Here is a 211,074-nt window from a genome sequence, read left to right on the forward strand (position 1 = left end):
CTTTCTATTTTTAGTAGAGACGGGGTCTGGCTCTTGCTGAGGCTGGTCTTGAACTCCTGACCTCAAGCAATCCGCCCACCTCAGCCTCCCAGAGCATTAGAGTTACAGGCGTGAGCCACCGCGCCCGGGCCTATCACTTACTTCACATCATCACCCCAGACTCAGCGAGGCAAGGTCATTTGCCCAAGGACACACAGCTAGCGAGTGACAGCTGGGATCCAAATGTAAGTTTGCCCTGCTCCGCCGTTGAAACTGCTAACCACTCCTTTGTGCAGCCTTACAGAATTCTAGCATGGGAAGAGATCCTAGAGACAGCAACCTTCTAATTTTTCAGCAGTGGAAACGGAAGTCCAGAGCAGTGGAGTGCCAAGACCAGGGGCTCAGCACCCCATCTCTGTTTCGGGGTCCTCGTGCTCCCAGGCACGTGCCCGCGCAGAGCAGCCCCTCGCACAGGGCCGCACATGGTGAGCCAAGTTCTCCGCTCTTCCTTGGCACTCACGAAGATGCCCTGCAGCACCTCCTGCCGTGCCTTGCCCAGAGTGGGTGACGGACACACACCCACGCCCGATTCCGCCATCCCCTCCGCTGGTCTCTGCTGGGACGGCTGGGAAGCCAGAGGCCACTAGGTGGAACCAAACGTCCAGGGATGCAAGTGGAGCGCACGGCCTCAGACCTTCACCCCGGCTAAGCCTCGCCTGTCCCACTCCGCCCAAGCCCTGCTTTTTTGTGGCTCTCTGAGACAAGCGGGAAAGAGCTGGGCTAGATCTAGGGACGAGAGCAAAGGGGTGGTGGGATGTGCCCGCTGTTTCCTCCCCACAGAGGGTGCCCGGCATGGAGCCCCCACAAGGGCTCTCCTCCCAGCCCTGGCTCTACTTCAGGAAGATTCCTCTGTCTGGACCAAGCGGGGGGTATCACCCCTATTCAGAAGCACACCAAGCAGAAAGCGAAAGCCTTTCCCAGCCTGGGACCCATGATCCCAGGAATTCCCCACTCTTCCCCCTGGGAATTTCCCCAGTGCTGATGACAGGATTGGGACAGAGTGGGAGACAGGATTTTTTTTTTTTTTTTTTTTTTTGAGACAGAGTCTCACTCTGTTGCCCAGGCTAGAGTGAGTGCCGTGGCGTCAGCCTAGCTCACAGCAACCTCAAACTCCTGGGCTCAAGCAATCCTCCTGCCTCAGCCTCCCGAGTAGTAGCTGGGACTGCAGGCATGTGCCACCACACCCGGTTAATTTTTTCTATTTTTTTTTTTTTTTTTTTTTGAGACAGAGTCTCACTTTATTGCCCAGGCTAGAGTGAGTGCCGTGGCGTCAGTCTAGCTCACAGCAACCTCAAATTCCTGGCTCAAGCAATCCTCCTGCCTCAGCCTCCCAAGTAGCTGGGACTACAGGCATTCGTCACCATGCCCGGCTAATTTTTTGTATATATATATTAGTTGGCCAATTAATTTCTTTCTATTTATAGTAGAGACGAGGTCTTGCTCTTGCTCAGGCTGGTTTCGAACTCCTGACCTCGAGCAATCCGCCCGCCTCAGCCTCCCAGAGAGCTAGGATTACAGGCGTGAGCCACCGCGCCCGGCCAATTTTTTCTATTTTTAATAGAGACTGGGTCTCGATCTTGCTCAGGCTGGTTCGAACTCCTGGACTCCAGCGATCCTCCCGCCTCGGACTCCCAGAGTGCTAGGATTACAGGTTTGAGCCACCGCGCCTGGCCCCCGCTGTTTAAAAAGTTTAAGGACCCCTATATAAGAGAGACTGAGGCAGAAGGATCTCTGGAGGCCAATAGTTCAAGGCTTTCGTGTGCTGTGATCATGCCTGTGGGCAGACGCTGAACACAAGCCTGGGCAGCATAGCAATACCTGGTCTCTCTCTCTCTCTCTGTTTTTCCTGTTTGTTTGTTTTCCTTTTTTTTTTTTTTTTCTTTTTTTTGAGACAGAGTATCACTTTGTTGCCCAGGCTAGAGTGAGTGCCGTGGCGTCAGCCTAGCTCACAGCAACCTCACACTCCTGGGCTCAAGCAATCCTCCTGCCTCAGCCTCCCAAGTAGCTGGGACTACAGGCATGTGCCACCATGCCCGGCTCATTTTTTCTACATATATTAGTTAGCCAATTAATTTCTTTCTATTTATAGTAGAGACGGGGTCTTGCTCTCGCTCAGGCTGGTTTCAAACTTCTGACCTCAAGCAATCCGCCCGCCTCGGCCTCCCAGAGAGCTAGGATTACAGGCGTGAGCCACCGTGCCTGGCCTTTCCTTATTTTTTTTTTTAATTTTATTTATTTTTATTTTTTAATTTCAGTATGTTATGGGGATACAAATGTTAAGGTTAAGTATATTGCCTATACCCCCTTCCCCCTCGAGTCTGAGCTTCAAGCGTGACCATCCCCCAAAAAAGTCATTGCCTGTCTCACTCATTTGTATATACCCATCCCCACCCCACCCCCCGTTTGTTTGTTTTTCGAGACAGGTCTCACTCCACCGCCCAGGTGGAGTGCAGTGGTGCCATCACAGCTCACTGCAACGTTGAACTCCTGGGATCAAGCCATTGAAGCACAGAGAGGCAGAAGGCAGCCAAAAAGGCCGTGAGGGCAAATTCTGAGATAAGCTCTTCCCCATGCCAGGGGTCCAGGACTGAACGGCGACATGGATCTGGCCTGCGGCGGGCGCAGACTGGCTCTCCCCGTGTCCGTTCCCCTCCGTGCTCCGGGCTCCTGGGCCCAGGGGCGCCTGCGTCTGCCCTGAAGGACAGGCAAGGGGCTGCTAGAGGGGACATGTGCTTCTGAAGGCTGAGGGGCCCGGCTCCGCTGCTAACCAGCCCCTGACGGCAGCGGTCCCTCGGCCGCTCATTTTCCAAATATTTGCAGAGCACCTACTATGTGCCGGGCGTCATCCCCGACACCCAGGAAACAGAACGAACAACGCGGCATGGCCTCTGTCCTCATGAAATTCACATCCGGCGAAGGAGGCAGTCACCGAAGAAGCTAAACTCGGAATAACATAACTGTAAGTTGCGACGAAGGACACGTAGGAAATGGACAGGGTGCCATGAGGTCATGGAACCTCTCTGTCCTCCACTTTTCTCCTGGGTAAGAGGTAAGGCGCATTGCGCTGGGCCTGAGGCCTCACAAGGATGCCATGAAAATCAAATGCGGTCACTGCGAAAGCATTTTTAAAAGACAGTATCCACTTGTACGACAACGTAAGGCAGCCGTGTTTGGTTGGACCGGCGGGGCGGGCAACACCTGGAAACGCATGTGGAATGCACGTTCCCGGGCCCCGTCCTGGACCCGCTAGGTCAGAAGCTCTGAGGGTGCGCCCGGCCCTCTGGGCTTAGCAAGTCCTCCCCGGGATTCCGATGAGGTTCTCCAGAGCTGGAGAAGACGTATCAGGCAGTTCATTCATTGCATTTGGATGGTGCTTCCTCTGCAGGACCTTGGGGAGGTGCTTGTAGGAGGGGACAGGGGGAGGAATACTGGACCCGGGGGGGCTGCCAACCACGGCGTCACTGAACCTCTGGCGAACAAGGCCCACGTGTCCGGTCCCTGTCTGCGTCCTTGGTGCCTGGCACTCCGCGGATACCTGTGCGTCAGGAAAAATAAACAAATACACAAATGGTGAGCGGAAGCAAAAATTGCTCACCGAATCCCTCCTGTCCTATGATGCCAGCATCTCTTCACTGCGGTGGGAGAGAAAGGAGCTTCTGGCTTCCTCAACAAAAGTAACACAACTTGAAGCCATCTCCTACTCCCGCCCCCAGACGCCCCTTTCCCCGAGGGATCTCCGGCTGTGGCTCTCGGCGCTGGCTGCCCCCGGAAGGCCACGTTCCAGACACACCTGTCATCCGCCCTCACCGTCCTGCGGCACAGCCGAGGCAAGGCTAGAGTGTCCAGTGCAAGGAGACGCTCAAGGATGCCAGAGAGGTCCAAGCACAGCCCATTCCTGGGAGCCCGACCACCTGGCCGCCAGGGCGTCAGTCATCTCGCTTTCCGGATGAGGGCCCCCCATCCAAGCTCCCCGCTGGCACCGGGCCCTAGGAGCTTGTCTGCAAACATCCAAGTTGCAGGTCTCTTCCAAGGCCAGACCAAGAGAGGGTGTACAGGGCGGTCCTCTCCTGCGTGCTAAGGCCTGCTCTCTACAGTTTCTCAGCAGGGACCCCTTCAACATCAGAATAGCAACGGGGACTGGACTTTCAGGATCCAACGGGCTGGCCCCAACAGAACGAAATCCCCAATTCTTGTGAGATGCATATGAGATAATGCAGGAGGAGAGATGCATGCCACTGTTTGTTCGGCAAATGTTTATTGAACGGTTTCATATGGCAGACACATCCTTGACACCCAAAACCATGGGTTGTTAACCCCTCCATGGACAGAGGTCACTGCCTTTGGAGACAGGATATAATCTGGAAGTTACTCCTGTATTAGAAATCCACAAGGAAAACCCACCCCTTGGTTCTGGTTCTGTCCCCTAGAAGAGACAGAGTCTCTCTCTCTCTCTCTCTCTCTCTCTCTCTCTCTCTCTCTCTCTCTCACACACACACACACACACACACACAGAGGGCCCCAGTGTGAGGCAGTCATCAGGCACAAGGGCAGGTAGGGGCCACAGCACCAGGTGGAGGTACGTGAGGGCAGCCAGCAGACAGGAGTGCTTGAGGGGACCAGATGGGCTTGGGTGAGTCCAAGAAGGCTTCCTGGAGAGAAGTCTTAGGAGGGATTCCTTCCGGAGCAGAGTTTGGGTGGAAGCGAGGCCGCCAGCAGGAAGGAGGTGGGGCAGAAGTTCCGACAGGAAGGGGTCTTGGGGGAGGAAAGACCGACTCCAGGAAGAGCCAGCGGCTGGAGCCCTGCGTCACCCGGTGGCAGGACAACCTGTCCCCTTGAATCACAAGACCAGGCCGTGGAGCCCGGCTGGGGTGAGGCTGGAAGAGCCTGGGAGAGCCCAGAGGGCAGCCCTGCATCCTGTGCTATCTGCCTCCCCACCGTCCTGCAGGCTGGTCCCTGGAGGGCCCTGTGCAGCCTGGGGCCCCACTCCGAGGCCCCGGGGTGGGTGGGGAGGGCTGAGATAAAATCCTAGGGGCGAGCCAAGCCCCAGGCAGTGGCTGCTGTGGATTGAGCTGCAGCCAGGGGGCAGTGGGGGCAGTGGGGGAAGCGGCAGTTTCTGTTTTGTGGCGACTGTGTGGGAGACTAAGCAATCGCAGGACAGACGGACGCAGAGGGGTCTCAGGGTCCCGCCTCAGAGCTGGCCGGCCCCGCCCTCGGCCCCTGGCCCTCAGGCCGCAGCCTCGCCACACAGCCACGGGCAGCGGGGCCAAAACAAGCAGATTATTCATTGCCAGGTGCCCCGGCCTTGTCCTTTCTGCTTTCTTGCCCTGATGTCCTGACACAAGCTGCCAACCCAGAGAGCTCAGCGGGAAAGAATGCAGCGAGGAGCCAGAGAGCAGGGTTAACCCTTCCCTGGGCAGCACCCGCCTGCGCGGCTTCCAGGGGGCCTGCCGGGCGGGCGTGGAGGGGGCAGGCGGTTGACTGTCCATTCCTGAGTCTGTTGGCACCTGCCCCCTCCCCTTCTCTGGAGTAGGGGTTCGTCCTGGACATGCGAAATCAGATTCACACAAATCCACATTTCCTCCCTTCCTGGCTGTGTAGCCGTGGGCAAGTCACTTAACCTGTCACTACCTCCGTTTTCAGTAAACGAGGACAATAACACGTGCTGCAAGGTTGCTCTGAACATTGAATTACATAAGTGGCACATTCCTGTCGCAAAGTGGGTTCTTTTTTATTTTTTATTTTTTGAGATAGAGTCTCGCTTTGTTGCCCAGGCTAGAGTGAGTGCCGTGGCGTCAGCCTAGCTCACAGCAACCTCCAACTCCTGGGCTCAAGCAATCCTGCTGCCTCAGCCTCCCACCATGCCCGGCTAATTTCTTCTATATATATTAGTTGGCCAATTAATTTATTTCTATTTATAGTAGAGACGGGGTCTTACTCTTGCTCAGGCTGGTTCTGAACTCCTTACCTTGAGCAATTCGCCTGCCTCGGCCTCCCAGAGTGCTAGGATTACAGGCGTGAGCCACCATGCCCGGCCTACAAAGTGGGTTCTTAATAAATATCAATTCCTGTCCTCTTTCCCTCTTTTCCCTCCTCCACACATCTGCCTCCTTCTCCTGGTCCCACTGAGACCACCGCTCAAGCCCCGGGCCCTGGTGCTCACAGGGGCAAATCCCTGAGCTGGGAGGTCTGTCCTGCCAGCCTGGCCATGTGGCTCTGACCCAGATAGCTGAGGGACCCCGGGCAATGCCGCCAAGATCCCGGGCATCCCAGGGCCCCTGGAATGGGAGGAAGGGTTTCCTCGCCCCTCTCCTAGAGTGCTGGGTTTATTCCATGCCCACCTTAGCCACCGCCCTGGATCGGGAGTGGAGAAGAGCCACGGAGTGCTTCAAAGGGAGGGGGACAAAGGTCCCTGGCCACACCTCCCTGTGGGAAAGATGGAGGAAATTCCCTGCATGCAAAGGAAGCACAGGTGACACAGGTGACCCCACCCCTCGCAGCCCCAGGCAGAGACTAGCCCCTGCTCCCCGGAACAGGCATGGCCGGCTGCCCAAAACCTTGGGGAGGGCTAACCTAGGATGAATAAAGTAATTTCCAGCCACGGGTGAAACTCTTCCTACTTCCGCCTGTCCTCGGCTGCAGGGGTTAAAGCTTGTCCCCCTTCTGAGTCTTCCTGGGATCCAGTCTCTCTTCTCTCCCGGGTAAACTAGCACGAAAGTGTCGCCTGTAGACTCGCTCATTGTTTCGCTTGGTTTGGGGCTGATGACTTTGGGGGTCCTTTGCTGACACTCCCTCCGTACCCCACACGAGAGCTACCTAACTGCAGGGGCGGAGGCACCTAGCGCGCCCCTGCTGGCCCCGTGCCTGGCACAGTCCCCGTCACAAAGGCCTCACTTTATGCATGCAGAGTTGTTTGTGTTCTTAGCAGGGCTCTGCTCTTCGGGGGTGTGGCAGGCTTCCGTCAAGGCCTCAGCGCTGCTGCACAGCATCTGCCCTACATCCGGAGGGCTTGAAAACACCAGTGCAGATTGAGCCTGCTGCCTCCGGGGTAACGCTGAACGGATTTGGATTGTCCCCAGCTCCCTCCTTTGAGGTCCCCCTGCATGCAGCACTGGGTGCCAGCACCCGGGCACTACTATTTCTCCCTCAGAGTCTGGAGAGAGCCCAGTGCTCCAGCCCTCGGGCAAGCTCTAGGGCAGGAAGGTGGGGAGCACATGAAAGCTCATTGCCCGGTTCCCAGGCCTTCCTCTGCGCATGCCTGATCCACCACTGCCAGCTGGGGCACCCAGGAAACCCTCCAGGTGGGCCCATCCGGCCAGTATCTGACCTGGCTCCTGGAACTCTGGCAAGATGCCCTTGCCAACAATAACAAGCACTGAGCCTGCCGCTTGGCCCCAGCTCTCATCCATGGAAAATGGGGCTTTGCGGGAGCTCTCGGTCCCCTGAAAGCGCCCATATTCCCAGAGGAGCCTCGAGGGATGATGCCCAACTGATAGTGTTTCTGTTTGTTCAGTTTTAGTGGGCTTTTTTTGTTGTTGTTTTGTTTGTTCTTTGCACAGGATGAGGGAAAATTTCTGGACCACTGCTGGGCTAACGATTCATAGAAAGCTGCCCCCGGGCACTGGAGAGGTACACGCAGGTCTGTTGCAAAACCCTGAACCTTCTCTCTTTTGCCAATTTCGGACCCAGGGGGTGGAGGAGAATAGAGACGGTGGTGGCCCTGGCAGAGGCAGGAAGGAGCAGGGCTGAGGTCAGGGAGATGTTCACCTGCGCAGGTGCGTGTTCAGCGTCTGTCTCTGCGCCTCCCACGGCCCCGTGTGCATCTCCCCCCATGTTAGGGTTGCCGAGCTCTCCATATGCAGCTGTGTAAAGAGGTTTATATTTCTTTCTAGAATGGTTGGGGCAGGGGTGTGGCCCAACAGATGGCTAGCAGGTTACAGGTGTGTCTGGCTGGAAAAGGTATCTGGCCCAGGGCCTCCTGATTGGCTGCGGGCGAGTCACGGCGGTTGGGTTCTTGAAGCGGTGCTAATTGGCTGTCATGGAGTCGGGTTCATGCCCTGCCTTATCTCAGGCCCTTCTCCTGCCAGCCTAGACAGACAGTGTTCCCTGCACAGGCAGTGGCGCTCGCTGCCTGCTGACTGCAGGTCAGTGGGACATGGCCTTTGGGTGGCTTTCCCAGCAGTCCCAGGTTCACCTTGACCTCGCTACGCCCCGAACCCTCAGCCCTCCAGTGCCCAGTGGACGGTGCCCTGCGGGGGTTGCTCCAGGGGCCAGGTGGCTGTGACCCGGCAAAGCCACAAAAGGGGCTTCTTCCTCAGTCCCAGAAGACCCATCTGAACCGACTGGCAGCGTGAAAGTGTTGGGAGGTGAACATTCTAGAAACCGACTCCAGATTCTGGAAAAGGCCTCTGGGGAGATGGGCAAAGAGATGTTGCCATGGTAACTCAGCCAGTCCTCTGAGGGTCTGTGCAGAGCGCGGGAGCGAGGCAGGTGGAGGGGGCCCTGCCCCGGCTTCTACACGCAAGGAGTCCCTGGACTCCCGGGCCACGGGAAGGGCTCGGCCTCCAGTCACGTGCTCACACAGAGCTGCTCCCTTCTCCCGGGCCTGGCGGGGACGACGGCTTCGTGCCCTGCCAGGAGGGCGGGCCCACACGGCCGTCCCTGCACTGGAGATGGGCAAACCACGGCGTTGGTGGGGACGCGCACTGCCCACGGTCACAAGGCAGAGCCCGGCAGCCAGCGGGAGCCCAGAGGACGCAGGGGCACCTGGCAAAGCTCCGTTTCTGTGTGTGTGTGTGTGTGTGTGTGTGTGTGTCCACCAAAACAGCGCGGCCCCGTCCCCACGCGCGTTGCGTTCAGGGCTTGCTCGTTACGACGACGGGAGGAGCCGGCACAGTCGCCTTGGCTCCGGGCTGCGACTTCTGGGAAGACTCGGCAGACAAACAACCACGCATTTCCCATCCTCCTCCTCCTCCTCCCTCTGTCTGTCCACCTGCGCAGAACACCATGTCTGCGTCTGGGCGGTGGGGCTGGGGAGCCCCCGGCCAGCTCCCCGTGGCCGCCGGGCTGTCGGTGCCCTGGACTCCCAGCCCCTGCTCGCCGGGGCGGGCGCAGTCGCCATCCAGGGTGCCTGGCAGGGCGCCAGAGGGAATTTTCCACCTGCCTGGCTTTGTTGTCTGCTCTGTGGTCCTGAGCAGGGCTGGGGAGGGGCAGGCCCCCTCGGGTCTCTGGAGGAGTGCAGCTCCCTCGTGGTCCTCGGCTGCCTCCCACAGGGTCCCCTTCCCCCCTGGGGGAGGTGCAGGGGCTCCTGGGGACACGGGGAGGCTGGGCACTGGGTGGAGAAGCCCACCTGGGTAACAGCAGAGCGCCAGGGGCACAAGGAGCCCTGACTTACACATCTGAGCCCCCTCCTCATACAGATGGGGACACTGAGTCACCACGAGGGGAGTGGACATGTCCAAGGTCACAAACGGATGGGGTAGCTACACCGGCACTCGAAGCCGGCTTTCCAGACTCACAATCCAGCGTCCTTAGCCTTGCTTTCAGTGTTCCCCAGGGTCCCCTCTCCCCAGCTCACTCTCCATCCCAGGCTGCCTCCGGCTGTGATCTCCCAGCTCAAACTCCCCGCCACTCTCACACCCTGTCCCCTCCTGCTGGCACAGGGCTGTGGGGTCCTGAGGGGAAGCAGCAGCTCTGGCGGCCCCCCCAACCTTCCGGGTGCCCTCCTGGCCTCAGGCTTCGGGTGGGGCCTGGGCTGCCCTGGCAGTGGGGGGATGATGCCTGAAGCCAGGAGACCAGGTTAGAGCAGGTAGCTGAGGACTCCGCAGCTCAGCAGGGTCCCAGTCCCATTCAGAGAGGGTTTTTTGTTTTTGTTTTTGTTTTTGTTTTGTTTTGTTTTGTTTTTGAGTCTCGCTTTTCTGTTGCCCAGGCTAGAGTGCCGTGGCATCAGCCTAGCTCACAGCAACCTCAAACTCCTGGACTCAAGCGATCCTCCTGCCTCAGCCTCCCAAGTAGCTGGGACTACAGGCATGTGCCACCATGCCCGGCTAATTTACATATATATGTGTGTGTGTGTATATATATATATATATATATTTAGTTGGCCAATTAATTTCTTTTTTTTTAAAGTAGAAACGGGGTCTCGCTCTTGCTCAGGCTGGTTTTGAACTCCTGACCTTGAGCAATCCGCCCGCCTCGGCCTCCCAGAGTGCTAGGATTACAGGCGTGAGCCATCTCGCCCGGCCTTAGAGAGTTTTTTTTATGCCCCCTAAACCCCTCACCTTGCCAGGGAGCTCCAAAACCCTGATCTGGCCTTAGGCCACCTGTGGGGTGTGGTCAGGTAGCGCCCCGCCTTGCCAGGCCCCCGGTGCCCAATACCTCTCCCTCCTGCTGCGAGGTGACCTCGTGCACCTGCTGGGGAGTAAACAGCGAGTGGAAGGCCTGGGGCAGGGCGGGGCGAGACTGAAACTGGGAGCCTGGAGCCTGGTGAGTCACGTCCTTGCTCCGCAACCACCAGGGACAAGAGGAGGAGTGGAAGATGGGAGGAGGACAGGCCAGGGCCGCAACCAGGCTGGCTCAGGCCCCAAGATCCCCTCCTCTGGGACTCCTGAAAGGGTCCTCGGAAATCTCTCCACCAACCTGTTCGTTTCATTGGTTTAGGAGGCCGTGCCCTAGCAATGGCTCGTAGGGGACGAGTGACTTGTCTAGAGACACACGGGGCATTGGCAGTCTCAGGTCTCCAGGGCCAGGTTCAAATCCCAGAGCCAGGAGCAGAACTCCCCGCCAGCTTTCCCCACCCCACAGGTTCAGAGAGAGGTTTGCAACTACAATCACTGCAGAAATGCAGTCAAGCCCTGAACTGCCCTGGGGACAGGGGGGACCAGCGGGCCCCTCCCCTGCCTCCTGACGTCAGCTGGGTGTCACCATTCCCCGGGAGCCCTGCCCAGTGGTGTGGCATCACAAGGCTGGGCCGGCTCTGCTAGAAAGAAGGGCTCCACCCTGGAGAGGTGGGTGGGGCGGAGGGGTCCTGTCTGGGTCTGACTGCAGGGGTCACCGAAACTGCTGCCCACCTCTCCCCCTCCCCTCCCCCCCCCGCCCCAACCCGGGACTCCGGGGGCTGCTGCCACCGCTGGGTGTCTGAGTCAGCTCTCCAGGGCCGAGTTATGGAAAACACAAAGTCAGGCCTTCCCTGGCTCCACGTAGTGTGGTTAACTGGGTGGAATTTAGAGAATTCAGAGTATCGGGCTCATCCTAGCAAAAATGTCACCTTGTCACCGGTCAGCTGTGAGAGCCTGGCAGGTTCTGACCTCACCCAGCGGCTTCTGTAAAGCAGGGGGAGCGAGCCTACCTCCCAGGGTTGCCGTGCAGATCAAACGCAATGGCCTGTGCATCGCTCGGGCACAGTCGCTGGTATGTGGCACCGTGGGTCAATTTTTGGAAAGATACAATACAAGTACCATACAAGAAAACTGCAATCATGATAAAAAATAAAAATAAAATTAAAAAAACCCAGAGTTCTAAACTGTGCCTTTACGTCCCAGAAGAAGAGCGTAGAATATTTCTTGGCTTTGATTTGTTCAACAATCTTTGGTGAAAGCCAGTGGTTGAGGAGGTGCCCCTCTGACCAGAGTGAATGGCAGGGATGTGGGGCTCCCCTTCCAGAAGTAGAAGACCCAAGAGGGGAGACTGAGAGGATGCCCAGAAAAAAGGCAACTTTCTGGTTACTCCAAAACCAAGTGCACCTCCCTCTCTCTCTGCCTCTACACTCGGGGTTTTTTTCCTGACCAGAACTCTTTGCTATTCACTTCAAATTTCTTTTTTACCAGTTAATTTCTACTCCTCCTTCAGAGCCCTGAAGACTTGAACTCAGCCTTCACCTCCCCTGAGAGGCTAACCCAGACCAACACCCCTCCCCGGGCAGGGGGAGGTGCCTCTCCTATGTAGACACTGCTTCTTCCTCTTTCCTGTTTTTTATCCTGTTTTGTGATGAATTGCCTCTTCCATCAGTCTGTAAGCTTCCCCCAGGCCAGGGAACTCCTGCTGTCTTGCATTCCCAGCAGAAATAAGAGTAGGCACTTGTGAAAAGAAAGCATGGAGGAAACAGGCTCCCCGGGTGATGTGCCCAGGAAGGGGGCCTGGCTGCACCTCCCAAAGTGCCCAGGGCAGTCGTGGTTTATGCCGCTGTCCTGGCATGACTATCAATAGCACCCCCTTTCACCCGCCAGGGTGTCCAGGCTTGAAGGATCAATTTCATGGTCACCCTGGGCCGGAGAAGCCTGGACAGGAAGCCCAGTCTTGCCAACCAAAGGTTTCTTGCTACTTCTTGATTATTTCCTTTTCTCTGTGCCACTGTCCACTTTCCCAGTTGCGTTAAGGGGCGTTGTTGGAACACTCTTCCCAGGCCTGGGCCTGGGCCTGGTCTAAAGGCAAAGGGCAACTCCCTAGGGACCCACAGACCAGAAAGGCCAGAGTGAGGGTGGAAGGTATGGCCACTCCCCCAGGAGGGAAGTTCCCCTTCTGGGACGCTTAGGGGTGTCAGAGTCCTAATTGGGGGGGGGGGAAGAAAAGGCGCAAACTGTACAGAGAATTCAATAGGCCCCGCTGGTATGTAAAGAGGAAATTACCTTACAATCGGCCTCTTTGTGTCTCTAAATCCTTGTATGGTCTCAGTGGGGCCGGCCCAGCTAGAGTGTGAGACCCAAAGCGCCCAGGGTGAAGGTGTGAGACCTGAGGCTCCTCGTACCAAACACATGCAGATTTGAACTCTGGGCCCAGCAGGGCCTCCCAGGGCCAGGCACCCTGCCCCAGGCTGAGGGCACCCACCCGGACGGGACTGAGAGCTGCCCTTGTTTCTCCAAGGCCCCCAGCCATTCGGATCTCAATGCAGAGGTAGGGGTGTGGGGGAGAGAGGTCTGAAAAAGAAAGAGAGACAGAGAGGCTGGGGGGGGGGGAAATAGGTGGGTAACCATGGCAACCAGTCCATAACCAAAGACTCATGGAGAAGCCTGGAAGAGAATTTGAGGAGGCATCTAGCCAGCATCAGCAAACATTTATTAAGCCTTACAGGGTGCCAGGGGCCGGGTTAGGCCCTGGGGTACAGCAATGAAAACCAGTCCCCATCATGGAAGCCCACAAGCTACCAGAGGAGGCCGACAAGCACACCGAGGCCGGCAGGGACAGACTGGCAGCGGTGCTGGGCTGGAGGGAGGCCGGGAATACTGCGGGGCCCAGGAAGTGCAGGTAGCCAGACTGGGGGGGCGGGGGCAAGGAATCGGAGGTGCAACTGAGGTGTGACGTCTGACCTCAGGCCTGAAGGGGAGTGGACTCCATCAGACCCAGAGTTGGAGATAGGTTCAAACAGGGAGAGAATAATCCTAGCACTCCGGGAGCCTGAGGTGGGAGAATCCCTCAAAGTCAGGAGTTCAAAACCAGCCTGAGCAAGAGCGAGACCCCATCTCTACTAAAAATAGAAAGAAATTAGCTGGACAACTAAAATATATATATATAGAAATATATATATATATATATATATAAATTAGCCGGGCATGGTGGTACATGCCTGTAGTCCCAGCTATTGGGGAGGCTGAGGCAGGAGGATCGCTTGAGCCCAGGAGTTTGAGGTTACTGTGAGCTAGGCTGATGCCACTGCACTCTAGCCCCGGCAACAAAAAAGTGAGACTCTGTCTCAAAAAACAAACAAACAAAAAAAAAAAAACAAAGAAGGAGAGAAGCCTCTGGGGAGGGGGAAGAAGCTCTATGCAGAGGAGACGGGGAGGACGCAGGGTTTGCAGAACCCTAAGCATGGACATGCCTTCTTAGGAAAAATTACCCTTGAGTTGTCTCACCTGATTGTTCACAGTTACAGATCCAACTCCTTGTTCTACTACTTCCCCCTTCTCATTACTGCACTTGACTAATCTAAAAAAAAGAAAAGAAAAAAAATGAAAAAGAACTATTACCCAAAATTTGGAAATAAGGCCAAAAAAACCCAACTGTGTGGTCTTTCAAAAATCACTCTAGAACGTTAACAATCTGGCCTATGACTCAATAGATATGTTAAAGATAACAGCCAGCTCTGTTTGACTACTTATTACCCAGTAGGGCTCTGTAAATGGGATGTTAACTTGTAGGAAATTGGCAAATTGCAATTCATTTTCATCTGGTAGAAAAGATAATGTCAAAGATTACAGTATAGGCCAGGCTTGGCAGCTCATGCCTAAAATCCTAGCACTCTGGGAGGCCAAGGCGGGTGGATTGCTCGAGGTCAGGAGTTCAAAACCAGCCTGAGCAAGAGCAAGACCCCGTCTCTCCTATAAATAGAAAGAAATTAATTGGCCAACTAATATATATAGAAAAAATGAGCCGGGCGTGGTGGAACATGCCTGTAGTCCCAGCTACTCGGGAGGCTGAGGCAGGAGGATTGCTTGAGGCCAGGAGTTTGAGGTTGCTGTGAGCTAGGCTGAGGCCATGGCACTCACTCTAGCCTGGGCAACAAAGTGAGACTCTGTCTCAAAAAAAAAAAAAAAGAAAGATTACAGTATTACCTTATAGAATGTTAACCAGTGTTGTATCCAACATTGCAATCTTATTCCAGAATTATTTTTTCCACTACATATGTATATGTGGTCTCTTGTACCCTCCGTTGAACTAGCTTTACACTACTTAATGGATTAAATCTTTGATTTGCACTTACTGTGTATGTAGGAGACACGGTTTTAACTTTTTGAAATTGTACAGCTTGTCTTCCACACCTTGGGTTCTGCATCCACGGATTCAACCAATCAGGGATCTCAATATTGGGGAAAACAGATGGCCTCCTCTACATACATGGCTCTTGGTCTCTCACAGGACCCAGGCATTGCACTTCTCTCAAGAACTTCCCGTCACCAGGCAGAGAGTACTCTTCTGGGTAGGCCGTCCCAGGGCACCCCGAGGGCCCTGCCCCTCTCCACTTCCTAAGCCCCCTGCCCATCCCTGCCCCCTCCCTCAGCCCGCAGCAAAGCAGAGTCTGGTCAGATGACTGCCCACGGGCAGCAGGAGCGGGACACAAAGTCCTGGGCCAGCCATCACCATGGTGACAAGCTGGAGGGGGCTGGCCCAGAGGAGAATGCAGATCTGTCTCAGCCTACGCCCCCAGCCTGTCTCCCCAGCTGCCCTCCCCCGCAAACATGCAGCCCAGCTCTGCACCTGTCTTTGCCTTTCCCCGTCCCTCAGGTCCCCATCCTACCTGTCCTCATCTCTTTCTGAAAGGGGACAATGGAAAGTGACTCTTAACATTCGGAATGTGGATGTTAGCGTGAACTAAAAATAAAATCCTAAGCCTTCTGCTCCCTGAACGGACCCCTCTCAGCCAAGGGGACCCCCCCTCGAAACACCTTAAAACTGAGTTCCCAGCCTTGACAGGACGGAGAGATAAAACCGGATTACAGATACACAGGATTTCTCTTTTCATGAATATTCATGCCTCCTCCTGTGGCTTGTTGAATATGTATATTTAACCCCCCTATTTCCCCATCCCCCGGTATAAAAATCTTGTTTATTTCTCCTTCTCTTCCTTCTCTCTTCTACCCAGGTCTGTTTCTGGCGATGACCTCATCCCTCCAGCAGGACAGGAGTGGATCTGAGCTCCCCTCTTGGCCTGTGCAGGAACGAGAGGCCTGGGAAGCCCAGCAGGATGCTGCCAAGTGGCCCGCAGAGAGCTGCCTTTGAAGCCACAGACACTGGACTTTGAATTCCGTCCCATCTGCCTGTTGAGTCACTAAAGCTCTCTTGCCTCAGTTTGTTAAAAACCATTTGTTGTGATGGCAGATTTCATATCTAGATTTGAGCTCATTGTAGGTATGCCATGAAGAGAAGTCCATAGGATGACAGCTGATGTCCCCAAAACTCATCTCTTCTCCCCCCCCCCCCCCCCCCCCCCCCCCCCCGCCTAGTCTGTCTGGGTCTTCAGTCTCACCTAGTCCTTTACTTTTTTTTTCTTCGAGACAGAGTCTCACTCTCTGTCAACCCAGGTAGAGTGCCGTGGCGTCAGCCTAGCTCACGGCAACCTCAAACTCCTGGGCTCAAGCAATCCTCCTGCCTCAGCCTCCCGAGTAGCTGGGACTACAGGCATGTGCTACCATGCCTGGCTAATTTTTTCTGTATGTTTTTAGTTGTGCAGCTAATTTCTATTTTTAGTAGAGACGGGGTCTGCTCTTGCTCAGGCTGGTCTCCAACTCCTGACCTTGAACCGATCCACCCGCCTGGGCCTCCCAGAGTGCTAGGATTACAGGCGTGAGCCACCGCCCCCGGCTTACTCATCTAGTCCTGATGTCCCCCAGCCATGACCTCTGCAGCTGGCCCCAGGTACCAGCCCCCGGCTGGGGCAGCCTCCCTTCCTCCCCCATACAAGCCCACTGGCTTCCTCTGCCAGGGTAGCAGCCTGCCCCAGCCAGCCTGAGCAGGACCGTGCTGGGAACACTTCCAGCCCCCACCAGGGCCCAGTCTCAGTTTCAAGCCCTTCTGGGGTGGGAGGAAGCTCAGGGTGGGGCTGTCAAAAGTCAACACTGCCGGTCTCCAGGGGCAGGGACAGGTTTGGCACCTGCAGGCCGGGTTCCCAGCCCACATGCCTTGGTCTCAGCCTCTCCTGGGGTCAGCTGGAGTTTTTCTGCCTCCGTCTTTCCAAGTCTAAACTCCCTGTCTCCATCGTGCAGTCTGGTCATTTCTCCTCAGGACCACAGACCTGCATGCCACCCCCTGTCCTCCACCCCACCGCAGCCCCTGGAGAGCTCTCCCCTCACACCCCAAACTTACACCTAAAAAATGGGACCTACCTACCCCATGCACAATAGATAGTGCATTAGCATGACTTTACTATTCCATCATCCCCATTAGCATGACTTCACTATTCCTTCGTCCCCATTAGCATGACTTCACTATTCCATCGTCCCCATTAGCATGACTTTACTATTCCAGTGGACACGCCCCCAGGGAAAAAGACTTCATGGCTCACTAGAAGAATCACCCAAAACGCCCAGCAACTTTCAAAGGAAGCATCCGCAGAGAGTTTGCTCCCTGCAATCTGATTCTTTGAAGCCCTTGCCTCTAAAATCCTCCCCTTGCTGTTTGCACCAATCTGACTACCAATCTGGCCACCTTACCCACCCCTAATCAAAGCCCCAAGCACAGAGAGCCCCCCTCAAACCAAACTTCCCATCCTCAGTACATTTCAGCCTTGCCCTCCCTCCACGCCTCTGCTGGGTGGCAGTCTCCCCCGCAAGCTGAACGGGAAGCCGGGCCTGGCGTAGCCGCAGGCTGCACTGTGATGCCTGGGAGCCAGCGTTTAACACGCCACTACCTTGCCCCCAAGAAGGAGTCATTCTGGTGCCCAGAGGTGCAGCCCCAGTAAGATCCCAGACCTGACCCTCGTCCCCCATGAACAGATGTGTCTCCTGAGTTTCTGAGGGTCGAGCCTGCTTTCTGTTCTACAGCTGCCGCCAGGCCAGTGCAGGCCACAGCCCAGTCCAGGGCCAAGCCCAGGCCTCCTGTCACGAGGACACAAGGGATAGTGGGGAGGGAAGGGGCTGGATTAATTAACAAATAGGTGAGGGGTGCAGCTAGGATAGGCAGAAGCCGCCACCAATCCAGACTTCTGTCCCTTGCACTGGAAGGGGGGAAAGCTCTCACCCTCTGCAACTGGATTTGCTTTGCAAACTCTCAGGGCATCCTGTGCCCAGGCTGCCGGGAAGCCGTGTGCGGGCAGGTGGGGGAGGGGCGGAAGGCAGCTCCAAACTGGACAGACCTACTGCGTTCAGGCTGACCGCCTCCTCCCAACTCGCCCCTTCGTTCCCAACTCCAAATGTTCTCCACATTCTCCTAACTCTCACTCTGCACCCCAAGTCCCACTCCCTACCTGCTTGCCCAGGTGTGGCAAAGGAGCCAGCCCTTCCTCCAGACGGAGGTGGGCATGCATTTTGAGCCCAGGGCTGGAGCAATTCAGAAAGGAGCCTCCTTCAGCCCCCACCGGAGCCCGGGCATGCCCCTGGGGCGGGCAGCGGACCCAGTGCCCTTTGCCCATCGCAGCAGGCTCGGTGGGAGCCACGCGGCTGCCTCACCCAGCACTGCCCTGCCCCAACCCCCTTCCCCACCGGGGCAGGGCTGTCCTTCCTCTCCCCCAGCGGCTCATTCTCGGGGCTCGGGTCCCAGGGCTGCACAAAGAGTCCTTTGTCTGGGCTGGAAACAATTGTTCTCCCCTTTATGGAAACATGGGCTGTGCCTCATAATCAAGCCTTCAGAGGCTGGATCAAAGGGCACTGCAGCTCGGGGTGCTGGCATTATGGAGTTGTCCCAGAGACACTGACAGCCTGTCATCGGCCCCTAATCCCTACCTGTCCCAAGCCCACGGAGAGCACCCTTTCTTCCCTGGGCTGGGCCTGGGTGAGCCCGGAGAGGGCAGGGAGCTGGGGAGGCAGGAGGAGGACGGGGCGAGCCTCTCCCCGGCCTGGGCACCTGGGGCTCAGGTTTCAGCCCCTGCCAGCGCGGCACTGGGTGTGAACGTGCACACCGGCACTGCCTGGTGAGAAAGGGCGGTGCCTGGTTTGGCCCGGGGCCACCCCTCTCCTGGACCCACGTCAAGGGGGGCAACCCCTCAGCCTCTCAGGGGCCTCTTCCCCACTCGCTTACGCGCAGGTGAGTCTCGGCCCGGACCTGTTCTGCCACAGCCTCTGCCCATCGTCAGTCACCCCAGCCCCTCCCGCCCCCCATTCCTATCTCCCCCGCTCCCCGGGAGGCCTCCCCACCCCCGCGAGGCCCCCGTCAGGCCCCCTTCCATCACGCCACGCCCACGTCCCAGGCCGCCGGGAGGCTGAGGACAGGCAGGCTCCAGGCCACAAACTCCTCCTTTGCCTCCACAAACATACCCATGCACCTTCCTTTAGAACCCCCTCACCCCACAAAAACACGTCCCAAATCACCTACCCGGAGATGAGATTACAACCGGTCTCTCCCCCGGGGCTGCAGCCTCCCTGGGAGGAATAGCATGTCATCAGAGCTGACTCGGGTCTGGGGGCAGATTCGGGGGCTTGTGGCCCTGCTCCTCCCAGTCCCGGCAGTTCTGTGCGCCTACTCTTTATTCCGGAGGGATCCGTAGATCTTGCTGGTATTTCAAAACAATCTAGGAGTCCCTGATGTAGCCCAATCCGTGTCATCGCACAGACAGGAGGCTGAGGCTCCGCGAGGGAAGTCAGCAAGTTCACTGGTACAACTGAGGCAGAAAGTCAGGTCTCCTAACTCCCAGGCCACAGATGTGGACCCCTGCTCTTTGTGTCTCCCTGCCAGCCGCCCCACCCCCCCACCCCCTCGGGTTTACGACCTTCTGCATTGAAGGTCAGGGTCAATTCGAATGTCTAGGAAACCAAGCCCCTCCCCCAGGAAGCTTGCAGCCCAGCAGAGATGGGGTGATAAGAGCTGTCAGACAGGGGTGTGAATGGACGCAGGGGCTGACGTGCATCACGAACAAACAAAAGTGCCTCCTACAGACACGTGAGAAAGCCAGTCCTGCAAAGAAGGGAGGCCACGGGGCCTCTGTGCCACCCTGGCCAGACTGGCTACGGGCACGCGAGGCCTGAGGACAGCGGGCCGGGCGGCGTACCAAGCAAGTGTGGGCTCTGGTGTGCAGCCTGGGGCCCCTCCCCAAGAAATTCAGTGTTCTGTCCAAGACACAGGGTGCAGGCCCCCACACTCCACTCTTCACACAGCGGCCGGAGAGTGCAGACCCTCCCTGGCTCCACTCCACTCCTCACCAAGTAAAAGCAGAAGTCCTACAGAAGCCCTGTGAGGGCTGGGCCCTAGCACTCTGGGAGGCCGAGGTGGGCGGATCATTCGAGTTCAGGAGTGTGAGGCTGCTGTGAGCTAGGCTGACGCCACGGCACTCTAGCCCGGGCAACAGAGTGAGACCCTGTTGACATGCTTCAGGTGTCTCAACCAGCCTGAGCAAGAGTGAGACCCCGTCTCTACTAAAAAATAAAAAAATAGAAAGAAATTAATTGGCAAACTAAAAATATATATAGAAAAAATTAGCCGGGCATGGTGACGCATGCCTGTAGTCCCAGCTACTCGGGAGGCTGAGGCAGGAGGATGGCTTGAGCCCAGGAGTTTGAGGTTGCTATGAGCTAGGCTGACGCCACGGCACTCACTCTAGCCTGGGCAACAAAGTAAGACTCTGTCTCCAAAATAAAATAAAAAATAAAAATAAAAGAGTGAGACTCGTTGCCAAAAAGAAAAAAAGCCCTGTGAGACCAGGCCTCCCAGCCCTCCAGACCTCACCTCTTCCCACCCACCCCCACCACCCCCTGCTCTACTCCAGCTGTGCAGCCCCCCTCGCTGGACCCTGCAGAGGCTCGGGCTCCAGCTCTAGGCCCTTGCCTACTCGCCCTGTGCCGTACCCCTCTTAGCAGGCCCTCCCTTGCGCTCACACCCACGATAGTTACTGACTTCTAGTCTGTCCCTAGGCACCCAGAACACAGCCCTGAGAGAGCAGAGACCATGCCTGGTGCCTTCTCCACTGTGTCTCTGGCGCCCAGAGCTGTGGCTGGCACAAAGTGGCCACTCATTAAATGTTTGTTGAATTAGTGAATGCATTAGGGAAGAAAGCCCAGTGGCAGCAAAGAAAGGGGGTTGGAAAGGCGGCCAGGGCTGGCTGTGCAGGGCCACCCAGGGGACAAGAGCAGAGGCCTGCAGGCTGCAGGACAGACGCCCAGATGACCACTAAGAGGCCTCAGTGATATGGAGGCTCCTTGCCATACTGGGGAATCTGACTTGGGGGTAGAGTGCTGGTTATTAAAACTGGCAAGAGGCAAACAGGCAAGGCTGGTGAGCTTAACCCAGTGCATCTCACTCCTCTTATCACATTTCTCAGAAGCTGTTATCTCTCTGGACTTCAAACAGCTGCCTCTTATCTGCAGCCCAGCCCAGGTAGTTATCAGGTTCTAGAATAACAGCTTTCCAGGCTGCTAGGAGCAGAGCCCAGTGCCAGGCCTCCAGCCTGGCATGGGGAAGGCCCTCCTGTCTTCCCTCCCTGCACTGGGCAGGGCTCCTTCTCTCTCTCCCAGCCCCCAGGGTCCCTCATCACAGCCTGGGGAAGGGCAGGAGACAGCTTGAACCTCATGAAGCTGCCTTGGGCGAGGTCAGAGCTAAAGAGTTTGGCTCCAGTTGGTCTCACCAACCATTGAAGTGACAGGTCCTAGGCCACTTATTTTTTTTTTTTAATTTTTTTTTTTTTTTTGAGACATTGTCTCACTTTTTCCCTGCCTCAGCCTCCCGACTAGCTGGGACTACAGGCATGCACCACCATGCCCGGCTCATTTTTTCCATATATTTTTAGTTGGCCAATTAATTTCTTTCTATGTTTAGTAGAGACGGGGTCTTGCTCTTGCTCAGGCTGGTCTCGAACTCCTGAACTTGATTGATCCTCCCGCCTCGGCCTCTCAGAGTGCTAGGATTACAGGCGTGAGCCACCGCGCCCGGCCCCTAGGCCTTTTCTTACCACTTGAGCCATGGGTTCAAGTCTTAAATAGGCCCCCTGGAACCCCAAAACCCGCCTCAGAGGCCAGGCCTCCTCTGAGAACAGCCCAGTCTGCAGCACCCTTCAGTGCAAGAAGAGAAGCTTACCAGGGAGAAGCAGGCCCTTCTATGTGCCTCAGTCTACCCTGTCCTGAGAAATCCTGCTCACCCACCTAGGACCGGGTCACCACCAGGACTTTGAAGCCAGATGGGCGTGAGGGAGACTGGGTCACTCTGCAGGACACATGTGTCTCCTCACCGCCCCAGCAGGACCCAGCCTCTCACTGAGCTCAGATGAAGTCCAGGAGGCCACCGGCTGACACCCACCTGCCTCATCTCACACCAGGGCGTGCCCTGGCCCAGGCCCCAGACAGGAGGGCCACGACCTCCCGACAGCCCAGGGCAGGAGGGCTCGTGCCAGCGGCCCTCCACCAGGGCCCTGCCTTTAGTAGCTGCAGGAGAGCGTGCGCGTCTGGGGGGTGGGAAAGCTCCCTGAGCATCCTTAGAAGCTGTCCAATCCCTCCCTTCCTTGCACCCTTCCACGTTGAAGCAGAAGGTGCCAACAGGGAAAAGCAGCACAGGCGGAGTGGAGTGGGCACAGCACGCCAGCGCCCGTGCAGAGCAGTTTATTGTACATGCAGGCCGCATGGTTGGGACAGAGAGGGGGCAGCTAGGACTGACCTAGGGACAGAGGGCGCCATTGCAGGGCTCTCAGCAGGGCATGCACAACCCCAGGTTCACAGGTTTGAAAGGCCCTCCGGCTGCAGCGAGTGGGGAGGGGTCCGAGGGACCCCAGCTTGCAGGAAGGCCGTGCGACAGACAGAGACAGACCGTCTGAGACAGTCTGCAGTATTTTCTCAACATAAAGACACTGAAAGGCAAACTCCTAGCAGCTGGAGCCTCCTCAGGAGGAGTTTTTAAACTGCCTTTTTTTTTTTTTTTTTGAAACACAGCGTCCCTCTGTTGTCTGGGCTAGAGTGCCGTGGCATCAGCCTTGCTCACAGCAACCTCAAACTCCTGGGCTCAAGCGATCCTCCTGCCTCAGCCTCCTGAGTAGTAGCTGGGACCACAGGCATGTGCCACCGTGCCCGGCTAATTTTTTGTATATATTTTTACTTGTCCAGCTAATTTCTTTCTATTTTTAGTAGAGACAGGGATCTCGATATTGCTCAGGCTGGTCTCGAACTCCTGACCTCTAGTGATCCTCCCTCCTCGGCCTCCCAGAGTGCTGAGATTACAGGCGTGAGCCTGCCAGGCCGAGCCTTTAAACTGCTTTTGAAAAAGAGGAGTCTTCATTCTCCGAAAGGCTTGGGAAGCCTCCACGTCTGGGGGGCACCCCAAACCCTGCTCAGGCCGGCAACCCTTCCACGGTGAGGCGCAGCTAGTTCTCCAGCCCTGGGCACCTGTCTGCGCCCCGGCGCCCAGCCCAAGCCTACCCCTCCACCCAGGGGACCGCAGCGCCTCCACACCGCAGCACGGGAGGTCTCCCCTCCCCCCCCCGCCACCCCGGAGCCCAGGCCTGGCCCGTGGTGCCGCTCTGGATCACTCGGGTTTGCTTTACACTGGCAGAGCCGGCCACGCCCTCTTTGCAGCCACCGCACAGAGCACACAGCTTGCTCGGCCACAACCTATTTACTCGGCGTCTCCACCCACATGTGGGGCCACCAGGCCAGGGCCGGGGCCTCCATCTCTGTGCGCCCGCTGCCTGACGCGCAGTAGGCACCCGCAAGTGCTCGGCGAGTCACCGCGGGGCACCTCTGAAACTGTCCACAGTCACTTCCGAGTGACCGCAGCGCACGCCAGTGTGCCCCTCCCCCCACTCCCGGCGGCACAGTGGTCAGTCCACGGACTCGCATGAGTCCGGGTCCAACTGCTGGCTGCACCACGGGATGATGACCGGGGGCACCCCTTCAGCCTCGGTTTCCACGTGGCTCCCTCGTTCCATAGGGGAATGGGAAGCCTGCAGTCAGGTCATTGGCAGCAAGAGTCTGGCAAATGTCAGACAAATGGCAACTTTGTTATGTTGGTCTCACCCACAGCTTTCTCACTCCCAGAATCCTCAAGCCAGCTGTTTAGGGCCTCAAAGGCAGGCCTTGCTCTTAGCGGGGTAAGACGCCCTAGTGAGGCCATCACAGAACAGGAAGGTCCAAAGGGAAGGCAACACTTGTTTTTTTCTTTGTAGAGATGAGGTCTTGCTATGTCGCCCAGGACGATGGTCTCCATCTCCTGGGCTCAAGTGATCCTCTCACCTCGGCCTCCTGCATAGCTGGGAGACTGGAAGAATGGGAAGGGAAAAGGAGGGCTGGCCAGGGTAGTGACTGAATCAGGAGGGACCCGGGTTTGCCTTGGTGTGCCCGTGTGCATTGGCGTGGCAGGGCCAGCCCGCAAGGTCCGGCACCAGCCCGCCAGCAGCTGGGCTCTGTGTGGTTATTCTGGCCCATGCCGGGTGGCCGTTTCTCCCCCCACCCCTCCAGGGCTGCCCTCGAGCTCCCGGGCTCTCCCCACAAAGCTGCTAGGAATTTCTTGGAGTTGCTGTCCAGTTAGGGATGGGAGTCCTTGGAAGTGAAGGACAAAACTGTCACCAGGAACCCAGACTGACCACCTAGCAAATTATGGCATTCCTTGGGCCTCATAATCTTTTTTTGTTTTTTTAAGACAGGAGTCTCACTTTGTTGCCCAGGCTAGAGTGAGTGCCGTGGCATCAGCCTAGCTCACAGCAACCTCAAACTCCTGGGCTCAAGTGATCCTCCTGCCTTAGCCTCCTGAGTAGCTGGGACTACAGGCATGCGCCACTATGCCTGGCTAATTTTTATATATATATTAGTTGGCCAATTAATTTCTATCTATTTTTTTATAGTAGAGACGAGGTCTCGCTCAGGCCGGTTTTGAAATCCTGACCTTGAGCAATCTGCCCGCTTTGGCCTCCCAGAGTGCTAGGATTACAGGCGTGAGCCACCACGCCTGGCCCCTCATAATCTTTTATGTGTAATTTGGAAGAGCAACATCTGTCTCATAGAATTTTATTGTTTTTTGAGACAGAGTCTCACTGTGTTGCCCAGGCTAGAGTGAGTGCCATGGCGTTCATCTAGCTCACAGCAACCTCAAACTCCTGGGCTCAAGCAATCCTCCTGCCTCAGCCTCCCGAGTAGCTGGGACTACAGGCATGCACCACCATGCCCGGCTAATTTTTCTATTTTTAGTAGACGTGAGGTCTTACTCTTGCTCAGGCTGGTCTTAAACTCCTGAGCTCAAACAATCCTCCCGCCTTGGCCTCCCAGAGTGCTTCTAGGATTACAGGTGTGAGCCACGGCGCCTGGCAGATCTCATAGAATTTTAATGATTAAACTAGATCATATTAGGGTGGCCGTGTAATTTGTCACCCAAACTAAGGTACATTTGAGAGTGACAGGGGGCCACCGTGAACATTCATACTGGAAGAGCAGGCAAAGGCCAGGACTGTCCAGGCACACTGGGGGGCAAGGCCACCCTGGGCTCTGTACCTCAGCCTCTCCCGAGCAGTGACAGTGACCGCTGGCCCTCGCTGGCCCTCGCCGGCTCTTTGTGCGGTGTGTGGTTCCAAGTGCCGACCTTGTGTGATCCTCACAACGGAGAGAAGCTCCTGTTTCGCAGGTGGATACCGGCCGCCTTACACGGGAATAACCCAAGGCATGGAACAGCCAAGTCGTGTGTCTCGGGTCACCCAGATGGAAACGATGGCATTGGAAGCTGAACCCAGAGTCCTACCCAGTGTTACGTTCCAGCTTCTTTTTTTTTTTTCTGAGACAGAGTCTCACTTTGTTGCCCAGGCTAGAGTGAGTGCCGCGGCGTCAGCCTAGCTCACAGCAACCTCAAATTCCTGGGCTCAAGCGATCCTCCTGCCTCAGCCTCCCAAGTAGCTGGGACTACAGGCGTGCGCCACCATGCTCGGCTAATTTTTTCTATATACTATTTTTTCTATATATATTAGTTGGCCAATTAATTTATTTCTATTTTATAGTAGAGACGGGGTCCCGCTCTCGCTCAGGCTGGTTTCGAACTCCTGACCTTGAGCAATCCACCCGCCTCGGCCTCCCAGAGTGCTAGGGTTACAGGCGTGAGCCACCTCGCCCGGCCCCGTTCCAGCTTCTTAATCAAGCACCCCCAGAGTATGGTTCCACCCAAGCTCCCTGGCCTGCTGGCACTGGTGACTAATTCCTGCAGGTCATATGTGCCTTTTCTCTGTCATTAGGCCCCCGCACTGCCCCAGCGGGGTGACCCTGACTTACAGACTTAGAATAGGAGGCAGGGGTAGGCGCTGATGGGGCACAGGTGTCCTGCTGGGGAGAGGCCTCTGCGTGGCCCTCGAGCAAGGGTCCGAGACTGGCAGTGCTGGCTCCTAACTGGGAGGGCTGGGCCCCATCTGTGGATTCAGGAGCCCGGGGCATGCAAATCTTCAGGACACTACACCCGGCTATCTCCATCCATGTCTCCATCGCTGTGTCAGGGGCCCAGATTTTTCTGACCAGGACTGTGCCTTTGGTATGACAGACCTGCCTTGACTAAGTTATCTAGCCAGCTTTGAAATCCAAATTATCTGACTGTTAAATCCTAGGCTCATGCCTGTAACCCTAGCACTCCGGGAGGCCAAGGCAGGAGGATCGCTCAAGGTCAGGAGTTCAAAACCAGCCTGAGCAAGAGCGAGACCCTGTCTCTACTAAAAATAGAAAGAAATTAATTGGCCAACTAAAAATATATAGAAAAAATTAGCCGGGCATGGTGGCGCATGCCTGTAGTCCCAGCTACTTGGGAGGCTGAGGCAGGAGGATCGCTTGAGCCCAGGAGTTTGAGGTTGCTGTGAGCTAGGCTGACACCACGGCACTCTAGCCTGGGCAACACAGTGATATTTTGTCTCAAAAAAGAAAAAAAAAAACAACAAAAAAAGAAATTCACTGGGATCAACACTGGTGACAGTAAGGGAGGGAGCAGGACTGGGCAGAGGGAGACGTCCACCTGCCGTGCAGACCTGTGACGCCGGGACTAGCCAGCGGAGAGCTCTGGAGTGAGCGGGGCCTGTCAGAGTTGTCCCCCAGGGGCCAAGGTGTCCAGGTGGTTGGTTATGCCCCTGCCCTGCTCAGTCACCAGGTCCAGGCTGCCCTGGGGAGGCCGTGACCTCGGGCTCTCTGAATGTATAACACTAAAACCCGTTAAATTGTATGCCTTAAATAGATAAATTGAATGATATGTGAGTTGTATCTCAGAAGAGCTGTTTAAAAAAATAATAACCAAGGCCATGCTACATTACCTTCTGTTATCTGCTAGGCAGTGTTCTAGGTGCTGCAGATGCAGCTGTGTGGAAGACAGAGGTTCCTTCTGCCGCCCAGGCTAGAGTGCCGTGGCGTCAGCCTAGCTCACAGCAGCCTCAAACTCCTGGGCTCAAGCAATCCTCCTGCCTCAGCCTCCCCAGTAGCTGGGACTATAGGCATGTGCCACCCACGCCCAGGTAACTTTTTTATTTTTTGTAGCGATGGGGTCTTGCTCTTGCTCATGCTGGTCTCCAACTCCTGGCCTCAAGCAATCCTCCCGCCTCAGCCTCCCAGAGTGCTAGGATTACAGGTGTGAGCCACCGCACTGGCCTTCATTTTTTTCTTCTAATTAATATTTATTGAGCAATTATGATGCTCCAGGCTCTGAGATTTAATGATAATAAAGACACAAAACTTCTCTTATGGCATTAATCTCAGGCGGTGTTGTATTGTGCTCAATCATGCATTTATTTAGTCATTCAACAAACGTTTACGGAGAACCTACTATGTGGCCGGGTACCCAGTGCTGCCCAGCACCCAATCCCCTACATTTTGGTGGAGGAGACAGACACGTCAAATGGCAAAGTGGAGACAGCATGGGTTGGCCTCTGTCTCGGAGCCTCACTCGACTCCAGGCTCCATGGCGACCGGAATCTCCATCCGATTCAGCTTTGTCTTGTCTATAAATAAGTGCACCACAGGTGTGTGTCGAACTAATATAAACTCGGTGCCTTTCTGGTCGTGACCGGACACGGCAGGGCCTCCCGTGTAAGCCCGCCCTGCCCCCTCCCAAACCGAGGCAAGCCAGAAGCTCTGGGCTCCCCTCTCCCCTCCTGCTCCTGCAGCCGCAGGTGACCGCAGGTGACCGCAGATGACCACAGGTGACCGCAAGTGATGGGGCTCCTCCCAAGTCCCCTCATCCCTGCCACCAATCAGCCCCTCCTCGAATGAGCCCCTTGCAGTGTAGCAGAGCCTGTCTCTCCGCAGCGAGGGTTGCGGGGAAAGAAACCAGAAAAGGCAGTTGTGCTAGCTCCCCGCCTGCCTGCCTGCCTCCCCCAGGACAGGTTTCCTGTGAGGCTCCAGGGTCCCCCGGGCCGCCGCCCCCACCTGCCTAATCTCCCATCAGGGGCACCGTCTCCTCCAGGCCAGCCCAGAGCAGGGAGGCAGGCCTCGGCCACCACGGTGGGATCCGCCCTGCCCCCGCAGTCACAGTTGCCCGGGTGCACCCTCGGTGAGCACCCAGCTGAGCACCCAGCTGAGCGCCCTGCGGGTTTGTGACTCGAGACTGTTTGCAGAGCGCCGGCACCCACCGCGCCGCCGTTCTCTGGCCCTGGGCCCACGCGACACGCCTGCCCCCACACAAGCCAGGCGGGCTCAGGTTAGGCAGGTGCACCAGGGGCTACAGAGGAGGCCACGGCGGGCTGGGAGGCTCGGGTGCCGCTTGAGGCCTCTGGGACAGCAGGCAGGGCGTGCGGTGGCCTTCGTTGTCATAGCCACCCAAACCTGGGGACAGCCCCACTTCCCTCTTCCCAGAATTCATTGTGTGGAGCCTCCTCAAGCCACTCTGGGCTTGTCCGCACTTGCCCCGGTCCCCTGAGTGTGGCTTCGGTGCCAGCCTCGGCCCTTCCCTGTCTTGACCCCACCACGCCTGGGGACAGTGGTTCCGACAGTCGCGGCAAGAGCAGGGACCGTTTGTCCGCCGTGGGCACAATGTTTCCTCCACCTGTGCGCGTGGCCACAGTGCCATCCTCTAAGCACACGCTGCCACGCCACTGGTGACTCCTTTTCTCAGCTGTCACAGCTGATTCACCAGCAAATCCTTCGGCTCCACCACCAGAACACAGTCCTGCTCTCTCCCTTTCTCACTCACGTCTAGTGAATATCCACGGACAAGGGATAAGAAGGCATTATCCGGCCGGCGCGGTGGCTCACGCCTGTAATCCTAGCACTCTGGGAAGCCGAGGCAGGAGGATTGCTTGAGGTCAGGAGTTCGAAACCAGCTTGAGCAAGAGCGAGACCCTGTCTCTTTATAAAATAAAAAGAAATTAATTGGCCAACTAAAAAAAATATATATATAGAAAAAATTAGCCAGGCATGGTGGTGCATGCCTGTAGTCCCAGCTACTGGGGAGGCTGAGGCAGGAGGATGGCTTGAGCCCAGGAGTTGGAGGTTGCTGTGAGCTGGGCTGACGCCACGGCACTCTAGCCCAGGTAACAGAGTGAGACTCTGTCTCGAAAAAAGAAAGAACAAAAAAGAAGGCATTACCCACTCCATTTTCGTCTTGGGTGAACTGAGACTCGGAGAAGTCCAAGGTCTTACCTATTTCCCTAGACCGGCAGGCGTGAGCCCCTAGACAGCCTCCATGACTGGGCTCACTCCGGGAGCTCACAGAGTTAACCTGGGTCTTCTGTGACGTTCAACAGGAGCGTTGTGTGCATTGTCATCCAAGTCCCGCGTTGTCTAGGTTCCATCCATCACTCCCCAGCAATGGAAGAAGTCCATCGTTTAAAATCCTGATGTTGCCAGTGGCTCGTCCCTACCCCAGCCCCTGCCCCCACTCTGAGCCCCTGCCCTCTGGCCTCGTAAAGTAGGACTGATGGTGCAGGGCTGAGCGGGGAGCCTCATCTCACTTTCCTCTCACGAGGCCATTCCTGCTGGGAGTGCGGATCACACGCAGAGATTCTCTTCGTGCAGCCTGTGATGCGGTCCACAGACCAACGCCCGTCCACACTCAGAAACCATCCTAGCAATTCGACAGAAAAATTTTACATCTCTTGAACCCAATAACAGCAACAACAAAATGGACTTGTAATTTGCATATTCTTTTTTCACTTTTCTTTTTTTTCCCCCTTTTTTATTTATTTATATATTTTTGAGACAGAGTCTCCCTCTGTTGCCTGGGCTAGAGTGCCGTGGCCTCAGCCTGGCTCACAGCAACCTCAAACTCCTGGGCTCAAGCCATCCTCCTGCCTCTCAGCCTCCCGAGTAGCTGGGACTACAGCCACCACGCCTGGCTAATTTTTTTTATTTTTGATAGAGATGGGGGTCTCGCTGTTGCTCAGGCAAGTCTCCTGATCTCAAGTGATCCTCCCACCTCGGTCTCCCAGAGTAATCCCCTGCTAGGATTACAGCGTGAGCCACCACATCCTCCCTTTTTTTTCTTTTCATTTTTCTAGTAATTCATTTTTATTATACTTTGCAGCAATATTACACTTTAAAAAAATTTTTTTTTTGAGACAGAGTCTCACTCTGTTGCCCGGGCTAGAGTGAGTGCTGTGGCGTCAGCCTCGCTCACAGCAACCTCAAACTCCTGGGCTCAAGCCATCCTCCTGCCTCAGCCTCCTGAGTAGCTGGGACCACAGGCACACGCCTCCGTGCCCGGCTAATTTTTTCTAGATATTTTTAGTTGGCCGATTAATATCTTTCTATTTTTACTAAAAAAAAATATTTTTTTTTACTTTTTAGAGAGGAGTCCCACCGCTCCACTGGGGCCGAGTCGTGGGAGCCCAGTCAGGTCGCCCGCTCTGCGCTCTCCGGCAATATTAGATTGAAAAATTAAAAGCAAACCAAAGCAAAGCAAAACAGAATTGGTCATTCACCACGGTCCAGAAGACCTGGCTGGAGTCCAGGCTCTCCCACTGCATGCTCACAACTTGACCTTGGGTGACGACTCAACCGTGTGACTCTTCAGTTACCTGCTAGGTGAAAGGGATAATAACAGTGCCCGCCCAGTGCCCGCCCCACAGGGTTGCCGAAAGACTGCAGATGAGATAACACATGCAAAGCACTTCCCTGCCTGCTTAAACAGTGACGCCTCCTTCCCACCCCCTCCCAGGCCTGCCTCTGACTCTGCAATGATACATGCCCAGAGACCAGGAGAAACCCAGCTCGACACACAGCCATGGAGCAATAACGGGTGGGGACGGCAGAGTCATGCCTCTTAAGGAGTCCGGGAACAGCAGGAGGCTGGAAAATCCCTTCTGGAGAAAGCAAGTGTGTGGTACAGGGGTGCCTGTGTTAGGAACAGGACCAACGTATGAAGGGGACCAGAATATGTCACCCCAAAATATGCCACTCTGGCATAAGGGTTATTTTGAGCTGAAGGTCACTGAGAGATAGCAGACGCAGGAGGAGCTCTCTGCCCTCCCCCATCTGCCTAGAAGTAGGGCCCACATTTCCCTGGGACGTTTCCTCCCTCTCCTGCACCAGAGACTGGGGTGGCACCAGGGGTCTGCATCTAAAACAATGACTAAATAATCCTTTTCTACCAGTAGTTTCCCCCATATGTTTACTTTCTCACAATTTATTGCCATTAGAAGCCCAAACTCCTTTTCTCTTTTTTTTGTGAGACAGAGTCTCACTCTGTTGCCCAGGCTAGAGTGAGTGCCGTGGCGTCAGCCTAGCTCACAGCAACCTCCAACTCCTGGGCTCAAGAGATCCTCTTGCCTCAGTCTCCCGAGTAGCTGGGACTACAAGCATGCACCACCATGCCTGGCTAATTTTTTCTATATGTTTTCAGTTGGCCAATTAATTTCTTTCTATTTTTAGTACAGACAGGGTCTCACTCTTGCTCAGGTTGGTCTCGAACTCTTGACCTTGAGCAATCCTCCTGTCTCAGCCTCCCAGAGAACTAGGAATACAGGTGTGAGCCACCGTGCCTGGCCCCAAACCCCTTTTCTTATCTGGTCACTTCACAATTTTTTACTCTTTGTTAAAATGGTATATAAGCCCCCCCCCCCAGTCTAACTGCTTCTTTGGATTTTCCTTTCTTTTCTGTGTAGCTCCTACGGATATAAAATTAAAAACATCCATTAAATTAAATGCTTTTTCTCTTGTTAATCCGTCTTTGGTCAGCTGTGTTGCCCAGCAACAGAATCAAAGACGGTAGAGGAGAAGTTTTTCTTTCTCTGCACCTGTTCTAATTAGTGGTAGACCCTGAGCTCCTTGAGGGCTGATGTCCCACCTCCCATCAGCTTCTTGGCCTAGCGCCTTGCCTGCCATGTTAGCAGCATTCCGGGGTCCGGGTGGGAGGCCTGCAGCTTACCCAGTCACTGCCAGGCCACTGGGAGGTCCAAGTCGCTGGCAGGGGGAGAGGATTAGGGCCGGGAGAGGGAGCCACGGCTGCTCTGGGCTAGTGGCCGTGGGCTGTGGGCTCAGCAGAGGTGGGACTGGAGTGCAGGGGGTGGCAGGGGCAGCAACCAAGCTGCCTCTCCAGCTTGGGGATCCGCTCCCCTCGATTTCGGCACTGCGGGCTCCTGGGAAGAGGCAGTAGGCAACGGGCCATGGATTTGGAGGACCTGGAACAATCAATTCCTTCTAGGGCTGGGAGGCAGACTGGGGGCTGAGAGCAAAACTCACAGAGCAGGGAGGCTTTATGGGCACCAGACAGTGTGACTTGGAGCTGCAAACCCAGCACTCCCTGGCGGGTGGGGACTGCTTCACTCAGGGCTGGTTAGGCAAGCCCGGCCCCAGCTGCCCACAGCCTCGGCTCGGTGCCCACTGCAGAGGAAACAAGAGAATCTCCCTCTCAAAGATGTGTCGAAGAAACCCACTGTCATCACAATATACATAGATTTTTTGCAAAGGACAGGTGAAGATGAATCCAAGCATTCACTGTGTCCCGGGCATTCAGTGTCAGGTGTGGGGGTGGCAGGGCCTTGGCATAAATATCTCGGGCACATGCAGGAAGGCAGACTCGGCCAGCAGTTCTCAGCAGTGGGCACACCGAGCCTCCCGCTTGCTCAGCAGGACCCCCTAAAGGAGGCCCCCCAGGTGGGCCTTGAGCTGAGCCTGTCTGTGTGCTGACCCCATGCTGAGAAGCTGGGCAGGGATGGGACCCTCAGCACAGAGAGCAGGGCTGGCAGCCCCTCCACCCCACTGGAGGGAAGGTGGTGCAGATTCAGCAGGGAGGGACAATGAAGAATGTCCCGTGTGACACCCTCCCACCCAAGTACTAACCAGGCCCGACCCCGCTTGGCTTCTGAGATCAGATAGGATCGGGCACGTTCATGGTGGCAGGGCCGTAGACCTGCTTGAGATCCTGACCTTGTGGTGCAGGGAGGGCAAGACCACCTGGTGAGAGTCAAGAGGTGCATGGAGGAGATGAAGGGGAGGGAGAAGGAGCCAGCTGGGCCAGCGCCCACCAGGATGGATGCCGTGGGGGTTGGTGGAGTCACCACTGAGCGCAGGCGTGGTCTAAGCACCCTGCAAAGGGCGGGCACATAGTAGGCAGTCGGTGCATATTTGGTGAATGAGGGCCCATTCATCATCATTGAGAGAGACAGACAGGTCAGGTGGAAAACACATCCTACGTGAACTTGGTCAGTTACTCCTCTGATGGAAGAGGAAATTTCTCCCCCAGAGTGAGTCACACCTACCCGGGGCCTCCTGCCCCTACCCAGCAGCCTGACTCCGACTTGCCTGAGACAAATCAGGGGGCTGCAGGTGTCGGGGGGCGCTAGCGTCTCTCTTTCTGCAGGACAGAGGCTCTGCCTCCTGACTCAGACGCGCCTCACCCGACACCTTTGGTCCTCCCCTGCGGCCTTCCTGAAGTTGCTTTCTCCACAGTCTTTCCAGAAACCCGAACTCCAGGCTCACTCTCACTTCTTCAACTGACCTGCCTGCAGGACAAGGCCCAGAGGGGGCAGAGCCACCAGGGTGCCCAGTGCAGCTGCCCCCCCGGACACCCATGCCGCAGTGGGGGCCAGTGGCTCCAACAAGCGTGGATCCTATTGCCCATTCTACTCTGCCTCTCTCTAAACCTCAGTTTCCCTCTAGGAAGTGCCCAATGAGGACAAAGCGTCTTTGGTCCTCTTGCGGCTGATGACTTGGGCGTAACTTCCCTGGACAAGGAGACCCCTGGAGGCAGCCTGTCCTCTTAGAGTTGGCCAAGAATCCCTGGCCCAGGGCACAAGAGCCTGGCACCTGTGCTGCCATGGAAAGGACCAGAGCTTGCTCCCCAAGGGCCTGGATCCCCTGCCAGTCCTGCCACCACTCCCCGCCCCCAAGAGCCCTGCCCAACCTGTCCTACAGGTGGGTCTGGCTCAGGGCCAGCAGCCCAGCACCCAACTCATTTACGGGAAGGGAGGATGTAAACAGAGGACAAGGGGCGGGCAGAGGACAAAGGCAACCTGGCTCTTTTGTTTGTCCCTCACTCAGCTCTGAGGCTGCTCGCATCACACCTGGGGGGCTGGCACCCTAGCCCCTGGGACCTGCCCATGCAGGGGCAGCATGCAGGGCCCCAAGCTACCCCCATCGCCCCTCCAGGGTTTTACCTCCCCCTTCCCCATCCTGTGCCTGTTGCCAGGGCTGTCCTCCGCCAGCCTGTCCTCCCTCCCGGCGTGGTCTTGGCCTAGGCAAGGCCCTCCCCACTCAGCCTACGGCCAGGACTGGAGCAGAGAGTGGCAGGTGCTGAGTCAGTGGCCAGCAGGTGCCACGTGGCCTGCTCAGCGGGGCAGGAGGCCCTTGGGTTTCGTTTTCCCCAGGAGAAGACAGAGGCCGGCAGGCCGGGACGCCCGGTAGCGCCTCAGCAGCAACCAGCGGGAATCCAGGCAGCGTGAGAATACTCACGATCCCCTTAGGACGCTTACAGTGCGTGGTCCGCAGGAAATTCAAAAAGTTCTATGTGTTCCACAAATATTTCTCGACTATGCACCACATTTCAGGCCCTCTTCTAGGGGCTGGGAGGTACCAGTGAACAAAACGAAGACCCTGCCTGCCCAGTTAGCCTCCATTCTAGAGGGTGGGAGGCATGAAACGAGATAAATACACAAATGTGTCCTTCCTCCTTAGATAGATACTGACAGTGCTGGGGAGAGAGAAAGCACAGGAGGTGTAGGGGACGGGCTGCCGGGGAGGTCTCCTTACAAAGAGGTTGTTTGAGTAAAGACCTGAAGCCAGAAAGGGACAGACCCTGGTGAACCTGGAAGGGAGGAACGTTCTGGGCAGAGCAAGGAGGCAACACAGGCCTTGAGGCGGGAGCGTGTGTGGCAAGTTGGGAGAGCAGGGGAGAGGCCAGCGCACCTGCAGAGGGGCGGGGAGGGCGCCAACACAGAGCTGGGGGACAGTCCCCAGGGCGCAGTAGGGGCTTGGCGTGAACTTAGGTGAGATGGGAGCGTGTGTATGTGGGGGGGTTCTGAGCAGTGGAACATCATGAATTCATTAATGATTTAACTGGATTGCACTGGCTGCTGGATAAGACAACAAAACTGTTAGCTATCTGTTTTGAAAAAATTTTTAAATTATAGCAAAATATGCATAACATCAAATCGATCATTTGAACCATTTTAAAGTGTACAGTTCTGTGGCATTAAGACAGTGCCACCATCGCCACCATCCATCCCCAGGTCTCTTTGCATCCTCCCAAACTGACACTCCATTAAATAATAGCTCCCTGGCCGGGCGCGGTGGCTCACGCCTGTAGTCCCAGCACTCTGGGAGGCCGAGGTGGGAGGATCGCTTGAGCTCAGGAGTTGGAGGCCAGCCTGAGCAAGAGCCAGACCCCCATCTCTACCATAAATAGAAAGAAAATTAGCCAAACAACTAAAATAGAAAAAATTAGCAGGGCTTGGCAGGGGGTGGACGTGGAGAGGGTGGGTTCGGAATTCCAACGTTTGGGAAGAGGAGAGAGTTCTGGAGACGGGTGGTGGGGATGGCTGCACAGCAATGTGGCTTTAATGCCACAGAAATGTATGCTTAAAAATAACTAAAATGGGACTATGTCTATGTTACTAATACTGCAATTTTTGAAAATCCCAGTTCATAAACATAATATTTTAATGTGATACCTGGAAAGTTAAATTTAATTAGAAGTGAATTGAGACCTTGGGGGAAAAAATTGAGACATTTTACCTAAATAAAATTTAATTCCAAAGGGAACTTTACATGTTTATGTCTCTACAAGGATTTGACTGTACATTAAAGTGAAATAAGCCAGGCAGAAAAGGACACAGACTGCACGATTCCACTCGCCCGGGATGCCTAGAGTCTCTCCTCTTCCCAAACTTTGGAATTCCAAACCCATCCTCTCCGCGTCCACCCCCTGCCTGGCCCTCCCACCCACCATCCTACTTTCCGTCTTCATGAATTCGCCTGTTCTAGGTTCCTCACGTGAGTGGGGACATACGATATTTGTTCTTTTGTGTTGTCCAGCTTACTTCACTTGTGATGTGAAGGGCAGGCGACGTAAGGAGAAAACATTGCAATGCTTGACAGTCGAGGAGACGTGCGGGTGAGACATGGTACAGGCGCGACTGGAGCCGGGAAACTCAACAGGCTGTGGGAGCAGAGGCCTTCTCGGTCGTCCCTGTGTCTGAGGACAAGCCCACGACCAGATCTGCTAAGCAGGGACATTCCGGAAGCATGTTGGGAGCAGGAGGAAGAGGGGGCAGACAGGGGTCAAGTGCAAGTCCTCATCCAAAGAGTCCAGCAGGCCAGGAGCAGTGGCTCACGCCTGTAATCCTAGCACTCTGGGAGGCCGAGGCGGGCGGATTGCTCGAGGTCAGGAGTTCCAAACCAGCCTGAGCAAGAGCGAGACCCCCGTCTCTACTATAAATAGAAAGAAATTAATTGGCCAACTAATATATATAGAAAAAATGAGCCGGGCATGGTGGCGCATGCCTGTAGTCCCAGCTACTCGGGAGGCTGAGGCAGGAGGATTGCTTGAGCCCAGGAGTTTGAGGTTGCTGTGAGCTAGGCTGATGCCACGGCACTCACTCTAGCCTGGGCAACAGAGTGAGACTCTGTCTCAAAAAAAAAAAACAAAGAAAACAAAGAGTCCAGCAGGCGTTATTGCTGTTCGGGAGGCTGTGTGCTCCCAGGCCCGTGGTGCAGGCTGTGCACTCCGCAAATGCCTGCAGCAGCTCCCCAGCGGCTCAGCGGCGGGCCGCGCCTGCAGGCAGGAGCCGGGCTCCTCGCCACGCCATCCGGTGCCATTTTCCTGCACCTGTCTGACCGGGTGGCGCCCAGGCAAAGGCATCCGAGGGACTCCGTGCTGCCGCTGACCCAGATGCTTCCAAGAAGCCAAGTGGAAACCAATGACCGGGTGCGCTGGGTCTCCAGGATCTGAGTCCACAGGGGAGAGGACACTCCGGGCAGGGTTTGAGCAGAGAGAAGAGTGAGGCTGGGAAATCTCCAGGGACTGGAGGCTTCTGGGATCGAAACACACGAAGGTTGGGAGGCCGAGGCGGGCGGATCGCTCAAGGTCAGGAGTTTGAAACCAGCCTGAGCAAGAGCGAGACCCCGTCTCTACTATAAATAGAAAGAAATTAATTGGCCAACTAAAAATATATAGAAAAAATTAGCCGGGCATGGTGGCGCATGCCTGTAGTCCCAGCTACTTGGGAGGCTGAGGCAGGAGGATCGCTTGAGCTCAAGAGTCTGAGGTTGCTGTGAGCTAGGCTGACGCCACGGCACTCTAGCCCGGGCAACAGAGTGAGACTTTGTCTAAATAAATAAATATACATCCAAGTTGACATGCAAATGTATGCTTTAGAACGCTGCTAGGTAAATGAAAAGCCTAAACTTGTGTAAAATGTAAAGCGTGGTTTACCCCGAGGAAGGCTTCCAGGTCACATGCAATCTGCAGACACTACAGACAGGTATTTACGGCACCTGTGAGCAGTGCTGCAGATAATGAGGCGGCAGCCTGGGATGGGGCCGCCACATACCCCTGTCCTGGCAGGGTGGGCCTGTCAGGCCCTCTGGGAAGAGCGAGGTTGGTTAACCATTTGCTCTGCTCCGGGGTGAGGTCCGGGGTGAGGTCATCTGCTCTACCCAGGGAGAGGCAATAACTTTGGGTAAACCAGCCCAGCCTGCACTGCCAGGCTGACGTCACCCCGACCCCCACAGAGGCAGGGGCAGGGGCGAGGCCGGGCAGGGGTAGGGGGGCTCTCTGCTAAGGGCGCATTCCCGGCTGAATTCACCCCCTGGGCTGTCCTGGGGAAACCAGCAGCCAGTCCCCGGCCCTGGCGCAGCAGAAATAACCTCAGGCTGAAGGAAAGATCATAGCAGCCCCTCTGCCTCGTTGGGGAGGGGGCTTGGCGAGGGGCAGACTGGGGGCAGAGAAGCGACTGTGCAGATGGTGAGAACACTGGAAAGGCTGCGGACCCTCCCTCCTGGCCCCTTTCTGCTTGTCAGCGCCCACCATGTGCCAGGTGCTCTCCACAGATGATCCTATTTATTTATTTATTCATTTTTTTGAGACAGAGTCTCACTTTGTTGCTCAGGCTAGGCGTCAGCCTAGCTCACAGCAACCTCAAACTCCTGGGCTCAAGTAATCCTCCTGCCTCAGCCTCCCGAGTAGCTGGGACTACAGGCATGCGCCACCATGCCAGGCTAATTTTTTCTATATGCTTTTTAGTTGGCCAATTAATTTCTTTCTATTTTTAGTAGAGACGGGGTCTCACTCTTGCTCAGGCTGGTCTTGAACTCCTGACCTTGAGCGATCCTCCTGCCTCAGCCTCCCAGAGTGCTAGGATTACAGGCGTGAGCCACCGCGCCCGGCCAGATGATCCTATTTAATCTCAGGACAACCCAGGAGAGGGACAGAAGTGCGAGCCACACTTTAGAGATGGAAAAGCCGAGGCAGGGCGTGGGACATTCCCACCCAGGGTTACCCAGCAGTCAAGGCTAACTGGGGACTTCAACCAGGCAGGTGGCTCCAGCACTCTGAGCCACAGTGCCATCCCTCCTGGGCTGCCAGACACCCTCCTCTGGGACCTGTCCTCCTCCCTCTGCCTCTGTCTTTTCCTGTCTAATTCCTTGCAAACTCTGGGCCCTGTGGCTCGGTCTCGGAGAGGAAGGCTTGCGAAGAGCCGATGCAGTTTCCTCGTCCAGCCCTAGGGTTTGGTGGAGGAGAAAAGTCAACGACAGCAAAGAGGTCAACCTTTACCCATTGATTAGAACCTTTAGGTCCTTAGCCTTGCCAGAGGTCACCAATTAAGAGTTCAAAGGTGTCAATTATTAACTTTTTTGGGGTGGGGGGAGACAGGGTCTTGCACTGTCGCCCGGGCTAGAGTGCAGTGCCATCAGCCTAGCTCACAGCAACCTCAGACTCCTGGGCTCAAGCGATCCTCCTGCCTCAGCCTCCCGAGTAGCTGGGACTACAGGCACACACTACCACGCCAGGCTAACTTTTCTATTTTTGGTAGTGACGGGATCTCGCTCTCGCTCAGGCTGGTCTTGAACTCCTGAGCTCAAGTGATCCTCCTGCCTCGGCCTCCCAGAGTGCTGGGATTACAGGCGGGAACCACTGTGTCAGGCCCCATTAACTTCTTTATGAGGTGTGAGATGGGTACACACGCGTTTATTCAATAACTCGCCTATTGGATGTCACCTGCCGCATGGGCATTGTGAGCAGACTGGCAAGATGCCATTCCCCTGTGGAGCTTTCATGTGAGCGTGTGTGTGGGGGAGACAGAGAACAAAGAAACGAATAGATATATGGTGTGCCCGATCAGGATTAATACTGCCGAGAAAAATAAAACGGAGAAAGAGAGTAGGGAGGCAGGCAGGGCTGGGCTGGGACTTTAATCAGGGAGATCAGGGAACTTCACGGAGGAGCCAGCACTTAGGCAAAGACCCAAAGGAGATGAGAGGTGAAAGTATTTGGATGTGGGGAGGGGTCCGGGCAGCAAGAACGGGAAGGACAAAAGCCCGAGCGGTGCGTGGCCCAGAGCAGTGAGGTCTGGGTATGGCGTGGAGCTAACAGCAGTCAGAGGAACGGTCAGAGAGCAGGGGACAGGTGGCCTTGGGCCTCATCAACGCTGGGAGGACCTCTGGCATGGACGCTGCAGAGGGGGTCGAGCAGAGGATTGGTGCGATGGAAAGGCTGGACGCAGGAGGAGTCACTGGGACACCACCGTTGTGTGAGCAAGATGAGAGGCCAGGCGGGGAGCAGGGGAGCTGGGGGAGTGGTTGGAGTCTGGATACACTTGGAATGTAAAGGCAACAGGACTTGCTGCCACATGGCAGATGGAGTTTGGGAGAAAGAGAGGAGTCAAGGGTGACTCCAGGGTTTCGGTCTTGAGCAACCAGAATGAAGAAGTTTCCGTTTATCACGGGAGAACTGTCGGCAGGGTGGCTGCGAGCTGGGCTTGAGCAGGTGACGTTGGGGTTGCAAGGAGAGACGTCACAGAGGCAGCCGGCCAGGCAGAAGCCTTGCCTTTCTTTCTTTCTTTCTTTCTTTCTTTCTTTCTTTCTTTCTTTCTTTCTTTCTTTCTTTCTTTCTTTCTTTCTTTCTTTCTTTCTTTCTTTCTTTCTTTCTCTCTCTCTCTCTCTCTCTCTCTCTCTCTCTCTCTCTCTCTCTCTCTCTCTTTCTTTCTTTCTTTCTTTCTTTCTTTCTTTTTCTTTTTTTTTGAGTCAGAGTCTCACTCTGTTGCCTGGGCTAGAGTGCCGTGGTGTCAGCCTAGCTCACAGCAACCTCCAACTCCTGGACTCAAGTGATCCTCCTGCCTCAGCCTCCCGAGTAGCTGGGATTACAGGCATGCGCCACCATGCCCGACTAATTTTTTCTATATATTTTTAGTCGGCCAATTAATTTCTTTCTATTTTTAGTAGAGACAGGGTCTTGCTGTTACTCAGGCTGGTTTCGAACTCCTGGCCTTGAGGGATCCGCCTGCCTCGGCCTCCCAGAGTGCCAGGATTACAGGCGTGAGCCACCCCGCCCAGCCTAGCAGCTGCCTTTACCCTCAGGTCTAAGGAGGCATTTCAGGGTCTAGGTATCACTAAGCCTCGTTCTTGGCCCCCTGCCTGGCATGTTGGGCTCCTCTCCTACTCTGTTTCTTCCCGTTCTGTATATAAATGGCAGCATTTCACGCGTCTTTGCCTTCGCACATGATGTTCTTTCTGTCTGGGTGACCCTCCTCTCTGTGCCCTGGTGAGTTCCTACTCATCTTCCCAGAACCCACCTACACCTGGTTCCAGAGTCCGTGTTCTGCTCTGTGGTTGGAGTATCACTTTATGTACACTTTCGTCATATTGTTATTCCCAACCTGTGAAGCACCTGCTAACTCATGCAACTTCAAGAGGGGAGAGTCCTTGTCTTGGCTTCCTTTACGTCATCAGTGCCTGGCACAAAGCAGGTTCTTTAATGAATCACTGAATCACTATTATTATTTTTTTATTGTCATCCTTGGCCACGCTAATCTTCCCTGTATCGTTCCAATTTTAGTATCTGTGCTGCCAAAGCGAGCATATGAATCATTATTTTTAATAGAGGCATAGTATTCCATATTATAAACACGTGAGTCATACTTTGGCTAACTAATTCCAAATATTAGACATGTTGTTGTTAGTTTCACTTTTTTAATTACTTATGTTCATTTTCCAAAATAGTAAAAGCATTTGTCTTCTTTTTTTTTTTTTTTTTTCATTCCAACCATATCCTGCATAAAGTCGTCTTCTTCTTTTTTTAAATCTACCCTCCACTTTCTTTTTTCTTTTAAGAGAAATACAGGCCAGGCACGGTGGCTCATGCATGTAATCCTAGCACTCTGGGAGGCTGAGGCGGGAGGATTGCTTGAGGCCAGAAGTTTGAGACCAGTATGAACAAGAGCAAGGCCCCATCTCCATAAAAAATAGGAAAATTAGCTGGGCATGGTGGTGAGCGCCTATAGTTCCAGCTACCAAGGAGGCTGAGGCAGGAAGATCACTTGAGCCCAGGAGTTTGAGGTTGCAGAGAGCTATGATGACACCACTGCACTCTAGCTCAGACAACAGAGTGAGACTATATCTCAAAAAAGAGAGAGACAGAAAAAGAGAGGGCCGGGCGAGGTGGCTCACGCCTGTAATCCTAGCTCTCTGGGAGGCCAAGGCGGGCGGATTGCTCGAGGTCAGGAGTTCGAAACCAGCTTGAGCAAGAGCGAGACCCCGTCTCTACTATAAATAGAAAGAATTAATTGGCCAACTAATATATATATATATATATATATATATATATAAAATTAGCCGGGCGTGGTGGCGCATGCCTGTAGTCCCAGCTACTTGGGAGGCTGAGGCAGGAGGATTGCTTGAGGCCAGGAGTTTGAGGTTGCTGTGAGCTAGGCTGACGCCACAGCACTCACTCTAGCCTGGGCAACAAAGTGAGACTCTGTCTCAAAAAAAAAAAAAAAAAGAGAGAGAGAGAGAGAAATACAAGCTTATTGTAAAAGAAAATTCAAGCAATACAGGAAGGCATAAAAACAAAAGTAAAAATCATGCATAATTCCACTAGCCAATGATGGTCATTGTTATCCTGCGGGTATATATACTTCCAGACTGTTTTCTATGGATGCATATACCAATAGTTATTTCTACATTTTAAAACTAAAACTGAGACATACCATGCATGCTGTTTCATAACCAGCCTTCTTCACTTCATATTATATAATGAACAACATTCCATGTCACTAAATATCCGTAGATCATCATTTGTAATGATTGCCTGATGTTTCATTGTGTGAATATGGCAATTTGCTCAACAAATCCCCTCTCTTTGGACATTTTGGGTGTTACCAAGATGCCATGAATCTCCCTGTAGATACATCTCTGTATGTCAATCTGATTATTTGCTTAAAAATATATCCCTTGATGTCGAATACTTGGGTTGGGACTTGCACATTTTTAAAGCTCTGGCCAGGTCATTTGCCAGGAGGACTGTGCCTGTTATCTTCGACCGGCAACGGAAGACAGCGCCAACCCCCTCACAGCCTTGCCAATATTGGGCGTTATCACATGCTTTATCTTTGTCAGCCTGGGATGGGGGAGAAATGCTCATGTTCCCGTTCCCTCTGAGAGAATGCTAAGCAGCTTTAAAGTCAGTATCTGCACAGATAATCACAGGTAGGTGCTTAATAGGTATTTTATGAATGAAGGAGTGGATGAGTGGAGACAAATGCGTGCAGATAACATGTCACGTGGGATAAGCGCTGGACCTGGGTCAGACACAGGTTCAAATCCTGGTGGTGTTTCCTAATGTTTGCACAATTGTAGACAAATCACACAACTTGTGTGTTGTTAAATCCTGATTTGCCCAATTGCGAACAGAAGATCACAATTCCTACCTCATAAGATTATTTTTTTTTTTTTTTTTTTTTTTGAGACAGAGTCTCGCTTTGTTGTCCAGGCTAGAGTGAGTGCCGTGGCGTCAGCCTAGCTCACAGCAACCTCAATCTCCTGGGCTCGAGCAATCCTGCTGCCTCAGCCTCCCGAGTAGCTGGGACTACAGGCATGCGCCACCATGCCCGGCTAATTTTTTTAATATATATATATATATATATATCAGTTGGCCAATTAATTTCTTTCTATTTATAGTAGAGACGGGGTCTCGCTCTTGCTCAGGCTGGTTTTGAACTCCTGACCTTGAGCAATCCGCCCGCCTCGGCCTCCCAAGAGCTAGGATTACAGGCGTGAGCCACCGCGCCCGGCCCTCATAAGATTATTGTGAGAGTAATAAGATAGTTTGTTTTTTAAAATGCTGAAAGCATTTTTTTTTTTTTTTTTTTTTTTTTGAGACAGAGTCTCACTTTGTTGCCCAGGCTAGAGTGAGTGCTGTGGCGTCAGCCTAGCTCACAGCAACCTCACACTCCTGGGCTCAAGCGATCCTCCTGCCTCAGCCTCCCAAGTAGCTGGGACTACAGGCATGTGCCACCATGCCCGGCTAATTTTTTCTATATATATTAGTTGGCCAATTAATTTCTTTCTATTTATAGTAGAGACGGGGGTCTCACTCTTGCTCAGGTTGGCTTTGAACTTCTGAGCTCAAACGATCCACCCGTCTTGGCCTCCCAGAGAGCTAGGATTACAGGCGTGAGCCACCGCACCCGGCCCTGAAAGCATTTAAAAAGTACTTTTATATGGCAAAAATATTCAAATAGTACTTTGGATTATATTATAAAAAGTCTCTTGCTCACCCACTCTGACTTCTGTTCCTATTCCAGAAGTGACACAGGTTACTTGTTTCTTTTGTGTCCTTCCAGATTGTCTCCCCACCTCTCTCTTTCTCTGTCTCTCTCTCTCTCTCACACACACATACACACACACACACACACACACACACACACACACACACGGTAAACTGCACACACTATTCCATATTCCACATCTGCTTTTTCCACTTAATCTGTTTTGGAGTTTGGTCCACATACATTCGTGCAGAACCATGAATTTATGGTTCTTTTAAATGTACTGTAATTTATTTACCTCTCTATTATCAGACATTTAGACATCATGCTTAAGAGCATGAGCTCTGGACCCAGACTGCTTGAGTGTGAGTACTGGCTCCACAACCTACTAGCTGTGAAATCTTAGACAATTGACCTATGTCCTTCATACCTTGGTTTTCTCATCAATAAAATGGGGAATGATATAGGCTGATCTTAAAAGGTAGTTGTAGGCCAGGCGCGATGGCTCACACCTGTAATCCTAGCACTCTGGGAGGCTGAGGTGGGTGGATTGTTTAAGCTCAGGAGTTCAAGACCAGCCTGAGCAAGATCAAGGCCCTCATCTATACTAAAAATAGAAAAAATTAGCCGGGTGTGGTGGCTCACACCTGTAGCCCCAGCTACTCGGGAGGCTGAGGCAAAAGGATCACTTGAGCCCAGGAGTTTGAGGTTGCTGTGAGCTAGGCTGATGCCACGGCACTCTAGCCTGGGCAACAGAGCAAGACTCTGTCTCAAAAAATATAGATATAGTTGTTGGATTCAGAATTTGCACCTATAAAATACTAACAACATCTGGCATGTATAACTACTCAATAAAGTGACTTATTTTAAATTTGTTTCCAGTAGTTTATTATTTTGCATAAAATGCTATAATGACTATCCTTGCACTGCTATGAAAGTACATCTAGAAAATAACTCACTAGAAATTAAATAGCTTCTGTTTTACAAAAGACACCTAACAGTCAATAAAAAAAAAATTAGGAACAACAACAACAAAAAAAAATCAAAGGAAAAAAAAGTCCACTGTCAAGAAACAAAATAACCAATAGAACCAGACTCATAGATAATTCATATGTTAAAGGCTCTAGTAGAAAAGGTAGACAACATGCAGGAATAGATGGGGAGGAATTTCAGCAGAGAGAGGAAAACTTCAAGAGTCAAATGGAGATGCTAAACATAAAAAACATGGTAACAAAGATAAAGAGTATCTTCAATGGGCTCATCAATAGACTCGATACAGCTGAGGAAAGAAAAAAATGAATTAAAAAAACCCCTAAAGTTTGCTGTGAATCTTTGGACAAAGTCTTAATCTCTCAGAGCCAAAGGTTTCTTGACAAATTGAAAAGAATAATTCTTATCTCTGAGCAACTGAAAGGAAGAAACACCTCTAGAGACATTTTAAAATGCTGTAGCTGGGCGTGGTGGCTCAATGCCTATAATCCCAACACTTTGGGAGGTCCAGGCAGGAGGATCGCTTGAGGCCAGGAGTTCAAGACCAGCCTGGGCAACACAGCAAGACCTGTTATCTCTACAAAACCCCAAAAAATTAGCCAGGCTTGGTGGCATGCACTTGTAATCCCAGCTACTCAGAGGCTGAGGCAGGAGGATCACTTGAGCCCAGGAGGTCAAGGGGACAATGAGCTATGATTGTGCCACTGCACAGCAGCCCTGGCAGCAGAGCAACACCCTGTCTCCACAATAAAATAAAATAATATAAAAAATGAAAGTGCTGTAGAGATGTAAATAATAACCCTTGGAAGCTTTCACTAGTCCTGTTGATGCTTACTTTCTTTCCAAAATGGGAAATAGGTTAATTTTGTAATAATAACAGGTGCTCAAGGTAATTTTTTCAGAAAATATGTCTTCCATGATACCACCCAGAGATAACTGCAAACATTGAACAATAGTGAGATCATTTCATAAAAATAAGTGCAAGCCTATTTTTCTCCACTTAATAATTTGTCATGAACAGTGCTACATGTCAATAAATATAGCCCACAGCATCACTCGAATGGCTGCCTAGTATTTGAATACATTTCTCTACTGTAGTTTATTTCACCAATCACCTTTTTTTTTTTTTTTTTTTTGAGACAGAGTCTCACTTTGTTGTCCAGGCTAGAGTGAGTGCCATGGCGTCAGCCTAGCTCACAGCAACCTCAAACTCCTGGGCTCGAGTGATCCTTCTGCCTCAGCCTCCCGAGTAGCTGGGACTACAGGCATGCGCCACCATGCCTGGCTAATTTTTTTTTATATATATATATATATATCAGTTGGCCAATTAATTTCTTTCTATTTATAGTAGAGACGGGGTCTCGCTCTTGCTCAGGCTGGTTTTGAACTCCTGACCTTGAGCAATCCGCCCGCCTCGGCCTCCCAAGAGCTAGGATTACAGGCGTGAGCCACAGCGCCCGGCCACCAATCACCTTTTGACAGATAGGTTGCTACCTTTTGTCTGCAATTATAACACCACTGCAATGAGCATCCTTGTGTTTATATCTTTGTACACTTATCCAATTATTTTCTGTAGAAAAGTTTTTAGACATGAAATTGCTGTGTAAAAAGATTCACATATGTTTAAGGCTTTTAAACAAGTGTGCAATTGTTCTTCAGAAAGGGTCTCCCAATTCACACCTTGACCAGTGGTTCATGTCAGGTTTGCATCTTTTCATATCCTCGCCAGCTGTAGACATCAGGCGCATTTTTCCCCCCACTTTGGTATATGAAAAGTAGTATCCCCAACGACCTTAAGCTGCTTTTGCATCTCAAACAATGAGAGGGAACAGAGTAGATGCATCTCTCTGCCTTCTCCAGAGAGGGTGTAATTTTCCCAACGCCGGCATTTGCTCTGCCTGGAGCATTCCCTCTCGGCTAGAAGTCAGCCAGGGAACAAGCCCGTGAGCTAAGCACTCAGATCCCAGCATGCCTTGCAAGAGCACGAGGTAGATGAGGCCAGACCAGAGGATGCTGGGACTTTCCCCTGGAGACTGTGGCTTGGGTCACTGAGGCTGGCAGGTGTGGAGGTGGGCAGGTGAGGTTGAGTCATGCGGGACACTGGGCGTGGTTTCCTGGATGGGCTCCAGAGTTGACATGCAGGTTCCAGTAACGGGCGGCTGAGCTGGGCTAATTGCTGCTGCTGTTGCCTCAGCCCAGCCCTGCACGTAGCAGGAGGAGAAGGAGGAGGAGGAGGAGGAGGAGGAGGAGGAGGAGGGCAGGACAAGAATGGAGAAAGCAGCACTGCCAGGGGATGGCCACCATGACAATCTCATGCACTGAAAACTCAGCTCCCATGCCTCCCCCAGGATAAAGGAGTCCCGGGAAAGCAATGTTAGCAGGATCCGCCCTCAACCCCGGGCACGTTTGTGTGTCAACAGGGGCACTTCTCCAACCGCACACCTAGTGAAATTTCAGGCACCCGTGCAGCAGTGAGACACTCGGGTTATTTAGCCCCTCTCAGAGCAGAGTCAGCTGTGGAGTTGCAGAGAGCAGGTCAAGAAGCCAGGGTTCCAGCCCTCAACTTACTAGCTCAGAAAACTGGAGCTGGTTCCTGGCCTCTCTGAAGCCCCAGCTTCCTCATCTGTGAAATGGGATGCTCTTCGTTACCTTGCAGACGTGCTCGGAGGTTTATATAGATGTCTCTGGAAGTCCTTAGGCTGCAACCTCGGCCCTCTACTCTCCTTGGGTGGCCTTTCCCTTACTGGGTCCCCTGCACCCAGCACAGGCCATGCACACAGCAGACAGTAATGACATCCAGAGAATGAATGATGTACATGAAGCAACAGCTGGACACATAGGCCAGCGGTCAGCATTAAGCTCAGCCTCTATGTCCGGACGCCATGTGACTCTGAGCAAGTCGCCTTCCTTTTCTGAGTCTCAGTTTCCTCATCTACAAAGTGCAGATTGTTCCTCGAGATCCAGTGCTCTGTCCCACAAATCACTGGAGTAAGGAGTTGTGATTTACGGATTATCTTAAGGCACTTGTTCTTCCTGAAAAGACATGAGTTTGGGGAAAAATACACGAAGAGCTATTGTAGAGACGAATGGGGTTCTGCTCACTCTCCCGTCTCAGCAGAGAGAGAGGTGCATGGATGGGACGAGACTGTGGGCAGTGGTGGCATCTTTGCACACTGAGTTATGTAGAGGTGCCCAGCCCGGAGGATCGTGCAGAGAGGCTGCACTGTGCGTGACAGCCCCGACTTGCCGCGCATCGAACTGGGCGGTCTTGGCGAACTGGGTGGTCTTGGAGGTCAGACAGCTGCTATTTTCCAGTAAGTCTCAGGGGGCCCTGGGTCCCACCCCAGGCCCTCCCAGAAGGGGCGGGCTGGCTGGGTTTTCGTACCCATGAGCATCGCTCTCCCCCCACGCCCCGGCCCCATCATCTGTTTACTCACTGACGTCCTCAACAAACGGCCACTTTGCCAGGTATCAAGGCCAGGTAGCGAGGCAGAGAGCGTGCTCCTAGCCTGCAAGCCGCCGGTGGGGGGCAGGCACAGATGTTTCCATCCAGGGCTTGAAAGCTCGATGCCTCCGCGTGGAGGGGGTGCTGGTGGCCTCGGGACGTCACGGCTGCAGACCGTGGTCCAGCGGGGCAGCTGGCTCAGGTCGGCCAGTCTTCTGATTGTTTTTAAAAGAGAAGCCACAAATTCAGTTTTTTTCTGCGAAAAATTTTCTGATTTAAAAAAGTCGGCAACTTTTTCATTTTTTGGCGGCTGTTGCAAACGTGTCTGTAGTAGAAGGCATTGGGGGTGGTTTCATGGAGCTCCTACCAGGCCGGGGCGCAGGAAGGCAGAGTGGCTTCAGGGGCGTGAGACCCACACAGTCGCCCTACGAGACCCTGAGCTTAGAGACCAGGCCCCGCAGGGTGAATGCGCCACTGTGCCACGGCCGCGGTGGAAGTTGACCAGCACTCCCTTTGCGCTGGGCTCTGCAAATTATGTCGTGGGTCCTGACTGCAGGCACGGGCTAGACCTGCCTGGTGGGGGAAGGACGGAAGGGAGGTCCGGAAATGCTGCAAAGCAGGGGCCGGTTGCACGGTTAGGTGGGAGGGAGGGGACGAGCAGGGGAAACAGAAGGTTGAGCCGGCGAGCCGGGGACTGCGCCTGTGTGGGGGTGGGTGCGGCTGCGGCGCGTGTGTGGGCGGCCCACGCGGGGCCGTGTCCACACTCACGGACTAGACGGGCAGATTGAAGCCAGACCCCGGCAGACACGGGGCCTCCGTGCCCACTGCACCAGGAGGGGCTGGCGCTCCCTTCCCGGGAATGGGCGGAGGGCGCGGCTGTGCGGGAGTCGAGGGCGACCCCGGCCCTCCTGGGGCACACCCAGACACAGCAGGAGTGACCTCCCTCTGACCAGCACAGCGACAGGCACGCCCGGCCCACAGAAGCAGATAAGAGGTGGCCAGCAGCTCAGGGCAGGATATAAACAGCCGGGCCCTGCGGCCTCTCCCCACCCCCACTCCCAGCCCAGACACACCCAAGGGGACCGGGAAGGGTAGGGCAGGAGTCCATTCTCCATTCCGAGGCCCCTGGGCTGGTGAGAGCCGGGGGACAGAGAGGGGAAGGAGGGGGCAGAGAGGGGCTGAGCGAGGCCAAGCTGGGACCTGTGCAGGCCTCTGCCGTGTCCCGGGGGTGGACAGGGATGCAGGGCAGAGAGACCACTCAGTGAGAAGCCTGGCTGTCCCCAGGCGGCCCTCTTCTCATCTCCTCCTCTGCGCCCAGCCTCCAGGGCATCCTCACTGAGCCTGGGCCTCCTCCCCAACCTGGGCCCCCACCCCACCTGGGCCCCCACCCCACCTGGGTCCCCACGCCCCCCCTGGCAGGCGACCTTGGGCCAACACTGGCCCCAGCAGCGAAATGGGGACACCCAGTCTCCTCGGAGGGCTGTGGGGCGGATCGAATGAGATAATGGGATGAGGAAAGCGCCTCATAAACTGAAAATGGCAGGACAAAGGTCAGCGAGCAGTGCGGGCAGCTGCCTCCCAGCCCTTCGGCGGTGGAGGATTAAGGGGCTTGGCCTCCTCCCCTGGCCTCCTCCCCCAACCTCCAGGCAACTCGCCTCTCCTGGTAACTCACAGCAAGGATCTCCTCCTCCTCAGAGCTGAAGAAAGTGGGGGTCACAGGAGGCGTGGCAAGTATGTCTGGGGTTCCAAAGGCTCCTCCCTCACCCCTTGGCTCGAGGACTTCAGGCAACACTGGGTCACCTGGCTGAAGGGTGCAAGGACCCCCAGTGTGGTGGAGCCACTAGCACATTCATAGGTGTTTAGCACATATTACTTCTCAAGATACGAGGCTAAGTCGTTGCCAAAGGTCCTTCCACCATTAAGGGCCAGGTCAGCATGCAGCCAGCTGGGTCTGAGGCTAGCCCTATGCCAGCTCAGTCTGAGGCTAGCCCTATGCCAGCTCAGTCTGAGGCTAGCCCTATGCCAGCTCAGTCTGAGGCTAGCCCTATGCCTGCTCAGTCTGAGGCTAGCCCTATGCCAGCTCAGTCTGAGGCTAGCCCTATGCCTGCTCAGTCTGAGGCTAGCCCTATGCCAGCTCAGTCTGAGGCTAGCCCTATGCCAGCTCAGTCTGAGGCTAGCCCTATGCCAGCTCAGTCTGAGGCTAGCCCTGTGCCCACTCACACTTCAGAATGTGAAAGATGTCTTCTTCCAGAATGGCTCCAGAGGACTCTTGGTTGGTTCTCTCGAGACCCCACTGTTCTCTCCAACCAACTTCTCCACCCTCCTTCCCACCATTGCTTGTTTCTCCAGAGCAAGCCCCACACGTTTATACACACACACACACACACATACACACACACACACACACACACACACTCTCTCTCTCTCTCTTCTGCTTTTCTAAGGTCCCTTCAGCAAATAACCTGGCATTTCTAAGACAAATTTCAAATTTACAAAATGGGATTTTAATTTGTCCTATAGAATTTGAAGCCTTAAACTTAAATAAATTTCTACCTGGAAGGAATTCTGTAAGAACACCCACCAATAAAATGTCCTCTCAAAACCTAAACACAATGATGGGGGGGAGCATTGCCTCACACCTGTGATCCCAGCACTCTGGGAGGCCAAGGTGAGAGGATCGCTTGAGCTCAGGAGTTGGAGACCAGCCTAAACAAAAGCAAGACCCCTATCTCTACTAAAAACAGAAAATATTAGCCAGGCATGGTGGTGAGCACTTGTAGTCCCAGCTACTCGGGAGGCTGAGGCAGGAGGATTGCCTGAGCCCAGGAGTTGGAGGTTGCTGTGACCTATCAAAATGCTACTACACTCTGCCTAAGCAACAGAGTGAGACTCTGTCTCAATAACAAAAATAGAAAATAAAACCCAGACACGTTATCACTGTGGAAATTGAATAACATAGTTCTGGAATCTACAGAGAATTAAGTTAGAAGAGCCCCAAATGGAGAAAAGCTCACAGGAAAGGCTGAAGGACAGAAACAACATGCAGGCACTGAGCCTTATTTTCTGCATCTGTAAAATGGGAAGACAAGGCCGGGCGCGGTGGCTCACGCCTGTAATCCTAGCTCTTGGGAGGCCGAGGCGGGCGGATTGCTCAAGGTCAGGAGTTCAAAACCAGCCTGAGCAAGATCGAGACCCTGTCTCTACTATAAATAGAAAGAAATTAATTGGCCAACTGATATATATATATAAAAATTAGCCGGGCATGGTGGTGCATGCCTGTAGTCCCAGCTACAGGGGAGGCTGAGGCAGGAGGATCGCTTGAGCCCAGGAGTTTGAGGTTGCTGTGAGCTAGGCTGACACCACGGCACTCACTCTAGCCTGGACAACAAAGCGAGACTCTGTCTCAAAAAAATAAATAAAATAAATAAATAAAATTCCATAAGGCAGGACGCACAACTCTAGACCTCTTGGAGAACATCAGGTCCAAACCCCAGCCCTACAGCAGGAAGCTGCCCCAAAATAAAACCCAGACACGTTATCACTGTGGAAATCGAATAACATAGTCCAGTCCGGAGAGAAGGTGCCGGGGGACCCCGCCCAGGCCTCTCTGTCTGTCCTCTCTGTCGCGGTGCAAGCCTCAGGCCGCCCCTGGCCCCCCCTCTCTGTCCAAAGAGGACAGAGTAGGCCAAGGTCACCGGAGCACGGTGTCACGGCAGGACAACCCCTTGCTTCAGCTTCCCGAGCTCACATCCTCCCTGCGTGAAGTCTTGAACAATCTGGCCTCGCCTGCTTCCAGTCTGTGGGCCCAGCCCTCTTGCTCTAGGAAACCCACACCCACCCTCAGGCCTGCCTCTACCCTGCCCTAAGCTCAGCAGACACTCCTGCTCCTCCCTACCCTCCTCCTCCCTCCTCCTTCGCGCCTCCAATCCTTGACCATATCCAAGCCAGAGCTCCAAATTTCAGCACACAGGGAGCTAAGACAAAGGTTAGAAAAAGCCCCGAAGGCACTTTATTGGAGGTGTCGCCTCCATTCACAGCAGAAAGGAGCCAGGAGCCCCCGCCTGAGGGCCCTGGCGCCGCCCCACCCCTCGCCAGCCCCCATGGGGACCTGGAGCAACAGTCAGTCTGGCCGTGGTGGGAGAGGAGGGGTGGGGGGCATGCTTTAGAAAAAATAGATCTCTATGTACATATCTGACATATTTATAGCACATAAATTAGGGGGCACTCTGACCGCCGCCCGTGGAGCCCGAGTGCTGAACAGGGAGGTGGAAACCAGTCCGGAGAGAAGGTGCCAGGGGACCCCGCCCGGGCCTCTCTGTCTGTCCTCTCTGTCGCGGTGCAAGCCTCAGGCCGCCTCAGGCCGCCCCTGGCCCCCCGGCTCAGTCCGGCCATCAGCAGGAGGAAGGTGTCAGGTGTCCTATGCGGCTGGTGTCAGGGGTCGAGTTCGAGGAGGCACCAGGTCACATGAGACGCACGGGCAGCAGCCCCGTCGCTCCAAGCCCCGGGCTTGTATTCCAAGAGGAGGGCGAGGACACAGGCTCCGAATCCCAGCACGAGGGCCGATGCCACGCGCGAGCTTTAGCTTCTCAGCACGGCGAGGAGCGGGTCCCGGCACGGGGTCCTTCTGGCCTGCACCCTCCCAGGAGGGCTGCGGGCCTGGAGTGGTCCGTGGGTGTGGTCCAGGGGCCGGTTCCGGCCTCAGTTCCGAGTCTGGACGACCTCGTCCTCCTTCCAGCCGCTGGAGTTTTTGCCAAACTTGTAGACGAGCCGCCGGCCGTCCACCCGTTCCAGGATCTCCCGTTTGTAGTAGTACCTGGGTGGGCAGGAGAGGGGTGGTCGGAAGTGCCCAGGCACGAGACAAGCCCTGGACCGCCAGCACCCGCCTCCCATCTGGTCGAGTCACCCCCACGTGACCTGGCCCCGCTGGTTCCCGCCCGGCTCGCGGGAGCCGGAGCCCCGCTTCCTGAGCTCTGCTCCCATCTGCAAGGAGGAGCCGTCCACTCCTCTGCCACTCGGGCCTGCAACTGCATCCGGGGAGGCTGGCTCTGCCCTGTGTCCTTGGCCCTTATGGCTGTGTCTTGGGCTTATGAAACGACGTGAATTTAGGGCTGCACGGGACCTTAAGATGCCCATGATAGGAGGAAACTGAGGCCCAAGGACAAGCAATTTAATTGCTCCAATGGTGAGAGGGCCAGGCCTTGGAGTGGGCACGGCCCAGGCTCTCCTCACCCCATTGGGGCGCCTTCCTGAGGACAAAGAGCCTTGCCGGTGACACCAAGCAGTGCCGGTGACACCAAGCAGTGCCGGTGACACCAAGCAGTGCTGCTGACGGCCAAAGTACCCTGCGTGTGCTCTGCGCCAGGTCACACCGTCTCCGTGTGAGCATGTAGGCGGGCGCTGCCATTACCCTCACTCTACGGGGCTCAAACACCACGTGAACTCGGTGCGGCAGGTGCCCATGCCCATGCTTGTCAGCAGCATCCTGGCCGCCAGCTCACCTCATGGCCCGGCTCAGCTTCTCGTAGGTCATGTTGTTGTTCTTCTTCTTCTGGCCCCACAGCTGGGCCACGGCCTCGGAGCGCAGGAACTTGAAGACGCCCTCGTGCCGGTTCTCCCACTTCATGAGGCCCTGGTTGAGCTCCGGGTAGATGAGGATGTCCCGGATGAACTCCCACAGGTGGGTGCCTCGGGGGGCTGCAGGGCCAGATGCCATCCGTTAGCGGCACAGGCGGGCCCTCGCACCCAAGACCAGAGGGTCCCGCCCGTCCCGGCACACTGCTGATGGTGGCCACTCAACAGGCCAAACCCTCCGCGTGGGCTTCGTAGAGGCCGTGCCCTCCTCGCTTCCCCACTAGCCGGGCGCTCCGGGGAGACCCTGCTGCGCAGCCCAGGTGTCTCACGGGTGCAAAGGCCGAGCCGGTGTCTGGCTGGGACCCAACAGCAACAGAGACATTGGGGGGCTCCTGGTTCATCGGGGGCCACAGCGAAAGCAAATGCCCCACCGGTGGTAAGAGCTTGAGAGTGCAGGAACCAGAGAGCCGGCCCTAGTCTGGGGGATGAGGGGACAGAGGCCTACAAGAATAACCCCCTGAGGACAAGAAGGAAACCAGGCCTGTGTGTGAGAGGGAGAGGGAGAGGAGGGAGAAGGTGGAGATCTCCTAGTGGTTCCCAGTGGCTGCAGCACACAGGCCTGAGGTCAAGGGGACAGAATGACCCATGGCCACGCGGCCCTCCAAACCCTCAGCAGCCTGGCAGCCCGGCTGTCTAGGCACTGTCCTCTTTGCCTGGAGTCTCAGCCCCCTGTGACTCTTTTTTTTTTTTTTTTTGAGACAGAGTCTCGCTCTGTTGCCCAGGCTAGAGTGAGTGCCGTGGCGTCAGCCTAGCTCACAGCAACCTCAAACTCCTGGGCTCAAGCGATCCTCCTGCCTCAGCCTCCCGAGTAGCTGGGACTACAGGCATGCGCCACCATGCCCGGCTGATTTTTTCTATATATATTAGTTGGCCAATGAATTTCTTTCTATTTATAGTAGACACGGGGGTCTCGCTCTTGCTCAGGCTGGTTTCGAACTCCTGACCTCGAGCAATCCGCCCGCCTCGGCCTCCCAGAGTGCTAGGATTACAGGCGTGAGCCACCGCGCCCGGCCCCCTGTGACTCTTGGGGCCGCCCGAGCACCCGCCAGCTGCCCCCTCACACCACCAAGGGCGTCCCAGCAGGCAGGACAGGGGCCAGCTGCAGACGACCGGAGCGAGCGGTCGGGGAAACATAAACTCTGGCGCCCATGGGCCTCATCCCTCCAGGGGCCTCAGTTTTCCCTCCTCTGCAGGACCACACAGCTGGGCTCTGTAATCTGGTGCCGACAAACGCCACAGATGCCCCCCCTGCCCCCGTGCCCAGGCGTCACGAAGGGCGGGTGGCCGTGGACAGCAGCGGAGGCGCGGGTGCAGGCGCCGTGCTAGTGCTCACCGTGCTTGCTCTTCTTGCCCTCCAGACGCTCCCAGTACTCCTTGCTCAGCTTTCGGGGCCGGCCCCGCTTCCGCTTCCCGTGCTTAGGGTCCCCCTTCTTGTAGTTAGGGAAGCCGTCTGTGGGGACAGAGGGGCGGGGGGGTGTCAAGAGAGGAAGCGCAGAGGTTGGGGAGCAGCCCCTCTGCAGGGGGGGGGGAGCCTGCAGGAGAGCAGGGGTGGGGGAGGGGCGGGCCCGGGCCCTCTTCCTCCTGCTCCTCCCTCACCTCTGGGGAAGAGCTTGCTGTCTGCAAGATCCAGGTCCACGTCGCTTCCACCGGAGTCTGAGGAGTGGGAGCTCTGCGGGGTGCCAGTCCCTGGGGGCAGGGTCAGAGTGAGCGCCCCGGCCAGCCCCGGCCTCTGCTGGACAGGGCTGCAGGCCTCGCGGCCCGGCCGGCTCCCGCCAGAGGGCACGGGTGTGAGTGCTGGGACCCGGGAGCTCGGGGGCAGGGCAGTGGCCCAGGCAGGGCCCTCACCTGTGGTAGAGATGTCGGAGCTGCCGGGGGAGGGGGCCCCGGCGCCGTAGCTGCCGGGGTGGCACGGGCTGGCCTGCGGCTGGCCGTCCTCCAGCAGCTCCTGGGCGAAGGGGCTGCCCTGGTCTGCGGAGAGGAGGCCACAGCTCAGAGGGGCTCGGGGGACCGGGCAAGGATGGGCAAGGCTGCCCAGAGGGCTGCTGGCATTTTCTAGCTGAGGGAGGAAGAAGTCCCGGGAGCAGGGGCTCAGCTCTGGCACTCTGGGGAGGCGCAGGGCCGGAGAAGGGGGGAACACGCTCTCACCGAAGGGGTTTTCGAGGGCCTCCTGGAAGGCTATGCCGTCCTTCTCCAGCAGCTCGATGATCCAGCTGAGCTCGTCGGAGGGGCTGGAAGCTGGCAAGCAAGGACGAGGGTCTCAGTGCCGCCGCCCTCGGCCCCATCCCGAGCTCCAGGACTCAGGAAACGGAGCCGAGCGCCCGCCTCTAGCCCAGGGGCCCGGGGCGGCCGTGGCCTGACTCACTGAGGTCGCGCAGCTGGGCGTGGAGCTGGTCGCCCAGGGGCCCGAAGACCAGCCGCAGCTCCTCGAGGGCGCAGCCGCACAGCGTGGCGCCGTCCATGTTGCAGCGGGAGAAGTCGATGGCGCTGGCGTCGTACTTGTGCTTCTCCACCTGGTAGCTGATCCAGTCCAGGACCTGCGCCTTCGACCAGAACTGGGGCTCCTCCCCGGACCAGCTGGCCTTCTCTGGGAGGGGCAAGGGGGCAGCGCCGCGCAGGCTCAGCGGGCGGCCGGCGGCCCGGTCTCCCACCAGTCCCCAGAGCCCTCCCTGGGATGGCGGGAGGCGGCATGGCGCGCCCTCGCCCTGGAACGTGGCGCCCGCCGCGCCCGGCACCGCCAGCACCTTGCCGCCCGTGCGTCCTCAGCCCAGCCCTGGAATCCGCCTGGAGACCCCTCCCTGCCCGTCCCCCCATTCGTCTGACACGGTCTTGGATGATGACTCTCTGGCTCCCGCTCCCCAAGTCGGGGACCCACCTGTGCCCTCCAGCGACACCTGGGGACTGCCGAGGGTCAGCTCAGCGTCCTCAGCCCCGAAGGCGGCGGCAGGGGGCGCAGAGGTCAGGGCGGGGTCCTCCGCGCTGTACATGGCGCTGAAGTAGTTGCTGAACACGTTGCTGATCTGGCAGGCTGCAGCCATGGGCACCTGGGGAGGGGGGCACGGGGCTGCTGAGCGGCCGGGCCGGGCTCGGGCAGGAGCAGCCCCCGGGGGCGAGAAGGTGGACGGCTCTGCGGGCACCTTCTCTTCTAGAAGGGCTTCAGGGTCTCAGAGCGAGGTGGGGCCACAAGACCCTCCTGCTGGGGTCCCTTCTTCAGACCGCCGGGACCCCGAGCCAGACTAGCAGTCGTCGTGGCCACGCTTTCCCTCCCAGAGACAGTCCCTCTGCGCTCGGCCCTCCTCGGGACACCCACGGCCCCACACTCCCGCCCGGAGAGTCTGCAGGCTCAGGACTGCACGTCCACTGGACCCCGCCTCAGTGTCCCCAAAGGCCTAGACTACTGCATGGCAGGTGCGGGTCCTACCAGAGAGCGGGTACAGACGTGGCAAGCAGGCTCCAAAGCTGCAGGCAGGAGAGGAATCCCGGCGGTGCGCGGCTGGCCAGGTAGCGCTCAGGTGTGCGCCCGCCGCGCTCCCCCACCCCGCCCTAAATAGAGTGTGCGGGAGCTCCTCCCCAGGGCCGGCTTTTATAGCGTGTTCCCGCTGGTAACCTGAGCTGGTGGCTCATTGGACGGAGGGGATTTCCTGGCCTTTAGACCAGGCTCCTGGCCCCAGGTGATTTGCATATTCTGTGCCTCTGAGCCGGGATCCGAGCGGTGCTGGGAAATGTGGCACGGCGGGTTTAATGATTATCCGACTCTGTCATCCCGCGCCCTCTGGGGCTGGGCACAGGGCGCTGGCCGGGGCGGGTGGCGGGAACAGCGCTGCGGTGGGCGTCTCGTCTGGGCTTTCAGCTGCCCTCTGGCCCAGGACATTCCTCCCGGGGGCCAGGCTAGGGATGGGCTAGGCAGGGAAGGGCAAGTGGGGGAACCTGAACTCCTGGCTGAACCGGGTCAGAAAGGCTGCTGGCCCCCAAATGTCCAGACGACTGGGGACAGAGGGGACTCACAGAGAGAGACAATACTGAGGTTTAGAAACTTTTCCCGCAACACCCAGGATTCTGGGCACAGGCTGGGAGGATCTCCAGGCTTGGTGCTGGACAGTGATCCTGGGCTAGTGGGCAGGGCCGGGTCTGCCAACCTAGCCCGCCACCCAGGGTGCCCACCCAGGGATCCCCACCCAGGGTGCCCACCCAGGGATCCCCACCCAGGGCTCCCCACCCAGGGCTCCCCACCCAGGGCTCCCCACCCCAGGGTGTCCGCCCCACATGGCCGGTCACCGGGACCCCCTTCGTTGGCAAGGTCTCAGCACTCATGGCCTGCCTGGACTCCATCCAAGCATCGGGGCTGCTACAGCCACTTCTGTAGAGACTGGGCTGTGTGAATACTTGAGTTTTTCCCTTGGCACCTGAAGGGTCCTTCTGCCCAGGGGCTGCCAGAGGTGCGGGGGCCACCACGTGGTCAGGTTCGCTCCCCTCTGCCCTCCTGTCTCCAGGTCCTGTCTGCTGCCCTCTCGTGGTCAGAGCCCGACTACCTGCGCCACGTCTCTCAAAGTAGAAAGGGGAACCATAGCCTGTGTTTACTATTTACCGAGCACTTTTAAACCTATTCTGTCATTTAATACTTATTCGTGCACACACACACAAAATCCAGCAGGGTGACGCGCAGTTATCCCCGTTTTATAGACCGGAGAATTGCAGCTGGGAGGTTGAGGGGCTTGACCAGACCGCACTGCGGGGCTGGGGTCTAAATACTGGTGTGTTCTAAGCTGAAGCTCCCACTCTTTCCCCCGACGGCACTGGATTCTCCTGGCCTCGGCGTCCTCCCGCCCAGCTCCGCAGCTAGAGCCCTCACCTCGCTGCCCGTCCCCGTGCCGGTGGCCCCGCCGGCCTGTGTCCCCTAGACCCTGTGCGCGGCTGTGGTATCTTGAGCAGGACCCTTGGGTTCTGCACTTCAGCTCCCCCATCTGTAAAAAGGAAGCTTTTTTGGATTCAATAATCCAAAAAAAATCTCTTCCAGATCTCTTCCAGATCTAGTTTTTTGTGCACCTAAAATGTAGGAGCTCTGTGTCTCTCCTCCCTTCCCTTAACGCTAGTTACCTAGTTGACTCTACGACGCAGGCGGTTCAGGCCTCCCCAGCCAGAGGGTGGGTGAAACGGTTACTCAAACAAAAGGTGACTCCACCTCCAGAGATACTCTTTCTTGTCTTTAACTCCATAGCCCCAGGACCGAGAAAGTCCTCCCCAGAGAGCCTGCTTCTCCTGTTCCTCGCCTCAGAAACTGCTGGGTGCCCAGCAGGGAGGGCTACAGTCCAGGAACCCCCCCCCACCTCCCGCCACAACCTCGAGGCCAACGGGGCACAGGAGAGTCTGGGGCTGGGGGTAGGATTTCCCACAGCCCCTAAGGGGGCCTCCCCCGGGGAGCCCGAGGCGGCACACCCTCTGCCCAGTCACTCGCCCTGGAATGCGGGAGAACCGGCTTCCAGCCCGGGGCGGCTCACGTGCTCCCAGCCCCGAGGAGCGCCCGGGCCAGGGTTCCGGACCCGGAGAGGGGAGGATGTGTGGAGAGTCAGGGTATCAGCCCCTTTGGGGCTTCTTCCCGGGAGAAATGGAGCTGAGATAAGGAATTCCTGCAGCCTAGCACTTTCAGTGGGAAAGACTTGGATTTGAGGTCAGAGCCTTGGAGGGATGGGGACGGGGTGGGGCAGGGGTTCCAGGACGGAGGTCGAAGAAGCCACTGAGCAGGAGGCTGGGGCCCTTCCCAGCCCACTGACCTCCCCCCGGAGATTGCCCAGGATGGTGGCACAGCTTCACCTTGGGGACGGGAGGATGTCCTATAAAAGGACAGGCACATCCAATAGGACAGCTGTGTGCCAAAGTGGCAGTGAGGCGGGCCACACAGCTCAGTATAGCCACACTGTGACACTCTAGACCTCACAAAGCACGAGTCGGAGTGGCCTTTAGAGGAGGAGCTGCCAGCCTTTTGCTTCCAGTGGCCCTCCGCTGTCACTGGGCTCACGGATGCTCTAGGTTTTGCACAGAGCAAGCAAGATAGCTACGGCCTCGGAGCTGAGAAGCTGGGCACTAAGCTGGGGAGAGGGGGAGGCAGCTAGAGAGCCCCTGCCTGTAACAGATTGCCAGGAACAGTCCTGAGAGCCAGCGGAGCAGCCTGCTGTCAAAAGGCCTAGCGTGCTCTTACGACCTCGGGCTCCCACCCGTCTCCTGTGACCCATGGCACCTCCCTGTGGGGCGGCTGAGGAGCCATCAGCAGAGGTGCTCTGCAGCCTACTGTCTGGTTGCCACTCATCCTTTGCTCTTGCTGAGAGTGAGAATAAATCTTAAACTTAAGCCGCCCCCCTTTTTTGTTGTTGTTGACACAGATTCTCACTGCCACCCTGAATAGAGTGCCGTGGCACCATCATAGCTCACAGCAACCTCAAACTGGGCTCAAGTGATCCTTCTGCCTCAGCCTCTGAGTAGCAGCAGAGGGGAGAGGTCTGTACTGATGACCTAAAGCCAAGGGCTGGGCAGAGCCACAGACAGAGACTGGTTCAGGGGTGCCCTGTACGAAAAGAAACTTAAATGTAGTTAAGTATTTCTTTTTTTTTTTTTTTTGAGACAGAGTCTCGCTTTGTTGCCCGGGCTAGAGTGAGTGCCGTGGTGTCAGCCTAGCTCACAGCAACCTCAAACTCCTGGCCTCAAGCGATCCTCCTGCCTCAGCCTCCGGAGTAGCTGGGACTACAGGCATGCGCCACCATGCCCGGCTAATTTTTTCTATATCTATTAGTTGGCCAATTAATTTCTTTCTATTTATAGTAGAGACGGGGTCTCGCTCTTGCTCAGGCTGGTTTCGAACTCCTGACCTCCAGCGACCCACCCGCCTCGGCCTCCCAGAGTGCTAGGATTACGGGCGTGAGCCACCGCACCCAGCCATGTAGTGAAGTATTTCTAGCAATCCTCTCCCCACCCCGCTCCCAAACCCAAGCTGCTAACTACTTAGCTCCCCACCTCGAGGCCAGGAAATCAGAATCTGGTGCCAAGTTCTGAAGGCTCTTGATCGTCACACCCCTAAAACAGTCATCCAGGAGCGAAGGCAGGTGAGGCCCAGCGAGGCCCCTGGGATGGGGCGAGGGGGTAGGGAAAGAATGCCAAAATACACATTTAACCATTTATTTCAGTGATGGAAGAGATGAATAGGAACAACGCTGCTGCCTTCACAGGTAGCTGGAATGCTGCTCTTTTGCTCGTTTTCCTGCAGCAGCCGTCTGCTTTCTCATTGCATGTGAGCAGCAAACACACTCCTCCTGCGCCCGGCCAGCCCCTGAGCGCAGGGAACACTGCCATTCTCTGAGTCTCCCCCGGTGATTGTCTCTGAACACACACACACAGAGGGGACCCCGGGTAGATGAAATTTAATAGACGACTCCATCTTATCTATTTTTTCTTTTTTTGCTTAAAAACATTTATTAAAATAAGGATTAAACCTGAAAAAAGAAAAACCAGAATGGCAGCCCTTTGCATAGTACAAGGAAGAAAGAACAGAAGGGGAGAAGGGAGGCAGGCAAGGCCCCTTCCCCTCTCCCCAGACCCACTCGGGAGGAGGGGAAGCCTGGCCGGCCGGCCCTCCAATGCCAGCAGCCGGCAGGGAGGAGAGCTGGGGGCAGGTCCTCGGGACTGGGCGGGCAGGAGGAGTCCCCGCCAGAGCAGAGGCCCGGGAGTCACGGGTGCCAAGCCCAGAGAACAGATACAAACTTTAGGAGGTCGCCTGAAAAACTGGGATTTGGGAACAAATGGGTATTCTGAAGGCCCGCGAGGTCCGACGAGGCAGAGCCCCTAGCCGCCCTTGGGCTCCACGATCTGCCGCACGTAGTGGACCACGTTGCTGTGGAGCTGGGCGGCGGTGGCTGCGAAGGTCTCCCTGGCGAGGGTCTGGGCCGCCTCGCTGCCGCCCATCATGGCGTGGTACAGCGGCAGGGTGTACTTCTGCTTGCCCTGCGAGAAACACACGCTCACACACGCGTGCCCCGGCAGCTCTGGGGGGGGGTGTCCAGCCCTTCTGACCCCAGCAGCGGTCACAGGCGCTAACGGGGACGTGGGGACCCGTGCTGGCACGAGGGGTGCTCTGATTCCGACATCCCCCGTGGGGGTCACAGACCCACGATGACGGGTCTCAGTGTGCACCCCGGTCCACGCTAACACAGGGACGGCCACACCCAGCAGAACACAGGAGACGGGGCGACACTATGGGACGCCCTGACCTAACCCAAACCCTAACCCCTAGCCCCTAGCCCTAACCCTGTGGGGGGCTAGCCACCCAGCTAGCAGCGGGTTTCGGGGCTGCGGCACACAATCTGGGGCCACGTGCGGCCCGGCTGCAGTTTAGTAGGAGAAAGCCCACAGGTCACATTCCCACGGGTGGAAGCCGGAGGTGGCAGGCTCAGAACGTCCCCACGCAGGCATGCGGCTGCCACGTCACATGGGTGAGGGACTCTGAGCGCGGCTGTGTGTCCAGGCCAGCCCCCGCCGCTCTGCAATCTGATGGCCCCGAGCGCCCCGGGCCCTCCCCGCCAGGGCGACTGTCGCAGGGCCATGTAGGACCCGGCCGGTGTCTCAACTCCCGAGTCACAAGGCTTCTTCCCCCGCAGCAGGGACCTGTCATCTTGCCTCCGCCGGCCGTCTCGCCCGCCCTTTGGCCCCGTCCCCCCTGTGTTTTCCCCATGACCCGGCCCTGCCTCACACGTTACCTTCTTTCCCAGTTTCGGGTCAGCCCAGACCAGCTTTTGCCCCTCGGGGCCCACCAGCTGAGCAGCAGAAACCTTCCCGAGCCCGTGGGCTTCCCCTGTCCCTGGGGCAGAGCCTCCGCTGGCCACCGCACCAACAACCCGGCCTTCGGGAGGTCACCTGACCCTCCCCGAGCGGCTCCGAGGCAGCTCTGCCCACAGGGCTCCTGCAAGGTGGCCGAGTGGCCCAAGCAGCGGCGGGACAGGGGCAGGGGGCGGGTCACCCACCTGGCTCTGCAGGAACTCCTTCACTTTCCAGAAGTCCTCCTGGTGGTCGTTCTTGAGCACGATCTGCCCCCACCTGAGCCGCAGCTCTGCGTTCTGGGCGTTTGAGATCTTTGGGTACGTCTCTCCCAGTCTCTTCACGTTCCCTGGAAAGAGAAAGAAACGGCTCGTGAGTGACCATCGGAGGCCCCGTTCTCGGGGACACTGTGCGTCTGCCAACAGCACTGGGGACAGACGTCCAGGAGGCTCCTGCCACCCGCTTCACCACCTGCTCCGCTCGTCTTATCCTCTGCGACGGCGAGTTTCTAGCCCCGCATTGACTTAGTCCCTAAGGCTCTTCCACCCACTGCCCCTTAATACTATCATCCTATGTTCCTCCCCCAGATCAAAACGCAGGTACCCCCCTAAAACACCCCGCCCCGCTTCTTCTCCTGCCAACCTGCTAGGAGTCATCGCAGCCTTAGCGTTTATGCACCCCTTGGTGAACACTATTTCCGACTGTGCAGCAACAAAGCTTTGGTGGGTAAGAGCTGTGGGTGGCTGGGCTCAAACCCCAGCCCACCCACTTGTTGGCCGTGAGACCCGTTTGTGCCTCAAGCTCGTTGTCTGTTGCCTAGGACTATGGCCGAGGTACCCACTCCGCAGGGCGGCAGTGAGGACTCAAAGACTCAGCAGACACAAAGAGCTTATGAGAGCTGCCTGCAGGGCCTGATGACTAGATTGGTGGCAGGCCTCATTACTATTTTGTTCCGCACGGCACGTGCCGGTGTAGCAGGTGTGACCCACACCTGTTTGATGGCAGGTTCCTTGCAAAGCGCCAGACTCCCTGTTCCGCCAACAGCCACCGAGGGGCACGCATCACAACGCTTTCAGAGTTCTCCCCCTCTGCCCCTGGGACAGAGCTGTGCACACGGGGACCCTCGCCTCAGCACTCAGAAGGAACCACCCGCTTTTTCTTACCGGGAGGGAGAGGGGATTTCTGGAGGATCCTGTCCAGGAAGTAGACCAGTTGGTAGGTCCTCCAGGGTGAGATGGCCACAGCCTCGATGGCCTTCATGTCCAGCTCCTCGGCCGCCCAGAGCTGGGCCAAGTCTTCGGCAGGCTTCATGAGCGAGTCCCCGGGGGAGAGATCGGGGAGGTGCGGGGGCCAGCCAGGCGTGTTCAGCCACCGATCAAACTCAAAGCCTGTTTGGTAGAAGGAGATACTGTCCGAGCCCTCTGGCCGGGTCATGGTCAACGTGCCCATGCGGCTCCCAGGGACCTGGAGCGCCTGCCTCCCTCACCTCGAACTCTTTCTCCAGCATTCCACACACCCTTCCCACACGACTACCGGCTCCAGCCGGGGTCCGGTTATAATGACATCTGTCTAGGGGCTCTCACGGTAAGACTGGACCGTGCCTGCTTCCACCATGAAAGTGGGGTTTTTTTTCACCAAATTAACACTGTGTTGTCGGAGCCAAGTGGACGGTGCCGTATTCCAGAACGTGCTCTCCCGATCGCCCCAGCAGCGCCGCGCTTAGGCGCTGGGGCTCTTGGACCGGGCTGCCTGGGCTCCTGCCGCCACGGCCACCGAGCTGGGAGGCCACAGGCCTGCCGCTGCACTGCCGTTTTATCCGTAAAGCGTTGGGGGGCGGGGGAGCGACAGGCCCCGCCTTAGCGGGCGGCCGTGAGGACTAAATGCGCAAATACACGTGCCAAGCCTGGTGTGCAGTAAGCACTTGGTGAGGGTTAACTGTCGCCGGCTACGGCGTGCCGGGACCTTGCAACGCAGGCCCCCCGCCGCAGCGCGGGCACGGCAAAGGCCTGCCCATGCCCGCCGTCGCAGGACGCCAGCCCCACCAAGCCAACGGCGGCGGCGGCTCAGGCTCACGGCGCCCAGGGAGGGTGCGTCTGCTGGACTGCCCCTTCCGTCACAGGACATGCCCGCTCTCTCCCAGGCGGCCACTGGGATCGCCTTCACTCACAAGGCCACGCAGGCCGACCCACGGCCCTAAGGCCACAGCTCTCTGGGCGGAGTGAAGGGTCTGGCTACGTCCAGGGGCGGGGAAAACAGGGCAGAGTGAGAGAACGAGGCAGAGAAGCAGCGGGAGAAGTCATTTCTGCGGCCCAGAGCCCGGGACGCTGGGTTTGCTCCCCAAAGCGCCACTCACGGGAGGACAGTGGCCCCGTGTTCCCCTGCCCGGCTGGGTCTTTGCTAAGGTGAATCACACGCACGGGGAACTCCCTACCGCCCCCGGGAAGCCTGCGGGCCGGCTCCTGTGCTCACCTGGAATGGAATCCACTCTCTTTTTCTTCAGCTCGGGGAAATATTCCAGGTAGAACTCGAGAAAGTCTTCGGCCATGATGCTCTTGAACTTAAACTCGTCCACATAGGCCTGCGGGGAGGGCGGTGCTGTGTGGGCACCCGGGGCCCCTTCCAGCCCCTGGCCGCCCCCGTCTCCACCCCCGCTCCCTGGCCCGGCCGCTCCCCCTGCCCCTCTTCCTTCTCCCCTCCCGGGAGAGGCGACCGCACCTTGAGAAATTTGTCAAACCGATCCTGGTCGCCCACCAAGTGGGCCAGGTACGAGACAAAGCAGAAACCTTTCTCGTAGGGGGTCTCGTTGTACGTGTCGTCCGGGTCGACACCTGGCGGGGGGAGACAGCAGACGGGGTTGGAGCCCTTGCAACTCATCGCCCTTGGTTGCTCCTCTCTAGCCCCAGCTCCACAGACTGACCGTGGAAGGGACCAGAACTCGGCTTCCCCGGGGACAGCGAGGCCAAGGGCGTTTGCAGGCCCATCCTGGCCCCGCCCCGGGGCACTCTGGAGGGGATCTTAGAGGGCCACTCGCCAGGGCCCCAGTAAGAGGACAGAGGGAGCAGCTCCAGGAACCGACGGGTTTCCCTGCTCCTGGGGCGTGCCTTGCCTGCCTACCGTGTTTCCCCGAAAATAAGACCTACCCACGGACTAAGCCCCAGCAGGATTTCTAAGCATTTGCCCAACAGAAGTCCTACCCCGAAAATAAGACCTAGTGATGGGCGTGGCTGCGCAGTGTGTCTGCACAACCCGTGCATTTCGTTGCGGAGCGGGAAAGAGACGAGCAGCCCTTCTCATCTGCCCCGTGAGAGCTCTATGGCTCCACATGAGAGATCAGGGCCAGTGGCTCTAAAGGAAATAGAGTCGCAAGACATTCAGGATGGGATTCGGGGTTTGGAGAGTGATGATGATGTTCCAGAAGAAGACGACTTAACTGTATTTGAATAAATGTAGACTGTTGTACCGTACTTAAAAAAAAATAACACATCCCCTAAAAATAAACCCTGGGGTGTCTTCTTGAGGAAAAATAAATATAAGACCCTGTCTTATTTTCGGGGAAACACGGTAGGTGCCGTCAACTCTCAGGACTGGGCGCCAGGCTTGGGGGGCTTTTCCAGCTCTACTGGTTCCCACCTGTGTGCTCAACCTCCCCTCCCAGAGCAATGTGCCATTCACAAGCGTGCAAGGCTAAAACTAATTGCCAGTCTATAAGAAGTTCATGTTCAGGCCGGGCACGGTGGCTCACGTTTGCAATCCCAGCACTCTGGGAAGCCGAGGCGGGCGGATTGCTCGAGGTCAGGAGTTCAAAACCAGCCTGAGCAAGAGTGAGACTCCGTCTCTACTAAATAGAAAGAAATTAATTGGCCAACTAATATATATATAGAAAAAATTAGCCGGGCATGGTGGCGCATGCCTGTAGTCCCAGCTACTCGGGAGGCTGAGGCAGCAGGATCGCTTGAGCCCAGGAGTTTGAGGTTGCTGTGAGCTAGGCTGACGCCATGGCACTCACTCTAGCCTGGGCAACACAGTGAGACTCTGTCTCAAAAAAAGAAAAAAAAAAGAAGGTTTTAGATTAGGCACCCGTGGAAGTAAAGAAGAATGTTAGCAGATAAAAAGCTCTGGACCCGGAGTGAGGACTGGGGTCTGAGTTCTGGTAATGCCCCCACTGTGGACATGACCTTGGACAAGTGACTTAACCTGTCTAGCACTCAGTCCTGTCCTCTATAAAACAAAGCTGGTAATACCTTATAGAACCCACAGGTCCGACTTGATGAAAAGGAACGGGAAGGAGCCCTGTGAAGTGAGCCCTGCAGAATGCGCAGAACTGGACAGGACTCCTACCTGGCTCCAGTGGCTCGGGCTTAGCCAGCCTAGAGGCCAGAGCACTGGCCACAGAGAGCCCCGGAAGGCCTCTCCCCCCAAGGACGGCATTGCATTGTAAGCGTGCACCAGTCAACACGAAGCTCGAACTAACGTGGGGCTCCGAGCTCAGTTTTGGGGAGGGGGTTTCAGACAGAGCCTCCTGGACCTGGTTCGATCTTCACTCGGAGCTTGTTGAGTGGGTTTTCCTCGCCGCTGATGTCCATGTGCTGGCGCAGGAGAGCGCGCCCGGTTGCCGCCTCCAGGCAGGTGTAAGCAGCCCCTGCGGCAAAACCAAACAGAAGCCCCCGGGGAAAGGCTGTTACCGCCCCGTCCAAGCGCGACACACACGCTGTGCCGCCCCCTTGTGGTCGTGAGAAGAACAGCGACAGACACCTGAAGCTTAATTAATACCCTGTGACCCTCCAGGGGACCTGAGGGCAAACCCGGTCACTCACCCAGAACCTGACTCCACCCCCGGCCGCCCGCTGCTCGGGGCTGCGAGGACTGGGCGAGTCACATCTTATTCTCTGACAGTCACCTTTTTCTATGCACAGTTTTGTTTTTAGATAATAATTTGATCTTCTATGAAAACCTACGATATTTTTACCTGATTGCTCCTGCTGGACAAGAGAAACTATCACCCCTCCCCCGCCCCCAACATTTTTTAAAGGTCTTTAAATCTCCTTCTGCCTTTAAAAATAATGACTGAGTGAGCAGCGGAGGGGAAGAGGACTAGGTTTTTGAGACAGCCAGCTCTGCCACATACCAGATGTTCTGACTCTGAGCAAGTGACTTAGTCTCCCTTCTTAGCCTCAGTTTCTGCCTCTGCACAATGGGGCAATAGTATCTGCTTGCAGGACCCCAGTGGCTGATTAAGACAGTTGCAAACATGCTCATGCTCTATATACTCTGTGGGTTTTTCTTGTTTGTTTGTTTATTTATTTATTTGAGACAGGGTTGCCTGGGCTAGGCTAGAGAGCAGTGGTATCATTATAGCTCAATGTGGCCTCCAATTGCTGGGTTCAAGAGAGCCTCCTGACTCAGGCTCCTGAGTCGCCGGGACAACAGATGTATGCCATCACACCCAGGTAATTTTCCTATTTTTAGTAGAGACAGGGTCTCACTCTTGCTCAGGCTGGTCTTGAACTCCTGACCTCAAGCGATCCTCCCGCCTTGGCCTCCCAAGGTGCTAGGATTACAGGCGTGAGCTACTGTGCCCCACTATGTACTCTGAATGAAACCATAAACTTTCCGGGAGGTAATGGACAGCTTATGCTAAAAAGACTTTAAAATGTTCAGACCCAGAAATTATGTTTCTAAGAATGCATCCTTATGGAGATCAGCTCGAGATAGGCACCGTTTGTCAAAATATGTGAATGGAAAACTGGTAATGACCTTTCTAACAACTGGAGATTGACTAAAACACCTACGCTATGCAGCTGTAGAAGAAAACTTAATGAATCCGTGTTTAACTTTAATTAAGTTAAAAAAAACAAAGAGCCAGTTGTAACGCCATGTATGCTTTGATAACTCACACACACATAGAAATGTTTGAAAGGCTACGGCACCACCTCCTCCCTTCGCGCCCACCCGTACCCCACAGCCCCGAAAGGAGACTGCGCTGGCCTCGCAGGCCAAGGAAGGGGCGGCAGGACCCCAGGGAGGGCGGCGGGCACGTACCGAAGAGGATGGTGGAGATCCTCCTCTGGGCGTACATGGTGAAGCCTTCGTTGAGCCAGAACTCACCCCAGTTGGCGTTGGTGACCAGGTTCCCAAACCAACTGTGGGAGATCTCATGGATGATGACATCGGCCAGGGAGCGGTCCCCTGCTAGCAGGCAGGGGGTGACAAAGGTCAGACAAGGGTTCTCCATTCCTCCAAACGGAAAGGATGGCGGCATGAAGAGCAAGTCGTACCTGCCGAGAGGACAGGAGGGTCACAGAGAGGCCCCGGCCGCCCGGCGCAGACCCTGCCTGGCCGCCCGGCGCAGCGGCTTTCCCGAGCCTGCAACACGCACTCGCTAACCGGGCAGAGAACCGTCTTCCGCCCAGCACTGACAGTGAAGACCAGACTCCTCTCTCCCTCTGCCAGGCGGCCTCCCTGCCCTGCTGGGACTTCCTTTGTCCAGGTGGCGTTTGTTCTCTTCCGTTTCCCTCTCTCCTTCCAAGCAGGATGCGAGCACGTTACGAGCTCTGTCACGTTTGGCTCACTGAGGCCATAAAGGGTCCTCATAAAGACCTTGGGTCATAAAGACCAAAGTGGAGGCTTTTATCTCTGGAGCCTAAAGACTGGAGAGGTCAAAGGGAAGGAATGGCGCGTGGGCAACTTCCAGCGGTGAGGAAGAACAGGCCAACGAGCGCCCCCAGTGTTTCCCCATCTCAAACTTGGGGACTGCAAGGCACGTTTCTGTCACCTCCAGAACCTCTCTCCTGGGGTCCCCTCCTCAGCAATGACGGGGAGCTTGGCTCATCCCTTCCTCTTCTCGTCCTCCTCCCCCTCACTGACGGGGTCAGGGGACTGTCACTCTGGGAGACAGAAGGAAGAGAGGCAAGGCCAGGAGGGGGCGTGGAAACCGGGGCCCCGGCCGAACGAAAGACGCACCTTCCCCACACATAGGGTCCGAAGAGTTTCTCTCCCGTTGCCAAGAATTCTTCTATCACCCCGTTGTACTCCTTCTTGGCGGCATCAATCAGACAGGGCTCGGCCCACACCCGGCTCCTGCAGGCGGGAGAGCAAGGGAAGCAGAGCGCCGCTCAGCGACCACGGCCGTGGCCCGAGCCAGAAAGCTCCTGCAGGAGAAAACCGGCCTCAGTCCCCTGTTTGGGCCGAATGACCGTGACAGTATGTGACGGTATGGCACGCACGCCGCAGAGACAGAGAGGCAAGGCCAGATCGCCCGCACAGATCCGAGAGAGACCGCTCACCGCACCTGAGCGGGGAGAGCCCAAGGCAGCCTGGTGGGGGTGGCCGCTGCCGCCTCCTGCAACAGCGTCTGAACTCGCGGCGCCGAGCTTACGGCGCCCACACCCACCGCGGTCTCGCGAAAGGCACTGCGCCTCTCTGAGCCTCAGTTTCCTCATCTGTAGCGAAGACGAAACAAGACAGCATGCAAAAGCCCCCCACAGAGTGGCTTACGTAGTAAACCTACGGATGAGACAGGGGAAGAAAGGATTGTAATAACAGAATCTTTGGAGTTGAAAGGAACCTTAAGAGATAAACCTACAAATGTTAATAGAAAATGGTTTCTATCTTAGGTGCAATAATGGCATTGTGGTTATAAGGGAGAATGTCATCATTCCTCAGAGAGGCACACGGAATTATTTGCTTCTAAATGGTCTAGCAACAACAAAAGCAAATCCACTCATGGGTAAAACCGACATGACAAAATGGATGGCCATACAAGCGTTCACGGCATCATCCTTTCAATTTTCTGTATGTTTGGAATTTTCATAATAAAAAGATGGGAAGGCTGGTCCGAGTGCAGTGGTGTTTGCGACTAATCGATCACAACCAGTTACAGATTCCTTTGTTCCTTCTCCACTCCCACTGCTCCACTTGACCAGCCTTAAAAAAAAATTTTTTTTTCAAAAAATAAAAAATAGGCCAGGCGAGGTGGCTCATGCCTGTAATCCTAGCGCCCTGGGAGGCTGAGGTGGGCGGATTGCTCGAGCCCAGGAGTTTGAGGTTGCCGTGAGCTAGGCTGACGCCACTGCACTCTAGCCTGGGTGACAGAGTGAGACTCTGTCTCAAAAACTAAAAATAATCTCGGAAGCTAAGCAGGGTCGGGCCTGGTTAATACTTGGATGGGAGACCGCCTGGGAATACCGGGTGCCGTAGGCTGCTAAAAAAAAAACAACAACAAAAAAAATAAAATAAAAATAAAAAAGTAATTAAAAATTAAGAAAAAGGCCGGCCGCGGTGGCTCACGCCTGTCATCCTAGAACTCTGGGAGGCCCAGGCGGGCGGATTGCTCAAGGTCAGGAGTTCGAAACCAGCCTGAGCAAGAGCGAGACCCCATCTCTACTATAAATAGAAAGAAATTAATTGGCCAACTAATATATATAGAAAAAATTAGCCAGGCATGGTGGTGCATGTCTGTAGTCCCAGCTACTTGGAAGGCTGAGGCAGGAGGATGGCTTGAGCCCAGGAGTTTGAGGTTGCTGTGAGCTAGGCTGACGCCATGGCACTCACTCTAGCCTGGGCAACAAAGCGAGACTTTGTCTCAAAAAAAAAAAAAAAAATTAAGAAAAAAATATAACGATGGGGAAACAAAGGTGAATAGGAGGAAACAAAAGCAAAAACAAAACAATGCAAGAAGATGCAGTCCAATGCAAGATGCAAAGAACTCAGGGCTTCTGCAGCCAAAGCCCGTGCCCGACCACGAGCTCCCGGATGCGTGAGGAGCTGCTACTCCGCGTGGACGCACTGAGTGAGAGACAGGCGGCAACGCTGGGCGGGTTCAATGCCAGGATGAAGGAAGGCGCCTTCCTCTCCGCCTCTGCAGGAGCTCGGGAACTATTCTAGCAGCAGGAAAAGGCACAGGAAGGCCACTCGCTTCCCAAGCATCGTCGTCGTCGACAGCAAAAGCACAGCAGTTGGACACCGCGGGTGCACGGGAGGGAGCCCCAAGAGACCAGGGGCAGTGAGGACCGCAGCGCCAGGCTGGGGTGGGGGATGGGACACGGGAGGCCGGTATATGCCACCTCACAGAACTGCACCTTAGAGCCATTTTAAACCAACAAGTGCATTATCAGACTTAGTTTTAAGAGATCACTCTGGCTGCAGGACACAGAAAACATGAACAAGTTAACCTGCACGAATGGGTGGGCGTCCCCAAGAAAAGCACGGAGAAGAGAAGAACGGGTGATGGGCAGAACCCTGGGACAGCCACAGACAAGGGGCTGGGCCCAGGAGAGACCAGGAAGGACGAAGTAGGCGCCCTCCGAACCAGGGCAGGGGAGTGTCGGGAAGCCAGAGGAAGGTCTACAGGGGCAGGAAAAAAGAGCAGCACACAGAGGCGAGGGATTAAAAGCACCCAGGGTGTTTTCTATATTGAGGCGAGTGGCCGATCTCCCTACAGGGTTTCCTTTTTTTTTTTGAGACAGAGTCTCCTTTTGTTGCCCAGGCTAGAGTGAGTGCCGTGGTGTCAGCCTAGCTCACAGCAGCCTCACACTCCTGGGCTCAAGCAATCCTCCTGCCTCAGCCTCCCGAGTAGCTGGGACTACAGGCATGTGCCACCATGCCCAGATAATTTTTTTTTAATATATATTTTTAGTTGGTCAATTAATTTCTTTCTATTTTTAGTAGAGACAGGGTCTCAAACTCCTGACCTTGAGCAATCCGCAGGCCTCAGCCTCCCAGAGTGCGGCAGGGGAGCCCGGTGTGTGCACGCAACTCAGGCAACCTGACCTGAAGGGAGGGGAGGCCGGGGTGCTAGAAGAAAATATGGAGTCAAGGGGGTTTGGGGTTTTGAGTTTGTTTCTTGCTTTGTTTTAGTCTAACAGAGAGACCGGAGCACACCCAAGGCTGAGGGGAGGCTGCAGATTGAGGACAGAGGGGCAAATGGTACAACACGGCCCCGGAGGACTCGGGGAGGGACTGCATCCCCAGCCAGGAAGACACTTGTCGCTAACGAGGAAAGGATGAAGAGAGATGAAGAAGACTTTTTCAGCAGAGCGTAGGAAGCGGACATGATCGTATCTGACAAAGAAGTCAATATTCTCAGCAAAGTAGGAGACAAGATCGTGCGCTTGGGCGGGGTGTGGGGTTTCAACAAGAAACCTGAGACCATGATAAAGTCTCAGAACAGCTTCGGGGAAGTGAGACGGGGAGAGAGATGAAAGGACTGCCGAGCAACCTTGAAAGCACACCTGTGCTTGGCTTGACGACTACCTTGGGTCCATCTTTCTTGAGAACCACACGAATGTCTATTTCAACTTTCCTTTCATCCCAGCTTTTCACCGGGAAACTAGACGCGTACGGCGCGATCACTGCGCAGTTCCGTTGTTTTCTGCATCTCCCCAGCGCCCAGCCACAGAGGCGGAGAAAGGGAATTGCGACCTATAGCATACGACCGAGGGTTGGGACGTGACGGCAGCAGACGGTGGGCTTGGAGTATCCGTGGGAGACGATCGTCGGCCGCGCTCCTGGGCCAGGGAGAGAAGCCAGGAGCCTCGGCTGCCAGGGACAAAGGGGGGGGGGACAAAGCGGGGGACCCAGCAGGAGGCCGCCAGGAGCGGGAGGAGGAGACACGCGCACGCGTGAGGCATCAGAGGGCTGAAGGCGAGGAGGGCGCAGGCAGAAGACCAAGGAGGGCAAGGCGCTTGAAAGTTCCGGTATGGTCAAGTTCACAGCAGCGACGGCGCCCAGGCCCCCAGAGCGTGGCCGTGCGCCTGGCTGGCTGGCGCAGTGGAGATGGCTTCCCAAGTAGAGGAGGCTGAGAAACCCTGAAGCCACCCTCGACCCTACAGGTTAGATGGGACATCCACACGCAGAGGAAAGCCACCAAAGATGACGGACGTGACAGGACACCAGGCTAAGGAAAAGCCCACGGCACAGGAGGCAAAGTCTCCAGGGAGTTAGTTCCTTGTGAGCTGCTTCGCCCCCAGCGTGGACACCCAAGTGAACAAAGTGGGTCAGCCCAGTGGACTCGACCTCACTACAACTAGGAGGACCGACACCGGCTACACAGGGTCACCCCGGGCCCTGCCACCGGGACGCACGTTTCTGTCAGAAGAAGTCAGGGTGCTCCAGTCAGGTTGGGATCTCATCACCAGCAGCACACAGTGCAAAGGGCCCTGGGTTCATAATGGAAATACCTGAATGTTCACGTTTTGTTGGCATGGCCTTGTGCGAGCCATGCCACCAGGGCCTTGGTTTGCTTATCTGCAAAATGGAGACAACATCATCGTCACTGAGTCTGTGTAAGGACTAGAGGAGACTCTACATAAAAGGGCTTCCTGGGATCTACCCACGACTTTCTTTTTTTTTTTAGACAGAGTCTCACTCTGTTGCCCAGGCTAGAGTGAGTGCCGTGGCGTCAGCCTAGCTCACAGCAACCTCACACTCCTAGGCTCAAGCAATCCTCCTGCCTCAGCCTCCCGAGTAGCTGGGACTACAGGCATGCGCCACCAGGCCCGGCTAATTTTTTCTATATATTTTTAGTTGGCCAATTAATTTCTTTCTATTTTTAGTAGAGATGGGGTCTCGCTCTTGCTCAGGCTGGTTTCAAACTCCTGACCTTGAGCAATCGCCCGCCTCAGCCTCCCAGAGTGCTAGGATGACAGGCATGAGCCACCATGCCTGGTTTACCCATAACTTTCTTTTGTCCAGGATTCTTTCCCTGTGGGAATGGGGACTGGAACCGGTTGCCTACTTTGCCAGAAGACACCCCGCCCCAACATAACTTACTCCCACAAGACATTAAGATGTGACTCATGAGGCATGGACTGTCCGACAGGGAAGGAATAAGCCATCACAACTAGTTCAATGGATTCTGTCATCTAGTTCAACATACTATGTTGTCACTCTATTACAGAGGGTTCAGACAAATAATTATTATCCAATATGTTTAGAATCCATTGTTCTCCCTTTTCCCATTAATAGTGCATACTCGTACTAATAGAACCTTAGTAATGGTAGATTCTCTGAAATGACGTTCCTTCTTGTCCACTGCATAGATGACATCCTGGTTATCTACAACACTGCCTATCAGGAAGACAGCCCTCGCCAGGTGCGGTGGCTCACGCCTATGATCCTAGCACTCTGGGAGGCCCAGGCGGGAGGATCGCTCCAGGTCAAGAGTTCGAGACCAGCCTAAGCAAGAGCCAGACCCCGTCTCTACTAAAAATAGAAAGAAATTAATTGGCCAACTAAAAATATATGGAAAAAATTAGCCGGGCATGGTGGCACATGCCTGTAGTCCCAGCTACTCGGGAGGCTGAGGCAGGAGGATGGCTTGAGCCCAGGAGTTTGAGGTTGCTGTGAGCTAGGCTGACGCCACGGCACTCACTCTAGCCTGGGCAACAGAGTGAGACTCTGTCTCAAAAATAAAAAAAGAAGACAGCCCTTTGTGGGAGGACGTTTTGCCTTTCGAGACTGGTACTGTGTTGAGTACCTGTTAGGAGCAGATACCAGTGGAATCCCGCCTATTATTCCATCTGGTACAGCGGAACTAAGACTCACGAGACCAGCCTTGTCCCTGAGCCCAGGTATGAAGGCTGAGGCTCGTAACTCACCTTGCCCAGGATGCCACTGCCTCCAGGAGCCGAGAGCAAGGTCAGAGATTAAGAACAGCAACAGAGGCAGGAAAAGGGTCACAGCTTGACTGTCGGACCTTTGATCTTCTCACACAGAGAGTAAGCTATCCTGGCAGATGACATGATAGCCAGGAAAAACTAATACTCCTGGGCAGATTTTTTTTCTCAGGAAACCTTGCAAAATCCTTTATCTCCACTAAATCCATCTAACTTCACAGAGGAATCGCTGTAACCGCAGGTTTAAGTTCCTGCGTCTGCAGCAGACAGAATGGAGAGTCTGCTTTCCCTCTCTAGAGAGTAATAACGACACCAATGTTGTGTGTTTCCAGGAATTAAGTGCTAGAGCAAATGGGGAGATGTGGTACAAAGGCAAAAGAGAGAACACGGTCGATAGAAGGGCATTTGGAACTGAGAGATACTAATCAGGATCAGTCTTTTTTTTTTTTTTTTTTTTGAGACAGAGTCTCACTTTGTTGCCCAGGCTAGAGTGAGTGCCGTGGCATCAGCCCAGCTCACAGCAGCCTCACACTCCTGGGCTCAAGCGATCCTCCTGCCTCAGCCTCCCGAGTAGCTGGGACTACAGGCATGCGCCACCATGCCCGGCTAATTTACATATATATTAGTTGGCCAATTAATTTCTTTCTATTTTTTATAGTAGAGACAGGGTCTCTCTCAGGCTGGTTTTGAACTCCTGACCTTGAGCAATCCGCCCGCCTCGGCCTCCCAGAGTGCTAGGATTACAGGCGTGAGCCACCGCGCCCGGCCAGGATCAGTCTTTTAAACTGCTGCCCACGTGGCAGTGTCACTCCACAAGGCATCTCAGGACAGTGGCGGCTGCCCAGGGGACCGCCGATCTCATCCCAGACGGCAGGGCCGGGCTGGAGGGCAGGGGGGAGGAAGGAGGGGAGAAGAGTGCTGCCCGCGGCGGCATCACGCCGCGGGGTCCTCCGCTGCAGACCGGCTCCGGACTCAGACAGAGGGCCCGAGGCCGCCCCAAGATCCCTCCGCAGCAGGTCCACTGGTGACAGGGTCCTCCTTGCCTCCGAGGCCAATGCAACCTTGCCTGTGGGGTCTTTGTTTCCTACCTGGGTCCAACTTCAGCCGAAACCAGGTCTCCGATGGCCAGAGCTATCAGATAGGAGGGGATGGGCTGACACATCTGGAAGAAGAACTTGTTTGGACCTCTCTTCTCCCAGGTGCTCGCGCTCATCACAGCTGTGAAGCCATCTGGGACCTGGCAACAGAGGAAGCTCAGCAGGCGTTGCCTGGAGACACTCTCTTTCCGGTTAGCTCCCAGAACAGCACGCCCAGCAACCCGCCTGGCGCACGGCAACCACCCAGAGTCCACCCTGGAGAACACCAAGGCTTCCAGAAACCAAACCCGTGCCGGACTAACGGGATTCAGAGGAAGGCCACACACGATTTCAGTTAGAATTTAAAAGTCAGCCATTATTCAGAGGTACCACTGGATGGATATACTAATTTACCAACTGGCTGACGTGTGACCTGGTAGCTCTAAAATCAGGTTCTTAACCCCAAGGTGCGCCTAACCCTAGGCCCCTTACCTCAACAAGAGCTGAATATTTGCACTTCACCGCAGGGGTGTCGAAACAAGGGAAGAAGGCCCGGTTTAGCACGGCCTGGCCCTGGGTGTAGACAAAGGGCTTCTTCTTTCCTGCCGTCTGCTCGGGAGCCAGCCAGCAAACCTGAGAGAAGGGAAGAACATTTCAGAGCCGACATCTCCCGTATGAGCTCAGTCTGGCCAGAGAAAGGAGCTGGCTGGCATGGGAAAATTCCGGGTGAGCCATAAAATCTCTGTGCCAGCCAGTCTGGCTCTGACGGGACAGCTGCCTCCTGCTGTGCATCTAGTTCAGCCAGGGTATGATGTCCGCCTCACAAGGCAGAGCCACCACCAGGAGCCCCTTCCTCACTGTGCCCCCTGGGCCATCTCAGGAATCCCGGACCTGGCCTCGGACCCTGTCGTCTGTCCTCCTCCTGTGTTCTTCTCACTGTAGAAGTTTCTCATCAAACAAACAAATACGGAAGCAACCGTACTTGGAGAAGACACCAAAAAGCAGAACCTTGCTAGGAGTCACCTGATTAATGTGTTCTTCATTCCTAAAATTTACCTTCTCAGAATAAATACATTTTATATTATAGGCATTGGTTATATGATTTTTTTTTTATTATTTTATTTTTATTTTTTTGAGACAGAGTCTCACTGTGTTGCCCAGGCTAGAGTGAGTGCTGTGGCGTCAGCCTGGCTCACAGCAACCTCAAACTCCTCGGCTCGAGCGATCCTCCTCCCTCAGCCTCCCGAGTAGCTGGGACTACAGGCATGCGCCACCATGCCCAGCTCATTTTTTCCATATATTTTTAGTTGTCCAGCTAATTTCTTTGTATTTTTAGTAGAGACGGGGTCTCGCTCTTGCTCAGGCTGGTCTCCAACTCCTGAGCTCCAATGATCTTCCTGCCTCAGCCTCCCAGAGTGCTAGGATTACAGGCGTGAGCAGCCTGATCCTTCATTTGTTTTCTGTTAGCCCTTAAAACCAAGGGCAAATCTGAATGATTACAACAAACTCAATTCCTGCCTACAGCAAAAAGGGGTTCACTCACAACACAGATACAACGGGGCGGAGGAAATGTCAGTACCAAGGAACATTTAGAATTTAGAAAAGGACTGGGTTGTGGCAGGAAGATTTCACAGGGGAAGCAAAACTTTGAGCCTTCAAAGGCCAGCAGGATTTAGGTGGCTGGAAGGGAAAGCGGACGTTCACGAGGAGAGGCCGAAATGGCTGCGGACTCTGGGATGAGTGGGGGGCTCTGCAGACAGAGTGGGGGAGGCATGCCTGGGCAGGTGGAAGGAAAGGCTGAAGGCAGGGGTGTCTGACGCCTATTATCAGAGGCCTAAAACAGCCGCATTGGGGTGTTGGGGTTCCCTTTGCTTGAGCTGTTTGTGTGTGAAAAATGTAGTTTCGTCCCAACAAGTACAGCACAGTATGGAAAGAGGGGAGGAAAAGAGCAACCCCACAGAGAAAGCTACGTGAGCTAGGTGACGGAGGTCAACGCTGACAGTCACAAATCACGTCGGTACCATGTACCCTCAACGTGAGGTGATGAAAATGGCACTTTACCTTGGCGAATTTCTGCTCAAAAACCCATAATCCCAATCTAATCATGAGAGAAAAAAAAAAGTCAGCGAATGCCAGTAGAGGGGCATCCTGCAATATACCTGACCAACACCCCTCAAAACTGCCAAGGTCATCAAAAACAAGGAAAGTTTGAGAATTGTCACAGCCCCAAGAAGAACCTAAGGATACATGACAGCTAAATATAACATAGTATTCCAGATGGGATCCTGGAAGAGAAAAAGAGATTTGAAAAACTACTTAAGACTTGAGTGAGTAACAATGTATCAGTGCTGGTTCATCAACTGTAACAAATGTATCATACTAATGTAAAATGGTAGCAATAGGGGAAACTGTGTCCGCCCGCGCGACTGTGTGTGTGTGTGTGTGTGTGTGTGTGTGTGTGAGGGAGTACTGTACTGTATATGGGAAGTCTGTATTATTGGCTCAATTTTTTTGTTTGTTTGGTTGGTGGTTTTTTTTTTGAGACAGAGTCTCACTCTGTTGCCCAGGCTAGAGTGCCGTGGCATCGGCCTAGCTCACAGCAACCTCAGACTCCTGGGCTCAAGCGATCCTCCTGCCTCAGCCTCCCGAGTAGCTGGGACTACAGGCATGTGCCACCATGCCTGGCTAATTTTTCTATATATTTTTAGTTGGCCAATTAATTTCTTTCTACTTTTAGTAGAGACAAGGTCTCACTCTTGCTCGGGCTGGTCTTAAACTCCTGAACTCAAATGATCCAACAGGGAGGGGGCGGGTATATACATACATAATGAGTGAGATGTGTACCATCTGGGGGATGGTCACGCTGGAAACTCAGACTTGTGGGGGGAGTGGGGGAAAGGGCATTTACTGAAACCTTAAAATCTGTACCCCCATAATATGCCGGGGGAAAAAAAGCAAAACAAAATGATCCACCCACCTCGGCCTCCCATAATGCTGGGTTTACAGGTGTGAGCCACCACGCCCGGCCAATTTTTCTGTTTCTTTAAAAATAAAAACCTATTAATTTAAAAAAATGACTTGACAATAGGAGCTCACACTTATATCACACATTACTCCCTATGTACCAGGCACCATATTAGGCACTGACGTAAAGATAATTTAACTTACTTCAAGCACTTAGACTAGTTTCTGGCACATCTTACATCTTAATAAGGCCTGACAGTACATACTCTTTAGGGGCTACCTACAGGAATTAGGGTGAGAACTCGCACTGGAATGGGGGCAATGAGAAGAGAGGAAGGAAGGAAGACCTTCACAGTGCAAAGAACAGTGCTTTATAAAGTACAGACCTCCGCCACTCTGTGTTAAATTAAAATTATTCAGTTATGATGTTTAACTTCCGGGGTCACTTTTAGTGGACAACTTATAGGGAGGGTTCAATTTTTCAGTTCAATTAAACAGTTAATCACTCCGTTTAATTTTTAGTTCCTGCCCAAAATCAAGAACCGGTACATAATAGCGACCAAACACATTTACAGATGTTGTGTGTCCCTAGAGGGCTCTGGAATTTTCCTTTGCCTTAGACGTATCATCGTGTGCTTTGGACTTTTATTTATTTATTTTTTTAGACAGAGTCTCACTCCGTTGCCTGGGCTAGAGTGCCGTGGAGTCAGCCTAGCTCACAGCAACCTCAAACTCCTGGGCTCAAGCGATCCTCCTGCCTCAGCCTCCCGAGTAGCTGGGACTACAGGCATGTGCCACCAGGCCCGGCTAACTTTTTCTATATATTTTTAGTTGGCCAGTTAATTTCTTTCTACTTTTAGTAGAGACGGGGGTCTCGCTCTTGCTCAGGCTGGTTTCGAACTCCTGACCTTAAGTGTTCCTCCCTCCTAGGCCTCCCAGAGTGCTAAGATTACAGGCGTGAGCCACCTCGCCCTGCTGGACTTTCATTTTCTAAACAAGTTCCATCACAAGGTTCACACATTCCCCAGTAGTGAAAGGTGGAAACAGAACTTCTCTCTGAGCCAGCCTAAGAGCAAAGGAGACGGCCTACTAGATAAGCACATTTCAACTGCAGGCAAGCAGCTTACTGTGGAACTTGTAACTCACCCAGTCCTGGAAATAACTGGCAGCCACAGCCTAAGGGCTCTCCATGAAGGATTTTCTCTTACAGGTAGGTGTAGGCCACATTCCACCCTCTTATTTCCAATATTTCCCCCTCCAAAAACATTTAAGAGTCAACCAACACTGAGAAGGCCAAGCTATTATAAAAGTTTAGACCACCCTAATTCCAGTTCTTTTTCACTCAAAGTCGTTTGTTAATCAAATCCAATCACAGGAGGAAACAAAAATAAAGATCAGGGCTCTTGTTTTAAGATAAGGAACTGGAAGGACAGACAGAACAAAGGGCGGAGTCAGCATGGGGCTAATTAGCCAACTGTTCTCCAGGGTCACCACAAAGCAGAAGTAAAGCAGCTGATTATCAGGGACCAACACCCCAAATCTGAGCCAGGGTTAAGTGAAAGTGTAGGAATAGTTCGCTATCCCGAAGCCTCACAAGAGATCAGACGCGGTGGCGATGACGAGAGGGAATGTGGGATGACCCAGACAGGCCCCAGAGGCAGGGGAGGAGAGGCGGGAAGGGAGCAAAGGGCCGAGGTGCACGGCAGGTGGCCAGAGCCGCGGGCGCCCAGGAGAGGGGCCGCCAGCCGGGAGGAAGGCGGGGTGCGGGCAGGAGGCCGGGGGCGTGCGCGGGCGCGGGGGCCCCTCCCGGGCGGCGCGCTGAGGGCTCCCTTCCCCCTCCCGGGCGTGTCGGTGCCGGCCCGGAGGCCGAAGGGCGGCAGGAAGCGGCCGGGCGGGGCCGGGCCGGGCCGCGGACGTACTCACCCCGGGGCCCTCCCCGACGCGGTAGGTGAGCAGCACCTGGAAGCGCTCGGCGGCGCGGCAGGGCTGCGGGAGGGCCACGCACAGCGCCTGGCCGTAGTGCGAGAAGGGCCGCGTGTGGAAGGCCACCGGCTCCGCGGGCGGCTCCTCCGAGCAGGGCTGCCCCCGCCGCAGCGCCGCCGCCGTCACCTCGAGGCACGGGTGCGAGTCGAGCACCAGCTCGGGGGCGCCCTCGGGCAGCAGGCAGCGCAGGTCCAGCACGGCCGTGCCGCTCAGCGCCCGGCTGCCCGGGCCCGGCCCCGGCGGCCCGAACGCGGCCCGCAGGTCCAGGTGCAGGTGCAGCATCTCGAAGGCTCGGAAGTTGGAGGCCGAGGCCACGTCCACGGCCTGCGCCGAGTGCAGCGGCCGCCCGGCCGCGCCGCCGCCTTCGCCGGCCGCCGGCTCGCAGCTCGCCATGCCCGCAGCGCCGTTGCCCTCCGCGGGGACAGGCGCCGCCACGCCCCGCCCCCGCCGCGGGAGGCCCCGCCCCGCCCGCGCCAGGCCACGCCCCGCCGCGGGAAGCCACGCCCCGCCCGCGCCAGGCCCCGCCCCGCCGCGGAAAGCCCCGCCCCCGCCACGCCGCGCCCCCTCCGTGCGCCCCGCGGGCTCTGGGGTGGGAGAGGGCGGAGGGACCATCGGGCCCACAGGTGTCCCAAGTTATGCCACCGCGGCATCACAGTTGTCGCTGCGGGTCGCCCTTCCCCGCGGCTGCTTCCCGTTTCCCCGTCTTCCAAGCAGGCGGCGGGGAGGGGCGGACCCAAGACTGCAAGGGCCCCCTTTCGAGATCCCTGTGTCACCTAGGGCTAAGCGCCCGAGAAAGGGCAACCTTTTCGAGCCTCTTTCTCACCTATAAAATAATAATATCTAACGCACTTGGTAAACGGTAAGACCCCATACGACGTCACGGAATTCTACGCCAGATCCAGGCTCTCCCCAGCGACCCCAGGCGGGCCTGTTCCACCCTCGCTGGCGCCCAGGCCCCGAACCGCACGCACAGGTTAGCCCTTAGCTGGCCATCGCCCGTCGCTTTCCCTTCCCTTACTGTAATGCACGTACGGCTCACGAGCTAGGACATCCCTCCTGCACGCTCTGTTTCTCCTCTGTACCATGGGCTGAAGTGGCCTTTCTATGAATGATGATGATGTTTTTATCCATCAATTGGAAAACGAGGTGTTTGGGGGTTTTTTTTTGAGACGGTCTCACTCTGTTATCCTGAGTCATCCAGAAAGAGCTCTCAATGGCTGAAGTTACAACAACCCAAGCAAATAAATAACAGTATTTGACTATAGCACCCACATAACGGAAATACTCGAGTCCATACTGATAAAAATAAGTAAATAAATAAATGGAAGAGATGATTCTTCCTTACAGCAGAATTCCAATTAATGCATGTAGAACGAATGAGAAATAGAAAATCGGTTAGAGCACCAGGTACCAAACTTAGTGGACAAAAGTGTAAGCAAAAACAGGATATTTGCACAGTTTTAAAGTTTCTCCCCCCTAAATATTTATTAATTACAAAAGGAAACAATAGTAATCTTACTATTGACTGGAGAAAGCCAGAAGATACCACTTTAACCAAGTGACCAAGGTTAGTATCATCAGTAATAAACATAGGTACCATCTACCCACAGATATGATAACCCGAGAAGAGTGTATTGTCTCTGTGGTGTCCTTTCCAATAACGTGTAACTGTAATAAGAATACATCAAACCCAAATCGAGGGTTCCTTCAAAATAAGACTACTATTCTTCAAAAGTATCAAGGTCACAAAAGACAAGGAAAGACAGAGTCACAGAGCAGAGACAACTAAGGATATAAGACAATTTACAGAATTCAGGACCCTGTATTAGTCCTGAAACAGAAAAAAGGCATTACAGGAAAAACTGGAGAGATCCAAATAAAGTCTGTAGTTTAGTTAATGTAACTAACGTCTTACGTTTTTTTGGTTTTTTTAGACAGAGTCTCACTGTGTTGCCCAGGATAGAGTGCCGCGGCATCAGCCTAGCTCACAGTAACCTCAAACTCCTGGGCTTGAGCCATCCTCCTGCCTCAGCCTCCAGAGTAGCTGGGACTACAGGCACGCGCCACCATGCCTGGATAGTTTTTTCTATATATTTTTAGTTGGCCAATTAATTTCTTTCTATTTTTAGTAGAGACTGGATCTCACTCTTGCTCAGGCTGGTCTCAAACTCCTGACCTTGAGGGATCCTCCTGCCTCAGCCTCCCAGAGTGCTAGGATTACAGGCACAAGCCACCACGCCCGGCCTAATGTCTTAGTTTTGATACTTGTTTTATAGTTATATAAGATGTTAACATAATGGGAAGATGAGTGAAATGTATACTGGAACTATTTGTGCAATTTTTCTATAACTCTAAGGTTATCTTAAAACTAAACAATAAATATAAAAAATACAAAGAGGCCGGGCGCTGTGGCTCACGCCTGTAATCCTAGCTCTTGGGAGGCCGAGGCGGGCGGATTGCTCAAGGTCAGGAGTTCAAAACCAGCCTGAGCAAGAGCGAGACCCCGTCTCTACTATAAATAGAAAGAAATTAATTGGCCAACTGATATATATATAAAAAAAAAAAAAAATTAGCCGGGCATAGTGGCGCATGCCTGTAGTCCCAGCTACTCGGGAGGCTGAGGCAGAAGGATCACTCGAGCCCAGGAGTTTGAGGTTGCTGTGAGCTAGGCTGACGCCACGGCACTCACTCTAGCCTGGGCAACAAAGCGAGACTCTGTCTCAAAAAAAAAAAAAAAAAAAAAAAAAATACAAAGAAATACATAGGAATGACAAACACCAAATTCAGGACATAGATGAATGAAATCAGGGAGCTATGCATAAGGAATTTCAACTGTGTGAAGAATGTTTATTTCTCATGCTATGGGGAGGGTACATGGATATTTAATATATTTTTATTACATTTACATGCCCAAAAAATCTCATAATACATCTCGTCTTAAAGCTTCAGACTTTTGAACTAGGTAAAGTCATATCTACCTATAATTTATTCATTCACTCAATAGTTATCAAATATATATTATAAAATGTGGTTCCTGTACTCAAGAAATTCAATTTCCTCAACTGTTGAGATTCAATCCTGCTTCTCCTGTATGGGTTGTGGGCACAGTCTCTGCCACAATGACTCAACTCTGCCATTATAGCAAGAAAGCCACAGACAATACATGTATGAACACATGGCTATGTTCCGTAAGTTATTTACAAAAATAGCTTGGGTGTGGTGTGCTGAGCCATGATGTAACAGATTGAACAGAATTTAGACAATGAGTTTTAACTAAAACTAACATACCACAGGGTGGAGCTATGATCACGCTTTCATGATTTGTAGACATTTCATACGTGAAAACAGATGCTCGTTCAATAGCAGGTGCAGCTGTACCCACGTCTTCCAAACCCTGATCAGAAATTCACTACTGCCTGCCAATTTCACACAAAGTGCCAGATTCTAGGAAAAACAGATGAGATCTCTCTGATGGGCATTTCAACCTTGAAATTGAGAAACTAACTCCACTACTGCAGGAAAGACATAAGGAAGAGCTCCTTCCTATCTGTTGTTGCTCCAATTATTTATTTTGGAATTAAAACAATTTGGGTGTTTTACCTTTTATCCTAGGCTCTACACTGTATACCAAATTTAGTTTTAGAATATTTCATATCAGTATTTTAAAAATATATTATAGACTACCCTGTTTCCTCTCATTTGCTAAACTAAAAAAAAAACAAAATACCACAGTCACATATACATCCTAGAAAACATCAATGGGTTTCATAATTCAATGTTAGTAGGAAATGAAGGGGAATAGATGAATAGGTATATAATAAGAAAATATTGTGGCCAGGCGCGGTGGCTCACACCTGTAATCCTAGCACTCTGGGAGGCCGAGGAGGGCGGATCACTCGAGGTCAGAAGTTCAAAACCAGCCTGAGCAACAGCGAGGCCCTGTCTCTACTATAAATAAAAAGAAATTAATTGGCCAACTAATATATACAGAAAAAATTAGCCGGGCATGGTGGCGCATGCCTGTTGTCCCAGCTACTCGGGAGGCTGAGGCAGGATTGCTTGAGCCCAGGAGTTTGAGGTTGCTGTGAACTAGGCTGATGCCACAGCACTCACTCTAGCCTGGGCAACAGAATGAGACTGTCTCAAGAAAAAAGAAAATATTGTAAAAAGTTCATAGTGAAATCTAGGGGGGGCTTTATAGCTGTTCACTGTAAAACTGTAATGACAAGTTCGAGAATTTTCATTTAACGTTAGGAAAAGGGGGACAGGAAGAAAAATGAAAATTAAAAACCTCTTACAATCTCTTCTACTGTGCTGGGTGTGACAAGACAGGGGAAGGGCCAGTCCAAGCACCCTGAGAAGACCGCAAATGAGGCACCTCAGTTGAGTCTTAGATGACTGTCAAGTATGAGCCAGCAAATAAAAGGGGATGTGGGCAGAGGAGATAGCACAGTTTGCTTTTGAATGGTTATAAACATCTATGCCAGGACCACCACAGATGGTGTTATACTTACAGTTTCAAGTGAAAATTGAAGGATCAGTTTGCTTTTGCCTCTTTTCCTCTACTTCCCATCTCCAGATTGGACATGTCAGGGTATAAACCAATGCCTCCAAGAAAAGTTCCAGCAATAAGGGTGGAAAGCCACAAGAGCAGAGCCTGTCCTGACTATAGGATAAAGGAAAAGGAGGCTGCCAACCAAGAGGAAAGAGGCAAGGAAGGTAACTGGGCATGGTGGTAAGAGCCTGTGAGCTGTGGGTAGGAGGATCACTTGAGCCCAGGAGTTAGTTCAAGGCCAGCCTGGGCAATACAGCGAGACCCTGTCCCTTAAAAAAAAAAAAAATTAAAAGAAGCAGTTAGTCTGGGAAACATAACTGGAAAGGTTTTTCTAGGGGTTTATACCTAGTGTCCTGCATATGGCAGATAAAATTTAAACTCCTTCCCAAGAAACTTGTTTTTCCTATCTTTTTCAATGTTCCACTCTTTTGCCCCACCCCTAATTCCAGAAAATTCATCTGTAAACAGGTACTACTTCACATATGGTGAGTTGAAGACACCAGAGTTAACCAATAAGATGGCAAAAACATACCAGCATAACATGTACACAAGCCTCAAAGAATCAGAATCTGTGGCCAGGCATGGTGGCTCATGCCTATAATCCCAGCACTTTGGAAGGCCAAGGTGGGAGGAGGATCATTTGAGCCCAGGAGCTCTGAAACCAGCATAGGCAACATGGCAAGACCTGCCTCTACAAAAATAAATAAATAAATACAATTAGCCAGGCATGGTGGCACACACCTGTAGTCCCAGCTACTCGGGAGGCTGAGGCAGGAGGATCACTTGAGCCCAGGAGTTTGAGGCTACGATTACGCCACTGCACTCCAACTAGGGCAACAGAGCAAGACCCTATCTTAAAAAAAAAAAAAAAATCAGAATTTATATGAAAGGACCTTACTTTCCAAATTGATACATCATTTAAAAGAAAAGGAATTTAGGAGACCTTAAGAAATGTAAAGCATTTTCTTGGCAATTCAACATGCTCTCAGTTTGAATTGCTCTTCTAACATACAACTCCTTGTATTTACAACTGAAAGTTGGAGAGCCATAGACTTAAAAACAAATTGGCTCCAAAAATGATATACAAATGGCCAATAAGTACATGAAGGCTCAGCATCATTAGTCATTAGGGAAATGCAAATCACAACCACACTGAGATACCACTTAACATCTACTAGGATGGCTATAATACAAAAAAAAGAAAATAACACAATATTGGCAAGGACATGAAGAAATTAGAATCCTTATGTTGCTGTTGGGAATGGTGCAGCCGATGGGGAAAAGAGTTTAGCAGCTCCTCAAAGTTAAACACAGAATTACCATATGACTCAGCTATACACTCCCACATATATATCTAAAAGAACCAAATGTAGAGACTCAAACAGATACTTGTACACCAATGTTCTTAGCAGCATAATTCACAATAGCCAAAAGGTAGAAACAACCCAAGTGACCATCACAGATGAATAAACAAAATGTGGTATGTACACACAATGGAATATTATTCAGCCATAAAAAAGAAAGAGTTTTGATATATGCTACAACATGGATAGACCTTAAAACATATGCTAAGTTAAATTAGACAAACACAGGACAAATCTTACATGATTCCACTTATATGAGGTACCCAGAATAGGCAAATGCACAGAGAGAAAATAGAACTGTGGTTACCAGGGGTTGGGGGGGAAGAATGGGAAGTTGTTATTTAATGGATACAGAGTTTATACTGGTGATGATGAGAACATTTTGCATATACATAGTGGTGATACAACATTGTAACAATTTCAGTGCCACCGAATTGTACACTCACAAATTCTTAATAAAATTTTATATTTTATCACAATAAAAACCCTAAACCATATCACAATAATTAATTAAATGCTTACTATGTGTATGGTATTGAGCCAAAAGATAAATGTGTGTTTACAGTACACACATGGATTTGCTCTCCATTTCAGACAGATGTTAAGCAAATAAGGAATTACTAATACCTGCCTTCTACAAAGCTACACGTCACTTCCAATATTATCAGGAAAATGTCCTCCTCAGAAATGCTAATCCATTTTCCAGGTCCAAACAATGCCCAAAATACACCTTTTATGAAGAGCAGCTTCAGAGGACTTGGAACACATTAAAAATAGCACATATTTTATTTTTAAGCACATAATGAACATCAGACTTTTCCAGTACCACTGTACCCTCCACAAATTCTTTGTATAGAATTGAATATATTGGAAGCAAGTTGTTTCTGATAAAGTTTCTGATTATCAGGAATCAAGACACAACAGCCCTAAAGGTAAGAGTTTTATATCTAACATCCTCAAAAACAAGACATAGCATATTTTACTTTCAAAGTAGAGTATAAATATTTTACCATATCCTTCAATCCATAGAGCACTCCACTGTAAAATGATTCACATTGACTCTGCACAATTCTTCTCACACATAATTCACTTCAAGTTAGATGAGGGACTAACGATAAAACATGCATTATTTGAAGTATGCGAGCATGAAATGTAGAACTCTACAACTTATCTTAAAAAAAAGAGTAAGTTCCAGGAGCTTTTTATTGTTTGAATAACAGAACACACAAAAGCAGGCAGAGAAGTCCTCAAGGAAATGATGATCACGTTTCGCTGTTATTTGCCCTTTGGTCCTTCATCTTTTAAGCACTTATATTTTCTTTTAATAATATTAGACACTTATTTTGATCACAAATGCAATTCAAGTGTGAATAAATAAATGTATTATCTTTTAAGCCCCCTGCCCCATGTTCCTTTAAATAGAAAAAAGTACTAAATGTCTCTTCATAGCCTATTTGGCCATACTTTTAAAAACCTATGGTTTTAAAAACAGATTGTGACTTGATCTTCTGAAATCAAATCCTTCTCAAACTACAGCTCATTCTGTTACAGAAATCCTGGGAAAGATGTCCTACTGATATTGTCGATAGTCTCCAAAAGGTGAGGATGGTAACTGTGTTGAAGGCAACTGGGAGGGATCTTCAGCAAACTGAGGGCCTGTGAGTAAGAAAAAGGGTTTAAAAAATCATCTGAATATTATATATTTAAAAAGAACAAGTCTCTATAGAAAGTAAATCAATCAACTAAAAAATTATGTGCTATATTACAGCTGTAACCTGAATTTCTTTATAGATCCATTTAATTCCCATTAGCATAGTGGGGAACCTTCAAATGTGGTATAATTTATGACAGACTGATTTCTGTTATGTTCCAGAATGAACAGCTTTCAAATGCTATGCTAGGAAAGTCAGATGGATTAATTATAGCAAGAAGCAATATTCGAGTTTTTAAAGCAATTGTTATAACAAGCTGCCATATATCAAGATTGGAAGAATCTCTCCCACCTCTTGACATATTTTTCAGTAGCTATTTAAAATTATTTTCACAAAGTTTAAGTATCTTAGTCATGTTTTAAGAGAACTTGGTAATCCAATTTATATAACCAATTAATCAAGGAATGAGCTCTGAAATGGGAAGACACCCTGTAGCTTGCTGTAGAACAAAGTCTTACAGTTTTAGTTTTCAAAACATGAAAGAAAGGGCCTGTAAACTAAGAAAAAATGCAGCTCTTAAAAAAGGGAGACTTTTACAGTCCTAATCAATCTTTTTTTTCTTTAGGGAAACTGAAGTAGACCAAAAAATATCTGGAAGGAAGAGAAAAAGAGGGCAGTGGTAAAATTCCCTGACATTTTTCAAGTGCTTTATTTCAATCACATATTTTTATTTCATTATACAAGTGGTATCTATCTGTTCATTATAGAAAACCTGAAAAGATACTGGGTGAAAAAGATAAACCAAAGATAACCATTGTTACCATTTAGATACAGTTCTGTCTAATCTTTTATCACTGTTTTAAGAAATTTTTCATGTAAATTCATTGGAAAAATATAATTAACGCCAAAGATTTCCCCCCATACAGCTTTTCAGAAACATACTTATCTAAAAATACACCTCTCTTAAGCTGCTTCTATATAAATGCTTAGTTTTAATATTAATGAAAAGGAGATTCCCTCTAAGAGAAAAAAGCCTAAAGCAAAGTAACCAAGGCTAATTCCCAGAAGACAATGTAACTAGTTTTGTTTGTTATATCCGTTTCTGAATTTCTGCAAATAATGGAATAATCTTTTGATGTTTTATGAAGTCTTTCACAATAACTTGGTCAAAACAAATTAAAAAGCAAAATTAGGAAGTGATCATCACAACACAGTGTTAACTCACAGGTAAGGACTGAAAAAACAGAAATGTAAGGTGAGAGGGTCCACAAGGTCATCTAGATCACCCCATTGGCATACAGTAAGTGTGCTTGAAAATTGTGCCAAAAAGGTATTGAATCTCTTGCTAGGTGCCTCAGGGAAATCAAATCAAATTGGGAGGTATGATCTATTCCTAAGTATATGCTGAATCTTTTCCAAGCTCCAAAAATAATTTTCAACACATCTCATTATTCTATATATTTCCTTCCCATATGCCAGGTCATGTTTTCACTACTATAATACACTTAGTATCTTTCTGCTTTCTTCCAATGTCAAGGGATATTTTGATTTAGACATTGAATTTTTTGTTTTCTTTTCTTTTTAATTTAAAGAGACAGAGAACAGTTATGTGTCCAGGCAGGCCTCAAACTCCTGGGCTCAAGCAATCCTCCTGCCTCAGCCTTCCAAGTAGCTGGGATTACAGGTGTGTGCTAGCGTGTGTCCAGCTTAGACACTGAAATTTTTGATGGTTACAAGAAACTGTACAAGTTAATGGCCAGGCAGGGTGGCCTCACACCTGTAATCCCAGCTACTCGAGAGGCTGAGGCATAAGGATTACTTCAGCCCAGGAGTTCAAGACCACCCTGGGCAACATAGCAAAACCCTGTCTCTACAAAAAATTTAAAAAATTAGCTAGGCATCATGGTGCATGACTATAGTTCTAGCTACTCAGAAGGCTGAGGCAGAAGGATGGCTTGAGCCCAGGAATTGGAGGTTGCAGTGAGCTATCATTGTACCACTGCACTACAGCCTGGGCAACAGAGAGAGACTCTGTCTCTTCAAAAAAATAAAAATAGAAGAAACTGTACAAGTTAACAGCTGACCAAATTATTCTATAACCATGTAATGATCATTCAGCCCATAATTTAACTTTTCTCCTATGCATCACAGAAGAGGAACAATTAGCAACAAATTACATTACCAACTTCTCAAAGAGACTTTTCCTATGAACTCTAAAGTGACCCTCCCAAACGTAAGTCACTTTCTACCACTCTATTTTATTTTTTTATTTATTTTATTTATTTATTTATTTATTTATTTATTTATTTATTTTTTTGACAGCAGCCTGTATCTGTATATTTTCTTCAAAGCAAACAACACTATCTGAAATAATCTTGTTTCTCTATTAATGTGTTAGTCTGTCTAACGTTCTCTCACTAGAACGTTAAGTCTTTGAGGGCAGGGACTGTCCTATTCACTACTGTATCCTCAAGCACCTACAACAGTGCCTGGCACATAGGTGTATGGTAAAAAGTTGTTAATTGACTACCATTATTGTTACACACCTGCAAAACCATTATCCAAGCACCTTTAGAAGGACCATAAATTTCTTGGAATTAAGCAAATAAGCACTGATAACACTTAAGAACTATAATCAAAGATCAACAGCAAATTATCTAACCAAAGCATTTTTGTTTTTGTGGTTAAAAATAATGATTACATTCATGTCCACTTTTTCAACTAGAACCAGAGCCTATTATCATAGTCCTCATAAACCACACCATATTAATACATAATGTAGAGAAATCAAAAACCACTAGACAAAGTGTCTTCTTTCTTAACACCCAGAAACCATTCCAAAACGTTTGCGCTATGGTATTAAGTAGAAAGGAGACTCACCATTGGGAAACTGTGCAGAGGCAAATCTTGTCAACAAGATACCAGCTCCTTCAATTAAAGCTAGGAGAATGCCACCCATCGCAGCTGACCCAACCATGGCCACTGGTCCATCTGAAGACATTAATAACAAAGAGATTACTTTAACAGAAATCTAGTTTACTGTAAAAGATAGTAAAGAAGAGTGCTATTGGCTCCCCTCATTTCCAAACTCTTGTTCTCACTGTCCAAGACCCAGTCAACAAACTATGGCGTGTAGGTCAAACCCAGCCCACTGTCTGTACTTGTAAATCAAGTTTTACTGGACAACAGCCATGCTCCTTTGTTTATGTAGTAACTGTGGCTGCTTTCATGGTAGGACAGCGAAGTTGAGTAGTTGTCACAAAGACCACACAGCTGCTCAAAGCCTAAAATATTTACTTTCTAGCCTTTTACAGAAAAAGTTTGTGATCCCCTGATCTAAACCACTAAGCCCAAAGAAATTCTGGGTTGCTCTCTGTTCCAAAGATCTAGAAGATGGTTCTAAGCTCTTTATTTATAACAACGCTATGTGGCAGGTACTATTATTAATCCCAGAATACTGATAAAGAAACAACAGCACAAAAAGTTTGGTAAATTGCCCAGTCACACAGCTAATAAATGGCAGAACTGGGACCTAAAGTGTTCTTAACTACTGTAAGGGTTAAGATATATAAGGGTTAGAACTGCATGCTATCTCATTCTCAAATGTTCCAAATAAATAAATCCCCTTCCTTTTTTTCAAATCACTATATACTGATACAGTGAATTTGAATAACATGAATACCATGTATTCATGCTATACCAAAGTAAGCAACGTTCAGTTTTATATATTATAGATGTCATTCAATTAAGACAGATAAGCTTTTCCAGAAAGTGTGGCTTCTACTTGTGTCTTTAATGATTGCTTACTTCTTGCTGCCAGTATGGCTCCTGTTAAGGCACCACTCGTGATGGAGTTCCAGGGATCTTCCTTTCCTCTGACTTGAACCATACTACAGTCAATCATGGAAAACAGACCTCCCCAAACTGCGAAGCTACCTATTTCATTTTAAAAAGAAACAAACAAATACTAATTTCATCTTATATTTAAAATGTTATAGTCAGAAATAAGTTTATGTAACACTCAGTATATTTTCAAAACCTTCATACTCCAAAAAAATGCATGTAAACACAAGTTTCAATAAACACTGAATGAAAGTCAGAATACTTATCTTTTGAATAAAGCTCAGATTATATTTATATCAGATGGAAAATTAGCAATGGCCCAAAGCCTAGAAGAAATACTCCAGGACTAATAGTCAGGCTGCATATGTCTAACAACATGCAAATCACCCTTTCAGAACAACATCTCTGCTTACCCAGCAATATACAAAATCAAACCACCCTGCTTCCTCCTATCTTCTCCTTTTCTTGCATACCTTTACTTACCTCTATTTTTTCCTCTCTTCATTAAGTGTCACTGAGCATCTACTCTATGAAAATCACTGATGAAAATATTAATACAAAAGAAATCCAGCTACTCTGGAATATATTACATGTGTAAGCCAATATATGCTCAGTGGCAAATGAATAAGTAGTTAGAATTATGGAACATCGAGGGAATAGAAAGCACCTTTCCTCCCTCCTTTAGTTCTCAAGCACAAATCTAAAAACAACTTTAAATCAGCAGATTACTTGACACTTAAACTCCACCTAAACACAAAAATAATTTTACAAAACAAAGAAGTATGTGTCTTTGTACACATACACATACTTGTACACACATACAAGTACACACAAAACCTAAAAATATAACACCAAGATTTTAACTGTCAGCATTTCTGGGTGACATAACAGATGATCTAATATCTTTGTGCCTTTCTATATCTTCCAAATCTTCTAAAATGAATACAGAAGATCTGTATCATGTGAAAAGAGTTATTACACTTACTAAGACTAAATGCTTCATTTGACTAGGAAGAACAAAAGAAAAAGAAATAGAAAAAGAAAAGCAAAGCCGCATAAATTGAACCCTAGTCACTTTATTCTTCACCCCTTGAAATCTCAGGGTAGCAGGTAACACGATGTGTTAACAAGAGCGTAAACTGAGTTCCACCAAATAGTTCAACCAGCCCATCTCCTGGATCTTTCCCAGTTCTCACGTTATCAGTTAAATCTAGTAGCTAGTACCAGTGGAAGTATAGCAAAAGCTCCCTCATTTCTGGTCCAATATTAGATACCACATACTACATAAAAATAAATCACTTCTTTTTCCTCAGTAATTCTAAGCCCTAGGAAAGAGCTATGATGTCTAGGTATATTAGAACTATTTCACTAAATTTTTCAGACAAGACCCTCCCATTTCCTCACAAGGGTCTGAAATCTCCCCATTCCTTAACAATCACTGCCAGAGTAAGCTAAGGTTATACGAACGGAGAGTTTAGTCCAAGCAGGGTAAGCAGGGTATCTACGCAGAAGGGTAGCCTGGTGTGGGGAGCCAGAGCAAGGTGAGGAGGATGTCAACACCCCTGGGTGTCAGAGAACGAGCAGAGTGAGTAGAGATTCACAGGGAAGGGCAGCCTGGCATGGAGTGCCAGAGTATATCCAGGGCACCCTGCTGCAGAGTGTGACAGCCCAAGCAGGGCAAGGAGGGAAGTACACATATGAAAAGAGAGAAAATAATGAACTCCATGGGGCTGGTTTGGAATTACAAGGTATCAATGTGAATTCATTATTTTTAATATACACAGATTTATAGAAATATGTGTGTATATGTATGTAATTAGTGTGTTTTTATATACATACAGGACGCATATTTTCAAGCTCTGTTACAAAGAGGGCCTGGGCATAGCAACACCCCAGTAATAACAACAACACACTCAGTGCCCATAGATTGGCTTCTAAATAACCATTCTCAACTAAAAGGAACCTGGAAAAATGGATGACTCAATGGCTAGGACAGGGAAAGGGAAAGTACAAAATGGGCCTGGAACATCTTTTCCCAAAATGCAAGAAAGTGCTTGAAGAATGACAGAGACATGTCAAAACCCTATCTTATTCCCCCTGTGAAAATATAAAACCTTTCAGGATACAACTGTGATTTTTCCATGTTGCCTGTCCCTTGATTTTGATGTGAAGGCCTTTGCAAATGCTCACACTAAATTACACTGAAAATGCCACCCCCAGAAATGCTGACAATTAAAATCTTGGTGTTGTTTGTTTGATTTGAGACAGTCTCTCTTTGTTGCCCAGGCTAGAGTGAGTGCCGTGGCATCAGCCTAGCTCACAGCAACCTCAAACTCCTGGGCTCAAGCAATCCTACTACCTCAGCCTCCCAAGTAGCCGGCACTACAGGCATGCGCCAACATGCCCGGCTGTTTTTTTATATATATATTAGTTGGCCAATTAATTTCTTTCTATTTATAGCAGAGACGAAGTCTTGCTCTTGCTCGGGCTGGTTTCAAACTCCTGACCTCAAGCAATCTGCCCGCCTTGGCCTCCCAGAGTGCTAGGATTACAGGCGTGAGCCACCGCGCCCGGCCGGTGTTATGTTTTTAGATGTTTGTACTTGTATATGTGTATGTCTATTTTTGGAATTCAAGACTAGAACTTCTCAATATACTGTTTCCAAAAGAGGCTGATCTCAAGGATTTGAAATGGATGATTCCTATTCACTCATACCACCATCCACTCTTCCTTTATTTTATCTTGCTTTTTAAAAAAATAAACGTTTATAGATTTTTATTTTTTTAAAAGAGACAGGGTCTTGCTATGTTGCCCAAGCTGGCCTCAAACTCCTAGACAGACTTATGTGATCTTCCTACCTCAGCATTCTGAAGAGCTAGGACTATAGGCCTGTGCCATTGAGCCAGGCTCCAGTAATTTTAGATTTAGACAACTTGTGAAGACAGTATACAGAGTTCCCATATATCTCACACCCAGTTTCCCCTATTACTAACATCTACATCAGCATGGGGCATTTGTCACAACTAATGACCCAATATCAATACATTATTATTAACTGAAGTCCATACTTAATTCAGATTTTCTTAGTTTTTATGTCCTTTTTCTGTTACAGGACACTACATTTCATTTAGTTGTCATGTCTCCTTAGGCTTCTCTTGGCAGCGATAGTTATCTGATTGTTTTTTAATTCAATGAAGTTAAGGTGATAGAAACAGCATCTCAAAAACCAAGTAAAAACCTATATGGTTCAGTCCAGAAATAGTACACAATTTCCAAAAAAATAAAAAGATGAAAATTAAAAATTAAAAAAAAAAACCTATATGGCTTCTGCATATACTAAAGGTTCAGGGTTTGGCGTGACTTTAATATGATTTTCATTCTTGACCAACACAGTAACCATAAAAACAAAGGAAAATTAGTTACTATTTACTTTTCAGAGTCTACAATTATTACAGAGGGGGGAAAAAATAAAAAAAGATACTTCAACCAAATCACTTCAATCTTCAGGGCCTCAATTTCTTCATTTAGAAATGGTAACAACAGTACTAACTTCTTTCACTTTGGTGAGAATTAAATAAGATAATGTTGTAAAACACTTAGCATAGTGCTTGGCAAAAAGTAAGCACTCAATAAATGGCAGCTATTAGCTACTGTCTTCAAAAGAAAAATATGCTAAAAACAAAGAGAAGATTATTTTGATACAAAAAATTACTAAGGATAACTGAAGTGTTAAGTCTTTTTCACATCTTATATATAGTCTCCCCAGTCTGACTATATCTTTGTAAGTGAATACAACCTCCAAACTTTTTTGTCATCTCACTTCTTCCAGCTTCTGAATAACAAAGTTTAACACATTAACTACATAAACTTGTATTTAACTCATACTAGTTTTGAGCCCAGGACCTTGTGAAGCATCTGTAATACACACATCTCTTTATTTTATTTTATTTATTTTTTGAGACAGAGTCTCACTCTGTTGTCTGGGCTGGAGTACCATGGTATCAGCCTAGCTCACAGCAAACTCAAATTCCTGGGCTCAAGCAATCCTCCTGTCTCAGCCTCCAAAGTAGTTGGGACTACAGGAGTGTACCACCACGCCTGGCTAGTTTTTTCTATTTTTAGTAGAGACATGGTCTCACTCTTGCTCAGGCTGGTCTTGTACTCCCGAGCTCAAGCTATCCTCTGGCCTCAGTCTCCCAGAGTGCCAGAATTATAGGCGTGAGCCACCGTGCCCAGCTATGCACACGTCTCTTTACTTTGGGAGCCAGGTGAACCATTTTTTAAGTTGCATATAACTCATGCACAGAAAACAATAAAAAAAAAAAACTTTCATTAAATTAGAAAGGATCATTTTGTTTTCAAAGTTTTTATTCTATTTTTGTAATAAAACACTACGGCCCCAAGGAAAAAAAAGTTTTTTTCCCAATGTGGCAGTCAATGTGTTAAAAAATGTAAAGAATATAATCTTTTCAAATTTTGCATTGACCTCTGTACAATGTCCAAAAGCTAACCTCGGAGAAGAGCCCAATCAGGTTGATCAGTTTCTCATGAAACCCCAATCCTTCAGATCACATTCTCTTCAGCTTTGTTACCTCAAAAGCTATCATTCCTGACTCTCACAAACCTGTACTTTAAACACACTGTCTTCCTTCTGGAGAAGGAAAAAATCACTAAGTGTCTGAAGGACACAGACAAAATTTTCAAATGAACACAATAATTCAAGTCAACTTTCTGAACAAGCCATAAATCAAGAAGAACCTACAGGGATATTAGTTCATGACAAGCTGTTAGACCAAATTAAAATCACTAACTGGTATCATCTAAAAAGAAAAAACATAGCTCCATCTTCAAATAAACAGAAAAAATGATCTAGAGTACAAATGAAAAAATTCTGCTCACCTCCCAACTGTGGAGCCCTGGATTTAATAGCTGTCAAACTCCCTCGTAGTCTGTGGTTTACTCCCTATAACAAAAGGAAGCAGCCAAAAATATATTGGAAGTATAATACACTTCTACCCACAAGTAATATTCCCAAAGCCATCTATCAGGTGATGATAAAATAATACCACCCACTTACCACTGGAGAATTTCGAAAACCTTTGATTGCTTGAAAGATACCACCACCAATGGTACCCATTGTAAAGGCCCCACCACAGTCATCCACGATTCGCCAGGGGCTAAGAACAGGGGGAAAAAAAGATAATCATATTTCTCATTCATAAACCATAAAACCTTCTTTGCTAAGACAGTAAGGGATGCGACAGTTTCCACAGCAACAGGGTAGTCAAAAGATCAAAGCAGTTTTGACTATAAAACTAATCAGATAACTAACTACACTGCTTTAGGACATATCTACTAAGAGAAAGCAAAGGGCTACCTACTGATTTAGTAAATGAAAACTCACTATTTTTATAAAATCTTTACCACAACAAAGTTAAACACTTTACCACCCTGTTAAGCTGTCATTATGCCATAACAAGCAGTTTACAGTATGCTGAGCCCTGCAGATTTGAGCACAATCCAGGAAGGGGATAACTGCCTTTGAAGAAGGTAAGTTTAAAGAGCCAGGAGGCACTGAAACATATATCCTGTATGCCATTTGGTGGGGGTTGGGGGAGGAAGCATAAAGCAGGCTTCAGGGCTAAGGATGGTAATATAATAATTCAGAGTCTTGGGCATTTTCACAACTTGAGCACACCTTGGTTCTTGCTCTTACATAACAAAAAAAAAGTGATTAACCCAAATATCGAGACTTGATTTTTCACTTATGACCCCAGAAACTTTAGACAACCTGGGACTACTCTCTGATAGCAATTACGCCGTTTTATAATTATCTGTGTGCCTAATTTATTCATGCTTTTATTCCTTGAACCTAACCAACTGCTAACACAGAGCCCTCACTCATCAAATACTGAATGAAAGAACGAATTTCAGCTGATGGCTTTTCACAGAACATAAGCTACTATCTCTTCCTATATTACAGATAACTTTTGCCCCTTTCTGCCTTCCAAGGGATAATTCCAAGCAAGAAAAGAAGATTCCACCCTAACGGAGGTTATCCCACCCTCTTGGGTAAAATCTATGCTCCACTCATTTGAAATGATTCACCCTGCTGTCACGTATCATGATACAAGTAAGGCCTCGAGAACAGCACTCTCTGAGAGACCTATCTTCTTTTCCTCAGCACAGGAACTGAGCAAGGCGAGGCGCAGGAACGCGTCCAAGGTCACCTCAGCGGGCAGAGAGGACAACGGACCCCGCACGAGGCCAACTGTGCCCTGCGCCGGGAGGAGGTTCCGAGGCTCCACTAAACCCAAGCCTGAACCCCCTCCTCATCCACCGCAAGGTCACACGAGTGCTGGGTTGTGGGCGGCGAGGCTCACGAGGCCGAGTGGACACGGGTGGGGTACAGGGCTGAGAAGCCGACTGGCCCCTCGAGTCTGCACTGCCCACGGTTACCAGGCCCAAGTTGACGAGCGTGCGGCTGAGTATCGCTCGCACCTCGGGAGACTAGACTGGGGAGAACGAGGGCCGTGGGCAGAAGACAGCGGAGGAGACTCACCAAGGCTCTCGAGCATACTCCTCCATCTTGACTCCAGCGGCGCACGGGATGCCGGGCAAGCTGGGCGGGGCCTGACCCCAGCAGCGGAAGTGATCCCGAGAGGAGGGCGTTGACGTCTATAGGGATTGGGCCATTGTTTCCCCTCGCAGCCAATGGGAGCCGGCACTCCCCGGTAGCTGTGGGTGGGGCATTCTGCCCACATCCTCGAAGGCCTCGAGTCTAGGCTGTGTGTGCCGGAAGCTGCGAGTGACAAAGAGTTCCTTACCTTGTAACTACAAGTTCCGTGGCCTGGGATGAACCTGATATTATTCCGCTAGGATTCTTCAAACTTCCTGAATACATTTCCTTTTTTTAGTACTTTTGCTGTCGACTGTGAATTAATGCTACCCAATTCGTTATGGATTGTGAACATCTTACCAATTACACGTAGCTCCTTTAGGGTGGACGATGTCTCAGACCTTCATAATGATCACAGTGCCTGGGATGTAGTAGATGCTCACTAAGTGTTTGTGAAATGGAACTATTTGGGCCATCTGTAGTGCCGTGCCCCAAAATTTGGAGCCCTCGGTTTGCGGGACATAGGCGGCTGGATCACATCACCCGGCAGGATCTCATCACCCGAAGGAGTGAGGGATGTTCAATAGACTAAAGGGGCGGGGACAAAGCACAAAAAAATACCAAACCAAAAAAAAAGAACCTCAATCATCTGATGGCTGTTAAAGGTGCTCCTCTCCATTCTGTACTTTTGCAATCGACTATGAAACACAGCTCAGGTGCGGTGGCTCACGCCTGTAAATCCCAGCACTTTGGGAAGCGGAGGTAGGAGGATTGCAGACCAGCCTGAGCAACGTGGAAGAGAAACCCCACCTCTACAGAGAATTTAAAAAAAAAAAAAAAACAATAGCTGGGCTGATGTCAAGCACCTGTAGATTCGCCTGAGCCCAGGAGTTTGAGGCTACAGTGAGCTATGATAGTGCTGTTGCACCCCAGCCTGCAGGACAGAGCCAGACCCTGTCTCTAAGCAAAATAAAATTTTAAAATGTACATATTTAAAAAGTCAGTGTAATAAATAATAGAAGACTACAAAGAAAAGTGAAGTTCACTCCAAAAGCTTGGAAATGAGGTAAACAGATGAATTGAACTCTCCATAGAACTAAAGATTATCAGTAAATATGTCTTCTATGTGAGGACAGTTCAAACTAGTTGTCTGATTTGGATGTATAAGTTCGAGAAGGCCTGTTTGGAATGTGACTGTAATTAAGTACACTTAAATATAATTAATTGTACAAGCTGAAGAGAGACTGTGGGAGAGGAGTAACATGAAGCCTCAAAGGAGGAACTCAGCAAGAACCTGATGTTTAGTCAGCACCCCAGACCTGGTGGACGTAAATATTTCAGTAACTAGAGATTTACGCCTCATGGGGCAAGGATATTTTTTTCAGGTTTCACCAGGACCCAGATGAAATATCCCTTAGCTTTAGCTACCTTGAGGCTGATTTTTTTTTTTTTTTTTACTCAATCACCAGGAATAGTCAGGGTTCTCCAAGACAACAGAATCAATAGGTCGTACGTATATTAGGAGATTTATTATGAGGAACCGTCTCACGTGATTATGGAGGTTGAGAAGTCCCATGATCTGTGTTTGCAAGCTGGATACCCAGGAAAGCCAGTGGTATAATTCAGTCCAAGTCCAAAAGCCCAAGAACCAGGGGAGCTGATGATACAAATCCCAGTTCAAGGGCAGGAAAAGATGAGATGAAATATCCCAGCTCATCAGTGAGGCAGGAAAAGAGGGACAAATTCCTCCTTCCTCTGCCTTTTGCTCTTTCATTCAGGCCTTCAATGGATTGGGTGATGCCCACCCACTTTGGGGAGGGAAATCTACTTTACTGAGTTCACCAATTCAAATGCTAGTCTCGTCTGGAAACACTCTCCCTGACAGATGAAGAAACAATGTTTAATCTGGGCACCTGATGGCCCACTCAAGTTGACATGTAAAATTAACCATCACAGTGATGATACTGAGTTTCTGAGTTTACAAAACTGAAGTCCAGAATCTGGGTGTGATTACTTAGCTCATTTCGTTCCTAGAGTCCCTATCTGAAAGTTTACTGTCCTGGGAAGCTTTGCTCAAGGGGCCAAAAGCACTCTTAGACTTCTCACTGTCTTCTCTCTTTTTAACTGCAACAGATAACAGGATAGGTTTGGCTGGGGGAGGCCCAGGATTTAGCCTTTGTTGGCTGGAGGAGGAAGATGTCACCCCTCCTCAAAAATACCCACTTCCATTTGGTTCCAGGGTGCTGAGTGAAGAAACTTTTAAAAAGGGTTCAAAGAAAAGAGATCAGTAATATAATTTTTCCCTAGTGAGTCTTAAAGAAGTCTAGGGGACTGTGGTGGCCCTAACTGAAGGACTGGTCCATGATACAAAGGCAGGATAGAAGAAAGCAGTGGCAATCCTTGAGAGAAAACTCACAATAAAAGTGAGGGGATTCAACATACCAAGGTATATTTTATTTAAAGTTAGTGTTCTGGGCCCAGTATGGGACTGCTGCTGGAACCCCTTGTGGTCCAGGAATGGACATTTTCAGAATCTGCCCCTCCTGGGCAGATATATGCCAACTCAGAGGCTGCTGGACCTCAGTAGATTGAGTTTCATTGAGCCAGAGGCTTCCAACCACCAGGAAGTCACAAGCCATGTATGTGGCTCCAAACTCCCCATCCTGCCTGGTCCAAGTCACCACGAAACTCAGATTGGTACGGATAGTTAAGGATTGGATCACAGCCTCCTATTGGGTTTGGGCTTCTAGTCTGTGACTGGGGCTGATTTGGTGGGCAGGGGGGTTTCAGCCTGGCCAGAATGGAGGTGATGCAGGTAATCTCTTGTCTCTTTTCTGCCCCCCTTTCTCTCCTGCTCTCCTCTCAGGAACACATTAGTCTGGCCTGTGTTCTGTCTCAAGCTCTCCTCTGCCCACTTCTGCTCATCTCAGGAGTGTCGGGCCAGTGGCTTGCTTCCGGAGACAAAACCTGCAGCTTTCTTCTAGGGAAACTTTCTGCATCCCCCAAAAGAAGAGAACCAGTGTGAAAATTTGTCTCTTTTGTGATCTCACATACTCTGGCCCCTGCCTATGGCAGAACCTCTATTGATCTTTATCTTTGAATATAATAGTTTAGCTATTAATAATTTAGCTACTTACATTATTATATTTAAGCAAGCATTATTGACTGCTTACAATGTGTCTGATGCTATTAGCACTTTGTATGCATTATCTTATTTAATATACTTAGTTCTATAACTCTGTGAGTTAGGCATTTTTGTTTCTAGGTAGATTTTTTTTTTAAGTTTCAGGGTCTCGCTATTTTGTCCAGGTTGGATTCGAATTCCTGGGCTCTAGCAATATTCCTCCCTTAGCCTCTCAGGTAGCTGAGACTACAAATGCACATCACTGGGTCCAGCTTGTAGATATTTTAATATCTTCATTTTCCATTTCCTAAGGCTCAGAGAAGTTAAATAACGTACCCAAGGTCACACATCTTAGCTTTGAGCCCATGTCATTTGACTCCAGAGCCTGTAGTCTTACCTGCTATACTATACTGCCACCCTATATTCCTGAAAATGTGACTTTCCTGGGGCCATTCAGCCCAGTTGAGAGCCACTTAGGCATTTCTTAAATTGGTTCCAGATCCTTACTCTCCTTCCCACCACATATTTTGACTGGATCTTGAGGGTCTCTTTTCCTTCTTTTCTCTCTCCATCCCTCTAGCCACAACAGTGCTTCTTTCCCTCTGGGGAATAGGCCAAGCCAGATCGCCTGATACCCAGGATGAGCCGGTTTCAGGTGGAAGTGGATTCTGAGCTTGGACAACCACTTTCCCCTACAGAGTGGGTGGGGCAGCGGCCTCTTGTTGCAGGGGCTGGAGGTGGCTGTGTTTCCCGGGCTCTGTGTTCCCAAAGCTTCCAGCCCCAGCTGTGATGCCTTCCAAGGGGAGACTTCCAGAGCTGTGAGCAGTCTCCCAGGGGCTCTAGGGAACAACAGGCTTCAGATGGAGTCCAAGGCTTGTCAGAAGAGCCAGCTGTTTGGAATCGTGGAACCTGAGGCAGAAAAGATACGGGGGTTTATGTGTAGAAACCTTTGGCTAGGAGGCCATGAGTCCTGCCCTTTAAATTTGGAAGCTGTGGGTTTCATTTTTGAGGGTGGGCCCAGAAGAGAAGGCTGCTGGAACCAGATGGGCCGGGAGCTGACCCTGGGGCTGAAGGTAGCTATTTGCATTCAGGCTCTGACTCCTCCTCGGGGTGCAGTGACTATTTTTGCAAAAATCCTGAGAAAGAAGCAGCCTTGGAAGCTGGGAAGGGAGCTGCTTTCAGCTGACTGCGGGACTAGAGGTTGGCTGGGTTGGCCCCAGAGCCAGGGACCCCAGAGGATGGTGCCTTTTCTAGGCATCTCTAGAGTAAAGAGTGACTGACCTAAAAGGGAGTAGGGGCAGGTGTGGGTGCCAGGCATGCCACCAATAATCAAGGGGAAAGCCCGTGATGGTCTAGCTCAAATCCTTTGTTATCCCACCCTGACTCCGTCTCCCTACAAAATTAATGTGTTTTCAGCTGCGCTCTTAACAGTTCCTTTACCTCTCTGGCTTGCTTTACTTTGCCTTGCATTGTAATTATTTTTTAGTCCATTAAAGTATACATTTTTAGGAAAATAACAAAGTAACAATGTTGTGATTATTTTTGTATCCCTTTCCTCATCGTGCCTGGCAGGGTGCTACCTACACAAAATAGTATCTGAATAAATGCTTGAATGAAGGAATGAAGTGAGAGCCAGGTGAGAAGTGTGAGTGTGTGTGTGTGTGTGTGTGTGTATACTAAGGGTGGTTACTGTTGAAGGAAAGAGGAAAAGGTGAGAGGAGAGGTGGGATGGGGAGGAAAGAACACAGGACAAGAGTAAGTAATTATAATAATATTTATTTACTGATAAATATTGTGTTTGCCATGAATCAGGTGTATTAACTAAATGTTTTCGTGTGAATGACCTAGTTTAATGTTCACAGAAATCTTGCATGGTAGGCACCACTGTTGTCTTTATTTTACAGATCGTGAAGCCAAGTCTCTGAGAAGAAGGTGGCTGGCCCCAAGTCACATGGCTTGTAAGTGGCAATACCAGGACCTCGCACAGGTCCATTGGCCTCAAGGGCCCAAGCTCTTCCCTGTGAAACCACAGTGCTATCCAGCCTCCACTGTCGTGTTTTCCCCATAGCTCCTGTACTTCTCTTTTGAGACATTTTGCCAACTTTTTTTTTTTTTTTTTTTTCCATTTTTTTGAGACAGAGTCTCACTTTGTTGTCCAGGCTAGAGTGAGTGCCGTGGCGTCAGCCTAGCTCACAGCAACCTCAAACTCCTGGGCTCAAGCGATCCTCCTGCCTCAGCCTCCCGAGTAGCTGGGACCACAGGCATGTGCCACCATGCCCGGCTAATTTTTTTTTTTATATATATATATATCAGTTGGCCAATTAATTTCTTTCTATTTATAGTAGAGACGGGGTCTCGCTCTTGCTCAGGCTGGTATTGAACTCCTGACCTTGAGCAATCCGCCCGCCTCGGCCTCCCAAGAGCTAGGATTACAGGCGTGAGCCACAGCGCCCGGCCTACATTTTGCCAACTTTTAACTATTTAATGGATTATTTAAAATTATTTGTTAAATAACTATTATATCTTCACCGGTAGAATGTAAGTCCAAAAAGCCAGGGACCACACTGATTTTTGTATCTTTAGTTATGTCCCTTGTTTTTACAACAATGCCTGACATAGAATAGGCAATCAATAAATATTAATATGGACCTACTGCCCGACCAACAGCTCGACTACTGGCTCTGAACAGGACAGCCCCTAGGCTTCCTGGAGCCCTTCCTCCGCCTGTCCCTCTTAGCTCTGCCTGCCTCACTTCTGTCCTCTAGTCCCCAGCCTTAACCTAAAGCTGAGCTAGTGGACATTAAATGCCACGGCCAGGTTTTAGTCCTGGACGATCGCCGGACTCAGCAAATGCTGATCAAGTGACTGTCTCTCTCTGGCTTAGGATGGAAAGATGCCAGGAAAGATCGAAGCACCTACCCCGATGGGTTACACCAGGGCTTCTAGAAGGGATTTTGTGGCAGGAGGGAGGGGGGCAGGAGATTGAATGTCTCTGTGACTTGTGCAGGGCAGCATGATGGATGAGCAGTGGAAAGCCCTTCTATGAAACATGCCAGACCTGTTGCAATAGTATCTCTCCCAAAGGCCCCGAGTTCTGTCTCCCTGAAGACACGCTAAATCGTGCTCTGGATTTATACGTGGGTGGCAACCTGCCAGCTCCTCCTCTCTGCTCCCAGAGGAGGTCTGTCCACAGACGCCCCAGGAGAGGAAGAGGCATTTGAGAACTGGAGGAGGTTCGAACCCTTTTCCCAAGAGCCTCGGAGCTTTACGGAAAGTGACAGCAGCCCTTTGAGAGTGTCCTGACTTCTGCAGATCCTCCTCTCTTCCCCAAACAGCCTGCCGGTTTTCAGTTTTGATACACAGTGAGAAGGATTCTCTCTCTCTCTCTCTCTCTCTCTCTCTGCCAAAGGAGGCTAGAGTGTCGGATGCTCAGCACTCAGGTTGTCCTTGGAAGAAGAGAATGGGTAGGGGGTGGTTAGGGGTATTGGCCCCTCATCCTGAGCATCTTTCTTGGGGCCATAGGGCCTGGGAGTCCCCCAGCACATCACCAAATCTAGTAGAAAGAAGTCAGAGAACCCCACACTGACCACAGCGACATGCCCCCGGTGATGGAGAAGTGAAATATGTGCTTGAACACGCGTGGCGCGGCCGGTTCACGAAGCCCCATGGCCCCGTCCCTGCTTGTCGGGCTCTCCGTGGCTGTGATCCGCTTCTGCCAGCCTCCGCATTTTTGTATCTTTTTCTCATTGCGTGGCCCCTTGTCTTTAAAAGGCTAAACTGCTCTGTACTAAATTTGGTCACGCAGCGCTCCAAGATTCCCTGGAATGTCCTCAAGTTTCAAACAGCTCTGACAGCGAGGCAGACCCGCCCCCAGCTCGGGCATTGGCTTCTGCTTTCGGGGCCGGGCAGTTGTTGCGTCTTATTGGCCGCCGGGAGAGCAGCGGGGTCCACTAGCCCTGGGCTGCGGGGAGGCTGCTGCGCGCAGTTAACACTTGAGCACCTGTAGCGCAGAGGGCCGAGGAGCTGCGGTCCTCCAGCAGCTGGGGGTCTGCTCCCAAGCCCACTCTGCTCCGGCCAGACCAGCTCACCCTCTCCCTTCCCTGCCCCCGGGACTCCCGCAGCCTCCAGCAAGAGCCTCAGCCCACTCCGCCAAGATGTCCAAGGTAGCCAAGTACCGCCGGCAGGTGAGCGAGGACCCCGACATCGACAGCCTGCTGTCCACCCTGTCTCCCGAGGAGATGGAGGAGCTGGAGAAGGAGCTGGATGTGGTGGACCCCGATGGGAGCGTTCCCGTGGGGCTGCGGCAGAGAAACCAGACGGAGAAACAGTCCACGGGCACGTACAACCGGGAAGCCATGCTCAACTTCTGCGAAAAGGAGACCAAGAAACTTATCCAGAGGGAGATGTCCATAGATGTGAGTGAGCACAGCCCTGCAGGGAAGACGGGAGGGAGGGAGGGAGGGCTGGGGACTCTGCCTCTGGGACCAGGATGCTTCTTTCCTTAGAAGAAAAGTTCTTGTTGGCAAAGGATTTAATGCTGCAGAACCGATTGTTCTGCATCGAACTAGCAGAGCGAATCTCTTACCCCTAATTTCTAGTGTATAAGCAGCAGTTGGATGTATTGGGGGAACACACCATCCCATAAATCAAATAGGCCTGTGAGTAGAATGGGAGCTGGAAGGTGTCCTTCAAGAGTTCATTGTCAAGTTGACTCCATCCCGGTCCCTCCATACGTTTGTTTTTCTTCAACATTCATCCCACCTCATATATGAGGAGGGGCAAAAGGATAGAATTGTAATTGCAGTCTCCTGCCAGCCACCCAAAAAGAGAAAGCTAAGCCCTCCCTGTGGGAGAAAGACTCGTTTCTAAGCCCCCGTCTCTATGGGCCTCTTGTGGCACATGGGCCGTTTGCGGAGGGGCAGGGGCAGGTGGGCTTCCCAAAGCAAAGGGAGACAGGGCCAGGGGCCTTGTGGGCTGGGAAATGTGTCTTCAAAATGTGATAGCTTCAATTGTATTCCCAGGGAGGATGTTTGTTTGTTTGTTGCACTCTCCCTTTTATAAGCTAGCAAGGCCATTTTGCTGGGGGATAAAGATATTTCATGAAGGGGACAAAGGAGGGAAAAGGAGAGATGTTTATGGAAGCCTCTGCCCACATTTAGGATGGGCTTAAGCATAACTCGCTTTCTGTTTTTCAGGGCTGGCACAGAGGAATTTTTTTTTTCCACCATTGTGTTCATATGTGAGTTTTCTTTGGACAAACTAGCCTGGCCTCCGATTGAGAATGACCTTCCAGGATCCCTTTGCCCACAGCAAAGAGTGTTTAGTGGGAAAACTGTTCTTCTAATTGTTTGCACTAGTTCTCTTCTGCTCAGCCGCCTCTCGTGCATGTTATCTGTTACTTGTGAACTATTGCAAGAGAGAGTTCCGTCTCGATGCTTCTTGTTGTTTTACTTCTATAGAAACTGAGGCTCAGAGCTTCCAGTGACATGCTCATTTTCACAGAGGAACTGATGAAGGGAATATTGTCTAAAACTTCTGTGGACTGTCTGGCTGGGTATGAAATTATGTTGACTGCTAGTCCCCGAGCATGTTGCTGGACACAGCCCTGACTCCTTGAGTGCAGGGATGGGAAAGTAGGGAGGAGGAGAGAAGAGCAAGGCAAAGGGAGGGGAGGAGCTGGAGCTCTGTCTGCCCCCCCCCCTCAGGCCTCCTGTGGTTAAGGCTTTGCCAAGAAGTGGGGAGAGTGCAGGAGGCCAGGAGGCTCAGGAATTTCTGTGCCGTGCACAAGGAAAATCATGATGAATAAATACAAAAGCATTCACGGAAAACATGATAGCATTCTGTCAGGGCCTGGTACCGCAAGACAGCTACCAGGAGGCATGCAGAAAGGGACGACACACAGCCAGAGGCCTTGGCAGCCCTGCAAATCTTTGGCTGTACTTGTCCCTCATTCCTCGTCCCCAGGCCCCGTGCCCATCACTGCCTCACGCCCAGGGGCTGCTTCTGGTGCTCAGAAAGCTACCCCTGAGGCTGAAGTCAAACAAAACACTCTTCATCACCAGCAAGATGTTCAGGCCACAGTGTGAGGAATTCTCATGTGCCTGGAAATTTCGTTCCTGTAGCCTTTTTCCTCGGCCAGTGAATTCCGTGGCCAGCCTCCCCTCCCGTGCCCCCTTCCCCGCCCCTGCCAGGTCCAGCTTCTCTCTGCAGACAGGGCCCTAGGCGAGGAGCAGAGGGGCGCGTGCTGTGTGCACCTCCTTGGCACGTGGAGGTGCCTTTAGGACCATTTTCCCTCGTGGAGATGGGCTGTTCCGGTCCACCCGCTCTTCCTCCCGGGCTGGGGCACATGTCAGCAGAAGGCGGGGTGCTTACCGAGCAGTGGGCAGAAGCCATCTTTGTGAATCTGGGGGGACAGGAGTGAAGCCCAGCAAGTGGCCTCTTTAGCACTGTTAGCAAAGTAGTGAGTGTGCAGTAAAGCACTTGGATTCCAGTGTCAGAGAAGCCTGGTTGGAGTACTAAGACTCAGTTTCTTCATCTGCAAAATGGGGATGACAGTACCCATCTTGGGAGAATGCTGTGCAAACGAAAAGGGGTGACAACGTAAAGCACTTAGCACAGAGCTCGGCGTATAATAAACACGCTATAAATGGCAGCTATGAAGTTCATTCCTTTGGGTCCACGAACCCAGGAATGGGTGAAGCGAGCCAAAAGCAAATCTCCACCCCTGCCAGGCCCCTCCCTTCCCTCCATCCCCTGAGGGCTGTTGCAAGTCCTGCCTGTTGGGTCAGTGAGTGGCCAAGTAAACAAGCAAAGCCTGGGTGCTTCGGGTGGGGGTCACGACACTGCCCACCCAGAATGGTGGGTGGGTCCCCCGGCTGTGTGAGGGACTGGACAGTTGTCACAACAGGGAGAACCTGTGAGCATGTTGCTCTCGGCTCGAGGAAGAGCAGCAAGATGAGCATTTACTGAGAACCTTCCGCATGCTGACCGCACTCACCCTTTCTTTTATTTAAGCCTGACAATTCTTGGGAGACAGATATTTCTATTCCTGTTGTCTCAGAGAGGCTGAATAACTGCCCCAGGGTCACACAGCTCATAAGTGGCCGGCCTTTGAGATCTGTGCTTCCTCCTCTCTGCCACATAGTGATGCCGGCCTATTATAAATTAGAATTTATAACCTAATCAGAGTTGCAAAACACATGTGGAACCACCAGCGAGTGTTGCAGAGCCGTGTCCCACTCTCGCGTGTGGTCATAGGAGCAGTAGCTATGATACGGTCTAGCTGCATGCGCCTCTCCCCACCCCTGTGAGTAGGAACATAGCTATGAAAAGCAGGGGCGATGACCGAAAGTAAATCTCGACGGGAAATTGAATGGTATTAAGGAATTTTTGTTAATTCCTTTTAGGTGTGATCGTGGAATTGTAGGCATGCTTTTGAAAGCATCCTTATCTTTGAGACATAAATACTGAAATGTTTATGGGAAGAGTTGATTGGGTTTGGGAATTTGCTTTAAAATGATCTCGGTGGGAATATAGGTGAAACAAGACTGGCCACCAGCTGATAATTGTTGAACCCAGGTGATGAGTCTACATGGGTGTTCGTTGTATTATTTTCTTTTGTATATATGTTTAAAATGTTTCATAATAAAAAAAAATAGAAGCCAAGAGTGGGAGGCAGGCCCAGCGTGGCTCTTAAGCTCTGGTTTTTCTTGAGGGGTGGGGACCCCCAATAGTCATGCTCTGGCTACATGCTAAGGGGGCTGGACTGGGGAAGGGACCTTGGGCTGCTTCTCCCTCAGCGGGGTGGAATTTTCCAGGGGTCTTCTGGATTGTTTACCACCCCGTTCATAAATATGCCCCCTCACCTCCAGGTCAACTCCTGTTTGTCCTTCCCATCTGAGGCCCACTCCTGCAGGTCTGAGCCTCCATTCCACTCTGTTGCATCCCCCTCTGGACATGGCTTTTCTGGAATTATCTGCTTGCTTGGCTGTCTCCCTTGCCAGCCCGTGTGATTCTGGAGGGCAGATGCTAACACAGGGCCCAGCTCACAGTAGGCCCCGGCCTCTGTTTGTTGAATGAATGTTACCAGGAGGTTAGCGTGAGGCCAGAGGTGGAGCCTGGAAGAACTGCCCTGGCTTCTCTCCCACCCTTTAAAGGTTCAGACCTCTCAGCCAGGGTCGTCCCTCTGGGTCTTCTGGCAACCCACCTTCGGCCCAGGTGGAAGACAAAGCCCCAAGCCAGCGAGCACCCAAGCAGCCGGCAGTTCAGTGAAACTCCTGTCCCGGGCTCAGGTTTCAGGAACCGGATCCCAACGGGTCAACTCCTGTGTTCTCTTTCCTTCCCAAGTGGGAAAGAAAATCTGCAGCCTGCCTCCCCCTTCCTTCTCCCCGGTGTTACTAGGGGCTGGGGATTAGCACCTGGCTCCAGCCAGGGCAGGGGCAGCTGAGCTGGGGTGGAGGGAGGTTCTCCCTAGAGCTAAACTTGAGAAGCAAACCTGGAGCACCTCACTAGCCAGGGCCTCCTGACCTTCCCCTCCCGCCACCTGCATAGCCCGGCAGCCCCCTCCCCCTGCAGTGCTAGCTCCCCACCCCCTCCCCCTCCAGTGCTAGCTCCCCCTCCCCTGCCAGTTCCAGTTCCCTGTGCTCAGTGTCCGTGGCAGCTCCTGGGGAAGGCCTGAGGCCAGCAGCACCAACCCGCAGCATGCCCTTTGCAGAGGGCCGGGCCTGTCAGCAGTGCACCGGGCGGCACGGCTCATCGCTTAAGGAGATTAACCTCGACTGGTGCACACCCAAAATAGCCCCAGAGTCCAGGGTGGAGAGGGCAGGAGAGGTGATGGGGGCCTGTTGACCCGGGGAGGCAAGAACAGGCACCCAGAGAGGGTTGGGCAAGCTGCCCCCTGGAGTTTGAAACGGCCTCCATCCCGAGTTCGGAAGAGCAGCTGACTGTCTCTTAAAATAGGTGGTGGAATCCACAGGTGTTTGTTTTAAGCGCTGTTCTTGCTCACATACGTTTTCCTCTGTGTATATATAATCTTCGCAGGGTTTTGAGTGAGTGAGGCATGGGTGCCTGCCCCACCTCAGTGCTGCCCCAGGTGCTGCCTCGTCCTTACTGGGATAGCAGGTGTAAGAGCTTGGGTGGACAGCAAATGCAAAAGGATGGCAGGGCATGTGGGCAGGACCAAGGAGCGCTTGTGGCTTGTGTCGTGCAATGGTTTGCCGGAGGGAGGGGGCTGAGATGGTTAGGGGGTGGGGCATGAGTCCCTACTGACCGAGGGAAGACTGGAGGCTTCGAGGTTTCTGGGGGCTTCCTGGTCCCCAGGCTGGGACAGGAAGGTGAGGACAAAATCCTGGTCTAACCTGTCTAGGCCCCTTCAGCCCCTCTCTTCACCAGGAGGCTCTGGAGTGTCTGTGTCCGACAGTGTCAGTGTGTGCACAGCTGGGCCTGGAGTGTGCAAAGCCTGACCACAGTACATAGGGAGAGAGATACACGTGTCTGTGCACGCACACAAACACACACACACACATGCACACACACGCACACACACGCACACATGCGCACATACACAGCAGGGACAGAGGAACTGCAGAAAGCATGAGGACTCAGGGGCAGAGAAGCTGAAGTCCGTGTGCCTGCCAGGTTGGGTGAACACCTGAGCCACGGCACACAGACCTTTCTTGTCTATTAGAGCACGTTTGGCACAACCAGGAAAGAAGAAGTGGTTTGGCTTCCGAGCATCAGTTCCCCACGGGTCTGTGTCTGGGCAGCGGGTGAGGTAGAAGGCCCGTGGGTGTTTGGAATCAGATAGGTCCGGGTTTGAGTTCTGCTCCTGCCCCGTACTGATCCAGGGAACCTGAGTAAGTTACCTAAGGAAGGAAGAACATTAGCTTTATTGAGTCCCTTCTGGTGCCAAAGGCTTCATCAGTGCCATCTCGTCAGCACGGCTTCTGGAGGCTCAGCTGCTTCACCTGTCGAGTGGGAAAGATAGCATTGGGCTTGAAAAGTTGTTGTGCAGATTAAATAGGATAAGGCACTGGAAGCGTTCGGCACAGCATGGGAGAGAGAGCCCTTTGCTCACTCTGAGTTCTTCAGACCTCACACCTGTGTGTATGCTCAATCAATATTTTTAAAAATCTCTCATGAAGTTAAAAAAAAATACTGTCAGTGGGAGTGCAGGGATGACAAAGGGAGAGGGGAAAGGGGGGAGGAAGAAGACGGGGTTTATTTTCTTGGTCCCTGGCCCCCGTGGCCTGATCTCTTTGAGCCTCTGCCTCATTTATTTTACACCCCATGCTCAAGGGTCCAAACCGAGTTGCTGGGTTGGAAAAATGGCAGAGTGAAGGGAGACTAGGGGGAGCTTTGGAGACCAGTGGAGTCTCCTTGCCTGCAGCCTCCCACGCCAGCATGAGCTCAGAAAGCCAAGCCTGTTTTGGAGGAGTTTGGCTTCAGCTGTCTCCGGGGTCACTGCAGAAAGGACGAGCCGGGTGTCGGGGTGCTGCTTACAAACAGCTCCTGCTCCCACAGCCCCCCTCCATCCCCTCCCCTCCCCCGCCTTCCCTCGTGGAGGACCCAAGGGCTCCTTCAGGTTGTCCCTTCGCTGGCCCTTACTTCCGGATCAAGCAGGCAGGGCTGGCAGGACCCCTGCCCTCCGAGACAGACAGGTGAAAGGCGAGAGGCGGGCGTCCCGGGCAAAGCTCTGGGCGTAGCCTGTGTCAAGTCCAGTGGTCAGAACAGTCTCTTCAGAGGCCGACTGGGTCTGGATCCAAATCCTGTTCTGCCTGTGGCTGGCTAAATGACCCAACAAGTCACTTTACCTCTCTGAGCCTGAGTTTCCCATCTATAAAATGGAAATTACGATGCCTAGCACAGGATGGTGGTGAGGTGTAAGCAAAATAGTCCGCAAAAAGCACCGAGCAGAGCGCCGGGCTGGACCCTGGGAGTAAGGGCGGGTGAATGGCAGTCTCCTCCCTGCCCTTCCCTCCTGTCTACACCACCCGTTCCCAGTGTCTTCCTTCTTCTCATGTGCAGGATTCACGATGATGCTGTGTGTGCAAGGAGGAAAGAGGACTCCGTTGAATCACTAATTCCCCAACTACTTAGTGAGCTCCTATTAGGCATCTTCTAAACTCCAGGGTAGAGTAGTGAGTAAGACAGACAATGTCAGGCCGGGCGCGGCGGCTCACGCCTGTAATCCTAGCACTCTGGGAGGCCGAGGCGGGCAGATTGCTCAAGGTCAGGAGTTTGAAACCAGCCTGAGCAAGAGCGAGACCCCGTCTCTACTAAAAATAGAAAGAAATTAACTAACCAACTAAAAATATACATATACAAAAAATTAGCTGGGCATGGGGGCGCATGCCTGTAGTCCCAGCTACTCGGGAGGCTGAGGCAGGAGGATCGCTTGAGCCCAGGAGTCTGAGGCTGCTGTGAGCTAGGCTGACGCCACGGCACTCACTCTAGCCTGGGCAACAAAGTGAGACTCTGTCAAAAAAAAAAAAAAAGACGAGGCCTTTGCCCTCATGGAGACTGTGCAGAGCTGGGTGAGACAGACAGCACCTATACGTGCTTGTGCATGTAGCTCACACAGAGCAGATGCACACGTAGCATGAATATGTTATAAAGAAGAATAATGCTGTTTAGGAAAGAGCCTGTGACTGACCGTAGTGGTGGGGACCATTTCCGGCAGGGTGGTCAGGGTCTTCACCAGTGAGGAGGTGACATTTGAGCAGAGCTGGGAGTGGGCCAGAGGAGCCAGCCATGGGAGGGCCTGGGGGGAAATCTTTCCAAGCGGCGGGAGCAGCCAACGCGAAGGCCCTGGGGTGGGAGCAGGGTTGGTGTGTCGAGGAGAAGCCGGGCCAGCGTAGCCGGAGCAAGGCGAGCGGGAGATGAGAGCCTGGAAGTGAGCAGGGCTCGGATGATGCAGGGCCTTTTAGGGCGGCAGAGGGAGTTTGGATTTTAATTCCCAGTGCCGTGAGAAGTCACGGGCGAGTTCAGAGCAAAGGAGAGTTGTGATCTGATGTATGTCTTTAAAGGCTCATTCTGCCAGCTTTCAGATAAATGGACCACAGGAGGGCAAGAGTGCAAGAGGGAGGAGACTGGCTAGGAGAGTGTTGCAGCCGCATAGGCGAGAGCTCAGGATGGTTTTTGATTAAATTCAGGAAATACTTTAAGGGTTGGGCACGGGAGGCTCAGTCCTGTAATCCTAGTGCCTTGGGAGGCCAAAGCTGGAGGATCACTTGAGGCCGGGAATTCAAGGCCAGCCTGGGCAACATAGTGAGACCCTATGTCTAATAAATATTTTTAAAAAATTAGCCGAGTGCAGTGGCATATGCCTATAGTCCCAGCTACTCAGGAGGCTGAGGTGGGAGGATTGCTTGAGCCCAGGAGTTTGAGGGTTAGTGAGCTCTGATTCAGCCACTGCACTCCAGCCTGGTGACAAGTGAGACCCTGTTTTTTTTATTATTATTATTATTTTTTGAGACAGAGTCTCGCCCTGTCATCCTGAGCTAGGGTGCAGTGGTGTCATCATAGCTCACTGCAGTCTCAAACTCCTGGGCTCCAGTGATTGTCCCGCCTCAGCCTCCCAAGTAGCTGGGACTACAGGTGCATGCCATCATGCCTGCCTAATTTTTCCATTTTTTGTAAAGAGGTGGGGGTCTCACTCTTGCTTAGGCTGGTCTCAAACACCTGGTCTTAAGCAATCTTCCCACCTCAGCCTCCCAAAGTGTTAGGATTACAGGCGTGAGCCACTGAGCTACTGACCCTGGCCAGAGGCTCTGTTTCTAAAAAAAAAAAAAAAAAAAAGGAAATATTTTTTAAAGGTCACACAGACAGGCAGAAAGGACTGGCTGATAGACTGGGGGAAAGAAAGTGGAGGGCTGGAGTGACCAGCCCTGCCTGAGCTATTGGATGAGTTTGATGTTACTAGAATGGGAAGTAGCAGAGCAGGAGTGGGATAGGGGAGCTCAAGAATTCTGATTTGAACAAGTTAAGTTCCTTGTGCTTGTTAGACCGCCGAGAGGAAATGCTGGGTTGACAGGAGACGAGTGAGTCTGGGGCTGCGTGGGAAGGGGGGCAAGAGATCAAACTGGGGAGTCGTCCGTATACGGATGGCATTGGAAGCCACGAGCCAGGAAGAGATGACTTAGAGAGTCAGCGTGGATGGAGAAGAACAGAGGGCCAAGGCTGGCCCTTCGCCATGCCCAGGCTCAGGCGCTGCAGAGAAGGAGCCAGGGAAGGGACTGAGAGGTGGGAGGACACTCAGAGTGGCTTCACAAAATCGAGTGATAAAAGGGCTTTGATGAGAGAGCACTCTACCATGTCCATTCTTGCTGGGAGGTTTAATAAGAGGAGCCAGAGAATCAACCATAGTGCTGGCAAGTGGAAGGCGCTGGAACCTCGGCAAGACCAATTTCACTGTGCTGAAGAGTGGACTCAAAAGATGGAATAGTGGGTAAGGACTGGAGATAGAGTCTTGACAAGTCTCTTTTTATTTCTCAGAGTTTTGTTCTAATGGGAAGCAAAAAGTAGGGTGGCAGTTGGAGATAAATGTGGAATCAAGGCAGAATGTTTTTTAAGATGCGGAGTATCATAGCATGTTCCTATGCTGATGGGGGTGATTCGGTAGAGAGGGCAACTTTGGTGACACCAGGAAGGGAGGCAAGAAGGGATGGCACGCCCTGGAGTTGCCAGGCCAGCTTTAGCAGCGGCCGGTCGTCTTTGCCATAGGGGGGAGGCGGCCGGTGGGGAGGATGCCGTCGCCATGATAAAAGTGGGGGGGCGAAGATGAGGTTGATGTCTTACGTGTTGACACGTGCAAGGTGCTGCTCTGGGAGGACAACGGTGGTGGCCACAGATAGGCTGGATTCAAGGGAGGAGACACCTAGGAGGCTGTGACAATAATCAGAGGTTAAGCCTCAGGTCACAGGAAAAATGCACAGTGCTCCCTGGGTCAGGGCCTGGAAGACATGAAAACACTTCCGGATGCAAGATCTGGCGTGCAGCCAGCCAACAGACAACAGCCAGCTGCCGGAGCCGCTTGAAAAGCCAGTAGATTTTCACCTCTAGAGCATCGATCTTCTGTCCCCAAGGCCACCCATGCCCAAGGAGAAGGAGGAAGCACACGAGTCCCTTCCCAGCACATCACTGACAGCTGGCATGGTGGGGACAAGCACTGGATCTGCTAGTGAACCAGGGGACCTGGGGCTGATTCCCAGCTTGATCGTCACCAGCTGTGTGGCCTCAGACAGGCACGTGGCATTTATAAGCTTCACTTTCTTTTCTTTTTATTCTTTAATGTCTGCATTTCATTTGTACTTCAGTTTTTTCCTAATGCATATTTTATTGACATTTAAAGCGCACACAGAAATGTGCGCCGGACATAAGCGTAGAGTCGCGTGAATTACCACGAAGCGAAGAGGCACGTCGTACTCCCCCTCCGCCAAGCTTCCTCCTCAGAGGTGACACAGTCCCTCTCCTCCATAGCCAGTCTCGCCCGTTTTTAAACTTTGTGCATATACACTCGTACAGTATGTACTCTTTAAGTTTGTGAGACTCAACCATGTTGTTGCTTGTAGCATTTTTTTTTTGAGACAGGGTCTCGCTTTGTTGCCCAGGCTAGAGTGAGTGCCATGGCGTCAGCCTAGCTCACAGCAACCTCAAACTCCTGGGCTCAAGTGAGCCTCTTGCCTCAGCCTCCCGAGTAGCTGGGACTACAGGCATGCGCCACCATGCCCCGCTAATTTTTTATATATATATTAGTTGGCCAATTAATTTCTTTCTATGTATAGTAGAGACGGGGTCTCGCTCTTGCTCAGGCTGGTTTCAAACTCCTGACCTTGAGCGATCTGCCTGCCTCGGCCTCCCAGAGCGCTAGGATTACAGGCGTGAGCCACCGCGCCCGGCCAGCATTTTTAAACCTTCATTGCTCTATAGTATTCCATTGTGTGACTATATGAATATACCACCGTTTATTTCTCCATTTCACTGTAATGGACATTTGGGTTGTTTCCAGTCTGGGGACATTACCAAAAAATGCTGCTATGAACATTTTTGTACATTTTTGGGTACATTTCTGACTTCATTTCTGTTGGGTATGCACCCTGGAGTGGGATTGCTGGGTCGTAGAGAATGCATGGTGAACTTGAATTTCTTCATTTGTAAATCGAGACGGTACTGCCTAGCTTGTAGGTCTCTGTGAGGGTCAGATACAGAAGCTGTAAGAAGGTCTAACATAGCGCATTGCAAATAGTAGGCACTTGATTAAGTGATAACCACAGCATCATCTCTGATGGAGTCCAGCCTTGAGAGAACTAGATGCTGTCATTTCCTTTGAGCACATTCTGCCTGCTGTCCTTCTGACCCTCTCTGTTGAGATTGGGACACTTCACTAAAGCTTAGGTCAGATTCCCCTACCCCAGGACTCTGTTTTTTTGAGACAGAGTCTCACTCTGTTGACTGGGGCTAGAGTGCCGTGGCGTCAGCCTAGCTCACAGCAACCTCAGACTCCTGGGCTCAAGCGATCCTCCTGCCTCAGCCTCCCGAGTAGCTGGGACTACAGGCATGCGCCACCATGCCCAGCTAATTTTTTTCTATATACATTTTAGTTGGCCAATTAATTTCTTTCTATTTTTAGTAGACACAGGGTCTCGCTCTTGCTCAGGCTGGTCTTGAACTCCTGACCTTGAGTGATCCGCCCGCCTCGGCCTCCCAGAGTGCTAGGATTATAGGCGTGAGCCACCTCGCCCGGCCCACTCTCTCATTCTTAAAACACTCATTTCCCTTGGTGCCAAGATACCACGTTTGCCTGGTTTTCCTTTTATCTCTCTAGCTACTCCTTTCTGGTCTCCTCTGGGAGCAACTCTTACTCTGATGCCTAAATATTTTTGTTCCCCAGGGCTCTGTCCTTCCTATGCAGCCTTCACGGGGACCTTCATCCAACTCCATGGAGTCAGCTAGCACCCAAATGCCCTATCTCTATCTCTGGCCTAGATCTCTGTTTTGAGTTCTAGATCATTCAGCTGCCTCTTGGACACCTCAAGTGTCTCGAATTCAACTGGTGTGAAAATAAATTAATCATCGTCACCCCGTGCCACCCCTAAACCTGCTCTCCCTCCTACATTCCACACTCTGGTAAATAGAAGTAGCATCCAACCAGATGCTTAGGGCATAACCCTGGGCGTTGTCCTGCTCCAATCCCTGTCCCAATGTTTGCAGACTTTCCTGGGGATAGGGTCCCGTTGATGCTCCCTCTGTGATCGCTCTTAACTCTGCCCCTCCTCCCTATTCCACTTCTATCACTTCCACCCGTATCACTTATCAGCTAGAAGAATGCCTTGACCGCCTAACTGATCTCCCTGCCTCTCTTCTCGCGCCGTTGCAATCCATCCCCCTCGCAGCTGCCAGTGTCTTATTTTAAAATGAAATCATGATCTTGACTCTCCCCGCATGAAAGTCTTCAGTTGCTCAACAGAGCCTCCATGATCAAATTCACAGTCCTTAGCGTGGCTTAGAAGGCTCCTGGCAATCCAGTGACTCCCTATCTCTCAAGCTACTGAGACCCTTCTCCTTGACCTTCGCCCTTTGCTATGCTTGACCATCGGGGCTCCAAAGGTGCCACGCTTTATCTGGCTTCCTTTGGGCCTCTGAACGTACCACCACCTCTAACTGGGACGGCAGGCATCCCCGACCCTTTTTCCTCTTACAAGGCTCAGCTCAGGCCGGGCGCGGTGGCTCACGCCTGTAATCCTAGCACTCTGGGAGGCCGAGGCGGGCGGATCGCTCGAGGTCAGGAGTTCGAAACCAACCTGAGCAAGAGCGAGACCCCCGTCTCTACTAAAAAAATAGAAAGAAATTAATTGGCCAACTGATATATATATAGAAAAAATTAGCCGGGCATGGTGGTGCATGCCTGTAGTCCCAGCTACTCGGGTTGCTGAGGCAGGAGGATCGCTTGAGCCCAGGAGTTTGAGGTTGCTGTGAGCTAGGCTGACGCCACAGCACTCACTCTAGCCTGGGCAACAAAGCGGGACTCTGTCTCATAAAAAACAAAAACAAAAAAAGGCTAAGCTCAGTCGATACCTTCTCTAGAAGGCTTTCCTGGCCCGTCTAGTTCGGGTCTCGTGCTCCCCCTCTGTGCTCACAAAGCACCACCCGCAGCTCCTGGCACTTCCTGTACCCTATACGCGTAACACGTCTCTTCAGCATTGTCTGTTCCTGTGCTTTGTCCAGACTCCTCAAGGGCAGTGCTGACTCTTACTTATCTTCGTGTCCCCAGCAGTGAACAGCACCTGGTTTAATAAATACCTGTTGAATGAACAAAGGACGAAGAGTTTGCAAACACCATTCTTATCATGCTTGATTGGATTTATGGAAGTTGCAATTTATCTATACTCCTCTGAGACTGTTTGAAAATATGGTTTTGTGTCCAGCTCCTCAAATGAAGGGAGATTTGGCAGTGATTCTCCCCCCTCCCCCAGTCTCTGTAAATGACCGATTAAATCAGTCCAGAATGTGCACCCTGGGGTCCGAATGGGTGGCATAGGTCACTGCCATATTTCCCCTTCCGTTTGAACGTGTTCCATTTTTTTTCTTCCTTATCTTGCTCTCCTCTTTCCAGCTTTGTGGGGATCTGAGAATACAGGCTAACATTTTCACCCGGACCCAATCACGTCCACCTATGATCCCTGGGGCCACAGAATCGATAATTTGCTCTGTACACAGCCAGCTGAGGCCTTCGGCTCCCATCACTTGGATTCTTCTCTAAAATATCTGGAGAAGTTCATCAGTTTTGCCTCTAGATCTAGAAAAAGTAATACAGCTCTTCTAGAGAACCTGATGTCAGCAGATTTCCCTTCGGATCACACACAGAAGGGCAGGAGAGGGAGCTGCCTTCCTCACGGTGCTCCAGAGCCTACCCCCGTGGGAGGCCCGTGCCTGATGTGTGCCCATGATGACCTTCAAGGGCTGGGTGCACCAATGCTGCAGTCACATAGACGCAGACTTGCCCTTCGGAAGCCTGAGCTGTGAGGCCGGAGTCAAGGAGGAGCGGAGCTGGGATTAGGTCCTTGTAGACAAAGGATCAGCGTTTCTCAGCCAGGCTTCTGTAAGAGAATTAAGCCCTACAGAAAGGAACTGAGTGGCCGGACGAGGTGGCTCATGCCTGTAATCCTAGCACTCTGGGAGGCCAAGGCAGGAGGATCATTTGAGCTTGTGAGTTCGAGACCAGCCTGAGCAAGAGTGAAACCCTGTCTCTACTAAAAAGAGAAAGAAATTAATTGGCCAACTAAAAATAGATAGAAAAAATTAGCCAGGCATGGTGGTGCATGTCTGTAGTCCCAGGTACTTGGGAGGCTGAGGCAGGAGGATTGCCTGAGCCCAGGAGTCTGAGGTTGCTGTGAGCTAGGCTGACACCACGGCACTCACTCTAGCTTGGGCAACAAAGTGAGACTGTCTCAAAAAAAAGAAAATGAAATGAACTGAGTGTTTCCTCAACTCTCCCTGTCTTAGTCCATTCTGTGCTGCCATAACAAGATACGACAGACTGGGTAATTTATAATGGGCGGAAGTGTATTTGACTCATGGTTCTGAAGGCTGGGAAGTCCAAGGTCAAGGGGCAGTGTCTGGTGAGGGCCTCCTTTCTGCATGATGCCATAGCAGAAGGCAGAAAGACAAGGGAGAGCGAGAGAGAGCAAGAGGGGCCCAAACTCGTCCTTTTATAAGGGACCCACTCCCACGATGATGGCATTTATCCACTCATAAGAGCAGTGACCCATGACCCAACACCTCCCCTTGGGCCCCGCCTCCCAACACCACCATATCGATGGTTGAGTTTTCAACACATGGACTTTGGAGGACACAGTCCAAGCACGGCACTCCCAAAGATGCTAAATAGCTGGTCCCATTCTCAATGCATGAGAAAGAAATTAACTTATGGATGCCTTAGGGCATCAAGGGCCTAAACTTTCTTCTGGAATTTCTAGTTGCCTAAGCCTGACAAGGGGCCGTTTTGCTTACACCAAGTGTTGCCGGGGTGGATCGTCCCACCTACCCCGATGGCAGCATCTCCTCCACTGGCCGCTCATGATGGCCCACCGGCCCCATGTCCTCTGCTGCACTGAAAAGCAGAACTCAATTTCTGAGTCGCCAGGAAAATGTATGATAATGACCCTGGGGTGCTGAAGACTCAGGGGTTCCAATGGGCAAGGGTCCTTCAGGTTGGGAGGCTTTTGGTTTTATTCCCAGTCCCTGTAATGGTTGCCTCAAAGGTAGGAGTAGGGTGTGGTGTACAGAGTATCAGCATTCTATTTCTAGATTTGCTATTTTCAAAATATGTATAATTATAATGTAGTAGGGCTCATTATAGACAATATATAAGACATGGGGAAGAAAGGAAAAGGGGGAAGAACATAGCCAATAATTATTTGTCTTATTAGCTAAAGATATTAGCAGTTGTCAAATTTTTTGTGTATACTTTTATATGTACTTTTCCTTTTGTAGTTGAGACCATTTAATGCACATGCACATATTCACATAAATTTTTGTTCCCCTCTTTTTTTTTTTTTTGCTTATCATATTATAGTCATTTTCCCATGTCACTAAAAATTCTTCCTAAACATCATTTTCAGTAGATGTCATCATAGTCCATTGTATGGCTGTGTTGACCCGTTTGCCTATATTTGGACATTTACACGGTTCCTAGTAAATATACTTTCCAAGGCCCCAAACAGATCCCCAGAGCCTCGGCACAGCTCCTTCCCTTGGCCTCTGGCACCCATCCCCGGAGAGACAGAGCCGGCCAAGCAGATGATAAATACAACTGTTAACACACTCTTCCCCCAGCTGAGCCGTGCGGCCAGACAGGGAAACAAAACTCCGAAAGGAGAGAAAGGACTCACTGGCACGGGGGGCGAAGGGACCGAGGGTCAGCTCACCATGCAGACACTACGCAGCCCCGGGAAACAAGAGGACACACAGGTTATTTTTTAGAAGATCAAGTTCTTGGTGTTGGACTATCCGCCAAGCAGGGCTGAGCCCACCTCCCTGTCACTGTGAGCCCCGGGGGGATGCGTCCGTTTGCACGCACCGTGGGTGCAGCAGGCGTGCCCGGTTTCCCTCCGTCTTGGGAGGGGAGACTTGTTACTACTTAAAAAGGAAACCAAGGCTCCAGCCTCGGAACACTTCAGGTCTAGGGGGGCTGTCGAGCAGGGAAGGTCAACTAGTTCGTCCTCCGGCTTCGGAGGGCCCCGTCCCAAAGACGTCCCATACCGGCAGCACGCCACAACCAGAGCCGCACTCCACCAGGCCTCGGGGCAAAGTAATTTTCCCCTTCCGAGAAAATGAGCAAGAGGGTATCTCACACCAAGCCCGTACGTAGGTGAGCGCTCAGTGGCTGTCGTGGGCCATCCCACAATAAGCCCCGGCTCGTCCAGGCCCAGTGATATTAATGACAGAACCTGACACCTCGCACCTGTGCCGAGCGCGCCGCGCTTCTGCGCGGTTATCTCATTCGAGCCCCCGTCAGCCTTGCAGGGGGAATTGGGTGGGCAGGCCTTAATCTGCTCGACAGATGAAGAAACTGAAGCTTTAGAGGTCACCCAGCTGGTGGCCTAGGAGGGTCTTCAACACTTTCTTTCGACATCACATTGCAACAAACCGTGCATAATTTAACAGAAAACAAAACAAAACAAAACAAAAACGATCTGTCCCTCCGGCCTTCTTTTTTGGACCTCCACTTAAAGGAGAGATGCATTTGTTCACTCGGCATTCCTGAATCACCCACTGTATGCCCGGTTCCAGGATGGGAGCGGCTCGGTCCCGTGGCTGTCTCAGCAGGTGGCTCTCCTGCCACTGTGCTCCTGTGCTGCCCTCCATAGACCCCAGGGAACAGCTGGCAGGAAGCACTCGTGCCTGGTGGAATCCTGGTGCCCCGGCTCCTGCCCAGCCTTCCCCTCGAGACTCCCTCGCCTGGCTTCTCTGCCGCCTCACACTGGCCACTTTCTCCCGCCTTGAGGCCCTTCTCCCGCGCCTTGCCATGGAAGAGGCTTTGCTCTCCCGGCTTGCCTCTCCCCGGCGGCACTGGGGCCCATCACGCAGGCCCTGTGTCATTTAGGGTTTTGGGTTTTTTTTTTGCTCTCCACGAATGGAATAGACCTGGCCCACACGGGAAGTGACAGCCGCCCTCGCTCAGCCGCGCCGTTGGATGTGGCTGTGTTGAAATGCGGCCATTGTGACTTCACATGGGCTGTGGCTGGAAAATTCACACTGGATTTCAAAGACTTAGCAGGGAAAAAGAGAATGGAAACTATCTTAACAATTTTATATTGATTACGTGTTGAAGTGATACTATTCCCAAAGTGCCAGGATTACTGGCAGCAGCCAACCATGCCTGGCCCCTTTTACATTTTTAAATTTAAATTTTTTAGAATTAAAAAAAATTTTTATTGAGACATAATTCACATACTACAAAGTTCACGCTTTTAAAGTGTGCAATTCAGTGGGTTTTTTTTTTTTAGCATATTCACAAAATGATACAATCAACACCACTACCTAATTTCAGCATATTTTCGTCACCCCCAAAAGAAACCGTTCATCAGCTGCCACTACTTACTTCCCCTTCCCCCAGGCCCTGGCAACCACGGATCTACTGTCTGACTGTGTGGCCTTGCCTATTTTGGACATTCCGTATAAATAGAATCATACTATGTGTGGTTCTTTGGATCTGGCTTCTTTCAATTATCATATTGTCATTTATTATATATCATGGTACTTTATTCCTTTTTATGGCTGAATAGTATTCTGTTGTATGGATATACCACATTTTTTACCCATTTATCAGTTAATGGACATTTGGGTGATTTCCACTTTGTGGCTATCATGAGTGATGTTGTAGTGAACATTTGTGCATATGTTTTTGTATGGACGTATATTTTCAATTCTCTTGGGCACATATCTAGGCATGGAATTGCTGGGTCATATGGCAACTCTATGTTTAACTTTTTGAGAAACTGACAGACTGTTTTCCAAAGTGGGTGCCCCATTTATATTCTTACCAGCAAGGTCCGAGAGTTCCAGTTTCTCCATATCCTTGTCAACACTTATTGTCTGCTTTTTTATTATAGACACCTAGTAGCTGTGAAGTCTGTCTCATTGTGGTTTTGCCAGTCTCAAAGGAAATAGGTTTTAGTTCATTAAATAATATGGCGATTTCCTTGCTCCTATTCCTTAAATCCCTTTCGTCTTTCCTTTTTTTTCTTTTTTTTGAGACAGAGTCTCACTCTGTTGCCCAGGCTAGAGTGAGTGCTGTGGCATCAGCCTAGCTCACAGCAACCTCAAACTCCTGGGCTCAGGCGATCCTCCTGCCTCAGCCTCCCGAGTAGCTGGGACTACAGGCATGAGCCACCATGCCCAGCTCATTTTTTCTATATATATTAGTTGGCCAATTAATTTCTTTCTATTTATTTTTTTTTTTTTTCGGGAGGTCATTAGGTCATGATCTTTCTATTTATAGTAGAGACGGGGTCTCGCTCTTGCTCAGGCTGGTTTCGAACTCCTGACCTTGAGCAATCCGCCCACCTTGGCCTCCCAGAGTGCTAGGATTACAGGCGTGAGCCACCGCTCCCGGCCCTTTCATCTTTCTGATGACTTACTTTTCAGAGTCACCATATTTACTTTTGTGGTTTTCATTGCTACTTTTACACTCATGACTCCCAAACCTACATCTCAAACACAAATCTCTAGCCTGGGTGACAGAGCGAGACCCTGTCTCAAAAAAAAAAAGAAAAGGTTTAGTGGCCTGGAAAGGTGGGGAATGGCAGGTGGTGTAGCAGGACGCTGCTTGGTGGCTCCCTGGAGGTGTGTAGTAGGGTACCAGAGAGTTATGCCCTAGACTCTGCCCTGTCCAATGGGCATAAAGATCCAGAAGGCATGCCTACTAGATTTGCAGATTATCTGAAGCTGAGAGGAACAGTGGGCACTTTAATTTATTTATTTTAAACAATTTTTTTTTGTAGAGATGGAGTCTTGCTATGTTGCTCAGGCTGGTCTCGAATTTCTGGCCTCAAGTGATCCTCCCACCTCAGCCTCCCAACGTGCTGGGATTATAGGAATGAACCACCAGGCCTGACCTGCAATGAGCTTTTAAATAGCAGAACTAGGATCCTAGAAAGTTCTGGTTGGGCTGGAATGACGCGCTTAGTCTAAGAGATGAACTTTTCTGGCCTACAGAAGAACAGCCTCAGGGAGAGGGCATAATAAATCTCAAATAGACAGAGAGCGCTCATATAGAAGAGAAGGGGTAGCCTTGTTTTGTATGGCCCCAGGGACGTAACCAGAGCCAGAAGGGCCTTCCGAGATAGAGTCAGCTTAAAGAAGAAGAAGAAGGAAAAAGCTTGGCTTCTTCAGGAAGAACTGAGCTCCCTGTCACTGGACATGTTCAAGCACAAACTGCTTGGTAGGGACGCTGTGGGTAGGACTGAAATATTTGCATTTCATCTCAGCAAATATTTATTAATTGCAAAGTGCTCTGCCAGGCCCAGCACTGAGGATCAAAATAAGGTCGGTCCTTGCCGTCCAGTGGCTCAGCGTGGCCGTAAGTGCAGAGGTGGCCCAGCGCTCGGCCTGGGCAGGGCACAGAGGAGGGGCTCCCGGCCGGGGGCTGGGTGAGGGCCGGGGAGGGGACCCTGGGCCGAGTGTCGATAGACCATCAAGAGGGAGCGACTGAGGGCAGGGGTGCCATGGCCAAAGACGGAGAAGGCAGGAAGGCGGAGATCTGCTCCACCCGACATCCTCTGCTCCTGTCTTTCTATCAAGCTGGCTACAGACTGTGTAGGACCCAGTGCAAAAAGAAATTTGGACTAGGGGCCACTGGAGGGCCCCTGTTCAAGAATTATTAAGACTTTCAATTAAAGTGAAAGCTCAGAGACTGCAGAGCATCAAACTGAGCATCGGGCTTTTCTGCGCATGGGGCCTTGTGGGACTCCCGGGGTCAAGCTCCCACGAAGCTGGCCCTGATGAGGCGTTTTAGCCTTTCCTGTTGAGAGCACAGGAGGGGGAGTGCGTGCGAGCCAGGGCCCTGCTCACAGCCCCGGGCAGCCAGAGAACAGCATGTTCCTCCTGCGACCCCCCGGGACCTGAGTGGGACCCGGCGCTCTGGGACAGGCAGCGTGCGCTGGTGCAGATCTTTGCAGCGCCGTCCAGACTGGCCTGGGTTCTCGTCCGGGCCGGGGCGAGGTGGAGAAGCAGAACGTACCGGCCAGGCGTTTCAGAGAGCAGAGGGCTAAAGCGACTTGTTTGTCTCTCCAGAGAGATTTCTTGGTTTCTCCAAAAATGGGGTTTGCTACAAGCTTCCCAGTATGAGTCACCAGACCAGCTGGCAAGACTTTTAGGTCTGCAGAGAGCACTGGAGCCGAGCCTCCCTCGGCAGCGAGCATCTGCCACCAGGGCCTTCCGCCCCCGGAGAGGGGCTCTTCACAGGCCCCAGACAGAGAGCAGAGCGGCGCGGCCCGAGTCTCGCCAGCGCAGAACCCCTCTGCCGTCCTCTACCTGCACTAAAACACAGAAGTTGGGGGCAGGAGCAGGGCCCAGCCATGCGAGTTTGCCCACCGTCCCTGTCTTTTCCAGAGGATGCCTTTGCTCCCCTCCACCTGCAAGGGCAGCGCAGGCACTGAGATGGTGGTGCTCGCTCCCTGTGTGAAGCCCCATCTCCTGCGGGACTGCGTCAGAAAATCTTCCCAGGCCCCTAAACCACCGCCCGGCTGCCATTGCACCAGCCATCTCACCCCAGTTCATCCTGGGCTGTGAAAACGAGCTGTGGCATTTCTGTTTACACTGGAGTTGGAGGCAGTGCCCAAGACCCTCTGGGCCTCCGCTCAGCTCTGATATTTATGGCTGGGGCTGGCTTCGTGATTGCAATCGCTGGAACAGAGCCCGGTGAGGGGTGGGCTGGGTGGCAGGTCCAGGGCACAGCACAGCTAGGCTGGCACAGAGCAGCTTGATGGGGGCTCATCACGGGCCTCCCCACATCCATCCCTCCATCCCCTCCCCCTGCACCATGGCCCCAGGGATCTCGGTGTTTTGTCTTGTTTTGACTTTGCTATGAAATCAAATTATTATTATTTTTTTTGAGACAGAGTCTTGCTTTGTTGCCCAGGCTAGAGTGAGTGCCGTGGCGTCAGCCTAGCTCACAGCAACCTCAGACTCCTGGGCTCAGGCAATCCTCCTGCCTCAGCCTCCTGAGTAGCTGGGACTACAGGCGTGAGCCACCATGCCCGGCTAATTATTTCTATATATATATTAGTTGGCCAATTAATTTCTTTCTATTTATAGTAGAGACGGGGTCTCGCTCTTGCTCAGGCTGGTTTTGAACTCCTGATCTCGAGCAATCCGCCTGCCTTGGCCTCCCAGAGTGCTAGGATTACAGGCGTGAGCCACCACTCTTGGCTGAAATCAAATTATTAAAAGACGATTTTTTTCTTTCTTTTAAATAAAACAACCTTTGTTGTTTTGTTCTGATCACAAAAGTAGCTCAGACATTAGACACTTGTTTTAAAAACAGCAATTGTCACTTCACATCACATGGCAAGGTAAAATCCAGATGGATTAAAAGTCTCAGCTAAAACCTCTCTCGGTATAGAGTAAGAGTTTGCCAGGAACAAAGGGGAAGGAAGAGCTTTCTGAGTGGTGAGAATGTCACAGCAGAGGCCCGGAGGCCGGGCTCCCTCCAGGGGCTGAGAGTTGATGGGGGCTGCCTGGCAGTTGTAGGGAGGAGGCCAGGAGTTTTGAGACCAGCTGGGCAACATAGCAAGACCCCATCTCTAAAAAAATTTTTTTTTCTTTTTAATTAGCTGGGATTGGTGATATGCACCTATAGTCCTAGCTACTCGGAAGGCTAAGACAGGAGGATTGCTTGATCTCAAGAGTTAGAGCATGCAGTGAGCTGTGATTGCACCACTGTACCCCAGCCTTGGCAGCAGACCAAGACCTTATCTCTAAAAAAAAAAAAAAACCACACACACACAAAGTGATATGGATGAGACTAATTTCCATGGACGGTTGGGGGTGAGGTGGGATTGTGTTGGATTGTAGAATGGGTGGGGATAGGACACTCTGAGGAGGTTCTGGTGTAAGGAAGGCTAGAGCTAGAGGGCGGCCCATGGGAGGGACCGAGGGGCTGACAGCCAGGAGGGATGGGGTGGGTCTAAAGGGCGGTAGGAAGGAGCCAGGAAAGAGGGAGGGGTCGGGGCTGGGGGAGGGATGCGGAAGCACAAGGTGGGAGGAGGAGGAGTGGGCGCCAGAGCCCCTGGGCAGGAGCGGAGGGACAGGGAAAGGACGTGAGCCTGGAGGTGCATTTGTAGGAGTGACAGCAGGAAGTCTCCCGCTCCTCCTCCTCGTTGTTTTCTGTCATCCCGGGAAGAAATTAGAGGGGACCATCTGCTGGGAACGTGGGTGGGGTGGGAGGAGAGATGCAAGGAGGAGGGAGAGGGATGGAGTGGGTGCTGTGGAGAACCGGGGAGAGCTGACTAGGGAGACTAGGCCGTATTGACAGCCCCCTTTTATCGAAGACTTCCTGTGCATTCCGGGCTGTTGCAAGTGCTCCACCCAGAGCACCTCATGGAAGGCTCCGGCAGCCTGTAAGGGACGGTGGCCCCGTTTCACAGATGGGAGGGGCCGGTTGACCTGCCCACCCCGGGTAAGAGCAGAGCGGGCACCCCGCGTTCTCGCTCAGCGCCGAGCCCCAGTGGGACGGTGAGGGCCAGGCCCGCAGCGGGCGGTGGTGGCACCACGCAGAGGAGGGCTGCTTCCCCCGCGGCCCAGCAGCCTGGGAGGGGCCCCACGGGACGGAGCCCTGGCCGGTGATGTGACCGGGGTTGAGGACACTGGCGAGACGGTGACGGAAGGGCCGGACAGCACAGGGGGTGAAGCAGTCGGGCGGGTGGGGGAGGGAAGTCAGAATCTGGGTCTCGTTCCAGCAGTTGCACTTCTGGGTAGCACCCCAAGAGTTGAGAGCAAGAACCCAGATATCGATGTGCACACACGCGTCCATGGCAGCTTTATTCACAAGAGGCAAAACCAGCCAGTGGCCAGCGATGGACGGAGGGACACACAGCTGCGGTGTGCTCATACGATGGAGTACTACTCAGCCTTAAAGAGGAAACAAATTTGGACTGTACACTTTGGGAGTGTCCCCGTTTTGTAGGTGGCATTCTCCACCGAGGACTTAAGTCTCACTCCTGCCCACGTGCATTCCTCAGCAACGACAGCGTCAGCAGGGATCTGGGTGCAAATCCAGGGTTAAGGAGACTCCGGCCTTGTCCTGAAAGATCGTGTTTCTAGTAGTGGCCCAGAGAAATGCCACTAAAGAAACTAGCTGATGGGCCGGGTGCGGTGGCTCATGCCTGCGATCCTAGCACTTTGGAAGGCCGAGGTGGGAGGATCGTTTGAACTCAGGAGTTGGAGACCAGCCTGAGCAAGAGCGAGACCCTGTCTCTACGAGAAATAGAAAACTTAGCCGGGTGTGGTGGCACGAGCCTGTAGTGCCAGCTACTCAGGAGGCTGAGGCAGGAGGCTCGCTTGAGACCATTGCAGCTGTGAGCGAGGCTGACGCCACGGCACTCTAGCTGGGCCGACAGAGTAAGACTGTCGCCAAAAAAAAAAGAAAAAGAAAAAAAGAAAGTAGCTAATGGAGGGCAGTTCTGGGGATTGCGTCTTAGCCTAAAGTTCACAAGTCTGGGCTCTGCTGAGACAAACTTGACCTCCTTCCAGCTGCTCAGTCCTTTGGGAAAAGCGTAAGGGTGGAGAATAAAACGGGGGCCAGCCCCTACCCGCCGGCTTCCCACCTCTGGCCCAGCGGGCTGGGCTTCTCCCTGTTTACTGCGTTCCTTTCAGGAACGGCAGTGCTCCGGCCACCCTCTTCAAGGTCGTGGCCTGTTTTGCGGGCCGCCGGGGACCGAGGAGAACTTCCCAGTGCGGACTCAGGGAAGTTTAACATCGACGCGGTGTGCCCTCCAGTCCTACCCGGTCTGCTCCCAGCTCCAGCGGGGAGGGCGGGGGTCTGGAGAGCCACCAGCTGAGGGCACAACCGGGACGGGCGCACATGGGGCCCTGGGCCCTGAGTGCACGCCTGTCTGAGGCTTGGCCTCCGCGGGAGAGGCGTGCGTAGCTCACGTGCTCTGCGACGGGCCCGCTGACAGGCCGAGCCCTGGGCTGCCTGTTAGAGTGGAGGAGTCACACGCACCGTCCTCCCAGTAGTCCTCCCCGGCCCTTTCCGCCCCACGCCCGCTCACCTCCCCCGGCCAGCCTGCCCTCGCCTCGGCGCCCGGCTTCTCCTCCTGCCCTGCTCACCAAGCCCCTGCTGGCCTAACTGCTGCTGGGGTCAGGGGTCAGGGGTCAGGGGGTGGCTCTGGGGGCCGGGTAAGAAGTCTGGGCCAGGCTGGGGTCCAGGCTTCCCAAATCTACGCCACACGGAGCCTGGTGCCGGCATGTCAGCCTTGGGCTGCGTCTCTGACGGTGTTGAATGGCGTGGGAGCGCGCCCCTTCCCCTCCAGCGTCAGCCTCAGATGGTACCGTTTTTATTCGGCCTTCATTTATTTGTGTCCATTGCCTTATTCTGCAAACCTTCCTGACCTTCATCAACCCAAGCTAATATTTGGCTTTATTCAGTGGATGGCATCCCCTCGCTCACTCACTCACTCACTGGACAACTATCAGGCTGGGCACCGTGGCTCACGCCTGTAACCCTAGCACTCTGGGAGGCCAAGGTGGGAGGATTGCTCGAGCTCAGGAGTTCAAGACCAGCCTGAGCAAGAGCGAGACCCCGTCTCTACTAAAAATAGAAAGAAATTAACTGACCCACTAAAAATACACAGAAAAAATTAGCCAGGCATGGTGGCGCATGCCTGTAGTCCCAGCTACTCGGGAGGCTGAGGCAGGAGGATTGCTTGAGCCCAGGAGTCTGAGGTTGCTGTGAGCTAGGCTGACGCCACGGCACTCACTCTAGCCCGGGCAACAGAGTGAGACTCTGCCTCAAAAAAAAAAAAAAGAAAAGAAAATACAAAGGAAACAATGGAAAAGGAAGACCAGGAGACACAAGTGCAGGTCACGGAACGTGAAGGGCCCTGGCTGCCACCAGCCATCCCTGAAAGGGCTCTCGCTCTGTTGAGCTTTCTCTTGCGGAGACTGGAGCCTCACCAAGCTCTGCGGACGGCAGCGCTGAGGGGTAAATCACACAGATGACTTGTGTAAACTCAGCTCGGTGTCTCACACCTTGTAAACACTGCATGCTGGCTGCGGATGCCGTTATTAGCGTTCTCGTGTCGGTGCCGGGCGGCTGGGGTGCAGGGCCTCTCTGGACTGGGCGTTCAGGTGGCCGACGGCTTAGCGTGCAGCCCCACGTACACAAGTCAGTGCAACATACGAGTTCAAAGTTCAGACTCCAGAGCCCGAGAACCTGAACTTGAATCCTTGCTTCATCATGCAACCGCTGTGTGATCTTGCGCTTCCGTTTCTTCTTCTGCAAAATGGGGACCATAATACTCACTGCCCCTCGGCGTTGCCCAGAGCAGTGAGTGTGTGAGAGGCCGTGGAGCGGCGTGTCAGTGGCGCTCGCTGAGGTTGCTACTGTCAGAAAAGGAGTGGGCCCCTGCTCCGATGAGGGGCGAGGTGTTAGGGCGCTGTCGGGAGGCTCCTCGCACCGAGCACCTGCGAAAGGGGTTAACACGGCCGTAGAACCTGCCCTCGCAGGTGGATGGGCACCAGGGCTGGGGACCACGCCTAAATACGGGCTCCGAGCTGTGAAACGAGTTCCTGCCGTTCTAGAGTTCCTCTGGTGTCTTCACTGGGCAGGAGCGACGGCCATTCCCAGACCACCTGGCCATCCTCGGACGTTCTGCCAGGCGCTGGAGCCGTGTGCACCCCCGGGAGTCGCCGCACATGCTCACAGGGGGGCTGGCTCCTGGCGTGCACCCAGGCGCCAGAGAGAGGTCACGCAGGGTGGGGACCGGGCAGCAGGAGGCGTCTGGGATGCCTGCAGGAGCATGGCTTTTCTTAGCTCTGTGACCGCATGGGCCTTGGCTTCTCTGCTCAGAGCCTACCAGGTACACACGTTCCCCTGCGGGGGGGGGGGGGGGCGTAGATGACCCTTCTGAAGCCCTGAGCTGTGCCCAAATGGCCCGCACTCTTTTGGGGAACGAGGGGCACAAGTCCCCCGCGTCGCTTGGCGTGTGTGCTGGTGTGGGCTGGCTCTAGGACTGTCACCAGGGCTTCAGACTGGGAGCAGGGCCGGCCGGGAGCTCTGTGGGGCTCTGGCGTTGGGGGCCCATGCAGGGCACGTGTGGGGTCTCTCCGAGTCTGATGCTTCTCCATGTCTCACGGTCCCCATGTGGATTATTTGGGGATGGTGCCTTTGCTGTCATCGCCAACAAGCTCGTCACAGAGCACCTACGGTGTACAGACCCCCTTGCTGGGCCCCCGTATGCTCCCTCCTGCCGCGGTCAAGGGCTGGGCGCTCCAGCCACGCGGCCTAGCTGGTGAGCTCAGGAGAGGCAGTTCTGGAGCCCCATCGAATAATAAAGCCTTTGACCCCGAATTAGCGATTCTGTTTTGAGCGCCTGTCTCTTGGGGGATTAGCTGTACTCCAGTCACGGGCAGGAGTGAGCCCTTGCGTGGGTCTCTGTGCACAAGCCCTGGAAACTTCCAAAAAGTATGTTTTCAGAGATGTGAACTCCGAGGAGGTGAGGGTATACTCTCACCATTTCCTGTCTCCTTCCCCCTTCTCCAGCCCCGTCTCTGGAGTCTCAGTTTCCCCATACGCCCCTTATAGCCCAGAGGGTGCACAGAAGGGGCCCCTCAGAACTCACCCTGCCGAGGGCGGTGGAGACATGTCTCCCAGAGCAGAGGACTCTGCACGAGGGGAAGCAGGCACAGCATGACCTGGGAGGAGTCAGGACTGCGATGACAAAAGAAGGGGCTCACTGGGGGGTGCCGAGGCCTCGGCCCTGAGCCACTGCCGGGGGGCATTGAGGAACTGCAGTCTGGGGACGGCTGAGGAGGGACTGCCTGGCCTCTTTAGGAAATTGCATTGGTCCTGTGGCGGCCCTGAAGGGACACCCTTGGAGGAAGCAGCTTGCTCTGGGGTAGGGGGCACGTCCTCAGCACCCTCTGCTACATACACTCTGGTGTCAGTTCGTCCCCTTGTCTGCCACGTCCCCTAAATTGCAAGGGCAAGACCGTGTCTCATGTAGCACTGTGTCCCTAATATGGCATTTTTCTTTTTTTTTTTTTGAGACAGAGTCTCACTCTGTTTTCCAGGCTAGAGTGCCGTGGCGTCAGCCTAGCTCACAGCAGCCTCCAACTCCTGGGCTCAAGCAATCCTCCTGCCTCAGCCTCCCGAGTAGCTAGAACTGCAGGCACGCACCACCATGCCTGGCTAATTTTTTCTTTTTTCTTTTTTTTTAGCAGAGATGGGGTCTCCCTCTTGCTTAGGCTGGTCTTGAACTCCTGACCTCGAGTCATCCTCCTGCCTCAGCCTCCCAGAGTGCTAGGATTACAGGTGTGAGCCACCGCGCCCGGCCCCTAAAATGGCATTGATAGAAGCTTCCTGTGAGGGAGGCTGTGAAGCACGGATGAGCACGGCCCCCAGAAGGATTCTTGGTGGACTGGCTCTAGGGGACAGACCACAGGCCAGACACGGGGCCCAGCAAGCACAGGTCCCTGCAAGTGCTAGTTGGCCTCAAGCTGGGAGGGGATGAGGCTGCTTTGGGAAGCCTCCCCCTCCCTCACACCGATCCTATGGTGACAGAGGCAGGACGGAGTGGGAGAGGGACAGCCATCATCCCCACCAACAGAGGCAACTAGCATCTTTCTTCTTGCTGGAGAACAATGAAAGAGGTGGCACTCCACGTGGAGTAAGGCAGGACTCCCCTGGTCCCTGCTAGCCCAGCACCCCGCTGCCTGCCTTGCCTGCCACACCAGCCCTGTAAGGGAGCTGCCCTCCCAGGGGACCACGGGCAGGCCCTCCACCTGCGGCCCGCTCCTCTCTGCCCTCCCTTGCACAGACAGACGACACTGGCAGCTGCAGCGCCTGATATCAGGAAGTGCCTGGTGGCTGGAGGGAGCCGGGCCAGGGCCCCAGCCCTCCGCTTGGACAGCTCCATGGCAGACACTGGGGGACACTGGTGTGGGACCGGGAAGGACAGGTGGTAAGGGGTCTGGGCACTGGGATGTGGCACGTAGTTGCCCGGCACTTTTCCTGGGAAATGTAACTTTGATCCAGGAGAAACAAGACGTGGCCGCAAACGCTGTCTTCTAGTGAGCGCCAGACCCACACACCAGAGGCTGTCCGTGCCCTCAGGGACTTCAGCTAAGGCCTAGGAAGAGGGTCTACCAAAAGCAGAGCTGGGGACCCCACAGCCCCTGCTCCCAGCCTGGAACTTGAGTTGGGGGCACCAGGCAGCCCTGGGGGACCTGGCAGGGGTGGCATCGAGCCATCGGAGTCGGCACCACCGCAGCCTTGCTTTGGGAAAGGAAGGAATGCTCCTGAACTTCCTGAACTCAGGGCGGTGGCATCACGGGCGAGGGTGCAGGTGCTGCCGTCCGGCCCCGCCCTCTCTGGCTCTGCGCCCTCCTAGGCAGGTGGCTGCAAAGGGAACCTGCGAGCAAAGACTGTCCTGCGCCTTCCAGGCCCCGCTGGAGCAGTTCTCCCCAGGCCATCTGCGGCTGCCCGGGGCCGGGGTGGCTCTGCAGAGAGGAGATGTCCTCTCCGCAGGTGCTGAGTCACAGGAAGGAAAGGTGACCTGGGGCAGGGTCCGTGTGAGCTAGCGGGCATGGGGGGCCGGGTGCTCAGTGCAGCCCCTGCCCTCGGCAAGTTCTCGTGTTTAAGGCATTTCTGGATAGACAGTTCTTTTTTTCTCCCCCTTTGGCCATGGAGGTGGGGAAAGTTCTCTGCTCTGTTTAATGAGATGAGACTTCTAGAGGAAGCAGCATCAGAGGGCCCAAGGGCAGGGGAGGATGGTGTGTTCTGCCCTATCGAGGGCATGTCACTTGGATCCTGACTCCAGCCAGGGCCACAGGGCCTGGAGGAGGTGGGGACAGGAAGCTGCTGCTCACCTCTGAGCCTGATCGCTAGGTCCCTCAGTGTGTCCCAGGTCACTAGAGCTGTCTGGAAGGCATCCCTTCCATTCCCCCGCTTCTATGCGGGACACCCAAACCACCCCCGTGGGCTTCCCCTAACCCTAAAGCTTTTCCCAAGGAGAAAAAGTGATTATTGCTACTTGGGTCTCTTGTCCAGAGGCCTGTGGACCTTCACTCTATGGAAGTTCTTTGTTGTATCCAACCTAAGCCCCTCTTGCTCCACGGGACGAAAGGTCAAGTAAGGCTGCGAGACAGACACACAGGCAAAAAATAAACAAATAACCTCTGGAAGTCACCGGGATGTACCACCAGTTCTAGAAGCAAGAAGAAGCTGTCCCGGTCCCCCCCTCAGATAAGCACGAAGGAAACAGCTCTGCTATGTGCGGGGCTCTCAGCTCAACAGAGAGCCCAGCCCTGGGAGGGCTCGGCTCCTTCTCCTTTTAAGGCAACGTCTGAGCTCTCAGGGCTTCACGAGCTACAACAGGCCCCAGCCCCACTCATTCCTGGCTATTTGGAGGAAACTGATGATTAATCAGCCCTTTCCCTCCCTCCCCCAGCCTGTTTTTCATTAGGCTCTTTTTAGAGGGCTGGCACACCTCCCCAGGAACAGACACTGGGCAGAGCCTCACCAGCTGGGCCCCCAGCGCGGGGGAGTCCCTAGGAGGGAGTGGGGAGCGGTCCCGGGTGAGGACGAAGGGGAGAGGTCAGGATGTGGGGTGTCAGTGAAGGGAGAGGGTCAGCATGTTAGAAACCGAGTCCCGGCTGGCAGGTTCTGAATGGGAGCCCCGGGTCTGCAGGGGGCTGGGCAAGAGGGGGCGGCTGGGGGGTGGGGTCCTGTGACAGCAGGACACCCAGACACCTGGGATGCCGGGCAGGCAGAGAGGGGCTGCTTTGGCCCCGATGGGGAAGGTCAGGCACAATGACACTGACTGGTGGCAGCTGGCAAGACCATCAGGTCTGAAACCCAGGCTTTCCTGAACTTGCCCGGTGAAGCTGGTTAAGTCGTCATCTCTCTGGATCCCCAGTTTCCCTGGAAGCGAAGCCGTGAGCAGCAGGGGAACTCTGCAGAGGGCAGCCGGGCAGGGCCCAGTGGGCTTGAAAACCTCGCAGTGTGCTCATTTGGGCAAGAAAGGAAGAGAGGGGAAGAAGGAAGGAGTCTGCCCTGACGCCTAGTCCTCAGGCTCGGAGAGGCTGTTCCATCCAGCTTGTCACCTGCAAGCTCCCCAAGTGGGCGGCAGCTGTGAGGACACCACTCTTAATTTGGTGGCATTTGGGAGGGGGGAAATGGAATTCCCCGTGGGCTGAGGGCGGATCAGTATAAGAGCTTCCTGAAAGGGCTGACCCACCAGGCTTCCTCGTTTACAATCTGTTCCCATGCTCCTTGCTTTCTCTGCCTTTCAAACCGAGGTCCAGCAAAGCGACCGTCACTGCTGCTCCGGGGTGATCTGAAGGGTCAAAGCCGGTTCCCTGGGAGCCAGAGTGGGTGTGAGGGGAGTGCAGTGCGGCTGGACCCGGGGCCTTGGGGCAGGAGGCTAGGACAGACACATTCCAAGGCCCTGGCTCACCAGGCCCTGTGCCCCTTGGCTGCCTCTTGTGATTCTAGCAGAGGAGCCAAAGACTCTGGCTGCTAAATAAACCCAGGGGCCGGTCCCCAGTGGCATGTGTTTGCAGCGCAGGTACAAACTGTTTCCATGGGACCAGCTTCCCGCCCCTCCCTCTGCAGGGCTCTGTGGTCAAGGCGCCTGGAGGAGAGTGCTTTCCCTTTCTTCCTCCCCCTCCGCACACGCCTCCACTGGGCACCGCTGCGCACGCTTGCAAGACAGAAAACCCTTGCAACATCCAGACCGTAGTCTCTTCCTCCTAAACAACCATCGGGGAAGGACGTCACGGCATCCCTTTAAGTCCCAGCTGCTCTGGGGTCCCCATCACAGGGGGGCAGTTAAATCTAGTGTCTCATCTCAGGCAGTCCTGCTGCCTCCTCGGAGAAGCAAGGGCTCCAAAGCGGGGCTCAGAGCCGATGTGGCTTCGTGGAGGAAGGGACAGGGCCCCGTGCAGGTGCAGGGCGGCGCGTGCCGGGTGTAAGACTCCAGCCCCGGCGGCAGCTCAGCTGGCCCAGTTCCTCGGCCTCCCTCACCAACCTCTCAGTGTCTGGGTGGCCACGATGGGGTCACGGAACCTGAGATCTGGAATCGCTTCGTCAGCGGGCTCCTCACGGAGAGGTGCTTGTCCTTAGCAAAGGTTTTACTATAACATAGGGACGATACTGTGAATACTTTTAAAAGACACACATATTTGATGTTAAGGTATATCCTCTATTCTGTCTACCTTACTTTATAATTAGCTCCTTCTTAATTCGACGAGATGACCATAGTTGGTAGAATTTATAAATAGCCTTAATTGGTCAAATAAAATGTCAGCAACCCTGTGTTGATCTCCCCAACTTTTTTTTTTTTCCTTGCAAATGTATTGGCTTGCAGAATTCCGGTATCAGGACCGCTGCCCTACCCCTTAGAAGCAGGGCCGGGACCAGGGTGCGGGATGCGAGGCGCTCACTCACCTTAGGCACAGAGTGCAAGCGGCGGGCACCAAGACTCTCAGCGAGCAAGGCCACTGGTATTTTAATGCATATTTTTAAAAAACAGTAATGCAAAAATCATCCACGATGAACAGAAATGCAAAATTGTAAATAAAAGGCCAGGCGTGAGGCCGGGCGTGGTGGCTCACGCCTGTAATCCTAGCACTCTGGGAGGCCCAGGTGGGTGGATCGCTCGAGGTCAGGAGTTTGAAACCAGCCTGAGCAAGAGCGAGACCCCGTCTCTACTAAAAATAGAAAGAAATTAATTGACCCACTAAAAACGTATATATACAAAAAATTAGCCGGGCATGGTGGTGCATGCCTGTAGTCCCAGCTACTCGGGAGGCTGAGGCAGGAGGATCGCTTGAGCCCAGGAGTGTGAGGTTGCTGTGAGCTAGGCTGACACCACGGCACTCACTCTAGCCTGGGCAACAAAGCGAGACTCTGTCTCAAAAAAAAAAAAAAGTTGTAAGTAAAGACGAGGTCAGTGGTAGGGGCTTTTCCTTTTGCCTCAGGTTCCAGCGTGCTTAGGCGGGGCACGTTGGGAGCAGTCCCTCCTAGTCACCCACGACGGACGAGGGCAACGCCGGGCCTGAGAATGCTCTGGAAAAGGCACTGCCGCAGCCTCGCAGGTGCCCACTCCGGTGGCTCTCGACCCTGAGGCCTCGAGTCAGGCCTCGCTCTGTGGCTTGAGCCCAAGTCCCTGCTCTGCCGTCCTCAATGGGGACACCACGCCACCTCCCCAACACCGGCTGTCCTTCACCGGCCCAAGGGCAGTTATGTAAGCGCCCCCACTCGGCCCTACTCATCCCTCCCTCCGCAGCCAGCACTGCATGTTTATTTTTCTTTTCTGAATTCTTAGGAGAGCAAGCAAGCAGAGACCAAGACGGATGCCAAGAATGGAGAGGAAAGGGGCAAAGATGCCAGCAAAAAGTCCCTGGGCCCCAGACGGGACTCGGACCTGGGGAAGGAGCCAAAGAGGGGCGGTCTGAAGAAAAGCTTCTCCAGGGACAGGGACGAGGCCGAGGGCAGAAGCGGCGAGAAGCCCAGGGAGGAGAAGCCCATCCGGGGCATCGACAAGGGCCGGGTCCGGGCCGCGGTGGACAAGAAGGAGGCGGGGAAGGACGGGAGGGCGGAGGAGAGGACGGCGGCCACCAGGAAGGAGGAGGAGAAGAAAGCGGGCGACAGGAACATGGGCTGGAGCAGGGACAAGGACAAAAAGAGAGAGGAGACGAAGGAGGTGGCCAAGAAGGAGGACGGCGCGAGGGAGAAAGGGGAGAGCAGGAGCGCGGAGGGCAGAAGCGAGGACGACAAGGCGAGGAGAGCAGCTGGCAGCGCAGACGCGAAAAGGCAGGATGACGGGGCGAAGAGAGGCGCGGGGGGCGCGGGGGCAAGAAAGGAGGAAGAGAAAGTCAAGAAGGGTGAGTCCCGCCATGAGAAGGAAGCCAAGGGAGAGAGCCAGCCCGGCGCGGCAGAGGAGCAGGCCCCCGGCGGCCCCGCCAGGACCCCGGAAGCACCCGCCAGGGCGGAGGAGGAAGCGGCCCCCAGCATATTCGACGAGCCCCTGGAGCGGGTGAAGAACAACGACCCCGAGATGACCGAGGTGAACGTCAACAACGCGGACTGCATCACCAACGAGATCCTGGTGCGCTTTGCCGAGGCCCTGGAGTTCAACACGGTGGTCAAGGTGTTCGCCTTGGCCAACACGCGGGCGGACGACCACGTGGCCTTCGCCATCGCCATCATGCTCAAGGCCAACAAGACCATCACCAGCCTCAACCTGGACTCCAACCACATCACGGGCAAAGGCATCCTGGCCATCTTCCGGGCCCTGCTCCAGAACAGCACGCTGACCGAGCTGCGCTTCCACAACCAGCGGCACATCTGCGGCGGCAAGACCGAGATGGAGGTCGCCAAGCTGCTCAAGGAGAACACCACGCTGCTCAAGCTGGGCTACCACTTCGAGCTGGCCGGGCCCCGCATGACGGTCACCAACCTGCTCAGCCGCAACATGGACAAGCAGCGGCAAAAGCGGCTGCAGGAGCAGAGGCAGGCGCAGGGAGCCGGCGGGGAAAGGAAGGATCGGCTGGAGGTGCCCAAGGCGGGGGCCCTGGCCAAGGGCTCCCCCAAACCTTCACCCCAGCCGTCTCCAAAGCCCTCGCCAAAGAACTCGCCCAAGAAAGGGGGCGCCCCGGCCGCCCCACCCCCACCGCCCCCTCCCTTGGCTCCACCCCTTATCATGGAGAACCTGAAGAACTCACTGTCACCGGCGACCCAGAGGAAGATGGGAGACAAAGTCCTCCCTGCCCAGGAGAAGAATTCTCGCGACCAGCTACTGGCCGCCATCCGCTCCAGCAACCTCAAGCAGCTCAAGAAGTTAAGTAGTCCCGGGCAGGAGCCGGCAGGGCCGGGGCTGGGCAGGGGAGGGGTGCGGGGGGCAGGGCTGCAAAGGGAGTGCACACGGAGGTGTTCCCGGCTGCAAGCCATACACAGATGCCCAGGGGACTTCAGGTCACCTCATCCAGCCTCCTGCCTCCAGGCAGGCCACACCTGAACCTCCCTTGGGGTGAGACTCCAGCCTTCCTTTAGGGGCTTCCTTTGGCCTCTCTCTCCACACTTCTTTTATTATTTTTTTTTATTTTTTTGAGACAGAGTCTCACTCTGTTGCCCAGGCTAGAGTGACGTGGCGTCAGCCTAGCTCACAGCAACCTCACACTCCTGGGCTCAAGCGATCCTCCTGCCTCAGCCTCCCAAGCAGCTGGGACTACAGGCATGCACCACCATGCCCGGCTAATTTTTTCTATATATTTTTAGTTGGCAAATTAATTTCTTTCTTTTTTTTAGTAGAGAAGGTGGTCTCACTCTTGCTCAAGTTGGTTTTGAACTCCTGACCTCGAGCGATCCGCCCGCCTAGGCCTCCCAGAGTGCCAGGATTACAGGCGTGAGCCACCGCTCCTGGCCTCACTCCACACTTCTGACTACACCACCCTGAGTCACACCTGTTCCTCCTTGCAATGGAGAGATAGCCCCTACAGATGACCTTTGCTTTACTTGAGCCCACTCAGGACCGGCCGAGTCCTACAGATCAGTCTGTCTGGAAGGTCTTTGGGGGAGTCACCCCTCAGGAGAGCCCACCTTTGACTGCCTGGGCTGTGGACACGTGAGCCGTCCCTGACACCTACTTCTCAAAGCCCTGCCTCCCTGGAAGTCCCGCCTGGGTGGCAGAGGCCATGATCGTTTGCCCGTCTGACTGGGTACTCTACCCCCATGACTCCATTTGGGGCTGGAGACCAGGAGATAAAGGACAACCTCAGTTGTAGTTCCAGTGGTCATTTGACGACATCCAGTTTTTACAGAAAAGGAAAAATGCTCCCTCGGTGCAAAGACCTCATTTATTCATTGCACAGACACGACATGTCGAGGTGTCTGGGGTGTCCTTCCAGAGGGGGGCAGGTGGGTGAATGCCAGAGCCCCCTGGCCGAGCTCCCTTCCTAACCTGGCTGTGCTCTGCCCCTGCAGGTGGAAGTGCCCAAACTGCTTCAGTAGGACCAGGCTGCCAGGCCCCGCCCGCCAACGCCATGACTGCCCGGGCCTCGCCTCCCAGGGCCGCGTGGACCCTGCCCACCCCACCCCGGCCGACTTGCTGTGGCTGTCTGTCCTGGCGCGGAAGAGCTTGAGGCCTGCGCCATGCCCAAGGAAGGCTGCCTTATCTCCTCTCACTTTCCTTTTCTTGTCTCTGAGGCTCTCCAAAAGCGTCCTCCATCCCTGGAGCTCAGGTCTCCGGACAAGAAGAGTCCTCACAGCACGTCACCGAGAAGATGGCACGGCCCCGGGCCCACGTAGCTGGCAAGCTGCACCAGGCCCGTGATCCAGGAAGGATGTCCCGCGGGGACCGTGCGTCCACCCCACCCCACTGCCCCCCAGGGCCAGGATCCAGGCCTCTGAGGAGCCCACGGGGCAAGCTGCGGGGACAGTGGCCCTCAGTGTGGGGCAGTGGCAGGAGGAGGAAGCGGCACGGGGCCTGGGGAGAGCAGGGAGGGGCTGAGCACAGCCGGCGCCCCTCCCTCGGATTAGCCCGGCGTCAGACCTGGCGGGCAGCTGGCCTGCATGGACAGCGCCTGGGGCAGGGGGTAGGCTCCAAGGGAGGAGAGGGACAGACAGCAGCCGGACCTGAAGGTCTGATGCCAAAGCAGACGTTTTCCTCGCACCCACCTGCTGCTGTATAAATGGCTGTGTATCTGTTTTTCCATAAGATTTTGATAATATATACAATCCTTTAGCTGTGAATGGCTGTGCCCCACCTCTGTCCTGCACTGGGGGTCCCGTTGCTCGCCCTGGCCGCCCTGGGGGACGCGGGACGCTCAGGTTCCCTGCCACGCCGTCCCAGTTGACCTCGAAATGAGTGCATGCCCGCCGGAAGCACAGCGTGGGGGAAGCCTGAACCCAGAGTGGAAGACTCCCACGAACCGGGTCGTCCGGGCCCAGGCGGCCAGGCCGCCACCGGGTCCGCCCCCCGCCAGTCTTGCTGCCTGGAGCGGGGTGACGGGTGACAGGGCAGAGCGGAGCTCAGGGCCTGGGATGGCTATATTAGGCATGCTCAGGGGATGCTCGCTCCAGGACTCTTCCAGACCGTGGGCTGGGGGCCAGCTCCTCACAGCGGCCACAGGCCCAGGAAGGCAGCGGGCAGCGGAGTGGAGTGACTGGGGAGCAGCACCCACACCCGTGTGCCTTGGGGCCCAGAGGGGCCTCATCTCCCAGCCCTCCCCATCGCCAGTCTCGCCTCCTGCCCGGCGCGGGCTGCCCTCCCCACCAGGCCGTGCTGCCACGCCTGCCATGGGTGCACATCACGGACACATTTCTGACTTTTACTGGCTCGAAGGTGCTGGCAGCCTCGCACGGTGGAACTGCCGCCTTGGGCCTGGGTCACTTGTGGGTTCCTCCCCTCCAGGTTTTGCCTCCACGGCAGGGAGTACAGCAGCGTCACCATCTTGGGGGGGGGTGAGGTGCCCCTGCTAGGGCGCAGGGCCGCTGCTCTAGGTCCGGCCAGAACCAGAGGGCAGAGAACTCAGATCCCGGGTGCACTATTCCCCCATCCCTCCACCCACCGCCTGTCACCCTGGTCACCTAAGCGGTGGCCGGGTCCAGGAGACAGACACTTGCTGGACCTCGAAGGGTGCTAGCTGGAGCTGAGCCCAGCCAGAGCCTCCATGCACCCTGCGCCTGCGGGGCGCCGGGCACTAGCTGGATGCTCTAGGTTGCCTCGGCTGCTCCTTCAACCCTGCGAGGCAGGTGCAGAGGCAGGTGCCCAGAGGCTAACGCATCCACGACCCCACAGCTAAAAAAAGGCAGAGCTCGGGTCTTTAGCCCACGGAACTGCTTCTGATGACAGCAGCCCCTCCTCCCCTTACTGAAATGACACCCGTGACGGTCCCCAGGGAGGCACTAGAAGCCTACCCCAATGGAAGCGAATCTTAAGACTCCAACAGAGGTCGGCCGGGCACGGTGGCTCACGCCTGCAGTCCTAGCACTCTGGGAGGACGAGGTGGGCGGATCGCTCGAGGTCAGGAGTTCCAGACCAGCCTGAGCAAGAGCGAGACCCCTTCTCTACTAAAAATAGAAAGAAATTATTATTTTTTTCTTTTTTTTTTTTCTAGGACCATGTCATTGCTTAAGGCTATGAAAGAAATTAATTGGCTAACTAAAAATATATAGAAAAAATTAGCCGGGCGTGGTGGTGCATGCCTGTAGTCCCAGCTACTTGGGAGGCTGAGGCAGGAGGATCGCTTGAGCCCGGGAGTTTGAGGTTGCTGTGAGCTAGGCTGACGCCATGACACTCTAGCCCGGGCAACACAGTGAGACTCTGTCTTAAATAAATAAATAAATAAATAAATAAATAAATAAATAGGTAGGTAGGTAGGTAGGTAGGTAGGTAGGTAGGTAGACTCCAACAGAACCTGTCACCATAGGAAGCCCTTTCTACCAGACTTAAAACACGATTTAGCCAGAGGGGAAAAAACCACTCCCCACTGTCTCTGAGCTCCTGTTCCGCGCTGCCGGGGGACACGCCCCGTCCAGGTTGATGTCATGGTCCCCCAGTGCGCTCGAACCTGACGCGGGGCCGCAGCGCCACCTGGGGGCAGACCGCGGCCAGGTCCCCCGCTGCTCCAGCGGCGGCGCCGGACCGGGAGGGGAAGACCCGCGGGCGAGACGGTCTAGGGAGGGGACACTCTCCCGCGGCCTCGATGGGGCGGAGAAGGGCGCTGGGAACCGAGCAGGCACGTGCACTCGGGCCTGCGAGCTGCGCAAACCGGCACCGCCCCCGCGCAGGCGGTCCCTCCCTTCCTAAAACCCGGGGCTTGGAGGGGGATGGGGGCTGGAGAGGATCTATCCTCGTCCAGCACCCTATTTTATGGGGAAGAAAACGAGGTTCGACGCTGGGCGCGGCGGCTCACACCTGTAACCCTAGCACTCTGGAAGGCCGAGGTGGGAGGATTGCTCGAGGTCAGGAGTTCAAAACCAGCCCGAGCAAGAGGCTGAGTAGAGACCCTATCTCTATTATAAATAGAAAGACATTATCTGGACAACTATATATATATATATATATATATATATATATATATATATATATATATAGAGAGAGAGAGAGAGAGAGAGAGAGAGAGAGAGAGAGGAGAGAGAGAGAGAGAGAGAGAATTAGCCGGGCATGGTGGCGCATGCCTGTAGTCCTAGCTACTTGGGAGGCTGAGGCTGGAGGATCACTTGAGCCTGAATTTGAGGTTGCTGTGAGCTAGGCTGACGCCACGGCACTGTAGTCCCGGCAACACAGTGAGACTCTGTCTCAAAAAAAGAAAAACTAGGTTCAAAGAAAGCAAATAACTTGTCCAAGTTGATGAGTCTGAACCACCCGGTTCATGCTAAAGACACGGGGGAGCAAGGTCTGACCGCCCCAGCCTTTGCCTGCAGAGGCCACTGACATACCCTCCCCTTCCCTCACTATCCCTTCCCAAGGGATCGCATTTCCCCTCTCCCCCCCTGCTTGGCCTCCCGCCCCCAGCCCTAGGCCCAGCTGTTGTGCTCCAGGCTTCTGGCCTCCTGGCTCTGCAGAAGTGGCCCTGGGGGAGCCCTGGCGCTGGGCGTGGGCAGGATGGCAGGCCCCAGAGGCTGCTGAAGCCCTTGCCCCAGTTGCTGTGTAAAAGCAAGACGTGCAGGTGAGCAAGGGGCTCCAGGCCCAGGGCACTGTGAGTCCCCACGTCAGCCACTCATGGGGCTCCCTTTAAGAAATAGGAGATCCGGGCCAGGCGCGGGGGCTCACGCCTGTAATCCTAGCACTCGGGGAGGCTGAGGCGGGCGGATTGCTCGAGGTCAGGAGTTCGAAACCAGCCTGAGCAAGAGCAAGACCCCGTCTCTACTAAATATAGAAAGAAATTAATTGGCCAACTAATATATGTAGAAAAAATTAGCCGGGCATGGTGGCACATGCCTGTAGTCCCAGCTACTTGGGAGGCTGAGGCAGGATTGCTTGAGCCCAGGAGTTTGAGGTTGCTGTGAGCTAGGCTGATGCCACGGCACTCACTCTAACCTGGGGAAAAAAGTGAGACTCTGTCTCAAAAAAAAAAAAAAAGAAAAGAAATAGGAGATCTGGGCCGGGCGCTGTGGCTCACGCCTGTAATCCTAGCTCTTGGGAGGCCGAGGCGGGCGGATTGCTCAAGGTCAGGAGTTCAAAACCAGCCTGAGCAAGAGCGAGACCCCGTCTCTACTATACATAGAAAGAAATTAATTGGCCAACTGATATATATATAAAAAAAAAAAATTAGCCGGGCATGGTGGCGCATGCCTGTAGTCCCAGCTACTCGGGAGGCTGAGGCAGAAGGATCACTCAAGCCCAGGAGTTTGAGGTTGCTGTGAGCTAGACTGACGCCACGGCACTCACTCTAGCCTGGACAACAAAGTGAGACTCTGTCTCAAAAAAAAAAAAAAAAAGAAATAGGAGATCTGGCTGGATGAGGTGGCTCACACTTGTAATCCTAGCACTCTGGGAGGCTGAGGTGGGAGGACTGCTTGAGCTCAGGAGTTCAAGACTAGCCTGAGCAAGACCCCATCTCTACTATAAATAGAAAGAAATTAGCCAAACAACTAAAAATAGAAAAAATTAGCTGGGCATGGTGGCACATGCCTGCAGTCCCAGCTACTCGGGAGGCTGAGGTAGGAGGATCGCTTGAGCCCAGGAGTTGGAGGTTGCTGTGAGCTAGGCTGACGCCACGGCACTCACTCTAGCCTGGGCAACACAGTGAGACTCTGTCTCAAAAAAAAAAAAAAAAGAAAAAGAAATAGGAGATCTGGTCTGGGGTCACCCTTGAGCATGCTTCTGGGCCACCAAGTCTGGACTGCACAGACTGCCCCAGCCCCAGTTTGCATACTCAGGCTGGCCTCAGCCCCTGTGCCCTTCCAGGGCCTATAGCTAGCCAGCAGTGCTGGGCCAGGCTGCTGGCCGCAGAGTGGCCCAGAGAGTGCGGCCCCATAAGCCCCTGACACCAGCACCTTCTGCTCATCCTGTTTTAGCTGCAGGTGGCCTCTGTACCTTCTCCCCGTCTCTCTGTTCCCTCCTCCAGCCCTCTGGCCCCCCTTCCTTTATCTCACCCCTCTCTGGCCCCCTCCCTCTCCTGGGGTGTCTCCCCTTTTTTGCTAACTTCCCTCCCCCATTGCACTTCCATGTATCCCTCCCCAGCTCTCTCCCTGCACCCACCCACCTCTTCCAGCCTCCTCTGAACTCTACTTCCCCCCACCCTGCCTGGCAAGATTCCTGCCCAAGAATGCAGTCCACTTGTTTTTGGTGTAAAAATGTCCCTTCTCCATCTGTGCAGGACCCTACTGGCACTACTGAGGCCCCCCAATCCCTGAGGGCTGCCCCTCCCACCCCATCCCTGCCTGCCCTCATAGGGTGCCTGACTGGTCTTCCAGGTGCTAGTTAAGGAGCAGGGAGGTCGAGAGGGGCACCCACAGCTCTGTGCTCCCCCTGGTCTTGCCTGAAGATGAGCCAGACAAGAGGGGGAGAGGAGGCTGTCAGGAACTCCCGCGCATTTGAGAGGCCTCCTCTCTGCTCAGCACACGCGAAAGCCCCACTGAGTCTGGGTTCCCCTCTTTCTTAGAATTCTCTTATTTTCAGTGCTTGGCAGAGTCAATTGACTGGAAATGGGGCAACTCCTCCTTCCACATCAGCTGTGGCCGAGGTAAACCTGCTTCCTGCCCTAGACTACAAAGCAATTTGTCGCTGGCCCCAGGTTGTTGATTCAAGGGTAATTAATTCTGCCAGGCCCGGCTTTGCATACATTTACACAGCATTTCTCAGGGACGCTCAGAAACCTCAACCTGCAAATCTCCTCCGCCTCCCAGCTTCAGCAGAGAGGGGAGGCTGGACCCCAAACCTCAGACGACCTGGAGACCCTCTGTCCTAAAGTGTGAAGCCAGGACACTCCGTGGCCCCAGCTCCCACCTCTTGTCTCCACCCTCAGAGAGAAAGCAGATCCGCAGTTGTGGCCTCAGCCCTGTCCCCACCAGCAGCAGCGGTCCCTCCCGGTCTGGGTCGGATCCAGGAGCCGTTTGTGGCCCCTGCAGACGTCACTGAGAAGGGGAAACCGTGAGCCTGGGGGCAGAGCTCTGCCCAAGGGAGACTCTGACCCTAACCCCAGAGCTCTGGCTCAGGAGCTCCTGCCTTCCAGGCTGTGTGACAAGGGATAATCCCACAGATTATGCGGGTGGCAGAGGGCCCTGGGGACATGGGCAGCACAATGGCCACACCAGAACCCAGCTGCTGCAGGAGCCCAGAGGCCTGAGGAAGAGGAGCTGCAGGGGCTGGAGTCCCAGGAAGGAGGGGCCGGGCTGGGGCGTGCCGGGAGAAGGGGCTTGGGGGAAGGAGGAGACTCCTGAATGGTGGGGCTTGGCCAAGCTGAGTGGACATTTTTCCCACTTGAATTTAAAACTGTAAAACTTCCTTCCCTGGATCTGTCACCAGACAAGTCCTGAGAGCACAAGGACAGTGACTCCGGGGAGCAGGGCCAGGGAAACGGCCACCAGGGGTGTGGCACCGCTGTCCCCCCCCCCCCAAGAGCCGTTCTCAGCAGTATTTGGGGCAGGAGGGGAGACAGGTTACGGCAGGTCGTGGCTAGGCAGCTCAGTGAGGACACAGACATGGGCCTGGGACTGAGGACCACGCAACTGACGGGCAAGCACTCTGCCCCCGTGTCTTGGGTGGCCCCGTCTCCCCACTTAGCTCCTAGTCCTAGAGCCTGTAATCAGGAAAGACAGGACTAACCGTTTCATGGACTGTGCAGTGTTTCCCGCTCATGCAGCCTCGAGGCACTATCCCCACCCTGTAGATGAGGGCACGGAGGCCTGCAGGCCCTCAGAGACATGCCCAAGGTCAGAGAGTGGTGGGACCCAAATTGAATCTAAGGGTGCCCGAATGGGACAGCTGCCTCTGGACAGCTAGTGGCACTTCAGATGTCACAGAGGCCTGACCGCTAGCAGGGAATCTCGAATGCGAATGAGCACCCTCTCTGAGCTGTGGGAAAATCCGCCTGGCTGGCTTGGGAACCAGCCTGTCTGCCCGTGGAGGGGGGTGAGGGTGGCGCTGGCCCTCCCTGCGTTTCGGAACGTGGAGTGGGCCCAGCTGAGGGCAGTGCTGCTGGCAGGCGTGGATGAGGCCAGTGACACAGCTGACATGAGTTACATCTTTACAGCTTTAATCCAGCAGGCCAGAGCCCTGGCCCGCGGGGCAGGCAGAGGGGAAGGCCACTGCCCGCTGCCCAGACAGCCTCCTCCCCGCCCCACCCCGCCCACACGGGCAAACAGGACGGCCCCAGCCTTCTGGGCCGGGGTCCCAGGAGCAGAGGGACTATTGGAAAACAGGGGCTGTGACCCCGGCTGTCATCTCCCTCCCTTGTCCTTAGTAAAATTAGCCCACCAACCCCAAACCCTCCCCCGGCCTCTCACTCATGGCCTGGTTCCAGCTTGGCTCCCGTTCCACTTCCTGGGGCTCTGTCCCCGCAGGGCCAGTACTGGGCTTGGTCTGGGGCCTGGTGACTGGAGGCCCCTGCCCACCCCGGGGCAGACGCAGGTGCAGGGCGAGGGCATCTCCCAAGGCTGGCGTCACTGAAGGCCAGCAGAGACAAGGCTGGCTCCTCAGGCTCCTGGGTAGGAGGGCTGCGGCGGCATGTAGGGGGGAGGAGCTGAAAGCCAAGGGGGCGGGATGAGGGTCGGTCAGCTGTGGCACAGGGACAGCCATCCCGGTACCGTATGTGGGGCCATGGGGAAGGGCTGGAGGAGGAGGCAGTGTGGAAGAGGGGGCCTGGGAGTGGGAGGTCCGCGGGGCAGGCAGCAGTGGGAGGGCTCCAGGCTGCTCACTTACCAGCAGGGTTGTAGATCGGGGGCCCAGCGGGGTACATTGGGTACTGCGGAGCAGGACCACTAGGCGGGTACATGAAGCCAGGCTGTGGTGGTGCAGGGCCAGCTTTGGGGTCCTGGGGGTATGGGTACACTGGCTGTACTGGGATGCCTGTCATCGGAATCTCCTGGCCTAGATGGGGGATGAAGATCAGCACTCAGAGATCCACCTTGCTTAGGAAACCTCCTGCCCAGGAAACCACGGCAAGCACCCTGGGGCGGCCCCCTGGCAGGCTCCCGGCCTCAGCCTGGCAGAGTTCAGCAGCGAGCTGCGCACATGGCCCGGCCAGTCAACCTGTGTTTAGCAAGTTTGCTCCCCTCGGCAGGTTTCAGAGCCCTCATGAGCCAGGGAGCACAGCCCACGGAGTGTCCCACTTGGGCACCAGGGCTGGTATCCTGACATCTAGCAGAGCTGCCACCAAGGGGGCCCTCTCCTAGCTCTCCCCCCCCCCACACTGATCTCCCATGAGGCACTGCTGTCCCCACGCCCACCAGGCTTGGGCACAGGTGCAGTCACGTGCCAACACTCAGCCACACATCGCACTGAATGCCGGAGCACACCAGTTCACGTCCGCCACCACAGCGCCCTCCCGTGTGCGTGCACACACCCACTGCACACCCGACACTGTCGACAGACTGCACTTCCGCGCACACGTCTGGATGTTCATGTGCACGAACATACATGTACACACAGCCTGCTATTCCCACATACCCTGGGCACATTCTAATGTTCACGGGCTTACGAGCATTTTTTTCTGGGTTTTCGTGCCGGCAGGCGCGTGTATGCAGAAGTGTGTCCACGCTGCCCCAGACGGGCCAACCCTCGAACTCTCTGGTGCCCATCACGGGGCTCGGCCTGGCTTGCCCTGGGCCCACCCTGCCCAGCACCACGTGTACCTTCAAAGGGACTCTGGAGCTGCTGGCGCCGGCGGTACAGGTAGCAGCAGGAGCAGAGGAAGCAGCAGATGGTGGTGGCAACCACAGCAACAAAGAGGATCACAGCCGAGGCGATGCCTGCAATGGTCTTGGGACTTTGGACAAAGAACAGGTGCTCTCACCTTCCAGCACTCACAGCGGCCCTCGCTGTGCTGGCTCCAACTCCCGGCCAGCAGGGGGCACAGCAAGCTGAGCTTGGGGGTTCCTTGTGGGGCTCTGCCCAGTGCCTGTGGAGGAGATCTTAGGGGACCTCCACTTCCCAGAGGCTTTGCGGCCTGGCTGGCCAGGGCGCGGCATGCTGGGATTTGTAGTGCCCTCCTCTGCTTCCCCGCTCGGCTCAGCTGATGGGACTTACAGCAGCCTAGCGATGGCAGACCCTGGCAACCATCTAGAGCCACTTTTGCAAGCCTTACTGTAATCAGAAGTCTCTTTGCATCTGTCTTATGTATTAGTGATCCCTTTCAAAAAAAAAAAAAGGGTCGAGAATCACTAATTCTGGCAACCTGCTCATTGTATGTAGAGGAAGCGGGGACCCATAGAGGGGAGTGTCTTCCCCCGGTCACGCAGCAGTGAGGAGGGAGGTGGGAGTCAAGGCTGAGCCCCTGCCTTGGTGCCAGAGCTCTTCCACGCAGCTGCCCTGCAGCCGGGTGTTAGCCCCGCACCTCCCTCCCCGCGACCTGAGGGAGCCAGGGAGGGCTCCAGGAAGAACCCGGGAACGCCCAGGCCAGCCCAAGCCCGTGAAGGGAACTAACAGGCCCGTTCTGGAAGCCCCAAGCGCGAGCGTAAGCACTAGCTCCGTCGCCTGCTGGAGGGACCGCCTGCTGGAGTGACCGCCTGCTGGAGGGACCGCCTGCTGGAGTGACCGCCTGCTGGAGTGACCGCCCGCCGGCGGCTAGGGACGTGGAGGACCGTGGGGAGGAGGACGGGGAGGATGGAGAGGGGCGCGGCGCGGAGCAGGGGCCCACCTGAAGGCCAGGCAGTGCTTCTGCTGCCTCTCGGTGATGAGCAGGCTCAGGTCCCTGCAGCAGTAGCGCTGGTAGCAGGTCCCGCAGCAGAAGGTGAAGAACTCGCAGCTGAAGCCCGGATGCCAGGAGCCATTCCGGTCCAGGTACCACAGGCAGTCCTCGCCGGCCAGCGCTGCGGGCGGGAGCGGGGTGCGGGCGGCCACACTGAGCCCGGTCCCCGGGGGTCTCCAGCCCGCCGGCTCCCGGCCACGGAGGCTGTCCCTTGTCTCCACCCTGAGAGTCTCAGTCCCTGAGCCCCGGAGGCCTCTCCCTGGGGCTGACCCCGCGGCCCGGTGGTGGCCCGGCCTCCCGCTCTCCCTCCTCCCGCTCCCGCGGACCCCGCGGCGGCCAGGGCATGCGGGCGCGGGCGCCCGGGACCTCGGGTCGGCCCTCCTTCCCCTCCGCCCCCGCCCCGCCGCCGCCGCGCCCCATCCCTTACCCAAGGGAGCCCCCAGCAGCAGCAGCGCGATCCCGGCGAGCGGCGCGGCCTCGCGGAGCCCCGCGGGGCGCATGGCGGGGGCTGGGCCCGGCCGGGGGGCCGCCCGGGGAAGGGACGCGGGACGGAGCGGGCCGGCGGGAGCTGCGGCGGGCCCGGCTCGGACACCGCTCCCGCCTCCTTTGGGGCGGGACTAAGCGCCCCACCCGCAGGAACCCTGCCCGCGCCGCTCGCGCACCGCCCCGGGTCCGCCCACCAGCGACGCCCACCCGGCGCCCGCTCGGGAGCGGGGCGCCCCTCACCCCGCAGAGCACCGCCCTGCTCCCCCGGCCCCGGCTCCGCGGCGGCTCCTGCGCGCAGGGCCACCCTGGGCACCGCAGGCGGCGGGGAGGCCTGGCTCTGCCCTGGGCCCGCCCCCGGCCGGGGCCCAATCCCTGTGCCGGATCTCACAAGCCCTGATCCTGGTGCCACCTCCGAATGCCCAGACACGCGGGCCAACCCTGCAGGGGCAGGGCCGCAACGTCCCCTATGCGGGGACCTCCTCTGCCCTAGTGTCCAGCCTGGGACATCCTGTGGGGGGGCGGGGAGAGGGACAGAGGCTAGGCGTTGCCCCGCCCCCACTGCCAGAACACAGGCACCCTTTGAGAGGCCGTTTCAGAGGCGCTTTGTCCCGGCGGTGCCCGCAGGCCTGGACCCCGCCAGCTGCACCGGCTCCCTGAGGTGGCCCCCTCCCCCTCCGAGCGGCCCGCGCTGACACGCACCAGCCATGGCCTCGCCGGCAGCGACGGCAGGCTTCTGGGCCAGCGGGGACCCATCCAGTTAGACGCTCTTCCCCGCGAAAACCCTTTGCTTCTGTGGATGGGGAAAATCCAAACTCTGAAATAATTTGAAAGAAGTTTATTCTGAGCCAAATTTGAGGACCATGACCCGGACCCACTCCCAAGAAGCCTTGAGCAAGTTGGACTCCACGTGGCTGGGATACAGTTCGGTTTTATCCATTTTAGGGAGACAGGGGTTAAAGGTAAAGTCACAAATCAATATGTGGGAGGCATACATACGTTGGCCACCCGAAAAGGTGGGCCATCTCAAAGCGCCCGGGGGCTTACAGGTTTATAGATGGGTTTCAAGGGCTCACAGGGTATAGATGGGTTTAAAGATTCTTTGGCTTGTAATTGGTTAAAGACATGCAGCTTTGTCTAAAGGCTTGGCATGTTTCAGCATAGGGAGCTCTTATCAGAGATAAGCCACTGGGGACGTGGATTTGTTGTGTAAATTGAGGGCCTGCAGGTGTGTCTTGCACACCCTTAGGCCTGTTAATGGGTTACAAAGGATGTCCCCAAGAAGGGAGGGGGGCACCATAAGGTATGTCTATCTGACCTCCTTTCTCCTGGCATGCAATTTAGTTTTAGGATATTTCTTGGCCAAGAGGGGGGCTATTTAGTCAGCCGGTAGGGTGGGGGTGGAGGGTAGGCCTTAAAATTTTACTTTAGTTCACAATTCCCAGAGCAAGCCTGGACTGAACTAGCCAGAAGGGTATTTTTTTTTTTTTTTGAGACAGAGTCTCACTCTGTTGCCCAGGCTAGAGTGAGTGCCGTGGCGTCAGCCTAGCTCACAGCAACCTCACACTCCTGGGCTCAAGCGATCCTCCTGCCTCAGCCTCCCAAGTAGCTGGGACTACAGGCATGCGCCACCATGCCCGGCTAATATATATTAGTTGGCCAATTAATTTCTTTCTATTTTTTTAATAGTAGAAACAGGGTCTCGCTCAGGCTGGTTTTGAACTCCTGACCTTGAGCAATCCGCCCGCCTCGGCCTCCCAGAGTGCTAGGATTACAGGCGTGAGCCACCGTGTCAGGTTCCAGAAACGTATTGAGAAGGCAACAGTTAATCCAGGTGGAGACAGTGTTTTAGGGTGGGGGAAGTCAATCAATCCCCTTAGAGATTTATACGGATTGCTGGTGACTATGTCTCAGGAACTGCCAATCAAGCTAGAGAGACCATCAAAAGCCTACCTTAATCCCCTGCCTGGCACCACCTTGTGCAAAGGATATCTACTTGGGTGTCTACTGCACTGAAATGTTTCCACAACTCCCTGAGCTAAGCCAGGTTGGTAGGTGTTATCATCAATCCCATCTTACAGAGAGAGAAACTGAGACTCAGAGAAGTTAAAGGACTTGCTCCAGGTAATACAGCCAGTAAATAGTAGAGGCGACAGTAGGGCCAAGCCCCATCCGCAGCAGCAGATGGTGCAGACAGTGAGCGTTTCTGGCGTTCTGGGGTGAGGGATCCAGGCTTGGTCATGGAAGGCCCAGTGGAAGACCCTAAATGGGGTAGGGCAGGGCAGCCAAAAGAGGAGCTAACCCCCTCCCCTGGACCCCATAGGTGCTGGCACACCACCCAGGAGAGCTGGGCTAGGGAGAGGAAGCTGCTGGTAGCCTGGTGGGCTGGAAACGTATAGCAGCAGAGGGGCAAGGAGAGACACCTCTCAACGCACCGCCACCTACACAAGTGGTCCATTGCCATGCGTCCCCTCTTTCCTCCACTACGGGCTCCATGACTGCAGGGACCGTGTGGCTGTGCTCACTGTTGTCACCCAGCCCTAGACATAGGTGCTCAGTCGTTGGTCCACCCTCAGATGCAGGGCTGCCTCCTGTCCGAGGCTGACTCTCCCGTGTGTACCCTTGTCAAGTCCCATCTGTCCCTTCATTAATCCTTCTCTGGAGTGTCTGTAGCTTCTCCCTTCTTACCTGCTTCTCTTCCCTAGGAAAATGAAATTCCAAGTCTTTACTACCAAAAAAAAAAAAAAAAATCCACCAAAAAACCAAACCACATGCTTCCTGAAACCCATCCCTCTCTAGCTACTTTTCTGCTTTTCTTCTTTTTCCTCCTATTAGTCCTCCTCAAAGCTTATGTCCCTGGTTGCCACTTCCAGTTCACAGTAAGACCTAGCTCTGACCAACACCATGAGTGAATTTCTAATTGCAAAAGTCTAGGAAAGCTTTGCAGTCCATGGGGTGGGAGGTGATTAAACCTCTTCCTGGCCGGCATGATGGCTCACACCTGTAATCCTAGCTCTCTGGGAGGCCGAGGCAGGAGGAGTGCTCAAGGTCAGGAGTTCGAGACCAGCCTGAGCAAGAGTGAGACCCCCGTCTCTACCAAAAATAGAAAGAGATTAATTGGCCAACTAAAAATATATACAAAATATTAGCTGGGCATGGTGGCGCATGCTTGTAGTCCCAGCTCCTCGGGAGGCTGAGGCAGGAGGATCGCTTGAGCCCAGGAATTGGAGGTTGCTGTGAGCTAGGCTGATGCCACGGCACTCTAGCCCGGGAAACAGCGAGACTCTATCTGAAAAAAAAAAAAAGACCTCTTGCAGCCTGAGCCTGGTCTGGGCACCCCTGAGGTCCTCCGTACCTTCCCAGGCCCTGGAGCCTCCATCCATCCCGCTGTCTGGCCATGGAGGCTCCTGTCCCACTTTGGCTGGCTGGTGGTTTGAGTTGAGCCATTCTGAGGTAAGGGAAACTCCCTTCCTTTCCCAATTCCTGCCTCTCTCTGACCAGAGGAAAGAAAGGAAGCCTCCTTAGCAGGGCCCACCTTCCCCTCCCTGCCCAAGAGCTCGCAGACAGGTAATTACATATTCCTTCCGTCCATGGGACCCTGAGTTCTTTCCTCCGTCTGACTTAATCTGCCACACCCTCTCTGAGGAGCCTTGGACACGCTGATTCTCCTTGCAGTCCGCAGCGGGGGAGAGCAAGGCCCCGGGGCACGCCAGGAACTTGGCCAGGGGCTCAGAGCTTAGTTGGGGACTGAAGGACCCCAGGTCTCCTGGCTCCCGCTGCCCTAGAATAAACAAACATCTCTCCTAAATCAGAGCGTTTTTCCTGGTGTCTAGCTTTAATCTTTCCTATAAATGAAAGGCTGTGTCTCCTTGCGTCTGTCCTCTCGGTGGGAGGGACCTGTGGGCGGAAGGTGGGCGAAGGACAGAGGGATCAGCCTCCCTGCCGCCCAGCCACTGGGAAGATGGAGCACTCTTCCCCGGAGGGATTTCTGCCAGTGCTGTTGTAGGACCGACTGCCTCTCCCAGAACGCCGGGCTTCTGCTTACACGTGGAGTGGCCAGGACAGTCTGGGCCTCGGAAAGAGTGGGGCGTAGCCAGGCAGGCTTGGATGGCCGCTGTGAGTAGACCCCCCCACCCCCGCTCAGGTGTCAGGTGTGCCCCGAGCTGGGGGAGCAGCAGTGGCCCGGGCAGCCAGGGCCTGGCCTCAGGAGCGCAGCCGAGCCAGTGGGGAGATGGGCAGGGCCAGGTTATCTTTAAATGGCACCTTACTCAGCCTACACCCTGCCAGCTGGGCAGGGTGGGGGCAGACAAGTGTTATTTCGGGATCCGAGGGTAAGGGAGGAGGCAGGCTCTGTTTATAGCTCTCCCCTGTCTGTCCCTACTCCCTCTCTTAGGAAGAATTTGGGGCCATGGGCCTCTCCAGCTGACCCTGGCCAACCTAGGGTCTCTGCTTTCAGCCTAGCTCTGTTAGCCGACTGCGCAGATGGGGGTGTTGGATCTACAGAGAGGCACAGGGTGTTTGTTGGCAAGACCAGCTCTGCAAGGGTAGGTTTAGTGGTGAGAATTGCATTTTGACTCTGGATTAGACTAGTAATAGCTAACATTAATACTTACTATGAGGCAACACTATGAAGTGCTTTGTAGTATATTGACTTTACTTAATCCTCACAATCACTCCATGAAACAGATACTAATATTATGCCTGTTTTGTGGATTAGGAAGTGGAGACACAGATAATTTAAGTACCTTGCTCAAAGTCGCCCAGCGGGCAAATGGCAGAGCCAGGGTTCAAACCCAGACGGTTTGGGTTTGGGTTTGGCTCCAGGGCCCGCTCTCTGAACCACTGACTAGAAATGAGCCCTGCTCTGCCACTTACCGGCTCTGTAATCTTGAAGAAACCATGCTACCCTTCTTGTCTTGGTTTTGAATTTGGAAACGGACTCTGGTTCAGCGCAGCCCACTAGAATCCCCAAGTCAGAGCTAGCAGCGGGGCTCCCGTCCGTTCTCTCTCCCTGCTCCGTGGGTAAAGAACTTAAGGTCACACGACCCAGCTCGGGCACTGGTTTCTGGGCTCTTGCTAGTGAGCTTCCCATGGTGTCAGGGATGAGGCCAGGGAGCTGGTGGAGGGATATGAGATCAGGTATGAATTTGCAATCACAAAATCAGGTGTGGAAGAAATACATTTTATTTTCTTTTAATCAAAATAGATGAGAATGAGTCTCTATCCTGCCTCCGGGCTTGTTGCTGTGGTTTGCTCCGCCACCCAGGGTCACTGAAAGGCCCTGGGGTCTCACACAGTGCAAACACGGGGGGCCCTCCAGGCCTTGGTCCACACGAGTTCTGCGGGTGCATGTTCATAACCCTGGAAATTCAGCAGTGTCGGTGTGTGTGCCCCAGGCACAGGGACCGTTCCAGGGAGCCTTGGCGACCAGGGCCCGGCATCCCCAGGGCTCCATGCAGCCTTTTCTCCAGGAGTTCTCTCGTGTCCAGGTTCTCTGCCAGGATCAGGCAGAGTCCTCGCCACTCATAGGCACCATGGACTTCTCTGTCCCCTACTTGTCTTTTGGGACTAACCTGCCCCACGCCCTCCCTCTTCCCCTCTTCCTTCAGGGCCTTGGGCCTAATCTCAGCCCAGCAGAGCTCTCGCCACAGGGCACAGAAGCACAGCTATTCCCAAGCAGTCTCGCTTTCCACCTTGCAAAGGCGACTAAGGCAAGGAAATGCAAAGACTTTGGGTTTGTTCTTGCACTACGTGGAGGGGAAAAAAAATCTAGTGAAAACAAACTACTACACCAAAAATGTACAATGTCATGCAGAAAACCACAGGAAAACCGTTTAGCAGGTGCAAGGCAAGTGCTGGGGCCACCACCTGTTTCTGTCCTGTTCCCCAGGCAGGGCTGTCGCGCTACAGTCCCTTCCTCAGAGCTGCCCTCTCCAGTGCTCACCAAGACCCTGATTTAGCAGCAGCATCTGTGAAACTGAATTGAGTCACAGTTTAATCCAGTGAGTCAGGGAGACTGAGCCAAACATAGCTCCCAGCTATAGGTGGGGGTATAGGGTGAGATACTTTCTGTAAGGCTGGTGACAGGCACACATCCCCCTCCCTAAAACAGGGAAAGGAGCACACAAGACCCGCCAGGCCCAGCTGAGTTAAAGAACAGCCACACCTGGATAAGCAGCTCTTCCTGTTTGTTCCTAAAATCTGCAAATACTACCAGCGCCCCCAATTCCCAATACCTGCCCAAAGCCACAGTGGAAAATCCCCAAACCCAAATTCGAATATTAAAGCCCTCACCCCCTTCAAACGGGCACGACTTCCCTGGCCCCATTCCCCTTTGGGACACGTGAACCTCGCCTGGGAGCGTGAACCTCGCCTGGGAGCGCTCGATAAAGACAAGCTGCTTCTTTACATTCTTTCCACCTGCTCTTTGTCCTCCCCGTTAACAACTTTACACTTTCTACCATTTGAGGTGCTTCAATTAAGTCATCTTTAATTCAAACTACAATCTTGTGAGGTAGATACTAGTTTCCCATTTTACAGATGAGGAAACCAAGGCTAGGAGGGAATGTCACTTGTCCCAGCCCCTCACGTTCCAGGTACGTAGTCACGCCAACTAGGAACAACGCAAGGCCTGAAGGGACTTCCTCAGCCTCCTGGTCACTCCAGTGCTTCCTTGTTTTTCATCCTGCAGCACAGTTGCTACAAAATCACGTATTCCACACAGGGATAAAAAACCCACTGTAATTTGCAATTTTAAGAAACCAGTAATAGCACCACCCTTTTCTCTCCTACTCAAAAAAAGTAAAAAAAATTGGAATGTGAGGGTCCTCATTAGATGGCTAATGTTGGCTTATGCTGTCAGAGAAAGGTAAATAATTCACAAATTTTGAAATTTTATTAACAAATACTTCTGGCTGCTTTGTTACTGGAATCCTGGCAAAGTATGGTTAAGACCTAGTCTAGATCCCTGTGCGGATGGGGGATTTTCCATAACCAGATGACTGCTGGCTGGAGTTCCAGTCTCGGTTGGGCACTTCCATTGATAGGAAGTCCTTTCAACACTGCAAGACAATCCATTCCATAGCCGTGACTTTGGAAAATCCTCATCAGTCACTAAATCCTATTGACTCTACTGTGTCAACATTTCCCTAATCCATCCCTTCCACTCCATCACCTCTAGTTACCACCTCAGTCCACGCCCTGGGTTCTCCCGCTCGGACTGCTGTGGCTGCTGCCAGACGCCATTCCCTTCCCCCACCTACCACTCCTTCAACCCCGGTTCTCAGTCACCCTTCTAGTAATGTTTGGATGACAGCAGAACACTTTCTGAAATGCAAACCTGATCATGTCACATCTCTGCTTAAAACTCTTGGTGGTCTCCTGTTCTCTAGAGGAGGCCTTGCAGGACCCTTCACCCCCTGGCCCTCGCTTGTCCTTCCAGGTTTGTCTGGCTGAGCCCCCCATGAACCATAAATAGTCATACTTTTAACATGTTTATAAGCTCTGAAAAGAATTGTTTCATTATGGTCTTTTCTTAAACACTTTCTCTAAAACCTTCTACCCCACCCTTATCTGCCTGGCGAACGTTTAGCAGAGGCAAGACAGACAATCGGTAATAAGTACCAGCTGCTTGGATGGTTATCACGTACTTGCAGTGTGACCTTCGGCAGGTAACAGTATCTCTGCCTCAGTTTCATCAATCTGTAAAATGGGGTAAGCAAAATGACCTGTTTTGTAAGGTTAGTAGGTGGTCTAAGAGATATTTCAAGTATTTAGTACAGTCATTGGCACTGAAGTGCTCCTGAAACCTTAGCAGGTATTGCTAGTCCCTTGCAAGTGCTCAGGTCAAGGGTCGCCGTGTCCACGCAACCTTCCCTGACTCTTCCCCCTCCTCCTCATCAGCCAGTCCCATTGTGGGGCAGTAGGAACTGTTCACAGTGCTTAACTTCCCTCTATATTTGTTATTACACTATAGATGCTCCCTGACTTATGATGCGGTTATAGACCGATAAACCCTTTGCAAGCTGAAAATATTTTAAGTCAAAAATGCATCTAATACACCTAATCTACTGAACACTACAGCTTAGCCCGGCCTACCTTAAACTTAGAACACACACATTAGCCTACACTTGGGCAAAATTATCTAACACAAAGCTTTTTTTTTTTTTTAATAATAAAGCATTGAGTATTTCATGTAATTTATTGAATCCTGTACTGAAAATGAAAAACAGAATGATTGTATGGATACTTGAAGTATGGTTTCTACTGAATGTGTATAGCTTCTGCACCATGATAAAATTGAAAAATTGGAAGCCAAACCATCCGAGGACTGTATTTATTTCTGACCCCCTTCTAGACTAGCTGCTTGAGGGAAGGGGCCAAGCCTCTCCAGCACTGAGCACTGGCCTTGCATGCCAAACAGAGTTCTAATGTCCAGTGACATTGAAAAGAGAGCAGCCAGAAACTGGCCTTTTGTTTATTATCTACGCATTGGTTATAGGCTTGCCTGGCTGGGGTGAGAAAGTGTAGTATGTCTTCCACTGGATAATCCTTTAATTTCCCAAAGCAGTGTCCCAGTCTTCTCTAAACTGAGCATTCTCAGCTCCTGTAGGCTTCTTTCCCTTGACACAGTTCAGGCCCTCTATGTCTTGGTTTGCCTGTTACACAGGGCTTGTCTGTCGGGGAGCCAGCCTCATGGTGGGCACCAGAACAGAGCATCTAGGACAGGCACAGAAGACTGAAGGATCTTCTGCACTATTCCAGAAAACTGGTTTCTACTACTCCAGCCTAGGACTACACTGGAGTTTTGGGACACATTAACAATTCCTGGCATAATAAACTCCACTACTGGCAACCCAACAGTTAGTGAGAAAACAGGATTCTGCAGTCCTCAACTGTTTCCATAGATACTACTGTCAGTCTGCATTCACTGAAAACACATTATGATTCTGTTCATTTTTGTAGCTTGTAGAGATATTTGTTTGGATCCTAAATTGTCATCCTTCCCAGGGGTTTTGTTACCTAAAAATTCGATCAGGCCAGGCGAGGTGGCTCATGTCTATAATCCTAGCACCCTGGGAGGCCGAGGCGGAAGGATCGCTTGAGTTGAGGAGTTCAAGACCAGCCTGAGCAAGATCCCATCTCTACAAAAATAGAAAAATTACCCAGGCGTGGCTGTGCTTGCCTGTAGTCCCAGCTACTTGGGAGGCTGAGGCAGGAGGATCGCTTGAGCTCAGGAGTTTGAGGTTGTAGTGAGCTATGACGACACCACTGCGCTTTAGCCTGGGCAACAGAGACTGTGTCTTTAAAAAACAAAATTGATTGGGATTCCTCCTTATCTAGTACTATTTCTTGTATAAATTGCTTCAAATTCTTTCGCAGAATGGGTAAAAAACCCTCATCCATCGTTATTAGAAGGGCCAAGAACAGAACCATACGGGCCCATCATCAGAAGCCAACCCACAATGAGTTAATTTGTAGTTTGATAGCTGGGGTCAGTTACCAACTTCTCAATGTTTTGACTTTACTGTGTCCAGATTATTTTAGCTAGTTAACAAAATTAAAGAAGACTATAAGGCTAACTTGGCATCACTTGTTCTTAATGAACATCTATTAATTTAAAATCCATAATTACTTTTTCCATCACTCTTATTTATCTGCTTTTGAGTCACTTAAAGGTCTGTGACTTATGGTATCAGCTTCCTTTCATGGACTTTTAACTTCTTTTCAGTCTTCTAGCCTTTCTTCCATCTTCCCTTCTGTTCCCTCCACTAAGAGCTCTACAGTCTCCTGGGGAAAGCCCTTCGTATCCCAGCTGCTGGGTGTTCACCCGTCAGGAGACTGAAGCAACTTAGTGCTCTCCTATTACCTCATTTGTCTTACCTTGAACTTCAATTCCTTCTAACCAGTTAGCCCTACCCTTTTCAGACTGAAGCCAGTTCTCTCTGGCCACAAAGACAGGAGATGAAATAGTGGCTAGAGTTCAACCTTCTGTCAACACCGCTGGCCTCCAACAGATCTTTTTCCTTTCTGCTGACGCTGGACATATCTCTTTGAATTCTTTTCCTCATCGACAGAATGGGAATAATATCTACTCTGTGTACCTGTTATAAAGGTTACATGAGATAATGTATAAGAAAACGCTCTGGAAACACAAGCAAGTACACATACCAAGGGGTGGAAGACCCTCTGCTCTTAACTACAGCTGTATGTCTGTCAGCCAGGGCTGACCTCCAAGTGATAGCAGGGCCCTTTTCTCAGGACTCAAGCTGTCCTGAGGAAGGCCCAGTCCTCTTCAAAAATCAGCATGAGAAGAGCGGGAAGAGAGGACCCCCTGCCAAGGGACTCAGGACTACTTTTGGCACTAGATATAGACTGTTTTTCTAATTAGCAGGCGCGGAGGGGCCCATGTCATTCCCAATCTATGTGTGGGAGTCCCAAGCCTTTCCAAACTCAACCGTTCAGTGCTGCTGGCACGAGACCATTTTCTTGTGCCAAAATAGAGGCGGACAGCTTTGTGTGATGGTCTGCTACCGTCAGCACCAAACCCAACTGGTACTGTCTTAGATCACTCTGCAGTAAGCCTCCAAGGCTCAGATGGTGGTTTTCTGAGCACTACTTGTTAAGATCTGTCATCATTTCTCCAGTATCAGTGATTTCCCCAATTCAAGGGAGAAAAGCAGATCAGGCAGAAGCAGTATTAGCCTCAGAACCTGGCAGACAGTGGACAACTGTGAACACACCCTGAGGCTTTTCACAGACGGTAACTTTAACAGGCACCTACCCCCAACTCAGTTACCGAGGTTGAGCACTAGGGACACCTAGTGGCAAGAACTCATCACTAGCTACTATAGGATTCCTCAACAGTCCAATAGAGTAAGCCCCTCTCCTTGAGAATGGACGTTCAAATTTACTTTATATTCTATTTCCCCTTTGTGAGAACATCAACCTAAAGAAATATTCTGTAGCTATTAAGGATGGGGCACCAGAAGTGGGCACTATCCAAAGAAAGGATCACTGAGCTTCTTCCTTCCCTTGATTTCTTATCCTCATTTACTCTTTGAACCCACAACTAAATTTCCCAATTGAGAGACCTCCTTAAAAAATATGTGACTGAACAATGCTAGCTTCCCGAGAATCGTTTTGAGCTAGGTTTGCCAAAACACACTAGATCGTCAAAATAGGCCCCACCTAATCCCTTTCCCCCTTATTTTTAACTTTCCTTCCAAAGGGAATAGAAGGCAAAGAGGTGCTAAGACACCTTATACCATGTGACTAAATTCATTTGTAAAGATTACTTTACTGTCCTAGAAAAATACAGGTTGCAAATTTGAGGGCTACAACTTAACCACTTTAGAGGCTTCCTGAGGGAGAGGGGGTACTTTGAATATCAGACTCTGTGGTAACGTGTGGGAGAGGCATATTAAATATAGTTGGGTCAGGTGGATTTTTAAAGAGTCCTTTGTTCCCTTTTTTTTTTTTTTTTCTAAAAAAGGAAAAACAAATCGCCATCTGTCTGGCTTATTTTGTGTGTGTGCATGTATATATAGGAACAGTCTTGGGGGAGGGGTCGTGTCATGCAATGAGGCAAAAACAAGAAGATGACTTCCCCTGACAGAGGAGCCTTAGTGTTGTAGGAGGGAAGCAAGGCAGAGAGGTCACTGGAAAGGGCTTAGAATGCAGCTGCTCCCGTGCGTTCCTCCTGAGAACCCAGAGTGCCACCGGTCGAGGGGAGAACGCATAATGGTCTCTCAAGAGGATTCCTATCTGAACACATCAGATGTCCTGTGAAAGCAGATAGGTCTGTTTTAGAACATACACAGTAGTGACTTCCTGTGCTCTTGAGGCAGGGCAAAATAATCCATCAACACATAATCCTTCTGGGCAATAATGTTTCTGGACTGGCCAGCAGACAACTCTAGGAACAGAGGTAGGGACAGAGCTGGGGAGAAAAAAAGGTTCTAGAGATGGGATGTCTTCAAGGGGACTTTGAGAAATGTCCTTTGTTCCAGGATTCCTAAGTGGTGGCACTGGTGAGCTTGGTCTGAGTTGTCATCAGTGTCACTCTGCAGAGGCCAAGGGCCAAGGGTCATGACGCCACTCTAGGTTGAGAAGAAAGTGCATCTCAAGGCCAGTGACGGCTGTAAAACGATTTGTGGCTGGGCCAGGAGAAGGAGCAGGTGTAGAAAGGCCCCCCTTTAGATGCCGATGGTGTGTAGAACCCGCCTCTCGTTGTCATTAAGGTGGCCTGAGAACATTATGTAGCAGGGCTGCTGCGCAAACTGGCAGAGGAAGTCTGTGAGATACGCCTGGAGGGAAGAATAAGAGTGGCATTACTGAGGGCTCCCAAGGTCACCCATCTGCAGCAGGGCAGGAACCACCACCACGTGGTACAGGGAACGCTGCCTTTTAGACAAACGCCAGTTCCCCGAGGGATGGTCTTCTGTATTCTTGGATCTAGATTAGGTACAACCCAGGGACAAAGTTCCACAGGAAAACAAATTTTTTCCAAGGCTGTATCTCATATATCACTCTGGGGACTCTCACAACCTATCTTCAAGGACCTGGATTAAAACACTGGTATAAAACACTAAAGTGCAAAGTCCCAGCCCACCCAAAGCCCTTGAGCACTCAGCAAGATAGAACTCTCTCCCCTAAGGCTCCCATGGTGACTACGAATGGATTTGAGCCCATATTCCTGTTTCTGTGGCGTGGGACATTGTCACCTGCAAGACAACTTCTCTGGACACCCTCACCTGCAGATCAATCTGATAGAGAGGATCCTTCAGGGCATCAGGGTCATCTTCCTCATCATCCTCGTAGTAATCCTCCTCTGTTAGACATAGCCAACACAGGGCGCGTCAGGGCAGAGGCCCATGATCAGGCCCTGAGCGGCAACACACCACCACATGGCTGAGGCAGAAGGGGCAAGGGCCCAAGTAAGGTCCCTGTGGGCCCACCTCTCCCCTTACTTGGATACCCCATTCTTGGCACCAGGGTGCAAAGAAAAGTTATTTACCATGACTGTCCTCTTCTCTAATTGCTTACCATATTTACTTGTAGCAAGAATGTCAGATAAAAGTTGGCCAGCTAAACCATCCTCCTCTTCCTCTTCTTCTTCCTCCTGGTCCTCCCACATATCATTGGAGTCATCTACTTGGAGATGAAAAGCAGCTAGAGCATATTCATGCATTTTCCCTCCCCAGATCCAAATAGGCCAGAATGGATGGGCCTCATGGACTTCCGCAATGTGGCCTATAGCCCTCAATGGGGAGACAACCAGTAAGTTTGAATGGAGAATCCAGAGTGTTCTGGTGGGAACATAAAAGGTTGAGAGGCTTTTTAAGAAGAATTAAACCAAAAAAGGGCCAATGTAGTTTTGCCTCCTGGTTGACTCCCATCCCAAGCTCTAACAGTTCATCCGGCAGACCTGAGAAGTAACTCTTTATTTATTTTATTTATTTATTTATTTATTTTTTTTTTGAGACAGAGTCTCACTTTGTTGTCCAGGCTAGAGTGAGTGCCGTGGCGTCAGCCTAGCTCACAGCAACCTCAAACTCCTGGGCTCGAGTGATCCTTCTGCCTCAGCCTCCCGAGTAGCTGGGACTACAGGCATGTGCCACTATGCCCGGCTAATTTTTTATATATATATATCAGTTGGCCAATTAATTTTTTTCTGTTTATAGTAGAGACGGGGTCTCGCTCTTGCTCAGGCTGGTTTTGAACTCCTGACCTTGAGCAATCCGCCCGCCTCGGCCTCCCAAGAGCTAGGATTACAGGCGTGAGCCCCAGCGCCCGGCCGAGAAGTAACTCTTTAGATGGCGAGCATGGTACTGGCCACAGTGTAGCCATTCATAAACTTTTTTGTTCTTTTTAAATCAGTGACTCAACAAACCAAATTGATAATTCAACAATTTGTAAAATGATCTGCCAGGTTAAAAGTCTTTGGGAGTAAGGCCCTGGTGCACCTTGACTCCACTCTGCAGGTGCGGCCTGGCGAGCGGCATTGGCCTCCATGACGTTGGAGAGCTCGTTGATGATCAGCTTTAGGATCTTGACCAGCAAAGGAATGTTTGTCCAGCGCTCTGGGTCTGCGAAGGAAGGAAAAGGCTTCGAGTCAGACTGTCACTGGGCTCACTTCCAGCAGTGTCCCTGTACCCCTGTAATGTCACTCATCAGACTTCGCCAACCTTCAGGCTTTCCACCGCCCCTGACTACACCCAGCCACCACAGAATGATTTAAAGCTAGATAACTTTATTATGCTTGCTGTTGTAACAGTTCAGAAATTGGGAGAGTTAAGAGGGTTCAGGGATTGGAACACATAGGTTCTTGTCAGTAATGAAGCTCTGAAACCAAGTAACTGTGCACAGAGCATAGTACTCCAGTCCCCACGACTTGCAGTTAGAGAGAGCACACAAGTGATAATAAACCTATAAAGACAGCAGCTCTGTACTCACTACCTGCAAATCATTGGAGACACAGGCTAAAAGGTAACTCGATAAAAAAGCAAGCTGAGTATCTGTGTCAAAACCTCAGGATGAAGCTGTAAGCTGGGGATCCTTGCTACTTGAGATGAGTTTTGTCAATTTTCAACAACAGGAAGGAACTATATGTTCTGATCCATTGTTTACCTATAGTTTTCTGCTGCTTCTTTTTTTTTTTTCTGAGACAGAGTCTCACTTTGTTGCCCAGGCTAGAGTGAGTGCCCTGGCGTCAGCCTAGCTCACACCAACCTCAAACTCCTGGGCTCAAGCGCTCCTCCTGCCTCAGCCTCCCGAGTAGCTGGGACTATAGGCGTGTGCCACCATGCCCGGCTAATTTTTTCTATATATATTAGCTGGCCAATTAATTTCTTTCTATTTATAGTAGAGACAGGGTCTTGCTCTTGCTCAGGCTGGTTTCGAATTCCTGACCTCAAGCAATCCACCTGCCTTGGCCTCCCAGAGTGCTAGGATTACAGGCGTGAGCCACCGGCGCCCGGCCTCTGCTGCTTCTTTATCAAACTCATTGCTAATAAGCGTTTTAAAAATACAGATTACATCCTTGACTGACTTGCTGTGGAAAAAAGAAAAAAGAAACAAAAAAAAGAAAAATAATTTAAAAAAAAATACGGATCACAGTGCATCCCTGCCCTCCACCCAGGTATCCTGAGCCCCTCGTTATGGGGAGAGGATTGGAGGGATGGAGCATCACTCACTTTTGGCCGACTTAGAGCGGGTGCGGATGCCCTCATCCACGCTGTAGATTTCCTCTCCCTTCACACGGATATCCTGCAGCCGTTTGTCGTCTGCATTGATGCCATGCTGGAGCAGTTTACATAGTGCCACAGAGCTGGCAAGGAAGAGCCAATAAAAGGTCAGTCAGCCACCATCTAGAGTTCACACCAAGGAGACAAGCAATTATGTCCTAAGACATAATTGTCTTTGATGGTGGAAATTCTGTTCACATCTAATTAGAAGAGATAAGAGAGTTTAGCTGAAAATGCAATTCAGAGTTCACGAGATGGTCAAATGAGATCTGTTCTTGAACAAAGCTAGAACGGGCAAGCATCACAATGGCTACTGACACTGTAAGGTGCAATGGGGTGATGAGAATCAGTGGCATACAAGTTCAGGATAGAAGTTAGAAAGCCAGGGTTAAAAGGCTTGGGTTTATAAAGGAAAATAAGCCACTAGCAGTATTTAGCTGAGCAAAGTCTGTGGCAGACAGGGATCTCTAGCGAGAGATCAGAAATATATGGTCTACCTAGGGTGACTGTCTTTTGGGGACTTCAGGATGGCAGCTACAGGTTGGCAATAAATAAAGGTGGGAAAAAGAGAACACAAGGTACAGTTTGATATAACAACAAAAATCAGTGCAACAAGTCAGGGAAAGAAGAGACATGAGTAGCGGCATAAGGCCCAGAGATGGGGCCTACCTAACTTTGCCTTCATACTGCCCGTAGAACAGATGCTGTCGGCTTGTCCACTCCGCCATCACAAACTCCAGGGCAGGTTTGCCAGTAGGTCCCGGGAGGCTACACAGGAACTCCAAGAGAGGTTCCAGCTGAGTGTGCACCAGATGGGCGAACACCATGATCAGAGACTAGGAGAGAATGAGAAAGATGTCTGCTTCAGGGAAATAAACTTCAGAGACAGAGGAGAGGAAAGGAGAGGGAATGGGCTGCTCAGTCAAGAAACAGAGTCTATGCACTGAAAGTACCATCCACAGTACAAGAAAAGAGATTTCCTTATCCATGCTTCTTGGGCCAGAACAGATCCAAATTTACTTAATGGTTCCACAAGGATAGCAAGAGAGAGGGTAGAACTCAGGGCCAACATACCAGTTCCCATCTCAATCAGCCAGGAGGTAGGAGAGCCAGGTCCCCGTGGTCCTCTTACCTGCATGACACTGAGCGTCTCTGCCTGCTGCATCTTACTGAGGATGGCACGAAGAATCTGGTCTAGATTCTCCCCCAGCTCCCGCCCTGCCTTGGAGATGAGGGTGGACACGAGGCGACCCACAAAGGCTGCAGTGAACTCAGAGGTGCGGGGGTCCAGGAGCTGGCTCACCACTTGCATCACGTACCACAGCCCGTTGTGGCCCTGCTCATCATGCCACTGGGCTACCTGCTCCAGAGTCACTGACACATAGGCCCGCAAGCACTCTCCACCGTTCTGGGGAGACAGGGGTGGCACGCAAGATTAGCAACTCGGGGGCAGATATCAGGAAATTCTCAGTCTGTATGGCCAAATGTTCTCAGAGGTCTAAACCTCATGAGGGTGGTAAGCCTATAGGGTTTGTGGTGGGCTCATGCTACTGGAGTCAAGAATTTACTGTTACAGGCAGGGCGAGGTAGTTCATGCCTGTAATCCTAGCACTCTGGGAGGCCAAGGTGGGCGGATTGCTCAAGGTCAGGAGTTCAAAACCAGCCTGAGCAAGAGCGAGACCCCGTCTCTACTAAAAATAGGAAGAAATTCATTGGCCAACTAAAAATACATAGAAAAAATTAGCGGGGCATGGTGGCGCATGCCTGTAGTCCCAGCTACTTGGGAGGCTGAGGCAGAAGGATTGTTTGAGCCCAGGATTTTAAGGTTGCTGTGAGCTAGGCTGATGCCACGGCACTCTAGCCCAGGCAACAGAGTGAGACTTTGTCTCAAAAACAAACAAAAAAAACCAAACAAAAAAGAATTTACTGTTACAGATATAGGTAAGTACCATGACTCAGTCAGCTATCTCAAAAATGCATATTTCTTTCTTTTTTTTTTAGACAGAGTCTCACTTTGTTGCCCAGGCTAGAGTGAGTGCCATGGCGTCAGCCTAGCTCACAGCAACCTCAAACTCCTGGGCTCGAGTGATCCTCCTGCCTCAGCCTCCCGAGTAGCTGGGACTACAGGCATGCACCTCCATGCCCGGCTAATTTTTTCTATGTATATTAGTTGGCCAATTAATTTCTTTTTTATTTATAGTAGATGAGGTCTCGCTCTTGCTCAGGCTGGTTTCGAACTTCTGACCTTGAGCGATCCGCCCACCTCGGCCTCCCAGAATGCTAGGATTACAGGCGTGAGCCACCGTGCCCGGCCAAAAATGCATATTTCTGATAACAGGGGTCAATGGCTGAGCAAAGTAAGTTTTAACCATAAGCATCTATTTCTATTACTAGAAAAATATATCTATGATGTAGCAATAATTGGGGTTACGTAGGTCTTTATGGGAATAAAGGCAGACCTTACACACACTACTCTTTGCCTAGGGATTTCTAAGCTGATCAATATCCACTGGCAAGTTCTAATAACGCTTACAATCAATTGCAGTAGTAAACACCTGAAAAAAATAACCAACTCATCTAAGAAACCAACTCATCTAAGAAACAGAAAGAGGAAAAATACTCCCTTCTCCAGAGGTCTATCACTTTGCTGACTTTATTAATAGAAATATGCAGAAAGACTTTCTTATGATCCTAAATCTAGATATTTGTAACCTCTTCCACAGTAGCAATACCCAGATACTATCCACGGGCAGGATGCCCAGTACACTCTTAAAGATTATAACCCAGCCCAAAGCATAGGATGCTCGGCTTTTGCATTCCTGAGTCCTCTGGGTAAATGCAAAGTTGAGAGACTTATTTCGTAAGAATAAAGCTATGTCAGGTTTCTCAGCCTACTATAAACCCATGGCTATGTTCCCTCTTCTAGTTTCCACATCTCAGATACCTGCATGGTGGCGTTGTCATCTGTGTGAAGCGTACACTGTGCCACTGCAGGGAAAGCTTGGCAGATGAGGAGCTGGGAAAGGGGAGGCTTTGTATTCCGTACTACTGTGGTCAGGATATCAATGGCTGTCTGAAAGAGAGAAGAAAGAGAAGAGTCAAAATTGCCTTTGGCACAGGAGGTGCCCAACAACCAAGATTCTCACTGAGTGGATACAACACAGCAACCCAGATAAAGCTCATTAATGAAAGGCAAGTTTCTGAAAGAAAAGGAACACATAGTAGATAGCAGACAGTGCTCTACGCCTTATTACTTGATTAGCCGTAGGGGTGGGTGGAACATGGTAGTGGATTGGACAGCCAGGTAACATACTCAGTGGTGCTGTGTAATGGGGGTACCTCTGGAATAAGAAGAGCCACCCACTTTCCTGAAGTCTCAGAGAATCACCCACTGTCTCCGTGGGCAGAGTAGCCCAGCAGAATTACCCCATGAATTTCTAATGTTACTGGGTTCTTATCAGTTAGGTGGGATCTGTGGGTGGCACTTGCAGATTTCTACCTCTCTCTCTCTCATACACACACACATATATAGAGAGGCTGCGTGGCTACTTACTGCACAGAGTCCTGCAGGGATCTTGTCTGCTGGGGCCTGCATTATGCTGACCAGCGTGGGAATCAGCCTCATTTGCATGGGGCCCTGACAGGCTTCTATCTGGGACAGCTCCTTGAAGATGTCTTGAGCCAGAGAGGCAACGACAGGATCTGCAGTGGATAAGGTAACACAGAATCCCCCAGCCCTGTGGTCTGTATCTGTTTCTGGCTTAATGATACCTGTTGTTTGGCCCTAATCTAAGTTAACAACTTCTGCGATGATTGCATATCACATACCTGGGACCTAGTGGGGCCACATGAACCTGAAAGAACAGGAGAGATGCTAAATCTTCAAGAGGTACAGTATACATGGTTTCATTAAGGGAGGGACTAGTTCCTAATAGCTACTCTTAAAACAAACTTTGGCTTTTTCTGGAGTAAAATTTTAAAGTTTTATTCTTATGAAACCTGGATTAATTATGACACACAATGCTTAAAAAAAAAAGCCCAACCTAACTTTGTTAAGAAGACATGAAAGTTGTAAAAATTGCCAAAACACTGACTGCCCCAGATTCTCATGTGTCATGGAGAATCATACATGTTTCCTATGGGGTAGCCATGATAGACAAGAAGAGCTTCCATAACCACTTCTGGGGAAAAAGGTAAAACTTGCAAAAAGCAGAGCCTTATGAAAAAATGGAACTTTAGCTCAATCTGCTTTACTTATATAATAAAAATACCCTCCTCTATCTAGTATACAAAATGTACACAGCGTGCAATAAATTATATGTTAAAAAAGAACAATCACTGCAGTATCATTTTTTTTGGGGGGGGGGCGGTCTTCCAGTGAGGACCGGAAAACCTGCTAGACAAATTCTACAAGAGCTATGACACTTACAGCATCATTTGTAACAGAAAAAAATCAGTAGCCAGGTACACTGGCACATGGTCATAGTTCTCGCTATTGGGAGGCTGAGGTGGGAGGATCACTTGAGCCAGTTCAAAACTGCAGAGCACTATGATCGTGCCTGTTAATGGCTACTGCACTCTAACCTGGGCAACATAATGAGACCTTTGTTTTAAAGAAAAAAAATAAAGAGAAAAACCTTGGATGTTCATTAAACAGAATGGGTAAATAAATTATGATATAGCCATTTTATGGAACACTATGTGATGCCTGAAAAGAATGAGATATATTCAAGAATGCAATGTGGGAAGCTCTTTAGGATACATTTTTCAGTGAAAAAGCAAATCAAATAACATGTTTAATATGACATATTATATACATAATCCTTATCGCTATATATCTTTCTGAGCTTCAATATTGGAGTTTTCTCTTTAGAGACAAATATCCTTAATATTTTTTCTAGTAATAAGGTATTATATACATTCACTACAATAAAACTTAAAATGCAGAAAAGTAATTTAAAAAACCACCTGCAATTTTACCACCTGGAGATAACTATCCTTAATATTTTGATGTATTTTTTTCTGTTATTTTTTTCTACATATATTTTATACAAACATCCTTTTCTAAAATAAAACCCAAAACTTGGGATCATATTCCATAGACATTTTTGAAAATAGTCTTTTCTCTTATTATAATGCAAGCACTTTCCTATGGTTTTAAATACTCCTTTGAAGCTTGATTTTCAATGGCTATATAGTTTATTTTATGGATATAGTTAACTAATCTCTTTTTATTAGTTCCAAATTTTTGCTGCTATATAAAACATCTGATGAATACCTTTGTTCATAAACATTTGCATGTATCCTTCAGTATCTCTTTTTCTAAATTATAGTCCTATGCTTCTTCATTTAGGAAGTTTTTCTTCTAACTGCCAAATTTCCTCCTGTATTATCAAAATTCTGAATTATGCATTTTGCTTATCAGCGCTTTATTTACTAGTTTTTTCTCCCCAGTTCTTATTTGAGAGCAAATGTTACAGCACAGGTACTCTACGTTCTAACGCTGCTATAGTTTCAGCACAACTCTATTTTTTGCTAATTGAAAACTACATACTTTGCTTATGATGCTAAGACCATTAGACCAAGGAAAACTTTTACCTAAATTCACCAGCTAACCACCTTTTCTTTGGTGTCCCTTATAACACATCCTCCCTGGTGGCATACCATTACTGTACTTGAGGAAAATGGCGATGGTGAAGGGGCAGATTTTGCTTTCCATGCTTGCTGTGAATTCGGGGTCTACTGTACAAACGATGCATAGAGTCTCCATCACCAAGTTGAGGACTTCTGAGCTGAACTGGGCTGCTAGGTGAATTAAGCCATCAAGGATGCTGGGGAGAAAGGGCTGGAGCACGTGGGTACTCTCTGAGACTTTCAGTTGGTCACAATAACTAGAGAAAGGTAAATAAGTAAGAATTATTCAAAAGCAAATCCCTCAATTCCTGGTTTTTCCAATCATTCTCACGTGTTACAGCATTTACATGTGTAGCTTTATTCTGAAGGTAGGTTAGCATTTACATGTGTAGCTTTATTCTGAAGCTAATTCTGAAGGTAGGTTATGTCTTTACATATTTCTATGGCAGCGTATATCAGCACCACCATTTCTGCATTCTCTGATTTACTTCTGCTTTGATTTTTGCTATTTTCTTTAAAATTTCATACCTTTCTTCCCTGTTTGGCAAATCCTAGCCATATCATTGCATCCAAATTTTCAAGGTATTAAGTTAATTGCTTTGTGACTCCTAAGACAACTGCTTTAGTCACATTTCTAAGATTTTGAGATATATTAGCATTATTTTCTAAATAGAAATAGTGTCTACATCTTTTTCAACACACCTGTTACTTAATAGGAGACTACTTTTTAACCTCCATGTTATAAAAATTTTGTGTTTTTCTTGAGTCTTTTTGCATCCTAAAATGAGATCAATTTATATAAACATTCTATGCATACTTACAAAATTCATATACTATCTGTAGGGTTTAAAATTCTCTTTACATAGTTCTACTATATTTGCCTCTTATTCAATCAACAAATATTTACTGGGTGCTGCTTCCTATTTACTACGTCCAAGGAGATACAAGTTAAAAATATATTGTCAGGACGGGCACGGTGGCTCACGCCTGTAATCCTAGCACTCTGGGAGGCCAAGGCGGGCGGATTGCTCGAGGTCAGGAGTTTGAAACCAGCCTGAGCAAGAGTGAGACCCCGTCCTCTATTATAAATAGAAAGAAATTAATTGGCCAACTAATATATAGAGAAAAAATTAGCTGGGCATGGTGGCGCATGCCTGTAGTCCCAGCTACTCGGGAGGCTGAGGCAGCAGCGACTGCTTGAGCCCAGGAGTTTGAGGTTGCTGTGAGCTAGGCTGATGCCACGGCACTCACTCTAGCCTGGGCGACAAAGTGAGACTCTGTCTCAAAAAAAAAACAAACATTGTCTAAGTCTTTACTTTTGTTTATCTTTAAAAAGGCAGTAAATTTAAAGGCAATAAAATTATTTCTGTATGTTAAAAGTACGAAGTTAAAAGTACTGAAACAAGGCCCTCAGCAAGTACTCAATAAATGTTTTTTTTTTTTTTTTTGAGACAGAGTCTCACTTTGTTGCCCAGGCTAGAGTGAGTGCCGTGGCGTCAGCCTAGCTCACAGCAACCTCAAACTCCTGGGCTCGAGTGATCCTTCTGCCTCAGCCTCCCGGGTAGCTGGGACTACAGGCATGCGCCACCATGCCCGGCTAATTTTATATATATATATCAGTTGGCCAATTAATTTCTTTCTATTTATAGTAGAGACGGGGTCTCACTCTTGCTCAGGCTGGTTTCAAACTCCTGACCTTGAGCAATCCGCCCGCCTCGGCCTCCCAAGAGCTAGGATTACAGGCGTGAGCCACAGCGCCCGGCCAATAAATGGTTTTTTTTAACTGGTTTTGGTTTTTCTTAGAACCATATTAATTGTGTCAGCTGACAAAAGTCCACAGTAACCAGTAAAACCGTGGGCTTTGTTCTCAGGTTTATCCATAGACTTTTTTTTTTTTTAATTTTAAAAATTATTAAATTCTTGTCTATTTTATATTCTTTACTTTTTTCTTTTCTCTAACAAAATTAAGTGGGTCTGTGGAATATCTATAGACTTTTTGATATCTGGTCCATAACGTTTTCATTTTCAATACCACCTTGCTCTGACCTGACTTCTTCTGAAACCCTTACATGGCACCTGGTTTTGGTCAGCTCTCAACTCCTTAGACTAGGTTTTGGATCCATCCCTCTACCAGCACTCAGATGTCTCCAACCCTTCACCCTGTTTCCATCCTAAGGGCTTACATTTACTTTGTCCCTCTAATGAATTTGAAACTGCACAGTCTGGTAGATCACAGAGATTACATCATCTAACCAGAGCATGTTAGATCTTGTATGTCCTGCTAAGATGGTTCAGAATTTATTTTGGAAGCCAGTATTTTTTAAGCTTTTTAACAAATTATTCCTAATACCTAATCTCCTCCTCACCCTATCCCAAAGTCTTCAAGAAAAATTTATACCCCATTATATACCATATATATATATATATTTTTTTTTTTTTGAGACAGAGTCTCACTTTGTTGCCCAGGCTAGAGTGAGTGCTGTGGCGTCAGCCTAGCTCACAGCAACCTCAAACTCCTGGGCTCAAGCAATCCTCCTTCCTCAGCCTCCCAAGTAGCTTGGACTACAAGCATGCACCACCATGCCTGGCTAATTTTTTCTCTTTATATATTAGTTGGCCAATTAATTTCTTTCTATCTATAGTAGAGATGGGGTCTCGCTTTTGCTCAGGATGATTTCGAACTCTTCACATTGAGCAATCTGCCCGGTTCAGCCTCCCACATTGCTAGGATTACAGGTGTGAGCCACCGCACCCAGCCTATGCTATATATTATATATAACATGTGGCTTCATGTACCACCTGACATAATATGGCTTTCTTCTGAAGTGCCTGTATCTCAGGGTTTGCAGAACACAACTGGGAGCCATGAAGGGTTTTAACTAGAAGATCAATAATATATCAGTTTTCTATTTTACAGAGATCAACTCGACAGTTCAAATACTATGAATTGCAGTTAGGCTGGAGATAAATTAGGAAGCTACTGTAGTAATTCAGGCAAGAGAAGTTAAGAACATAATCTAGGGTAGTAGCAGTGGAAGAGAGGGAGGAAGAGATGAGAGGCTATGGAACTAAGATCTAAAGAGCAAAGATCTGGGATCTCCACCTTTATTAAAATAGGGAATAAAAGATATCTATCTTTAGGTTGAAGATCTACAGGTACCAGATTTCTAGCTTTACTAAAACAGGGAATACAGGTAGGGTAGGCTCAGAGGCAGTAAATAGTAAGCTCAGTAGTCAATGTGTCGATTTTCAGGTACTTATAAAATATCCATCCTAGTATGGATAGTTTGTAGTGGATACATTAATTTGGAGCTCAGGAGAAAGTCTGGCATAAATATGATTTGAGAAATGTAACATGAGTATATTTATATGCTAATCAATATCTTGTTTCAGAAATTATTTAATGCGGTTTGCAATGATACAGAAAATATGACATGGAGGAACAAAATAAAACTGGAGCAAAAGAAATAAGAAAAGCAAGTTTGTTTTGTTGACCATTAAAAGGTTGCTAGTGACGTTAGAAAGAAGAGTTCCAGTAATGTGATAAGGACATAAATCAGATTGCAATTGGCTAGACAACCAAACAGGAAATGACCGAATGGAGAATCTTGGCTGTCAAGAAAAGATAGATAGGATCTCTTCACAGGATAGTTCTTAACCTGGAATCCACACATAGAATTCAAGGGACCTAATGTTTGACACTATATATAAAATTTTGTAAACATGTACAAGTGTCTATTTCTCTAGGGTGCATATCCATAGCTATTGTGGGAGATCTGTTACACCTTTCAAGAAAATCAGTAAATCACTGCCCATGCAGTCCAAGAGATCTGAACATTAATGATTAAAAATAAAAGTTTTCTTCACATTTTTTCTTATTATAAAATATAAACTTGCTGTAAACAAACATTTTAAATATATAACACGGAATAAAAGTTCTCTATACTCTAATGCCCCCAGAGAGAATCAATACAGACAAGTGTGCTTGATAGGTCCTGCTGCCCATCTAAAACACCCTCAAAAATAATGGGTTTATTTTACCCAAAGTACTTTCACATTCATACCAAACTCTTCTCACAGCTTACAATCTTAAACATTTCTGAAAAATCATAACACAAAGTGGACAAATCTCTATCAACCACATATTCATAATCTTTTTAATTTATTATACTGGTTCTACCCCAGGGTCATTAATGTGCAGTTTCAAGTGAGATACATATAGGTTTTAATGGTTTTGTCCTCATTTAGTCGGACAATGCTTTTAATCTTATACTGACACTCATCATAGGGGACATTTCTTTTTAAACCTCAAGAAATAATTAATGCTTCAAAAGAGTCTTCATTTTTTTGGGGAAAAAAGATACATAATAATGCACATAAATGAAATCAAATTTCACAAAAGTCAGAAGCTATATACGCAGTGACCATTGGCCTGTACCCAGAAAAACCCTTAAAATACAATTCACGCATTAACCAGGTTAGGGCTCTCTTTTATTACACATTTTGAGTGACCTTAGAGCTTTCTGAAAAGTTATACTTAGTTTATCTCTTTAGAAGATGCGGCCGGGCGCGGTGGCTCATGCCTACAATCCTAGCATTCTGGGAGGGCGAGGTGGGAGGATCACTCAAGGTCAGGAGTCCGAAACCAGCCTGAGCAAGAGTGAGACCCCATCTCTACTAAAAATAGAAAGAAATTAACTGGCCAACTAAAAACATATAGGAAAAATTAGCCGGGCATGGTGGCGCATGCCTGTAGTTCCAACTACTCGGGAGGCTGAGGCAGGAGGATCGTTTGAGCCCAGGAATTTGAGGTTGCTGTGAGCTAGGCTGATGCCACAGCACTCTAGCCTGGGCAGCAGAGTGAGACTCTGTCTCAAAAAAAAAAAAAAAAAAAAAGATGGTTAATTAAATAATTAAAGAATTAATTAATTAAATAATAATTAAAAGAATACTTTTAATTATTTCAGATACTTTTTCTGCTTCACCTAGATTATAGCACAAAAAGATGAGCCTCTGTTCATAGTTATAAGATTAAGCATTTAATTAGCAAATACAAATAGGCAGTTCCTCAGTGCTTTCTAAAGACATATATAAAGACACAGAATCTCAAAATGTACCTCTCTGCCTCAAAATATCAGTAGAAAATGAATTTGGTGTTAGTAATTTTTAGGATTCAATTGAGATGCTTAAGTTTGGACCTTAAAATATTCCTTAAAACAATGCTCCCCGAGGTCTGGGTAGGAATATAAATGACTATTGATCCACCAGTACATTAGCTTGTGAAAAAGAGAGATAAAATTGGGGGGAAAAAAAGCAGTGTTTCTAGGCCACATTATCTCAAATTTGGTTTCTAATACAGACACAATCAACCAATAAAATCCTACGCATTCATCAATTGTGCAATCCTATGCAAGTTATTTATCTCTCAAAGTCTCAGGTTCTTCACCTTTGAAAGAAAGGGAGTTGACCTAGATGGTTTCAGAGCTGGAGTGAATTTAAAGGGAATGAGGAGGAAAAGGTAACAGGGTATTTTCTGGATGTGTAAATGCCATGTCTCTAGTATGGTTTCTTTCCCTGTCCTTCCAACATTCACCCTGAAGGAGATTTTCAGCAGGAATTTCCAAGTAACATAATATACCAAACAACTGTGATTTGGGATATCTCTTAAAATAATTCTTATCACCCTAGGGGAGCATACTTACCCCCAGATGGCTCTCACAGCAGAAATTCGAACTGATGGGGGCTGTGTCTCATGAAGACCACTAACTGTTGCCTGCAGGAACTGCTGGATCAGTTCAGGGGACATAGCAACAGTGAACCGACTGGCAGCCCAAAGTGCCCGACCCAAGAGGAAAGGAGACACTGGGAGAAAGACAGAGCAATTAGGGCTGGACAATGAAAGTTCCTGTTACTTGCGCTTTCTTCCTACCACCACCGTTCCTCGACTTCACAAGTAACTAGATGCTACATAACATGTACAACTTATTTGAGAGAAAAATCATGACCTTGTAAGGTAAAAGCAAATGTGTGCCCTGTGGTACACAATCAATTTCCCAGTTTCAGGCCGGGAGTGGTGGCTCACGCTTGTAATCCTAGCACTCTGGGAGGCCGAGGCGGGCGGATTGCTCAAGGTCAGGAGTTCAAAACCAGCCTGAGCGAGACCCCGTTTCTACTATAAAAATAGAAAGAAATTAATTGGCCAACTAATATATATATATATATATAAAAATTAGCCGGGCATGGTGGCTCGTGACTGTAGTCCCAGCTACTTGGGAGGCTGAGGCAGCAGGATTGCTTGAGCCCGGGAGTTTGAGGTTGCTGTAAGCTAGGCTGACTAACGGCACTCACTCTAGCCTGGGCAACAAAGCGAGACTCTGTCTCAAAAAAAAAAAAAAAAATTTCCCAGTTTCACTTTTCACTATTTCACCAAGCAGATCTTGAATATTCTTAGACTAAAAAGACTTTACCAGCTCAGTTCCCACCTCCAGCTCTCATTATTCCTTACTTGCACTACTAATCAGTCTTCTAAATGCCTTCTCCACTGCCAGTTTCTTCCTACTTTTGGACCACTATTAGAACATTACAAATTACAGCTCTGATCACGTCATCTTTCTACTTAAAATCTGTCAATAAACTCCATAGTCCACCAAATAAAGAGCACCTTCGTCAACACGGTATTCACAGCTCCCTAAGATCAGTGATTCTAGCATTACCTATGATTTCCTTTTATGGTTTCTAAACTGAACCACATATCCTGCATATGATAAATGCAGAATTAAACAGGATATTCCCAAAGGATCTGAGCTCTGGATATACTATCCTTATAATTTTGTGATTCAGAGAATGGAAGTGATGGAGTGAGATAGCTTATAACAGATTACCTATTTAGAGTCACAGGGCAGACTGCTTCCGAGTGACGTGAACTATGCCTAGGGCTACCCTATGAAGGAGAGGCAAGTGAATGGACTGGGAATGGAACACATAATACCAAATGTCCGGTGATTTAACTACTGAGAAAGGAAGCAAAGACAGTATTTTGGAATGGGGATCTGGCTTTAAGGATGAGAACAGGCATGGCATGAGCAGAGGCAAGTAGCAGAAAATGTCCTGTAGACAGCCAGCAATGATTCTTAGCTACTGCTCTGCGTCGCTAGAGAAATCAGTCTAATAGTAAAGGCCGCTTTCTTCTTAAGGCAAGCAGCTAATACAAATATGAGAATGGAATATTTAAATTACTTAAATAATGGCCAGAAATAAAGTTTGAGAACAATTACAGGAAACAAATAGGAAGAATGAGACTAACACAGAATGACTGAGAACACTCTGGACTTATAAATGAGAACAGAACTCGACAGAATTCTCAAGGTACAGCAAGCAGATTTGCATTCTAATACAATACCAAAAACAACCACGAATGGGAATGCTGATTTTGGGGAAACATGAACATCACGGAAGAATTATGAACTAGTCTCTTGGTAGGTAAAGCTTGAGTCAAGGTCTTTGGGCTGTTTTAGAGGTTCAGGTAAGTTCAAGCTCTAGGTTACATAGAATTTTCACCCAAAGAACATAAGAATACCTGCCATACCTGTCTAAGTGAACAATATAAATGAGTCGATGACGAGTCTAGTCTAAAGAACTTCCAGAATCCTGGCATATGCTGAAACATACCTGAGAGGTTGAGGTCTGCAAGAATGACATTGGTTAGGAACCCATGCATGTCAAAGTGAATCCTGCCATTTTTCACACTGTCAGTGATGATGGCCTTCACGGAGCCCAGGGCAAGCATGCATGCCTCATGGATCTTCCACCTATGAAAAGATACCACCGCCTGGTCAAACAAACTATGTTGCTAAAAAAGATAAGCATTTAAGGGAAGAAGATTCAGAAAAGAGCATTCCGACACAATCTGTCCCAAAGGGGCTATTTACCTGCCCTTCCAATTTAAACCTATAGCTGAAAACTGAGTGAAATTTAATAGATTTTTCAGTCAGGTGTAGTGGCTCATGCCTGTAATCCCACAACTATGGGAGGCTGAGGCAAGAGGATTGCTTGAGGCCAGGAGGTTGAGACCAGCCTAGGCAACACAGTGAGACCCCATCTCTACCCAAAAAGACCAACCCCCCCCCCCGCAAAAACCAAGAAATAGATTTTTCTATGAAAAACATAAGTCCTTCCTTTCAAGCTTTTTAAAAAAGGAGTAAAGCAAAAGCATCTTAATCAATTCTTTTAAGATGGGGAAGAATTGCTTTAGAACAGATGATTCAAAGCAAGGATTTGTTTGCCTCAGATGTGATGTCCAAAACATGTCCAAAGTTAAGCCTATGCTATTCACTCTTACCAGTGCTCAGTGCCACTGTTTTTGGTTTGCTCAGCTTCTTGTAAATGCCGAGTGGCTGCTGCAGCCAGGGCTGCTGCGCTCTCGTTCTGGAAATCTGTGGCCACAGCCTATGGAAGAGGGGAGAAAAGTTAATAAATCTATTTGTGCGGCCAGGCGCGGTGGCTGACACCTATAATTCTAGCACTCTGGGAGGCCAAGGTGGGCAGGTAGCTCGAGGTTAGGAGTTTGAAACCAGCCTGAGCAAGAGTGAGACCCTGTCTCTACTATAGATAGAAAGAAATTAATTGGCCAACTAATATATATACAAAAAATGAGCCGGGCATGGTGGCGCATGCCTGTAGTCCCAGCTACTCGGGAGGCTGAGGCAGGAGGATCGCTTGAGCCCAGGAGTGTGAGGTTGCTGTGAGCTAGGCTAATGCCACGGCACTCACTCTAGCCTGGGCAACAAGGCGAGATTCTCTCTAAAAAAAAAAAAAATCTATTTGTGCACATTAAATGCATTTTAATTGCAAACTGCTTTAGTAAGGATACTTAGAAGTGAATGGTTCTAACTCTTTCACATACACATGCTAAACCGTGATTAGGTGTATTAAAAATGTTACACCATTAGTTTAGGGACTCTAATGAAATTAGAGTAGTTTCTATATTTCTGCAGTGCCTGGGTACTGTAAGGTTAACCAGTTTGCTCTCTTTGGCTATATTCAGCAGAGTATATGTGAGCAATGATAGATTCAGCTTTGGATGACAATGGACCAAGTATTTATTCTTAGAGCCTGATCATAGAAAAATAAGGATAATCTACTATACTTGAAATCTAGTATAATCTTTCATAGGTCCTTAGAAATATTAAATGATAATGAGAAGTGATTCAGCAACCTGGGAGGAGAACAAACCTCCTACCCAACAGGAAGCAAGTGACAACAACTTCATAATATTTTAGCCTGGAGATAACTCTATGCTTTAGTCAGAAGAGCTAAAGAAAATAGAAACTGGTGTTTAGATGTTTATCTCTCAGCAATCTATTTTTTAAAAAAATTTTTCCAACCCCTATTTGTGCTATAGATTCTTACTAAAGAGTGGATTAAACTGGAATGTTCCTGATTCAATTACCGTTATTCATTAGAACACTTTATCCTCCATACAACTCTTATATTTAATATTTACCTATAAGTCAGAACCAGTAGCAATGATTTTGAAATTTCTGCATTTCCAACTTCATTTGAGAGGCTCTCTTGCATCCTCAAAAGTTTTAGATTAAGCCACCCAACAACGCTACTGACCTTGGGTTAGACGTCTAGAAAGAAAATGCTCAAGCGACTGATTAGGATTATCTGGTTTAATCATCAAGGTAGCCCCCTCTTACCAGCAACAGGTCTTGGGCTGCAATTCTAACAGTATAGGAGAAAGTATCATCATCTTCATCTTCTACAAACTGTTGGGGGTTGGCTGTCCATACTTTAATCTGAAAAGATGACAAAGTTAGGTCTTTGCTTTGTGGGGCTGCCTATCTGATTCATATGTTCCCTCTTTTCATCAACAGAAACAGGAAGACTTTTAACCTTTTATCCAGAACAAAACTCTAGCCCCCAAAGTCTTTTCTTTTCGATATAAAGAAATAAATCCTTTATCAAGGTAGGTAGCAATGGCTATTGTTCTCTGACTCTATTTTAGAATTTGGCAGATTACCAGCTCTCTGCTGTCAACCAGCTGTTACTCTTTGATAGATCAATTTTCTGAATATATTAGGTCTGATGGGATAGTCACTGTGAAAATTATGCCAATTCTTGTGCTGTTTTATATGAGAGGCATTATCTTATTCTCGAATGTACTTTGCTGGTTTTAATGACCCACCAACGAGGCTAATGATCTGATCTATATTTCACTATTTATAGGGAAGGAATAAATTCTCCTAAATACCAGGGTCTTTGGTTAGGAAAAAAATCTCCTATAGAGATTTTTCTAATGGAAAAAGTGTTCTGAAAGTTTAATTACCTAATATAGGAGGTGATAAAACTCCAACACCCAGGGATTTGGCAATAATATAATGTCGCAGCTTTCCTAGAACTTCAAATGAAGTTATTCTCCTAGTGTCTACTTTTAGAAATAAAGTGTTCACTTGACCAAGGGATCACATTCATCAAATTGCATTTTCCAAATACAAGCTGATAACTATCTTCCAAATATTATTTACCTGCTCCTCAGTGATTTGCATGTATAAGATAATATAGTAAATCAATTCAGGCAAGGCTTTCTTAACAGTGCTTTTGAATTTGCTATTTTCTAGTAGAGCATGGACAAATTCAAAAATGCTAAAGACGAGATTTTCAAAGCCCAGGACTTCACCTACAGGAAATACACAAGAGAAGATATTAAAGAAAACAAAAAGAAAGCATGTATGCTGGAAATGAAGGACATTATTTTTATAAATTATTGAATATTTAAAGTGCTTGTTAATAATTATTCCCAAGGACTTGGTAGAGAGGGCTGAGGAATCAAAGAAAGGAACTTTGAGAACATTAAATACTCTTTGGTTTTTCAAGTGAAAGAATCAGAAATACCAATATATTTTCCAGTAAGTCTGAAAAATTTAAAGATAGTAAAACAGAAATGAAAGTATTATCTGGGACCCCAAAATTAAAGTGGACAAAATGCCAGAAGTAGGCTGAATTAAATGGCTTTTAAGGTATCTTCCAACTCAGAAGTTCTATGATTTATGAGATTTATGCAAACATCTATGAGGAACGGATTAGATTGTCAATTTTCATTTCCTCACATCTGATACACTGAAAAGAAACTTAATTAGAAAACTCACTTAAGAGCATGAAGTCTCTTAAGTTACTATTATTTTTCCTGTCTCTGGCTTCTTTTTCCTTTCCCAGATCCCTTTTCTCACTAACTGGTATTTCTGTAAAGGTCAGATAAACTGCATACCATCAGAATCCACAGGATCTTCCACTTCCTCTGTGTAATTTACTTCTGTCCTCACATAAGTATGATGAAGAGTAAAGAAACAGAATTGGGAGTCTGCTTTACATATATTCTACAAGGGAATATTATATATCCCAATACTAAGAGTAGACAATTAAAAAAAAAAAACCTGTTTAAAAGAGTGGAACCACGTGAAAAGCAAGACCCCATGCTAGATTCCCGACTACGGGTGGTAGTGGGTCCCTTAAGCTTCCAGGAAAGGATATAAAGCTGCACTTTCAGTGAGGGTGTTCCAGACAATAGGCAGAATCTGCTGCATGGAGGACACCATGTGCTTTGGGAAGTTTTTCACTAAGGCTGTCACTGCCTAAGAAGTTAAGAGAAAAAAATGCAGAGTTACAGTGATACCAGAAGAAATCGATGATTTCAGATCACCCCCTCAAACTCTAAATATCTCATTGGCAGTAAATGTTTACCTTTAAGACCTCCATCTTAAACCCACTGTCCGACGTGGGGCCATCTGGTATCTGGAGTGCCTGAACAAAGGCCTCTGTGAACTGCTGCACCACGGGAAAAATCAGGACTTTGGCTGCACCCTGATGACAGAAACTAAAGTCAATGCTGGGCAAACCTCTAATCCACAGATTAGAGGTTCAACACACATATCAAACACTGAGATTTCGGGCATCAAAAGCTATTATATAAGACCAACTTTTCATAACTGCTCCGTCAGTTTTTTAGCTAGCTTTGTTTCACGTGAGAGGGACATAAAAGAGTAGGAGAGTTCTGGGTGATGACTAGTATGAAAAGGATACAGGATAAGGTGTTTGATGAAATGAGATTCAAACAAAAGGAAATTAAGCTATCTACAAATCAAAAATTTAATCAGAAAGTTAAATCTATCCAGAATACTGGTAAGTGTGCTTTCTTGGTGCTAATATCATGAAATAAGTCACTGCTCTGCCTACAATAGAAGGCATTAATACAGACAAATAAGCATGAAGGCTGTTACTGCCCCCAAAACTCACTTACCTTTTCCAGCTCCTCCATGTTACAGATCATATGGGCACAAGTGGTAAAAATTTCCACAGCTCGGGAGCGGGTTCGAATACCATACACCTGGGAAAAAGATTACAGCATAGCCATGGGATTGGAGTGTGCATGTATGTGTGTATCTGTGATTAGAATTATGACTAATCAATCCTCACACAAGATTGGATTCCCTAGAGAGATGAGAAATGTAATTCATTTATGTCCAGGAGACGGACTTTTATAATTCAGAGAATGGAAGGCAGCAGGATCATAATGTTAGAACTTATTGCAATCAGCCTTATATATTATGTCTCTGTGGGCTGATTTGATTAAAAATATACCAATGTATTTCTTTTAAAATATAGACCACTGGTTGGGGGGAAGGCGGAACAGGGAGGTTAAAACATTATCCATAAGGTATTTACAACTCATTGTGAATGAGTCATCATTCATATACACATTAACCAAATACACAGACACTATATTAACGATCTATTATGTGCAATGTAGTGATAGATTACTTCTAATTATTTAGGTGAAGTTGGCCGGGTGTGGTGGCTCACATCTGTAATCCTAGAACTCTGGGAGGCCGAGGTAGGAGGATTGCTTGAGCTAGGGAGTTCAAGACCAGCCTGAGCAAGAGCAAGACCCGTCTCTACTAAAAATAGAAAAATCAGCTGGGCATCATGGCATGTGCCTCTAGTCCCAGATACTTGGGAGGCTGAGGCAGGTGAATCACTTGAGTCCACAAGTTTGAGGTTGCTGTGAGCTACGCTGACGCCACGGCACTCTAGCCCAGGTGACAAAGCGATACTGTCTCAAAAAAAAAAAATTTTTTTTTAGGTGAGGTAGTTAAGCTGAGGTGGAATAACTCAATGAGAGTCTAAAAGTAGCACAAAGGCATTAGGTACTTAGAGGGTTACAGGATGCCAGAAGGTATGAAATATATGAAGAAATATTTCAGCTATTTCACTTTTTTATCAAAGGCTTGCCCTTATAGTTATGAAGGTTAACTCAGATTCATAACCAGATCTTTGTCAGCTCTAGTCTTTAGGAATGGGCATCAGTAGCAAACACCATGATCTCCCACCTGACAGGTGGAGGATGACTAGAACCTGAACAGCCCTTATTCGCTGTAATCTTGGAGCTGAGATTTCATACCTCAGCCATGGTGAAGATCTTATACATCTCTGGGAGAATGACAGGAGCAACAAGTGGCATCTGAGTGTCTGTCACTTCTCGAGTGAATTCTACAAAGAAAAAAGTGGTACTGTTAAGAAACAACAACACAGCTTTATAAATATATTAAGTGTGAAATTTTCCAAACTGCTTCTCAGTGGTAGTTCCTAAACAAACTGTATACAGGTAAAGACACTTGTCCTGGTAGTCTCGCCCTGGGAAGGGAAAAGCGGCAAGAGTTACTGATTATTTGTTAGAAGAGAGAAGAGAATAATAGGGAGACAGAAAATCTGTAATAGAATTGCATAAAAGTTTTTGCGAGGTAAACTTTGAAAAATTCTGTATTAATTCACTTTGTGCCCATCTGTCAACATTGAAATACAATTTTAGGTCTCTTACCTTTGGGTTATGTTTTTAGTTATGTTCCCTTGTAATTGTTTTGATGCACATAATAAAATATGTACAGACTTACTAGGCTTCAACTTCATTCTGTACATGTTACTCTTCTTAGTGAATGATACTTATTGACCCAAAAGTCAGAGGCTGCTGCTAATTGGAATAGAAAGGGATTTCCTACATGAACATGGCAAAAAGCAACTTACACACAGTTCAATGAACTTGAAGAAGGTGAGGGAAATACGGGTCATATCTTTCCCTTCACTTAAAAAAAAAAATCAAACATACCACACACAAAGAACTGACCAAGATGACATAAAGGACACTGGATTTCATGCTACTAAGCACTAGCATACAGGCCCTTGAGTTCCAATAACTGTTCACTTTATCTGATGCTTTCCCACATTATCACTATAAATATGGAGATAATCATTTGGGACATTTTCCAGGAGGTTATACAACAAGAAATACAAGTTGGCATTTTCAAGGTTAATTTTGGGCAATATCAATCCCTACAACTCAAATGAAGATAAAATACACAAGATTGAGTTTTTTTTACTAGCTGTGGTTTCCTCCTAAAGAATAAATGCTGAGCTTTGAACAGTGAGTGAGTATTCTATTTTATTTAGAAATCCAGGAAAATTTGTCCAGACTAATATGATAGATGGTATAATAATGATAATGAGTTTTATGAATAATGCAGTATAATTTAATTCTAATAATAAAGTGCTTAGATGCATTATTATTATTATTATTATTTTTTGCTCTCCTATAATTATCCCTAGAAGTCTCAATTTATCAACACTTTACAGATTTAAGTCCAAAATAAGTTTTCTGAGGTCATCCAGCAATCAGAAAAAGTTTGGGACACCAGCAACACCTGAATGTTCAAACTTCTTTGAATTGGAAGAAAAAGCTGTATCTTGTAGACCAAATATTTTCACATTTAGCTGCTATGTCTGCATTTCCTCCACACCATGAGCCTTAATTAGTTCTCTTTTATGAAAACATAAGTTTAACAGGAAGTCTCATTGAAGTCAGAATCTTAAAAAAAACCCAGAAGAGAATCATTCTTATTCTCCTAATGTGTTCCTGTCCATAGAGCAATATCCTGCTATCTTCATGCATGCCTGAGTTTCTGTTGTCAGAGCACAGTTTGCCCTTGTTTGAAAATATTCGGAGCAGCTATTTAAGAATGGAGGTTGGCTGCTATCCACTCCATATCTGGTGACTCCATTACAAAAGGATGCAAAATTCCCCAACAGTTCTTTCCCTCTGGCTGGCAGAAAAGTGATCTCATTGAACAGTGATTTCCTTAGTCAAACACAATGAGGGTTCTTCAGCATCCTGATCAGGATAAATGTACAACCACCTTTTTTTCCCAGGTTTGTCAAAAAGAAGCTGAACTTTGTGTTGGAAGACTGGGAAGGAACACGGTTCCTTTCCTTAGTAGAAAATATATCTGTTAATTGATGTCCGGGCACAAGTTCAGTAAACTGAGATTCAGAAAGTAGAAATGGCATTCACAAAGAATACATTTCAGCTAAGCTGAAAGTATACAGGTCATATAGAAACAGAAAAAATATCAGTACGACTTCCACAAACCTATATGAACAGAGGGCAAAGATGATTTCTACAAGATCAAGTACAGGATGACTAAAGCCCAGGTAAGGATTTCTTGAAGGCAAAACAGAATAGTGACTTCATCTAGGGGATAGGAAACAGGCAGAACTTGCAAAGGACTGGGAAACTCAGGACATCCTTGATGATATACAAAGGCAAATTCTAGAAGGGATTAATAGATTTCAGGCTTAGAAGGGAGAGCCACCAAATCTCCTTGAACTAAAAGATGAAGTATTTTATCAACTTCTCAAAACAGAAAGAAAAGATACTCAGGACTGCATATTCTCTAAAACCACTAAGTGAAGGTCACGATTATATAGGTACACTTGTTTTTATCTTCTTTTTTAATATTTCCTTAAAAATTCCACGTGACTATTCTTAACTTTGTCTTGGTTGAACTAAGTAGAAAAATAATACATAATAAAAATGATAATCACAGTGACTAGAACATTTTTTCCACACTTGTGTCAACCTGCAGGTTTTTATAGTGACTAAAATTTACTGAGCACTTAACCACATCAGATATTGAGCTAAACACTTTACAAAGATTAGCTCATTTAAACTACCAAAAGCTCTATTTGGTAGACACTATTATCACTTTAATTTTATATACAAGGAAATTTAGGCTTGAAGAGTCAGGTAAGTGAAGGGTCATGGTGAAGCCAGCATATGAATCCAAAATCTGAATACTTAATCACTATGCTATTACTGTACTCTTAAGTGATAAGGTTTGGTAGTAGAAATAATACTATACCAACCTAATCCCCTGGAAAAAGCCAATGGAGCTAGAGGTTAGATGTGGAGATAAAAACTAGGAAGGAGGAGGGGCATCAGTAGCAATTCCTACTGGTCTGGGTCATTTTATCACATAGCTTCATGTAAGTACTCCTGTCACCTGGGATCCAAGTACCAGTACCAGGGGAAAGGGCTTTTGGTACCTGTCAGCACACGCATGGCTCCATGGACAGCATTTAAGTCTCCGCTCACCAACATCTCCATGAGCAGATTGAAGAGCTGGGGCCAGGCTTCAGGCCAATCCCAGTGGGCAATGGCTGACACCGCATAGGCCACACTGGAGCGCACTTTGCTTATTGATTCTCTCAATCCATTGGGCAATAGCTCTCGGATAACAATTTTTGCCTGTAGAAGAGAAAAGTCCACTTCCCATTAGCTCAGGTTGTGACTGGCAAAAAGCCTAGTCCTATCTGGAACTGTGTTAGAAAAATAATGTGCACAAGATACTGCATATTTATAGAAAACTGCTACATTTGACAAATGAATTCAGAGAGTTCATCTCTGATCTCTAAACTTATGCTGTCCATTATGGTCACCACTAGCTACACATGGCCATTTAAATTAAAACTGAAATTAAATAAAATTAAAAATTCAGTCCCTCAGTTGCACTGAGCCACATTTTAAGCGCTTAACAGCCATATGTAGCTAGTATTAATACAACAGTTATCATAATGGACAGCACAAATACAGAGCATTTCCATAATTATAGAAAGTCCTAATGGACAGCGTTGCTCTAGACCTAAAACTCAAAATTTCTTGGGGTCCAGGATGATTACATAGTACTATACCAAGTAGAAACATTATTTCATTCAATTCTCCAATCCTTTGAAGTTAGTATTTTAATTCTAATTTTAGAGATTTAGGAAATTAGGGCTTAGGAGTTAACTACATACCCTATAACCTCAGAGTTTGTAAAAAGCAACACTAGAATTTGAACACAGGCCAGCCTGATACTCAAGCTCTCTTGGCTATAGCACTGTGCCCATAATGTCAGCCACCAATGTCCTTTTCTGCCTAGTCTTTTGATGTTGTCAAAGAATGTTGACAGCCTAATCTCTTAAAATGGTCCCTCAAATCTTTTCAGGTAGACTAATCAAGTAACTGTCCTTACCCTCTCTGTGGTTTCAGGAGGCCTAAACTTCTCTGACTGAGCACACCAGTGAGTCTCCACATATTGTTTCAAGATGACTGATGCCAGCTGTGAAGAGAATAAGCCAAGTAGTACAGCAAAAAAAAGACTTTCTTCACACATAAAAAACATATACATGGCCTGATACATCTGAGGCATATCTAAATCTGGTACAAAATCCTACGTTATTTATAAATTGGCCTTATTCTTTCTCTTTCCCATAAGTTTCATTACCAAATAAAGGGAAATTACTTATGAACTGGGCCAGGCTGGACTTACCTGACGGATTGCCAGTGCTCCCTGGGGATCTACAGTCAGCTCTGCCAGGTGAACACCAAATTCTGAAAGAGAAGATTTTACTGTGAGTCTAAGGGCATCCAAGAAACCCGTAACACTTTACTGAGCTCTAACTCTGAGGCCAACAACAAAGATTTCAGAAAGGCACTTGATCCATTGCTTCTAAAAGAGTTGATAACTGCTAAGATTGATTCCTCCAAATAAGACAAACAAGTTGGTCTGCATGTCATGGCTTCTCATGAACAGTTCCAATACCCTCTCACTTTCCCCAGTCATTGCATAGTATATTCCAGCCATCTTCCTTTCCAAGATGCTAGCACCTTCCTCTTAGAACAATAAATGTGGTAAGGAATTAAAAACTTAAAAGGTGTGATTTCAGGAGTTGCCTAGATATATACCACCAAATATGAGATGATTAAATCTAAGAAAACCTGGCTTCAAAAGCTGGAGTCTTAAAAATATATAAAGGTTGCAAATAAAGTTTCTGATAAACAACATAAATGATAATCTTGAACTGCATATTGGGAGGTTATAAGCAACTCTTACCTAAAATTTAGATCTAATTTGTGCTTGCAAAGGAATCAACTATCAAATACTTATTTGTGAAAACCAGAAGAAGAATGTAAAACCAAGAGTACATCATAATTTTCACATCTCACATTCTAAGGCTGTGGCTATCCAATGTAGTAGCCATTGGTCACAATGGCTACTAAGTACCTGAAATGTGAGAATTTCAGTGAGATGAGAGATGGCTACAAATGTAAAATACAAATAGGATGAGATAATGAGTAAATATCTTAATTTTTACATTAATTACATGTTGAAAGAATATTTTCCATTTATCAGGTTAAATGAATACAATATTAACAATTAATTTTATGTATCCTTTTACCTTTTTAATACACTGACTAGAGAATTCAAAATTTCACATGTGACTCATTTATTTCTATTAGACAGCACTATACTAGAGAATGAATAGTTTTTCAGACTTGCTCAGTTTGGGTGGGTATACAGGTTAATAGGCTCATCACTCTCATTTGGAGGGAGCTATAGATTAGTGTGGTTATGAGCATGGGCTCTGGATTTGGGCAAGTTTAGATTCAAATCCTGAAGCTACCATGTCTGTCCTCAGGCAAATTCCTTATCCTTTCTTTTCTTTTCTTCTTCTTTTTTTTTTTTTTTTTGAGACAGGGTCTTGCTCTCAGTGCAGTGGGGTCATCATAGCTCACTACAACCTCAAACTCCTGGGCTTGAGCTATCCTCCTGCCTCAGCCTCCCAAGTAGCTGCGACTGGGTGCATGCCACCACGCCTGGCTCATTTTCTTATTTTTTGTAGAGACAGGGTCTCACTCTTGCTCAGGCTGGTCTTGAACTCCTGGTCTTAGGTGATTCTCCCGACTTGGCCTCCAAAAATGCTAGGATTACAGGCATAAGACACCACACCCAGTCCAAGTTATCCTTTCTATTTTTTTTAAGAAAAATGCAGTAGGTGAAGAAGTTATCCTTTCTAAATGTCAGTTTCCTCCTCCACAAAATAAGAGTATTGGTATCTATATATCAAGCAGTCCTCTGAAATTAAATGATATAATGAATGCAAAGTGCTTAGCACAATATCTGCCATGTAGTACAAACTTTAAGAAAGAAATCAGTTATTTTGCTATTAGTTTTATTATTCATCATTAGTACATTGTTTGGCTTTCCTATCTATGTGATTAAAGTTAATTTCCCTGTAAAGTTCTACCATAACTGGAATCCACTGGAATAGCCACACAAAGGGTATTTATGGCCAAGTACAGTGGATCATCCCCCAAATCCCAGCTACTTGGGAGGCTGGGGCAGGAGGATCATTTGTAGACAGGCGGTAAAGACCAGCCTGGGCAACATAGTGAGACCCTGCCACAAAAAAAATAATTCGCTGGGCATGGTGGCACATCCCTGTAGTCCCAGCTGTTGGGGAGGCTGAGGTGGAAGGACTGCTTAAGCCCAGGAGTTTGAGGCTTCAGTGAGCTATGATGGTGTCACTGTACTCCAGCCTGGGTGACAGAGGGAGACACTCATCTCTTAAACAAAACAAAAGGTTATTTATGCAACGGAAAAACTTAGTATCAAGAAAGAGTTGTTATATACAATGTTTCATGTTCAAAGCTTGTCCAAGTAACAAGGTTAAAAACTACTGAAAACGAGGCAGGTGTGGTGGCTTGCATCTGTAATCCTAGCTACTCTGGAGGCTGAGGTGGGAGGATTGCTTGAGGCCAGGAGTTTGAGGCAGCAGTGAGCTATGATCACACCACTGCACTGGGCGACAGAGAAAGAGAGAGAGAGACACACTCTCAACAAATAAACAAAAATCCCATAAAACAAAACTAATGAAAATGATCTATGTCTGTGTTTTTAAAAATGGTATTTTGGAAATAATTTTTAGATTTACAGAAAAGCTCGACAGTACGGAGTTCATGGATATCCTTCACTCATGTTTCTCTTGCCTAACCATGGTTCAGTGATCAAAAATCAGGAAATCAACATGGGTACAATATTATTAACTCACTAGACTTGATAAGAAATTCACCAGTTGTTTTTCCTTATTGCCCTTTTTGTTTCAGGATCTGAGGATCCCGCATTGTATGTATTTGGTTGTCATGTCTCCTTAGTTTCCTCCAATGTGTCTTTTATGACCAGAACACTTTTGATGAATACTGGTCAGTAATTTTGTAGAATGTGTTACAATTTGGGTTTGACTGAAGTCTCCTCATGATTAGAGGAGGTTATGCATTTTTGGCAAGAACGTGATACTGTGTTTTTTTCAGTATATCAAATCAGGGAGTACATAATGCTGATAAGTTTTATTACTGGTAACGTTAACCTTGATCATGTGGCAAAGTTGGGGTTGCTAGATTTCTCCACTGTATTGTTTTTCCCTTTATAATTGATAAATATCTTGGGAGAAAGACTTTGAGATTATGCTATCCTGTTTCTTTTCAAACTCTCACCCATTGATATTAGCATCCACCTGTCAATGCGTCCTGCCTGTAACAATTATTACTGTGTCATTTGCCTGATGGTGATTTTGTATTTCCTTTGTTCTCTTATTATTTGGAATTCTTACTTATTTAATTATTTATTTACACCTGTATGGACCCATAAGTATTTATTTGATGGGTTTTAATTCAATTTATTATTACTTATTTTATTGCTCAAACTATTCCAGCTCTGGCCATTGGAACTCCTTCTGGTTTGCTCCTGTGTACTTCTATATATCCTCTTCTTCATTGAACACTTCCTTATTTTCTGGTATCATGAGATGTTCTGGGCTTATCTTGCATTTTCTCTGCCCAAGCCCTGGAATCAACTTCTCCTCCAAAGAACCCTGATTTTTTTTTAGTGGAGAATAATATTTAAAGAACAAAATCTAGGCACTAGGTATTCTCATTGCTGCTGGGGTATCAGTATTCCTAGGCTCTCACAGAAAACAGAGCTAGGAGATATAGTACACCTATCTACCCATCCATCCATCCATCCATCCATCCATCCATCCATCCATCCATCCACCCACCCATCCATCATCCATCCATCCATCCATCCACCCACCCACCCATCATCCACCCACCCACCCACCCACCCACCCATCCACCCACCCATCCATCCACCCACCTATCCATCCATCCATCCATCCATCCATCCATCCATCCATCCATCCATCCATCCATCCATCCATCCCACTGATACCACAGATGACAATCCAGCACCTCAGGTTCATTCTACTCTTCTCCCTTTCCTTATTTGTAACTTCTCTTGACAGGGATAAACCTAGCTCTTGTTATCTACAAAAAATTTTGTTCAATCTTAAAATATAAAGAATGTATAAAACTATTAACCCATATCCTTGTGAAAGACAGATTAACTGAAGTACAATTTTTGTGTGTATAGTTCTTTTTGTCTTTAGCCTATAGTATGCAGTCAAATACTATTTTACTGGCCGGGCTCGGTGGCTCACGCCTGTAATCCTAGCTCTCTGGGAGGCCGAGGCAGGCGGATTGCTCGAGGTCAGGAGTTCGAAACCAGCCTGAGCAAGAGCGACACCCTGTCTCTACTATAAATAGAAAGAAATTAATTGGCCAACTAATATATATAGAAAAAATTAGCCGGGCATGGTGGTACATGCCTGTAGTCCCAGCTACTTGGGAGGCTGAGGCAGGAGGATCACTTGAGCCCAGGAGTTTGAGGTTGCTGTGAGCTAGGCTAACGCCAGGGCACTCACTCTAGCCTAGGCAACAAAGCGAGACTCTGTCTCAAAAAAAAAAAAAAAAATACTATTTTACTAAATACTATAATACTATTTTACAAAGTATTTACTATTTATAAATATTACTTTATAAAGTTACTTAGGTTAGTTATTTTCTTCCTCATCACCTAATAGTCATGTTATTAATTTGTGATACAATTAGGTTAATTTGTTACTATTTGTAATCCATTTTGAGTTCTTTCCCACATTGTTTTATTTTAATTAATTTGTTACTAGGGATGTGAAACATTACTATGATTCTGAGTCAAAGCTATACAAAAAGGAATAGTCTAAGAAGTGTTGCTTCTTCCTCATCCCTATTAACTTTGTTTTCATTACTTCCTCCTTCCTATCTCTTCCATAACTACTCCATGTACGTGGGTAACCAACAAGTTTCTCCTTTTCTTTCCTGTATTTCTTTTGCACAAATGAACAGATACATGTGCATTTTCTTATATCACTTCTTGTTTATATAAGTAGTATATCATAATCTTTTGCATTTTGTTTTCAGTTAACATTATATCCTGAGATTACCAATTCAGTTCACAGAGATTCCTTGTTCTTTTTTACAGCTGTATAATAATGTATCATTATGTATACGCACCACATTTTATTTATTCACTCTGCTATGTATGGGCAGTTAGATTTCTTTCAATATCTTGCTTTTGTAAACTATGTTGCAGTAGATAACATTGTGCAAATGTATTTTCACATTGTTGAAGGTATGTCTTTAGGGTAGATTCTGAGAAGTAGGATTGTGGGTCAAGAGCTAAGTGCATACGTAGTGCTGTTGGGTATGGTCAAATTTTCCTCCAGGATCATACCAATTTGTGCTCCCATCAGTAATGTATGCGTCTTGCCAACAGAATGTATTATCGTGTTTAAAAAAATTTCTGTCAGTCTGGCAGGTGAGAAATGATAATTCAATGTTGTTTTAGTTGGTATTTCTCTAATCACAAATAAGTTTAAACATTTTTCATTTTTGTATGGCTGAATGCAGTTTTGGTCTTTTGCTCCTCAACTTTTAAGTTATGTGTGTGTGTATATCATAGCTCACTGTGCAATCTTTTTTTTTTCTTTTAGACACTTCTTAGAAGTCAATACTGTGCAATCTTAAACTGGGCTCCAGTGCTCCTCCTGCCTCAGCATGCCAAATAGCTGAGACCACAGGTGTATACCACCACGTTCAGCTATTTTTTTCTTCTTCTATTTTTAGAAGAGATGGGGTCTCACTTTTGCTTAGGCTGGTCTTGAACTCCTGAGTTCAAATGATCCTCCCACCTTGGCCTAGAGTGCTAGGATTACAGGTGTGAGCCACTGTGATGCCTCCGTTATCTTTTTACATTTTATGGTTGTTGGTTTTTTTTGCCATGTAAATTGTAAAAAAAATTTTGTGTAGTCAAATTTATTAAGCTTTTCTTTTACTGACTCTGGATTTTGAATCATAGTTAGATAGACTGCCTTTCCCTATGTCAAGGTTAAAGAGAAATTCATCCACATTTTCTTCTAGTACTTGTATGGTTTCATTTTTTACATTTAGATTCCTAATCAATTTGGAGCTTATTTTAAAAAACCTGGTATATGTTTCTAATTCCAAATGGCTATACAGTTGTCCTAGCACACTTTATTTAAAAGTCCATCTTTACCCTAGTGATTTTTTTTTTCCGAGACAGTCTCATTCTTTCACCCCGGCTAGAGTGCAGTGGCGTCATCACGCCTCACTGCAACCTCAAACTCCTGGGCTCCAGTGATCCTCCTACCTCAGCCTCCTGAGCAGCTGGGACTACACATGCCTGCCACCACACCCAGCTAATTTTTTCTATTTTTGGTAGAGATGGGGTTTCACTCTTGCTCAGGCTGGTCTTAAACTCCTGACCCCAAGCGATCCTCCTGCCTAGGCCTCCCAGAGTGTTAGGATTGCAGGCACAAGCCACTGTACCCGGTCACTGCTAGTGATTTGAGATAAAAACCTTTATCTACACTAAATTTCTGTAAAAATTTGTGTCTATTTCTGGACTTGCTATTCTATTCCACAGTTCTATTTTTCTATTTGTGTGCAGTGCCACATTGCTTGTTTTAATTATAGAGGCTTTACAAAACGTTTAAATATCTGGTAGAACTAGTCCCCCTCATAGTTTTCCTTTTTCAGTGTTTTTGAAGCTATTCTTCCAAGCTTGTATTTCTATATGAACTTTTGAATCAACTTGTCTAATTTTAAGTCTTTTAGGAGTGTTTAAAGTTTCCTCAAATAGGGTCTTACACATTTCCTGTTAACTTTATTCCTAAGTAATTAATCTTTTTTGTTGCTACTGTAAATGATTTTAGTATTTTTAAAACTGTTACATCTTCTAACTCTTTATTGTTTGTATATATGAAAGTTATTGATTTTTGTATTTTATGTCCTGCTATTTTACTGAATTCTTAGATTCTTAACTCACTGTTACTATGCCCTTGTTTTAAGCTGCAGTTTTTGATATATTCCTATGGCATCTATCACTGCCTTAAGGAAAGGGGATTTTTGGTACAACTACTGCAAAAGAAGCCACACTCTGAAACATTTATTAAATGATTAAATCACAGGCAAATACTCAAAACCTGTAGAATTACCCCTACAGATATTGCAGTCCATTCTAATTCCTAGGATTAATTTGGCTAGTTCAGACTCTGGGTTAAGTCTATAAAATCCATTTATAAAAAAGAAACAATAGATGTCTACAACTCAAAGACACAGGAGTCAATTTTCAGAACTGATTCTAAAACATAGATGAGTCATATACATTAATAGTTTAGGAAGATCTCTTGGATACCAGTGTTAAAGTTTAATGGGAAAAAAAAGCACTCCAAAATGCACATGAAATTCATTTAAAGAAAGAGAAAGGAGAAAAAGTATTAGTAAGGGCATCCGCACTTCCTTTGAGTTCAGATACTTAGTGTGTTCATGGATGATGCTACCGTATGGCCTCAAGTCCACTTAGAATGTCTCTGTTCATCCAGGCTTGGCCTCCCTGGACACAATGAACCAATTCTGGTGTGCCTTATATGACTTCCTTCAGAACGACCTACAGGTATTTTCGCAAATTAATTGGGACAAAGTATTTTCTTTTAAGGCACTATTGAAATACTTTTTGGATGGGCTACCATGATGTGGGTGTTTACTGTTCCTGGCAAAAGCACAATCTTTGGATTATCACTACAGGGACAAACCAAAACAAAATCAAAATCTTTAATCATACAGTGTGAAAAAGATACTGAGGAATAAAATGAGACTTTCTGAGAAGGGTTTGAAACTTGAGCCGAGAGTATAAAGCTTAAACAAATCTGAACAAGTGTTCTTTCAATGAAAGCACTAATACTCTGACAGATGGAGGGTAATACTGAGGCTCACAGAAGGGAAAAGGAACCATGCATTTCCCATTAGTCCACACTGGTACCCATCAGAAGAGTCATTAAGCACGAAGACCAGGCAAACTTTACACAGTGTCCCAATATGGTTTTTTCTCATCAACCAGTGAATTTCAAGTCTATGCTCTTCAGAGAAAAGCTTAGCACGAATATATTTTTCCCACATCTGTGCCAGGAGAAGGTAGCATTCTGGTGATGGTCACGATAGGTAGGAGCTCTTTACTTTAACACAATCATAAACTGTGTCTGGTAACCTATCGAAGACCAGTAGCATTCTGGTGATGGTCACGATAGGTGGGAGCTCTTTACTTTAATACAATCATAAATTGTGTCTGATAACCTATCGAAGACCACACCCCAACCTCCACTACACCCTGTATCACACATCACTGAGATTGTGAGGGGTGATGAAAAGAAGAGATCACCAGAAGGTTAAGACCCATGCGGGGGCCAGAAACCTAAGTTGGCCAGAGGATCTATAACTACAAGTATTTTAAGAAGGATTTCCTCTAAAAGTTTATTTCCTTCACATATGAAAGAGCAGACTGAAAGTTTGAGTAACATGTAAGGCTTGAAAGGCCTTGATGGGAAAGAAAATCTTCACAGAATATCATTACTGCTAACTAAAGACAAATTTTAAAATAAAATGGATGAACAGAATAGATTTTCTTCTCTACAGGCCCCATGTTTCAAAAATGATGACCACATGATAAACTCTGGTTTAGAAACCTCAAAAATTCAAAGAACTCATTTGCATTAGGTTATAGGGAGACGTAAGAGGGAAAATATAAACTATTATCTTATTTAACCAAATTTATTCTGCCTGGACCACCTACCCATTATAAATACAGGGATATCAATCACCATAAAGAAGTGTCACACCTACAAAACTTAACTTTACTTAAAAGCTACATGAAGAATTATTTCCAATGAGTGATGGTGCTTGGTATGGTATTGATGGTAAACTCTGTGTTATAAAATTAATGCAAAGAAGGAAAAGCCAGAAAACACCCCTAAAGTTCTCTGCCTTGTTTTAAATCTGATCAAAACAGTTGCTCCTATCCATTGGTGATTTCTGTTAAATAGTTAAAACCCTATTTACAGATTTTCACTTAACAGAGACTGTATAATATTTATTGAAATACAACTAAGTATATCTGTAAAAGAAAAATGTAATTTTGTATATGTTAGTGTGTGTGTGTTGTATGTGCACCTGTTGAGGGATTTCTAATTTCACTAATTTGTGTCTTTAACATAATTTCTACAGAAAATATTAGAAGTAATAGCTTTCCTTTGGATGATAAAGGCAGGGAAAATACAAGACATACAAACATACATAACCACTTTATTTTCTTTTGCTTGGGAAGGACCATTTAGGATTAAACTAAGATTCAATCTACGAGGTTAAGCCAAAGGGGAACACTGCCAAGAGGGTTATATGAAGTTAGCTTTCTAAAGCTATTTTGTTAGGAAATTTTAATTTCTCTAGTTCCTTTTCTCAAGGAGAAATAAGGTTAGAATGATTCTGTTAATCTGGGTTTTTACCTGACTCTAGGTTCTTGATTATATAATACCTTTACTCCAATCTAAAATGGTAACCTCTGACTTCCTTTTTAAGAAATCCTTAGCTCTCTTTCATTCTCTAATCTAGACTTTTAGTCTTTTGCTCCCCTCTCTTATTATCCTTTCTCCTCTTTCTCTCCTTTCACCCTGCCTGGCAAAAAACATTACCGACCTACAACTTGGCTTAGAAGGGAAAATCCAAAAGAAAGCATAGAGAATAAAGAATCTGTTAAGAAATACAGGGCTGGGCTCGGTGGCTCATGCCTGTAATCCTAGCACTTTGGGAGGCTGAGGTAGGAGGACTGCTTAAGGCCAGGAGTCAAAACCAGCCTGGGCAATAGCAAGATCCTATCTCTACAATGAAGAAAAAAATTATTAGCCAGGCGTAATGGAACACACCTATAGCCCAAAGCTACTTGGGAGGCTAAGGCAGAAGGATCACTTGAGCACAGGGGCTTGTAGTGAGTTCTGATGACCCCACTACAATCTAGCCAGGGCAACAGAGCAAGGCCCTTTCTCAAAAACCAAAAAAACAAAAAAAGAAGAAGAAGAAATACATGCTACTAGTCTGAAGGATCTACTACACCAGAGAGACATAAGACTTGGCAATGCTTTGACAGTTAACTAACTACTGGGAAGAACTGTGAACAGAGATTGTTTGGAGAAGGGCACAGCTTCAAGTAGAACTCTGGAGAAGCCCCCTACTTCTTATGGGGGTTGGTAAACACCACAAAACCACAGCTTTGAAAGGAAAAAGAAAACTCCACCACTGGCCTTTTTCCGAGCGTGGCCGCCTTCCGCTCGGCTCAGTGCCCGCCACATGCCCAGGAGTGCGTCTGGATCCTTGAGGGGCGCCCTTCTCAGGTGGACAGTGTTTACGCTATACTGCAAAAGAGCCAGAAAAGTGCCCATGAGAACCAGAAAGCAAACTTCCAGCCAGCAGGATCATCTCTCTAGGCATCTAAGATGGGGAAATCAACACAGGTATCTCGGAAGCATCTGAATGCCAGGAAAGGCGAGGGAGAAATAATTCCCCCCTCCCCAGTTCAACATAATCGTGGTAGAAGGAAAGAAAAATGTATTCTCTATAACATGTCTGCTGGGAACAAAACAAGGCCAAATGATGGGGGAAATGTCTTCATTTCTAATAGACAAAAAAGACATAACTAAAAGAAGAACATGATCTAGGGTCTATATCTAGTTATATAAGAAAGTCTGTGCTATGCTGGCCTGGAGAATTAAAGATCTTGAATGGAAGCAACTCATTCTACCATTTGGGTGACACTTATTCTTAGAGAAATGTAGAAAAAAATGAAGGAAAGAACTTCATTCTTAAGATATAAAAAAGTAAAGCATAAATACACCAAAAATAAAGAGCTGACATTCTCAGAAGATGATCAAGATCTTACTATAAGTCAGACAAAAAAAAAAAAAAGAGTTGATGAAGCTGAATAGAGAATATTAGACTTTGATGTAAGAGATCTTTGGCTGTTCACAACCTCTCCAGTCTTTTTTTTTTTTTTTTTTTTTTTGAGACAGAGTCTTGCTTTGTTGCCCAGGCTAGAGTGAGTGCCGTGGCATCAGCCTAGCTCACAGCAACCTCAGACTCCTGGGCTCAAGCAATCTTCCTGCCTTAGCGTCCCAAGTAGCTGGGACTACAGGCATGTGCCACCACACCCGGCTAATTTTTTCTATATATATATTAGTTGGCCAATTATTTTATTTCTATTTATAGTAGAGACGGGGGTCTCGCTCTTACTCAGGCTGGTTTTGAACTCCTGACCTCAAGCAATCCGCCAGCCTCAGCCTCCCAGAGTGCTAGGATTACAGGCGTGAGCCACGATGCCCGGCCCTCTCCAGTCTTTTTAATTACTATTAACATTTTTATAAAATGCTTGATATGACACTGCCTATTAAATAAAATTGAATTAGAAGAATGCTCTAACAAATCAAAAAGCTTTACTTTTACCCTATTTAGGTAAAATGAAATTCCTGCAAACCCTGTTGATCAGACTCAAAATCTCTTTCCTCCTAAGAAAAATGAAAAGCTAACAATTACTTGCTAAGTACTGTGTGGCACGGGAACTTCCAAACTTTCAAGCAACGTTCTTCTCAATTCAGGATGAGAGCGAGTGCTGTCTGAAGAAGGTGGTTACTGGCACCATTTCCTTCTCCAATTAGCCCTGTTAAATAGGCTTTACATATTCTGAGGTTTGCTGGCCCCCCCCCCATTCCAAGTGACTGACTAGGGAAAAAGGCAAACATAGGGGCTCAAGATAATTATTCCAGGACACCAAGCTGATGAAGCAGCCTATCTTGATCCTTTTCAGATTGACACACTGTGTAATTCTGGTGGACATCTCACATACACACTTCCTTGACTTAAGAGAATGGGTGCCCAATCTACAAAATGTGGTAATTAATTACAGGCAAGTTACTTTTCAGAAAATATCAGTTGGCATACTAAATAATTAGGATGTACTTTAGGCACTAGATCCATTTTCTAAGATAATTGCTTCTTAAAATCCCATCTATGGTACAGTTTGGTCACATCATGTCAACCTCTCGTTTGTCTTTTTTTTTTTTAACAGGAAGTTGACAACTGACCTGTGTCCTTTTCCCATAAATTAGAGGTTCTTCCACTTAATATTCAAGACTAGGAGTCATTACTTGGCAACACACATTTTTTGGCAAAGGAAACAGACCAGTTAATCTTAAGGACCAGGTGGGACCAGTCTTCTATGTGAAGCAATAATAAATGGCTCACAAAGACACTGTGGTTATTTGAGAGGACAGAGGGACTAGATCTGGTTGTCACCTGATCTTGGGTGGCCAAAAAAGGATCAAAAGATTACCAAAACCAAATAATAATAGATACCAACTCCTAGATTGCTCACTAACTTCAAATTTTAAAGAAGATTGTTTCCTAGAACCAGAAAGCAAGGTTCCTTCTACTAGGATAAAACTAAAATGTGAAGTAACTCCAAAGGAGTAGAAAGTAATTTGTTAATTTATTTGCAAGAATGGCTCCTTACCTTGGCCTGCAGGGCCTTCTAATGAGCAAGAACAATGCCCTGCCAGTTTCATCAGGCCAGACAGTTGGCTAAACCCTGGCTGGGAAGCCAGGTGCTATGCTTCTATGTAAAGAAGGGCTACAGCTGGTAGAGAGAAACTATTAGACCATGTTCAGAAAACACCTGAGAGATGCAGACAGCCTATAAAATGGGAAATATTCTTCCCAATGGATCCAATGGCAAAGACAACTTGTTAAAGGTCACAAAAGGAGGAAAGGAGAGGATACTATAGCTGAGGAATGGATCATCATCCTACACCTAAAAATAGGTACAGAAGGGGTTGAATCTCTATAGTTTTGGGGATAAACAAGGAGCCACACTATTTTAAAGACACAAATAGCCTCCAAAGGGTCCGAAGCACTGCATGCACTCAACTCTAGGGACTTGATCCAACCCTGTAGCCACATCTTAAACCTGAGTCATACGCCTTACTACTAGACCACCAATATCAGGCCACTGTATCACAATGCCTTTACATACTTCTCACACTATGCATGACAGCACACTACCAGTAAATTATGGGGCCACAGGGAATGAAGGGGAGTCCATCTATTTCTCATCAGTGGCCTGGATCAAAATTCTGTACTTCTGAAATTTAAAATTTCACGCAAGACCTTCAAACATTAAGAAAGTGAAAGACCAGAGCTAAAAACAAACAAACAAACAAACAAAAAAACCCCAAGAAGTTTATAACTGCCTTTGCCTAGATGAGACCATGGCATTTGGCAAGAGTTGAAGATATCAGAGCTAAAGTGGAGCCATTGCTGGACAGTTTAAACATGGCTGAAGGTTCCCGTTTCATAGAAAAGGTGCCAGACACACACGGGAGGAACCAGGAACACTGTGTTTCATCCAGGGAAGGTTTAACTAGGATCGATGTGCATCAGACACGCAACTTTATTCAAACAGCAACTTGAATGTGATGAGGTTCCTTTGCTGTGTCACTCCTCCTCATAGCCAAGGGAGACAGAGACATTAACATGAATAAAGGAATTTTACCCAGGAGCCTATAAAAACTAGTTTATGCATGGTTCTCAAGCAACTTTCTCTTATCCAGTGGTTCCTCCTCTTGTAGGGTCTGATATTTTATAAAACAATGACAATTACAACTGGGCCTTCAAAACAGTCTTTAACCTGTAAGATCCCAAATCGCAACATATTTCCAATAGAACGAAATTTGTTTTCAACTGCTCTTTTATACTGTGGGAGAAAATAAAACTAAATTTAAAGGAGATTTTAAAAAATCCTTTTCAACAAAAATAAATCGGAGCGTTAACTCAAGGTTTTGTGTGTGACTGCTCAGACCATGGACAACTTCCCTTACTGAAGAGGTCCTTAAGTAATGGTGGAAATATTCTGCTGAGCTGGGGGATTCTGAGGATTTGGAGTTCCAGTAATGAGGCTCAGACCAGATATATTTCTTACATAAAGACCAAGAAGATCCCGCCTTTAGTTTCAGGATTAAATTGTTCTTTGTAGAGTGACTGACTATATTGGGCACGGTGAAAGGCTCACTCAGCTAGAAAGTGACAAAAAAAAAAAAAAAAAAACTCAAACCAATAGTTTATTTTCTTCCCCATCCCTTTAAAGCACACAGTAAGATGATGAGGACAAAGAATCAAAAAGCAAGGGATGGTCAGTTCCCCTAAATAGAAATGCACTGTTATTTAATTAGCACAAATTATTCTGGAAATAAACGGTGAGCACGGGCAGCTAAAGGGGAAGCAGGTGCATACGTATTTAACCTGATTTCTGGGAGAACTCGCAGAGTACAAGCCACCAGCCGTGCTCACAACTCAGAGGCAGAAACTTGTCTGACGGCACCCAAGCTGTGAGAGCCGCCTTCCCGAGGCCCCAGCCTCCGCTCCACCACTTCTGCTCTCGGCTCCCCCTGCTCTCGCCCGGGTGCAAGCGAGCTGGTCAAGGGAACACCGGAAGACCCCGCTCCCAAACTCAAACGGCGTCTCCCGAGCGCGCTCCTCCAGCGGCCCCGGGGCCAGCCGGTCTCCGTCCCCCGCAGAGCCCGGGCTCCATCTCTGCCCTCAGGTCTCCACCCTCCCCGCGCCCCGAGGCTCCGCCTCTCCCGACCCTCTCCTCCCGGCGCGCCTCCCCTCCCGGGACTCTGGCAGCCCCCGGCGACATCAGCCTCTCGCTCTCCCACTGCTCTCTTCGGCGCCCGCGTCTCCGCGGGCTGCCCGCGTCCCCTGGCGGTCCAGGGCTGCGGCCAGCGGGCTGTGCCGCTGAGCCGCCCTCGTGACGGTCCCGCCTCACTCACCCTCCGTCACCTCCAGCACCTTAATCTGCTCCTCGGCAGCCGCCCGCACCTCCTGCACGGGGGACAGGATCCCGGTGAGCGTATCCACCAATGCTTCCTTCAGTCCTTGCGCCACCGGACCCGGCAGCCCGGAGGCCGCACCAGCCGCCGCCGCCGCCGCCATCTTTTCTCCCCTCAGCCCGCCAGCCCCGCGGCCGGGACCCGCCACCGAATGACGGCGCCCGCGCGCGGCCAATCCACGAAGCCGCGCCTGCGCACAGCGGCGGGCGGGAGCGCGCGGAGGGCGGGGAATGCGTGTAAGCCTCCAGAGACAGCGCCACCTGCCGCCTGAACGAAAACTGCACTTTTCTCGGCAAAGATCACTTTGTCTTTCTTTTTTATTTTTTTTATTTTTTGAGATAAGGTCTTGTTCCGTCACCCAGGCTGGAGTGCAGTGACGTCATCATTACTCATTGCAACCTCCAACTCCTGGGCTCAAGCGATCCTCCTCCCTCAGCCTCCCGAGTAGCTGGAACTACAGGCGCGCACCACCATGCCCTGCTAATTTTTTTATTTTTAGTAGAGACAGGGGTCTCGCTCTTGCTCAGGCTGGTCTCGAACTCCTGAGCTCAAATGATCCTCCTGCCTCGGCCTCCCAGAGTGTTAGGATTACAGGCGTGAGCCACCGCGCCCTGCCGGCAAGGATCACTTTGGATGTATGTGAAAACTGAGCTCCAGAGAGGTTAGGGGGCTTTCCCAAAGTTGCAGTGAGTTTGCAATCTCTCTTGGAATAAAGGCTGTTATATATGACTTTAGCTCCTTGGATCTTTCAGGTATAAGACACTGTTAGGAGAGAGCAGATGGGATGGGAATGGATATTGATGGCTTTATGGATGTAAGTCTGGTCAGAAATAGTTTTTTTAAAAGAGACAGGGTCTCACTCTATTGCCCAGGCTGAAGTGCCATGGCGCGATCACAGCTTGTAGCAATCTCGAACTCCTAAGCTTAAGTGATCCCCCCCTTCAGCCTCCTGAGTAGCTGGGACTGCAGGCATGTGCCACTCCACCGGGCTGATCTCAAAAAAAATTTTTGTAGAGATAGGATCTCACCATGTTGCCGAGGCTGGTCTCAAACTCCTGGCCTCAATCGATCCTCCCTCCTGGGCCTCTCAAGGTTCTGGGATTACAGGCATGAGCCACCATGCCTTGCCCAGAAATAGCACCTATTTTAAACTAATTTCTTTTTTTCCCCCCAAACACTGAAAAAAGTTGGCTCAAGTGAATCTCTTCATCTCTTAGCCTCTGGAATCCAAAGATGGGGGGAAAAGAAACTGAAGTGAACTAAGCAGTGTGGGGTGGTCACCTGAGAAAGGCCTTGGTTTTGCAGCCTAGATGAGTCCCACCTCAAAATTGGGAACTGGATGGGCAGGGGAGAGCACCTGCGTGTGAAAGGGTATTTCCTCCAGAGTGACTGCATGTGCCTATTTGAGAACGAATCCTATTAGCTGAGAACACGTGAGTTTTTTCCCAGAGAAGTTATAGCTGCATATTTAAGGAGTGGAGGAGCAAGAGCAGTTTGGTGTGGCTGACGGGCTGGTTGTAGGAAATGGCCTAAGGTATAGAGACACTCTAACATTCATAAACACAAGAGCGAAGAGGAAGAGGTAATTCTTAGTAAGCTGTTCAGGTTTAGTGCCTTAGAAATGGTTTCCAGGAACCCTTACCAAGGTGGTTCTTTCCCACATGGCAAAGGAAACCAGTTAGCAATTCCTAGGTCACTTCTAAGATTGTGGATGCTAAAATGCTAACAGGGCTTACGCCACTTTATCTGAGGACTCTTCCAAAAAAATGCTTTCTTGATTTTATTTATTTATCTATTTCAGATAGGGTCCCACAATATTGGCTCCAGCACTCCTTCTGCCTCAGGTATACCCATTGCCTGGCTTGAGGAGAGCTCTGAACTCGGGTCACTTCCCACGATAAGAAGGCAGAGGTGGATTGTGTTATCACAATTTCATAGGGAAAATTTTGCTTCTTGGACCCTGCATTTCTGCAACGGGCAATAGTAAGACTTATTTTCAATCTTCCAGTAGCCAAGACAAGATAAACTGCATTAGAACAACTTCTTTTTGTATAGGTTACCTCACTTACACCTTAAGAAGAAAATTTAGAAAAGTCCAGAGGGCAGCAGGTTTTCAAACATAGTAGCAGCGGATGGAGGTCCGATTTGGGGGCTGGATGTCTTAAGTCCTAGTGAAGGACACTAGGTCCACAATTGCCATGTGCAAGCATGGTCCCTCCCCCCACAGCTACAGGAGTCAAGAGACTCCTGCTCAGGATTTGGACATTTCCAGGCAGGTGGGTTTTACTTCTGGGTTAGGCAAACGCCCCCAATTTAGTCTCACCTTCCAGATCAAGCAATGGGACACAAGATCAACGGAGACAGAAACCAGGCAGAGAGGGAGCTAGAGAGAACGAGTGGACAATACAGGAGATAACTTTATTGAAACGTAATGGCATCGAACAGATGAGTCTTGCTGGGAGGAGACATGCCTGATGGACAGAGGGCCCAGATGAGGGGGGCCTCTGGTGATGGGGGAAGGCCTCTTCAGCTGGCCCTGGCATGGATTCAATTTTTAACCAATTTGTTATTTAATATGAATTACTGAGGGGACAGCCCAGCTCTCTTCATGATTGTTACCGCAACTATATACAACGGTTTGCTTTCCAGATTCAGTTTTGCTTTCCTACATATAAAAGGGGGTAGAGGTTGGAAGAGGAGAGTGTCAAATGAGAAAAAAAAAAAAAAAACAAAACATAAACACACAGACACACACATATCCTGGTTTGGCGTTTTGCCCCCAATAACTTAAAAAAAAAAAAGTGTTGCAAAAACTTCTGCCCACGCTCCACCTGAGGAACACCATGCATCTGAGAAACACAAACTCCATCACATCAACAGCGCTGCCCAACACGGGATGGGGGCGTAAGGAGGAAGCTAGCAGGGGTTGGAATTCACTTTTTTTTTTAAAAAAGGATTTTCTGTCGCTGTTAGAAACATCAAAAACAAACAAAAAACATTAGGAAGTGGGAGGCCACTGCACAGCAGTATCTTACTGTCTTTAGTCTTAGAGAAATGGCAGGGAAGCAGGAAGACCACACCAATGGCCAAAGGACCCATCATCCCCTTTTGGGGACCAAGGAGGTGATTTTAGTGCAATTATTTTATACTTGCTTTCCCTAGGCTTTAGTTTATCCTCCAAATGCTTAGTTTCTGAACTCAGGAGACCTGTTCCTGCTACTGTTTGTTTCTTTGTGCTCTACTCAAACGTTCTATCAGAGGGAAAACTGACAAACGAAACAAAACCCAGTTCTAAACAACCTCATCTCCTCCACGGCCCCATGAGCTAGCCTGTGAGTTTGGAAACATATGAAGCTCCTTTTTAGATATTTTTTTTTTTTAAAGGATTTTGTTCTATTGCCTTAGCTGAGTAGTTCTGTATCCAGGATTTGGTCCTGTTGTGGGGAAAAGAAAGGACGAGCCCAGGGACTTCGGTGCCCGGCGCTGTGTCTTCGTCGTGCAGGAGTGGAGCGGGCATCAGGGGCCTTCCTACGAGCTGAGTGGGGCGGGCATCAGGGGCCTTCCTAGGACACCGGAGCCCTGCGGTTGTGAGCTGCCTTGGGGAGGCAGGTTCTAGCCAGGTTCTCAGGCCCAGCAGTGCCCTTTATAACTCAAATAAAGGAGCAGACGTTCCCGGGAGAACACGTTGTCATGGAAATACACATTAGCGTTTTTTTTTTTTTAAACTTTCCCCATCCTATTACATAATCAGAAAAGGCTCAGAATAGATACAGATAGTCTAGCAGAAGAGCAGTGTAGAAGAGACCTCCAACTGCTTTCCTATGTTGAAGCCCCTAAGTTTGCCAGGCAGAGATTTCACAGGCATGACGTTTTCCTCGCAACTAGGAAAGATGCACTCTCCTAACTTCTGTCCAAAAAAACGCACATACCTTCTCTTTGTTAAAATTAAAGGAAAAAGAGAAACACGAGGAAGCAAGAGAAAGGTGACTTTGAAGTTAATGGAAAAGCCTGAATTATAAGCTAAAACCTTATTTTGGGTCCTAAAGGCCCTCAGTGTGGGAACCCTGATACTCTAAAGGGCTTTCCCTTTAAGCAGTGGAACTTCAGACTTCAGTGTGCATCAGACCACCAAGAGGACTTGCTAAAACGTATTTCTGGGCCCTCTCCCTAGAGTTTCTGAGTCAGTAGATCTGGGATGGGGTTGAGAATTTCATTCTAGCAAGTTCCCAAATGCTGCTGACACTGCCTGTCTGGAACCACACTTTGAGAACCACCGCTTTAAGAAATGAAAGGATTGAATCAAGGATCTAGGGGGTTTACTTATTTCCATGACTACCCTTGCCACAGAAAATTCATGGCGTCATATTTAAATGGCCAAAACATCAAATTGGAAGGATCTAGTACACACAGGTTTAATTTTCACTGTCTTGGTTTCCCTGCAGCTTCTAAATCTTGCCAGGCTTCCCCCCTGCAAGGCTGAACCATCTTCCAGTTTGCTACCACCTTTCCCAGGATCTGTGGCTGGCAGTGCGTGCTCACAGGGCTAGGCTGAGCAGACATGCACACATGCACCCTGGGCAGCAGGGACAGCCAAGGTGGTGGCCCTGTATATTCCTGATCGGGTTGACTGAGGACTCATGAATATAATATAAGGCTGATTCCATTATAAATGGCAATATCTTCAGACTTTGGCCTTTTGGGAACAGTGTCTCTAAGACCATTTTATCACTTACAGCCTCCTCAGTGGGGCTGTGCATCCGAACTCGTGAGGAGTTATTACAGTCATCGTAGGAGTGTGCCTGCATTCCATCCAGCATGTCCATCTATTAATAAGCCCTCTGCAAAAGCACACTTTTTCATCCCATCATGGAGGTTGGCTTATACCGTCTACTACTTAGCTAATGCCCAGGATTAAGGAAAGAAAAAATAAAGTATGATGAGGAGCTGCATTTGGCGATCCGGGTCACTTCAGCACTTGACCTCGGTGTTAAATGTGTGATTAGGACAATTTCCCCTCCCAAACACTTTGCAACAAAAATCCTTACGGTCTCATGTAAGAATCTCTTTGACCTTGGTTTGTAGGACTGAGTCCTATTCAGTCAGGTTAATTTCTCCTACATGCAGGGTATATGTGGGTTCTATCCCAGGTGCTGATGTGAGGTGTCTGTGAGAAACAGCAGGCTACCACTTCTCTCTTCCTCTTCTTTTGGAAAACTACAGGAAATAGAGTTACTTCTCAGACCACTATAAGGGATAGTATCCCTCTGAATAGTGTGATCCTTATCTCAGGGAGCCAGAGGAGAAAAGATGGTGAGATTAGGTCCACTTTGAGCCCTGTAAACTAGGGACTAGAAACTAGAAAGCAAGAAATGAAAAAAAAAAAAAAATTCTTTATGTCTTGAGTCCTTAAGGAGTATGGATAGATCAGTTGGCAGGTTGGCAATTCAAGATCAAAACATAGTACACCAACCAGTAAGGATCTCACTGTAGGGTCTTCCCATGAACTTTTAGCAAATTCTTCTTCCCTGCCAGCCTCTACCTTCCCGATGGTTAGACAAGACGACAAAGACATTGGTACAGGGATTTACACAGAGACAGAGAGAAGCACCGTAGAGCTGCCACAAAGCATAGATTTTTAAAAAATACTCTATGAAGCCTCAGCAGATAGGAAACAGCAACAGCAGACTGCTCACACACACACATACACACCAGGTCCCATGTTAGCCTCCAATCACCTAGTATTTTATTTTTAGAGCCTAGGCAAGAACTGAGAAACAAATACAATTGGACAAAACTTGTTGGTCTTCTTCATCCAGGAACGAGAGGGATGCTGCTGAGGACCCTCTCCTGGAGTTGTGGCTCTCCCCG

General features: G+C 50.4%; 6 protein-coding genes, 1 long non-coding RNA gene, 1 other non-coding gene and 1 pseudogene across 12 annotated transcripts; 2 read left to right on the plus strand and 7 right to left on the minus strand.

The window, feature by feature from the left end:
• Nucleotides 1–40,948: 40,948 nt before the first annotated feature.
• LOC142864023 (uncharacterized) lies at nucleotides 40,949–41,049 on the minus strand (annotated as a pseudogene).
• An 11,107-nt stretch (nucleotides 41,050–52,156) lies between these two features.
• On the minus strand, nucleotides 52,157–57,350 carry ELF3 (E74 like ETS transcription factor 3). 2 transcript variants are annotated; one of them, XM_012744446.3, is made up of 9 exons: nucleotides 57,220–57,350; nucleotides 56,674–56,842; nucleotides 56,164–56,385; nucleotides 55,947–56,036; nucleotides 55,647–55,769; nucleotides 55,398–55,487; nucleotides 55,135–55,251; nucleotides 53,669–53,864; nucleotides 52,157–52,983 (listed from the first exon to the last, which is right to left on the minus strand). In XM_012744446.3, the coding sequence occupies exons 2-9, from the start codon at nucleotides 56,834–56,836 to the stop codon at nucleotides 52,869–52,871; spliced, it is 1,116 nt and encodes a 371-aa protein (XP_012599900.2). In that variant the 5' UTR covers nucleotides 56,837–56,842; nucleotides 57,220–57,350; the 3' UTR covers nucleotides 52,157–52,868. The 2 variants fall into 2 exon arrangements, with proteins under 2 accessions (XP_012599900.2, XP_012599901.1); XM_012744447.3 differs by lacking the exon at nucleotides 55,647–55,769.
• Nucleotides 57,351–61,229: 3,879 nt separating this feature from the next.
• On the minus strand, nucleotides 61,230–81,683 carry RNPEP (arginyl aminopeptidase). Its single transcript, XM_012744449.3, has 11 exons — nucleotides 81,172–81,683; nucleotides 76,777–76,917; nucleotides 76,297–76,445; nucleotides 69,555–69,671; nucleotides 68,634–68,869; nucleotides 67,120–67,233; nucleotides 65,310–65,422; nucleotides 65,064–65,172; nucleotides 63,758–63,982; nucleotides 62,801–62,943; nucleotides 61,230–61,784 (listed from the first exon to the last, which is right to left on the minus strand). Exons 1-11 carry the CDS (start codon nucleotides 81,622–81,624, stop codon nucleotides 61,626–61,628), a joined length of 1,959 nt encoding a protein of 652 aa, XP_012599903.2. The 5' UTR covers nucleotides 81,625–81,683; the 3' UTR covers nucleotides 61,230–61,625.
• A 504-nt stretch (nucleotides 81,684–82,187) lies between these two features.
• On the plus strand, nucleotides 82,188–98,714 carry LOC142863853 (uncharacterized). Its single transcript, XR_012914488.1, has 3 exons — nucleotides 82,188–82,204; nucleotides 85,811–85,950; nucleotides 98,629–98,714. It is a non-coding gene; the product is annotated as an uncharacterized LOC142863853 (long non-coding RNA).
• TIMM17A (translocase of inner mitochondrial membrane 17A) lies at nucleotides 88,336–99,316 on the minus strand. Its single transcript, XM_012744416.3, has 6 exons — nucleotides 99,208–99,316; nucleotides 97,723–97,822; nucleotides 97,545–97,608; nucleotides 92,610–92,738; nucleotides 91,683–91,793; nucleotides 88,336–88,806 (listed from the first exon to the last, which is right to left on the minus strand). Exons 1-6 carry the CDS (start codon nucleotides 99,231–99,233, stop codon nucleotides 88,721–88,723), a joined length of 516 nt encoding a protein of 171 aa, XP_012599870.2. The 5' UTR covers nucleotides 99,234–99,316; the 3' UTR covers nucleotides 88,336–88,720.
• Nucleotides 99,317–106,306: 6,990 nt separating this feature from the next.
• Nucleotides 106,307–141,757, plus strand: LMOD1 (leiomodin 1). Its single transcript, XM_075997002.1, has 3 exons — nucleotides 106,307–106,803; nucleotides 138,943–140,461; nucleotides 141,600–141,757. The coding sequence occupies exons 1-3, from the start codon at nucleotides 106,543–106,545 to the stop codon at nucleotides 141,755–141,757; spliced, it is 1,938 nt and encodes a 645-aa protein (XP_075853117.1). The 5' UTR covers nucleotides 106,307–106,542.
• Nucleotides 141,758–146,734: 4,977 nt separating this feature from the next.
• Nucleotides 146,735–152,080, minus strand: SHISA4 (shisa family member 4). Its single transcript, XM_012744418.2, has 5 exons — nucleotides 151,899–152,080; nucleotides 151,421–151,592; nucleotides 150,417–150,550; nucleotides 149,485–149,652; nucleotides 146,735–149,305 (listed from the first exon to the last, which is right to left on the minus strand). The coding sequence occupies exons 1-5, from the start codon at nucleotides 151,969–151,971 to the stop codon at nucleotides 149,259–149,261; spliced, it is 594 nt and encodes a 197-aa protein (XP_012599872.1). The 5' UTR covers nucleotides 151,972–152,080; the 3' UTR covers nucleotides 146,735–149,258.
• Nucleotides 152,081–163,233: 11,153 nt separating this feature from the next.
• On the minus strand, nucleotides 163,234–205,843 carry IPO9 (importin 9). 4 transcript variants are annotated; one of them, XM_012744426.3, is made up of 24 exons: nucleotides 205,147–205,733; nucleotides 190,536–190,597; nucleotides 190,239–190,325; nucleotides 189,271–189,472; nucleotides 186,296–186,384; nucleotides 185,135–185,221; nucleotides 184,579–184,698; nucleotides 184,369–184,469; nucleotides 184,106–184,164; nucleotides 183,366–183,517; nucleotides 182,538–182,636; nucleotides 181,175–181,281; nucleotides 180,505–180,644; nucleotides 178,539–178,698; nucleotides 172,867–173,093; nucleotides 170,756–170,904; nucleotides 170,147–170,275; nucleotides 168,335–168,610; nucleotides 167,872–168,038; nucleotides 167,152–167,285; nucleotides 165,922–166,044; nucleotides 165,002–165,106; nucleotides 164,710–164,786; nucleotides 163,234–164,262 (listed from the first exon to the last, which is right to left on the minus strand). In XM_012744426.3, the coding sequence occupies exons 1-24, from the start codon at nucleotides 205,307–205,309 to the stop codon at nucleotides 164,152–164,154; spliced, it is 3,126 nt and encodes a 1,041-aa protein (XP_012599880.1). In that variant the 5' UTR covers nucleotides 205,310–205,733; the 3' UTR covers nucleotides 163,234–164,151. The 4 variants fall into 4 exon arrangements, with proteins under 4 accessions (XP_012599880.1, XP_020139954.1, XP_012599881.1 ...); XM_020284365.2 differs by lacking the exon at nucleotides 205,147–205,733 and adding an exon at nucleotides 200,572–200,677; XM_012744427.3 differs by lacking the exon at nucleotides 164,710–164,786 and having other exon boundaries at nucleotides 205,147–205,840.
• On the minus strand, nucleotides 171,568–171,629 carry LOC142864025 (U7 small nuclear RNA). The gene has a single exon (XR_012914622.1). It is a non-coding gene; the product is annotated as a U7 small nuclear RNA (small nuclear RNA).
• Nucleotides 205,844–211,074: the final 5,231 nt, after the last annotated feature.

Source organism: Microcebus murinus, chromosome 23, assembly GCF_040939455.1.
Source record: "Microcebus murinus isolate Inina chromosome 23, M.murinus_Inina_mat1.0, whole genome shotgun sequence".
In the NCBI taxonomy this organism is placed as follows: domain Eukaryota; kingdom Metazoa; phylum Chordata; class Mammalia; order Primates; family Cheirogaleidae; genus Microcebus; species Microcebus murinus.

Coding starts and splice junctions, on each gene's coding strand:
- LMOD1 (XM_075997002.1), top strand. CDS start 106,543: ATGTCCAAGGTAGCCAAGTACCGCCGGCAGGTGAGCGAGGACCCCGAC. Junction 106,804..138,942: donor AGAGGGAGATGTCCATAGAT/GTGAGTGAGCAC, acceptor CTGAATTCTTAG/GAGAGCAAGCAAGCAGAGAC. Junction 140,462..141,599: donor CAAGCAGCTCAAGAAGTTAA/GTAGTCCCGGGC, acceptor CTGCCCCTGCAG/GTGGAAGTGCCCAAACTGCT.
- ELF3 (XM_012744446.3), bottom strand. CDS start 56,836: ATGGCTGCAGCCTGCCAGATCAGCAACGTGTTCAGCAACTACTTCAGC. Junction 56,037..56,163: donor CGCCCAGCTGCGCGACCTCA/GTGAGTCAGGCC, acceptor CTTGCTTGCCAG/CTTCCAGCCCCTCCGACGAG. Junction 55,488..55,646: donor CTCCGACATCTCTACCACAG/GTGAGGGCCCTG, acceptor CCCTGCCCCCAG/GGACTGGCACCCCGCAGAGC.
- RNPEP (XM_012744449.3), bottom strand. CDS start 81,624: ATGGCGAGCTGCGAGCCGGCGGCCGGCGAAGGCGGCGGCGCGGCCGGG. Junction 69,672..76,296: donor TCGGCTGAAGTTGGACCCAG/GTAGGAAACAAA, acceptor TCCCGCCTGCAG/GAGCCGGGTGTGGGCCGAGC. Junction 68,870..69,554: donor GGACCCTATGTGTGGGGAAG/GTGCGTCTTTCG, acceptor TCCTCTCGGCAG/GTACGACTTGCTCTTCATGC.
- SHISA4 (XM_012744418.2), bottom strand. CDS start 151,971: ATGCGCCCCGCGGGGCTCCGCGAGGCCGCGCCGCTCGCCGGGATCGCG. Junction 151,593..151,898: donor GCTGCTGGGGGCTCCCTTGG/GTAAGGGATGGG, acceptor TCCCGCCCGCAG/CGCTGGCCGGCGAGGACTGC. Junction 149,653..150,416: donor GCTCCAGAGTCCCTTTGAAG/GTACACGTGGTG, acceptor TCCCCCATCTAG/GCCAGGAGATTCCGATGACA.
- IPO9 (XM_012744426.3), bottom strand. CDS start 205,309: ATGGCGGCGGCGGCGGCGGCTGGTGCGGCCTCCGGGCTGCCGGGTCCG. Junction 168,039..168,334: donor AGACGCTCAGTGTCATGCAG/GTAAGAGGACCA, acceptor ATTCTCTCCTAG/TCTCTGATCATGGTGTTCGC. Junction 165,107..165,921: donor ACCTGCAGAGTGGAGTCAAG/GTGCACCAGGGC, acceptor ATCTCCAAGTAG/ATGACTCCAATGATATGTGG.
- TIMM17A (XM_012744416.3), bottom strand. CDS start 99,233: ATGGAGGAGTATGCTCGAGAGCCTTG. Junction 97,609..97,722: donor GTTTTCGAAATTCTCCAGTG/GTAAGTGGGTGG, acceptor CTTTTGTTATAG/GGAGTAAACCACAGACTACG. Junction 92,739..97,544: donor CAGGGCTCCACAGTTGGGAG/GTGAGCAGAATT, acceptor AAAATGAAATAG/GTAGCTTCGCAGTTTGGGGA.